The following is a 288,358-nucleotide window of genomic DNA, read 5'->3' as shown; positions in this document are numbered from 1 at the left end:
CACAGATCCGCTTGGTCCCTACTGCAGCGATAGTTAGGGGGTGGCAGCAAAGAAAGCACCTGGGGATGGGCAGAGCAATGAGACCTCCCTGGGAGAGGGGGTGTCCACCCCAGGCTTGGGAGGTGCTGGGAAGGCAGCGCCCCCCTGCTCTTCTTCGGGTCTGTTTTAAACAGGTTTTCACAAGGTGTGTGTTTGGTTCCTTTCAGCGGGGTAATAATGCTCAGGGCTCTTAAAAATAAGTTGCATCTTTAGTGTCTCAGAGGGGCCACAGCTTTAGAGCAGCTGAGGTCCTGTGGGAAAATCTGGTGTATGGATACAGCTGGCCATGCTGCCAAGAGCCATAGGAGTGATACTTAATTTGTTTTAATGACTCAGACAAGACACATTCACAAAACCACGCTCTTACTGACTGCTAGACCATTTTGAGCAAAACTCGTGATTAGAAAATGTAGCTCCAGTCTTGCTCATGGGGGAAATGATTCTGCCTGTGCTGTGCATGTCTGGCTTCTGCCCAGTGTGACAAAGCCAGTGGAAGTCCTCAGCGTGGCCAGCCCTCCACGAGTGAGGAAAATTAGAATAACTCTTGCAGGGAGGGGAGGAAACAGCCCTTTGAGACTGAGCCATGGCAGGACTGTGCTTAGAGGAGAAGAGATGCTGGAGCTGTGCGCGGAGAAGAAGCCATGCCAGAGCTGTGCACGGAGCAGAAGTGATGCTCTGTTTCCACTGCCTGGAATAATCATGTGTACTCTCAGGAAGCAGTCTGCTCGTCAGTCCTCTCCACGTGTGATCCCTGCAAAGCTGTGCACACACAACCTGTAGAAATGTGGGGGCTTCTGGGCTACGTTTGGGTACAAGTCTGAGGTGTGGATGCTACAAAGCCGAGCTCCGGTCCTGAGTCTTTGCAAATCTGCTGCTTACTCTGGGGAAATGGCATTTTTCAGGCTCCTGACAGCATGACTTGTTCCTGCTCCTGTTTTGTCCCATTTTTTGGAGATAAGAGCACAGAGGAACCAACATTTGTCAAGCATTTTCTAGGGCAGGTCAGCTGCAGAAAGGGCCAACTGTTGTTCCTCAGCCGTGGTGAGCATCTCTTGGGCATGTACTGGAGGTCACCTGGAGCAGAACATCGATGCCACTGCCAGGGATACCATGCCTAGGATGGAGAGGGAGAAGATGTGATGATCCCTCCACCCAAGCCAAGAGCCAGCCCCGCTGCCAGCCCCAAGGGAGTGGGTCCCTCAGGCTCAGCGTAGCTCTGGCCCCGAGAGAGCCATGTCTGGGGCAGGGCAGGCAGTGGGCAATGCTCCCCTGTCCACCTGAGCCCTGCAGACCAGGTCTGTCCAGAGGCATTAATAACCACAGCTAAAATGAAAAGGAGCCATCCATGAAAGTCGTTCCTAATTGGATCTGTAGGCGGCTATCACTGTCCACCTCTGACTCTGACCTCCTTAAACGGGATCCTGAGGAGCACTGTGCATGCAACCATGCTAATAAGCTTAAACTCTTGAAATGGGAAGAGCCTGGTGTCATGTGCTGTCTGTCTGTCCTGCCTCAGCCTTGAAGGGGTTTTTCCTCCCAACCCTGCAAGAGTTATTTTAATTTTCTCTAGCCCCCAGCATCCGAGAGCTGTACACTTACTAATTCCCGTTCAATTAATAGCTCCCCTAATCTCATTCTGAGGCTAATCTCTTTCCAATTGTGTTGCAATGTAAGAATTACACACTTTTTTTTCAACGAAGTGATAAGGGGAGGAGGCTGCCTGCACAAGGAGCTGCAAGCAGACCTGACCTGGGCACACCTGCCCGCCAGTGCTCCTGCATTGGTCCAGTTTCCCCTGCAAAGCCTCCGGGCATGGGAAATATGGGAAAAGCAGCTTCTGGAAAGAAGTGCTTTCTTCAGCCATCCTCACAGGGCATCCATGTTGCGGGAGCTGGGGAGCCTGGAGCCATCCTCTTCACTACAGCAAACCCTGGGCTCCCAGAATCACACTTTCTTGGGTGCCAGCAGTATTCCCGTTTACCTCTGCCCGGAGATTTGCAAAAAACCCAACACAAAAAGAGAGAAAAATCTCTTCCTATGGTGTGTAACAATCTTGACTTGCCTTAAAAAGCATTTGGTACAAAGTAGACTATTTTTAGGCATCGTGTCCCTTCAGAGAGGTGCACAATTTTACCTGCCAGTCCAGTGGAAGGCACTGGTTTGTGCGTACCAAAGCAACTCTCTATTTAACGTAGCCAGGCTCTTTTATCTTAAGTACGTTCTCATTACTTATGGGTTTTCACCGTTAAATGGAAAAGATATCAAGTGTGCTAAAACTTACACTTTATTCAAGAAGCACAACGATAAGGGTGCCCGGGGTGCAGGGCAGGGTGAGACCAGCTGGGTGGCAGCCAGGGTGGGTGCGATGTGTCCATGTCCCCAGCCGGGCTGCAGGGAGGGAGCAGAGGATGCTATAGTTCCAGTCCCATCACATTCTGTGCATGTTTGGGGAGGGCTTCTTGCTTTTTCCCAGAAGGAAAATCATTGAAAACTTCTGAATTCTGTGTTTAAAGCAAACAAACAAGATTTTCCTTTGAGATCAGTGGAACCTTGAGACCCCAGAAGTTGCATTCACACAAAGCAAAGTGCTCCGCAACCCTCTCTTTAAAAGAATAACCATGCATCAGTTGTGAACTTGGAAAAGTCACAGGGCTTAGCTTCCGATTTCAAAATCCTGTTGAAGTAGAAAGAATGCTTGGGCTGTGTTTTGTGGAGGGTTTGACACTATGGACGGGAAAGGGATTTGGTTTGGGGTGCAAAGCCAAAGCTGAGCTCCAGTCACACTGCTGGCTCTTGGGGAAGAAGCAACACCCCAGGGCCATTCCCAGACCCACTGGCCCCAAAGAAAAGCAGCTTTGGGATTTCAGGAGAATGTCCCAGGCCCTGGCTTAAGGGGTGTCTGTGGTGAGCTCCAGCATGAACAGAGGTACTAGTGACTGGTCCCCACCATGAGAGATCCTCCATCATGGGGATGGTGCTGATTCAGTGCCATTTTCAAGGCATTAATTTTCTTTTTCCCTGTGAGTTATCTTAGGACATCTCCTTCTCCCAGCCCAAGCAGCCATGCACTAAGCATGCTCAATTCTCCCTCCCTCCCTCCCATAATTAATAACAAAACCTCCAGCGAGGCTTAGCCGCTGGTGTTAATTGGAGCACAGCACGGGCGATGGCAGCCGGCGCCAGCCCCACTAAGAGGATTATTCGCTTTCTGTTTCACCGACTTCCAGTTCCAGTGGGAAAACCGGTGGCACAAGGCTGTAGCCAAAGCCCAGGCTGCAGTACAAGGTACAGGGACATAAACATTCACCGCAGCAATGTGCTACAGTGTCCTACCCTTTATATAGTCTAGGTCAGTCTTGGGAGTTAACTTCAGGGTTTTTTCTTCCATATAATGTAGGATCAGGCTTTATACTGCTGAAAGGTACTTCTGTTCCTTGGCTCTGCCAGCCAGCTTTCTTGTAGGGGAATGCAAATGTTGGTCCCACGCTTTCTTGCAGCACAGTCAGAAATACCCAACCCGCCCACTTTGCAGTTTAGGAATAGCTGAAGATGGAGTTTTCTGCCTTGCAAGGATCCTGTAAAATAAACAGACAAGGCTCTCAAGAGCTGGATTAAATCTACCGCTACTTCTGAACTCCTGCGTTCCGTTTGTTGATTATTAAGGCATTTAAATAGATAATTTGGTTTGTCCAAAATATCCTGGAATGACAGTAGGGAACTGAATCTGCTGTCTGTTTGGGAGCCAGCCTCTCCTGTTAGACACAACGTAACCCTAATGCCAATTGCTGAGCCAAAGTACCAGCACCTGTATCTCTGTTTTCAGTCTATACCTTGAAGCTTTGCTGGGAATAGCACTAGGGGGAGATGCCTTCAGCAATAACATCTCTCTCCATCATACTGAGAGCTTTTCTTGTTTGCTGCATCACAGGGCTTAGGTTGGGGAATACCAAGAGCTTATGTCAGTGATAATCCGCTTCGTGGCTGCAGCCAGGAGACTTTCTCCTGCCTCTTGGACGCTGATGAAGTAGTCAGAACTGTATTGCCTGGCACCGTACCTTACACAGAAGGCAGGATGCTGTCGAGTGTACATAGCATGTGTTGGCTGTGGCGGTGTCCCCTGCACGTCTCCTTCTCTCAGCCCCCGTCTCCCTTTTCCCAAGACCGGAGAGGATCTGCTTTCCCATCCCAGCGTAGGCGAGCTCAGAGCTCACACTAACAGCCCACAACCTGCCAGGGCTACAACCTAAAGACCTGGAAATTAACCCTGTGCACTAATAATCTAGCCTTTTAATATGTACTGTGTTGTTCCTTCTGTGATAATGTAGAACAGTCTCGTTCTGTCCTGCTGCGTCGTGCCGGTGTGTCACTGGTGAGTAAGCAGCCAGGAGCTGGCAATGACCTTGATTTATGTCTGAAGCTTTGCCTAAGTGGGTTACAGCCCGAGTCTAGCAAGCAATACCTGTGTTTAAATAGTGCATGTATCAGAAATAGATCTTTTCTCCAGAGTAATAGGTCATGGCAATTTGCTTTCTATTTTTTGCTGTCCTACCCCAGCATTTGTGCGCTGAGTTCAGCAGCATCCTTCTGACCTGCTGCTCTGGTAATGAGAGATTTCAGAAGCAGAACTTTCCGGTTTTCAATTTTTTATGGGGGGAAAAAATGCATGTTTCTCTGTCCCTGCAAATGGTGGGTGCCTTTCTGCCATGGAAATGGCTTTGGCCTGATGCCACACTCAAGGGAAGAGGTCAGGAAGATGCCCCTTTCAGGCAGGGCGGCCAAGCTGTGGGCCCCTGGGACCCTTCAAAACCCCCCCAGCCTTCAGCCCTGCCTCCGAGAGCTTACCGTTCCTTAGTCCTATTTAAACCCCCTTTGGCAAGCAGTTCTGTACCCATCCTCTGTGATGGAAAATGGCTTTGCAGGACCAGAGGGAGAAGGGACTGTTGGTATCTGCATCCTCTCTGCTGCCGCCAATGCCAGTGACTTCCCTACACACTTTCCCGTGCCCTATAGCCACCTGTAGGTGATGCTTTCACGCTGTAAAATGAGCAGAGGCTTGTCCCAGTTGTTAAATTCAGCCTCAAATCCATCCCTCATTTCACCCAACTTTTTCCCCAGAGACCAACCATCGAGCCCCCAGTGGAGATGGAGCCTCCCCTCCCTCCCATGAGCACCAGTAAAGCAGATTATCCCTGAGCCTTCCCCAGGGGAGGGGACAGACTCTGGGACAGCAGGAGCTGCTTAGGCTGGCAAGCACAGATGGGACCCTGGGAAGGAGCAAAACAAGGAAGGCTCTTGCCTATGCGGACAGGGATGCTCACTATGGCTGTAGGACAAGGCTGCTCCCATTAATGATACGCTGCAGTAATTGTTTACTTGCTTTGTCACTTCAATTTCCAGTGCACAGATATTAAATAAGACTCCTTAGAGGAGAGGAAAATAAATTCTCTCAGAGAATTATGTTCTGGGAGATCCTATAGAGAAAACCATAAATTCATCAGATGCATTTTGTAAAAACAATTAAAAATAATTTAACTTGACACCAATAGCATTAAACGAGATTAAGAAAAGCTGAAAAAATGGGCTCACCATTTAATAAGATAATTATATTCGGTACCTATCCTTTTCACCTTTTCCGGCTGCGACTGCAGAATGTTCCTCCCACCACCTGCACCCCGTGCATGCTCCCACTTCTAGCTTTTCTTGGGGAATAAGACTCCGGGGGCAAACCCATTACCCGTCCGCGCTGGGGATTTGCTGCAGTACGCCAACAGCCGTCCTCACCGGCCACCCCAGCTCCAGGGCAGCCTGTCCGGTTGGCAGCACGCAATAAATTAGGGATGATATAAATCGAACTGCAGAACAAGACCCGTGGCTGTCGCAGCAGCTCCTGTCTCTGGCACTGGGTCGCACAGACACGGCACCCACCCTGGCTTCTCCCTCCCCATTTCCTTGGGTGCTACAAGCCCTAGGACTCTCCCCATGGCTCGTGGCTGGGGAGATGCTGACCCCGTTGGAAAGAACTGGTGGCTGAGGGCAGAAGAAAGGTCACAATCTCCACCATGGCATGCAGCAAAGTCCTACGTGGTCAATGTCCACCCACTCCCTCATTGCGGTTTTGGGACTAGAAAAGCCACAAAACGGGCCATTTGCTAGAGCAAAGCTGTGCTCAAAGGCCCCAGCTGAAAAGAGCAGTGAGTGATGGAATCAAGGCAAGACAAAGCACGTACAGTTGCTTTCAGGCTAATATGTAGATTTATGCAGAAAACAAATATAAAGAGCTGCATCTGTTGCAGGCAAAGTATAATTCATCATCAGGGAAGAGGGCTTGTTTCCTCACAGCTACATTTGCTGTAGTTACATATTTTATTTTCCCCAGTTTTGCCTGGAGTTGGGGTTTGTTTTTTTTGAAGTGGCATTTTTTACTTTGAATACAGACGAGTACCAAAATACTTCCCAGTGCTGGGTGACCAGATTCCTAATGTGGTACATTAGAAATCTGTGACCATCGGCTTTTGGGTATGTGTTGCAGAACCGAGTGGGTAAAAAGCCAGCGACCAGCCTGTGAATGAGCAGAGCTGTTAGGTGTGATAATAGATAAGGCTTGCCTGGCCTTTCTGTATCTGCAGTATTTGACCCAAGGGATGACGGTGGGAAAGCTTTCTAACTGAAATTTGCCCTCTAACAGGCATGCACATATATTTTGGAAAGCAGTTCTCCTTTGGTGCTTGAAAGGACGCTGTGACCGTGCAGCTGTGGGCTCTGACACCCCTTTGCTGCCTCTCTGGGCTCCTGCATTACTCCTGCTGCCTTGGCGGAGCCCCCCAAGCCAGGTTTCGGGAATAACTGCAGGGAGATGCTCGGGGAGGCTGCTGGCTCTGCCCCAGGCCACAAGAAATGGGTTGGTGGTCTCAGCGATACCCTTGTAAATACAGGTCTCGTCAGCCCAAGGGGAAAGGAGAGCAAAGGGGGCGCATCCCCACACCACCCAGCACTGAGCTGCCTCCAGTGAAATAAATAATAGGCAAAGCTGTGGAGGAGAAGGGAGTGCAGGGACTTTGGTGTTGTCCCTGAAATTCAGAAGGAAAAAAAAAACCCAACAGCAAACTAGGAACAGTTCATTCTTAGTCTGTTTATTGAGCTGTTATGTTAATATTGCATTGCTGCGAATGGCTGTATTAAGCATATCATAAATCATTAGAGAAAAGCAAAGCAGCAGTATGTACTCCTGTAAACCTGAACTGCATCTAAATGTATATGGGCTCATAAAGATGCAGAGACAAAGAAATAACAAAAGATAATTGCCCTTGACTGGAAACTGGGAATCAGCAACAGTTGTAGACTCAAAATTAAATGGTAATTGAGCAGATTGATGGAACCTGATCCCACCCGTTGAAGGGCACCTGCAGCAATATCTCTTTCAGCAATAATTGCACCTTCCCCTCTCCCAGTGCGTGAGTTTCCTCTGCATCCCAGGCTCTGGCTGCTTTAGGCCAGGCCTATTTATATGTAACTTGAATCCACCCCTGAGCCGAACTGAACTAAGAGCGGTGAAAGGACAGTAAAACTTCTTGGTAAACATTATGCACGGGAAGAGATTGCATGACTGCATACGGAATAGCCTGACTTTATTTTCCAAGCCATTTTCTGTGACTCGTTTAATAGGTTTGGGCAAGAAATGATCTGCTGTAAGGTATTTATGGTCCTAGAAAAAAATTCTCAGCCCTAAATCAGACAGTGGGCTGGATTGCCCAGGGTGCAACAGAAAACTGGGAGAAATTCCTGAATGTTGGTTCTTGCTCTAAATGTTACTAGCTTCAGCTCTGCCAGCCGGGACAAAATCTGTCGCGATACCGCTGGAGCTGAGTGCTGTCCTCCATGGTTTTGTTAATAGTTACCTTCAAGCCCCAGCTGTGATAACAGGGGCCCCTGAGGCAAGTATTGCTCTCCTCGTTGAAACTTAATTAAGGGGCCGATTCCTCCCCCTGTTCTCGCTGCCCTCGCCCCACATCAGGACCCACGGCCTTCTCCCGGCACCTCTGTGTTTATGCCCAAAGGATCATAGGCAGGAGGGGGTTCAGAGCAGAAACACTGCGTAACCTTCTCTGCACATGTTGAAATTTGTGAGTTAATGTGTTTAGAGTAACCAACATAAATATTAAGATGTGGCAGCGCTGCTGTGGACTCTGCATTTGAAATATTTCAGCTATTTCCCTACTTGCATTCCTTAACCACTTGCCGGCGAATCTGGTTTATAAAAGGGCACTTTTTTTTCCACAGCCTTGGTGATTACACTGAATTCCAGAGGCCTTTAAACAGATAAGGAGGATCCCTATTGACCTTGCTTTTTGTTTACCCTAAGTGTTTTATTGGCTCTCCCGTGTCTGCCAGAGGGGAACTGGCACCGGGAAGCAGCACCAGCAGGACAGAGAGCAGAAGGAAAGAGGAATTCACAACCTCACCAAGTATCGATCAGCCCCAGCAATGTGTCCTTGTTGGAAAAATATGGGACAGCAGACATATTTCTGGCTTGGTTGAGAGGAGGAGGAGGGATGATGATCAGGTTTCCAAAGGTACCAAGCACATCTTCCTCAATCCATCTCAGCTTCCCAGCCCTCGTCCCCAAGATGCCATGTGTCACAGTGGAACAATGGGATGCATTGGGTGGTGTTGTGCTGGAGGTGATGGGCATTGCCAGGGCAGGGTGGAGGACATGGACATCCACACCAGGACGAGTCAAAGGAGAAAGGATAAGCAGAGCTACACTCTTCATCTGGAGATGAGCAGTCCTTGGGGAATGCTGGAACAGGACTGCTAATAACTTAATTGCAACCCATTTACTCCTTGAAGGGTATTTTTTGGTAATTGCCTTTAATGCACCTTTGTTAAAGCAATGAGGCAGTATTCACTTCCTACTGATTTCAGCATAATTTCAGTTTAAATATATTCAGGTGGTAATCCCCATCTTGCCGAAGCAGTGATAAAACCTCTGGTGTGTGTATCAGCACATTTCACAGTGTTTGGGAATAAAATTAGTTATCCTGGCTGGCCGCTTTGGTCTCCTGAATGACAGATCTCAAGAGATTTCAGCAGTTTTCTACCCTATCAAAATGGTCAAGAAATAATTTTAATTTAAGGGGGTTTTTTTCCTTCCTTGTTTTCTTCTTCATAATCCACTGAGAAGCAGAAATGCATGGTGGGTGCTTCTGAAAATAGAGATGTGCCCTCTCTTCTTCCTTCCCCGCCATTATCTTTTTGAGTATTCCCCAGATGTCAGGATGTGAATTTGTCATTGAGTTTGGTCAGAGATACATGTAAAAAGAGTTAAATGAGATACGTAAGAGAGGTTGTTTAAAAAGCTTATCCCTTTTCATCTGCTTGGTTCATGTCATGTTGCCCTTCCATTCATCCTCCATCCCACAGCAAATTATTTAGAGGAAAACCAGTTTGGACAGGGACTTTTTATTATTATTATTTAAGTTGTACAAAGGATAGGAGATAAAGCGTAGTAGGCCACCAGTAATGGCCATTTTTTGCAGCCTCTACATTGCTGTGGCAATTCTGACGTGGCCATTGTATACAGCAGCACGAGTCCCCATGCTGTCACCCCGGTGGGATGGGGGAGACCAGCAGGAGGTCTGTGCTCCTCCGAGCCCCGGCAAGGGAGCTCGGGAAGCCCTGACAGCGGATGAGCCATCCCAGCAGCTTTTCTTGCTGTAAAAATCAAATCCCAATATGGGAAACCAGGGCCTGACAGAGCCAAAAAAGATGAACACGACCTAAGAGGGGATTAGTTTTGAGACGCTGCCGTTATCCCTCTCCTCCACCTCCGTTACCTCCTCTGCCAGCAGAAGAGCTTTAATGAGAGCGTAATCACTCACACTCTTGCCGCCTCATGCGATTTCCCTCCTCCCTTATCCCCCCTCTAAATTAAGCAAAGGATTAATTTGCTAAATTTAAATAGTTAAACCTGCAAATCCAAATGGCAAGGTACAGAAACAATTCCTGCAAAGGTTTTGCTTGCAGCCCCGTAAGCTGCCCTGTGCCGTGCCCTCCAGCAATGCCAAGGGAGGCTGCAGCTGCCCGGGGAGGGATGCAGCCCGCCAGACCCATGTCTGTGCCCTGACGGGCTGCAGGTGAGCCCCCAACCCTGTGAATTTTTAAATGAAATGGTGTTATTTTGTGTGTTTCAGGGACGGTGTGTGTTTGGTTTGTTGCTGGAGTGTCAGTTGCAGGGATGCACACGGGCTGGCTGGGAAACGTGGAGCAATGCAGCATCCTCGTGCTTCTAACTCCCAAAGCCAAACCATCGGGATTGTGGCATGTGATAGGGCTAACCTGAGCGTGCAGAGACTGCACGATGTTATTTGTGATGTTTAGAGAGGAGACGACCTCTTATCATAGAATGGTTAGAGTTGGGGGAGATCTTAAAGATCATCTAATTCCAACCCCCTCTCTTCCCCTGCTACTCTCAAGCCGAAACAATCTTGTTTTCTTCCTTTTCTGGTTTTACTTACTGGGTGGGGACATACGCTGCTGGCCCCACAGCTCACACAGCACTTAAATGGGGCTCAAATGCTCCCTGAAATCAAAGTGCTGAGCAAAATCCCATCCCAGTGCCCAGGGGGAGAGCGCTGCTGCCTCTTCTCTGTCACTAGGGACAAGATGATGCAAGAAGCCCCAGCTAGATGTGATCACGGCTGCTCCCAGAGCAGCAGAAATCCCATGAGGTGGGAAAATCTTACAGATGAAACCTTGTGGTCAGTATAAGAAAAGTTAGGGCAGGTGAAAAATAAACCAAAGCATCGGTGCCTGGCTGCAGGGGTGAGGAGATGGCAGAGATGCGGGTACTGCCAGTGGCACATGGTGCTAAAGACAGCTGATGGAGGGAATAGCACCTCTCGCATGGGTATATTTATAAACGCATTATAGTCATCACTTCTGTATGAGTGATACATTCCTTTTCCCAGCAGCATTCAAGCTTAAATTTGACCTTTTTTCATTCCCTTGCCTACTCTGATGTCTGTGGGAATTATTTTAGAGGTACCAATATGCTAGCTCAGTTGTATCTGGGACTCTCAGCATCACCTGAGAAAATAGCTAAATAACACCAACTGCAGCTGAACACGACGAGGAGAACACTCCAATGTCTCCAGGTTGTGGCTCCATCCTCCCACAGTCGTCCCCAGTGCCTCTAGTAGCTGGTGGTGGTTTGTCCTGCTTTCTCCCACGCACTGCAAGACATGCATGGAAGGCTGGCACGGCTCGGCAGGGCTTGGGCAAGCAGCAGCCAGGGCTGCCTTGCACAGGAGTTTGTTAAATCTCTCCAATAGAGCCTAGAAAGCGTGAGCGGCTCCTCCCAATGCTAGCTGGGGGCTAGGCTGGCTGCGGGGGATTAATCAAGCAAAGGGTACTAATAGGAAACAGTGACAGATGTCAAGCGTGTGGTGCTCCTATATATAATTTGGCCTTAAAACACAAATTCATGAGTTCCTGTTTGCTTTCGTAATGTTGGAAGGTGTCTGTCACCATGGTATCTGCATGCTGCAGGCAGGACAGAACCAGGCTCTTCTCCACACCAAAAAAAGCAGTTTTTTTTTTTTCCTTGGAAATGGTGTAAAGCCCATCCTGAGCTGTGGGGAGAGGCTGGGGGGTATGCGTGTGATGGTGCCACTGAGGGACACCCCAGATGGAGGCAGTTTGTGGGCTCTCCTCCCTCCTTCTCCTCCCCAGCCTGTGCTGGAGCAGGGACACAGTGTGTTGGGGACAGCTGTGGTTCCTTGGATGGGGAATATCTACCAGGGCGGATATTTTAAAGATGCCTCAGAATTAAGGCAGTGACGTGAATGAAGCCAGGGACCCTTATGGCTCCTGCAGGCTTAGGAAGAAGAAACCACAGCTATTGCACTTGGCTTACGTGTTGTGCAAAATCTGGCAGACACATTGTTTGTGACGAAAGATTAGAATACCTCCACAGCGAGTTCAGGAAGAACAGACCCATGGAATGTGTGGCAGAAAACTTTTAGAGAAGAAGAGGAACGGGTAGAAAAAAAGCTCCTGAATACATGTAGGTAGTTTAGGAGCCAATGAATATATTGGCCATCTGATTTTTGGAGGCCTGCGCTCACTTGCGTGTGTGTTGGGGTCCCACACAAACTCTAGGCAAACGCTGACAGCCTTTCTCCTGCCCGTGGGATGACAGAGGGCTTGTACCGGGAAAAGGAAATGTGCAGTGATCTCAGAGCAGTCCTTTTCCTTTTTAGGGGTGGTGGGAAGCATAAATTCTTTGTGTTTGGAGGAAACTGCGCATTCCTGCACTATCTCAGGGCAGGTAGGTCAGCATAATTTCCCTGGCAAATCCCCACCGGCATAATGACAGCGGTCAGCTCTGTGTGGAAATCAATTAAAGAGTAATCCCCCAAAAAACCCTAGCCAGACTTTTAATGTAAATGCACAGTTTCCTTGGACCAATTATGGGTCTAACTGGGGCTCTCAGTGGGCTCCAGGCTGCACATGTACAAGCAGCAAGCCTGTTTGCTATTAGGAACACAATCCAGTTTCAACTGAAAGTACCCGAGGTGCAGCTTTGTCCGCTTTCCTTACAACTCAGCCCAAAATGAATTAGCTCACCTGGAGATCCTCTGGTTTGCACTCCCCTAGGAGAAAGCACTTTGGAGGGACTAAATCAATGAGCCTGTCAGGAAAGACAGCGAAAAGCCGTCTTTTCGAAGCTGGGAAAAATCCAAACTTTTTTAAAAGTCACAATCCAAAAGCATTTGGTTAAAAAATATCAGATCAAATGTCAACATTAGCTACTGACTGTACTTCAATCCATCACTAGCTGCTGCCATGAGAAATTATCCAAGGACTGGCTGATGCCAGGAACTCACCAGTGTTCTGTGGCAGATGGTCTACATGGTGTCCTACTCATATCTCACCACCTGCATTGGACAGCATGTCCTGTGCTGGGCTGCTCAGGGTTTGGGACCTCAGGGTGGAGATGAGGGTGCTGAATGGTAGGTGAGATGAAGACCCAGCTGGCAGAGATGTTCTTGTACTTATGGATTTGGATGTTGCCTGTGAAGGCCAGAAGAAGGAGCCAGCTTGAGGGTGGTTGTGACTTCCCTGCTTGCCTGCCTTCCTCAACCCAAAAGCTTCTGCAACTTAGCATAAGAGAGAGAGAGAGCACATGAAACACATTTTAGAATGGAGTTAGAGTAGTGCCAAAATGGTAAAATGAAATAAATTTAATAGCTTATGATAATAAGCAAACTGGCTTTTAAAACGGCCCTGCTTTCATTCAATGAAAGTAATAAGTATCTTATTTTTATGTTCTATTTCTGTTTCAGAATAAACTCAACATGCCTTGTTTGTATTAAAACCTCCTTTGCACTGAATGAAATAACTGTAAAGCATGTCCTTTCATCTACAAGGGCTTGTGTTCACACTCCTCACCCTTTAAAATTCATATGAATTTCAAGTTTTTCATTGCGTTGGAGAAGCAACCTATTTGATGTAGGCTTGTAAAAGAGGGGAATTACATATGTGTTTTGAATAGCAATATCTGGTTTCTTCTTGTGAAGGGTCGAGTGGAAATACACTCTCCATGTATAATTAGAAATGTAGAGGGCTGACTACAAGATTAAAAATGATTGCAGCTGTCTGTGATGAAAAGAAAAAGAGTAAAAAGAAAAGAGAGAAACTTAGAAAATCATCAAACACATGTATTCTTATTAACCTCATGAGAGAACACCATCGTTTGCAGACAGGGCAGCAGGCAGGCATTTGTAAGGTCTGGCAGTATGGAAAGCAGTGCCGGGGAGTCAACTGAGTCAACTGCGTTGGGCTGAACCATGGTCACAGTGCCTGAAACAGCCCTATTCCACCCGGAACAGGCCAATTTGTAATGGGAGGTGTCTGCCACCCGCATCACGCCCCTCTGGGCATCGCAGACTGGCGCTGCACTGGGAAATTCAATGGGCTACATGGGAGGGAGTTCTCTCATCTTCCACGAGATGTTATCAATGTACTTGTCACATCAAAGAAAAATTCTTTTTCTAATCAATCAGGCACACCATCAGATCCTATAAATAAAGTTTTCCACAGCCTGCGACTGCCAGACTGGAACCAATGAGGCAGCCCTTCCACTTCTTGGCAGAAGCTTGGCAGATATTTGCTTCCTAGGGTGGTGGCGATATTAAAATAGACTTAGGTAAAGAATTATGCCCTGCAAAGTATGTCAAATGCCATCCCCCTCCTAACCTTTCAGGTGTGCAACTGGTAAAAGCTTTTGCCAGTGCAGTCCATTTCCAGGATCAAGGCTTAACCCTTGCACCCTCCTGTCACTTGCTGGAATTATTTCTGAAACTGTATTTTCCACAGTTACTAATTCTATGAGTCCCAGCCACAAGTACCAGCATCCTGGGAGGCAAGCAGGGACGGTGCAGGGAGGAGGGAAGCAGCCTAGACCATGGCTACTCTTGGTTAACGTGAGAGTATCTTTGGTATCTTCTCGCTGGTAATCTGGAAAGCACTTGGTAGAGACACTTAACCAGAGACGTTAATATCACCTTTACCGAATAAGCTGTATTACTCTTTACTGTGTATCATAGACCCATTTTAGCCCTCCTGAGTGGTGGCTAGGAGCCAGGGCCTCCCACCCCACGGGGCACGCTTAGATGGGAAAAAAGCGAGTGTTTCCACAACACCTAAAACTTTTCAGCCCAAGTCTGTGCCCTGGCTCACGACAGGTTACACCGATCTTTTTTCTCTCTGCCTCATGGTGCTGCTTTTTTGGTACATGGCATGAGTTCCTGGGACTGAAACCATGGCCCTCAGTGGCACTTGGTCACTGCTGCCAATGAGATGGGCATTGAATAAGACTTTTAAGTTGGCAGAGTAGGCACATCCTTCCCCTGCTCCTGCAGTGCAGGTCTGTCATCTGCTCGCGATGACCAGCTGCATAGCAACGAGTTCAAAAGTCCCAGGAGTTAACCAGCTGCAGATGTTTCCCTCCTTCTCCTCTTCCCTTAACCCTGTTTCGGAGAAGTGACAAACCCAGGCTGCCTGCTGGCCTGCAGCCAGGGCACCAGCAGTGCAGGAGCAGGGAACCACAGGGGACAGATCCCCCCAAGCGCTGTCACAACAGGCCAGTGCAGTCACCGGGTGTCTGTGCCACATACACGCTCTGCCGTACATTGGTGCTTGGCATCACCCTCCCCATCCTATGCAACACGACAGTTTTAAACCCCACACAACCTTAAGGATGTGTTTCTTAACATGGCTTTCCCTATTTTGTGCCAGAAAATAAACTCTAAGTCCAATTAAATGTTTGAATTTAATTATAATTAAGACTAGTTGCTGGCTCTCCCTCTGCTAGACCCCAGGGCTGTAGGAAGTTTACCATTCCGTACATTCTCCCCCACTCTATCTGCTGGATCAGGCCGGTGAGTACCTGCCACCAGAGGCTCAGAGGCCAGCTGGGCGCTGTCGCGTCTCCCAAACACCATGGTGAAGGTGCTCTTCCGTGTGATTAATGGTCTTCATTTCGGCCGCGAAATATTAAAAGGTCTTCTTTAAATGAATTTGGGAACGGGAACATTTGCATGTTAAACTTGGCTTCAGTGACCCAGAATATATAAACTAGATTAGGTTTTTCAGCAGAGTTATTTATAGGCTACTCTTAACTAGTTACTTTAAATTACTACCAAAAAAAAAAAAAAAAAAAAAAGGAGGAAAGAAATTGGGAGCGTGAGAAGTAATTTGTAACGTGTGCCTGTGTACATCCCTTGGGGTGCGTGGTGGAGGATGCCACTTGCGTTGTAATTAACAGCTAACACACGCACACCCCCCCGCAAACCCGGGCACGGCAGAACGGACGGCAGAAGGTGCCACGTGCCCTTTCCAAAACGCACAATTTTTTTCCCCCCGTTAAGATCTTCTCATTTCCACGGCAAAACAGCGTTTCCCACACCCCTTGGAAAGCGGAGGCGCTGCCCGCCCTGCCGCCAGCCCTGTCTGCAGGCAGCGGCACCGGGCGCCGCCGCGGCGACTCCCCCGGCCCGTGCCCGGCTCCCCCCGCGGCGGCTGCCCCGGCCCGGCCCCGGCTCCCCCCGCGGCGGCAGCGGGGAGCGCCGCCCTCCCCCCCCCCGCCCCGCTCCGCTCCTCCCCGCTCCCGCCCGCGGAGGGCGCTGCGATCGCGGGGCCGCCGGCTCCCGCCCGCCCGGGGCGGCCCCGCGGCGGCAGCGGCTCCGGTGCGCGGGGGCGGCCCCGGTGAGGCGGGCGACCCGCCCCGGGGCCCGGCGGTTCCCGTGGCCGGCGGTGGGTTTGTCTGACGCGGCGCTTCTCGCTTCTCTCCGGCAGGACTCCCGGGAGGATGGGATGGATTTAGGGAGCGACGCCGGCAGCAGCCGCTCCAGCTCGGAGTCCAACTCCAGCAAAGCCACGCCGTGCTCGGAGGGCAAGTCCTCGCCGTCCCCCAGCAGCCTGGACCTGGCGGCGCTGGAGGACTCGGAGGAGGAAGAGGAAGAGGAGGAAGACGGGGGCTACCTGCCCTCCTCGCCGGCTCGCCGGGAGCCGCCGCGCTGCCCCGCCGGCGATGCCCGCCGCCCCGCCGCTCCCGCCCGCCGGAGCGGCTCTCCCGCCGCCGCCGCGCCCCGCCGCCCCGCCGCCGCCTCCCGCCCGCGGCCGCACCAGCGCCCGCCGCCGCTGCCCCCGCAGGAACGGCGGCGCGGCGGCGGGGCGGCGGGAGCGGGCGGGCGGCGGGCGCGGCGGGGCGGCGGAGCGCAGCCCCCGCGGGAACCGCAGCCGCCGGCCATGGACTGGGCGGCCCTGGAGAGGCACCTGGCCGGGCTGCAGTGCCGGGAGCAGGAGCGCGGCCAGCGGGCCAACCCCGCCTCGGTGAGTCGGGTGGAGCCGGGAGGGAGGACGGGCGAACGGGCGCGGTTCACCCGGGGCGGTGACTCGCCGCCCGGCCGTGGGGGGCTCCGCCGGGGGAGCCCGGCTTGGCGGGGAGCGGGCTTGGGGGGTCGCGTTCCGGGGGGCGGGGGGTGTAAGTGCTCCCCCATCCCGGTGCGGCGGTGCCTCCGGGGAAGCGGGAGGCCGGAGGAGGTAACTTTCCCGGAGCGTTTTCGGCTGCGGGGATGGGGCAGCGGCTGGTGCCGGTGGCCGGCGGGAGCGAGGTGCCTCCGCCAGCGCTGGGCCGTCTTCAGAGGTGGTTTTCCGTGGGGGAAGGTGAGGAGTAGCAGCCTTTCTGCTGGCTGGGGGCAGTGGCAGGCTAGTGGTGTATGTTTTCCTTGTGTGAGGGATGATGAGAACCCGGTGTCAGCCCAGATGAAACCCCCCAGACGTGTAGGCGATCACGTTATTTACAGGCTGTTTTAGAAATTGTACGTAACTTCTGAGATGCAAGCCGCAGCGATGATTAGATGAACAAGCACTGCACACGCGCCTGTGGCACCGCGCCGGTTGACTCTTCCATAATGTATGTATTAAAAGGAGTCTACAAAATCTCCTGAAGCCTCTGCAGGAGCCCTCGGATGTGATGACACACGTGATGAGAGATGTGTGCCTCACCACCCGCATCCTACAGCCTTACCACTGGCGTGCTTCTTTTTTCTATGATTTCTTTTTTTTTTTTTTTTTTGAGGCATTCCATCCCCTTACTTCCTGTGAAGTCATCTGGCTCAGGGAGGTGGGGATTTCCCCCTAAATCCTTGAATTACAACTAAATGGTGAGAAATCTGGGTGGGTGCTGGATGTGATAAATAAGCTGATAGAGGAGTAGGACAGCTGGCATGCAGGACACTTTTTCCAAAGCCTGAACATTGTAGCCTTAGTGCCCTGACAACCTGACAGGTAACATCCTTAATTACAGTCATTTGTGCAGAAACTTGGCTTTGAAAAAAAAAAAAAAAAAAAAACAACAGTTCATTTTTGTGGTTTGGGAGCTTGCTTCTACAGCATTATCTGATAAACTGCTGCCCCGAGCTGCTGGAAGCATCAGAAGTGCTAGAAACTCTTTGCCTCCGGGTATGTGCTTAACCAGGTGAGGTGTCACCTAAGGAATTTTGCCTGCTCACCTCTGTAAGAATTTTTCTCCTCCATCCTTCCGTTCCGTCCTGTGAGCACAAAGACACTGGAAGGCATTCACAGCTGCCTCGTGCCCTGACTTGTCCTGCCAAGAGTCAGGGTTTTCAGGTTGTGCCATGCAACCCAGCCGCCCGGGTGCTCCTCAGCAGCGCATGGAGCCAGGCTGAACCACAATAGATGCCCGGCTAAGGCCATCGAGCAGCCCAGCGTCTTGAAAGCATCTCCCGTGGGTAGGGCTGAGCTGCCAGTCCTCTTACACTTGCAAGAAATTGGAGTTTCCCGCTCTGCAGACATGAGTTTTTCAGTGTGTGTGGCCCTGGAGAGGATTTCCTCAACCCTCCATCCAACCAGCGGTCCTGGAGGCACCTGAACAAGGTGGTTTTTTATTTACTTTCCCAGCCTTGTCTTCACTCCTGCGATGCCGGGATTCCCCTTCCCCTGGCACACAGGGAGGAGGAGGAAGAGGTATTCCAGCTCTGCTCCTTCCGTTTCCCACCTGGGGCAAAGGGAAAGGGCTGTTGGCAGCCCAGACCCCATGGGGAAGGGGAATTTCACCTCCTGGCCAACTTGGAGGAGATGTTTGATGCCCCCCATGGTACTGCTGTCCCCTCCCGCATGTTTTGGGCTGTGTGTGTAGCACCCAGACCCTATGAGATGCAGGGACTCAATACCTTCAAGGCTCGCTAAAACCAGATTGAAGAGAAAATGTCTCTTTTTATTTTTTTCTTCCCCTGCCCCTGACATTTTCCTATGGTTCAGTATCTTGCTATTTATAACAAAACCTTGCCTTGCCCTGCTGGAAGCCCAAGTGTTTGTAAACATGAAAATCATGAAGTTAAACAAGCCAGGAAGCAGCTACAGAGAAGATAGACTGGCTTGCTTTAACTGCTAGCAGAATATATCAGCAAAAGGGAAATTTCAGTATTATAGGCCTTTGCTGGTACAGTCTAAAATGATCTCGTCACCAGGGATCTGATGTGAAAGCAGCTGTTGCTTTGAATGAATACGTTTCTTGGGCTGGTTTATGTTACCAGGAATCTAGTATAGATGTTCTATTAAGGAAAATAAAATCCTGAGCAACTCCTATGAAATTAGAGAAATAGAGAGTACTTTCTGCTGTCAGTACCTATGTGTAGTTGCCTCTTATTGTGCTCTAAGAGAAGGCAGGGCAGGGGCCACTGTGCTGGGGCAGGTGTTACCTGACAGTTCCATCTGGCCTCAGCTTTGCTGCCTGGCTGGTGCTGCGCTCCTCACCATTGGGTCAGATGTGCTGCTGGGAGAAGAACCCTGCCTTCTTCATCCCTGCCTCCTGTCCCTGGCTAGCAGCATCCGAAGCAGGTTTCAGGAATTTCTGGTGGTCCCCAAACCTGCAGTGAGCTATGCTGTGTCCTTGCTGAGGGATGTTGGTCAGGCTGAAGTCACGGTAGAAGGCAATTTGGACTTCTGAGGAAATGCTAACATGATTTTAGGAGGTTTTCAAGGCAAGGAAGATCTGGGCTGACATGCAAGGAGGGGTCGGGAGGGCTGCAGCTGGGCTAAATAAAACATTTAAGTTGAAAAGGGACATTCGGTCACATCTGTACTTGCAGAAGTCTGCCTCAAGTCGCTGGGAAGGTCAGAGAAAGTGAATATTAATTATGTCGGAATGGCTATTGGTTAGCTTCCAGATGGAATTACACAACACAAATGAGATGTGAGAACCAAGGCTGGTTCCTCGGGTCACAGACAGGGTAATGGTGACTGAGAAGCTCCTACCAGGAGCATTCGAGAAGCGGCTGGCAATTTCTGCTCAGTTTTGGCAGCCCTGTTAAATGATGCTGGTGAGAGAACCATAGGAGCAGCCAGGTTGGATGGTGCTGGCCTGCGAGTCTGTCCGTCCTGGCCGTGCCATCTCCATGGGCAGGTAATTCTCAAGATGTGTAATGCCACCCAGGTCTCTTAACACCACATCAGTTTGGTGGCTCTGGGAGGGTTCACGTGGGTCAGGTACCTATGGGAAGATGATGTTTAGAAATAGAGGGTGTTTCCTTCTCTCTCCCCAGATAAGGGTGAAATTACTGTTTCTAGAGCTGCAGTTGGCCAGGCAAGCTGCCTGCAAGCCCACTGTGGCATGCACAAGCCCATTGGCTTGTGTTAGATGGCTCTTCAGTCTGCTGGACATCTACCTAAGAGAGGAAATTACATCCTTTTTGAAGGCAGTTGATGTTTAGAAGGTCCACCAAAAAGGTGTTTGGACCAATCTCATCACCCAGCTATGGGAAGCCTGCCACCCCCAGTTTTTTCCCCTTTGCTCAACTCCTGGCTGTATCTGAAGCGGTAACAAATGTGCTGTGAGATGATTTATGGCGCTTAGGAGCTGTTGAGGTGCTCGGGAAGCAACAGCACTCTGCTTGCCATTTCACTAATGGCTCTAATAAAATCCAAATCAGCGTTAATGGTTTTAATATTCTTTCCATTGCATCTCCGAGGATGGTAATTACAATCAATAGGGTGTATTTTCTGAAAATAATATCTGCAAATTCCAGAGTCAATTAAAAAAACACTTGCAGGAGAAGAAATGGCTCAGCCAGCCGACTTACCCCCGAAAAGAGACTTGGGTGCTTGTGACAGTGTGTAGATGGATGGCGCTACGGAATGAATTTTGCTGTCCACAGAGCAGGCTTATTGCAGGCAGTGGTGTTAAAAGCTCATCCCTGCAGCCTCCAGCACTTCTGAAGAAGCCTCCTGTATGGGTAAGGGTGTGCCAGAGTCTGTATTTTCCCTTTTCGTCACTAAAATATTCCTACATAGGCTGTCGAGACAGATAGATGCCCGTTATCTGGTACCTTTGGCAGTACATACAACAGATCACACAGCAGCACCGTCTGCCCAGACACATAACTTACCCTTCAGGCCTGTGGGCTTGTGCATTTACAGTGTGTTAGGAAGTTAAATTTGTTTCCTTTGGTCCTTGAGGCTGTCTGGAGTTGGTGGAGGCGGGCATGGCTCTCTTGCTTCTTTCAGAGACGTGTTTGATCGGTGGCCAGCTGCCCACAGAGATCTGTGGACCTCTTTAGTTGGGACTCTGAGAGGCAGCAAAGAAGAGCCAGAGCTGTTGATGACCATCTTAAATTCACTATCTGTAGTTGGAAAAGTGTCGGGTCTGCATTTGAAAACAGTTGGAAACCTCTGCACAAGGCTTTGAGGGCTAGCACAGGAGGTACCAAAAGCTAGGAGGATGGAAGTTATCTGGACCATGTAAATACCTGTTTCTTCTGCCTGTGGCTTTATTGGCATCTCCCCTCATGGCTGCTGAAAATTTGAGGCTAATTCAAAGTACGTATTACAGTGTGGGATTAAATCTTCTAATAATTGGCCCTGGGCAGGGGTCTGGTTTTGGTGGAGCAATAGGACACCTCTGAAGAGGGAGCTGGTCAGAGCAGCCTTGGTGGAAGGGACAAATGTGTAGACCAGATTGGCAAGAGGGACTAGAGGAATGAAGTGAGCAATGATGCTTCTGTGCCCAATGGACACTTGTTAAAGCCCCACAAGAGTATCGGGGCTGAGGAGAGAGTATAGGACTGAACGCGGGCTGGGATCAAGTGCAGAGCCTTTGTGTTGCACGTTACAAAGCTTTGATCTACCTGGGTGTGTTGTCCCTAGCATTTAGGAAGGAAATATTTGCTTGAACATTGGCAGTGAGTTTGTTCTCACTTAAAATAAATAATAATTGCTTAATTGAGCTTGCCTGAGGTGTTAGGTTCTTCATCCCTAGATGATGTTTGATGTCTTGGCTGCGAGTGTTGGGAGCGGGAAGTAACAGCCAGGGGTTTAATGCCTGAAAGCAATTTTCCCCAGACAAGAACTGTCAGTGCATTAACTTCTGACACACTAATTTTCAAAATCAAACTTCTGGCTTGCAGGAAATTGCATTTCTGTCATTCCTACAGCATAGAGGCCCAGCAAGACCTTCTCTCTCCACCTGACAGCTCTTTTACCTATTCGATTTGACCGTTTAACTCTTCATCAGGCAACTGAAGAAAGTCAAAGCAGTGATAGGGAGGTGCTTCGGGGCAGTTCATTTGTTTTAAGGCTCAGCCAACATGAAAACCAAACCTTTTAGCTGTGGAAAATATTGTAATTTCCGTCAAACCAGGGGGTTGTGCTTGCTTTGTGCCAGTGACCCCCCAGCGTCCCTGGGTGCGGGACCTGCAGGATGTATGGCGGTGGGCGCTGCATCGCTGCCATGTTCTGCTGCGAAGGAATCCAAGCGGCACTGTACTTTGGCCACTTTCCACCCAGCTCAAAGGTTAGATGAGGCTGGCAAGATATTAATGATTCTGCCAACGCGTGCAGTGTCATTAAGCTAAGAAAACATCTACAGCTACTCTAAAGTGCTTGTTGCTTGAAGAGCGTTGGTAATTACATAGATTGGAAAGATGTATGTTTGCTGCTTCTGAAACTGGGCCAGGCAAAATGCCCACGATTAATAATCTTGAGCAAAAACTTTATCTCCATTGCTGCTGCAGAGCCTTTCATTAAAGAAAGTGCGAAATACATGGGGTGACACTGTACAGATTCTTTTTTTGATGAATGATTTTCCTTTATTTGGATATTACTATTACATGAATTCTTCTGTGTGATGAACTCCAGCGAGCTGGCAGTGCTTCCCAGTCGACTGGTAAGTCACTGGTTCGTGTGGGATGTGGAAATCGCCAAAACAAGCTGAGAAAGTTGGGTTGTTCTAATGCTAGTTGCGTTGCAGGCAAGAGTAAATCCTTTAATGTACTTGCATGTGATACTGAAGCGTGCTATTCGTGATGCTGGCTATATAAGGCCAATGAGTATATTTTAAAAGAGTGTTTTTGGTATTGGGTGTAGTAAGTAGCAGATTCTAAGGATTTCTAAAGAGGTAAGTGATCCTTCAGCAAGTAAAAATTTTTATTGTCTCAGTACATAGTTTTGTTGGCGTGATCTTGAAATCTAAGGGTTCTGCAGTCTGGAGCCCCATACCGCTCCCCTGCTGCGCCTTCTCTGATACTTTCAAATTCCCACTTAAGTGATAAGTGACTGTCTCGGGTTGAAATCGCAGTGGGCAGCAGGCACACTTACTTGATGGGGTAATAATTATGTACTTGTGCATCCGTTTCTTGCATATTGTGTGTGATAAATGCAAGGTAGCGTTTTTATATTCTCAGAATTGACCTGTGCTGTGTAAAACCTGTTATTTTTGCTGCAGACAGACAGCAGTTACTGCGGTTGCGCTCTGCCTGGCAGTGGAGTAGGATGGAGTGTCTGTAACACCTGGCACTGTGGAAAATAATGCTCTATGTGGAGAGAGAAATTATAGGCAGAGGGTGTTTAAAAATCGTATTAAAAGTATTTATTCAGTGCAACTCAAACCACATTGCAGATCTACCGAGGAGCACTCAAAAGCCAGGCTAGCTCTATCCCAGCAGAGGTTGCCAGAGCTGCTGCTGACAAAGCCTTTCATGAACAAGGATTAAACTCACCAGGCCCTCAAACTCTCACGGGCACTTAGAAAAGGTAATAAAATAAACGTAGCACGCAGAAAGCGATAGGGTTGAAGTCTAACCAGGTGGAGATTGCTGGAGGAGCTGGAATGGGAAGCAGTGATTTGCTAAGGACGAAGCAGCTCCTCCTGCCCCACCAGCATTGCCCCCGTGCAGCAGGCGGGCAAGTGGTCCTGGGGCTGTCACGGAGAAGTCTCTGCCCTTTTCGTGATTCTGCATCTATAGGGCAGGATTGTCCCCGACTCCAAAGCTAATGGCCATGGTTGTTGCACAGGGACCTCAGGCGTGTCTGCTGAAACTCCCTATTGAAATATTTTAGATAATACTCCGAATACCCCCAACACCTTACCAAGTGTGTTTATATTAACAGCAGAATTGGCTTAGCGGTGGTACAGACAGCAAGAATTGTTGTGATTTATTTCCTTATGTCTCTCTGCCTGGATTTAAGGCAGTTTTGCACTAACTGGCTGCTGGTTGGAAAATCAAGTGCAGTACTAGGTTATTTTTTAAAGTTTGTGTAGAAACCGGAAAGAAAGAACTGGGTTCTGGCTGCATTCAGGGCATCATTTCTCCTACTCCTAACAGTGCAATCAGTAAAATTAATGTCTGTGGCATAAAGCCGGGTCCCCGTCTCCTGCAGAGGCAGGTGGGCTTGGAGCACCTGAGCCAAGCCATCCTTCTGCAATAACCTCGTATTGTAAACAGCGTCTAGAGAGAGATTTTCCAGGCAAAACCAACCTGTACTGCTTCATAGTGGGCTTTAAATGACTCCTCAGTATTGCTACATTCTGTACCATCATTCTGTACATTCTGTAGCATCAATGTATTTATCTGTGCCCAAACACACAAAACCCAAAGTGGGTATGCAAGGGATACTTGAGATTTACTCTTACATCTTAAGAAAGCAAAGGATAGATAGAAACCCAAAGTGAGCTTCCCTGCGCTGTGTGATGCAGTTTGTAAACGCTCCTATGGGAAACAAACCAATATTTTGGCCAAGCTGCCTCTCAGGAGTTGGTACACTTAGCTGTGCTAATTACTGTACTTACAGCATGGCCAGGATGCAGCAGTGCATCCTAAAGGAGGTTTACAGGGAGCACCGTTTCATATTTGGTGGGAAAAATGGAGTTTTGTGATGTTTTGAAAGGAAATCCCATTATGAAGCCGTATAAAATTCCCAAGTTACAAAAATTAGGTATAATCACCACTGGAGGAAAATCTGATTTCCCAGTTTCTCGCAATGATGCACTTTAGGTATTTATTTTTCAAAAAAAGTAGCTGTTTAAGATAATTTCATTGCCTGATCAGTTAATTTTTTGCCAAGGCTGGTCACCTTGAATCACAAGTTCCTGTGGCCGGGGGCTGCTCCCCCAGAGAGGTATCCCCAGCTGAGCATCGCAGGTGCAGGCCAGAATGACACTGCTGAGGAGCGGCTGCAGGTTCTCCAGCAGCAGGGTTTGCTCTACGCTGGCTGTTAAAAATTCTGCTTTTGCGTGAGAATTTTCCTTAGCTATAACTAAAAAAGATTTGAAAATATTTCTTCCAGCTCGCACGCTAACCTGGATCTGCAATCGATCCTGCTTCTGTAAGCAAAGCACTGGTGGCTTCAGTGGAAAACAAGTTTCCCTCTTGCAATTATCTGCAGTTGTTGCCTTAGACGTGAGGTGCTACATAATCGCTCTTCTCTTCAAGGGTTTTCAGCTTTTCCAAGCACTTGTATCATTCTGGGGCGCTTTGTCTTTCCCTGTCGCGCCTATGGAGTCATTTGTGTCACAGAAGTGGTAGATCTTATTTATATCACCAATCTGGGTTTCCTGCTTGCTGATCTATAGATCTCCTTTAAATGAGAAAATCGCGCTAAGGCCATTTATTTCAGCTCGTCTGTGCTTTGTTAAAATGAAATCCGAGCGTTCGGCTGGGCTGGAGGAAATAGTTGCAATTCAGAGGGGCTGGGGAGGAAAGGGAAGTGCTGGGCTGAGATTTAATCCTCTCTCAGTTGGTAGATGGCAACGCTAAAAAAAGAGAACTATATTAAAGTGCTTAATTCTTTATGCATACAAAACCTGCTAGTATGTATGGTCCATAGGGAATTGTGATGCTTTTAGTGAGTTATTAAAAATTTAATCTAAACTTTTTATTTAATGTAATTCCTATATTGAATTTATTAAAGAGGGACTTGGGGAAATATCAGAATTCTGTACCTGAGTCATGTGTGGCCATCCTCTTCTCTGTCTCCTTTGCCTGATAGGAGGTTGAAGATAAACTCTTCTTGGTAGTTAAAAAAAGATTAATCTGTGAATCGTTTTTCCTTACTGAATTCTCTATGCTGCGTATTTGCATTAATACATAATATCCAATAGCTTAGCATATATCCTGGCACAATCTAGCTGGCCTTTTCTTTCTTCTTCTGCTTTCTCATCTATTATTTCTCAGGCTGGAAATTGTAAAGCCAGCTTCTAGCTGTGCCTTGCAAAGATGAAAGAGGCTTTTTCTTAGGATGAAGTCTCCCAGCTTGTTACTTCTGTAGGCTGACCTGGGAGCTGTTGGGGGCAGCAGGGAAACATCCTGTAGCCTTGAAAAAACATCTTTGGAACCTTTTTCCAGTTGTCTGATGCTGGGAAGGGCAAAGTAGGTGAAAATCAAGGCATGTGCCTGCAGACAAGACATCTGTACAGCCTTGTCCCCCCTCTTCTCTTGCAAGTTTTTTAAAACATATCCTCAAATCACCAAAATGGCTAATATTTACATACCTTAAGACTATTTAAATTGCACAGAAAAGTTGCTTGGGAGCTTATCCAGTCCTTCTCCCTGCACAAATGCTGGGTGAACTATACCTGTTTCCCAAGAAATATCAGTCCAGGCCGTCCTTAAGGTGTGTGGATGAAGGTTTCTCACATTTTACAGTTAGTACCATCTGTCCCTGTATGCCATATACATATATATATATGTTGCTTGCTGTTCCCCATCCCAGCCCTCTGCACGGCTCAGCCTGACACAAAGTGGAAAGCTGTGTTATCCCTAGGGAGCTGCGCTGCTGTTTCAGGATGGCTCTGAAGTTCTATCTGCACCAGCACTTTGTCTGTGATCCGTCCTACCTTGTTATCTATACACTTTCATACTGATGAAATGATGTGGACATAGAATTAGCTGAAGGTTAATATCATTGAAATTGCTGATATTAATAATAGATGCTGGAGAGCTTCCGTGGCATCCAAAAACTCTTCTGAGGGCTTCAGCTTTTAGGAAGCCACGCGCTAACAAGATTGGAGCTTGCAGCCAGTGTTGTCTGTAGAACATAACACACTGGTTAAGGCATGCCTGTTAATTACTCTTTGTTTTTTGTTTGGTCCAGTGCAAAACGTAACTGGAATCAAGGCTGGAGTAGTTTGATGTCTGGATCCAACCCTGCAGATGTCCCTGCCTTTATCCCCAAGGGACAGCATTTCATCCCAGAGACAGAGCCAACTTGCTTGACGCAGTAATTGTAACTTTATTAAAAATTTTTTTGCTTGTTAAAGTAATGTATTTGGAGGAACGCTAGTAAACAACTGACATAGCACATGTCTGGCAGAGAAATAACAGCTTCTGGTAAAATAAACTTTCCACAGTGAAGGCCACCAGAAGTATCTCCGTGCCTTGGACATGCTGCTGCTGTTTCCAGGTTGGTGATGGGTATTCCTTGGGGTAATACCCGCTGCAGCAGAGCAAAGCGCTCCTCTGCTCCCCAAAGCAGCGCCCTGTGAGCCAAGGTAATTTATTTTGTAACTTTAAGCTGCAGGTTGCTGCCTGTGGCAGCTAGCATTCTCATGGCTGTCTTTTTTTTTCTTCCCATGGGTCTGGTATTTGGTATCCGCCATTCCCGTTCTCCCTTGTCCCCTGCAAACCAAGCTGTGACCTAGGCTCTGGTCCCTAGATGAGGTGTCAATGCAAGCTCCATCACAGCCTGTGCCACTCCAAACGATTTCCTACAGCCCATGCGTGACATGCAGAAACACAGCCCCAAGCAAGGACAAACAAAATGCCAAATAATTGCATTTATTATAAAGAGCTTTGCTTTGCTCTCTTGGGTTGGTGCATCAGTGGCTTGGAGCTAACGGCGACCCATCAGGTACCAAAGCCAACTTCTCTGGAGCAGCCGAGGACAGACCACGCAGCTTTCTCTGACCTCCAGCAGTAGCTCTTTGGGCCAAAAGATGTTTTACTGACTCTCAGTAGAGAGCTAATTGAGTGGAGAACTACAGCCCACCTGGGTGAAGGTGCAGGGGCACAGGGTGTGTGCAGGCTGCAGGGATGCTCCTTGGAATGGAGGTGCCGGTGAAGGGGTGACCATGATTCCTTGGTTTACAAACCAGGGCTCCTGCCTGGTTGTTGCTCTACTTTCATGTTAAAATGCTGTTTATTATCCTTCTGCTCTGGGCTCGCAGCTCCTGGCAGAGGTGATGGGGAGAGAAGCTGTGCAACAAAATGCAAACACCTTCTCTGAGCTTTTTCTTTCTGTGAGCAGCTTTTCCCCAGCTCCTTTTGCACTGATAGTTTGGTAAAATCCAAAAAATATAAACTGTAATTCCTCTGTAGAGGGAGTCTGAGACCCCAAACCAGCTTCTGCTTAATGGCATGTGGAGAGGTTGTGCCAATACCTGATTGCTGGGGAGTTCTTGGAGCTTTGCAAAAACATCACTGGGCTTGTTTGCGAGGTTTAGGCTTAGTCCTAGAGCCACCTCAGCCTGCCCCGGCAACGCAGGGGTGTAATGGTGAATTTAATGTCCTTGATGTTACATGCAGAAGTCAAATACAACATTAAATGCAGAGGCCGTGGGAGGGCACGGGATGGGGTGAGTGCTCCGATTCCCCTGGCCAGCTGCAAGGGCTGAAATCGGGCCAAGGCAGGGGTTTTATTTGCAGCGCTGCTCTCTTTTTCTTCGTTATATTTGACTTCTCGTCTATCTTCCTGAGTTTTGGAATACTAAAGCCTCGTTTCACTGCTTAATTGTTATTATTCTGTTTAAACTTGAAAATTATATTGGAATAGCGCATGGAGCCTGAACGCATTGTGTGTGCGTTAGTCTTGCTGGAAAAGGGGCTCGGAGAGCTGAATGCTGTTTCGGATGAATGTGATGCTTAGAGAAGCCCAGAAGGCAGCCCCTATCATGAGAACAAATGGTAATTCTCTGTGTTTTGGCCTGGGGAACAAGGAACCACTGTGTGCAAACGCGGCCCTGATGTGCTGCTCCCGCTCCCAGGTATTTCGAGCACTCCCAGGGCTTTTCACATTTGAGGTGCTGGAAAGCTGCCGGCAGTCACTTTCCTGGGCTGGGATGTCCAGGTGGCCAAGGCGTGACTTTGGGTGAGGTGGCCCTGGAACGTACCTTTAGCACCCAGCAGCCCCCAGCAGAGCCTGGGCAGGATGAGCTGCTACATATCCGCTGGGCTGAGGGACAGGATGGTGTCACTTGTGTCCCCTTGGCAAAGCGATGGCCGTGCTTATTCGGGTGCTGGCTGGGTGGAGCGTGGCACGACTGGTGTGATGCTGTAATTGCAATTAACACCAAGAGAGAAGATGAGGGGAATGGTGAGGCTGGTGTGGCCAAGTGCTGCTGGAGCAGCCTTGAGGGAGGTTCCCACCAGGCTAAGCTGGGTTTGATTATTCATTGATTATTGATTGGTCCCTCTGTTGTCCTATGGCTTCATCCCAAGATAAAACACTGCACATTGCACCTTACCCTTTCTACTCATCCAAATTAATCCTCCAGGAGCAAGCACTGCCTTTTCTTGTCACTACTGCCATCAGTGACTCGATCATCATTCACCTCAAAGGTTCAATTTTGACACAAAGATGGTGTAAGTTAAAAAAAAAAAAAAACCCAACAACCTATAATAAACCCCTCACATGCCTGTCTGTCAATATTGGTCCAATTCCAGCAGACACCCTAAAATGAATCACCCGTGATCTTTATTCCGTTTAAAGACTTGCAGAAAACAATACACCGTATTATTAGTAAAAGCTGAAGGCTGCCAGAGCAAGTCTGCTCGGAGGAAAAGAGTGCCTGAGGCAGAAGAGGAGAGGGGAGGAAAATCTGATTTAAGAGACAAGAGTCATTCTCTTGCTCTTATATGGTGTGGCTCTGCCACCAGGCAGCAGCCCCGCGCGGCTCCCTCGCTCCATGACTAATAAGGCTCAGCTGGAATCCACCCTTGCTTATCCTGTTATTTTTAGCTTTTTCCAGCCTCACGCTCGGTGTGCCTGCCCTACCGAGGGGTATAACTTCACGTCTTATTTTAAATACTGGTTTTGCAACCCAGCAGTCCACGGTGGAGGACTGCGGTGCCAGGAACAGGCAGGGATGGGATTTCTTATCACTGATGGTATTGTTTTTGGAGCTTGTAACTGATACCCATTGCAAAATGTGCCATGTCCACTAATTGTAATCAGCTGTCCAACCTACAGGCTGGCTGCAGCACAAGGGGATTATTATTTTTTTCTTTCTCAAGTGACAGTGAGTTTGGGAGTCAAACTCAGAAAATCATCTTTACATACTTTTTTTTAAAGGCTGCCAATGTAAAACAAACCTAAAGCAAGAGCCAGGTTTCACTCGCATGGACCCGGGTTTGTTCCCACACAGTAATCACATCCTTCCAAAAACCCCTGATCTCGACAGTATAAGAGTTTGAGCCTCTCTGAAGGCTTACTAATTTTTGGAGAGTTGTGTGCATAGTATAAGTAGACCCAAAAAAAGGAGTGTATTTCTGCCAGGCTGTGTCAGTAAGCTTGGAGTTATGGACATCAGACTTCAGAACTGTGTAAAGAATCCCCTTCTGTCTATTTTTATCCTGACCATGACTCAGAGAGAGGTTTGTCCCTGTAAACTCATGCTTTTCTTGAGGAACCATTTAAAGGACACTGCTGTTACCTGTTTGTATTAGTATATTATGGTATTTGGCTGTTTGGAACAGAAACTTAATTTCAGAGTGAGTTTGTAAGTATGGTTTGTTTATTTCTTCAGCCTACAGGTCCCTGTTCTGTGCTTTTACCATCCATTTTGCAATTAAAATTAAGTTGCAAAATAAAGCCAGCCCAGAAATAAGCCCTCTCAGCTGCTCCCTGCCAGAGAGCATGAGGGGAATGGAAAGGAATAGATGGGTTCGAGGTGACCGGTGGCAGGATAATCCCATCCCCATCCACAGATGTTGCCCTCTGACTCCTGTGGGATCAGTGGCTTAATTTATATTTGATAACTTGGCACCTAATTTTTTTTTATCAGATGAATGTTGGTGCAGCCTGTTGGTATGCACCACGCTAAAGGCAAATTAATCACCCATATTGAAATGCAAGTTATAGTGCTGTCTGCCTGTGTGGCCGGGCTGGAGTTTCTGGGACTTTGCCACAATTAAAAGGGCTTAATATTTCATCCAGAAATTGCTTTTGGCCTCAGACCAGTAACTTAATGGTTGCTAAGTGCCGAGCATGGGATGTGGGATTTCTGTACGTGCTTCCAGCTCATCAACATTTCCATGTAACTCCTACTGTCCCCAGTCTGAGGAAGGTGAAGGCCACCCTGTCCTTCATCCTCTCAGGGAAAATCTCTCTTCCCCCTCTTCTTATGCCATTTTTTTCCCTCTTCTCTCTTCCTTTTGGAAAATACATGAATTTCTCTCCGCCACCTGCTGTTAAAACACAAGGGTGTGTACTGGGGGCCCAATGCAACTTCATTTTTTTCAAATATAAAAAAATTTATATTTGAAAAATGAAAATTAAAAAAAAAAATGGGGGAGGAGGGATAGGAAAGGCTGCCTGCAAGCTGCACACAGCAAGCGCAAGTGGGCTGCACAGCGAGGGGAATTTGGAAATGCATAACTGGGTTATTAGCTCCGTTAAAACCTTCTACCAAATTTGTTATCAAAGAGATCTGAGGAAGCTGTTACTCAGAGCTCACACATCAGAAGAAATAGCTTTAATGATTTTGAGTTATTCTCTATCAATATTTACAGGGCTGCATATTTGGGAATCTTTTATGTAAGATCTCAAATGTTTTGGGGAGCTACTGAGTGCCTCCCACTGGTGCCAGCATCCCCTTACCCAGGCAAGGCTGGGAGCAGAAAATGGGCTTTTGAGACAAAATCGGGGGGGTGTCCCCTGTATTTCAGCCAGCGGCGTGGCCGTGCTGGGTGCGGATGCCCCAGCTGCTGGTGCCTGGCTGCTCCTGGCGAAGGGAGGAGGATGAGGTCGGGCACAGCTGGTCTGGGCAGTGCTGGCGGGGGCACATCTTGGTCCATCGGCCAGCTGGGGATGCTGCTGGGGTCAGCTAGCCCTGGGGCTGTGGGGAGAGCTGGTCATCGAGGTTTGATTTTGGTTCAGTTGAGACAATGTAAAAATAACAGGCTGTGACTGAGTGACGCGTGGTTGATGCCACCTAACCCAGCCCCTCTGCTTTCATTGAACGTTGGGTTTTCTGCACGGCACCGTCTGCGTGTACAGGCCAAAAATGCCCAAATTTGATTGTAGCTGATGGGATTTGCTACAAATCCTCTCCCAAATGGGACAGAAATAATGTTGCAGAACCAGGTGGACTGTAATGTTCCAATTTAATGATGCTAATAGAAAAACTTACAGGTTTACCTTGTCCAGCTGAGAACCTCATGTTCTCCATAGCATTTTGCATACTGTGAATATTGCACTTCCAAAAGACCAGCTTATTCTTAAGAATATAAACAAAACTGCGAGGAGGCAGCTGTAGCTTTTCTCTTGCTATCTCCCCACGCTCTTTAGGAGCTGGTAGATGAAATGGTTCTCCGTTCATTAGTATGGTGGGCTATCATACCTGCTTGTCATCAGACCCCTTGTAAATTCTCTATTAAGCATGTATGTACAATTGAAAATTAAGCCTGTGCAATGGCAATGAAAATTAAGCCAGTGAGTCTTTCTAGATGGCTTTCATGGAAAACTCTGATTGTTCACTGTATGTTTTATCACTTTTGTATCGCCAGAAAGTAATAAACACTTGAGTGACTTAAATTATTCACTCCAATTCCCTGTAAAGCGTTTGACATCCTGTGCATCAGAGGTATCAGAATGTGAAATTACTGTCACCTTCTGTTCCGTGTTTTGAGGGAAGAGAACATCATGGTTTGATTATGTAATGGCAAGGATGTGGAGAAAACTGACATTTTTGGATTAATCTCTTACCACTAAAAATGGAGCTTGCACTTCTGCATCAAAATAAAAATGCAATGGATACCTTTGCTGGTGCTCCTTAATTCCCCAGTCACATATAAATTCCAAACTAAGAGTAACTCCTATAGAGTGGCGTTTTTCCCCTGCATTTCCCTGATAATGTCATATTTGGTCCTCAAAGGAACAAGAAGAGTTTTATTTCAACATTTTAGCACACAAGTTTTTGTCCTAAAAATTGATCAGTTGGTATCCCTGTGCTTCAGGAGGGGTTTGTAACGCTGCTGCTTGCTCCAGAAATCTCTGTGGAAGTAAAAAGGGCATGGAAGAGGGAAGGGCACTGTTTGGATTCTTAAATTGTCAGAGGTTTAGCCCCTTGTAGAGAAGAGTTACATATCCAAAATGATGGAAAACACCTCAGCATCATCCTCCTTAAATAAAAAAGTAATAGTCTAATGCATTATATATGTATGTAATCCAAACAAATATTCCCCTTTCCAAGCAGATGTCTAGTATTAACTGATTAAAAAAATAATCTCTTTCCTTTTTTTCTTGCTAGATTTAAACCCTGGAAAAGCTTTAGCTTGGCTTAAAGAGGAGCTAAATCCGTTACTCCTAGTAAATCATCAGCAAATAAAGCTGAAATCCTGTGATGCTGTATATAATTCCTGGTTCCCTGCAAGCTTGCTGTGCTTGGGCTTGGGGTTGGCAGGAGCATCCCAGAGAGGCTGGTGGGGCTCGCTCGGGGTGGGCTCCCTGCCTCTCCCTCCACTGTGCCCAACTGATGCGGTGTTCATCTTCTACCTCATTTCGGCCTGGTACATGACCCAGCTATATGTTTATTTTGAGATTTGAAGAAAAAGCATATTAATTGGTCCAGATACATGTTTATTTTGAGATTTGAAGAAAAAAGCATATTAATTTAGACTAGCTTTTTGGACCAACCAAATGGGTTGGCCAATACCAACCTGAAAAATAAACTTTCCCAGCTTCACCTGCTAAGGCCCCTTGAGGAATGACTGTGGGCAGGAAAATGTTTCTGGTGTTTTCATCGGAGATAAGGAAACCCAACGCTAGCCTGCCTTGTTGAAGGAATGCTGCCTTTCCCCTTGCATAGTTTGGGGGCTGAAGGGCTGTGTGAGTCTTTGCAGCTGGTGAGGTTCAGGCACATAGCGCCGGACACGTGTATGTAAAAAGAAATCTGTGGCACAGTAAGAAATGACAAACACATCAGGAAAAGGGCTGTCTGTGGCTTTCATGTGAGTAATACATCCGGTCTCCTTCCCTCCCCTCCCATGGCAGCAAGAACGTGCTCTACTCAGCTGCCCTCCGCTCCCAGGCGGTGTGAATGGGAGGGTTTGGCTCTACTGCACAGCTTTTTTTTTTTTTAAGGAGTGTTTTCCCTGAGTAGGAATGATGATGAGAGACTTGATAACCTCGGCTGATATCCCCTCTCTCCTGTTAATGATTTCCTTGGGTCTGGGGCAGAGGCACAGCAGCCAGGGAAACCACCAAGAGCTGCGGTGGGGCAGGCAGGGCCAGCCTGCCTGGAGGAATGGCACTGCCTGTGTTTGCCACCTTCTGCTGAGAATACGGCTGCTGAGGAGGACCAGGGGTTGGCATGTGCTCTGGGACCTGGCCAGGGGTGTGTCGTCCCCCCCCCAAACCTAAAAGATGTGCACAGAATCAGAAACTATGTATTTACCCCCAGAATTGGGGATACCAAGTGTTTTCTCCTCCTGTAGACGGATAATTAATGAAATCCTGTTGTTTCACTACAAGAATTTGAGTGTGTCTGGTAAAGCTGTGTCGTCTTTCTCTGCGGGGCGTCTGCCCCAGCAGCATGTCTGCGGGGAGTAAGTGGAGGGATGCTGCTGCCTGCGCCATGGGATTTAATTTCTTGTGTCCTCACCCCTAAAGCCCTGCAAGCGTTCAGGGCATCAGGCCTGGTCCATTCCTGGTATCCCACCTTAACCAGAGCACAGGTCCAGGCTGGGGGGCTGCTCAGCCAAGATTGACCCTGCCCCTGAGCAGCATCTTCCCACACTCTCTGGAAGAGACCTGGAAGAGGGGCTTGAAGGAAATGTATTTTGTGCAGGTGTCCCCAGCTTGGTGTCTGACCCCATGGAGATGTTCTTCAGCGCTTTCTGAACTAGACGTTTCTAGTTTGCAGATGGTTTTGGGAAAAGATTCAAGAAAACTTGTCTAGATCATCTCATAAGTAGTATAAAATGCCCTAAGGAGGCAGTGCAGGTACCCCCCAGGTTTCTCTTCCCAGCTGAGAGGGGCTGTTGGGGGTCCCTGGGGTTTTCCTGGGGCTTCCCGCTGGGTTGTGCCTCTGCAGCGAGCAGCAGCTGCTTGCTCACTGCCTTCATCCAGGAGCATCGTTTCCCATTGACCCACCTGGAAGACTGCCAGAAGCCTTTCACTCAATTTAATCACTCATTGCTTTAATTATTACCTGCCTGCCTGCCTCGTTTCTGAACGGGTAATCGCAAACGGATACAGAACAGGGGAGCACATCCAGAGGTTGAGGACGATGCCTGGCCCTTTCCGGCCGCATCACAGGCTCGTGTGGGGCTCCCTGCCCTGGAGGGCAAGAGCCTTGCTGCAAGTGGGTGGCTTTTCTGCAGCAGGTGACATGCTAAGCCGAATTTTGCAAAAGCAATAAGCTGTTAAATAGCTTGGGGGGGGGGTTTCACCCTGTGACACAGCAGACCTGGGTACTGGGAGGTTGGTGCAGTTCCCGCTGGGAATCTGCTACGTACGGAGCGGCTCTGAGTCACCACCGTTATAGATAGACCCGCACGTGGGAAGTGGGGGGGGGGGGTAATTTCAGGAGTTTTCCTTGTGATGCGCGTAATAAATGGCATTAGAGATTATGTAATATGTGGAGCTGCTTTTAGTGTGCCACAGATAATTTTGCAAAGATTTATGCAGTGTATTGAAAAGTGGGGATTTTTTATTTTGATGTTTAGAAATAGCTGCCTAGTTGAATGGGACTCTTCGCAGATCCAGTAAAAAAACAGGCATGACTTCATCCTCTCCTAAAAACTTCAGCAGAATATTTTTTTTCCTTTTTAAATGAAAGCTCTATTTTTTTTATAGCTCTACTCCTGCAGGGGAGAGGGCATCGGGGAGGAGGGCTGGAGCTGAGGTGGATCTGGGGGTTTCCCTCCAGCTGCACAGGGACTCAGAGGACTCGTCATCCACCCACGGCTGCTCCAGCCTGTTTGTGGGGATGAGAATCTGGGAAAGCTGGGTCAGAGCGCTGATCCTACAAGGGCCTTTTTTTTTCTAGAGGCACATCTGGTGTGGGGAATCAAATCTGAGACGCCCTGTGAGCAAGTGTTTCTGCGTTTCACAGTCATGTGCATTTCTGAACATAGCCACAGCTGGCTGCGACAAGGAGCAGAATAAAGCGCTATTTGATGAACGAAGGAAGGCGAGGCATGGAGTTTCTTTTAGTTGTGAGCCAAAGCACTATCGCCTGCCTGGCTAAGTGCACCCAGTGCGTGGTGCAAGCCCAGCCCACGGCACCGCCATCGCTCTCTGGGTATTTTGGTGCCCCTTGGATGGGCCATGTCCAGCCGAAAATAGGGCATGAATGTGAGACTTGCTGCATGCTCATACCCAGGTGTGGCCAGACCCCACACTCTTGCAAATGAGGCTGTTGGGGTACGTATTACCCCCTGGAAAATGAGTGGTGAAGTCAAACTGAGCTAACTTGAGGTAACTGAGAACCCGGTGCTCAGCAGGTTGCAAATGCAGAGACTTATAAACTATCCCCTTGTCCCACCATTCAGTCCCACCATATCCCCATCCCACCATTCAGTCTCTCCTATTAAGGACTTTTAAAATAGAAAACAGAATTAGGATTCCTTTCCCGCTGTTCAGTTGCCTCTAGCCTGAGCTTGCAAACAGGGGTGAAAATTTGATAATCTCATGATGCTGTTTTGGGGTAGGAAAGGAGTATTCTGCAAATGGCAGTGAATTCCTGCTGGGTGTGTAATGATGGGGGTGCTGCAGAGGGGCTTTCCAGCCCTGGGATATGGGGGCTTCACTGACTGCGAGCTCCAGCTGAGCCCACCGAGCCATCCTGCAAAAAGTCTCTGCAGAGCCAGTGCTAGATGTTTGCCTGATCTTCCCAGGCCTTTTCTTTGGAGAAATTTGGCTAGAGGAGGGTTAGAGTGGTGGGAGAAGGGTGTTGGGAGGAGCGCGGGCATTACCTCCACCCAGCCCCTCTGCCCAAAACCAGGTTGTACCTGAAGTCGGAGCCCAGGCCAAGAGGGTGCTATGGCAGAGGGCTCCACGTTCCCCCTGGGTGCAGGGTGGAGGTATAATTAGCTGGAAATGTAGGGCAGAGCCTTTGCCAGTCAAGATTGCGCTGTATTTCTGCGGCAGAGAGTAGAAGAAAGGTATCTTTCAGCCCCTCGTTTCACGGCTCGGTGTCTCGCAGCGTTGCGGGGAGGCGACGCGGGCTGCTCCGTTCCTCGGAGCCGCGATCCCTCACCGCGAACGGGGCCGGTTCAGCTGCGGAGCGGCCCCGTTCCGGCAGACGGGGGAAGGAGGGGGGGGGCTGGAACTGGGGGGGACTGGAACTGCGGCTGCCGCAGTATCGCCCCCGGTTGGGGTGGGGGGGGAGGGACGGAGTGACTTCCCAGCCGTAGCGCAGTGTCTGCGGGAGTTATTTGGGTTTTTTCCCCCCTTCCCCGCGGAGGAGCGCGGCTGGCACCAGCCCTACGCGGAGCCCCCCCGCTCTTTGTGCCGCCGGCGGGGGCGGGACCGGGCTCCCACCCCCCCCCCCCCGCCTCCGAGCTCCGCCGGGGCTGCCGCTGCGCAGGCGGAGCAGCGCGGCAGCATCCATCTTACCGGCGGGCGGCTGGCCCGGGATCCCATCCTCCTCCTCCTCCTTTCCGTCCTTCTCCCCATCATCCTCCTCCTCCCCCGCCGGGGCCGGAGACCCCGGGGGGCGGCTGGGCGGCAGCGGCGGATGATGCACGGAGATGGTACACCAGGAAAACTGTTCCTACCAGGTAAGGGGCGAGCGCGGCCTGGCCCCCCGATCCGAGCTTCCCCCCACCCGATCCGAGCTGTCCCACCGCTCCGAGCCGCTCCCCCGGCCCCCGCCCCGCCTCCGGTCCCGGACGCTTAGGGGGTGCGGGCAGCCCGGGTCCCCCTGTTCGGGTTTACAGAGTGGGCTCCTGCCGCCGGAGCATCCCGGGGCTCGCAAGGAAGGGGGTTGGAAGCAGCCGTGGTGGGGAGAAGCCCTCTTTTTGCCCGCGGGGCTTTTGTGCTCGCCATGTGATGCTCGCAGGCGCAGCGGGCGCCGGGGATGCGCTCGCCCAGCGGAGCGGCGGAGGGCGGGTTGGTCCGGCAGCTGCCTGCGCCCCTGCCTGCGCCCCTGCCTGCTGCCTGCCTGCTGCCTGCCTGCTGCCTGCCCTGATGAAACTGCTCCGTGTAAGTGAGCGAGCTGCGGGTTTGCACTTCTGGAGCTGCCATAGGAGAGCGATGTAAATTTTAGAATAAATCGAGAATGTTGCTCTGTGCTTTCTGTGTTTATGTAAGGGTGAGAGCTGACCTGCAAGGTAATTATTTTCAGATGCAGTCTTGTCGTGGTTTATGCTGTTCTGCTAAATAATCTATGCAGGAACTGCATGGATTGCATGGAATCCATGCAAGAACCATCCAAGGCCAGGCTGGATGGGGGTTTGAGCAACCTGGTCTAGTGGAAGGTGTCCCTGCCCATGGCAGGGGGTTGGAACTAGATGATCTTTAAGGTCCCATCCAACCCAAACGATTCCATGATTCTAACTGGTGATGGGTTTGCGGGGTGAACGTTTCCCTCTGTGCATCCATCACAGCTGCCCCCATTCCTTGAGGGGGGGGAGGGTGGGGGCGGCACTGGAGCCTGGCAGCAGTGCTGGGGGAGGCAGCACCGATAACAGCGTTTGCGTCAGGATTATTTTGGTGGGGTGAGTGAGAGCTTGGGTTGGGCTGTTATTGTGGCTTCATTTCCCTCTAAAGAGGGGGTGGCTGCTGTTGGGTGCACCTGCACGGAAAATGGTACGTTTAGGTCTCAATGGCACAGGGAGATTATTAAATGCACAAACGCCTGTCCATCGGCTACGGCGATGCTGAGAAATGCGTTTGCGTACGTGCGGAGGAGTGTGTTTTGCAAAACAGCCAACAGGCATTCCCAGCGGCAGAGCTGGACCCTCGGGAGACAGGGCTTTGCCCAGCACAGTGGCTCGTCCTCATTTTCCTCCCCACCATGTTTAATTCAAACTTCAATGTGTGTTTGAAGACAAAATACCTCATATTGCAAAATATCTCATGAAGGGAAAAGATACGAAAGCATGCGTACGTACAGAGCGAGAGAAGAGTTGAAAAGATTTTTTCAGTGAATGTTTTCAATCCAGCAAATGCTTCTGGAAATTAATTTCCATTTTTAGCTCCTTTGCAACAAAACAAAAAAAAAAATGCGGGTTTTTTTTCAGCCTCTGTTTCAAGGGATCTGATTTTTCTGCAGCTGAGAGCCTGTTGCTGTCTGGTGCGTTAATAAATGGTGCCATTGTTTCTGCGCAGCGGATGTTTTCCCAGCATACTCCTAGGAACGCAAGGGTTAAAGGTTGCGCATTGTTTCCTGGGTGGAAGCGGGTCCTGCCATGGTGGTGGGCGAGCGATGCCGAGCTGCGGCTGCGGCGCAGGCCTGGCCAGCATCCCTGCATGTTAATGCGCTGGGCTTGCTGCGATGGCAGCGCTGCTGCCTTTTATCTGCTTTAATCTACTTGCTTGTTTATGAATTGGTTTCTTTCCTCCAAACCAATAAATATTAGAGTGAAAACGGCCAGAAAGCATGCAAATTGTAGAAGAAAAAGTCCAGAGAAATGGTCTTTCAAATGAAATCTCTTTCAAAACCTTTCTACGGCACTGCAAAGATTAGGAGCAACCCCAGCCCCCTCCCAAACCCATTAACCTAAAGGCCAAGTTTTAATCCTTTTGTGGCCGGGTTTTGGATCAGACTGGAAGCCAGCAATGATAGGATTTTGGTGGCTGCCCGGAGTGCCCTGGGGGAAGAGGGTGACAGTGTGTAACTCTGCTCTCCACCCTCCTCTCACCCTTTTTTTCAAATAATATTAAATAAACTAAAAATCAAACAAATAGAGGAACAAGCCAATGCATGGGGACAACTTGAAATTGTGTTTGTTTTGGAGAAATTCAGCAGAAAAGCTCTGACATGACCACTTCATGGCTGGGACGTAAGCTCCTTGGCAGGGAGGGTGCCGGGGACAGGGCACAGAGCAGGTGGGTACCGAGGAAGAGGAGGGTATTTTTGTCCTATCCCATGTCTTGCCTCAAAAGTCCTATTTCACACCATAAATGAGCTGGCACTGCTGCCCTCTGAAATTCAGGTGGCCGTAGGTCCTGCTGGGGCTTTGGATGTGGCTAAGTCTCAGGTTCATCGTTTGAATGTAAGCCAGGTCCTCCATGGTCAGGAGGTCCCAGCATCTGACATCTTTCCCGTGGCCACATCCTGGAGTCATGCGGGCTGCAGCCACTCTTCCTGCTGTGTATTTTTCTCTTAGTTATTTCTCATTTCCTATTTTATACTGATTCATTTTCCTATGCCAAACATTTTGTTTAGGGCTCCATATTGCTCCTACAGTTTTACAAGAGCAATGTCAGCTCTTGCACAGTGGGTAACGTTTTGTGAGGTCCCGAGCTCATGCAGAATAAAAGGCCAGCGTGCAAATCCAGGCCTTAGCATGGAAATAAAGGTTTTATTCTAATGTGTGTATTAACAGCGCTTTACTGGCCTGCAGCCTTAGCCAGTGTTTCAGTTTGCTTTGTAAATGCATATTTTCAGCGTTGCCCGACAGGTCCGCCTTTGCATGGAGCAAAACAGGACTCTTCAGGGTGTTAACGGCTTCATGTGTGTTTCTTTGCCACCACTGTACGAGTGGGTAGTGTGTCTAGATTTGCATCATCTCCTTGGATTGATTTCTAATGCGCTTTTAAAAGTGGAAAAACCCCTCGGTACCCGGTGCCCCTGCCTAAGGCAGGAGTCTCCAAACAGGCAGTTGCCCATGGGAACCGGTTTTGGCTCCACGCGCTGGCATCAGTCACGGTCTGAGCTATCTGCTGGCAGGAGGGTCGCTCTGGAGATGTTACCAGGCTTTACACATGCAAGGAAAATTAAAAAGAAAGAAAAAAAAAAAAATTTGATGTGAAAAACAAGATTTTACTTGCTTAGAAATAATTTCTTAGGCGGGTTGGAGTGTGTGGAGCATCCTGCTCAGCCCCGTGTGTTCTCCTGGGACCTGATCTGGGTGCGTGCATCGGGCTTGACTCTCTGCCGCCCTGGTGATGCCAGGTTTGTGTGTGTTTCTCGAGGGGGGTCTGTTGGAAAGACCCCTGCAGTGGGGAGGTGCTGGTGTCACAGTGGGTCAGGCTGGCTGCCCAGGGTCCCACCCACCACTCCCAGGGTCTCACTGTGCACCGAACCATAAACATGGCCATAAAAGTCATAAGCTCAAAATATAAAGTGCTCATTAAAAAATATATTTATTTTTTTATTAAGTTTCTTTTGTTTGGTATCTTTAGGGTTTTGTAGGCTTTCGTGGCATGTAGAAATACCAGACTGTCATCATCTTTTTCATTGAAGTGAATACAAATTCTCATGGCAGAATATAACCCCAAGAGACGGGCCTTGGAGAAAACCTCAAATGCCACGAAACCCAGCATGGAGCGCTGGCAGAGCTGGAGAGCTGCTGGCCTGGCCTCTCGCCTGTGGCTGGGAGGGATGCTGCAGCGTGGTACAGCAGAGGACCCACAGCTGATGTGGCCGAGCACGCTGACCCTGCATCCCAAACCGCTTGCAATAAAGTAAAATAAAGCCTGCATTGTAGAGAGCTGAGGCTGAAGGCCTTCTTGTTTAGGCAGAGATAGAAGAAAAAAGAGCTCTGCGAAGTAGGTGGGAAGCATTTAGAGTAGTAAAGCTCAGGGAAGCATCATCAGAGGGAGGGCATGGTCCATTTCATCCCTAAATTTGCAGGGACTTGTTGTAAGTGCCTTGTACTGGCCACTCTGCACTGGAAGGATGCTGTGCTTTGGAGAGACTGTCTGAGGAGATCTCTACCCATCTTTACAATAAAAATAAATGCTTTGTGAAATAGTTCTGGCAACTTTAGATTTCTACAAATCCAGAAGCTGCCTCCATACCCTGGCCTAAACGCCCCACGGCCATGAACACCGGTTTGGCAGGGAGGGTGCTTGGAGTGCTTTTATTGAAATTCGCTGGGAATTTAGTGGTTTTATCTAGTAACTCGGTAACCAGCGGTGTGTGGGAGCTGATCCCCAACAGAAAGGGGATGGTGGTGGTTTCCTCCCCCAGAGCAGTATGCCCCAACAGCGTTGAGGTTTTTCGTTGACTCAAGCAAGCATTACACATGCACAGTAGAGTTAAATTTCGTTGCTTGCTTGTCCATAAGCAATCAGTGCATGTTTAAAGCACACAAAACTTGATGTGTCCTATTTCCTCGCCTTGCTTAAGGACAACTCGAACCCTGCTGTCCCCGGCCGGTGTGTTCCCCGCGGCGCTGGGTCCATGGCTGTGTGTTCCCACACAGCTGACCTGCTCCAGATATGCCTGTTCTCAGCTTTCCCTTCATGCTATAAAAAGCAAACCGGGCAGAGGTGGCTATGGCCAGCTCTCCCCGCTGCCAGCGTTGCCATGGGCATCTGGAGGAGCCATGGCCGTGGCCATGGAGGCCAGTTTCCTTCTGATGCAATCTGATGTGCTAGTCCTTGGCTAGTGATGCCAACGTTGGAGCATACCTGATGGTGTCACCCCCAACATTACTTTTTTGTTTGTTTAAACCCAATAGCTGCTCTGTGTGTGTGTTTCAAGCGGAGGCCAGTTGCCAGAGGGACAGTCACGGGTGTTTGTTGGGCTGTCCGGTGCAGGTAGCTGTGCTGCCCATCTGCCCACGGTGGCCTTTTGCATCAGGTGGGGAAGGGGCCAAACACCAAAGGGTTTAGTCCCTGTGCTGAGACAATCACAGAATTCATTTGTCTTGTGTTTTCAATATCCAGGGTTTAAATTGGCCTTTTCTCTGCTAGTGGGGAGATGCCCCTCCCAGGAGTACAGGGTTGGGTCTGGTCCTGGCCACCGAGGAAGGCACCCAAATATGCCTCCAGCAATGGTTATAGGAGTGCAGGGGCTCCCACCATGCTTCTTAACCAGGTTTGGTTTTCTTCCTTTGCCTTGAATGAAGTGACTGCTGGAAGCGGGGTTTTCACTGCAGACTGAGACCAGCTCTGTGGGATTCGCTCAGGGGATGCCCCTCCATGAGGCTGGTCCTGGTGCATCCCAGCTCAGAGGGCAGGGCAGGGGCGAGCTGGCCTGAAACCTGGAATGGGGGGATAAAACATTTTTTTAAAATGTAGGTGAAAAGCGCTAAATATATTTTCGATAAACTGTGTCGCTTCCTTCCCTTAGGAGTGACTTTCATGTCAGTTTGCGGAGGGATGGGAGTTCACACAGCGTCTCTCCCCTGGACGTTGGGTATCACAGGCACAGTGGGACCAGACTCAGCCAAGGAGGAGGTCAGGGGACATTCCCCATCTGACCATGGAGGGCTGGGTGATGCGCGGACTTGTCCCAAATAGGGGAGGGGAGAGGCATGTGGCAAATTACGGGCACAGCCCCCAGTCCAGTGCTCCTGGCCACCACGTCCTTCCTCTTGGGCTGTGGGAATTTTATTATATTTTTTCCAGAGTTATTGTGTCAGGATCCATCCCCACGGCCAGGAGAGGAAGTTAATTTAGCAACAGCGGGAAAGGACACAATGAGTCAGCGGTGGAGGGGAACTAAAAATAATTAAATGTCCAGAGAATAACTTTGTTTCATTTGGGAATTACAGTTACAAAGCAGCATCCAGGGACAAGAATGGAATTAAACAATCCTGTTTATTATTAGTGTTTTTTCCTGAAACTTCAGAGTAGAGTAATGCCGTGATGCATAATTTGTATGTTGTTAGAGCCAGTAATCCAAGTAGAACATGCATTTTAGGTTAAATGATGTCAGCATGACTTGGTTATATAATTTAAACATGTAAACTTTGTAGGGCTATTAAAATTATTCATCTAGCATGCAGCATAGTTGTGTGGCGCCAGAAAACAGTACTTTCGTTGCTGGTGCACCACATTTTGAGGATCACTGAAAAATTGTGACATAAATTCCGTCTTTCTAAGTATTCCCTATAGAAATGCCTACCCCAAGCATGTGATCCCTGCTTCTTGCTGCCCACCCGCAGCTGATCTGGAACAAACATCGCACCCCATGATGGGTGCAACCGAGGTGGGATCTCAGCAAGGACTGGGCAGGATTCGTGTGGGACTAGGGAGCAGCGGCTGTGTCTGGGGAGTCTGGATCTCCAGGCAGGACTGCTGGAGGCATGAGCTGGAGCTGTAAGTGGTGCAGGTTTGGGGGCTGCAGAGCCCCCCAGGAGCCGGGACTGGGGTGCTCGGCCACCCTTGAGAAGGGACCAGGCATTGCAGGCATCCCCAGGCTCTGCAAGCCCATGAGATGGGTGGCAGGTTACCTTTCCAAGCTCTTGGTTAATTCCTAGAAACTTTTTTTGCACCTTAAAAAGCTGGTTTAGCCAAGAAATAGTTCCCTGGTGTCCTTCCTGGTGTTTTTTGACTAAAGAGTGAAAAAAAAGCCCTTCATCTTGTGGTTGACATTGCTGTGACTGCCCATCCTCGAGCGGATGTGCAAGGGCTGAGGACCGCTCCAGCTCTGCCCGGGTTCACTGCGCCGGCCATGGGCAGCTCCTCCGACCCCCAGGATTTCATTAGGATAACTTCCATGGGGAAAACCCCAGGAGAAAGCCCCGTCCTCCTACCCCCTCTGGCCGCCAGGCTTGGATTTTGACATCAGACACCGGGTTTTTTCCTGCCCTTGTGTAGCCGGTGAGGGCTCGGGGCTATTTTTATCCGGCGCTGGCAGTGGCTGGAGGAGGACTCGGCTTCCCTGGCCGGCACAGCCCTCGCCTCCCTCTCATCAGCTGGCCGAGGCTCCGGCGCTGCTGTTGACTTTATTAGGGAAAAGCAAGGTGCTCCGGAGCAGGCAGGAGGCGAGAGGGGCCAGGGAGGCATCCTGGGCAGGGTACAGTGGGCTGCCGCAGGTCTTGGCTCCAGGAACGAGCACTTGATCCCATGGTGCCGATTGAAGAGCGGAGGAAGGACTGAGATGCCCCGGCGGGAGCTTTTCACCGGCCACGTGAGGACCCGGGAGCGAAGGAGATGAGTCGGGAGGGTGATGGCATGGGTGACGTCATCAGGAAAGCAGCCGCACCGGCCGGGGAGGGGAGTTATAAAAAGGTAAGGGACTAAAAGGAGCCTTTTGTCTGCCAACAGTCATCCTCTTGGCAGGAGGGGACCAGCCGAAACGCTGCCCAACACCCTCCCAGGGCGCTGGGTTTCAGGTGCCGGAGCAGGGAAGCACTCGGTAGTGTTTAATGCACTGGTGTGGGGCAGCAAACCTTCCTCCCTTTGCGTTTCCGTGTCACTTTGTGGTAAAGAAAATGTGAAGAGATGTTTCCAAATGCCTTCTCCTGCCTCAAGACCCCTGGGTTTTAAGGCAATTTGCCGCGTGGCTTAAGGTACGCAAGTTTGACTTGGTTTTGCATTTACCAGCAAATCTGCCATGAAGAAAAAGGAGATAAAAACAAACGCTCTGTGGTTACGATTTCTGTTTGGAAATCCAAGAATAGCCTTTGTACTTCACAAAGATAAAGTAAGGCGCTGCCTATGGGTCTGGAACTTTAAATATAGTAATTGTCTGTAGCTGGTAATGACAGTCCCTGGCAAAAATAGCCTCGTAGCCCTGGCCGTGTCCCGGGCTGTGCACCCTGTTTAGTGCTGGTGGATGGCTCCAGCATCCAGCCTCCACTGGCCTCACTGTGTTTTAACCCCTTGCATCGCAGCAGCACTGCCTGGCTGGCACAGGGTCCTGCTGAAGTGTTGCTGGCACCCGTTAATCTGTAATTCACTGTGCAATTAGCCTCTTCCCTCTCCAAACAGGCAGCACCTTAGCAAAGCACGCCTGGTATTCAGTCCAGGTTTGGTACCCAAGAGTAGAGCTCCAGAAGTTAGTAGCTCTGTTATTAGGAGCTGGCTGCTCTATCCAAGGCTGGGGGGGGGTCTCAGAGCATGCCGAGGAGCCTGGCAAATCGCTGCTACACCTCAATACCGAATAGATCTTCCATAAGCAATTTTATGTGCTGTTTCAGATGATGTCTGTAAGGAATAAAATCTACTAGTAGATGTGCCTGTATGCTGAATAGCATGGAGCGTACGTGATAAAAAGAGCAGTCCGGCTACTACTACTTAAGTGACGTAAATAATACAGTACGGACTTTGTTCGGTTTCCTAGAAAACTGCAGAAATCTTGTGCCCGCTACCATGAGCATCCCATTCTCCATCCAACACTGGGTCGGCTGGGGACAGCCCCCGGCATCAGCGGTACCTCCGTGTGCCCCCAGGCATGGGGTTGTGTGGGAAGAAGGCATATATTGGATAAATTCCATCTCTCAACCAAAAAATGTAGGGTTTTTTGGTGTCAGGGATGGCACGTGTCGGAGGCGGGTAGTGAAGGGCACAAATGGTTGCATATAATCTGCAAACACCGGCGAGGTGATTGTGATAGATTTATAAACAGCAGTAATTACAGCGGGTGACGGGGGTGGGAAACGATGTCCTGTGGGGAAAGGCTGAACCTCTCCTGGCAATTTGCCTTTACTGGAACAGTTGGGTAAAGCGTTTGACATGTAGGCAGTCACAGCCTTACCCCCACATTGTGTTCTTATTCGTGTACTTAAACAAAGGTAGCTACTGACCTTCCGAATTGAAAGGTCAACGGTAAGGAGGAAAACATCCGCCCAAAACTGTTTTGCCTTAAAAACAAAAAGCAGCCTTTTGTTTAAAATAATTGTCTGAACCAGACTTCAGCTCTACAGAGCCCTGAAATACATACATTTTTTGATCCAGTGCCAAAATACACATTTAAATAACAAGGGTTTATGTTTTTCTTGCTAGTTGCATTTACTTGCATACTTTGCATTTTGAGTATTTGATCCATTACTTTTTATATACCAAGTAAGTATATTTGATAATCAAAAAACCCCTTGCAATTTTCCTTCTCAATTGATAGTTTTCAATACCCAGCTCAGGATGTATACCGCAGCTGTTGGGTAATTTATCTAGAGCTTAAAGTCCAGTTCCCTTAGGTATATTCTATTTCTTAGTAACTGTTCCCTATATTATAATAACAAATATGACTCTTGATTTCTTTATGGTCATTAGCCTGTGTCTGGTTTATAAAATGGGATATTCTGAGCTCAGTGCTGGGAGCACTGTTATTTAGTATCCTCAGTAATGACCTGGTGGAGAAAACAAATTGCACATTGATTAAATGTACAGATGTCAAACTGGGAGCAGTTGCGTCTCGGTGGGAAATGGAGCAAAATTAAAAAAGATCTGGAGAAATAGCCCCATTTGAAAGGGGTAAATACGTGGAAGTGTGCTTATATTTATGTGTATTTCAATGCAAAGAAGAGTAGTTTTCAGCACACACAGAGTAGGCGGGTGTGCTGCTGAGGGAGGGAACCCTCCTGGCCGGCTGGGATGTGCTGTCCCAGCTGGGCAGGAGGAGGTGGAGATGTGCTTTGGGCTCCTCATTTCTGTCAGAACACAAGGAAAATCAGAACTAGACGGGAAGATGCAGGAGAGAATCATCTGAGTTAGAAAAAACAAGGAGGCTGAGTATCCCTGACTCCATGAAATATTGATGCATTGAGGGATGCGGCTGGCACTCACAGGGGAGACACTCCCATGCATCATGAGATGGGCACTACGAGGAACCTGCATGGGCAGCCCTGTCGCTGCTTTCAGACCACTAAAAAAATATTTCTCACTCATTTTTACTTATTTTTTTCACTGTACTGCCTTCACCAGCAGGGCTGGCTATTTTTTCTTCTAAAGCTAACTTTAGCCTCCGTGTAATTGAGGCATTGATTACTGAAACCTGAAAAAACAAAGTAGAAAAGCATAGCTGGGTGGTCTGGGTAGAACTTCAGAAACCAGGACCTGAACCCAAAAACTCAATATCACTTGATGCCATGGGGGTTATTTTTAATATTTTAAATAAAAGGAGTTAGGGTACCAATGAAGTATGTATTTTGGCAAGGGATTGACAATATAATGGGCAGTGTGATAATGTAATGTGTGTAGTCAGCACTGGAGTTGGAATTAAATTGTTAGCTATTTTAAGTTAATAATTTGCATTTTGTTATATTTCACTTCTATGTGAAGCATGGAAGGTGCTTTATTTTTACTTGGGTGAAATATGGGAAGCACCAGTTCTATTCATGAACACCGTGGAAGCAGCCTGTGCTTGCCTGCACGTGCTTGTCGTGCTTTCTTTTGTTGTGTATTCTTGACTGAGTATTCTGTGTTATTTTAAAATGAAATGTTTGAGGGCTTCAGAATGTTCCTTCTATCAATAACTTGCCACCTTGTATGAATTTGTTGTCAGTGTTGGCACATAATCCATTAGTGACAGACACGGGGATAGTACTGTTACTAATTTTGAATCTAGATCTGTGATTGTCATTTATTGCACATTGATTACAGAGTCATCTCCATAATCATTGATCGGCGGTTAATTTCAAATCACTTTGTAGCTTGCCCTTATTCAAAATATATATATATAAAAATACATTTTTTAAACTGTGGATAATTTGACAGCAATGGTTAAAAAGACATCTCTAAACATGTTGGCAGAAGAAGGATTGTGTTGTTTTGGAGGCTGCTCAGGGAAGTGGAAGATGCTAATGATGCAAGCGTGGCCTCAGGGGCTTATATATATATATATATCAGGTATATATCAGATGTATACATTAGATGTGTGTGTATATAGATACATACCTATTGATCTATGGAGAGAGAGGTGTAGATGAGCTTCTCTGCTGGGATGGGCTACGTGGCCCACCCAAGCATTGGAGACAGCTTGGGAGATGCTGGGCATCCTCAGCGTGGCAGTGGGGCTGGTGGGACAACTCTCCTTCCTGTGCGCTGGCATGACCAGCGGCTTCATCTCTTCTTGTTGCCCTTCCTTTTCAGGCCCAGAAGAATGAGCGGGAATCCATCAGGCAGAAGTTGGCTTTGGGCAGTTTCTTCGATGATGGCCCGGGACTTTACACCAGCTGCAGCAAGAGCGGCAAGCCGAGCCTCTCCTCCCGGTAAGCCAGGCAGCCTCGCAGCCCAGAACCTCTTTGGAGGCTGAAAAGATGCCTCCAGTGGGACATCCTGAGGCCTGCCCTTCAGAGGATCCCTCAGTTTTCACTTGCAACCATATTTTTGAATTTTCCTTGTTTTAGAACAATGTCTCATGCTCCAAATGCAATAGTTGTCAGTTATGTAAGCAATATGCTAAAATATTAGGTTAAAATTGTATAGAAGAGAAATTTGGATGCTCAGAGGATAAAGCAAATGAGCTAAATTTTCCTGAGATAGGTTTCCTTTTGGTTTTCATTTAGGGTCCCTGCCCTGAACTGAGCATTGCCTTTGACTTGTGCGGGCCAAGAACGGTGGTAGAAGTATCACGAATGCACAACTGGAGTTATTGTCAGGAAAATAGTTGATTTTTTTTTTTTTTCCCCCAAGGAGTTCTTTATGTTGAGTTGCAAAATACTGAGGATTTTAATGTCTGAATGCCTGGTTTAATGCCAGACATCCCTGTCTGCAGCAGGGCAGGGATCGAGAATAATCCCACCAGTCCTGGGTCAGGCAGCGTGGTGACAGTTGGTGAAAAACCATGGGTTTGTGAAAGCGCATCTTCCTTTGGTGGCTGGGGAGGTGGCAGCCTGATGGAAACAGATCTGATGCTGATAGCTAGCCCTGGTGACAGCAGGGCAGTGGAGAGCAATTAATCTCACGCGCAGAAAACACCAGAGAATGGAAAAAATGAGCTTTAATGTGGCTCCCTGCCTTCTCCCCACATCCACATCCTCCGCACAGGCTCCGCTCGCTGGACACAGCTTCATCCCCAGGGCTGGCACATTGCTTAGCATGGCTACCTCACTTACTCTGATTTTTAAAATCTCTGCATCAAAAATACTCCAGAAAGGCTTGTTGATATTCAGCTGCTGAGGAGTAACCCATGGCACTTGGAAAGCATTGAACGCCTCCCACATTGGGAGTGAAGATCTACCTGTTGCCATGGTGTGGGGGAAGAAAAAAAGTCTTAGAGAGGCATAAAACCAGGAGGAATACTGTTATTATGCCAGAGAGGTACAATTGTGAAATTAAATTGAACTGCAAGTCATTTGAAAGGGAAAACAGTTTTGCTCTGTGTAGTTACAGCTAAACCAGGGGCTGCTATCTTGTAATTATGGCACGGGTCTAATTAACGCTGCACGGCAGGGTTTGGCAGCTGTGCCACAAGAAATTACCAGCTGTACCTGAACGCTTTGGCGTTTCGTTAATATTTATAGTCCAGGCAAAGCATTAATATTGCGCACTGCCTGTCACGGGACCAACAGGAACCTTTGCAGGACCATTGCTGTCATTGGAAACTGTGCTTGCATACGAAATTAAAGAGCATGAATTGCTGGGTTTCAGGCATCGGGGTCATGCTCTCGAAAGGCGTGTGGGTCGCAAACTGATGTTTTGCACTTGCTCTGCCCTTTCTGCATGATGCCATTTGAAGCTGAGCCAAGGGTGCATCCTGCTCCCCGGCCTGGGTACCCGCATCTGTTTAACCCACCACGGGTTAAAAGCTTGTGCAGAATTATAGAATAGAATCATAGAATGGTTTAGATTGGAAGGGACCTTCAAAGGCCATCTAGTCCAACCCCCCTGCAATGAGCAAGGACATCTTCAACTAGATCAGGTTGCTCAAGGCCCTGTCCAACCTGACCTTGAATGTTTCCAGGAATGGGGCATTCACCACCTCACTGGGCAACCTGGGCCAAGTGTCTCACCACCCTCAGCGTAAAAAATTTCAATTATTAATGCTATCTATTTTATGGTAATAGTGAATAAGAAATTCCACAAAAATAAATGGAAAATCAGAGTTTGCTGTCTGTCAGTACCAATACAGGCCCCTGCATTGGGAATGAGGAATAACAGGCAGCAGAACCTGTGGGGGAGCTCTCCCCTTCTTCAGCAGGTAGTTATGGGGTAGGGTGCACCAAGAAGGCTGAGGTGACCCCAGAAATCTCTAGTTTCTGAGAATGATTTTTAATGAATTTGGAAGATATGCAAGGAGAGCAGAATTTGTAGGAGGCAAATGGGCCTGACCCTGGTGTCAGGTGTGTGAATTTTCCTGGAGAGCCCAGGCTCGGCTGGTGGCTGCAGAGCTGCTCCCCAATGTGAGCATCAGCGAGGGCTTTCACAGACACCCTTTTGTCAAAAAAATCCATTCCCTGGTTTGCTCTTGGAAGCTGATCTGAGCAGAGGGAGCCATGGGGGTCTACCTGGAGCTTGGTGTGCCACGCTCTTCCACGGGCATCAGTCAGCACTCATAAAATGGGTTACCTGGCTGATGACGTGCTCTGCAGTGGCTTTGGGAGATAACTGTTGTTTGAGCCAAAGCCGGGATGCTCTCAGCTGGAGAAGTGCTTTTCCCTCTCTCAGCATGTGCTGGGACACCCCTGCCCTGAACCACTGCAGAGAAAATCATTCCCGGAAAGATGAATTTTGGTGGTCTCTAACCTGTCCAAATTGGGCAATGGTGTGGAAAGTCCAGAAAACACAGTAACCATCTCTTGCTGTACAGTAGTGCCTCTTGGCCACAAACAGTGTTATTAACCTTCTGAATAAATAGTTTCAATCATTAACATGTCACTTTATACAATACATCAATATTTTTTAGATATTATTTTATATATTTATATATAAAAATATGGTTTTTATATAATTTTATAACTTTGATATATTTTATATCTATTTTTAATATAATATTTTATGTAATGTAATAAGATAGCCACCCTTGATGACAAAAGCTCTGCAGTATCTCAGCAATTCTGAAGTTCATCAATAGATGGTGGTAGAAGCATTATCATCACTGGCCACTGAGTTTCCGGTCCCATATTTAACTGCTGCTCAGAAATGGCAGCGCTGGGCAGCAGCGAGAACTTGCCCGTGCCTTGCCACCGCAGGCTGGTGGTCCTGGCTCAGCCTTTGGCTGGGGGATGACCATCTTCTTGGAAAAAAACTTATATTTTCCTGAGGCAAATACACATCAGGACAACAGCATCGTTTCAAAAGGTGAACAACTCGCTGCTGACAGTGCTCCAACATCTTGCCCACGCAGCCCATCAGTGCATCGTGGAGAGCCATCGCGGGGGGGCCACGGTGTCACCTCTCCCTTTGCCCCCACAGATTACAAAGTGGGATGAACCTGCAGATTTGCTTCGTGAACGACAGCGGCAGCGACAAGGACAGCGATGCCGATGACAGCAAGACAGAAACCAGCCTGGACACGCCGTTGTCGCCCATGGTAGGTCCGAGAACCCATCCCACAGAGGCTCTGGAGCGTGGAAACCATGAGGCCATCCATAATGAAAGCTGATAAAGAGCTGATCCTATTAAAACATCAACACTAAACTCCAGAGTGGCATCTTCAGCCATCAATAAAAGAAATGTGAGGTGCGGAGGGGCAGATAGAAAATTCCCCCTGGTTTGTAAAGAGCTGCTGTAGAGCAGATGCCTTCGTGTGAAGGTGTTCCTCCTTCCTTCCTTCCTTCCTTCCTTCCTCCCTTTCTTTTTGGCTCCGATAACTATCAGGGCAGTAGTGGACATGACGCAGTATCAGCTCCTGCCAGCTTTCCTCTCCTTTCTTTTCCTTTGTGAATATAACACTGCGGCTCCAGATGTTTTTCTTCAGCTTAACGAGTCTGTTCCTTCAACACCTATTGAGCTGGTTGCCTCTGTTTCCATTTGAAGTGCTCAAGTTGCTATTAATAGTCAAGGGGGCCTATCTGGGAATTACTCTGATTTTTAAAGATAGTCTTGTGGATTAAGGTAAAAAAAAAGATCTGTGCTTTCACCTCTTCTGTAGAAATGATACCACTTGTAAGTGTACAAAAATACTTAAGCTGACACCAAACTTCTTTGCTGTGGCACGGTTGGGGCGACGGGGCAGTAACGCGTCTGCGTTTCTGCTTCCCTAGAGCAAGCAGAGCTCATCCTACTCCGACAGAGACACGACGGAGGAAGAGTCGGAGTCCCTTGATGATATGGACTTCCTCACCAGGCAAAAGAAACTCCAAGCTGAAGCCAAAATGGCCTTGGCTATGGCAAAGCCCATGGCCAAAATGCAGGTCGAGGTGGAAAAGCAGAACAGGAAGAAATCGCCGGTAGCGGATCTTGTAAGTGGGGGGCCATAGGACAGCATGGGGCCGGGGGGGGGTTAATGCTAGCCCTTTTGCTGTTTGCTTTTGCTTGTCAAGACATGTACAGCCGGCAGTCCTTTCTCACAGTGCTTGTAGACGTGCAGAGGAGCAGTGGAGATGGGGACTGTCAGTCAGGAGTTGAAGGGTTGACATGGGTTGTCTCATCGGGACATTACAGGATGCAGGGAATGAGATGATGAAGTGTGAAGGTTGTTACTGCCTTAAGGCTGGTATGATGCTGTTCACCCTCTAAGGTACTCAGCCCATCCCATCCCACCCCATCTCATCCCGAGCTGGAGCACTCCTGCCTTGGTACAATGCTGCTCGCCATAGCTCTTGTCTCCCCTTGAGTCATTCCACCGCTGATGCTAGTAGATCTGAAGACCTGGGTCAAACATTGTGTACATGTTTCAGCTTGTTTCGGTTCTCTCAGTGCACTCCTTGATGCTGGCTTGCGAGAGGGGGATGTCTGCAATGCAAACAGTTCAAGAATACAAGTAATTCAAAGAAAACAGTACAAAATTGAACATTTCTTTTCAGCTGCCACATATGCCTCATATAAGTGAATGCCTGATGAAGAGAAGTTTAAAACCCACTGATCTAAGAGATATGACTATTGGGCAGCTACAAGTGATAGTCAATGATCTCCACTCACAGATAGAAAGTAAGTGATACTTGTTTAATTATTCTTTGGTATGTCCCATTTAATTAAGAATGGTTCTCCAGGATACATGGAGAATTATTGATAAATGTATAATAACATGAATATATGGAAGAGGCACATCACAGAAGCTGGAGATGGAGTTCTCTCCAGATTTGGCTCTTTCAGCTTTTTTCTTTCCTTTTTTCAGTTTCTCCTGAAGCGCTCGCTTGGCTCTGTAAGAGAGGATGGTTGTAGCATTGTGCCAGCACTTAATGCCCTACTTGTAACTCAAACCCTGGTTGGGTAAAAATAGTCTTGGGAAGTCTGCCTGTCCTGGAACCATCTGCCATTCGTAGCTTTATGGTTGCATCTTTGTGTGATGCTATGCCACAGCATCAAAAGCATCCATAAGTGGAGAAGCCTTCCAGTTTAGCAAACATCCCAGGGTAAATCCACTCCCTGGTTAACACGATGCTGTGCTGGCTACAGCCCCTTAACACATTTCATGGGTCCTTGCATTTGCCTGCAGGGGCAGTACCCCACCACCTCACCCTTGCTCTCTCCAAAAGATCCAGGGTTTTCTTCCCCCAAGGGATCTCCATCTTCCAAGTAATTAATTAATTAACCATTTTAAGGTAGACTTCTCTGGTGCCTGCAGGTCAAAAGAAGGTTGGTTGGGGGCTGCTGTCCTGCTCCTTCCCTACCCATGTTGGTTAACTGGCATCCCTTCTGGAAGCGGCCCTGCTGAGGATGCAGAGCTGCTTGAGTCGTGATTTGTTATTTTGTGCTGCGAAGGCAAAAAAAAACCACCACCGCTTGTTAATTAAGCAAATACGGGAGCATGAGTGTTAATGTCATTAACGCTGAGCTTGTGTCACAAACTGAAGAGGTGTTAACTGAAGAAGAGCATATTTAAGCAGTCTAAACATCAGCTCTGGCAGTGAGTGATGGGCAGGTAGAGCCTTCAGGGAAGCCTGGGCCAGCAGGTTAACTTTTCACATGGTCCTTTTTGTTTTCTTCTTCTTCCCTGCTCTTTGACACAACCCCAAGCAAGAATCCAATCTCACGAACATCCCTCTGGAGCAGAGGGGCCAGCTTGGCCAGTCACCTCAGGGCAGGACGGGTAGGCAGCGTGTTCTGCGTTGCCGCAGGGAATGACAAAGCTAAACCTGAGGCTGCCTGGATGAGGAGCTCGGCCACTTTCTGCAGCCTGTTTCTTGCTCAGGGTTATTGCCCACAACTGAGCGAAAGCTGAACCAGCGGGACTCCAAGCACTGAGAAATTCATCTTTATTTTTGCTGCTGCATTAAGCTTTCAAGAGAGGAACTGCTGGCATACAGCAGCAAGGGGCTTACAGTGTATCCTAGAAAACATGCATCCTTTGGGGAGGTCCCTTCTGCTTCTTCGCACCAGCTTATGTGTAATGCAGTGGGGAAGGATGAGGTACGGGGTTCTCCAGGACATCACAAACTCACCCCCTTTCTCCCCGGCACCAGGCTTGAACGAGGAGCTGGTGCAGCTGCTGCTCATTCGGGATGAGCTGCACACGGAGCAGGACGCCATGCTGGTGGACATCGAGGACCTGACCAGGTGAAGGAGGCTCCTCGGGGTATTTCTCTCTCCTCGCAGGTCCCAGCTCACCGTCAGCAGCGCGTAGGGGTTTTATTTTAGCAGAATTTCAGTTCTAAAGCTTTCATCATCAAAGGTAAGGGCTGAGCAGGACGCTCCTCTCTCCTCCAAAATGAGAAGTCAAGGTATTGGGTTCTGGAAACCGTCAGCAGCTTTCAAGAGCTCCCCAGACACATGCTCTTGATTTGGTGTTTCCCTTTCTGAAGCCTGAAAAGAGCCTGGGAAGGAGCGATGCTGCAAACCCCCCATGCATCCAGGGAAAATCCCAGCAGCTCCCCATGTCCCTCACCCTTCCCACTGGGGTGAGCAGCAGCAGGTCTGTCTCTGCCATCAGGAGGACTTTACTGATGGGAGAATTTCCGAGTCTCTTAAATATTAATGTTCAATAGCCAATAAAATGGAAATCCTTGGAGAATATAGGCAGGTTTCCTAAAGGATTCCCATCTCCTGAGCAGCAAAGCTTAAGACACATTTTCCTTTGAGATACTTAGTGATGCCCTGCAGAAACACTAAGAAGTATTGAAAGCCAGAAAAGGTGATGCTGGTTATTGTCAGTGCACGAGGACTGGGGGTTCAGAACCAAAGCGTTAAGCTTGCAGAAAATGAAGCCTCAATTTGTTGCTGTTATAAAACATCGTGGTGCTTCATAGCAGCTGGTTGAGATTTGATGGTGCTCAGCCTGGAAAAAGTTTCCACCAGCTGGGGTGGCCATGAGGGATTTGGGGAGCAGTTCTCCTGCTGCCCGGGGGATGGTGGCCCCAGGGACAAGCAGGCGGGTTGTCACTTCTGGGTCTTGCGACACACCATCGCTGCTTCCCTTAAGGAGGAGCAAGTGATGAAAGGAGGGGATTTGGGATGGGGGTAGAGCTGGGTCAGTAGACAAATGCCAGTACCACCACACATCTGTTTGTCCTTCTGTGCTTCAGGAAACGCTTTGCTTCCTAAATGCGATTAATGGCCGTTCAGTAAATGAAATGTATTTGGAAGCTGGTCAGGATGGTGGGGGCTTTGGTGCATGATGGGGGGCACCAACTGTCCCCATGTCGGCATCATTTGGGGCCATCCCTGCAGGAGGGGAGCACAGGATCCCAGCTGACCCAAAACCACTCCAGAGAAGGATTTCCTCTCCCTTTCACCCACCTCCTGATCCCCTCCTGCCGGGAAGAAGCCTGGGCAGAAACCACACATCTCTTGCCCAGTGCTTGTTTTTTCCCTCGGGGAAACGTGATTTTGGGTTTGCTGCCAGAGCGGTGTGGATGCCGGCTCGGAGCACAGCCCTGCCTGTGGTTTGGGTTTCCTCTTCCCCTTGGCCCACTGACTGACATGGCTTCTTTCCTCCCCCAAGACACGCCGAAAGTCAGCAGAAGCACATGGCAGAGAAGATGCCGGCAAAATGAACCCCGGAGCCCCGGGAGCAGAGCTCGAGCGAGACTTCATTTTGCTTCTGTGTGTGTCCAAGCGCTGATGTCCACGGTGGCGCACGAGAAAACCAGTGTTAGTCATTGACCATGTCTGAAGCTTTATGTCCGGTGATTGGCCTCTGCTTCTTAATTTATTTTAATTTTTTTACTCGTGCCACTAAATATCAGGCATTTTAATAATATTATTACAAAAAATGTACAGTACTTATAACATTATAAATCATGGGTGAGAAGAGAGGGTAGTTTAACTTTATTTTTGTTTGTTTAGAGATTTTCAGTTGAACGATATTTTACCATTGACTACTTTTTTATTCACTGTAGTTTTAAAATAAAGAAACTGTACTTGACGGTGCTATACAAGTCAAAAAAAAATACATGCCTGCCTCGTAGTGAAGTTGTAGCTTTCAGTAATATGTATATTTTAATCAGTTTTCAACATTTTGTGAATGTTGACTACCTGACATTCATTTTTAGATGTGCTATTAACATTTAGTTGGATTCAGAGAGTTACCTTGAAAGTTTTATGTATAAATATGTAAAATAAAAATTTAAAAAATTGTTTCATATGATACGTCTTTTTGTTGCCTAGTGGTTGACTTTGGTGATGCACCAGTAATGTATTCCTCAAACTAAATGTGCAATTCCTGATTTGTCATCACCAGAAAGAGCCTTTTTTTTTTTTGCCGATCACATGAAATTATGGAGAGAAGACAGGATTTTTGTAGAGTTATTTATTTGTAAGTTCATAATGTATGTATAACATGGATTTAAGAGATTCTTATATAATAACATTCACTGGGCCCTAATATTGTGACTATTGTTAGAATCAGCAGGCACATACCATAGATGTTTTTTTATATTTTATTGTCTGGGCTAAATATTTAAATGACTCACCAATGTCAGAAATAAAAAAAAATCTATGTTAAAAATCTAAGCAGCATATTAAATGTATTATATATGGTAATTACTCACCTCTCTGCCTTTGGGCTGGGCTCCCCGTTAGTAGCTGAGTGCTGGATGTGTCCTCCTCTGCGCGTAGAGGAGGAGGGACACTGGGAGACTAATAGGACTGTCTCCATCCCTCATGTATTTGATTTAATGCTGAAACAGCTCGACTGTCCCCTTCCTAAGGCTGCCCAGCCATAGCCAGCAGCAGACAGGCATTTTGCCCGCACCAGCTTTTTACGTTTTAATTCTTTTTTCCTTGGGGGCAAATCCATCTTAGCGAAGGGTCTGGCTAATATCTTATTCAGGGTGTTTTCAGAAAAGCATGAGCTACGTTAAAATTTCATCCCCTGCCAAGAATGTATTTTATAAAATTACTTATTTTTTCCCCCCTCTTTTTGCCGAAAGTGCAGGTTATGGAAGCGCCAGCCCTCGGCAGGGTTTGGTGGGTCTGGGTGGGGGGGAGGTTGTTTTAACTTAGGGCTGGTTTTCCTTTCCCAGGAGTTGCTCCAGGGGGTTTCCAGTGGACAGTCCCTGTCCCGCAGCTCCCCCCATGGGGGGGGATCATAGCCCGTGTCCCTGCTAGGCAGTGTCCCCAAGCAGGGAGCTGTACCTGCCCCCAGCTTTTGCAGAAAGATGCTGGGATGGGTTAGGCTGGAGAGCCCTCCCCTGCAGACCAGGGACAATGTAAACTCTATGCAGAAAAAAATATATATATTGGGGGGGGTGTTAGTTTCCCTGTAGCTCTTGGTTAGCTTGATGCTGTTGCCTGCATGTGGGGAGACCCGCTGGGTTTTATATTTCTGCTCTAAAATGCCATGTTTGCAATGCGCTGAGGCCACAGAGCGGGGCGCGGGGCTGGTGCCTCCATCAGAAGCGGCTGTTCAGGTGTCGGGGAGGAGGTGCTTGCTGCTGGATTTAAAGCATGAACAGCAAAAGCCCCAGATACAAAAAGTTTACTCTCAGCTTTAAAAAAAAAAAAAAAAGAAAAAAAGCAACAAAGCCCCCGGCTGCTCCCGGGAAACCCCATGGCCGCCCCCACCATCACCCCCCGGCATCACCCTTGGCATCGCGCCTGGCAGGGTCCAGCTTGTGGGGCATCTGGGTGAGGCCGCTTGGTCAGGCTGGCGTTTCGTTCCCTTGCTAAGTGCCTTTAACTTGCTGAAGAGAACTAGTTATTCCGGTCACCTACCGCTGTTTTTTTCCCCCTTACATCCTTAGGGGGCATTGGGTTTTTTTTAAGAAAAAGCGTGTTTCTGGGTAACTGCATCTCCTTGGCTCTGTGTCCCATGTACCGAGGTGTCGTGCTGGTATGTATGATGGCAATGCTGTGGAATTAATGGATTAAATGACATTTTTAAAAGAGAAAGGTGTTGTGTGGTTTCTGAGCTGCTGCTGCCACCCTGTCACAGGCAATATGTATTTTGTCACCTGTTTCTTTCTGGGTATCAGTCCCACTTTTTGAGTCTCCAGTATCCTCCTGGGTGAGTTTTTGGTTCCTCCTTCCCTAGTCCCCACCAAACATAAACCATCTCACATGGGATGCCAAACTTCGCAGGGCTTTCCTTCTGCCTGCTGCCCGCAGCTCGCTGTGTGTAGCGGGAAAAGTACCTCCCAAGATGATAAGTCACCAAAAATACCTGATGCAGTCAGCAAAAACACCTACACGCCCTGCATATGCACAAGGCGATGGGGACAGAGGTTCCACAAGCTCCCCACATCACCCAGCCTGGCGCTCTCCATGCACCAGCTGAACTTGGCTGTCGCTAATTCTGTATATCCACAGGGAATAGCTGCTCCTCGCTGCATGGGATTTTTGGGAGCCCCATCCTTGAGGAGGATTTGGGGGTTTTGTTCTGCCTTGCTTTTTTTTTTTTTCTTTCTTTTTTCTTTCTTCTTTTTTTTTATTTTTTTTTTTTTTATGTTTTTCTTCCATGAATGGGGCATTTACGCGGTTCCACTTGGGACTCCCAGTATCAGTACTGTAACCCTGGAGCCGAATTCCCCAAAGGGCTCTCAGTCAGAAGGTTGCTTTCAGGGGAGGGTGAGCTCAGCAGGGACAGTAATAAGCAGCTTCTGTTATGACAACAGCCACTGCTCCATGTTGGGGACCAGGATTTGGCATCCAACCATCGGGTGCCTGAAGCAGCCCCCATGCCCGCTGCTCCTTGCCAATAATTGTGGGGAAAAAAATAAAGGTGTTCATTTGGAAAAAAACGTTGAAATGACTAAAAAGCCAAAGGAAAGTGCAGGGCTATGTTGGAGGGGCAGAGGCAGGCAAATGTCCACCAGTGTTAGCTGCTGCCTGTGGTGATGCTGCCTCCAGAGATCAGTGAGCCCCCAGCAAACATGTATATAATTCATAGCATGGGGGGGGGGGGGGGGGAGGGGGGATAAAAGAAGGCTGCAAAGCTGTGATAAATGTTGTCTCCTCCAGCTGGCATTGCCCATCACTCTCAGGCTGCGTCACCAAGGTCTGGTGGCGAAACTATGGGGTGCAGCTGGGCTCACTGCCCACACATCACCCACAGCAGGTCCTCGCCCCATGGAGATCCAGGCATCGCCGTGTCTTACCAGCAACTGGGACAACGGCCAGGCACAGAGCTTTGTGCAGCTTGGAGAAAGTTTTGGAGCTCGTCTTTTTTAGCTGTTGCAACACTATTTTTTTTTTTTTTTTTTTTTTTGCATGCTGCCTGAATAGGTGGGCAGGAAAGTACCTGTGCCATGTTCTATCCCTGTCACGCTCCCTCCAACACTCCTCTCCTCAGCCATTCTGCTTGCTTTTCCTTGCCTGCCCCCAGCTGGTCTCACAACATAACATTCGTTATTTTTTTAAGTCATCTCTTGGTCCTAAACTCACCTATGCTTGAAAAGCATGAAATCTTACATTAAAAGAAAAAAAAAAAAAAAGAAAGAGAAAAAAAGTCATTCTGATGTCTGAGGTAACGTCCCGCTGACGCTTAATTAGCCCTTGGGAACAGAGATGTGCTTTATGAGCAGCACACTTCCTCTCAAACAAACCTTGCGGCTTGGGTTCCCCTTTTATTTTTTTCTCCCTTTTTTTTGTGGCCCCTCCATGCTCTGTTCATGGTGGAGGAGCAGCGCTCGCTGTGCACAGGGCATGCTGTGCATCATCTCACTGCGGGTACCACCACGGACTGTGGGCACCACCACGGACTGTGGGCATGTAAAACCCCAGCGGAGCATACGTATGGCCTTTTCCTTTTCTTATTTCATCCTTTAAAGACCAGGCACTAACAAACTTAGGAGAATTGTCATGTGTGGATTCAGATAAGAAGGGTTGGGGTGGTGGGACACAATGCCATGCATGCTGCCTGCAAGGTCCCTGCTCCCAGCCCACTTGAGGACATCCGCTGCTGCTTTGCACTGCTGCCAGGGAAGGTGATTAGCATGAAGGCACTGGTTTTTACCTCTTCAAAGTGAATCCGTCCTTGCCAAGCCCCAAGGGAGGCTTGGCTTTGCACAGGACATCCCCAAGGAAAAGCCATCGGGGCGGGGGGCTTGCGGTCCACACTCGTTTCCCTGCATAAGCCTACGCCAGCTCCCAGGGAGTTTCTCTTCCTTCTTATTGTAAAGCAAAGCGAAACCCATGCGTGCGGGACCCCTCATCTTCCACCCGCCACTCCAGAAGTGACCGGGTGCATTCTACACACTGGGCAGGGCCACTGGCAGCAAAGCCACTGTGTGCTTTGGCAGTGAGTACCAAGTCTTGTGCTAAAGCAGCTGTCTTCAGTCACTCGGTAGGATTAGACCTTCCCTCTTCACTTATATCAATCATCAGCTCCTTCTTAGTGGTAAAATATTATTTTTTAAAGTCTCTTGACTCCGGAGGGGAAAAAAGAATCAGTACAAAATAAATGATCCCAGTTCTCAGTGGTGCAAAAGGCTCTGACCCATCACAGCTGCTTGTAGTTCATGACGTTACAGAACCACAGAATTGTAGGGGTTGGAAGGGACCTCTGGAGATCATCTGGTTCAACTGTCCTGCTAAAGCAGGTTCACCTAGAGCAGGTTGGACAGGATCACATCCAGGCAGGTTTTGAATATATCCAGAGAAGGAGACTCCACAACCTCTCTGGGCAGCCTGTTCCAGTTGTCTGGTACCTTCAATGTGAAGAAGTTTTTCCTCATGTTGAGATGAAATGTCCTGTGTTCCAGCTTGTGCCCATTGCCCCTTGTTCTGTCACTGGGCACCACTGAAAAGAGTCTTGCCCCATCTTGACACCCATCGTTTAGAGATTGATAAGCATTGATGAGATCCACTCTCAGTCTTCTCCAGGCTAAACAGACCCAGGTCTCTCAACCTTTCCTCATAGAGAGATGATCCTGATCATCTGTCCCCTGATCATCTTCGTAGCTCTCCATTGGACTCTTTCCAGTAGTTCCTTGTCTTTCTTGAACTGGAGAGCCCAGAACTGGACACAGTACTCCAAATGTGGCCTCACCAGGGCAGAGTAGAGGGGGACGATGACCTCCCTTGACCTGCTGGCCATGCTGTTTTTAATGCACCACAGGAGACCACTGGCCTTGGCCACAAAGGCACATTGCTGGCTCATGGTCAACTTGTTGTCTGCCAGGACTCCCTCGTCTCCCTCTACATAGCTGCTTTCCAGCAGGTCAACCCTTGACCTGTTCTGACACATGAGGCTATTCCTCCCCAGGTGCAGGACCCTACACTTGCACTTGTTGAACTTCATTAGGTTCCTCTCTAGCTTGTCCAGGTCTTGCTGAACAGTGGCACAGCCTTGTGGGGTGTCAGCCACTACTCCCAGTTTTGTATCATCAGCAAACTTGCTGAGGGTACACTCTGTCCCCTCATCCAAGTAGTTGATGAATGTGTTGAACAAGGCCGGACCCAGTACTGACCCCTGGGGAACACTGCTAGCTTCAGGCCTCCAAATAGACTCTGCACCTCCAACTAGACCCTGCAAATACTACACTTTCAGTATTTGTTGCTATATTAGGATGCTGGCTCTATTGCCAATGGAGCAACTGCCATGAAAGACTAGAAGCAGAGCCTGGCCACCATGCTGGTCACCACTGTACCCACCTACCCTTCAGCTTCCTAATGACAGCACGTTTGGGGAAGAAACATGCCATCAAAAGAGAAGTGAAATAGCTACGGCTGTATAAAAAAAAAAAGGGAATTGCAGGGTTTCGTGTGGATCTCCTGAGCTGACAGCCTGCGGGCAGCAGCCATTTCCAGGCAGTTGGCTCAGCACTCCTCCGCCACCTGGTAGTGAAACTGCGTGCAGAGCTGTGGGAGGAGGAATTTTCCCAGGTGTTGGCCTTAGCCCACCATGGAGGTAGGGCTGACATCTCTGGACAGGCACTAGTTCAGAAAACTTCCTTTGGACACTCAGGGAGTTTTGCCAGAGTAACCGTAACATGAGGTCTGGAGTGAAAAGGAACACCAAGCCCCAATGTCCTTGAACAGGTCAAGAGCCTGCAGCAGGTGTTTTGGATTGGAAGATGTGACTAGAGGTTGTGCAATCATAGTTGGGGTGCCTTTGAGTTCAATGTCACCCTAGCAGCCTGCAGCTTAGCTCTGCCCACTTGGAAATGGCGTGGGGCTCCTCTAAAGCCCTTCCATGACCAGCAGCTGGAAGTAGCCATGAGCAAAAATGAAGCCCCTGGGCTCTGGGTGCCTTTGCCAAGGGAAGAACAGCACCTGGAGGTGCCACAGGTCCTGTCCATGCAGTAAACACAGGGTTTCTTCTTCCTCAGGCTTGAATTTGCTTCTTGTAATCAACACCCAGCTCCAGCGCGGGGAAACGAGACTGACTGTCGCAGCTCACAGTGCCCAACACATGTGCTTTCAAGTCACCCCACTTAATTTTCTGTACTCCACGCAAAATATGAAATTGTAATTTTTTTTTTCTTAATCAAAACCATGGGTGGATCCCTGGGGACAGCTGAAGACTTATTTATAGCGCTACCATATATTTTCTCCTGTCCATACTATGTCTCCTCCATGCTAGCAATAACGAGCTGGTTGACGAGCTGGGGCTGCCCTGCTGCTGGGACGTGCAGAGCAGTCAATGCTGCCTTAGCCTGGGAGAAAAATACCCAACCTGACAGAACCAGCTCTTCTGCTGGTCCTTGCCCAGCTGTGCAGCATTCGGTTGCCACTGCTCCTCCCTATCCAAGCCCCATTCTTCCTCAGGAGCTGCTGTGCCTTATACCTCAGCTGTGACCCTGTCCCCAGTGCACCAGTTCCCCTCCAAGGGTGACGTAGAGCCCAGCCCCAGAGCCGCCCCACCATGGGACACAGGGCTGCCCCACACTTACGTGCTCAGCAAGTTTCTTTACGAGCAGCAGCTTCCTCTTCCAGCACAGGAGGACACAGCTGCCAGCCGGCACGAAGCTAGTGATGAATCCAGTTGCGTTTGGGTGACTGATCTTGCCCTGAAGGTCCTCAGGGCTCCACAAATACATGAACAGCAGCTTCTTCAGGTTAGCTGCAAATTCTTTGCTCTGAGCCAGTTAGGGCTTTGTAGCCCTACCCTTTGTACTGCCTACCCAGCTGTGCATCGGAGGTGACATACGAGCGCCAGGCTAGGTGGAAGATAACTGAGGTTCGAATACTCACAAGACGACCTTAAGGGAAGAATCATTATGCATCTAAGGGAAAAAAATAAAATCCAATATGTATGAGCATAGCTCATGGCTCTCCAAATCGCTCTTTCTAATTTTGGAGAGCTGTTCCTCCCCAGTGTGGGGTACCACGACTGCTGCTCCTCCCAGCTATTGGGGGGGAGGGCTCTGTGTGCTACTCTGCCTCAGCACCCTCGTTAATGGGGATGTGATGAACTAAGCCCCATCGCTGCTGAGATGAAGCCAAACACAATCAGGGAAACCTCCTGGTGCAGCAGTTGCTCCTCGACTTGTGGTGAAGCAGCAGATCCTCATGGAGGGCTCTCAGCAAGATGTCCCTGCCCGTCCCTCCAGCACATGCTGCACATAATACTGCCCTGTGATGCCACAAGTGCTGGTGTTTGTCCATGGGGAGACATTATTTTCTTCTAATAATTGCTTTAGTGGAAATAACTGGTCCCTTTTCCACTTTTTCCACAAAACCCTAGAAGCTATAATCTCCTTTTGGTAGGGCTTCATTTCACTGAGACTGCTTTTTGCTTTTTTTTTTTTTTTAATGCTAATCAAGGTATAAAAAAAAAAATTAAATGTGTCCCTGTATAGAAACTCTCTGTCAGGGGAGTGCTCGGCCCAGAGCTTGGGGAGCCAGCGATGCGCTCCCTCCCACCCGTACAGTACATTGCAAAGTGCTTCACCCCAGTGCAAAATCCTGGGCAGAGCAATCCCTGAGGGGATGGGTGCTCGAATAACTCCTATCAGATACGTGTTCTTGGGAGCTCAGTTCCCTCTCTCATCGGGGAACGCTCTAACCATGAGTCATGCCAGCAGCTCTCCGGGTATCCCCAAGCACTCGAGACTCTGACCTGTGCATCTCAGTAAGTATTCTCGGGTATTGAGTCATCAACTGGCTCAGCACTGAAAGCACGGGCACTTTCCCCATCCTACTCCTTCAGAATTGGGCGAAGGGTTGAATCTATCATTAATGTTATTCAGACAATCACATTGCATAAAAGAAATGCAAAAAAAAAAATTGCCCTGATGCATCTCCTGGTCAACCGATATCGCTGCTCCATTTTTTTTCCCGGCTGCAAGACCACTGCCAGGTGAAACACCAAATGCAAAACTAGCAAGGAGAGAGTAAAACTACAGTCACCCCTTTCTGCATCACAGCTGTCCTCCTACCTGCCCCTCAGGTCAGAGCAACAGCATCTGAACCCATGAGAGCTTTTGCACCCACAGACAGGAGATAAAAGGGATGGAAGAAAGAACAGAAAAAAAAGCACCCAGAGATGAGAAATGCTGCAATGGGTGAAAACAGAAAGCGAGAGTGAAAGAGGGACCTCGAAAGCACTGGTAGGCTGGCAGCACTGTGCTGAGCAGAGGCCAGCACTCCCTCCCCACACACAAAACCGCAGGCACCACTAGCACCAGTGACATTACTCACCCAGGTGTTTTCAGGGCTGGGAGCTGGGGTGGTAGAGAAAACAAGGAGACAAAGGAGGATCTCATGGTGGTCCTGAGGTCCCAGGGTGACGGGCAGGAGAGGCACCACTGCTCTGATAGAGGGACCAGAGGATGAACTTGTTGCTCCAGCCCACGGCGCCCACCCCTCCCTGCCCCTCTGACCTGCAGCACCATCTAGCCCCATGAAGGTCCTCACAGGAGCTTTTAATTTCTATTAATGTCATAAAACTTTAAAACAAAACCCACAGGATTCACGGAGACTTTTAACCACATCACCAATCCTGTTTCTGTGAGTAAGGGTTCCTGGAGCTTGCCCACATCTCTTATTTTCTGTAAAGCATCGCGACCTAGGTACAGCAGTCCCTTAGAGTGACAATGCTGAGATTGGTGTGAGTGTTCCTTTAACAGAAAGCTCTGTAGTTAGCCTTGCAGTAAACATAGCTGGCTGATGATGGGGAAAAAAAAATCCGCTCCTAGATCCAGTTGAAAAAGCTGCTGAAAAAAATGGGGATAAAAAAGCATACTCTTGCCTTATCTCAGGCATACATTGATTCAGAAAAAAACCTTCCTTTCCCCTCATGTTCTAGGATGTTCTCCAAACAGTCCTCCCATTTCAGCGTGAGAAGTTACCTGCCCAAACTGTAACCATTCAAAATACCTGTGTGCTTTTTGGAGAGCTATGGCGCCTACCCAGGGGTCACCACCAGCTCCATCCCTTTCCCAGGAAAGGCTGTACCCTGGCATGTGGATTTGAGCTTTGGCGTGGAGCCTGTAAATAACACCCACTGAATTTGGGGATCCCCTGTCTGGCTGGTCACAAAAGGACACAAAGCTGCTAGGCTGTCACCTGAAAGCCAACGGCCAGAAAATGGCAGTGAAGAGGAGAGATGCTACAATACACGGCAGGGTCACGGGGAAAACCGCAGGAACTCCGGCGACGGCTGGAAGAGAGAAAAGCCAGGAGATGCAGGTGATTAACACCCAGGATCTTATCGGCTGCAGTGCGCTGACTGTGGGTTCAGGAAAGCCACTTTGACTCAGAAATAGCATTTATTTATTTGACTTCAGCTTTCAAATCAATGAAACTTCAGCACATGCTTAGGGTTACGTATTTCAGGGGATTCCTCAATGAATAAGCGCCAACAGCTGAAAAACCACCAGGCAAGTTTCAAGCCTTTGCTTTCCCATTTGATGGAGCCATCGGTTCCCAACATAAATCAGAAGCAACTCTTCTGTCAGTGAGGCTATTTTGGTGAGTTATCTGACCCTGACTCTTTCGAAAAAATTATCCAGGAGCAAAAAAATGACCCATGATCAATCCTCCGTATGTTCTGAGAGCGGTAAATAGCATAAAAATTAGTTTTATTTACTGAAGCATTTACAAATCTTATTCCACACAACATTTTGCAGTTCTTTTTATGTAGCAACTATCTACAATTAACTATCAGCCTGGCTGTGATATAATCAGACTGCAGTTTTAATTTTTTTACATATATAATTATTGCATAATTATATATATAAAAAAATTATTGCATAATTATATATAATTATAATTATGGGGAATAGGACTCTCCTACAAATAACACATCCCTTCCCATTGAAGATATGTTACAAATTGCTACATGACTTTCACAAAGGGTTTGGGAGCTGGCCTGCTAATGAAGAAAATTAATGTAATTTGACAGGTTACGGGAGAAGTACCACCACGCAACCAGAGACCCAGTTAGGAAATACCCCTTCCCCCCTGTTTCACTGCAGCACACAGCTGACAACGGAGACGACGGCGTGTGATGTTCATGGCTCTTCATATTTAGCTTACTCTGAAAGCAAGGTAGTCTTCATTTAGCTTGGACTTCGAGAGCAACCATGAAGACAAAAATGAGATTGCTATTCGTAAGAGGGGAGAGAAGGCAAGCCAAGATTGAAACAAAAGGTTAGCACCCCAGCACCCCGTGTCAGCACACATTTCCAGGAACCTCCCGGTTTTTTAGAACAGTGTGGCTGGAGAAGATCCTATTTCTCATCACTCACATATACAGTCCTCAAAACTAAACTGAGCTGAGGGGTTTGGGGGTTTGGGTTTTTTCTAACTGGGTTTCTTTATTATTATTGTTTTTCCTTTCTTTTTCAAATAGGATTTTTAAGTATTGTTTTGGTTGAGTGCAGCGTAGCCAAGAACAGACTTTCATCCAGTTTTGACTACAATAACGTTACAGTTTTATAGCTAGACCCAGAATGGTTCTTACTTTTCTCTGGAGGTTAATTTCAGCAAGAGCAATTTATGGTTGAAATAAAGCCAGTGGAATTACATTTTCTCATGTAAAATCATACATCTTCTAACAGTTTTAATAGACTATGGTATGCAATTACTGCACTGTATCTCTAAATGCGTACATGATACATCCTGATCTTTGTTGCTTTAATAACAAATGCATCACTCTACCTGTATAATCCTTTGTTTGCCTGATGAGATGGGTACCCGATATCAGGATATAATATGCAATAAAAAGGACATGGATTTTTCAATTTCAGAAGAACTTGCTGTTCACTTTTTGATGCTGCTGACACAGAAAATATTATTAAGCCTGCCTCACCAAAATAATATTAATATTAGATGTTCGGCTGTATATAATCACTAAAGAACATCAAAGCCCAGCCCAGAGAGCCACAATTATTCTCATTATGCAGCGAAGGCAGAAAGATCATTAGTGCCTGGGATGGGACCAGACTAGAGACTGCAGCACCAGCCCTGGAGCTGAGGTGGGTTGGTTCCCCTCGTCCAGGCTGGCCATGAAACCATGCTCACCCTGAGCAAAGTCAGACAGACACAGAGTGGCTCAAAGGGAAGACCATGCACAGTAATTACCAAGATGCTTCATTCAGACTCAAGACTGGTCAAATACAGGATGCTTTGAGATGAAGGAGGCAGACAGATGGATGAGGTGAGGAACGAAAAACAGATGTAACATCTGCCCCAAATAAATGCATCATTAAGACTTTATTACCTCATTGCTAGGACCCAGCAGTCAATACCTTAGACTTCATTTTGAGACAAATCTAAATAAAAAGTGCCTTACACCAGAGTACACTTGCATTCAGTCTATGGCCAAAACACAAGTGCAGCCAAGGCAGAGAATACAGATGTGGTACAAATTGGGCAAAAGAAGCAGAAACTGGCCAGGCTCAACTCACCACCTATCCAAACCAACACAACTACCGTGTTAACATCGTGTTCAGCATCTGCCCCAATGACTCTCACCACAAGACACATGGAATTGCTGCTCTGGGGGGGGAAATTGAGTCTGCAGAGTGTGATTACAAGTGCTAAAGCTTCCAACAGTTCTCTGGATTTATCTCCTCTGATCCTGCAATAGGTGTACAAGGATCTTCAGCAGCCCTACATGGCAAGGACTTCAGTTTCATATGCTAGTGGGAAAATAAATGAGTGGTGACAACAGTATCATTCGAACATGGTTCTTTATAGATAATTAAGAAAAAATTTCCTATTCCTAAAACAGCAAATGTAGCAACATTCAATTATTTCTTCTTCTGCCAGGAAAAAATACACTCCTCAGTATTAGAATACATTCCATTTTATCAGCAAATTAAATCCACCCCATGTTTCTGTAATATATTACCTAACCATTGGGCTGAGGGAGCATTGACCAAGAAAGCATTTCTCCTTGGGGAACACCTGGACATTCCTTGCAAATTATCTGTGAGCCATATATCATAAGAGATTGAAATTACATCAAGAGAGCAAAAAATAGCTCAAGGTTTTGTAAAAGGGAATCATAAGTGTCCTACTTGTGTGGCTGTCCTACTTGTGCTGCCTGTCAGCTCCCCATGGCTGGGGGCTGCTGAGGGGCCCTTTGGACATGAAGGTCAACAGGAAGATGCTCTTGCCATACCAGCCAGCTTTCCACAGCCCATGTTGGACACCCTCTAGCCCAAATTTTTCCCCCACCTCACTGCCTTGGGTCACAAACAAATCCCTCTGGGAACTGGGACTCAGCAGGAAGCAAAGTCCTCTCCTGGCCCGTGAGACCATTGAGAAGATGCACCTCCAAGCACAGCTTCCCTTGAGATAATTGTCCTGTGCACAATGCCCATTCAATAGCAGCTGCATTCAGAGACCTCTGGAGGTATTTGAGCTAAATATTTCTCCTTTCAGACAAATAACCCTAGCTAATGTCCCAACACATGCCTAAGCACAGCACAGGAATGCCATAAACCAGAAGATGTTGTCCGAGTTGTTCATCAGTGCCCCCACCTGAAGAGAAACCTCATGCCCTGTTGCTGAGGGCACTGGACAAGGAAACCTGGAAAGCTGAAGTGATGCCTTTTCAAGAACACGCATGCAAGCATACACCGAAGGTCTCTTTCACTTCTGTGTCAGAACAGAAAAAAAAGTCTCCTGCACAAGATTAAAACCACAGCCTAATGACTAGTGCAGAAATGGAAAACACACAGCGAAATTGGAAAATTATGCAGTGCTGGTACTCTAGCAAAGTCAGTCTCTAGACACACCACAACCTTCTTATGGGAAACAAGATGTCAATTAAAATAAAAAGAATCTGAAAATGCAATATAAAACTCTTGATTCATCCTGCTCCCTTCCAAGTCTTTAGCAAAATTCCCATTGACCTCACAACAGACCCTACGGATAGAAAAGTTTCCTACAGCCTTTTGGCCAGGCTAAGAATGGCCACGTGCAATATGAATTAATATTGAAATATTTGGTGATTATACCAAGTATATCAGCAAAAAGCAAGTTTCCAAGCAGGTTATCATGATTTTTCATTAATAACATCTGTCATGGTTTAACCCCAGACAGCAACTAGCACCACACAGCTGCTTGCTCACTCCTTCCCCCCAAGTAGGGAGAAGAGGGAGAAAAGGAGAGGAAAAAACCTCATGAGCTGAGATAAAGACAGTTTAGTAGAGCAGTAACCAAAAAGGAGAAAAAAAAATATAATAACAATGGTAAAAGAATATACAAAATAAAGTGACACAACACAAGCTGCTCTCATCACCCGAGGATCGGTTGCCCAGCCCATCCCGAGCAGTGATTGCGGATTCCTGCTCCCCCAGCTAATCCCCATTTTATATACTGAGCATGAGGTCCATGGTATGGAATATTCCCTTGGGCAGCTTGCCCTGTTTATTGCTCCCTCTCAGCTTCTGTGGGAAGCTGAAAAAGTCCTTGATTTAATGTAAGCATTACTTAGCAACAACTAAAACAATATATGTTAACATTATTCTCATACTAAATCCCAAACACGGCAGCTACTAGGAGGAAAATTAACTCTATCCCAGCTGAAACCAGGACAACACCTTACCATTAGAGCTTTCAACAATAAAGAATGGAAATGGAAAAGCTTATCTACGTGTCGGAAAAGGTTATCTCCGTGTCATACACATACTTTGAGTAATTCTGATTTTTCTCTAAGCTCGCTGCCCACTGTCTGCAAAGGGAATAGTCCTGAATAACGGACTTCGAGCCTCCACAAGTGCCCAGGTCTGCCTCGCAGCATCCTCATTCGGGCTCAGCGGCCGGCAGCGACCCCCGCGGCAGGAGCTCCGGGCCCCCCCACACACACACATCGCCGCGGTGCCGGGATTCCCGGCGGGTGGCGGCCCCGCCGCTCTCGGGATGAGTGATGGCTGCCCCCCGGCCCGGCCCCGCAGCTGCCAGGCTGCTGGAAAGGAAAGGAGAAGAGGGGGAACTCCCGCTCCCGCCGCCCCATAAAAGCCGGCGCCGTCCCGCCGTCCCCGGCACCTCTCCCTCGGCAGCGGGATGGAGCAGCGCAGCGGCAGCGCGGGCAGCGCGGGCAGCGCGGGCAGCGGCGGGCAGGCAGCGCCCCGCAGCGCCGCGGGACGGCTCTGCAGGCAGCGGCCCGGGCCCCGGGCTCTGCTGCCCGTGCTCTGCCTGGCGCTGGCCCTGCTGCCACCCGCCCGGGCGCTGCCACCGCCGCCCCCCCGCCACCGCCTGGCCGAGGGGCTGAGCCGCTCCCGGGAGATGCTGGAGGCCGCCAACGCCTCCCTCCACCGGCTGAAGGTCTGCTTGGGGCTCGGTGGGCAACGGGACGGGGCGGGGGGTGGGTTGGTGAGGGGACACGGGGCATCCGGTGATGGGACAAGCGATGATACCCAGGAAGGCAGTGGTGGTATCCAGACGAGTGGTGATGGTACCCTAGGGAGGAGGTGATGGGTTGGTGAGGGTACCCAGGAGGGCAGTGGTGGTATCCAGGTGGGTGGTGATGGGTTGGTGAGGGTACCTAGCTAGGTAGTGATGGTAGCTAGGTAGTGACAGTACCCAGGCACCAGGTGATGGAATTAAAAGGGTACCCAGGAGGGTGGATGCTCTTTGTAGACTCACTTTAAGACTCTATACCTGATCTTTGCTTTCGTGCCTTCCCTTACCAGCCCTGCAGGATGGGGATTTGCTCAGTCGTCTTTCTCAACCCTTATGCACTGACCCCCAGAGAAACACTCACACTGTTAGTGGTGCTGGTAGCACAGCAGCAGCTGATTTGAGAGCTCTCATTTTTGAACACGCTTTCTCTAAGGTGCCTGCAGAGCTGGCTCAGGAAATACCTGGTCCCAACACTGCCGCTGTGTTCACGTGTTATTGCTGGTGTCATTGGTTTGGTGCTGTAGCACCTTTCTGCACTAAAGCTTCCTGTCAGTAGTGCCAAGGGGATTTTTTTATTATTTTTTTTTTGCCTAAAATTCCCTGCGATTGTTGCAAGCTTCATCTCAGAGAACCGCAAAAACCTCTATCACTAAACAGGTACATTGTGCCATGCTTGCAGTGAGTCAGTTAGCACTGCTAAATGTCTACGCAAGATGATATTAGTTACTTTTCACTTTCTAAAAGATACTTTATATTTGAAACTATAGCGACATAAAATTCGCAATAGATTCGATGTTTGAGAGAGAATAATTTAAAGCGATGGAGGCAGTGCAATTCCCAACAACAAATAGAACAAATCTGTGCAAAGCCTGAGCTTATTCCCATTAAACACAACTGCCACATGCATTTCAGTCTCTTAGTCTATTTTCTGGCTTTTGTGTTTAACCGTAGTCCTCACACAGCCTCATTCCTAGGATTCAGCTAAGCAGAGGCAGCTGTGACACATCATTTATAATTGTGTGTATTTACAGATATATATATATATATATACACATGGTACTGTGAAGCCGAGTCAATGACCCTTTTTAATGCCCTTTTTAACACAGGAGCTCAACACCCTGGGATTTGAATGCATCCTTGAAGAGATTGATCCTGAAGATATCACTAAGAATCAAATCAACACCATAAAAGCTTGTACATCTGAGGATCCAGGGGTAAGAAAATATATATATCAAGTTTCAGCATCATATTTTCATGGAACATATTACACATATATAATTCACACTTCCACAAAATCACCATGTCTCATTTCTTCTTTAATTTGCAGGCTGGAAACTGTCCAGTACTGGGAAGATCTACTTTTGATACGGTAAATTGCAAGTTTCCCTTTCTTTTGCCTGTTGTACGTTGAAAGCGTGTAACAACAGATCCCTGCATTTCCTAATAATTCTGACTTTTGCAGAGTAAATGCCTGCAGGGCATCTATGAGGATCTGAATGCCTACAGGGCAGAGCTGAAGGACTTCAATGATCAAAAGGTGCTGGCAACTATTGATGAAATGATGAAAGTAAGTATTCCGGTCCCCTTCCTTTCCACTATTTCTGTCTTAAACCAGAGTTTTTAATCCAGTTTGCTCCCTTCTGTAGTCAGTCAAATAGTGACCTTTCTTTAATCTGGTAATTTAAAAAAATTACCTGTTAATGTTTTTCCTAGAAGGGACTTGATTCTTATGAATTGTGTGTCGCATTTCCTATTTTTACCTTGCTGATATGGTCAACGCACCAGGACTCGGATGTATGGCTCCTTAGCAGCTGTCCTTCTTCCTCACTGCTCCGCTCTCGCAAGGAGATGGGGTACAGGATTTTCTGCCAGTTCCTCAGAGAACTCAAAAACAGAATAAAAGATAGATTAAAAGGGACGTAGCTCTATTTCTCTTCCAAATACTGAAAGATAATACACCCGGTGTACTGCATATGACATCGGGTGTACTGAACTTTGAGAAATATTACTAGTGAGTAGAGGGAACAGATGCTAAAAGCTTGTTTGTTTGTTTAACAAAAGCTAAGTAGCAAAAAAGTTAATTGCCCTTGTATTGACACATCTCACAATAGCTTGGAGATTCTGGCCCTGGGCAGATGAGCTCAGTCTAAAGGGTCGCTAGACAAAGTTGGCTGTAGGTTTATTGTTAAAAAAGCATCTTTATTCCTAGCCAGAAAGAGCCTTTGTACATGGATGGACATTTTTATCTCAAGGAAAGTACAGCTGGCTTACTACTAATTATTATTATTAATATATCAGATATATAACTAAATATTTTAAGGTTTTCATGTATAAGAATACATTCTTATTTTTAAGTTTTCTCATTTATCGCTCAGGGGGTGAAAAAGCTAAAGAGGTTTTTCTTTTCTGGTGATGGTTTTTAACGCCCTTACCTCTTCCCAGACCCTGAAGACCAGCAGCAGCAGCACCGTGCCGCAGCCCTCGGCAGGCGCGGGGCTGACCTCCTTCAAGGCGCGGATGAGGCTCTGCAGCATCCTTCACGCCTTCCGAATCCGCACGGTCACCATCAACAGGGTGATGAACTACCTGAACTCTCCAGAGAGCTCGCTGTGAGCGTCCAGCCCTCCAGCACTTCGGGTATAAATTTGACCTAAGGATGTTCTGGAGAAAAAAATAATAGGGTCGATACCCTGTGAGGTGGTTTGGGGCTTTTAAGGAATCTAGTGCGTAGTATTTCACAAAATTTCTTAAACATCATGTTTTAGTGATGTTGTTGTCAGTGCCTTTTAAGCTATCATGATAAACTTCTAGATTTCTAGAAAATAAGCTACATTGTAGTACAAAAATGTTCTCAAACCACCAAACACTCGGCTGTAATTTGTCTTAACATTTTTATTTATCCAGCTGTAATTTTCAGAAATTGAAACGTATTTATAATAATCAACTTATTTATGATGTTATTCCTTATTTATTCTATTTATTGCCTAATAAAATTAAAGTTTGCATAAAAATTGTGGTGAGGTTTGGTTTTTTTTCCTTTCCTTGAGATATAACATGAATCCTTTTGAAATACTTTGAATATTGCTGGCCTGTAAAGGTACAACATAGTAACATTCAGCACTGGTATCATATTTTAAAACCCTATTCCCTTCTTCTTACTTACATCAGACGGTGTTCCTGCTGGCTTTTCTGTCAGACTGAGCACTCAAAGCAACCCACTGGGTTTCAATCTTGTTAACAGTGATTTTCCAGACGGTTACATAGTTTCCGGGGTGAAATCCTGGCCCCACCGAAATCAATGGCTAAATTGTTTGTTTCAGGGAGGCAAGGATTTATGCCGAGCGTTGGCGGCCGGGAGGGTTGCCGGGTGATTATCTTCCCAATTCCTGCCCACAGCGTGTAAGCCAGCTCAGACAAAGGTGTCCATCCCCTCTTCGTCAGGGTCTGCCCTCGCCCAAGCAGACTTTGGCCACGTCCCATGCTGCCTCCACCGCCTGTTGTCACCAGCACCTTGCTCTTCACCTCTCTCCCCTCGCTTGGTTTCTCCAAGTTCTGCCCTCCCATCTCTTTGGGGACCACCGAGCATCCCTATTTGACGCCGAGGGGTTGGTGGGACCCCCTGCTCTGTCAGATGCCAAGGTGACAGCTGTCATCCTCATCCTCTCGCCTCTTCCCAAACCGCTGGCATGACCTGCACACCACACCAGCCCTTAATGTGTAACCTTATACATATTACAATGCAATCTTATAAACATTATAATCTTATAGAAACTCCCACCACTTGAACTAGAGCTGTGGTCCCTGCTCCCACAGACCAGCCACAACGGAGACCAAGTTGTAAGGTAAGAACAACCTCGTTTTTCGGTGCCGTGATGCAACTGTAATGTTTAAATTCCTTCTGTCTGCAAGAACTGGCCAAAGCCAAATTGAAGATCACAGAAATACAATATACTTTTTTTTTTTTTCTAAAAAGGCTTCTTTATTTTGATTTAAAGAACCTGAAGGTTGAAGACCTTATCATCTCTTTTGACCGTTCGCTATGCTATCCAGATACCCTCATTATTACAAATAAGCATCTTATTTCCAGCTTAGATTTACTGATTTCTGGTACTGCCTCCCACAATGTTTTTTCCCCTAAAAGCCCCCTTGGCAGAAGAGACAACGAGGTTCTGGGCACCAACACAGCCCTTCTCCTCAGCCACCCTCAGGGACGTACCCAGCAGCGGAGCAGCGATCGTTGGAGATGGCCCACAACATTGCAACCTTGCAACATTGCAACATTTCATCCAATAGCTAAAATAAAATTTTAAAAGATCAAAAATCATACGTAAATAGTGTAAATGTTTCCTTTTTAGTCCTTATTTTTTAAAAGTATGCTTTTCCTTTTGTAAGCATATGCAGAGGAAGATGATCAAAAGAATCCCATGTCTTTAAAAACAAGACAATCTCCTGTATCGGGTCGCTGCTCTCTTCAACAAATAACATTATTTCCAAATCTTTTCCAATTCCGTCATACGTGCACTGCCGAGAGAATAACAGCCTTCGCAGAGATTTTGGCTTCTCCCATTTTTGTTTAAGCACCTAATTCTATTCAAGTTAAAATTAATCAAGTGAAAAAAAAAAAGTATAAAAAGTTTATAATACAATACAAAAAAATTATACAACACAAAAAATTATCTCATAAAAATTGAGACAGACTATACAGAAAAGAGTGAAAAAGAAATTCCCAGGGAAAATTCAAAGCTGCCTGGAGTTAATAGTGGTGCTCCCATGAAACCAGTCTTTGGGTTTTTAGAAAACAGAACCACAGCTTAACAAGGACTGAATGTACACGAGTATATACAGTAATTATTTACATATACAGTGATTATGCAAAGGAATTTATCTGCAAGTTTAGGATTATTCTTCCCTGATCTTGGGCATCTGTGAGAAATACAATGTACCTCATGATTTTGGCAGTTCAACTATTTTTTTTTTAAGGGGACAAAAGTTTCTGCATAACTTTTCTCCCTGTCTTTCCCTGATGTAAATAAAAAGGTTTCCAGATAATTCTCATATACCTGAACAAGGTAAACATTTTTTTCTTTTTTTTTTCAGTGTTCATGTCTTTTAGGACTGGCTCAGATGAGACAAAGCTGGGTGGCAGTGCTGGGTTTCCCCCGCCAGGATGCCGGGATCCACGGCGTAAGGAATTGCTCCTGAAAGCCTTAACGTGTGCTTATAGCTGCGCCAAATTGCATTCACATTTCTTGCGAAGATCCTGCCTACGCAGTCCGCTGAGCGGAGATGCCTTGCATCCTCCTTCCCGAAACTCAGCGAGAATTCTGGGGAAGTGGCCAGAGAAGCTCCGCTGCCACCACGCTCCTTCTAGCTCCGGCTTCACCCGCTCAGCATTGCTCCGAGAAACCTGAAGAAAGGAACACGCACAAACACACACGGGTTAGCTGATCTCTACAAGTTATTGCAATGTTCACGTTGAATAATAAATGTATTAAAAACCCATGACACAGCAGGAGGCGATGGCACAGACGGGTTTGTGATGGTCAGATGAGCGAGGGAGCAGGAGCAGCCAGGTGGCTTTTTAGGGAGAATTAAGAAAGAACAAAGTTTTGCCTGTTTCAGGAAAAAAAAGTATTTAGTTTTTAAGAAAGGTTCACCTTGGCTGGCTGAGTTCTTAGCCCACTAAACAACTCTGGTTTGCACAAGGTGAACCCAACATAAGGATACCCCAGAAATCGGTGGGAGCACCCGTGGGCAGTAAGGAAATACATACACATGTGGGTCTGCAGGACTGACCTGCTAAGTCAGCCGTCAGGGGAAGGTGTTAATTAACCGTTCTTAAAATACATAAGAGTAAAGACCCAAATATGTCTTCTTTGGACTCCCTGAGAAAATCAAGGATTGGTTTGGGTATCCAATGCTGACTGGTTTGGCCGTGACAGCCAGCTCACGCACCCGGCACTCTCAACAGTCAGTGCAAAAAAAATTATTCATTTTATATCACTTTCTGAAGGGAAGTATGAAAATGCCACATGAAAGAAAGTCGTTATTAATATGAGAAGGCAGACAATTTTGACCTACCAGTCAAACGTGTACTAGGTATTTGGTAAACTCTCTGATGCGAGTTCTTAAAATACATCTGAAACACACTGATGTAATTAAATAAATATAATGGGCAGGGGATACCTCGTAGGGCTTGCAGGATCTCATAGGATGCTTTTTCCTGGAGACTTCTGTACAAAGCTTCTGCAGTTCCATTGCTTTTTTCTCTGTCTCTCCACTTGCTTAACAGCAGAAATTTTTGCATATTAACTTCTTCCTCCGTTGCCTGAATCTGCTCAATGTCCTTCATTTCCATCTGAAGGCACTCAATGGCAATTTCTCTCCACTGCCTACCAAACAACTTTGCGATCACCATCAGCTGTTGATCCGTTAAGTTTTTTGTTTCAATTCCATCTGAAAATAAATAGAACAAAAAATCAGATTTAAAATTGCTCTTGTCACTAAACTGACGCTATTAGTTTTGTGTGTGGCCAGGGACATAAGATGAAGGTGATCTTATTATTCAGATCATCCAGCAAGGTGAGAGCCAAGTGCTGGAGAAAAGTACCTGAAGGACTTAGAAGCCTGGCCCATGAAGATGACATCTGATTGCACGCTGGCTGCTGTAAAGGGGTTTTTTCCCCATTTATAAGCAGCTATCTATCCAGCTGAAGAACTTCCTTGGCACATTAAGTTACCAAGCACCCAGAGATTTTAAGATGTGTAACACTAAGGCCACACTAAGCACTCGTTAGTTCAGATGTTTATTGTTCCTGAAAGCTACAGCTGCTCCAGAAAGAAGATGTTTGTTTCTCCTTTATTTACAATGGCTCAGAAGCCTCAGCCCATGCTGTTACACAGACTGAGCCGCTTTCCCTCTCCGTGTCACCAATTACACACAAAACTGAGGTTTTGAGAGATGGAAGCTCTCCCTCTGGTGGCTACACGGTTACTTTTGCTGACTTTTTTTTCCATTATTTATTGAACTAACATTATTTCTTCTGTATTTTTTCCAAGTAACTATTAGTAAACGAGTAGTTTTTGGGTGGGAGCTCACAGACACCAAGCATTTATGACTTTCAGGACATCCCATGTCAACAAGAAATGTGAGCTGATTTTTTTTTTTTTTCAGAAAAACTCAGCCTGTTATGGCTCAGGAGATACCCCAACCGCAAAGTCTGAGACATGTAGCGGAAACTTCTTTCAAAAACAGCCACTACTGCCCAGTCTTAGAAGACAAAACCATTTTATCTGACCCTTGTAAATCAAATTTCCTGGCTGCTTCTTCCCCTTTATTTACCAAATAAATGAAAGTGTACCAAAACACACAAATGTAGGTGCAAATCCTCTATCTACAAAAGCAGCGCTTTCCCCTCCTATATCCCCATGCCCTTTAAGAAAGTGAGCTCTGGTTCAATTCACAGGACATGAAAAACCAACAACCACAAAACAACCCAAACCCGTTATTTTAAATGGCACAGAAACACTCTACCTGTAGCATTGCCGGTCTTTTGCTTTTTGCTAGAGAGCTCATCTTCTTCCAAAATGCTGAGTGCTGTTTTCCGTTTTTTGACACCTAAGATGCAAGCGAGAGGTGATGTTACTTCTCGCACGTCACTTGACCTCCAACAGCAAGCGAGGTACACAGAAAATAACTTCACTTCAAATTGACTTACCGACTGTGCTTCTTTTCTGCTCGTTTTTGTTCTGATCGTAATGGATCCAGTCACCTGGTAAACAGTTTTCAGAGGAAACAAAAGGTGAGGTAAGAATTCCCATCGCTATGCCCTACATCCAACAATTCTCAGGCACAAAACCAAGCTGCTGGGTGGATTCCGGCTGTTGAGCTCAGATTTTATATAATGAGATGATTTTTCGCCTTTTACCCAACGTGCTGCAGCACGCCATCTATAATATGCAAAAATTATTCCCAGTAAGTAAAACTAAAGCAGAGCATCCTCCCGCACAGCCCGCAGCCCCGATGCCTTCGCCTGTTTGCTCATAGGGATGCTGCAGGTTACTGCAACGTCCACCATAGGACCTCCCAGAGCTCTTCTCTTTGCGTTTTATCACCTCCAGCTCCAAACCTCACCGTTTTAACAGCAGGAATTTCAGCGTATCCAATGGCTGAATTATGCCCCCACTCCTGCATCTTTTCAGCAGGAACAAACCAGTGGTGGAATAATAAAGACTCACTCTCTCGTAGCTTTGCTTTCCACACGGTCGCATCAGACTCCAGCTCAACCAAAGACAAGGTGAAGTCATCGGGTTTCTCCAAATAGACTTCAATGTAACTTTTTAGTTTCAAGAGAGATCCGTCAACAAATTCAATTTCCTGTGCAATGTAAATATGTTAAAAATAAATATTTATCCAAAACATAAATTAAAGAGGAGGTATTTGGCTGTTGGCACAGATCTGAGCCCAACTCCAATCTCCCCAGAGTTTTGCTGTTGACTTTAGCATCAGGATTTCATCCCAAAATTTTAGGGCTCTAAGAGACAAATGCTTTCTGAAGCAATGGCAAAAGAATGTGAAAAACGCCCTTAATACTAGTGCAGGAAAAGTCATTCTGTATCATGTTTCTAATGAAGCTGCAACACACAACATGAGGGTTGTGTAAGGGACTTACCTCTGGAGTTATTTCAGCTTCTGGCTCGCAAACTAATCTATACCTCTTTCCTTTCTGTAGTAGTTTTTGGCATACAGGGGGCTTGTCAATTTTAATGAATTTCTTATTTGAATGTTTTACGGCTCTTGAGATATCCTAAAATTTAAAAATACGATTTAAAGGTTACTCACTTCAGTAAAGTAACTAACATTTAAAACCTGTGCTAATGTGGTTCCTTGGGCTTTGCTCTGTCCCCAGCTCTATGAAGTGTCCGTGACCTGCAGAGCAAACTTTACAGAGAGCTGTGCCCTAAACACCATCCTCAAAAAACATCAAATAAACTTCTTCAGCTATTGTGCTACCTGGGTGAAATTAGATAGAAGAGGTCTGCAACCCCAATGAAAGGAAGGCTATTCATTGCTGTCCTTTCTTAGTGTTTGCCTACGTATGGTAGCGGGGAATGGGTGATGAGCAGCCCTTTGAGGTATAAATCCTGAGCTCTGGGGATTTTGGTGGCAAACGAGTTTCTGACATATTTCTTTTCTCTCGCAGCTTATGAGTGAGCACATGGGCTGGTACAACTGCTTAAGTATTATATCCTAACTTGGCAGAACTTTTTAGGTATGGAAGTCTCATTATATATATATATGTTTTATATATATATGTTTTTTATATATATATATATCTCTAGATCTATATCTCCAGAGCTTTGCATGCAACCACTGGAGCGAGAGAAGAGCATCTTTTCACTGTACCCCATCCTGAACATAACATCCCCATAACCAGCCCTGCCAAAGTTTCTACGTCATGCCACCCTGCACCCCCAATGTGAGCCATACCTTTATAAAGGAGTCATTGTTTGTAGCCACGTAGACCCGAAAAGATAAGGAGGGATGCTGGTCAACGACTTTGTAGAGGATGACGGCGCCATGGTACTGCACCGGCTCCTGGCTCTGGATGAGTGGTCCCACCGGCGAGAGGGAGCTCACCAGCCACTTCACATGGGAGGCCGAGTAGTCGGCAGAGGGCTCGATGGCTGCACCCTCGCCTTTGATGTGCAAAACCTTGAAGGCCATGTCAGTGCCATGATCTGCAGGGACACGGGGACATCTCAGCGCCTCCTGCACCAGGGAGCCGGCACCATCCCGTGCCCGCTGGGCCAGTGGCCGGCACTCACCACCGAGGCAGAGGGAGTGGGGAAACTGGATGGAGGTGAGAGCGCGGGATGAGTCGCAGTGCACGTCGAAAAGGGGGCCACCCACGATCCATGGCTTTTCCACAAGGTTGGCATATTTGCTCCAGGATAAGAGGGAATATGTGATTTTGACCGCCTCCGTGACCTCAAAAATCAAGCCCGTCAGGCTGCACTGGTAAGTCCCCTCTGCGTCCAGCTGCACCCTGCCGTGGGCAAGAGTGACCTGGTTAGTTTAGTTTCCACTGCCTAATAAATACTATAAAAGTGTGGTCTGCAAGGGATAACAGAGAAACTCCCTTCCCAACAAGCACAGAGCACTTTATCTGAATAGCACAGAAGCCACAACAATTTTTTTTCTCCAGTCTCTATGTTTAAACCGTCACCGGAGTGTTAAAAACTGGCCCGGAGGACCCAGCCAGTGCATGCAAAATAGCTGTAATGAACGTTTTGCATAACATTTCCTGCAAATGAAGCAGCTGCTTTTCCACGAAGGGCTCAGCCCAGCTCCCACCGACATCGGAGCCAACATCGTACACTGACAACACCCACATCACGCACAGACAACACCAACATCACACGCTCGTGACAACTTCCAAGCCAGAGAGAGGGAACACAAGAACTGGCATCCAACAAAAAATGCAAGGTCAGTGCAAATGGGGAGGATGAGTATTCCTGTGAAGCAGGGAAGGACGCCTCATGTGTGTCCAGAATCATAAAGCACATAAAAATGTGCCTGATGTTAATTACTGCAGCAAGACGGGGCAGGCAGGAAGCCGCCTTAAGAGCTTTCTTGGACCAGGATCTGGAGGCAGCATGGGAAGCTGCTCTAAATTGTTTATTTTTAAGGATTTGGGGGCATCCGTTATAAGTCCAAATGTATTTGTGCAGCAAATTAGTCTTTTTCCCACTTAAATCGAAGAAAGAAGTAACTCGATGAGAACAATATAAATGTATACCCATTCTATTAAAAAAAACATACACATGTTGTCCTCCAGCAAGTCTCCTGGGGGTCACTTGCTCCTTCTGGTCCTATATAGATAAAAGAAAAATACATATTTAAAAAGGTGATGAGAGCACAAAATTACAATTTGCAGATTATCTCATGCAAAATATGTGGGGTTTGGGGTGGGTTTTTTTTTATAAACATACATTTACATTTCTGCAGTGCTCACAGGGTGGCAGACAGTTCACTCCTAGTGAGAAAACAGGAAGATCAGCTCATTAAAAGCAAAGTAATTAAGCACTCAGGAAAAAAAAAAAAAATCCCAACCCTCAAGAGATCTGTTACTACCTGACTCATTGCTGTGCGGTAGCGGTTCCTTCTCCTCCTGTTCTTCATCTACAAAAAAGAAGTTTGCAGAAAATACCTCAGCCTCCAGCCGGTTTCTGCTCCCGTATTCAGCAAGGGCAACCCGCTAGTTTCATTTGCTTACATTAAAAAATACCTAAGGAGAATATTCCTAAGATTAAGTCCTCGCACACACACTTGCACACCTGCGTGTGCAGGATTTGCGTGCGTGGGGATGAAGCTGAACATCAGGATACAACACTTGTCATATCTCATAACTTGCCCAGACTACAGGAAATTTTCACAGGGGTTAAAAAAAGATTCATCTCCGGGACGAGTTGTATTGTGCCAAGTACAAAGTTCAACCAGCAGGCATGGAAACTGGCAACGGCGCTTTCCAGCGAGCAGGTAAGCACACCAGAGTGGCGTATTCCTCCCTAAAATGATTTAGAAGTGCCTGAATCCTCCTTACCAAACCCAACACCACAGAAAGTCAGCAGAGCTGACGCATCGGGCAAAAGCATAGCCCGCAGGGTGGATTTCGCAGAAGCCGCACGGCGGAGCTGTTGTGATGAGGTGCTGTGACGGGCTGGCTGCCAGGGTGCGGGGACTCGGATGCTGTGCTGCTGGCTCCTGCTCCCCATCCCTGCCAGCAGGGACTCCATCCGGGCTGTCCCAAAGTCACCCTGGGGCGTCACCACCCCGCTGGGCAGGCAGATGTGGGAGAAGGCAGAAAAGGTACTGCTGCAGCGAACAGCCTGGAAAGCATCAGGCAAACACCCGCCAGCGCCTTGGCTCCCCGCCCGCAGCGATGCTATTTCAGTCCCCGAGCTGCAGCGGGGCTGCAGTGACCCAGGGCCACCCTCGGCTCCTGACAGCATCTCCCTGCACCGGGCTCCGTTTGCAGACAGAGGGATGGCACACGCACCCCTTCCTCCCCGGGTGTGCTTTCTAGCAAGGGGTTTTACCGAAAGACATGGAGGTGACGGCTGGGCCAGCACTAAATCACCCTCTTGCCATCGCATCTCACTCCCCTCCTGCATCACTTACCGGGGCTGGCTTCCTCGCGCCCTGCAAGGCGGATATGAGGAACAAAATAAAAGCACACTCACCCGACCTCCTTCCATCCGACTCCTCCGCATCTGATGAGAAAAAGCTTTGTAATTATTAAACTAAAGACCATCAATCTCGCATGAAACCAGAATAAACTGCTGGTGGTGTAACCCGTGTAAGCGCAAACCCGCAGGCTTTTCATCAACAGCAAACGCTTCCTTTAATTCTTTTCCTGTCCATCCTGTTTTGCCACTTTTGCTGCCAACTTTTAAGCAGATTTATAGCCTCTTGGTGTTTGGACAACTACTGTGGTGTAAAAACATCTGCCCGTATTGTGTCTGCAAGGCTAAAGCAACATTAGCTGCTGCTCCTCTATTATTGCTCTGCTCAAAACTGAGCGGCCAGGAAATCATTTGCTCACAAAAAACCATCATTCTGCTTTTCAGCATGCAATCACTGAATTAAGAGTCTTATACAATAACCCCGAGACTATTCCCATGAAAAGCAGCTGGTGGAAACTGAATGTATATTTTCAAAAGGGAGAAAATATATAAACTGCAACGCAAGGCTCACCTGACTCCTCTTCCGAGCTACTGCTGGAGCTGTTCTCGGAACTGCCCTCTCCTGAACAAAACAACATCCAGTTAGTGACAGGCAGAATAAAATAAAGCAATGCCACAGGTAAGTAAAAGGATACATCTAAAAGTTTAAATACATCAGGCTGGTCAGCAAGTAACAGAGTGGAAAAAATACTGAGGCAGAGAAGAGCATCAGAGCATCAAACCCCAGCATCAGAGGAGACTTAGGGGTCACCCAGGCCCTTCTGAAGTGCACGTGTGATGTTCAAGATGCTTAATTTTAATGTTTCATACAACCTGGGACTATTCTGGAGCTTCACCCGTGGCATGTCCCAGTCCACCCAGTTTAATTATGGTTTTCTGTGACACGCACATGAGGTGGGAGAAGCATCAGTGGGAGCCGGTGTGTCCCACCAGTGATGTGACTCATGGGGATGCGCCAAATGTGGCTTTAATGAATTATTCTGTCAAATATAAGTTGAAAAGAAATCAGTATTGCAAAGCAAGCGACTGAAGGAGTTGCAGCAGTGTCTGCACTGTGGTTTTATCATGGTGTGGGGAAACAGGGGGCGTGAGGCCGGCCACACCATCCCACGTGGGGAAAGCCATCAGCCATGGGTCTGCTCACCCACTGGGTGCTCCTCGGCCGAGCCCTCTCCCTCCGCACTGCTGGCCACCACCTCTGCAAGAGAAAAGCAGGCAGGGGATATAAGCTTGAAAGAAATTTAACTCTTCTTGGTGTTTTTGTACTACGCAGGTCAGAAGGGAATAAATAGCAAAGGAATAAGAATTTTAAAAAACAGTATGAAAAAATCAAAGCTCTTATCCATCAAACTAGGGCATTACACTGTGTTTTTTAAAGCCAGCGGTTATTAAACAGTCACTTCCATTCCAAAGGATGGGCATTTTGCATAACAAACCCATTTGACACACTGTATTTCATAAAATTACTGTACCTTTTTCATCTGAAGAGAGGGACTCAGCTCCACTGGAAGAGAAAACAGGAAATTCATGAGCAGACCGGTCAGACCTTTGCGGCACCTCCACACCTCCCTGCCCGCTGGCATCGCTCCCTGGCTTTGGCCAGGGAATCGGAGGCTATAAGGTTACTTAGGATGGGAGGCTGGTGATTAAAAATTAATTTTCTCTAACTTCACCCATGGCCCTAGCTCTCGCCCTGGCCGTGCCAGGGATGCCTGGCTCTTCTGCGCATGTTTCCCACTGGCACGAGCCCTCGCCCTCGGCCCCGGCCCCTTTCGCAAAGCGCCCGGTGTTTGTGTGCCAAGCGCCCGTTGGTTTTGGTGGGAATCCAACCAATCTTCTTCGGCGAGGCGTGAAGCTCAGATGTGGCAGATGACTCCAACAGACCCCCATCACCCATCTGTGGCAAATCTAGACCAACTTCCAGTCTCCATTTGCTCTCAAGAAGGGGAAATGTGCTAGTTTTATCATTTACGCTTAAAGATCAGGTCTGGAAACCTTTCTGTGGAGCTCCACAACACCCTCCCTGTGGCCCCACTGAATAACCACCATAAAAGCTGTTGTCCTGGGCGCAGTTGCCATAAACCAGCAGGTGACATCCAGCTCTCCTTCGCTTTGGTGGCACGAGCAACTATCGCAGCCCCTCCGCCCTTGCCAGCAGCCAGCTGGAACAGCAGCCATACGCCACGTGGGCAGGGAAAGATCAAATATTCCCTCACTCTTTGGAGACAGGTGGGGAATTTCAGTGCCACCCCGGTGATGCCAAGGGATGCTGGCAATGACGAAGCCAAGCAGTGGCAGGTGCTCGTCAGCAGCTCAGCTCAGGGGGCTGATTTTGATGTTCCCAGGCTGCCACCGTGCATCCACAGCCTGTCCACCCCGGGCCCCAGCTCTCTGGCAGCAGAAGGGTGCCACCGGGGTGGGTGGGCATCAGCCTCAGCTGCTGCTGCATTGGGATGGCTCAAACACAAAATAAAAAAATAAAAAAAAAAATAGGTGGTAATGACAGAGGTAGGAAAATAAATCCCCTAACATACGGCTGAGGCACTAGGTGAAGGGGGTCCTGGGCAAAGCGTGGCAGGGCGGGTGACCTCGTGGGGATGCTCCCACGCAGCCTGGAGCCGTAAGAGTTCATCTGCCGAGGGCAGGGAAAACGCTGCTGCGGCCAGTTAGACACGCAGGAGAAACTGGGCAAGGGTTTCACCACGGGCACGAATGGGAAATTACACAACGGGGTTTGTGCTTCCAAACTGTATCTTAAAAATAAGTAAATAATGACACAGTATCTGCAAGATTTGGACAAAGCCTGGATATACCCCAGAGACGGCACTCAAGCCAAGTGCTGTTTGTGCAACCCTTCCACCAAGTGCTGACTTGCTAAATAAGGTTCGCCTACCCCTCACAGCTGCATTTCCCTCCTCCTGGGCTAAAAACCACCCTCCGGAGGAGAGAAGCGAAGCAGGGAGCAAAAAACAACCCCAGCCCTATTCAGTGTAAGAAATTATTGCCCACAAGTAATTACTATAGGGGAAAAAGGCATCGCCCGCTTCACCCCCTGCCCTGCTCGGTTGTGGTGGTGTTGCCCAGCCCCCGCTGAAGCAAAAGCAAAGCGGGGGGGGGCTGCAGCTATAGAGGGAAAAGATAAACAACCTCGTTTCTCAACGGCCCCAGCTGCCGCCAGTTGGGGCAATCCCCGGGCTGCAGCCGGGGCAGCGGGGCTGGTGGGGCAGGGGGGGGGGCCGGGGCGGAGCAGGGGGGATCGGGACGGTGCGGAGGGGGGCAGGCAGAGAGGGGAGGCTGGGGCGGAGCGGAGCCGGTGGAGCGGGAACGGCGCTGGCTCGCCCAGCGCTTTTGTTCGCCGGAGGAGAGGATGCCGAGCGGGGCCGGGGGAGGCGGGCGGCTGCGCGGGCGCGGCGGGGCGGGGGGGGGGGGGGGGGGCGGACTCGGGAAACCCCCGCTGCAGGTGCAAGGCTGGACCCTGCGCCCTAAAGCCGCTGTGGCTTGAGGGCGTTTGGGGGGGGGGGGGAGAACCTCTGGGCTCTGCACCTTCGCTGGGGTCCGGCAAGATGGGGGAGATGGGGAGACGGGAGGCGATGGGGAGGGAGGGTGATGCCGGGGGGGGGTGGGGGGGTGGGGGGGTGGAAGCGGGGCTGGGGGATAGAGGAGGCAGGAAGATGCTGGGGGATGCAGATGGTGCGAGGTGGGAGGGGATGGTGTTGGAAGGATTCTGGGGGGCTGGAGAGGATGCTCGGGGGGAGATCGGGAGGAACTGGGGGGGGAGGGGGCCATGGGGAGGGGCTGAGGGTGCAGGGGGCAGTCAGGAAGGGCTGGGGGTGCAGGGGGCCATGGGGAGGGGCTGAGGGTGCAGGGGGGCATCGGGAGGGGCTGAGGGTGCAGGGGGGCATCGGGAGGGGCTGAGGGTGCAGGGGGGCATCGGGAAGATGCAGGGAGGATGCGGGAAGGGGGATGGGAAGTTGGCGGGGGTGGCCGGGGGATGCCGGGCAGGCCCGGGGGGTCCCGGGGATGTTGGAGAGGGCGCTGGGGGCGGGGCGGCGCACGGCGGGGGGCAGCCGGTACCCCCGGTCCCCCCCCGTCCCCGCTCACCTGTCGGGCTCCTGCCCGCGGCGGGACATCGCGGCGGGAGGCGGGAGGCGGGAGGCGGGAGCGGCGCGGCGGGGCCCGGGGGGAAGCACCGCCTCCCCGTGCGGGGGCGGGGTTCGGAACAGGCCACGCCCCCTCGGCCACGCCCCCGCCACGCCCCTGCCGCCCGTGCATCACCCGGAACCCCAGTAGCGGCTGTGTGCCGTGTGTGTCTCTATATACGTCCGCTATATGTACACGCACACGCACCGGGTACTCCATAGGCTAACTGGATATACTGGTCTGTTAGATATGTACGGTATAGATACGTATGTATACACACTATATGTGTTCTAGCTACACTAGTATGCACATGCATGAGATAAATGCTCTATAGATACATACTTATATATACACATATGTATGTATATCACACGCACACACGCTCTCTCAGCATAGATACATATATATATGGTATATCTTCATAAACAGATATATACTGTTAATATACTGGACATACTAGGTATTACATAATAGAATAGAATAGAATAGAATAGAATAGAATAGAGTAGAATAGAATAGAATCATGAAATGGTTCAGGTTGGAAGGGACCTTAAAGATCATCCAGTTCCAACCCCTCTGCCACGGGCAGGGACACCTCCCACCAGACCAGGTTGCTCAAAGCCCCATCCAGCCTGGCCCCGACCGCCTCCAGGGATGGGGCATCCACAGCTTCTCTGGGCAACCTGGGCCAGTGTCTCAGTACCTTCACAATAAAGAATTTCTTCCTAGTGTCTAATCCAAATCTCCCCTCTTCCAGTTTAAAACCGTCCCCCCTTGTCCTATCACTCCACTCCCTGATAAAGAGTCCCTCCCCATCTCTCCCGTAGCCCCTTTAGGGACTGGAAGGGGCTCTAAGGTCTCCCTGGAGCCTTCTCTTCTCCAGACTGAACAACCCCAACTCTCTCAGCCTGTCCTCACAGCAGAGGGGCTTCAGCCCTCTGAGCATCTTTGTGGCCTCCTCTGGACCCACTCCAATAGTTCCATGTTGTTCTTATGTTGGGGGCCCCAGAGCTGGATGTGGAATAGAATAGAATAGAATAGAATAGAATAGAATAGAATAGAATAGAATAGAATAGAATAGAATAGAATAGAATAGAAGGTATTGTACTAGATACACGGTGTCTATAGCCATATGTCTTTATATAGAATAAAATACCTCACCTCTGCACACACACAGTGTCTGGACACACCAAGCTGCCAGTCGGGGCAGGAGGGCTGCCGGCTCACACATCGGAGGTGGCAGGGACGGGGTCCATGCTGCCACAGGATGGTGTCTTGTGCTCTGACCCAGGCACGCTGGCACATAGGCTGGCATCACCACCGATTTCCTGGCTTGTGCCATATGGGAACCCAGGCACCAAACACAGGGCAGGAAAGGGCTGCCTGTGCCGCTGCCGCCTGTGCCGCTCCCATTTCCCTTCTGCTAACCCTGGGGGTGGGCAGGGCGCCAGGACTGCCAGCACCTAGGGCCACCCTGGCATCACTCGCCGTCCTCTGCTGGAAGGAAACATCGTGGGCAGCTCCGCACACTGCCACTGCTGGGGAGTTCAGGAAGGAAAAATGCCAGATGCTGCCCTCCCTCACCATTGGCACTTCAGGATCCGCCTCCGAGATGCTGGCAGAGCTGCTTATAAAAAAAAAAAAAAAACAACCTAAAATCAAAGAAAGAACAAAACCAGCCCAAACCTGCAGCAGCACAGAGAAAAAAAAAAAAAAAAAAAGAGAATATAAGCTTCTCTACCAGAAGCATTTTGGCAGTAAGGTGCTCCTGGAGGATCTAAGGTGCCCCTAGCAACATAGCCAGCAGTGCCTCTGCCCTGGCACTGCCAGCGGATGGCACTCGCCTCTGCAGGGCAGTAAAATGTCCCTGCGAGAGGCTGCTGAACCCCGGTGAGCGCTGCGTGGGGATTTCCAGGCCTCCAGGCAGGCTCCAGACAGCAAAACCCTTGCACACCCTCGCTCCCCGCCCCTGCGACGCTGCCTGCCAGCCGAGCACACCAGCCTGGAAACATCCAAAGTCGTTGCAGTTTGTGCCCGTACGAGCTAAGCCCTTTGGGAAGAGGGTGTTTCTGACGTGTTCGTTTTAAAGCTATTCCTCTTATGCCAAAAGCTTACCCATCCCCAGCCCAGACTTCAGCATCGCCCTCCTCCCCGTGTGCCAACCCCAAAGTTGGACCCCGGGCGCAGGTTACGCGCGTACGAGGTTACCCTTTGTGTGTCCGCCCAGGGCATACAGCAGAAAAAAAGATAAGCTCTATAAACAAGCATAAGTATATAAGTAAACATAGTCTCAAAATGCTGTTCCAGGTTCTTTTGAAGTGCTCAGCTCCCACATCCTCCCGCGCTGCGTATGAACGTGCTGGATGTGGCATCGGGAGCCCCCCCCCGGCACTGCCCCTCTGCCCTGAGCCCCCGTCTGCCACCACATCCTGCCAGCCCCATGCTGCCAAACAATGCTGGAAAAGCCGTATCCTCAGGCAAATACATGAGCAGAGCTCAAGGGAACAAGCTATAAGAGGCAGAGAGGAAGAGACCAGCAAAGTCACGGAAGGAAATCCCCTTGCAAGGAACACCCTGCCACCAGGCCAGGCACCAGCAAGTCCAGCCTGCAACAAACTGAAGGAAAAAGTTCATGGAACAACGACAAGAGTTTGAAAGTGAAAATAAGTGTCCATAATAGGACACAATGGAGAGTAAACAAGGAAAAAAAAAAAAAGCAAGGCAAAAGAGAAACGAGAAACGGGAGATGGCTCTGTGCTGCAGAGGGCTTGTCTTTCCCGGCCCCATCCCCTGACCGCCGCACAGAGCTCGCTAAGGGTGGCTCTCCTGAACCATTATTTTCCTGACTTTTTCCAGACATCCTCGCACTGAGGTGAAGAAATATATTCATGCAACAAATGTCCCGATAACTATCCCAACACAAAGTATTCATGAATTATCTCGGGGCAGGCTCAACCCGATGCACGTTGTTTGTAGAGTCGCCCAGCAGCTGTATCGCTCCGTCCAAAATACTCAAATTAAGTCTTTTCCTTTGAGGCCCTAATTCACCACCAGCACATACTGGTCCGGTTTTGCACCAGCAACACTTCACCAGTTTAAACTGGAGCCATGAAGGGGTGAAGTAAGGCTTGAATTCAGTTTCCTGAAGCATAAATCATCCCTCTTTCAAGGACAGGGACAGAACTGATAGCGATTGACCAGTAGCTTTAATGGCACTTGATAAGCTAGTCCTTCCCATGAAAAGAGAAAGTTCAGTTGTTAATTGCACCCCGGTACAAGTTCTTGCAGGCAGCACCACGGGGTTTTCCTGCCTCTCCTCTCTGAGGGGAGACACGTGAGTTCCCCATCGCTGAGGTCTGCCGGGGGAAACCGCCCCGGGCGGCCGTCCGAGCCTCTGCAGAGGGTTCAGGATCACAGAATCACAGAATTGTAGGCGTTAGAAGGGACCTTCAGAGATCATCTAGTCCAACCTCCTTGCCAAAGCCAGAAAGGATGTGGAGTCTGAGAAGCCTTCAGATTTTTCTGAGGGAGCCAGGCACTTGTCACTTAAAAATCAAGCGATTCAGGTGGGGCACCGTGAACGCAGCCACCCCAAACCCACCCAGAGCATTTTCACCCTCCTACAATTTCCCCCCTTGTCACCAAAACATCTCCCAATTCCCGCGTCTGTCCCAGCTGTCAGGCAGGGAACGAGGAATGAGCGACACCACTTCCACGAGAGACTGCCCAATTTTACAAATGGGGACAAATCATATAAACACAGCGCCTGTGGCAATAGCTGCAGGATGGCAGTTTGTCTAAGGAGTGAGATGAGAAGTGCCAACTCTTCTCTCTCCCTCAACAGAGTTGACCAGGGTATTCAGAAGCAGAGTTTTCAGCACAGAAGGTGATAAAGACGCTTTATTATTACTATTAATTACTATCACTACTTTGAACAGTCTACACATTTGCTTTCTAGGTAATGTTTGAGCAGCTAATATATTTGCCAGAATACTTACAGAAAGTAAGAAAAACATAAAGAAAATGGATGTAAATACTCCTGAATAGTCCACTTTGTGGTCCCAGATGTTTTTCTGCCCAGCCAGCCATGAAAACGCTAAATCACAAGGGTGCAGGATTTTCAGTGCTCAGTGGACTCATAGATTTTAAGAAAAGCTCGATCAGCGACCAGTTGCACTTCCTGGTTTCAGCTGGCCCTGCACCATCCCAGTACAACAGTGCATGTGTTCCAGCCATGTATGGGATCATTAAAATGAATGCAAAGCGAGAGAATTGGTTTGAATATATTCAAAGAATAGCTATTCACATATTCATAGAGGAATTTGTGAGGGTACCCTGTGCCAAACTTAACTGTGTGCTGTAATTGTTAGCTTAGGACAGGACGTTATACTGTACAGCTAAATCCCCTTTGTCAGAAAATTGACATCGTTTCTTTCAAACGACAAACGAGTCGCATACGTTGCATGTGATCCATTTGCAATTAGCTTAAGGGTGGAATTAGCCGTGTTCAAATTGCAGGGGCAGCATCTGGTCAGTCTTCCAAAGCCTGGCAATTTTCCTTTACTTATTGATAGCAGCAGAATTAAGTCCTCCCCCCTGAAAGGAAGGGATCAATTTTGATACTGTAAGTTTCCAATTGCTAGAGCTTCCTCCTCGGTACCGTTGTGTATCACAGCAACACATCCCTTAAATATTTTCCTATAGCTTGCTGCTATTATATTTACTTACCTGACACCTACCGTCACCTTTCCATAGGTGACGGGGTCACGGGTTATTGTTCGAGTCCAGCAGTGAGCAGCTGGTCGGGAGTGAGGAAGGGGAACGGAGCCCACCAGAACCAGGATCAGGCCCAGTGGTCCCAGGCGATGGCCAGGACCCACCTTTGAAGAGATGCTGTGGTGTTGCCGTTCCTGTGGCAGCTCTGCCAGCCCAGCAGCCAGTGTCCCAAACAGGGCGCTGCACCCGCACCCTCTGTCCCAGGTCTGCAATAGAGAGTAAATAATATTAATTGTGCTGGCAGGATCCCCTAGAATCTCCCACCCCAGACTCTCCTACCTTAGAATCTCCCACCCCAGACTCTCCGACCAACCTCTTCCCATCCCAGAAGTGGCTGGCCAGCCCCCAGCATCTGCTGCAGGGTGACGGAGGTGCAAGAAGCAGCACTGGCAACGGGGGAGCTGATGAAGGGGAGGAAGAGTGGCTGGAGAGCTGCCTGGCAAAAAAGGACCTGGGGGAGTTGGTCAACAGCTGGCTGAATATGAGCCAGCAGCGTGCCCAGCTGGCCAAGAAGGCCAACAGCACTCTGGCCTGTATCAGGAATAGCGTGGCCAGCAGGACTAGGGCAGCGATTGTCGTCCTGTACTCAGCGCTGGGAGGCCCCAGCTCGAGCGCTGTGTCCAGCTTTGGGCCCCGCACTACAGCAAAGACATTGAGGTGCTGGAGTGTGTCCAGAGAAGGGCAACGAAGCTGGTGAGGGGTCTGGAGCACAAGTCTTCTGGGGAGCGGCTGAGGGAGCTAAGGTTGTTCAGCCTGGAGAAAAGCAGGCTGAGGGGAGACCTTCTCGCTCTCTACAACTACCTGAAAGGAGGGTGTAACAAGGTGGTGGTCGGTCTCTTCTCCCAAGTCACAGGCGATAGGACAAGAGGAACTGGCCTAAAGTTGCACGTGGGGAGGTTTAGGATGGATATTAGGAAAAATTTCTTCAGCAAAAGGGTTATCACACATTGGAACAGGCTGCCCAGGGAAGTGGTTGAATCACCATCCCTGGAGGTACTCAAAAGATCCGTAGACGTGGTGCTGAGGGAGATGGTTTAGTGGTGGACTTGGCGGTGTTAGGTTAATGGTTGGACTTGATGATCTTAAAGGTCCCTTCCAACCCAGACGATTCTATGATTCTAAGAGGAGGGGGTTCCCACCTTGCCTGATCATTAGGGTAACAGGATTAATTAGCGAGGTGCTTTAGGCTGGCGAGCAGCTGGTTTGCGATGGGTGCTCCCCGGGGCCGGGTCCCCCTTTCCCGGGGACTTTCCCCCGAGCCGGACCAGCATCTCTCTGGCTGCCGTTCAAACCGTCTTCGCTAGCACCACCGCGAAGCCGCCTGCAGATGGCAACAGCCCCTCGGTCCCGCAGCCCGGCCCCGCCACCCGCGGGGGTTCCGCACCCGCGCAGCTCCGCGCCGCCGCTCCCGCCTCCAAGAATGACAGGTCGTCGGTAGGGGGAAAGGGCTCGTTTCCTCAAAAAAATAAAATGAAATGAATTTTGTTTCGTTGGGAGGGCGATAGCGTTACGGGGAAGTCAGTGTCCGGCTGCCTCTAAAGCGGGGTGGGGGCTGTTTAATCGCATCCTAAAGGTAGGGATGGGCTCCTTGGAAAGTCCTCGGAACTCCTGTGCATCCCTCGGCTGGTTCCCAACACGTTATATTATAAAGCAGAAATATGTGGGGGTTGCAGATAGAGTTTTTACTCAATTCCCAGCGCTTCACTTTTCTGTTAAGAGTGGATTCTCTGGCCAGATCTTACACAGTGAGCATGAAACATACAGGCACAGCCCCGTATATGCCCTAGCATTTGATAAATCAAATCTCATCCTCACTTTTTTTTGACAGCTGGAATTCTTCCCTTTGGGAAGCTCTATTTTTATTTTTTTTTTAATCAAAAATATTTAAGTTATAAAGCACAGTTCCTGGTAACCGGGCTCCAAAAGCACCGCAGTGCTGTGTCACTCCAGCACAGCCGATGTGGGCTCAGGTCTCTACACCATCTCCCAGTGAAGCAGATGCTAACTGGTACTTCCCACTTGGAGATAAACCCAGATGAATTAAGAGGCCTTTTGGCTACTTTTGGTGTAGGTTGGGGTTCTTTTTCTTAAATAAAAGGCAGGGACTAGCTGTTCCTTGCAGTAAGAGAGCAAGTAAGGAGAGAGGAGGACTCTGAGCTGGGAGAGGAAGGAAACCAGAGGGAATTGCTTGATGTGGCGGAAAGGAGAGACAAAACCTCTGGCTGTGTCCGGCAGCAGACGGGAAGCGCGGCGGAAAGGCAAGTCGGCTGAGCACACACAGGAAATGAAAATGAAAAGAGGAAAAATGCGAGTTTTAGCCTCAGACATGTGTTAGCCTGTTCAGTAAAATATAGACAAAGGGTTAGCATGCCATTTGAGGAGGCCACAGTCAGAAAATCAGTGTTTCCCCTCAAAATGACATGCAGGAACCCCCAGAAGAGGTGACATGTCACAGCCACAACAAATATTCCTGGTTTTTAGCTCAAAAAATACAACTGTAATCACCAAGGGATGCATCCCAATGCCTCCATCTGCATCCTGCTCTATTTATTTCTGATTTCATAATTGCGTACAGGCCTTTGTATAATACACAGGCATTAGCTGGTTTTAATTTCCACTAACTTCTCTGCAGACAGGCTTTTGTCTGGAAGCTGTAAATGAAAGCATCACACATATATCACCACTTGTGATATTGTGTCGTCACTTAAAGAAGTAATTACAAACAGCCATCTTCTTCTTCGAGGTGAAAAGGACAGAAATACGTTGCCAGAGTTCCTGCTACACAGCAATCAGTGACCACCTGTGTCTTGTAATTACGCCACCCGTATTTACTGGTTGTTCAGTTATTCACTGCATTTACTTCATTCTGCTGTACATCATGTCCTCACCCTGGATCTTCAAGAGATGACAGAAATTGCAGGAGGCCTCCCAACATCTGCACTGAAGCACTTGCTGAGATGCAGTGCACGGCACGGGGAGGAAGGAGGATGCTCTGGGCTGAGTCTCACATTTTGAATCTCTTTTTTTTATCATATTAACTTGCAAAAAGTCCCGCTGTGACAGCTGCATGCTGTACATTAACTGTGCACTTTGAGCTTTCCATCTGCTTAGAGAAAACTATTTGGTGATGGTGCAGGATAATCTCCATATCCCAAGCGATACCCCAGCGCTCCTGAGTACTCTGTTCTCCTCTGCCATCAAAGCACCCTGCAGCTTATTTTGTTAAAATGAAATCAATGCTGTTTAGTTGTCAAAAAAGCTTTAAACCACTGATATTTCAAAAAGCCACCTGGTGTGGTCAGAATTAAGAGATTTCCATGCACCATCATCCGAGCGGATAACAATTCAGGTCTCAGTGCTGCAAAGCTGTTGGGGCAGGATGAATCCAGACTGAGTGGCTTTGCCAGGTGAGGACCAAACCTACACAGCAGGACCAGAAAATCCCTTCCTCCACACCAAAATAATCAGAACAATTCCAGCCTGCATTGAGACTCATCAAACACATTTTATGCCGAACCCTATTACTCACTGAAAATCTTGTTCCTTACATCTATTTTTGTCCATTTATGAAAAAATAAACCTGCCGTGATGTCTGGGGGTGAGGTGGCTTGGGGCCACGCTCACTGCCTTCTCCCCTGGGCCAGTTTTCCACCCCAAACCCTCTGCATGGAGACCTGGGACACAAAGGCTTTACCTGCCTGTATTTTCTTAAACCCCAACCCAAACCAGAAACAGCCCAGGAAGCCCTTGGAGAAGCTCCAAGGAGGTCCAGCACTAACAGGGCTTCAGCTTGCCGCCTGCTACACACACCAGTGGTTTGAGCTGCCTTGGAAATGTTTGCGCAGACGGGAGCTGGGGTCACCGGTCCCATTCAACACGTCCAAATGGGTGAGAAACCCCTTAGCATCACCAGGCAAGACAGCACTGAAAGGGATTAGGAATTTAGCAGTGTTACCAGTTAGATAGCAAATCAATAGGAGAGACATTAAATAATGGCTCTAAAAAGGCAGCAAGTTAATTATATAGCAGATAGACAGGGGGAGGACAATGCCTGTAATACACTAGAATATGGGTTTCCATTTAAAATATTGGCTTTAGTGGTAAGAGCCAGGCTTTGCAAAAGGCGTTCCAGCACCTACTACAATGACAATCCTTTTCCTGTGCCCAAGGGAACAGCCAGTAAATTTAGTCATTGGGCTTGACAGGACTGGGGGATAACTGCCTGCGGATGGGAATATTGTAAATTCACAGAGATCATTCCACGTAGCTTGATGGGGGGATCAGAAAAGGAGACAATGCAGCCTTCAGGTGGAGGAGAAGATGCAGCAAGAGGCAGAGTAGTGGCGCCGGGCTGATGACAGCAGGGATGGGACATCTGCTCTCCCCGGTGGTCCTGCATACATGAGGACATCCCCCCTGACCTGTCTGCCTGGCAGGTGGTGACAACCCCACCAACAGCAGAGGGTAAAGCCACTAAACCTCATCACATAGGGGCTGATGATCACATCCAAGGCACCCCTGGACCCACGGCTCCAGGCAGGTAGAGGGTAGGTTGGCACTGGGGACAGTAAAAATCACCTAAGACCTTCATCTGTAGCAACACAACTGCTGGCAGGACTGATACATTTGTGCTGATTTATTATTCTGGAAGCGATGAAAGAAGAAAAAGCAATTTAACTAATTCAGTCCTCAGAGACTTAGCCAGCAATCTGATCTCTCCGGTGTCAGTTACCTCTCGTGTCTCTTCCCAGAGGCGCCAGTGACCACGGCCCTGGGCTCCACCAGGAGTAACTCCAGATTTGGGGTTATTTTGCATTTTGGGAGGTTTAGTTGATTTCTGTGGAACTGGGGGGCCTGAGGCTGTTGCCCACCCCCAGCCCCACTCTGCATTTGTGCCTGAGCTCAGCATCCCACACGCTGGCCCCCTTCCCGTGCCCCCCAGCCTTGGTGGGGCCGAGCTTCACAGCCACCACCTTGGTACATGACATCATGGGGTTTTCTTCTCTCAACAGCAAAACTGTGACACATTTTCCATGTTTTAATCCTGACTTTCAGAATTTAAATGTCAGCTCCCCCAGATGCATCCGAGCTAATAAATCCAGTCTGTGCCAAAAGCTGGGACTGGCTCGGCGATGGGGAGGATACGGCAAATCTGCTATTTTGGCTTGACCGGACCCATGCACCTCGTTTCCCAACAGGGAATATTTGCCTTTTTACATCAGACCCACCAGTATGTGGGCTGCCTAAAAGGGTCCCGCTGAAGCCCAGATGCGTGGTGGCCAGTAGGACCCCCAGGCCCAAGGAGTGGACCCGGGGGTGGAGGGGGCCCATGCTGGAGCCTTTCCTGTTTGCTGTGCCGCCTCCGAGGCCGGCACGGTTATTTACGGCATGTAAATGCTGCGGTTTAAAATAGCAGGGTCAAACCTCCTCTGCCCCTTCATCCTCCCTCTGCGGCTGCTGCCCCCGCACTGCCCCCCCAACCTCAGCATCCTCATCCCTCCCTCTTATGCTTTTCCTAAGGGATGCACTGAGCCGCGTCACTTCCAGGCAGGATGCTTCCCTGCCGAATCCACAGCCCCTCGTCTGCCCTGGCACGGCTGTTATCCCCTCTCCCAGCAAAACAGCTGGCAGATTTTTTTTTCCTCCCTTTTTAAATTTTTTTAACAAGAGACCAACCTGTTGCTCAGGTGATGCCCTCATTGGGGGTGGCTGTTCACCCTCCAGCAAAAACCCTCCAGCTGCAGCGTGTCATCCATGGATGGGGGCTCCAGGGAATTCAGGCCAGTGCTGGCAAAACTAGGGTGGGAAATGTTTACTTTAGTGAAAGCGCAGCATCTTCAGGCAGAAGGGAAAAGCGAGAGGGAAACGGGGGAGGGTTTTCAGGAGGATGGTGCTCACTCCCCACGCCCAGGGCATTGCCCCCCAACATCCTCCGTGGCAATGGGTCACAAGAGAAGTGTGGCCACCTGAAATCCCTGCGTAGGATGGCAGAAAAGGAACCGGGATGTGACCCCACTCGGGATGCAGGAGCTGATGGAGGCGAAGAACGTCCCTGCATTTCCCCGGGGCAGGGGGTGAGCATCCCCGGCTGCACCCCGGTTGGGAGCATCCAGACATTATTTCACCTCCTGATGCTCGGGGTGAGCTCAGGCTGCTCAAAGGCAGCCAGCGAGAGGTTGGCCAGCTGGGAACTGCTCCTTCGTGTGCCTTCTGACTCATGCGATTCGTGTGGGTGGCAGAAAAAGGGCTCCGAGAGAAAAAGGAATGGGAAAGAATCTGTTGCTATATTTAACCACAAATAATAGGAAGAGGCTGAGCTTTTGGGCTAAGTTGTAAATAACAGTGAGATGAAATCATCTCAGAAATTCATGACTGGATCATGGCAGCCTCTTGAGAAACGGCATGACTAATGAGGACCGCGGCTTGGAAAAATGTTGCCCCCTGTAAAAAAAAAAATTAAAAAATAGTTTTTTGGTTATTCCAGACCACTGCAGCGATCCTTCCAACTGCAACAAATTGTCCTTTATTGCCTTCTGGTTGTTACTTGCATTTTAATACATTTCAGCATTCATGTGTTGAGCTGCTCATACATCCATCCGCAGTACGCTGGGCATCCAGCCTCCTCCCCGCCTGCAGCCACCGGCCAGTCTCCCAGGGGTCTCGCTGCCATCAAATTAAACGCGTGCTTAAGGATGGTGTTGGATCGAGGTTATAATCCAGGAATCATTTTTATAAATGAATACAATTTGGTTCAGAAGAAAAACAGCCATTGGAGCAAATCATCCTTATTATATGAGGAGATGTTCGTTATTTGTAACACTAAAAGCCTCAGCCAAAGCTCACTGCATGAATGGGAGCCTTTCCACAGAGCCAAAGGTCTCAAGTCCTAATTGTAAGGAGTTATTGCAAGGGGAGAACTAATACGATCCAACCTTTGTAATGCTTATTTTTAGTAGAAGGAATAAAATAGAACACGTTAACTGCGACACGGAGCCTGGGAAGCCTGACAACACACTTGATAGCGACATCATTGCCCTGCAATATTTCCACCTCTTATTTATTTGAAGAAAATACATTTGATTTCTGGAGAGCATCCAAAGTTGTTAACAGAAGAACTGACCCAGCCAGGAAGGAATCGGAGTCGTGCAGGAGTGTTTCGGCCTCTCTCTCTCTCACACTTTCTCTGTTTTTTAATAGTCTAACAGCAAATATTTGCTGGCAGCTGACATTTCTGAGCTGTGAGGTAATGTTTTTTTTTGTTGGTTTTTTTTTTTTTTTAACCTATGCAGAGTCATCTTCTCGTTTCTTAAGCCTTATTGCAGTTACAGATGTGCTTGAAAAACGTGAAGCAATAGATCCCAGCTTTGTGTGTTTAATTCAAGCAACGTCGAGCTTTCCCTGAGCCGTGCTCCAAGCCCGCTGCAGATGGGCTTTCAGAAGAGCTCCTTTAGTGGGTTTTACAGAAACGTTAAGAACTTGGTATTCTTCATTTTGGCAGACCGTTGTGAAGACAGCCGCAAGGCCGGCGTGACGGCTGCTGGTGGTGACACCCGGCTCGCCGGGGAAGCCCTCGCTCTGTGCCACCGCCAGCTGCCGATCCAAGGGGAGCTTTCACCCCACTCGGACCAAAAGCAACCTCCCTCCCACCCCGGGTACAGCCTCACCCACCCACAGCACCTGAAACACCACCCCCATGGCACCGCATTCACTGATTTAGGGAGCAGGGAGAGGAATACTTGCAGAAAGGGCTGTAGCAGAGACCGAAATGCAACACGAAGTGCCTGCACATCCTCCAACGCAGCGGCGATTCCCTCCATAATTCCTATAAAAGCCTCAACTGTTGTAAAGTTTGGGTCTACTAGATATTATAATATCATCGAAGCTGAGGGTGAGGGTTGCGCTTGTTTCTCTCTACAATCCGGATCGTCATCCAAAGCTGTGCTTCCCTCCATCAATCCGTGGGATTATTCCTGTCACCAAATACTGCTCACCACGTGTGAGGCTTTTAGAGTCTCTCTTTTTCGGACAAGACCTCAGCTTCGTTATGTTTTTCCCCAACTAGTTTTCCCATATTTGGGGGAAAACGCAGAAGAGAAAAGGAAATGCAGATGTGAAGCATCATTGTACAAAGAGCATTTTAGGCAGCAGGCTCCCATGAAGGCGAGTTCAGAGTTACACAAATCCTAATGGTCGCAAGGACAATTACGCGCCCTATAAAATAACTATTTTGCCAGGTCAGCTCTTTGGCACCGGAAGTCAAGTATTTAATGATCCGCTGCTCCAGAAGGATCGATGAATTTCTGCAGGGGTCATTTGCAGGATCGATAATTGTGCATTCCCTGCAAAACTGGAGAAAACCAACTTCTAAAGCTCCTTCCCAGAAACCGCTCAGCGGCCCCAGAGTTTGCCTGAGACTCCAGGCAGCCACAAAATGGGTTTCTTACAGCTTGTAAAAAGAGCAGATTTCGGGATGGGGGAAGCACGATGCAACCGCTAACAATAATTTATTCATGCTCAGCAACTCCTGGTGCTGCCCCACTGCTCTGTTGTGCTTGAGGGGCAGAAGAAAGCTCCCTGCAGACCTGGGGACAGCACTGGCCATCGGCCTGAACCACCCCAAGCCGCATGAAGGTCCTGACCAGCCTCTAGAGGAGAAGGAAGCGTAAAATAGTAGGGCCTTTTGGATGGGCAAGATCTTCCCATCTTCACCTGTGTTTGGGCTGGCTGCATGGGGAGAAACGCTTCTTCTTTACTCATATTCTGCTTTAGCATTTAGAAATATAAATAAATAAAGATTTTATGTATGTTAATAGAAGAAAATTCATACAGGATTTCTCATAACCAAACTTATGCCATCCTTTTTGCTGGGAAAATAATATCTGTGACAATGTGCCCTGGCTTTTTGGCTCCCCACCTTCCAGTAGTTTCCCAGAAAACTGTTTCTCTGCTTTCCCCGTTGCCCGTGAGGGTTTTTCCCCTGGCTGTGACCCTTCCAGCTGCAGACGAGAGCTCACGGCTGTGTCCTGGCCATGCCAGGGGAACAGTGATGGGAGGACCATGCTGCAGGGGGTGGGGGGGCAAGGCACCTGCTCCTGGTTTGTAGGTCTCTCTCCCAAGTGCAGTACCCAGGGTCTTACTTGGGTTTTTTTGAGATCTAAAGAGACCACAGTTGCAAACTTAAGTGATAGAGGCATTTGTGGCTGTGCAATTAAAAGAATGTATGTTACAGCATCCTGATGATTTTCAAGACTAATTCTGACAAACATCTGGGCCATCTCACCCGTAATTTAATTTCTCTTTCATCACTGGCAATATGGAAGGCGTCATGAACTGCCTACGAGTGACGCTGCTGCTAATAGAAACAACGCTTTGCTTTACTACTGCTCTCCCATCCCTCTCAAAAACACTCGCAGGATGATGCACGAGCCCAACATTCAAAGAGTCTGTCGCCTGGAGGAAAAAGGCAACTACGTTTTGATCTAAGCAGAAAAAACCTCTCGGAGTACGCTGGGACTGCTGCGGCACACAGGGATGCCTGCCACACTTTGATACCTGTTTGCACCAGTTTGCTGGAAGCTTTCAGTGCTATGGATCAGTATGAAGGGCCAAACGTTGAATTTGAGCTCTAATATAGATGGAATTAACTGGTTGTAGGCTTGTTTAAGAGACTTACAAGGCCAATGATGAGGCTTGAACCCTCGCCTGGCTGCTTTGACGTGTCAAGCCTGAGCATCCAAAATGTGCATCTCCAGTCAGCAGGCAGAAAGCTGCCCCTGTGCCACAGGCTGTGCCTGAGGGACCCCAGCATGTGTCCACATCACCAGCACCACCTGGCCCACAGCATCTCTTCCCCCAGATGTGGTGAATCACCACATCTAGCCCTCTCACTCAGCGCATCTCACCAGACCCTCTGCCGCCTGCATCCTCACCTCGAGTGGGTCAGGAAACTCCTCACACTCCCCAGATGGACCATCACCTGCAGGTGGATATTTACCGCTCTGTTTCAAGGTCCTCCTGTGGAAGAGGAGAGGTGAGGGCTGCTCCTCCTGGGAGCTCTGCAGGGTTTGCTGCATCCCAGTTTTTTCTGCCCCAGTGCTGCTGCCTCTTCAGCCAGGGTCTGGCTCCCTGTGGCCCACCTCCCTACCCAGGGACATGGCCACTCAGGGTCTCAGCGGGGCTGCAGCCCCTCATCCTCTCTCTCACCAGGTAAGCAGCCCCTACACCATGCTAACACTGACCCTCAGCAGGGCAACCAAGCTTCCAAAAATCACCTATCCCTCATCCCCATTAGCAGTTGCAGCTGCCTATGTCTTCATCACTCACATCGGTGACACCAATTACTGCTGATGGAGCCAATTACCCCTGCCTGCCTACCACACGGGAACCCACAGCCAGGCAGAAGACACTCTCCATACATTTCCAGAAGCCCAACCAGCAGCTGCCCCAGCTCCACTGATGGACCACCCTGAATCCCCCCAGACCTGTGGAGGATGCAGCATCTACACCCATACCTGCCCCAAGATGGCTGCAGGTGTCCCCATGCAGCCACCAAGCCAGTGGGGAAGAATCCCCTGGCCCTGCCCCCCTTGGAAACCAGTGTTTCTGTATTTTCCCAAGCCAGGCGTGGGGCTGTGGGAGTGGGGACTGACGGAGCGAGCATGGCTGCATATCAAGATTTTAATTCCTCCTTCTTCTTGTTATCACAGCACCCTGTTCCCTCCAGCCGTGGTTTTCCTCGTCTGTTGGGGCACAGAGCCGATCCTCAGCTACTTCTGCAGGCTGAGCACTGAAGCTGGGTCCGCGGCGCACACTGGAGGGCCAGCCAAAACGTTAGCTTTAATGAGCTATCAACAGGCTTTAATATTTCATAGCGCTCTGATTGCAGAGTTACAGCTTATCAGAAATGTTGTTAAAATGCAGCACTTTATTAATGGGTAGGTAGGCTTCGCCAGGCACCCTGCTGTTTACTCACTGTTGTATTTGCCTTAAAAAAAATCTCGTGGGTTATTATCAAGACTTGGAAGTAAATGCAACCCCAGGTACAGTAGGGAGCTGCTGCTGGTGCTCAGCATCCCCAATCCTGCCAGCTGTGGGCTGGGACACATCCCTGAGGCACAGGGCCAGGGTCCCTGCAGCCACCCCTTGTGCGGGGTGGCAGAGCTGGCGTTGCCCAGGCAGGTCAGTCTGTGTCCCCCTGCTGCCACCCTCCTGCCTCAGCCCCATGCCTGAAGCCCACCTTTCCTGCAGCTCCCAGCTCCAGCACCCTTCTGCAGGGAAAAATGCCCATAAAGTGGGGTAGGAGGAAACAGAAAGAAGTCCTGAAAATACAGAAATAAACTACCAGAAGCCCAGCACCACTGACCCCCTCCTTCCTTTCAGATTATTTTTATGCAAACTCTGCCCAGTGCTATATGGCTGCTGAGAACCTTTTCTTCCCATCTTTGTTCCCAAGCACCACAAAATCTGTAATAGATACGATAGGCATGAATTACCCAAACAGGTAAAAAAAAACCCAAGCAACAGAAGTATCACTTATAGATATCAGCAAAGAAATCATCGCAGGTCAAGTAAACAGGACAAAGGAAACGAATACACTACGTGTGACGGTCACGTAGGTGGGTTAGCTGCTGCATATCAGATTTGGCATGGTCACCTCAAAGGAAACCAAGCAGAAAAGTACTGGTCATTTTTTGCCATGTTTCATATTAGTAAGTTTTTCCATTACTAGATTAGACCTCCTTCTCCTCTCCCGGTTGCCTGAGGAGTGTTGCAATCGAGCTGAGGGTAATCAGCAAATAAGGCAGCCGAGGGTCTGCAACTGTGAGGGACCAAATAAAGTGATGGATCGGGTCCCCAGAAGTGCCGGCAACGGTCACCGCTGGGTGACGCAGGGACCCCCTGGCCTCACCAACAGGCAAAAAGCTGTGAAACTTTAATGGAGTAAAAACCAACAGAAAGGAAGAATTAAGAGCTCACCCTCATCTGTGCCTTGCACAGGCACCAGGGAGCCAGCCTGTTGCTGCACTGCAGCTGTCCTGGCAGGTTCTGCACCTTGCATTTTCCCTCCCACAGCTTGCCCGGGGCTCAGGTATCACTTATGCTATGTCCTTGGGTACTGCTCATCCCTGCATCCTTGGGTACAACTCATCCCCACATCTTTGGGTTCATCCCCAGATCCTCAAGTACCACTCATCCCCGCATCCATGGGTACCGCTCATCCCTGCATCCATGGGTACCACTCATCCCCATGCCTTTGGGTACCACTCATCCCCATGCCCTTGAGTGCTGCTCATCCCCGCATCATGGGTTCATCCCACATTCTCAGCTACTGCTCATCCCCACATCCTTGGGTACCGCTAATCCCCATGTCCTCGAGTACTGATTATCCCTAGTCAGGGATCCTGTTCCCGCTCAGGGGAAGATACATTTCGGCTCCGTGGTAAGTTTTGGGGCACATTTAGCGTGAAGCCTGTGTGGCAGGGACACCCCGTTGGTGACCCCACTAGGAGAAGCCGGGGTGGAATGTGGGGCTGCCAGGCCTCACGCCGCCCCGGCGCAGAGGCCGAGCCTGGCCCAGTGCCCCGTCCCGCTCCGCTGCCACCCCATTAGCCCATGAACCGCCGCCAAATGGCCCCATCAATTTTTCATCAAGGGATAAAACCCGACCCGGTGCGGATAAAACCCGGCGCTGAAGCCGGGAGGGGCGCGGGGTGCCAGCCCGCACCCGCGGCCTCGGGGAGCGGCTCCGCGGAAGGTGCGCGGCGGGACCGGAGGCGGGTTGCGCGGGGTGCGGAGGATGGCGGGCGGGCGGGGGCCGGCGCCCTGCGGCCGGGACGGCTGCGGCGGGACCGGGACCGGGGCCGGGGCCGGGGTCGGGGTCGGGGCCGGGCGAGTGGCGGGGCGCGCTTGGCTTCCGCGGGCGCGGTGGTTGGCGCGGAGGCTGGCGGCGCTGCTCGTCCTCCTGGCGCTGGTGGCCGCCGGCTGCGTCCTCCACCGCCGCGCCTGTCCCGCCGCCCGCCGCCGGCCCCCGCCCGCCCGCCGCCGCCGCCTCCCGCCCGGCCCCGGCCCGGTGCTGCTGGAGGCCGGGGGTCCCGGGGCCGAGCCGGGGCTGGGGCCGGGGCTGGAGCTGCCGCCGCTGCCCCGCTACGAAGAGGTGAAGCACTTGCCCAGCTACGAGGAGGCGCAGCGCTGTCCCCGCCGCCCCCCCGGGGACGGGCAAGGGAACGGGGAGGTCTGCGGTTGAGCCCCCGCCCCGTTGCGCACCCGCGGACGGGGCGCCGGACAGCGGGGTCCCCGGAGGGACACAGCGGTCGGTGCCGGACGGGATCCTGGGGACCTCAGGGAGACGGGATGCCGGACGTCCCCGGAGGGACAGGCACTTGTTCCCAGGAGGGATGCGATGCCAGACACGAAGATCTCCGGGAGGGACATACAGGGGTTCCATGGAAGGATATTGTGGACCTCCAGGGAGACACCATCCACTGGGAAGGTTGTCCACCAGGGTGGGATGGCTTGCTGGACACCAGGCTCTGCAGAAGGGATGTGCAGAGTTCCCAGGGGAAATGACCTGCAGGATGCCAGGGCCCACGGAGGGACATGCCACTGTGCCTGGGAAGCAGATGCTGGTGTTCCCAGTGGGACAGCCTGCAGGACACCAGGGCTCCCCAGAGGGACACGCCGCAGTCCCTGGAGGGTCCTGCAGCCTGAGAAGCTTCTGCTCACCTCCCTGGGAGCGTAGGCTGGGTGGCATGGTGGCCAGAACCACTACTCAGCCCTGGACCCCCAGGGGTGGCTGGTTAAGAAGAGGGATAAATTGTCCAGGAGGAAGCTGACTTGGGGACATCGCCTCTGTACGATGACATGCTCTTCGTGGGGTGACGGAAAGAGCTGGTTGCAGTTGGGTGCAGCACCCCCAGCTCTCCTCGCCTGGGCCGTACCGTGGGCTCCTGCACACCATGAATGCCAGGTTTGCTCGACTGTGAAAGCAGCAGCAGACCATGTGCAGGGTCTGTGTGGACATGACTGCACGAAGTCGGCCTGACAGAGTGATCCTCACACCTCCTGCACCCACAGGTGGTGGGGGTTGGTGCAAGCGTGGGGAAAAGCGAGATCAGACTTTCCTCTTGGGCATCACGCAGTGGTTGTACAAAGCCTTGCCTTTGTCAGCAAGGCAAACGGAGGAGAACAACCTCCAAAGCTTGCTAATAAAATATTAGCACCTTCTGGTACCGTGCTTTTTATTTCACTGAGGTGACCTGGGATCACTGTGGCCAGGTCTCCGGCCCACAAACCCTCTGAAAAACCGGTTGCCTCACTCTGCCGGTCCCAGCTAAAGGGGTCCCAACAAAAGCAAGCATGAGATACCCCTCCTCCCCTCGCAGGCAAGGTTAGTAAATAATTTTAGGTTCAAGAGAGCCGTTCCTCACACTGCAGAACCCGGACTTTGGATATCCATCAAATGCAGATATGAATGCAGGGATCAATATGGGCTTCTGAATTTTGAAGTATTTTTTGCTGTGGCTTCTAAACATTTCTATATCGCAGCTAAAAATGCTAAGACAGAAACATGTTCCCAAACGCTGCATAAAATCCTCGTATCTAGTTGAAGTGGAAATCCTATTTTTACTGGAATTGAGATTAGGCCTTTTTATATGCCACAGGGGACAGAGATGGCTGAAGGAGGAGGAGGAGGGCCTGAGATGGTAATAACCCAGACCTGATCCTGCTGTGCTTTCTCACCTGGAGCTTCTTGGCTTACGTTAACACACGTCCTGGTGCAAAGATGGATTATGGCACTGGGAATAATGCTGAGTCTTCCTAACAAATGGGGAAAACCCCATGGAACCCAGCCTGCCTCTTCGTTTCTCCATCCCCATCAGGAGGGGTTCTAAAACCTCCGCTCCTGCCAAGTGCCCGCAGTGCCAGTGTTGAAGGAAGAGCAAAATTGGAGGGGAAAGATCATTTCCTTTAGAATTTTCTTGACTTTTTCAGCCAAAATACCAGTTTCCACCGCTGACTCACACTTGACCATGTACAATACATGATACAGTTTTTTCAGGATTTGTGGCCGGGTGCCGCCTGCCATCCACAGAGCCATCCTTGCATCCACAGAGCCCAGGCAGGAGCAGTTTTGTGTGCAGCGAGGGGAGCAATATTAGGAACTTTTTAAAAAACTGTGTCTAATGGGAAGATTCTTTTGCTGAATAAAATATGCCGCGTAACAGGGTAATTCCATATCTTAAACAGCAACATAGAAATGAAGGACTCACCCTAATACTGTATGACTTGGTCGCCAGCCCCGTGCCTCTGGGGGAAGTTTGGAGGGTCCTTGCAGGGCAGCGCTGCCCTGGGCCCTTTATTCTGAGTCAGCCCAATTGAGCCAGCAGTGTGCCCAGGTGGCCAAGAAGGCCAACAGCATCCTGGCCTGTATCAGGAACAGTGTGGCGAGTAGGACTCGGGAGGTGATCGTCCCCCTGTACTCGGCACTGGTGAGGCCCCACCTCGAGTACTGTGTCCAGTTTTGGGCCCCCTACCACAAAAAAGACATCGAGGTGCTGGAGCGGGTCCAGAGAAGAGCAACAAGGCTGGTGAGGGGTCTGGAGCACAAGTCTTATGAGGAGAGGCTGAGGGAACTAGGGTTATTCAGCCTGGAGAAAAGAAGGCTGAGGGGAGACCTTATCGCTCTCTATAACTCCCTGAAAGGAGGGTGTAGAGAGGCGGGGGTCGGTCTCTTCTCCCAAGTCATGGGCAACAGGACTAGAGGAAACGGCCTCAAGTTGCGCCAGGGGAGGTTCAGGCTGGATATTAGGAAAAATTTTTTCACTGAAAGGGTTATCAGACATTGGAATGGGCTGCCCAGGGAGGTGGTTGAGGCACCATCCCTGGAAGTGTTCAAAAGACAGGTTGACGTGGTGCTGGGAGACATGGTTTAGTGATGGTGTTGCATTTTGTTGTTTTGTGGGTGTTTATTTTTGTCAGTTAGGTTGATGGTTGGACAAGATGATCTTGAAGGTCCCTTCCAACCTAGAAGATTCTGTGATTCTGTGATTCTGATTTAGTGCCTCAAAATCCCAAAGTGTCGCTTTGGGAAGCGCCTGCAAGACAGAGAAAATATTCTATTAATATGTCCAATTCTAAATTTCGAAAGCCAGTGGAATGACTATATTACATTTACAATGACAAACATTTTTCTCACCCATAGTTTAACATATTAATTAATTTCTGCAGCCCAAGTGCTAACATCAACAAATGTAACTTTTTTTTCTGTCCCTCCCAATAGAAAATAATAGTGCATTTTTTAGTGTTCTCCTTTAATATTGCATTATTACTGTATTTTTTATTTGCCCTCCTTGGGTGAAGCTGGCCTCCCTCCTTTCCTCTGAGAGGAGCGAGTGTTTGTGCAGGGACCAGAGAGAAGGAAAAACTCATTTACACACAGAAGGGACAAGGAAGACCCACAGGCTGAGAGGGACCATCTCTCCATGGCTCACCTCTGATAGTTCAACTATTAATCAGTCTGAACAAGGAAAGCTTGGGAGAAGTGTGTGTTTCCTGTGGGACATCCACTGCCAGACTATACTTGGGGCAGATTCAGCTAAGCAAGCAACTCGCAGGACAGAAACGTAATTTTGAATAGATAAACCAATAGCTTTTCCTCAGCATCCTCTTTCTATGCCAAAATACTTGGAGCTGGGAGAACGCTCTTACAAAGAAAATACTATGTTTAAAATATGGCCCAGTTTGGTGCTATATCCTTACCGGGAGATGGCTAATACAGTTTCTACAAAGTCCCATTGTTAATGAAGAATGTCTTAAATAGAAAGAAAAATAAAGCATTAACATCTTTGACCCACGGCACATCAGTTCCTGCGGCCATGCCCAAGTGATGGGACACCAAAGGCTGAGCAAGACTCACCCCCAATATTAAATTACTTGAGGTCGAGCTTGAAGGAATTTCATGGAGAGGTTTGAATTGCCTGTGCCAGTGTCTGTCTGCAGAAAGGAGTCCTGTCAAGGTGCTGGATGCTTTTCACTACCACTGCTTTACATGGACAAGGCATATAACAAACACCAAGGAAGGGCAGGAGCCATCTCCATCCTCGTTGGCATGGCAGCTGAATTAGCTGGGAGTGTCTAACTTAGCCCTGAATTACCGGTTGATCACTGCTTTGTATGGAATTACCATGAGCTCCACCTGAGACTGGAACCGGTTTGTGCCCAAAGACCCCATGAAATGTCTTTTTTTCTAGCTTGAAGTTAGCACTTGGGGTGGAAATTAGGATCTTTTACAGTGCATGGAGATGTAGATATGAGCCCTCTCTTTTGCCTTTTTTGAAGGCGTATCTGTTTAATCTCAAAGAAAACCTGAATGCGTATTCAGAATAGAGATTAAAATATTTCCAAACTGCAGGATTCCAGCTACCACAGTTATTTCTTTACATCAAGAAAAAAACTACTGCAGACCCTTCATGAAAGACCTAGAAGTAATTAAACATGATATCCTCTGTACATCCATTTAATCTAATTGTTCCAGGCATATTGCCTAGCTCTGCGCAGAGAAAGAACGTATCCCTCTGTTTCCCTGAAGATATCAGACCATCGTATTTTCATATGAAGCACTTAGTCCTCATTAGAAACATTTACAGTAGGGTGAAGGTACCTGAATTAAAACAAACAGATAGTTTACATTTCTGTATTTGAAATTTTATAGCGTGAGGCAATATTTGACTCAATTGGATCAATAAAAATATACTTTGGAAATAAGATTCTTACAGACGATCAATTCACAAAAGCTTTTCTTCTCCCTAACTTTTCCCCATACCCTACAGAGTAAAATATCAGTGCAGGGGATGCATTAGTACGTCAAATTTTATGGGAAGGCAAAGAGATGATCCCAGGAGAAGATGGGTGATGGCCAGACAATAGTGATGACTGCTGAATAGGTAATTGCCGTGTTCTCTTTATGTTAACATACAGCTCGGTGCACAATCGAATGTATATTCCACTGATTGCATAAAACCACATGTAACGTTAGAGCTATTGAATTCAAATAATGTACATGTTCAGATCAACAACTGTAACACAACTGCATTTACTGCGTCATGAAATGTCACCTGATTTTGGAGCCACTGAATAAACGTCACATGGTGTCCTGGTTTGTGGTAGAACAGAACCAACTTTCTGTTCAGCAATTTCACTTCTAAGCTAAGCCTCTTCTAACTCTTAACTCTGTCACTAAACGACAGTTGGCCTTGGGGTTTTTTATTTTCAATTCTCCTTTCTATGGACGAGCAAGATACAAGTGCAATGGGCTGACCTAATCCTCACAGTCAACATTATAAACCAGCCAACAACCGAAACAGAGTAAAATCATGCCACATATCTGTTTTGCACCTACACAAAACTTTATATGTTCTACTTTGAACAGGAATGAATATGCAGATTGGTTAATTTATATGGGAAACCACTGATTAACATCTGGAATGAAAGTAGGATGAGTCGTAAGAGCTTTGGAAAAACTGATGAACAAATGAGTTCTTCACTGATTGCAGATGTGTCTACCCCAAAAAACCTTTAATTCCTGAAAGAGTAATCATTTGCAATGGTTTATTTGTCTGGGGCTTGCATGCTCACTTAGTGAAAGCTCAAAGAGAAGATGTCTCCTACCTTATTTACACTATTAAGAAGTGATGTCTCCATCATCACGTGTATGTTTTTTGTCTTACTGGGCCGAGGGGAGCTCCATCACCAGGCAGATTACTCCCATTTCCACGCATTTTTACCATTTTTTCCACACCTTAATGTTTTATTAAAGGTTTTGAGTAGGAAAAAAGGAGTGGCAGACACCAGTCCCTTGCAAACGAGCATTAGCTCCTCAATAGCTCTTTTTAGCCCTGAAGACAGCACAGATCATGTGGCAGAATCTTTCCTGGCGTATTTGTGCACTGCTTGTACCGTGGTTAAACTGACTGATTAACCCCGTAGGCTTCAAAAGCTTGTACCCGCAGGAAGGGTATCATTCTGGCGAAATATGAGATTAACGTCTTCCCAAAATGATGCCTTCTATTCTAGAAATGATGAAAATTCCCAGTTAATTTTTTCTTAAAGTTAAACTGTAAAGGAGTTGATCATTTCCGTTAGGGAGCCCAAACCAGACACAGTGGGCTTACCTTATTTTTCAGGCAGATTTAACGAATATGCCCCAAAAATCACGTCAAGGCCAGCAGCAGGCCAGTATGATATAGCTCTCAAATTGCTTTACTGCTTGAAAAAGAGTGTATTTCACAGCGTTGAGGCATTTGCCATTGCTAAGAGTCACTCTGCCAGTGTAACACCAATTTTTGGTTCTTATTTTGCTTCTTATGGGCTCAGAAGTACCGACGCGTTGTAATTCAATGGATAGCTCTTCCTTCCCTCCTTTTACCTTTTACCATTCACTATTAAACAGAATCTACATATTTTCTGAAGAAATACCAACGACTAAGTCTCAGAGGATTGCAGAATGCTTTTTTTTTATCTACAACAGTGAATTTTACCTTTTTAGCGGAATGCAGGTTGATAGGTTTGGATGAAATCCCGCTGCCGCTCAAGGCAGAGCCCATGAAGCCTCCTCCAGCTGTGCTCACCCCCACATGGATCTCGCTGGACTCCCGGCTCCGAAACCTCCGTCAAATCCTATCTGGGCAGTTTCTGTTGAATTCAATGAAAGCTGCACAGCTCAGTCTTGTATTCTGCTTTGCAGGCTGGTTCCTTGGCATTTCAATAGCCCTCACTGACTTATCCCAGTTTCTAGTGGGGATGAGGATGGTCTCCTTACAGCTGCCTGGATCAGAAGGTGGGGTTCATCTGAAGAGGTGGCTTTGTCCTATTGCCAACTTGCATGGGCCTGCTGGATGGCCACAGGCAAGTGACTTCGTCTGTCAGTAAGGGGATAATAGTACTGGCCATCTTCATCAAGCGCCATGACATTTATTAGCATTTATTGGTTTGGGGTTTGAAAACCTTTGAAGCAGTGATTCACCAGCCTTTCTGCTGTCTGAGTGCATTATGGACATTAACTTCTTAGAACCTAAAACCCAGGTCTGCAACATCCCTAAATACATTACTCCCATCTGCAGATGGAAAGAGCGAGGCAGAGAGAGCCCGCAATGGAGCCACAAACAGAATCAAAAACTCCTGGAGACGCGCCAGCACCACCTTTGCCTCCTGTTACCTCTCTTCTCCCTCAAAGATGCTTCTGCAACACAGCTTCTGGCCTCTAGTACAAATGTGACATCCCCAGAGTCCTCTCCTGCACAGAATCCTTTAGAGATGAACGTTTATTTTCCTGCAGTAGGAAATGACTCAACGTAAACCGTGGAATTAAGTTTTCACGTCAGATGAATTCCAAGCTTCACCCTGTGCCAGTTCCAAAGGATAAAGTCCGTCAGACCAATATAGATCTCAAATTCCCATTGTTTTAAAAGACCAGAACACAAAAAAATAGCTTTCCTTTTCCTCCTGAACTATTAAAAATACACAAACCATAAAAAAACCAAGCTAGAGGTAAAAAATGAAGAAGGTTTCTTCAACCGCTTGCATTAGGTGGAATAACTGGAGCCAAACTGATAGTTAAAACGTGGTGTAAAGCAAAGATTAAAGCAGTACTTCCAAATTTTTTTGTCGAATCCAAAAAGGATATTCGTAAAACGTTCTTTCCACTGCTCTTCGTTGCAATCGCCACTGGCACCCGTCTCCAGAAACGTGGGGCGGCCGCTGTGTACCATGAATAGAAACCTGTTCAGGTTTCTAACCTAAACAGGGAACAGGCTGCAACCTCCGTCTGTGGCCAAAGAGCCGATGGACAGGGCATGAAGACCGGGATGTAAAAACAGCTGTTCTCCAATGCATGGGGACACACACACACACTGACCTTACGTTAACAGATTATTTAGGTTTGTCCCATTTTACACTGCTAAAATGGGGAAAAAAATAAAAATCTGCATATTTCTACGTATTTCCAAGCCCACATGCAAGGAGGGCAAAGTGCAACGTTTGCAATGCTTGGAAGGTTAAAAGACAGATTCGTGTTGACAGATAACGTGCTACTTAATGCACACGTTATTTTTTCAGTATATTCCTTTCCTAATTCAATGAGGGCTTTTAAACACTTGTCTTAGTTCTTACTTTTACCTCACTTAAAGATGCATTTCTCACATATCCATTTGAACCTCTCTTCTTACAACCAGAGAGAACCTATTGTGGTCAAGGTCAAATAAACTACTGCTACGGCAAAATTAGGGTTATGTTTGAATAACTGAGCCACCACAACAGCAACTAAAGCAATGAAATTCCATTCCTGTTAATTCCTACTTCTTAAATAGGTTTATGAAGCTCAACATGAGCCGGCAGTGCGCACTGGCAGCCCAGAAAGCCAACCGCATCCTGGGCTGCATCAAGAGAAGTGTGGCCAGCAGGTCACGGGAGGTGATTCTGCCCCTCTACTCTGCGCTCGTGACACCCCACCTGGAATACTGTGTCCAGCTTTGTAGTCCTCAACACAGGAAGGACATGGGCCTGTTGGAACAGGTCCAGCGGAGGGCCACGAAGATGATCAGAGGGATGGAGCACCTCCTCTATGAAGACAGGCTGAGAGAGCTGGGGTTGTTCAGCCTGGAGAAGAGAAGGCTCCAGGGAGGCCTTATAGCAGCCTTCCAATATCTGAAGGGAGCCCACAGGAGAGCTGGAGAGGGACTCTTTGTCAGGAAGTGTAGTGGCAGGACAAGGGGTAACAGTTTTAAATTGGAAGAGGGGAGATTTAGATTAGATATTAGGAGGAAATTCTTTACTGTGAGGGTGGTGAAGCACTGGAACAGGTTGCCCAGGGAAGTTGTGGATGCCCCATCCCTGGAGGTGTTCAAGGCCAGGCTGGATGGGGCTTTGAGCAACCTGCTCTAGTGGGAGGTGTCCCGGCCCATGGCAGGGGGGTTGGAACTTGATGATCTTTAAGGTCCTTTCCAACTCTAACCATTCTATGATTCTATGATGTTTTAAAGTAAACAGACAATCATTAAATAGGGCGCTATCTGTTTTAAAAATAGGCAGTCTTAAATCATTGAAGAACCCATATTCTCGCACCGGACAATACCACAGTCAGTAACTGATTAGCTGTTTCATTTACAGCTCTGGAAGGTTTTAAATCAGGGTTTGGACACGGAGGTAATGTGACACAGAGACAAGAAGTGGGGTGAAAATACTTTTGATCTTACTTTGCACCTGCTAATATGCAAATCTTACCCGAGCACATCAGAAATGGCCCATGGAAGCAGGTACGCCAGGTTCGTTGCAGCTTGTTGTAAACATACCCAAAACATCTGTACCCTTCTGGTATTTCTTTTTACTTAGTAGGTGTCATTAAATGAACTATTGAAAATGACTGAAAAGAGGCACAGACAAATGCAATGCAGAATATTAAAATCCCCAAAGGAACTAGGACAAAAACATCTTGGACTGGACACACGGCACCTTTCCTGAAATTGTAAAGACCCTGCAACAATTCCAGGTGAGTCACACAAGAACGTTTTCTTCTGAGAATGTTCTGGAATTTAGATTTCATACCCAAGGTTAGAACTGTGCCAGGTTACCTGCATATTAGAACCCGGTGAAAATAAAGAATAAACAGTGCTTTTCCAAAATATCTGGTTTGCTTTGTTTTCTATTTAACACAAACGTGCGCAGCACAGCATGTAGTTCAGGACTGGACGTGTGGGGCACAAAAATAGAAGGGATCAGCGATAAACAAGTCTTTATTGTACTTTGGCCCAGGAACTAAACAGCCTTTCCCATCACCTCCAGATACATCACCTCTCACGGATAACCGAGACGTGGAGAGCCAGCTCAAAGTACCACGGTACCACCCTCTGTGAGTGACACCAACATCAGCCTGAAGGGCACTCAGTCAAAGACAGCACCTTCACAGGCACAGCATCCATCCCTCTCTTATCTCCGTCTGTGCAATGGCTAATTGTTGCACCAGGCATTTTTAAGAAGCTGAGTGAATTTGCTGCCTCTGCTGGACCTCCAACTGGCCCAGGAAGAAAAGAACAAGATTGAGCTCAGACCCTGAACTTTGTATCATCACTAGACCCGTCTTTAAAAATTGCTTACATTGCATTACAAATCTGAGCCAGGCTTCATAAATTTAACATTAAACACTTGCCATTAGTGATATTTTGGGCTCAACTCTGGAACTAGTAAGTGCTTTCTGCAAGTCAATGGAAGGTGAAGGTGTTCACTTTGTCACATGTCAGAACACCAGGATACTGTGGAGCTTCAAATGAGCTACATCAAAATTGTTGTTTTATTTAGCAGTCAGGTAAATCAATGGAGATCACCTAACGCATCACCTATTAGATACATTTTTTAAAAAAACCCAACAAACCTTTATTTGTTTTATTAAGAAATTTATGAACTATGCAAAAAAGTGTCACAGAAATTTGCCAGATATACAGATATTGAACATTTTTATGGTAACATCTGAAAGATACATATTATATACAATGTCGATTATGAATAAATATGATATAAATCATATTTATAATGCAAAGGACTTCTGTAAACATCTAACAAATGCAGCCACTTTCATAGGTAAAACAAAGAAAAATATATCTTGATGAAATAACACAAATGTAAAACCAATATTTTCAAATCAAGTGCTTTGGGCAGAGAAAATACGTGGAAAGCTCTTCCTTATTTTAAACGAATATGACATTTTAACCTTAAGGAAGCTCCCAATATCGTTGTCAGTTATACATGTTAGATGCTACAAAACCAACTAACAATGCTGTTTGTTACTTCAAACAACATTCAAAGCACATACCATAGTATTTTAAACAATTTACATCATCTCAGAAAATACCCTTTATTGCTAAATAGTTTGCTACAGTGACAAACCCGAACTGCTGAAGTAATCTGAAATCCTCTATTAAAGTACCTGATAGTACACACGTAGTAGCAGAAATATGGATTACTGTAACTGTGAGTGAAATATTCTTCCATGCTTTATTGGTGCAAGCTCCTTTTAAAATTTTCAACACTTAACAGTTTGCTAAATTTGTTTTAGGACAATTTAAACAAGTCTTTTCAGAGGTCCCTGAGGCTGCAGAAATAGCCAAACTACTTAACTAGGTGCTTAAACAGGGAAACCGGTACTTAATTAGAGGCAACCACGGTTAATTTTAATGGCAATGAAAATTTAAAAGCCACTAATGGAAAGACAGTTAATTCTCCTTTTTTCTCATACATGTATTATGGACTACAGTGTAGCTACTCACTGGAGCTAGGGCATCAGAACATACACCCAGCTCAAAATGAGACTGTAGCAAGTAAAGAATTCTGCCTGTCATCCAACAAGTAACAAGAACTACACCAATTCTCACTCCCGTTCCCCACAAAATGTTTGCGGTGGCTTTTTTTATTTATATTTGTCAAAGTATGCCAGTACAAAATAATCAAGAAGCACTGAAGAAGGTGACCAAAAGGACAGTTATTGCTGTACAGTTACACTAGCTCTCACTGCGGGACTGGCTGCTGCTCGTTCTCTTTCTTTAGCGATTTCCATCTCTATTTTGGCTTTGATTTTATCCCAATCAACTTCCAGCTGTAAGAACAGAAAAGTGAGTATGCAGAGGTCAACTAACATTATATAGAGAGGTCAAACAGATAGATATTCACTGACAGGACAATTTGAAGTTGACCGCATTATTAATCATTATATAGTTCTTTCTGTATAAGTGACAACTTATACTAAGAGAATGTATGAAGGCACAGTTGGGTTCTAACAAACTGAGCTTTCCACCCTTAAAATAAAACAAGCTTGATATATTTTAACAAATACTAATACATCTCATTGCATTTGGCAAAAAAACACTGAAACACAAAAATAACTTGGATCCACTTGCATCTAATTTAAATGTAATGACATCTGTGTCCTATTACTGAGAATATAGCCCTTTATCAATAATATATGCAATGATGTCTTCTGACTGCACCTAAAGTCCACCAAGTAAACTGATAGCATATTACACTAGTTATCTGATATAACAGAAATCAGATTTCTGCTTGAAATTTGTCTTCTACATCAATAAATGTTTTAGCTTTATCTTGGCATTTCTCCAGCTGCAGAGAATCGTCATACTCTGGCTGTATTCTATTTCAGTGAAACTTCAGACAATAGATATAGTACAATATCCGTGGTACAGTGGGGTACAATAGTTGTCTTTCTTTCCAAAAATTCTTGATGAGAAAGAACGGATCACGGTGCATTTGGCGACTATGAAAACATGTCCAAAAACTGGACAAAAAGGTAATTGCGAAGTTCAGTTTCATTGCAGGAGAATTAAGACTGTCAAAGATGGGATGGGAAAAAAATCTCAACTGCTGCACAGGGAATTTTCAGAGTAGCTGTTACTCTGTTAACTAAGTCATGAAATAACAAGGAAGATTCTCTGCGAGGGAAGATGTAACTGCGATACCCACATTCTCATGTGAAAAGGTTAATCCCTCAATTCAGGATGCATTTACTGGGTCCAGGTGCTTTGGATCTGATGACTGAAATCTTTATGGAGCTCTAAGAAAGAATGTGTTTGCTTTAACAGATGTCACACAGATGCTAAACATACCACATATAGGGCTAATTCTGCCATCTAGCCCAGAGAGCTACTTGCCAGTGAAGCCAACAGCCCGTGCCAGTGACACCTAGTAACTGCCAAGATACGGGTTCTCAGTATACATATTAGGTTCATAATATCTTATATATAAAGATGTGAGATGTAACAACTAAGCACATTGTTTAGATTCCGTGTCTGATTGCAGGTCAGTGGTCTCAGCTGCATTATAGAAAAGATGTAAGAACTCCCTACTCAAGCCTGAAGGAGTTTTAGGTGGTAAGAGGGAAATTGAGACCCTTTTTTTCCCTTCCCTGAGAATGAATAGCAGCACAAAATCTTGCTTTTCTCTTCGATGCCCTTAATATTTCCTTCTAACTTTGCTGTAGGAGTCTAACAGGCTGCATTAAGAATTTAATTACCACCCTAAACCAAGAACTTAAAATCCATTAAGTAGGTTCCCTCCTAGTTTCAGGTCCAGCAGACAAGACCCAGAGCATGGATGCAGAATACAGCTCAAGGACTTCTTTACTCCAGGAACCTTCTGCAGCCTGAGACCCAAGTTTCAAGACTGAGTTGAAGGTGAAACAGGCTCCACTCGCGTCACGCAAGGTGTTACTGCTTAGGAACCCTTCCAGAAACTATGGCTTTCTTGATTATTTAAAGACAAGACAGTATTATCTCAGAAGTCTCTGTCAGATGCATCGAGGGACTAACATTATTTTTGCTCATAATGGATTTAAAATATGTAGAAGACGTACTTCCAGCATAGCAGCCAAAATTGCTGCATAAGAGTGCTTGGAAACTGTTCTGTTATTTTTCTGTATTTTCTAGGTAAAGTACTGCAGAATGGTTCATTTGGGGGCTAGATATTGTGCAGAATTTTATTCCCGTTTAGGAAATGAAACATCCCTACAAGTGCTAAAAGCTAATGACTTACATTAGAAATCGAGCTTTATTGAAAGTGTAATGGGCACTGTCCAATCAAAGGAGCTGAGCTAACAGCTTGGAGTTATTTCCTCATCCATCAGCTACAGTGGATGAAAGGATCTGACGCAGTCAAAGTGCATGACTTTTTTTACAGTTTCACCCTCAGAACACTTAGGAACAGCGAGGGGAAGAGCAGGAAGGACATAAGGGCTGCTCAGTGGAATTGCTCTCCAGGGTGCATATGTGGGTGCCTGTCATAAGGGGAAATATGCAGAAGTTCTCCACTGGAATCTAAGATACTTCTAGCTTATGAACTGCAAGATCTGTCCTCAGCCTTTGAGATCCGTGAAATGCTAATAAATTGAAATGACCTACTGATGGAGAGGGTTTCCAGAGGTTTGATGAAATTGTATATTTAGCTATTTATCATATTTGGCAGAACGGTTCGTAGTCAACTCTTAATATATATCTGGATACCTTCAACATTCGTTATTGTTCCTATCCATAAAATTACAAAAAAATGTTGAAGACATTTAAGAGTTACACATTGAACCATACTAAGGTCTATAGCTCCCTGTTTATAGAAAACAACTGTGCCTTCCTTTGTATAATCCTTGCCAGATACTAAATATACACATTCTGTATTTGTGCCTTCAAATGAAACATATAGAATCTCAGAATCACAGAATGATATGGGGTTGGAAGGGACCTCTGGAGGTCATCTAGTCCAACCCCCCTGCCAGAGCAGGTCCACCTAGAGCAGGTTGCACAGGAACTTGTCCAGGCAGGTTTTGAACATCTCCAGAGATGGACATTCTACCACCTCTCTGGGCAGCCTGTTCCAGTGCTCTGCCACCCTCAAAGTAAAGAAGTTCCTCCTCATGTTTAGATGGAACTTCCTGTGTTCAAGTTTGTGCCTGTTACCTCTTGTCCTGTCACTGGGCACCACTGACAAAAGACTGGCCCCATCCTCTTGACACCCACCCTTTAAGTATTTATAGGTGTTGATCAGATCCCCCCTCAGTCTTCTTTTCTCCAGTCTAAAAAGACGCAAGTCCCTCAGCCTTTTCTCATGACAGAGATATTCTACTCCCCTAATCATCTTTGTAGCCCTTTGCAGTATCCTCTCCAGCAGTTCCCTGTCCTTCTTGAACTGGGGAGCCCAGAACTGGACACATGTGCAACTATTACTAGCCAAGTAGCCACACATTAAGCTATGAACTTTTACTCAGATATAAAAGTCTTATGATTTATGTCAAACATTTGAACCAAAGAAGGAAAATGTAAGAGCAATTCCCCTCATACCCCCCCAAACTGGCTATAAAGAGCAGGCTGACCTAAAGCTGTAGGAATAATTCTGAGGAATACTTACACCTTCTGCATATTGCAAAAATCTTTTGTTCGTTTCTTTTTTACCAAAGTCCTCTAGGAACTTTTGTCGATAAGCCAGGACTGTGTCAACATGTGTCTTGTGCTTTACTGCTAGTTCTAGAGCCCTGGAATAAAACAGAAATGGGCTTGTCAGGCTATATAAATGCTCTGGCACAACTACAATCACCATGGTTTTGCAAAATGATACGCTGAAAAGCGTTTGGGCTGCAGGCAAAGATTCCTAATCTATAGCGCCAAGCAGTTTTACATTAGTATCAATCACGGGAGGTTAAAAGTAGCCAGCGAGGGAGACCGTCTGCTTTATGATGCATGCTATGAAAAATATTCAACAATTATTTCTGATGACAAGCTCATCACATCATTGGATTTTGACAATAGGAGTCTTTTCATTTCAAAGAAATAAAGCGGGATGGTTAGAATTTAGCATTCTCAATATAAAGGGGCAAAAGTAATAATTTTTAATAACTGTTATAGTCAGGATTTGCTTCTGAACAGTATCATAATACGCACTTATGGCGTATGCTACACAGCATTTATGAATATTCTATAGGTGGGAAAGATTAGTCATTGGATTACATAAATAATTGATTACTCTCACATCTGTTTTCTTCTCAATGGCATAAGGAGTAAGTATGTACTTCTGTTTGAGATACAGATTTTAGATGGTACATATTAGGCAACATAATAAAAAAACCCTAGATACATGGGGAAAAACAACTTTTTGCCTACAGTGATGTAAATATAATAGCAGAGAAATTAGAAGATTCTGTTAGAAAATGTGGGATTTTGTTTAAAGGAGAAATTCCTACTTTGTTTTCTCAGGCCTAATTCATATTTCATCCACCTACACAGTGCTGGGAGTCTGAATAGCCACATATCTATTTTTAGCAACAAGACATTTCAAAACAGCCTTAATTCTTTGAGGGTCACATAGAGTTTGAGGTATCACGAAGGACTTTTCTGTGTTGAAAATAATGGAAAAGCAAAAAAAAAAATTCTTCCAAGCATGTTTTGAACTTTTATCACAGAATATTTGTTTCTTCTAAATACGATACAAAACCAGTTACTTCTTTGGTTATTGGCAGGATATGATTAACTTAATCTTTTTACAGCTCTGGGCAATTACAGATAGAAAATTAGTCAGCTAAGTAACTGCAAGAAAACAATTGATCTAAGTAATTTACAGGTTACTTCAGTAATACTGCTTATAAACATACTGTGTTCGAAGAAATACTACCTATCCCAATTGTAGAGATCAATGTTGACTTGAATAGCTTGATAAATAAGGCCTGTTTGAAGAAGCAGCGTTTCAGCTTCTTGAGTGTTTCCACTGAACAGCAGGATATGAGCCATCCTTGACTCTTTTGATGGAAGATCTTTGATGGAATTGATATACTGAACTTTGTCAATCTGTTAACGAGATGTACAAAAGTTTAATAAGGGAAATTAATTAATAAAATTAGTTTTGCAACAATTTCGCTGGAAATAAATAACACCATTTTCTTACCTCACCAATTGATGCATAGGCGATTTCTGCTGTAGCCATGTCTTTGTTGGCAACTGCCATAGCAGCTAAACATGCCCACATAGTTTGATCCTGAAATTTAAAAAAAAAAATAAAAAAAATGCAACTCCTAAAACTTCAAATATTTATTATCATGCTAAAAAATGACTTCTCAACGGGAGTATACAAGCCCTGAAAATAACGTGTAACAATACAACATTTCTCAGTATGCCATTTATGGCACCATGGTCTAAGTCTGCCCTGGTTTGAGGACCTTGACAAAGTCTCTTATTAGAAAGTCACTAAATTATTTCTCAGAACTCCTTCATTACAGAAAAGTTGATGCTGTGATCAGGTGAGACTGACAGTCTGGCTGAAAAAATCATTAGCTTTCAGCATCTCAGCCAGTAATGAGCTCTTGCTTTACGACCTCATCATTGGTGTCCCTGTTGCTACTTGTGGAACTAAGGTGGAAACCAAAGCACTGGTTGTAGTAAAAAAAATTATTTTAACCTGGCAAATCTGAATCTGGCTTCACAAACAACTGTAATGGAACCACGATGCTGACAATAACACTAACTGTACATTTATCATAAAGGTACTACAAATGAAAGAGAAAGGAAAAAAATTACTTGACTGTAGAACAGACTCATCATGAAACTGCTGAAAAGTGAAAAAGAGCTTCAAAAGTTCTGTCTCCTTTGTGATATTTTCAGTACATTTTATGTTTAGAATTAACAACTAGAAAAACCTAGCGGTAAAAATATTACACCCTTGTTTTCTATTTTCATGACTTTTGCATTTATTTTTTTTCACAACCTTAAGGAAATCACACTAACTCAGAAAACCATTTAGGAAAATCCTGACATTTTGATGTTTTCCCTTTTCAAGTCTGACAACATTATGACAATACTGTTAAAACATATTGACTAATATAGTTTAGGCTATAGTTCAGACAGGAAAAATATCATTTTGAATGCGCTTGTTGGTGTGCGCACTAGGAATTAAGTGGGTTTTAATAGTTTTGTTAAATATGTTCAATAACAAAATTGAAAATAAAGACTTCGTGGTGTGAAGAGGTTTTTCGAAGCAGCATAGGATTACTATTGACTTAAAACAGAATAAACAGCTACACCGAGTATGCTCCAAATGTATTTCCATGCCCTGCTGTCTTAAAATTGCTTTTGTATGAAACAAAACTGTTAAGAGTCACTAAAGCCAATGAAATAGAGTTACTCAGCCTGAGGCTGTGGCTTCCCTATCATCATCTCTGCGCCTCTTCCTACTCTGGCCACGTGTTTCTACTCTTTACCATGACTCAGGACAAGATTAACCTTCCTGCTGGTAGCCCAGAATTTGGGAGAATTAAAGTTGGTCAGAGAATCAAATGCTTGTAAAATCTTTGTCACGTTCTCTTGCCACTTCCCTATTATCTAGAAAACTAGAGATAAAATGTGAAAGCTCAGCCTGAAATTATGCAAGAGACCAAGTTTCTAGGAGTTTTTCACCAGTATGTCTTGCTGTTCTCTCTTTCCTCAGAAAGATGTCCCATTTTGTTACTATTGGCTTTGAACTGTCTACCTGGCTTGCCAAAATCAACAAAATAGCCCTGTATCTCCATGAAGAGTTTAGGAATCATGAAAGATAAACAAAACAGTCAGGGCAAGCCCAGCTGCGATGGCTGTTTCCTGCACTGTAAGGGTATTCCAGGTCATCCCTCAGCCCAGGCAACACAAATTGTGAAACAGAAAGGATACTCACACCATCTAGTTTAGGCCAGTTTAGATTACCTTCTATCAAAGCTAAAAACTTTCTTTTTTCATCAACGGAAAGGAAAAGTCTTCAAAGACTGAGGCACAGGTACCTAACTTAGATGCTTAAAACCAGAGGATGTGAATACTCTTCATGCTTTCCCCCTTGTTGACAGATATGGACTAATGAGGAAAAGCTCATAAAAAAAAAGGAGAGTGAAAAAGCATGGCATTTTATTTAAAAAAGCACTGAAAATTTTAAACATCTTTCCTTTTAAGTATGATTAAACTAATTGGATGATGCTATCCATAAGAATGAAGAGGATGCATGAAGAGGTTGACAACAAAAACCCTTGAAAATTAGAAGACCTTCATATTAATCAGAAAGAAATAATATTATGAATATTACCACCCAATACAGATGTTTTATTTTTAAAGATGATGCATTTAGGTTACTCAAAAAACATTAACATAACACTGCATTTGAAATTTGAAATCCCAGTTCCCACTGCCAAATACTTGAATAAAAGCCTAATATTAAAGGGGTAACACTCAAAAATCATTATAAAACCCAAATTATCTGTATGTCTATTGTCTACTAATACAAATATAAAAATATTTTAAATATACATTTAAGGTCATGATAACCGTATGAAAATGTTAAACTCTTTTCTACGAGTAAATGGGGGAAAGGAGGCAGGATTCAGGGAGATTTTTGTTTGCCTGTTTTAAAGACTGGCAGACTCACCTTATCTGTTGCTGTTGCCTAAATACATGCAAAAGAAAGCAAAGGGAAAAAAACAACAAACAAAACCAAGTGAAATAGAATATGAAAAATACTAGGCAACTGTATGTGTAGATGCAGATCATTTTTAATTGGTTATACTAAGGCCTAGTCCTGAAAACATAAGCTCATTACTAACTTCTGTGAGTATCTGTGTTCAATCTATCTAGACTTTGGTGTGAATAAAAATAAGAATTTTTATTATGTACAATGAAAATTACAAAATTATGTATATTATGTAATTATGAAAAATGTATCATTTTTCACTACCAGCTCCAAAAGAATCAGCAACAAAGCAGAAGAATGGAAATGAGATGTAGCATCTGATCTGCAATTATCATTATTAAAGCTCCCAATAATTAGCATTTACCTTGACAAAGCGACACAATCTGACAGCATCTTCCCATTTAGAACTACTAACATATTCATGAAGAATCGCAGGATAAGGTGAAATATTAAGGTGAATAAGTGAACCATCTGCTCTTCTAATTGTTATCTGATTTCCTACAAAATGTACAATCTGCGGATTTTTGCTAAATCCACTGGATAGAGAAAGAAAAGTAAGTTAATATTCACTTCTTTCTTACAGGAAGAACATTAGGAATTTAAAAAAATAAATCTTTGTTTCAAAATTACAACATGATTATACTTTGTTTCAGAGCATATAAAGATCTAAGCACCTATTTATTCAACAGTTATATCCAACAGGTAGTTGTACTGTTCTCTGAAAATAAAATTACAGTCACGCACATTCACTGACTGTAAGGCCAATGCAAACTGGCTATTTGTGCAAAAATTTTCAAATACATTTTTCAGTTAAAAATATTAGGGCTCCCATAACTCTTAGAATGAAATAATGAATTCAGGTATTCTTCATGAAGAATTTCATATCACAAAGTATACAGGCTGAAGTAAGCACAGAAAATAAACATGTTGAGCTAGAAATAATATTACCTGTGACCTAGTATCTTGATACTTTTAATTTCCAACAGATACTTTAAAGGGATCTTTTTTGTTTGTTTGTTAGTTTACAAATAACTAAGGCGATATTTCATGAGGTATGATTAAAATTTTGCTTTTGCATCAAGCTGTTATTCTACTTCTACACTGCGTGTTGTCACTTCAACTCCAAACTTTATGATATACCTTATAAAACACTTTTTCCTCATTTCCTAATCAAGAAGTAGTAACGTGACAAGAATTTTAGAAGTTGCAACTCTGGCTTCTACTTCAACTGCCAAAATTAACATAATTCTTTAAGGAAGAAGTAAACTAGTTAAAATACATAACACTATTTTGATCAAAAAGGATATACTACCTTGCATCTCTTTCATACAGAGTTTTTGGCAAAAGATCTTTATCTACATAGACTGTGTTGGGGTAGTACCAGACTGTGAACCGTGTATCTTGAATCCCACAAAGAATGTTAGACGTGTCATTCCAAGCCAAAGTTTGAACCATTGTCCCTATATTTAAAGATAACAGAATAATATGCATTTCCACAAGAAACTTCAAAAAAAAGGTACGCTTTTTTAAACTGTAGAAGAAGGGTAAATTATGAGTAATTTTTAATTCCTATTATAAGGACTGGTTTTAACCCTCTAGTTTGTAAGGTAACATCTTACAAACTTTCAGCCAAATTCAGTTCTCTCTTTCTGAAAGGAAGTTCTTTTCAGAATAATGTTTTTTGGACTTAGTTTTGAGACTGGAGATCAAAATTAACACAATGGTCAGACCACACCTGCATTCTTATGGGATCATGCATTTGTCTACAGCATTGAAACTTTTAATTAAAAATATTATGAACTTAAGAATTTGTATTTGCAAGAAAAATGTCTGAAAGATTCTGTATTGAATAACTCTGAGGAATACATCCTTCTCCAATATCCTCTGAGCTGCTTTCTCTGGAATGCTATAACAAGGACTTAAATGTTAACAACTGCTTTACATGTAACTGATATAAAAATTACTAGTATTTAGATATATTGTGCTAAAATTGTTTTTACCACTATCTTATGAAAGCCACAGGACTATTTCTAATGCTTTTTAAGTTCAATTTCACTGTTAATTAAAAAGCAAACTTTTGCGTGTTGTACTAGATAAAAGTGTATTTGCTAGCATGTAGTTAAAAGTTATTTTGAATTTTTCTAACCTATTTTGACAATCTTCTGTTCTTTTCCAAACCGTTTAACTGAAGTAATGTAAAGATCTCTGTTCTTATCAATAAAAGCTATTTTTCTTTCACTTGTAAGTCCTTTCTGGTCCAAAGCAATCTCCACAATTTCCGTCTGAAAAGGAAAAAGAAAATATCTGATTTTTATTTTGGAGATTCGTATCACAGAAAGAATGTGACATTCAAACAAATGAAGGCTTTACTAAAGACAAGGTATAAAACTCTCAAAAAATTAGATTGCGAAGACAATTTATGTGTGTCTTCTCTGTTGAATGAAGCATTATATAAATTGAATTTCATGCAGATCAAAACAAAGGTGCAACAGAGAAGAGTTAGCAGTTTAGGAATTTACCATAAAGCTACAAAAATACAAGTAGCAGTCCCAAAGAAATAGCTGCCTAAAAGATGAATGTTTACTCCTCTCTCCATAGAAGCTGCTTAATTTTGCTTTTATTTTATACTTGAAGAGTGAAGAAAAGTAAAACGCAGTTCACGCAATCATTTTTGAAGTAAAACCAGTAAAAGCTCAGACTGAAAAGATAACAACTTTTCACTGATATTCTTTTCTTCAGTGTTAACAACAGGCCAGCACTAGTAAGAGTTGCTTTGCAGTACCTGCAAAGGGAACTTGATTCATCAGTTTTACTCCATAAGAAAACTATTTACCTGTAGTTTCAAATCCTTATGTGCACGGGAAACATACCAATAACCAAACACAACCTATAGTATATCCCTTTGTACATCAACACTGCATAAACAAACTGATTTTTGTTATTCTATGAGTCAGCTAGAGTTGCCAAGCTCCTTTCTATTAAGATTGTAAACTTTTAATAGGTTATTAGACCCATTATTGAGGAAACCTGTTAATGATTCTTTATTTCAAAGTACAATAACAAAGAGACACTATATCCTTCACCTTACCTTATGGGTTAGAGGTTTTCCATCACCCAATGGCTTTCCAGATAAAGCTTCAAATATGTAGATAACTGAAGGGAAAAAAAAATTGTATGGTTTATTAGTTAAAAGCAACAGTTCTTCATATACTTTTCTAGCAGTTCCATTCAATTTCAGAGTATAATTTACTGCAACTGGATACTTATTACTGGGTAATCACAATTTTGATAAATATGAAACTTTAGGAAGTGATATCATTGACTGATATATTTTCCTAAAGGAATCAGTATCAGATATATAGAAAGTTGTCCTTTAAACTATTGGGTAAAACATTCTGCAGAAGCATTCTCTATTTTGTTAATAATCTGCTCTATTTTGAATTCTTCATACAGTGGTCCCTAGGCATACTTTCTTCCGGGACAGTTCAGGGTTTCTGCTTGTCATGATGATATAGGTAACGACAATACATGAGTAACTGGCTTCTTCAAAAAGTATCTGCTTTATCCAGGTACGCTTGAATTTTATATGTAATTCTTGCATTCTTTACCAAAAGTCCATCTTTTCCACTCTCTCCCTGTTCCACTCTCAAAAAAAAAAAAGAAAAAAGAAAACAAAAAAATGCTCCAAAAAACCCCCACCTCCATCGTCTGTATTCCTGGGATATCCAGTGAAGACTCAACTTTGCAACTTGCCTAAAATTAAAGTTCCTCCTTCTTTCTTTTTTTCTGTCTGTATCTCTATATATACACTTATGTGTGTGCATGGCACATACACACCCATGTGTGTTCAAAAACTATTCATCCATACTTTATATATAGTCTGTGAACATACACACAAATTCAGGCAGATGTAGGTAGAGTATTCAAACCTAGAAAAACCAGTAACATTATAAGGAACACCAGCTGTAATTTAAAGCACCTGATTCCACATTAGTTCATGGAAAACACAGATGTGAAAGAAACATTTCAGATGTTCAGTAACACATCCCACCTGCGGGTTCAACACATCACCTGTAAGTACACAATCTGAGATGAACATACACGTTCATTCCAAAGGATGGCGATGTTAACATGTTAATCCTGCTGTGCGTTTCTTTCACTAGGACACAGGATGTTGGTTTGAGGTCAATGGTTATACAGGCAGAATTTAAAAAAAAAACAAAAAAACAAACAACGCAACTGTAAGAGCAGGTGTTCAGAAAGCACTGGTTGAGCTTGCAGAGGAGGAGAAGAAAGGGTTTTGCATAAGTGTTGCTCCTGGCAGCTGGCTGAATATACAGAAGAAAACTAGTTGCTGCAGAGAAGTGGTATTTTTCTCACTTTTATGCATAGCCCCCTGCATGAAATTTATTTTGATCTAGCTATAGCAGCCAATCTTGCTGCTACTGTTCTAGCTATAGGAAGTGAGATCAAGAGAGTTTTAAAGAAAACCACTGTACCTAAATGACAAATAAAATCGGATAACTTTTCTTTAATCTACAATGCTTATTAAGGTATTTCAGAAAATATGTTTGGGGTGGGTTGTTTGTGTGGTTTTTTTTCCTATCTGGAAAAACTTCACATCCCTTTACAATCATTTAGAAATATATATATATATATATATATATATATATATATATATAAAAATTATAAACAAAGAGCATTCTCTTACTTTTAGCGTCCAGAGAAAGAGAACAGCTACTGTGTGCCTTTTACCACGTGTTCTATTATCACGGAATAACTGCTCCCAGGGCCAGCAGTTCCCTTTTGAGAACAGAGTCCCCTCCCTCTTCCAGCTTCATTAGACACTGAGGAAGGACAGTAAACGCAGAGGTACCAATCCTTTTTCTAAATTACTGAAAAAGGAGGACTACGCAAGGAACAACAACACTGAAGCACAGCAAATCACCTCTCTCTCTGTTTCAGAGTAAATTAGCTGGTAGAGAGCTCCATGCTATGATGTGTGAACTGCTTCCTGTATCAAAGTCAGCTATCTTAGATATTTCTATAATGCACTGCACTGTGAAAAACAGACCTGCCCTCAAAATAAGGCAAAGAAAAAAACTGCTTCTGCTGGGGTGAGTCGAGAAGAATACACAGGCCTAGATAAGCCACAGTTTCCAGCGCCAAGAATCTCTTTTCCCATGTGCTGGCATATTATAAGGACTTTTACCACTACTAGTGGGGCTTATATCTGAAACAGAAAAAAAAACCAACCCACCCCTACTTATTGCCCTGATGGAAGGTCCTATCAACAGGATCACTTGAAGAGCTTATCTTAAAAACCCAGCCAGAAACCCAGCCTCTGTAAACTACAGTTTTGATGAAGGTTTGCCTGCAGGCAGGATGACAAGATTTGCAGGACACTAACAGGAATGTTTGGGAGCCAGAGATGCTCTTCAGTCTGTGCAGAAATATGGGTAGGGGAACAGGGCAAGAGAGTGAATTTACCATCAAAATCTTAAACATGCATGCATATAGACAGCAGTCAATATTTATGGATGAATTTTCTATCTAACCTCAATTTATTTAAAATACTTTTATTGTTTTTATTCTAACTGCATCAAGGTGTCAATATAGCAATGAAATTAAGTAATATATAAATAAACATACATACACATGTATAATATAAATACAAAGACACACAGAGTAAAAAAAGATCAGAAATAAGATGCAACTTTTCACTTACCCATTTTTTTTTGCAAACCACTTATTTCTTCTGAATAATTTACACTGAAATATATTTTTGCTAATTAAAATCCATTATTTATTACACAGCTGTTTTAGATATCTTTAATGTCTTGATGCTTCAGGATAATATTTTCTGAAGTAGTTGCCCTTAAAAATGAAACGTGCATTACAATTATACTACAACTCTTTAAAGTAATTATTCAAAATTAATAATATCTAAAATAGCTGTGTAATAATTAAAGTATTTGTTTTCACATAAAAGATAAGGATGTACAAGAAAAAAACCCATACATCTAAGTTGTTCGGAGCAGCAAAAATGCTTTGTAACAAGGAAGTGAGAAAAACCTCACCTAATTTTTCTTTTGCCTGGGGAGGGATATTTTAAAGGACTATTACAAGGGCTTTTTTTCAGTAATCAAGTAATTTAAGTTGTGGGTTACATGCTGAGAAAACTACCACGCAATCAGTACTAAAGGACTAACTCACTGCCTACAGTAATCAGGATCTTTTTTTGTCGATTGTACTGCACACTGAAAGGTTTCTTTTTCTACGGGAAAAAGATGATAAATATGGCTCTTCTTTGCTGCAAGACAAAGGATTCTAAGATTCTGAAACTGTTTAAAATCTAATCATTAAGTCTAGGATAGCAGTTATAGAAAACTGATTGAGTTCATGTCAGCTGGAACCACGGGCAGGAAGTTTTCACTGTTTCACTCTGCAGTAACAGCACCTCCTTGCACAGTTACTCCCACTGGTAATCCCCTTCCCGGCCACATCGCAGGAGAAACACAGCTACAGACAGCACTGCAGCCCGGCACCGAACATCTCTCTGCCCTATAAATGGCACAGCTATGAAGTCAAAAGTCATAGCCATGCCTTATCCAGCAACGGAAGTGTCTGTCTCCAGCAGACACTTCAAATTTAAATTGTTTCACAGGTAAACTACACATTTGCATCAAGAGATAGAACAAAGGAAAAAAGCTGACCGACAAAAAGATATTCCTGTAGCATTCATTAATGCAAAAATGTACCTGAACCTCATTTGGCCATGCTATGTTTTATAATTATAGTGCTTTTGATGCTAAAACACAAAAGAGCACAAAAGTCTTCAAGAACACAACAGTGAGACAGACCATCAGAGCCTTGTAACTATGGTCATATCAGCTGCACATAAAACTTACATGCTGTACAGATACAAAACCAAAAAAACCCAAAAGAACATCTGAGAACTAAAATTAATTACGGTTAATGTACTGGTAGCTTCTAAGAGCAGGAGTCAAGCAGAAAAACATTGCTGAGGCACTTCTTCAGAAAAATCATGTCAGAGTGAAAACGTAGCATTCAAGTATTCACTGTAAATATTCCACGGTTCTCTGACGCATTATGTACAAATGAAAGTTCAGAGATGTTTCTCTTAATTTTAATCAAAGTTAAGCAAGACCCACTGTTTTAATTCATTTTTATAATAAATATTATCTTTAATTTATATCCTAGATAAACTGTTTATGCTTTATGCTTTTTTTTTACCTTAACTATGCTAAGCAAAATTAAACATGAAGATATTGAAAACTTCACAATGAATTATTCGCAAATATGGAGCTATTAGAATGGAGAAGAACTTACCCTTTTCATCAGCTTTGTCTTTTACTGCTAGAGTATCATTACTCAGAGATACTGTCTGGGCATTTAAAGTGTCTGTTCTCATTCCTGGAAATTTTGGAGAGGAAATTAATCTTCCTTCATATGAATATAAATAAAGTCCTCCACCATCTACAAGAAGAAAATGCCTAAAAAAAAATCCCAACAAAAATGTAAGTCGTTAAATAATACAGAAAAGCATGATGAGTTTCAACAATTAGAAAGTAATCGTCTGATATCCTGCAATTGTTTCCAGTTAAATTACATCGTTTCTAAGCCTTACATTTCAAAGTTGGTATTCTGAAAGCTCTGTATGGAAGATTTCAGTTTCAATGTGAATGTTATGTTTTTCCATGAGAAATTCTTTATTATCTGGAATCCTATGATTTTATCTCTTATAGATATTGTAAGATTTAAATCTTATGACTCGTGATGACGAAGCATAGAGCTGCAGGCAGTACTCCCCACACATCACCCCACGAGACAACACTGTGTGTATGTATGTGAGAAACAGCTTGAACGTTTACAGCTAGCTTTGAAACAGTATTACCTGTATCATTTTCTTCAGTACGACTAGATCATAATGTAAAGCAAATAAAAGACACTTTTAATGAACTGATCACCAACCTACTATGATGCAGGACTTCAGCGAAAAACAACGTGTTTGCAGGAACACACTGCAAACATCCATAAACAAAAAGCCAGTTGTTGGGACTCTCAGCCATTGTAAATGTTACCAGTCACTGGCACCAAATGAACCACTGTCTGTTTGTACGTGTATCTGCCAAGGTAGATGGGTTTTACCAAAACCTTAGGTTCATTTCTGTGGATCACTTACACTGCCAAAGAATATCTGCCATGTTTTCAAAATTTACTTCTAATCAGCAGCACAAAACTCCAAAATCTAGAAACTGATCTTCAAAATCCTGTCCACTTGCTCACCCATTCTATACCGCAGTATCTTTGTGGACTAGGACATAGGATATCAGCGTTTCATCTGGGGCACTCAAAAATGCAATGAGAATTGTGCTGCACTTTGCTGAAATAGTTGTCCGACAATATTTGTGCACAAGAATTAAGACTACAATCAAAACTCAAGATTTTTGACTTCTGCTCCTATTCTCAGTCCTTTGAAAGGCCCTCTTTCTACAAAAGTACATGTAAAGATCTCTTCGACAAATGATTTTCAGGAAATGCAGATTAAATTATTTTTAACTGAGAAAAAACAAGTTATTTCTTGCAAATATAAACACAAATATGTAAGAAAAATGAAACTATTTCTTTTTATTTGGCATACCTGGCAATGTTTTTAATAAAAATTGGAGACCAAAGATAATTTAGATAAAATATATTCTAGGTCAAAAAAGCAATATAAAACATCAAAAAATCCAGATGTTAGCTTAATATCAGAAGTTCTAGTTTCCTCCATAAATAAGAGTATAAGCATACATATGTAATATATGAAAAGATTCATTACCACCATCACAGTTCTATGGCAAATATACCAGCTAAGCCTTTACAGGCTGCTTACTAAGACTGTATAATTTTTATCTAATATTTCAGTAAGTGCTTATGTTATAAAACACAGTCTTAGGAAATGCATGGTCACATTTAACAGGGAGCATTACAAGAAGTAAGGTACCTTTCTGCTTGTAGAATCAAACTAACTGTTCCCTCCTTCAGGTCAAAGATCAGTGGCGTATTCCAGTTCTTTGTACTGGAAAAAAAAATTCATCGTTCATTAAAACCACTAATCTTCACATATCATTGCAAATACAAAGTTGAACTTCACTAAGTAAAGCACACACGTTCTAATCATCTCTTAGTCCTAAAAAGGGAGGTTTTCAAAAGGAAAACAGCATTTAGGAAGCCAAGTAACACTGATAACCATGCAGTATGATCCAATAATACTTCTGCCTTCATTTTTGCATCCCTTCACACCAGCTGCTGCTGACCTAGGAGTCTTAGTAAACACCAACATCATATTTATATGCAACAAACATATATTTAAAATATTTCTGAATCATGGTTCAACTCTTTTACAGTGATCCAGAGGTAGGATAGAGTCCTCCTCTTGTGTACCCTATTACAGGCTGCATTATTGTTCAGCATTAGTCATCTCACTGAACAGATAAGTGCCCTTAGGACTGAACTTTAAATTTCAGCATATGAAACAGAATATCATGTTCTTAAAACATGATGCGGGATTGAATCATTCCTATCCTATTCCAAAATAATGGCATGCCAGAAGCAGCATCCAAAAAAAAGGAGTCCCTAGATGGAGGCACATAACTGGGACAAATACACTTGCATCCAGCCACCATTCCTGCTGCCTCTACATGAAAAGAAATTTTCATTTCCCTGCCAACATGTCAAATTTTTGTAGCAAAATGAACAGGCAGTCATGGCACCAGCAAGAAGCTGGAATAAAGGATGACAGGGGGAGGACAGCAGCTATACTCCAATACGTTTTGTTGTAGACGATGCTAAGTTCCACAGAATATTTCAATTAGTTAAAAAAAATAAAAAATTAGCTACTGTACTTCACATAAAGTTTCTGCTACTCTCTTACACCTGTTAGATAAACTTGAGAAAGCTTCATGAATTTGTATTACTTACGAAAACACATAACACTGAAGAGAAGTTGAAACAACCAAATGCCCGTAGTTCAAAGAGGCCTTAATAACCCTGTCACGGAATTCCAACAAGTCTACCGCATCATTAATAACATTGTGCACCTAATGAAAAGAAAAATTTGGTTGAATAAAACAACAATAACCGAAATGAAAACTAATTAGTGAAATAATATATTCTTTCTTACTATAAGCACATGCTGATGCTATTATGCCATTAGCAGAACTTATCTATGTGGGAATAAGCACTTTCACAGCACTAGTGAAAACTTAAAGGTTATATAAACTCTGAATAAAGAATGAATAATTACTGAAGGTCCTTAAAGAAGGGAGCAATTCATGCATACTTGGAATACATAAGATAGAAATGCAATATTATACATGAGGTTGAGAAGATCATCTGAGATCAAGGATGTCTGAAAGCTCCCATTTTAAGACTCAGTGTTCAGTTGCTGATTATTTAAACATTTGAAACATAATACTTCAGTGATCGCATCGTGATCCCATCAGAAGAATTCGGCAAGATCCAAGATTCGGATAAAGATATGTTGTCTAGATGTTGAATCTAGACATATAGCTCTAGCATATATTTTAATGCTACCACACTGAAGTAAGGGAAATTCAGGAGACAGCCTTGGTAAGCAGGTTGTGCCCTTGCCATTTCTGTGAAAATTTGCTCAAATGACAATGTTTCAAGAAAATCACAGTTTGCTTGTAATCAACACAGATTTTTGAGCTCAAAGATTTTAGGCAGCTAAAATCTAAGGAGATATCTTATGACAGGGATTTTGTTTGTTTGTGGGTTGTTGTTTTTTTATTTTTATTTTTTTTTTTTAAGATGTCACCCTTCTGAGGGTGGTAACATCCTTTTGATTTTCTCCATTATGCAACCAATTGCAAAACAAGGACTGAACTCAATTATTATGAAAGCCTAGAAACCACTTCCAAAGGCATAATAATTGCTACGTCTACTGCAGTGATACGTCCATAATTAACTTAGCTATTGTTGTACTCAGAAAAAAAGAATGCATCTAAAACTTTTTCTTAGGCACTATTCTCCTATATAAATATATAGGAATAAAATAAAATCACTATAAAATAATAAAATAAAACATTAGTACTGAATCAGGGTTAGCTATACTTCCTCAGTTGTTTGCATATTCGAACACCCTGGAGATTATTCAGAGGGCCCATCTGTTACGAGTCGATGTCTGGGAATGAAAGAAGAAATATGAATTTTTACCTGCTATTTGTCTTCTGTGTTCCCAGACACTGACTCATGTTATCCCACCCACCGGACCAAAATGTAATACAGCATTTCTGTTGTTACAACTTTTCCCAATTACATATTCAACATTAAAAGAATCAAGACCGAAAAACATTTAAGGGCCTAATTAGGAATTTAGGAACTTGACTTCGATATTGAAAATATTGGCCTGGTGTCCAATAGCAAATGTGTAATTTGGAAAATTTGTAAGAATGGAAATCTTATATTATCCCAGTGTTCAGAGAGTGAATGTTGTGAGTCAGTGTCTGGGAACACAGAGGACAAATTAGAAGGTAAAAATTCATATTTTTGTATTAATTCCCAGATATTTGGTAACCTAAATGTGGATTCAAGCCAAGATTTTTCAAAAGAAGGATCCTAAACTTAAGCTCCAGAAACCACATGTAGGGGCCTGTTTCATTTCCAGCAGTGCTGAGACTTGGCAGGTCCCACCGAGGTCAATGCCTATTTCTCAGTACTCAGCTGGAAGCACCACACAGGTACCTGATGCGTGTTACATGATATACGAGAAATGTCTGTAGCTTTGGAAGATCCGAATCTAGGCTGTAATACAATACGTGGTGCAGAAAAGCACATTACAACTCTTTACAGTTATAGTCAGCAACCAAATTTATCTGGAAATGCCCTAAGACAGCAACATTCATCATAGCTTCATTAACAACAGGGATACGTTATCTATTACAAAGTGCATCGGTACCTCCAACAACTCATGAATGCAGATAAGGTAAAGAAAGGTCCTCTTTATTATCTACACATAGTTACGCAGCTTCATCTTTGCTGACAGTTACTGTAATGCTATTTAATATGATGCTTTGGTTTTTTTGGCCAACGTATTTGTATTGTTTTCTGCATAAACATTTTCATTACACTTGAAATTATCTCTCTCTTGTAAGTGGCCTCCCACAGCTAATTTCACATGCTCTTCAAACAAACTTTGCGTTTTTCTGGAGAATAAAGCACTTCTGGGTTATGTAATTCTGGTCCATCTGGTGGTATGGCTTGGTGTACATAGATCTGATCTTCTGTACAGCTGGTAATTATTTACATAATTTGCTAACTCTGGCCATTTTATGATCTTAAACATTTTCAGTCCTATATACACAGAAAAAAAAAGGATTAAAAAATCCCATTTTGAATTAAAAAAAAAAAAAAGCCTTAGAAAGCTAGTAATCAGAATGCACCGCTCAGAACTATGAAGATTACCTCCATGGTTCTCCTCTTAATTAATGTTATTTCAAAGTTCTTCCACTCCCAGCGTTGCTCCACGACATGGGCAAAAATGACATGTCCATTTCCACATGCTCCAGCTAGTTGAGTGCCATCAATAGACCAAGCAATATTAAATATGCTGCCAGTGTTGGGCTTCTCTAAGGCATAAGACCACTTGCAGAAAAAAAGAAAAGAATTCTTAATTTTTTTTTGGTACTTTTAAGAAATTATTTGTTGTAATACACAGATTTGCATGGTTATAATTTTTTAAGAAACATCAATGAACTAACTTTTTATTACAACTTAAATAAGCAAACCAAAGAGATAAGATTTAAGTCAGATTCTTGAAAAGCAGGGATACAAAAAGGAAAACCATCAGGTATGGTGGAAATGAAAAAATGTCACAATGCCTGAAGTACATTAGGTAAAAGTTATCTAGTCACAATAAATATAAAGCATACCTAATCGTTACTGAATCTAGACAATCACTACATAAAAATTAAATGAAGATACTTAGAAATAATTATGCTGGTTACACGGGTGCAATGGGTGATGGTCTTAAGTGTGATGTAGTCTTTATGCTGCAGTGACAGCAGTTCCTGACTATAAATAGCAAGGCCTAGGCAAAACCAGTCAGTATGAACACAGCGCTCCTGTCCCAGTACACAGAGAATTGCAAAGCTCTTGTGTTGCTTCTCTCCACGCTTCCAACCTGAGGGACATCGGTGCATTATGAAAAGCTCCAAAAGCAATGCCTGTTCACTGTCCTACTCCTAACACAAAAAAAGAAGCTAGATACCTTGCCCTACCTTTCTCTGTCTCTGTTGTTACTGTACAAGGGAAGGATGTATGAAAAATTCCCAGTTGCTATGCTTGCAATAACAACAAAAAATGAAAACATTACTGCCACCAAAGCAGTGACAGCTGGCCTAGCTTTGGAGAGAACCAAAACCGATAGCTCTGTGCGTCACGTTCATTTGAGACTAATTAAGAGGTGCTCCCAGAGGAGTATCACAGTTTAGTGTCATGGAGGCACAGGTCAAATAGCTGTATTTCAGAAACCTATCATCAAAATAAGTAGTGTATCTGCTTTCCTATGGAGCGAGAAATTCAAACGGTAGGCAAAATGGCATCATTGTACATTTTCCTGCTAACTGGGTTTTGCAAAGTGGAAAGGCTAACTTGGACCTAAAGAATGCATTTCTGTGGTATTGCGGTGAAATTCCCCCAGCCTTATGTACGAGGCTCCTCTAAAGTTTAGCTAGATCCTTATTAACACATTCTTGTCAAAAACTAGAAGAAGAATTTTCAGGCCAAGACTTTCTCTATTTCTTGCACCTCAGAAATACAGTTTGTACAAATCATTCCAAATCTCCCAACAAGTGTTTCCCTGAATGACAAAAAAATGAAATAACCTTTTTACGGAGTTTTAGGAAGACTTTAAACCAGGTTTTAAAACTAGAAGTGAATCTCAACTATCACCTCTTCAGAAATGTGTAACAGAATATTTTTGAAAGCATTTAGCAATTGAAGAACTACCTGAATATTGCAAAACATTTGAAATCTTAAGAAACAAATCAGTAAGAAAAAAAACATGTGATTGAAGTTAAATGTGGACATTGGATTCTCATGACTTTTGGATACATGATATTATACCAAAGGGGAGACAGTTGGAAGAAAATACTCACCTAATGTTTCTAACACATTTCATATTCTGATTTCTTTTGCAGTACACATAAACCCCAAGAAATACTAAGTCCTTCACACAGTCTTCATATTATGAAGAAATCACAAAAGGAAATCACAAAAATTACAATAAAATAAAGGTGTCAGACTTGAATGTTCAATAGCGAGGAAACACAATGGGATGAAATTCAACCTCCCAGTCACGCTAATGATTTGCAGAGTGGTATGTAAGATGACCTACTGACTTAAGGCTCTTTTACTGCCTACACGCATACGGGTGAGTGAAAGACGATGTCAGCACTGAATTTCCAATTTCAAGCACTCAATTTTAAGGCTTCAGCTTCCATGCCTCTTGGCTGACACACACGCCATTCACCGCCCGTACGATCTGCAGTTGGGGAAGGCAATTGCAATTTTTGGAGAAAAGTCCATAACCTACTCTTCCGTCTCAACGGGATGAATTCGGTATGAAACACTCTATAGTAATTAAGAGCATAATATTTAACTATGTCTGACATCCTTATATGGCAAATGAGTAAGCTCTTGAGGTTGTAGGACAAATGATTGTAACAAGCACACTCAGAGAACGCTCTAAATGCCCTGCGTCTGAGACATATTTTTCACAGCTGGCCAGATGTGATCTATCTGTGAACAGTCTGAAGAAGTACTATTTCAAAACTGAATATTGGGATCCTCCCAAACAGACAAGGTTCTTTCTAAGGTCATTTCCCTTAGATCAAGAATCTACTCATCAGTCAGAATGAATAATAAAGAGGCATCAAGCCATCAACTAAGAACCAGCTTAAGGAGCTTGAAGAATGTGGCTGTGGTGCTACTTTCTTATGCATAGCAGATATACTGCACCTCCGAGAGGATACATTTCCAAAACTACTTTTTTTTTTTTTTGAACCAGAAGTCTTTTTTTTTTCAGGCATTTGAAGTACTCAGTAAAATATTTCCAGATTACAACCTAAATTTTTAAAAATACATATATAAAGCAATGACAAAGTTTATTTTCCAGTTATTTTTGAAAGCTGTCAGTTTAACTCAGAACACTCCAGTGATTCATACTCCCTGCAGATGTCCAGTGCATTTATCATGTGCACAAAATGTTATAATAAAAATCATTTAGCTCTCCATTTCTAAGACAGGAACAATTTTTAAAACCCAAAATAGCTATTATGTATTTCCTAGACACACTCAGTAAAAAAAAAAAAAAGTATGAATATGATTATATGAATGACTGTATGAATGCTGTTCTAACATTAACTGCAATATTATACTTTGGTATTACTGTACGGCTTATAGTTTTCCTGTGTCATAATTAATTTTTCATTTAATTCAAGGAACTCTCTCAAGAACAAAAACAGTAGTTAGAAAAGTTTCATTATATTAAATAAATACATAAAAGTATTTTAAGTAACTTAAGCTTCTCTTTTCTGATTGCACAATGTAGTAAAAAAGATGAAGTACTATAGTCATTGAATACTGTCTGACTTCCATAAATGGAAACTGAGTGGGCTCTTGAGATGTCGGTGAAATCGTTTCAATGAGCAGATTCAGAGAACTCTGTGTCCCAGGAACAAGGACAGTCTTTCACATGTATAATACACATGATGCTCCAAGACTCAATATGAAGGTTCTAGTTAGTTATTACTTCTGGATTGAATGCAATAAGTTAAGAACGGTTATCCACAGAATACCACAGCATAAACGTTCTCAAAAAAACAGAGTGAAGTATTTTCTTATATTTTAAAATATAAGAGTAATACTGATGTCAGCTGTGCAAAGGACACATGGCTGGTCCCTGTTGCGGCTCTGTTTCCCAGTATGTGGAGTTTTGAACAGGGAATGCTGACATAAACTGAACTACAGGTGATACTGCTAAACCTCCCTGTGATGTCATAACCTACACATCATACCCAATCCCCTGACTTTAATAACAGTCTTTGCCCATTATTTTGCCTTTGTTTATGAAAAAGAAAACATGCAATCTCCTTCACAATCCATTTCAGGAAACAGAGCGCAGAATGGGCTAATGGCAAATAAATGCTCTTGTCCTTTTATGCCCCAATTGATATAAACCAAGACGAGTGTGCTAGAACCTCCTCTGATCCAAGTCTGACACAGAAAGTTTCAGGTCCTAATAACTGAGGATCTCTATTTATTTATTATTTTCATTACTTTTTTTAAAGTAAAAGCTCAGTTTTCCTTGTGCCCCATAGGGCATTTCACATTAGTGCAGAGATAGCTGACATCTGAACATACATTATAGTCTGAATGTCCATTAAAAGCTGGCAGTCAGCTCTCACTACGTCTCAGCGATGAACACTTTGGTGCAAACTGCCCAGAAGCTTCTCATCAGAAAATGACTATTAATTTTCTGATGTAATGGAAGGTAAATTGAATCTTACAAGATTATAAAAATCAATTATCCAAAGCAAATCGATACTTAGGCGCCTTAGAAACACCTGAATACACATATATACTTAGAATTATATTGTGGGTAATATATATGTCTATATGTCTATACAAGCCTCCCCCCCCCAATACTTTAATGAGTATAAATATAATGATCTTTTACAATATAAGATGTATTAGGCTTTCAATTCCTACCATACAGGAATCCACAAAAGATTCTACAAACCAGAGACAATATATGTAACTGGAGATGAGGAAATCCAGTGCTACATGTGAATACAGGGCAATTTAGCTGAAAAGGAGAGACTATCCTTAACACAACTACTGACGTACAGAACTGTGAAGGATCCCTGTTGCCTTTGTAAACATTTGTTGAACTTGACCCCAGTCATTAATGTGAATTATCAAGAACTAAGCCACAACCTCCAGGTGAGGTATTAAACTGTGTGTTAGAACAAAGCCAAACAGAGGATGTCTGAAATTCTCCTGAAATCCAAGCACATTCTCACAATTATTAGACCCAAGAACTAAAAATAGGATGACAAACTGTCCCATATAAATTCTTAACCTTAGAAAATGAAACAATGATGTAGTTCTTTAAATAGATTATTACTTCCATAGATGATCCATATGTTTTCATTTTCTTCCAGAAGTTATATTAGCCAATTCTAATAAATTAAAATATGCCAACTTGGAAAGAATTGGTCAACAACATAACTTCATGGGAAACCTTTCTGTAATATTTTTTCTTTTATTGAGCTACAAAGAATTCAGGATCATGACTGTTAATAAAGGTAGATGAAATAGAGACAGCACAGAAAAAAACCCTTATTTTTGTTACACTGCCAAAAGCATATATCTCTGCAAAACGAGACTAAAACTAAATGTAATGGGATCAAAGCTCATTGTAACTATAGAAAACAGATTTGCTTGAGTTTTCATAGTGCTCTGGTTTAGGACAATTCAGCACTGTCAGAATAATATGAAAACATATGCTTTGTATACATTCACTTTCAAAATCTTGCTCTCTCTTCTATATTTGTATAATATCTAATGTTAATTTAAAGGATAAATTATGTTGAGTTTACAGTAGCCATACAATTTACTATCCTGAGTGAAAATCATGGCTTTAACGCTAAACACTTAAATTATTTTAAAAGTTTCTCTGTAGATACCCGCTACATTGTAGTTTTAAAATTCTTAGATTTTTTTTTCCTCATTTGTCAATAGTTTAAAAAAGTAAGGAAAGAAGGACAAACACTGCTAACTATCTAATATAGGACCAACCCTGGACACCAAATTAATTTAATCAGCTTTCATTAAGTTCAAGTCTGTATCTTTTTGAGAAAAAGCTGAATAGAAACCACATATGTTACCACAGAGCTCAATATATTTTAGCCCTAGCACCATACTCATACTTGGTTTAAATGGGGTGGCAGGTGGGGAGTAACTGCTACACATGCAGAATGTTTTCCTTTATTTTCTATAGATATTAGGCAACATTCCCTAAATTTTCTTAAGTTTTCCAAACGTTTTTTATAGAATTTCTAACAAAATTAGACATTCTATGGAGCAAGCCATGGAATATAAAAAGCTACATATAACAGAACCAGTCAAAAATGCAAACTACCGGTCTAGTAAAATGGCCACAGTTCATTCTGAAATAAAAGGGAAAGTTTGTAGAATGTACATAACAATTTAAAGACACGAACTTACAGATTTATGCAGAGAATTGCTTTCATTACAAAGCATTTGCTAAGCATAGTGATGAAATCAAGATAAAAGTTAATCAAAGGGCAAGATTTAGCAGTCAATCATCAATTTATTTATGAAAACAGACTGTAGATAAACATCACCAGAAAAAATGTTCAACAGGAAGAGTACAATTAATTTGGAAAAATAACAACAACCAAAAATCAAATCAAACTGATCAATGCCCATTAAGGGTAAATAGTAAATAAATCATTAATGGAAGAAAATCTAAAAGGCCTCCCCAAAACAAATCCATAAGTACATTCAGCATTATTAAAATATAAATTTGATGTCCATCTTTGCTAACTTTTGTTGGCAATTTTAAAAGGATTCAGTTGACCACAGTGTTTCACTTTAAAGTTTTTTATCAATTATCCTTCTACACTCTCCAAGGCAGTGGGAAAGCAACCTGTCTTTGGAGCAGATGGGTATGGTCCACTTTCTAAGATATTTATGTGGGAGTGGAGTGGGGAAGGAGGAAATCAGTGAATTTCAGTCATTCTTACCATCTCTTACTGTGTAAATATTTTGACCTGATCAGTAATGTCAAGGGAAGCATGCAGAGCCACAGGAAATAGCTTACATAAATGAACTTCTTAAGCACTGCCCTCTATCCAAGTGATTACATTCTGAAAAGCTGTGAACACCAGGAAGGCTAACGTCTATCCATCAATACGCCCAGCTTTACATTTCAATTTATATACTTTAAAATTAATGTAGCGCTCTCTGCAGGATTAATGATTATGGGCACTAAAGCAGACAACAAATCTCAACATTAAATATATTTTGTTTGGTATTCTGTAGGTTAGCCATAACAATTTCTTTTAGATATACAATGCTATCGGAGCAAAAGTGATTTTCAAATGAAGAAATAAAACTTCTAAAGTTACTATTATATTTGTAGTTTTCTTTTTTAATTTGAAGTTGCTAGAACAAAGTATCCAGGTAGAAAGAACAGGAGAAAAGAACATACACTAACAGAATTTAATTTAATTATGTCCCCCAAACTGAACACATATGCTAGAGAAGAGTTAATGATATATGTATCGCCTGATGGCTCCCTAAGGAGCAATTTGCCAATACAGCTCCATTACATCAGACATAATAAAAATGTCTGTGTTGACCAGTAAAAGCCAGGTCTGGTTCTCTTCAAACTCCATCACTCTGGTGGTATGTGAATCATTCTTGCTTTTCCCTCAATACTAGCAAAGCTAGTTCCTTAGTAACTATTTACATTTAACGTCAGGAAAGGAACTTTCATGAAAAATCATGACTTTTTAAGATAATTTATTATCTTTGTTAGCTGCTAAACAGACAAAAGTGTCTGGCACTAGCTACTGTACATGCCTTTGTTTCTTTAAGAGTGGAGTAATAAAGCAGGTAAAAGAACCCTTAAGCTTATGAAAAAATAAATATTTTTATCTGCATTAAAATTTCCAACAAAGTCCACAAGCCTATTCAATATTGAATGCTGATTTAAAAATTACTTGTATTCAGCTAGCAGGAGCTGGAACCATAGTAATAGTAAATTTTATTACATAATAATTAGCAAGAAAAACAGTAAGGCCCCGGGGATCAGAAACAAAAGCTATAGGCTACAAAACAGCATAGATGACAGCAGAAAAAGAAATCTAGTATTTTGTTCCTTTTCTGCTGCCCTAGTCTTTGCCACGTTTAAGCATAAACCCATATTGAGTGCAAAATGCAATTTAAACTGTCGGCCTCACCCACACAATATAAATATTTTTAATATATATTTCTAATATAAAATTATAATATATTAAATATCTATTTCAGTTTACCACTTGCTGATACAGCTCAGTATCAGTGCTCAGAAAGTAGATGGAAAGCGTTTGTGGAAGAAGAGGACATGGTTTAAAGTGCTGTTTTGAGAAGAAAATACTAATGGCTGGTCTGATTGTTTAACTCAATAGATGTTACATAATGTAGTCTAAACCAGATGTAATTATACTAACATAAATTGCTTTATGCAAATATACCTTATTTGGCTTCATCAAGTGAAATATAGTATATGTATATAAACACTTCTATAACAGTGTATCTATACAGGGAGATGGAAAGGCAACAGTCAGGGTAAATTACTGCTTTAATTACATTTTAAGTGGAGTTAGGTGGCATATTAGACGGAGAAAAATCTTCTTATCCACCTTGCCAAGGAAAAAAAGCTTTGAGGCAATCCTCAAGGCTCCTTCTAAGATAATCAGCAAGCGTTAACAGCAGATATGTGCACCGAGCCGGTAAAGATACTGACTCAATCTCACCCTCAATGCCCAACATTAACCGAACCAGAAGAATGCCAGGGAGAGGAACAGATGTCCCCATTTAACAACCACCAGAGCGTCCCATCTTCTAACAGCTGAGGCATGACTGCACAGTCTTTGTGACTCTATGCATAGAGACAATTTAACCCTTTTCTTCTTCAAAGAGAAATAGTATCCAATTTTGAACAAAACAAAAGCAGGCATATCTAACGGTAAGATATACCTTCTTTTAAAAGAATAATTTCAATGATGAAAACGCTGTTTTCCCAATCTGAGCAAAAGAGCAATAAATACAGTAAGAAAAGAGGTAGAGAATGGGACAATGAAAGTCCCAAACCAGCAAGGTTCGATACAATCCGAGTCTGAACCAAAAGTTCCTGAACCACAGGAAATCCACAGAGACAAATCAAGTCAATCTGTGCTTGGGGCTAACTTACTTAGAACACCAATGAAGGTAGATGAAACTGCATTAAATTCATTTTAATTGGAGATCAAGTTGGAAAAAACCCTATGTCAACAACAACAAACTGGGAATAAACCTTCAAGTTAAAAAAAAAAAAAAAAAGAGGAGAAACAAAGGTATCTCCTTTAGGAGCCTTTGTTCTCTCACAACAATTAAAAAGTAAGAGGTACTCACATGAGAGGATTAAAGTTATGTCTTTAGCTTGTAAAACTGCCCTGTCTATCCATCAGAAGTAGAAACATGAACGACCTCTTAGCTCCTCTTTTACTTCTGCTTTAGTCTTATCGCTTCTAATGCCTGACAATTGCATTTTGTGATCCACTCCCTAACGTGTTTATCAACTCTCAGCATTTTTTAAGAAAAAAAGCTAAATAATAAAAGCACAGGACATTGTTCTTCTCCCTCCTTTTTTAAGACAGGTTATTGTTATACACTGTCCTCGTTTGGAGGGTATTAATTAGAGAGATTAAAGAGAGCATCTGCCGTTCATTTGGTGGCCAGCCCAGCCTAGCCCAAACCACCACATACACTCCTATGGTCAATAACTGCATTTTATGATTGCCTTATAAGAGATGCTTGTAAACTCTTGGTGTTTTTAAGGAAAAAAGCTAAAAAATGCATAGAAAAATGTAATGTCCTGAAAGACAAAATACCATTAAATATATTTATCCAACCCAAAACATATTTAGAAGTGCAGCTAGGGAGATCGATAAAACAATATCTTGGTTAGGTGCACCCAGCAGAAAGGCGCTGGAAGTCATGACTAGTTTTTCCTAATAAAAATCTCTGCCTGTGCATGGATATCATCAGGAATATATACTGTATTATCAATAAATTTGTACAATTCCACATCTGCTGTTTCTCAGAGTTGTTACTTACCCCAGTTTTATCGCATAGACGCAAAGTATGGAAAGACCCCACAGCAAACAATTCTCCATCCACAGCCCAGGCAACAGATGTTATAGGATATTCATGGGGCTGTGAGCTGTACAGGAGACGTCCATAACTGTCCCAAACCTTAAAAAAAAATTATGTATCTATGATATAGACTTTGCTTATTATAGTTCACTTTTCATCAAAGGTTGTTCCTAATTAATATTGGCTTGTCTAATGCAATAGACTTTGCTTTGCTGCAATGGCAAATGTTACATTATTCTGTATAAAATATTTTGTACTAATGAGTTTTGTTTCCTGCGAATTACTGTAAATCTGTTAAATAAACACAAGGTTTATTCCATTTGCACTCGTTTCCCAACAATGTGGAAAGGAGAGACCTTATTAATTAATTAAGGGGAGACCTTATTAATGCTTATAAGTATCTAAAGGGCGGTTTGAGGGAGGATGGAGCCAGACTCTTTTCAGTGGTGCCCACTGACAGGACGAGGGGCAACGGGCACAAGCTGGATCATAGGAGGTTCAACTCAAATATTAGGAAGAACTTCTTTACAGCGAGGGTGACAGAGCCCTGGAACAGGCTGCCCAGGAAGGTCATGGAGTCCCCTTCTCTGGAGATTTTCAAGACCCGCCTGGATGCAGTCCTGAGTAATGTGCTCTAGGCAATCCTGCTTTAGCAGGGGAGTTGGACTAGACGATCTCTAGAAGGTCCCTTCCAACTCCAACAGTTCTGTGATTCCGTGAGTGCAAGGCACCTCTGCAAATTTCCAGACCAGAGAGTTTTTCTCACTGATTGAAATCAACAGAATACCAGGAAGCCAGTTCACAGAGGGAAGTAATTTGATTTTAACACGTTGATTTTTTTTAAAATTTACTAATTGTGTACCTTTTTATCACAGCCATTATCTACTTAGAGAATGACAGAACCAACATATGATACAATTAAAAGTAAGTTCCTACTTAAGGGAAGAAACACAATCTGTGCTTTCTGTTTTGGATACAGAATATCTAACCAAAAAATTTCTTAAGGGATTCACTAATACTCCTGTAATAGAAAACAGTAGCTTTATGTCCTCTAATTTTACTTCATTACCATTTTCAGTATATCTCATAGCTTATACTATTTCAAGGAATCATTTCTATATTTCTACATATTTTCCTTTCAGAGTTTGTTTCACTTGCATTTTACCTATTTTTTTTCTGCTGTACTTTAAAAAAAAATATCTAATTTTATGCTGGTAGAGAGAGCAAGATGTATTTACAAATAATAAACCTAGAGTAACAATTTTCTCTTGAAAACTGAAAGACTTCTCATTTAATTTTGAGCTTCCAAATATTATTAAAATTAGAAAACATCAGAATGCCTAATATCTTTTTCGGTCATTTAGTTTCCCTAAGAACTTAAGCAGTACTCACCTTATATTTACAATCTTCACCTGCAGAAAGAATAAGATCATTAACTGAGTTCCAGTCAGTTTTTAAAATAAGTCCATCATGGGCTTTCCACTGAAATGGAAAAAAATAAATTAAACATAGATGCCACAAGTCTGACAACTTCTATTTTTAGTATTTATCATTCATCATTTAGTGGCATTCATACACCCCAATAGAGATCAGGGTGTTCAACAGTACGAATGCAGAGAATACAGCCTGAACAAGGCAGATGAAAGCAAAACGATCTGCACTAAAAGCATGTTCTAAATGATTGCTTCTGTGTCTTTCCGCCTTTTCGTAACAAACGAAAAGGGAAAGGCTTCTGTATCTTTTTGCTTTTTATTTATTTATGAAAAGGGAAATGCTCACTCACATTCCTGAAGAACATCCACAGAAGAAATTGTCAATTATTTTTTTTTCAGTTTACAGAAATGAACAATCTCCTTATTCTCAAAAACACTAAAAAAAAGGGGGATGAGGTGGCGGGGAGAAATGAGTGGTACACGTTGCACAGAGAATTTTAGCATAAACATTTTATATGTTTGTCAAAACTAAATAATTTTTAAAAGTTTTCACATGGAAGTGTGAGACAGCCCTCATGTATTAATGATACCTGCAAAACTTTAGCATTTGGCTGAAGAGGTTTAATAATCAGCTGCTTCCCTGAAGTATAGAGAACTTTTTCAGAATCAGGTCCCCAGGCTACTGAGTACACTGGTGTTCCTGCAGATAGAAAGAAAGAAACATTACACTTCTTATGACTTATCTGATCAAATTATGCAGAAACTGCTATAGCCACTCCAAACTGGTTACTTAAAATGATACATCAAAAATTCAGAGGAGTGGGAGAAAGCCAAACTATGGGCAACCATTTGTCCTCCACGTTTATCTGACTGCACTTATGGCCATGTTTACTGGTTCACGTCATGTTTCAGACAGCCACAGGGACAATGGTAAGAGACAGACGCAACCCAGAAGGACAACTTTGAAGACTTTAGCTCATACTGCATACCTTTCCGACACTCCTCAAGGAAATAAAAATACATAGAGTGAAGTCCTACCAAATTCACTTGAGTAAACCATCAAATACCTACATACTGCATCTCTCTCAAACCTCATAATCTGTTGCCATTTGCCATGGTAATAATTTGTAAAACTTTGTATAAGTGAACAGTTTTGCACAAATCCAGAAAACAAACAGTAATAGCTGCATTTTGTATTTACTTAATCTCTTATACTCTGATGCAATTTTTTTCACAATTGACACTTAAGAGACACAGAAAATCAACACGACAACAGTCATCCCAGTACTTATCAACAGACATCAGAAAATAGCTCTTTTCACCTACAGCAGTGAGACTGAACACAACTGTGGGTAGAAAAAACTTTGTATTGCACCTAAATTACTCTTTGTAAGATGTTGAGGCTCCATAATTAAGTCTCTAACAAAACACATATTTTTGTTTTGCTGCACATATAAAAAATACAAACATCCCATACACAAGCAACTCGCAAAACAAATGACAACAAATAAAACTAGGAAGTGGCCTACAGACTTTGCACAATTAATTGAAAACAGTTTTTTGCAGATTGAAAACTCCAGAACGATATATGTAGAATAAAGCTGACTGTTCCATTTTAAAATCATGTTATGTTGCAGTTTTCAAATGACCTTTTTTGAAAATAGAAGAAAGTAAAAAATTACATGGAAAAAGCATCCAGGAAAAAAAAAAAAAAATCAGACTTGCCAACTATGCAAATATTTTCCATAGTACTTGACAGGATTAGTCTCCCCTGAAGAAGAAGAATCAAAGTATTATGATACTTGATTCCATGCAAATAAAACTAAGAAAAGTTAGTTAAACAGCATGTCCAAACATTTATTTCTATCACAGCCAAAGCCCCGTAGCAATGGACAGCAAGTTTCAGCACAGTCTCAACGTTACACTGCATATAAAACTGCAAGGAGGGAGACTGTCAGACCATTCTCTTTTACTTTTTGTAAAACTTGCTTCCATATCTTCTGAAATGGGATAGAGAAGGTTTATTTCAGGCTTCTGTCTTTCTCTAACAGCCGCAATATTCTCAAAGGCCTTATTTCTGCCAATGAAGACACGATTCAACTGTCTAAACACGAGCACCCAAGCGATGTGCTGCACCCAGGCTACTCTAAGATACCCACGTGGAGTTCACTGACATGACACAGGACCTGAAAGAGGTCCATCTCCTTCTGGAAAAGTTTTGGAGGTTAAGCATAATTAGCCCAATGAACCCCAAATAGCACTATGAGCACACCTACATTAACACAACTGAATTGTACCCCAAAACTTCTGCTTGAGAAATAAGAAACCTCAGAAAGAGCAATTGTTAAACCAAAATATTGGTATTTGACAATATCATAATTTTAGAAGAGGAAAATGGAAAGAAATTCTCCTAAATTCTCCAAGATATGCACTTCTTAGGCACTCATGCATATTTCAGTTGATAAGTACATATCAAATTGATAAATGAATTAAAATTGATCAAATAAACCATTTTGTATATATCTTCAATTTCTGATAAAAAAAAACCCAAAAGGCTTAATGTAAAACTTTCCAAGACACATTAGGCATATTACATTCCATTTCAAAAAATGACTCAGGAATCTCTTTTTATGGGAATACTTTGATGAGATTTAGATACTTAAGTGATTGAACTGCGATATCAGCCGTCCTAAAATCATCTAATATCTTACTGCTTAAGCCCTTGAATTTTCTCTCTGAAAAAAAAGCTGATTTTATTAGAGTAAATCAATTCAGCACACTAAACCTGATTACAGCTTCCAAATACTCAAACTCTAAACTGAGACCTGGTGTCATCGCTCCCGAATATTTTTGTACTTCATACATTCTCTTTTAGGAAGGCATTTATTTTATGTTATTTAGAAATACAGAATTATGTAATTGTTTTTTTTTTAACTCGTCAACCATTATAGGAGACGACTCACAGAAACATGCAACATATATTAAGTAAATCTGGCGCTAGCTATTTTCCTACTGGCAGCAATTTACATTGAAAATGACATAAATTCTGTCACCAGCTGTACAGAAATTCTAAATAAACTAATTTTTGTCCTGCTCTAATGCTGATTTAACAATCAGAAGACTTTTATATTTAAACCAAATGTTTAACTTTTTTATGACGGCTGACTACTTAACCACAATTTCCAGGGCTTAACAGCAGGAGCTAAGTTAACTCATTTCCTTCTGCACTTAACAAGAACTTGGTTGGGAAAAGACTGCCAACACATTGCATTGCTGTGGAAAGAAAAATTCAGCGGAACAAACTGCAGTGGATTGCATTGATGATAAACAGTTTCAGGAAAATATACTGAGGAAAGAAGTGAGAAAAGCAGAAAAGGTGAGATCTGAAGAGAGGATCTGAAGAAGGAAGAGCAGCACTAAGCACATTTCTTCCCATCTCACTGCTCTGCTAGCAGATGTTAATCCCCGGTGAATCTCTCCCGTGGCCAGTGTGGCAGAGCTAGGGCTGAGTGCAGGAATGACAGAGCCGTCACTCTGACACTGTCAGCCACAGCAGATATTTCAGTAATTACAACAGTAAGACTATGTGACTTTCACAGGAGAAGAAAGGTTAATTCAGACAATTTTATATCTCTCTGTGGCAGCACAAAACCCAGGAGCTGCATGTGGAATACAGTTGTCCCTTAAAAGGAAAGTTCCACTTCATAATAAATATGTTGTAATTAAACTGTTTAAATTGCAGCTGTTGTGGTTCTGCTTCCATTAACCAAGAAGGCAACCTATACACCAACTATTCATATTCCTCCTTGTTGCTTACTCAGCATACTAGTCACTGGAAGCCCATCAGAAAGTCAGCAGGGCCAAAAGGTTAAGTACTTTAAGTACTCAAGAAAGATATGGTCTTGAGTACTAGATGACAAATTCACTTTCAAAGAAAGGTGACAGAAATCACCTGAAGAACTAGAAATCCATCTGAGGTAACGGTAGAATGCGTGGCACAAAAACAACGGGTCTGTGGATAATGGTGTTTAAATGATAAATAAGTGTCATATAATTTTATAATGGAAAGTCATGGCTTCACGGAGAACCAAAAAGCACATGGAGAGCACTGACTTGGTCTGCACAATGTATATGTATTTTCATAAAGGTTATGGTGATGTCCTTTGCCAAATGCTCTTAAAGAGAGTAAGTTTTCATGGCACAAGAAATAGTCATCTCGTGGACTTAAAATATGACTTTCCTGCAAGGAATTACTCCTGTCTTGACTGGAATTAGGGACACAAGAATAGTTACCAGGATTTAAGCAGGTGCTCTAGTAATGAGATACTAAGTATTTCATTATACTAAGTATTTCATTGGGTGGATCCATGAGGCTTGTTTGCCCTAAGGATTCTCAGATCCCGCAGGAAGAGTGAGTTACCAGCAAAGCTGTCAGCTTTAGCGGTGGGATAAACTGAAGAAATGGTGCTACAGAATAATCTTGATTGTAGTGAGGAAGGCACACCTGAAGTCTACTTACTTTTCAGCTTGACCAATACCTTTGACTCTGTAGGGGACTTCGAGGGTTAGAGAGCCAGCGGTTTATGAACCTCAGCAGTGGCAATTTTAGACAGACATCTCAAGAGAGGCTCTGCCACTGTGGGCTCAGCACAGGTCCTACCAACCAGATGTTTGGCCTATGAAGGACTCGGTTACTGCAGGTGGCACCACTGACACTCCAGACAATCAAACAATCTTAGTGTCAGAGTCTACAAAGCACTGTAAAAATTGATGCTGGTAGTGCCATCTTTTCTTTCAATTGTGGACCTTCAATACTTCCTACGCTTCACAGTTCGGTGGCTCTCTCCAAAGGAACATGGACACTTTGAGCACAGCGTGATGCTGTAACATAAACATCCCAGAACACACAGACAAATCCTGCTTTAAGCATAATCATGTGGGTTACCAACATATACCAATGAGATCCTTGAAAAAAATTTACCTCTTTAAAATGCACCAGTGCCCTGTGTCAGCTAGAAGCCCAAAGCGTTGCAATTACAGCATTTTTTAAAAAAAGCTTTCATTTTAAGGAAAAGGAGGAACAGAAGGAAGAATATTAAGATAATCTATGAATGAAAAAGTGAGATCAGGCTCAAAGAACAACACAGCCATAACAGCAATATCGCAGCTCGAGGCTGAATGCAGTAGAGGCTACGAGGTCACACCAACTTTATTCCGTGCATCGGCATGATGGAGGGACATGCAGCCAGAGCTCTCCATTAAGTACTGAAAAAGTTAAAAAAGAGGAAAACATACGTTCATGTTTTTGTAGTGAATAAAAATCCAAAGATAGAACAGGCATGTGGATCATCATCCAAAGATAAGAGCCTGAAAATTTATTTCTAATACAAAGAGTGGAATGAGTAGAAGGAATGTTAGCAATGGGAATCCTTTCATTTCTCAAGGAGACGATAAAGGAAGTAAAAAATTAGCTTAAACATGATATACCTCTCTTAAAAAACATAACCATTTCTGCAGAATCCTATCATGATCCCAGATATGTCAGTAGCTACAGAAGGGTCTGTGGGAATTTGATCCTATAAAATTAAAGTTTAAAGGGTTTCTGAGCCTCACAGGATTTTATCTTAAAACACAAAACCAAAAAGACAATTATTCCATGGGGACTCAACTGTACTTTTATACTGTACCAGAAACACTAAGAAATCAATGAAAACGCAGCTTGCATATTTTAAACTAGATGTCTCTTACTTTATAAGCTTCATCAAACCTCAAGATAAGCACAGTTAAACATAAAAAAGCTTGAAATATATCAACTGAGAAATAGTGAATAGTGTGTGCTTCTTTTTGGTTGGTTTTTTTTTTTTCAAAAATTGCAGTTCAGTTGGCTTATCTTTACATTGTAAGCATGAAAAAAACACTACATCTGAATACGAACTTCCTTAACAGAATTGAAATACATTTTACATTCACTCCTGTGGTTAAAATGCCTTCAACAGGTTGAAAGAATTTAGATAATTTGTTTTAGAAAGAGATAAGGGTCTGACATTTAACCCAACCCCAGGTGCATGTGGTTTCTTAAAAAATGTCAAACGGTCACATGATCTCAATGTATCAAGTCTGAAAAACAAAATCTAGCTCAGTATCTTCACTGAAATAGTACAAAAATGTTAGACATTATGATTATAAAAAATTGCATTTTTAAAATGTCAAACATAATTTGTATAAATATGTATTTGCAGCTTACACTGTTGCACTTCAAATAATGTGATTTCAAATTGACTTAAAATAAAAATAACTGGAATGCTCTAGTACGCATAAAACTGCAGTGATGAAGCCAAGATCAAGGTTAGGTCTCCATGGCCCCAGTTCAACAAAGAACTTAAGCACAGGGATCGTTTCACTTCAGTAGGACTGTTTGCATATACTAAATTAGTTACTGGGTTAAACAGAGAGATGAACCAAGGGCCGTTAAGTTTTAAAGTTCAGAGGAACTAACCTACACGCACTTCGCATTTTTCAAGCATTCTTGCAATACTTTTAGAGATTTTTTTTTTCAGTTTTACCATAAGAGTCTGTGGCTTGGTATCAAAAACTGGATTTTTTTATTTTTAATTCTTTAGCCTCTCCAGAATCCTTAGGGTGGAACTGAAACTATTGTGTAAAAATGTTGCAATAATACTTTCAATTTGAACCAATTTTTTTTTTTTTTAAAGATAATTGTCTTATTACAAATTCAGTTCCCCTGTATTCAACTATGATTTATGTTAATTTGAGTTAAGTTTATTTAGGCTGTAAGATCCTTAAACCATTACTGCCAGATTTAGGGGCTGTTATTTAAATATATTTCATAATAACCCAAATTAAAAAGTTCTAATGGAACTTTAAGAAAATTAACTTACCTTGCTGAGCTAAAGTGGATCTCAGCATTCCGCTTTTAGACCAGATTTTCACTTGGCCATCTTCACCAACTGTAAAGTTATCACAGAAATCATCAATTTAAACGCAATAATAAGTCTAACAAACATGGCACTTGTATTTATTTAAGAAACACTACGGTTAAAATAAATCCAGGTCTTCTTACAGGTAAATATTGTCTATGTAGTCTTCCTAACATGCAAATAGACAGTATATTAAGGAAAAAATATTTAAGACTGTTGTTCTGCTATTATCAACAAGTTTTTTCCTCCCCTGAAAACCCTATAGTCTTCTTATCTGAAGCTGCTCCTGGGAAGAGAAAGCCCATCACTATTTAACTATCCCAAATTCTGTATTTTCTATTCAGCATTGCTAGTACTTTTCGTCTATTTACAGTTCAATGGCCCAGAGGCTGATTAAATGAGTCTCTGAGGAGTCTGAAGAGAGTAGGAACAGATTTTATATATTAAACTGGAGGCTTCACAGTTGATAAACGGTGAAACTGAAGACAACTGAAGGCTCCGTTTGGAAGGCTTAAGGTTTATAACATAACTGCATGTTACCAAGAAACTCAGTTTACTTATGAAAGATTAAGTTCTTATACACTATACAGCATAGTTATACATTAAGAACAGAGATTTCCTAGTGTGCTGTCATATTTAAAATGTACAGCTCTGGGCCTTCATTTAGGCCTCCCAGATTCAATTAATGAGGAAAAAGGTACACACAGACACTTAATGCCATTCTTCCATTCGAAGGTAATTTACTTAACAGATCTTAGGTTTTTATATCTTGCCCATGTGTAACAAAAATTTTTTAAAAATCTTATTTGTGCACATTTGATATTGTTAAAATGGAGCCATAAAGAATATTTTAAATGATATAGTATCATCAATGATTCACTCTTCCTCAAAGTATAATTGTGGTATAAGAGTAGTTGATCTTCTCAGAGGACACAGTTTGGATATGGTCCTGAATTCCCATATTCCCCATAAGTGTCATGCAGTCTTTCCAAAAAAAAAAAAGAAAAAAAAAAGAATAAAAAAAAAAGACTGAAAAGGCAATTTTGATTTTTTCTTTAGAGAAGTTCCTGAGGCAAATCTATCTTTAAAAAGAACAATATTTCTATCCCACCGGGAATTCAGAGGAACATGCCAGACAGAGTTCCTTGAAGCAGCATTTTAGAGTCAGACTGAGTCTGGAAACAAGCAGCTCCAAAATTATCTTCAGTACTTCTGGACTGAGTTGGAATTTGTCCAAAGAAATCAGCTGTGCTAGATCAACAGGAGGCTGCAGAAAATTCTGACACCAACAGAAATCCCATAAAGGAGAAGTCCATCACAGGAAATTTAATCTGCTTCCCCTTAATATCAAGATAGAAGTTTTTGACAAAAATGCCAAAAGCAACTAATTACTAAAGATTTAGGACAAAAAGACATGTAGAGATGCAGACAACGGGAGATCACTCTCCCGGCCTTAATAGAGAAGGGTTAGACTGCAGATGGTGCAGTGGTGCAGCTACACCACTCCTCATAATTAAGAAAAGAAGTGCAGGAATATTCAAGACGCTCATAAGGCCTCAGTAAACTTTGCGGGCTAAAAACCCCAAATGCCATGTGCTGGGATATAAATATACAAACTTATCAACCTTTTTTTGTAAGAGATGAGAAAAGAAAAATTAAACATTCTGCTTTATGAAGTACAGAACATCCACAAAAACATCTAAGCACTCTGATACTAAAAACCATTTACTTTCAAGGATAGGTTACCTACAAACAGGATAACTTCTAACAAACAGGATAAGTAAAAAATAAATGTTTTTACTAGATCTTTTATTAATTAAAATAGACAACATTATTCTAAAACAGCATTAATAAAATAGTACAAAATTAAGTTCTATTAAACAAGGTGAAAATAACCCCAGTGATGATGAAGACATAAAAAAGTAACTTCTTATAGCTAACTTAATTTATATTGTTGATTTTGTGTTTCCACTTGCCCCCTTTTTCATGAGAATTTCAAGCTAGATCACTGTGTGAACACTTAATACTCAGTTTCGTTCATTCAAATTCAATGTAACTACAATATAAACTATGAAATTCAGGATTACATCACCTAAACATATATCAAAGATTATTTTTCCAAACCATTTTATTGCATTTATCCCATAAAGTACTTACATTCTACACATTTTTTGAAAGCACTTACTTTTAATAATTTAATACTGTATTTTTGTACCCTTATATTTCTTCCTTGCATGTCAACTTTGTATATTAGAAAAACTAAAGGCTTTATTTTGAAAGAGCTCTTCTGTTATTTTAGTTTTCAAAACACTTCATTACTTTAAGAATGCTTACCTGTGACCAGTGCTGTTCCTTCATAATTCCACCTTCCTGCAAGTACAGCTCCGCAGTGCGCTTCTACGCTTTTCTCTACTCTTCCTAACTTTGAAATCAAGTGGAACTTCCCTAAACAAAAGTTCAGGATACAAAGAGGGTATCTAATTTTGTGAATCAGTATTTGTTACTGAAATGGTGTTATCAACTGTTAAAAATACACACACAAAACAAGACAAGAAACCAACAACAACAATAAAGAACAAGACATGCAATTATGTTGTTCATAGCTATGATTAGCCCAAACAAATGAGCTCTTACAGAAGAACTACTTGTAAACTAGCTATAATGTTGTGGGGTTTTTTTTATTTTTGGTATGTATAATCTTTGTTTTGCCTATTCATTTTTCTTACGTCCCTCTAAAGTTTGCGTGTTTCTCTGGGGACACAACTGCCTGATGTTATTTCATTGTCTGAAAGCTAACAAACAGAGGTATATACGCTGCAGCCCAGGAGAGTCCTCATGTTTTCTTTTTGTAAGATCTGAAAAATCACTCAACACCAAAAGGATAATGGAAAAGCTAGAACAATCTGACCATTGGTGAGTGCGCTGCTCTGAGGAAGTATTACTGCTTGCATTATGGAGCTGTTATGGAAATTCACAGAAGCCAAAAACAAAGCTATTAATGATTTCAACAGAAGCATGAGGAAGTCTTTCTTTCCAAATGAGGGATGTTGCTTAAATCCAGGAAGATCAAATTTAAACTGGACCAAAGAGCAGACAAAGGAGGACTTGGAAACATGTGGCAGAACAAACACATGGCTTAGAATAGTTCACTGATTCAAATTAACTACTTTCAAACCAAAACTCTTTTAAAATGATTTTACCTTATCTGCCAGACAGTGAGCCATTACAACAATTTCCAGAGTGACCAGAATTCTTTCAGATAAACAGTACACAGATACCTCACACTAAGTGCGTGCAAATACTCCATTCACTTAAGATAGGATAATTACTCCATTAATAACATTCTGCTTGGGAATATGAATTATAAAACAGGCCATACCTGATAAGCCAGAAACGGAAACTAAATACCTGTTTCAGTGAAGGACCATATTATCAAGACCTATATGTGTATGCAGGTGGTAACGGAGTTAATTATGAATTGCATAGAAGGTAAAAACGCCTGACACTTCCACACTCCGTGCACATTCAAATCACCAAGTAGCCAAGATGGCAAAATTTAAGCTCCCTGCACGCCAGAAACCTGAATCAACTGTTACTGTGTTCTGGTTTCCCGTGTTTTATTTTGCACTTCAGTTTCAAAAAACAAACGAAACCAACCAACCAACAAACCTTGAAAACAAAGCCAGACTAAAAACAAAGAAAAAGCATTCTGGTAGGTCTGTCAGTAAATAACCATGAAACACACATCAGGGCTCTCAATAGTATTATTCAAATGAATACAATTACATTTCATCTTCATTTTAAGTACGTAAACAAAAAGGCACAATCATCCAGCCAAATCTCTGCCAATGCAAGATTTCCAAGCAAAAGATTTTTAACACTGAAGAAAAATATAGTTTATATAAATCTGTTTATTTGAACAGACCATTTAAAATATCATATACAACTATATACTTTTGCTTTTCTTTATAAATTATATTCATATTAACCAGAGTACTCTAAACAGCTAGTTAATGCCATTTTTTTCTGAATTCACAAAACTAGTATTGTTACTAAGACCACCACTTCTTCCTCATTCAGTTAATGTTTAGTTTCCTAAAACTTTCAATACTGGTATTCTACATTTAATGCATCGTGCTATTTTATAATTATAAAGTATATTTAATATAATTAATGCATCAGTTATTTTTCAGAACATCTCTCAGGTATGTGAATCTAATTTTTTGTGCATAAGTAATAACTGGATTCACAGGAATTTAATGGCTAGATGCTATTTTCTCCAATTAAATTGTCAAAATGGCTTTTTTTTTGGTTTGAAAATAATACATTAAAAAACATGTTTTATTTTCTGATACCTCTTTTTCAATGCATAGTGTACTTGTTCAATCTGTAGCCAAGACCTTTTTCGTTGCAGAATACTTAAACCTAATCTGATCATAGGACTATGAATATTCTCATGCCATCACCTACAGTATTCATATTAAGTGGCTGAGCTCTTCATAGCCATTATGAACATATTTCACTATTTTCCCTGAAACACAGAAATCTAACTCAAAGGCATTCATCACCTTTCAGTATCCCATCTGAAACATTCAGAATTACATTTTTAAGGACCCAAAGAATTCTATGGCATTTTATATATTGAATCTGTGAGACCTCAGTACTTCTGTAAGCAAACCGCTCAATACATAAGAGAAAATATAAATTAAAATGAAAGAACAGACAGTTGGCAAGCAACTGAATACTTCGGTTTAGGTCACATTCTCAGGAAAACAATGGGCCATGTCACAGGGTACAGGATAAAATCCTGTTATACAGGGAAACATTCAACTCATTTACCAATCTTTTGCAGCATCCTTTCCCAGTCCCCAAGTTCTTACTTCCTCTAAGTAAGCTCTACTTACAAAAGGCATCTTTCAAATAGTGAAACATAGTAAATTGTAGCCTAACAGGAAAGAATACGGTTTCATATAAAAGCAGGTCCACCTTAGGCACTAAGATAGAATTCATCTGGAAAAAATGCGATCACGCACTTAAAAACTGCATCAGAATCCTTATGTGGAACAGGGCCAAATCAAGTTTTCATGGATATCATCTTTACTTCTGCAACTTCTTTATTTTTTCAACATATGAATTTACAACTGATGACAGTCAAACGATGTGACTCATTAGACACCGCTTTTTTTCACTGCATTCACATACAGAGGTTGCTCCAAAAGCAACGTTTCAATGGATTTCTCTGCCTTCTGTTCTTCAACTTAACATTGAGGTAGTAGAGGCTTTCAAATTAGAACTTACTGCCTCATACACAATTAAGAAAGGGAAAATTTTAGCTGCATGCTTGGAGACAGAAGTGATTCAACTTAATATTACTTTACATCTCAAATTTGTAAAATACTGTTTCTTTATTTTTATTACGTACTGGAGCCAGAAGCTGTCCTTAATCTTAAAGTGACTCTCCAGTTTTGGAGGAATTTCAAGTGGGAGATTAGCAGCCTATTCAAATACAGAATATAAAACATGTATGTTTTGTCCATTACTTTTCATAGACTCTTAAATGTTTAAATTATCAATAACATAAAAAGTTGAAAAAAATAGGTCTATTCTCTTATGATTTGTGCTTAATAAGCAGTTTAAAGTTGAACATATTCTTTATTTTTGTAAAAAAGCAACAATAAGATCAATGTAAGTAGGAAGTAAAAGAACAATATCCCACAAGAGACGCAAGTCAGAAGAAAACCCAAGAGGATTAAATTTACGTTTGTTCTAATTTCACAAACATCTGGAGTTCAACCAGGAATTAATGCAACCCTGTAAAGACATTATACTCCATTTCCATTGGATTCAGCAAATTTTCAGGAATCCTTATCACAGAAATGAATTAGCTGTTGCAGGAAAATTGCAGGCTTGACACGTAAGGCATGCTATGTAAGTAACACTTAAACAGAATTTTAAATGTAAGGTTTTTAGAAAATAGCAACTAAGCAACAACACTTGTTCATGAACTTTTACAATGCAATAATTCACTTGCATATGCAAAAAAAAAATCTTTACAAGGTAAGTTGTAAGTTGTTAAACATTTATTTATTGAAAGTGCTAATTACACTAGGAGATAAACTTGAAAACTTTCTACGTTAAGTTTTTAACTCAATTTATTCTTTCACAAATAAGGTTAGCACTGGTTTGTATTTCAATTTCATTGAAAAAAAAAAAAAAAAAAACCAAACCAAAAACCCAACAATCCTCAAAAACAAACTCTCTCATGAACAGTTTTCCAGAAGTTGAATGTTCGGGATGAATTTACCGAACAATGCTAAGAGTTTATCCCTAGTCCTAACAACAGTTAATTAGGTAAAAGAATCCCTACAAGAAAGAAGACAAAGTGCTAACTTGTGCAAGACAAAACCTGAAGATCACAGGTTTTGTGATCTGTGAACTAATTATGGCAAAAATAACTCATTTCATAAGTAACAGCAACCCAAATCAGCTTTTGGGGGTGGACTCCCTCCTGCTTCAAAAGGGAACCCAGCTGAATGTTTTTCTTCAGTGAGGGCAAGTGTAACAACCCCTCCCTGCCCCAAATGCCTGCAGCCCCTGCCACAGCTTGCCTCCTCAGTGGGCACTTTTCCATCACGTACCTGCCTCTTTCCATGAAACCCACCAAGGAGCTCCAAAGTTACTGATTACCAGTCAGCCAGTCTCCCTACAACACCCATCACGGACATGCAAGTCTCATTTTCTTCTCAATTAGTTTCTTCATTCAGTTTTTTTTACATTTAGCACTCTCTAAACAAATAAACAAGTTAGGATTTACTCTGTTCACTTAAACAGAAATTACATCCTATCTTCCTTCTGCAATAGGGTATCTACTGCGCTGGAACAACCATAAAGCATTTAGTTTTAACAGCAATTCATCCAGCAAAGCTCAGTTCTACTTTGCACTGTGCTGTGCAAGCAGAACAGTAGCATTCAAATTAACGACAGGAATAGCAATAAAGGCCCCAGATGTCCAAAAGGAATGCAAAGGCTGAACACAAACTCGGCTCGCTAAACAATACAAAATTATCTAACAACCAATCACTGGACTGGCTTGAAGAACTACAGGAGGTGTCATCTTGGGAAAGGGGGGAAGTCAGGGGATGGTAGACTTTGATCAGACAATCCCCATCTCAACTACGACACTATTAGGATGATAAACCTTAGGGATGTGCTGAGAACTGGACAATTTGAAGAGCCTACACATTTGGAAAAAGAAAAATAAAACCCAAAAAAAGCCCAAGCCACTGCAATAAAGTTGGCAAAGACAGCCACAACAGTTTATGCTCCATGCAAGCAAGAAACAGTTGCACTAAAAGAAAGTGAAAGTTAATCTCCAAAAGCTAAACAATGGTAGAATGGATTAACTCTCAAGTGCATATGAATTCTAACAGAGATATAACTACATAATCATTTACATGTTTCATAGCATTTTTTCTCTCTTTTTTTTTTTTTTTCTTTTACTGTTAGGGAGAAGACAGCATTTTTCCTGACCTTCCCTTCACTGTCTCTCAGATGAAATCTTTATAAAATACTTTAACAGTAATTTTAAGTTAGACAAAAAAAGTTTGGTAAAAGTTATAAGCAAATGAACACAACAGTCTTAACGAAGAAAATGCAGATTAATGTCAGGGCCTGGTTTAGAATTTGTTGAACACACACAACTAAAATCTTGACCAGCAAGAAAAATCATCTGTTAAACTGCGAGAACCCAAGAACCCCTCGCTTTAAACCCCCGCCATTGACTTATGTCACTTAAAGTAATCCAACTTCTAGTAGTTAATTGCAAAAGTCCTAATGCACCCTGGAAAAGATTCCGGGGCCTACCTATGCACAGTGCTATTCACAAGGCTTTATTCCTAAACTGTAGCTCTTTGTTGTAGTTTCAGTTAATCCACTTACAGAAGGGCAAGCATTCATACCTACTAGATATCACACTTAAGAACTGATATCTTACCGAAATTTGCACTGGGTTCACACATAGACTTAAGTACTTGCAAATGTACAGCTCCTGCAACATGCTAATTTTTGAACACTTCTGAAAAAAAAAAATCAACCTCTCTAAACACACCTATGAATACGATTTATTTTTCCTCACATATCTTAGTGATACAAAAAAAAAAAAAAGAGAAAAATGAGAGAGGAAAAATCGCATAGCAGACTTTTAAAGGTCATCTTTTTCATGAAGGTAGTAGTAGCCCTTATATGTTTCTTCAATCAACCATCAAAGCATTATTCAAGCAGAACATGAAATACTATCATACTATTTTAATAACACTGGAAAACTGACTGAATAAATTAACAGGAGATGTGACTTACTACAGCTACTCTTTTGCTCGCTATTTACACACACAATTTAGAACTTTACAGGACATCAGAAATGCAAATGTGAAAACTGAGAAAGAAAAAGAAAGAAGAAAAAAGAAAGGAATTAAGAGCACCAGAAGACCTACTGAAATCCCTCCATCCCACGTTTATCATTGAATGGAAAAGAATACAAATCCCATAGGAATCAGCCCAGTGAATATTGATCACTGACTGACGTTCTGAAGAACATCTTTGTTTAGGTAAACCCTGCCCTCCCAAAGCATACTATAATGCATGCAAATATTAATTGATACAAATGAATCTTCCTTTCAGTTTTCACAAAAGCTTCCACTTTCACCATGAGAGCTCTACAAGCAATACCTCATTAAACCCAGCTGCCTAAAATTAATAGTAAAAGTTCAGCACCAAGAATTGCAAAAATTACAACTCTACTTGGTCAAACTTCTCAGCTTCCCTCCCCACGTATATCTGGGAAGTGGCAGGGAGACAGAAGATGTCCTGCTTTTGTTCATTAAGTTCAGTGCATTTAGGAAGTATTAAATATACCTTAAAGAAATCTTGGCCTTCACTCCGTGAACTCAACTCTCAGCCCTCCTAATTTTAAAGTGCAACTCTTGCCAAAAGTCAGAGAAATCTCCAAAATTTCATGCAAGAAATTAATTTTCTCTACCTTCTTCAAATACATATTACCTCTCTCCATCGGTAGAGGAAGCCATGCTGGACATACCAGCTCCAGACTGCTAATGCCCAGTAACAAACCTTCTGTTCCCAATCAAGCTCCCTGTGAAGCTAGCCAAAAGCCTACAGCAAGTTCCCCTCACCAAAGAAAACACACTAGACCCACAAATTCAAGGTTCTGGCCAAAACACGGGCAGAAGTTAGCTGGAAATTCTCCATCAGTCCCATGAAAACTATCAATAGGTCCCTGTGAAAGCTATCAACAGGGTCATGGGCAGATGGCCATTATTATCCTGATGGAAACTCTCTACAACAATTGACCATGACCTGCTCGGCCTGAAAAAGCTGGCAGAGATTTAGAGTAGCATATTGCTTTCAGTTCAGCGTTGAGAAACTCCCAACACTACCATTTGTTTAGAAATACAGCTTTACCACCAAGGTCTTTGACCGCTGACAAAAGAATACAAACTAAGTTTAGTATGTTGATGCAATCTGCTGCTTTGTGGCATAGAATTACTACTACCAGCAGGATAATTTAATTTACTTTGGAACCTTCAACAGCATTATTAACTGAGTAAAACACAAAGGTGTAAAAAGATAGGATAGGTGTAAGGACTGTCACACTTCTGCAAGTCATACAGCTCTTTGAAGTCACCCGTATGCCAAGTTCTTGGATCTAAGGCATGAAAGTATTAGAAATCATTCACAAACTAACACACCAACCCCGTCAGCAAGCTCTTGACAGGGGATTGTCAGTGAGGCAGTCCCAGTCGACACCAAGAACTTGTTTCTTAGCAGAGCCACAATTTTTATAACAAGGCGAATGTAAATCAGCAAATTTCAGAGAGGATCAACCCCTTTTCAAAACTAAAACTGATAGATTCAGGAAGAAACACTCTCATCTGAACTACAGGGTTTCCACATGGTAGGCTTTTTGTAACAGAAATAAAGGGGAGGTGACTTAAGAAAATTTATTTTTACGATTATTTTCAGCATTTTTTTCAAACAAAGAATTAGATTAAGAAGAAAAGAGTCCAAATGTCTTTTGTTAAAGAAAAGGGATAAGGGAAGAAAAGGAAGGGGAAATAGGCACAGAAAAATCCTGATGGCATGGAACATAATCCTCATTACAGTACTGAAAAGAAAGGAGACAAAGTCTGACCTGAACAGTATGGACTGCTTCATAATAAATGTAAAATAATAATGAAACCAGTTACTTAAGATTTCTTCACTGAACTGGGCATATATCTGCCTTCATGCAGGAAGAAAAATGTGACTGTGTGCAAATCGGGCAAAATCAATTGCTAGTCTCTTTGGAGAGGGAGAAAAAAACCCCAAGTGATCATCAAACCATCTTGCTCCCACCTCCCTTCCACAAAACAGAATCCATACACTGGAATACAGTAGCTACTATATCGGATCATATAGTCTAGTGTTGGTACACTAGTATACTGGACAAATAGCAGCATACTGGATATACATGCTTATATATACATCTGCCAGTAGAGTGGATATATATACTAGTCTTAGATCTCTCACAATAGCCAAAACTAGATGCTCCAGAGGGATATTCAAGACTCCACAGAAGCGAGATACAAGACGTGCTCCTGTAACGTGTCCAAGAAATGGACTACATTGATATTAAATATCATGGTTAAGCAATTTCAGTAACTTGGTCATCTTCAGTTTTCCTAACTATATGCGATACAGTATCTATGTAGGCATGCAGTGCAGACATACTTAAAGCTACTCGGTTATGAAACTGAAAAAAGATGGTAGAAATTGACCTTACATTAAAAAAAGTATTTATCTGCTGTCAGAGATACATTTGATAATGTTGTATCAGAGAAAATTATAACTGTACAATGTATTGAATTTGAAACAACTATTAATTTTACACCAGCGCAACTGGTGCACAGACATTTGAAATTGTTTTATTGCAGGTTACTTACCGCAAATAATTTCTCGTGTATTTGAGTGACATAAGCACATAGTGAAATTATAAGTATTTTAAATTGACTTACCATCAGAACTTGTGAGAACAAAGCTCTCAGCATGGGACTGCTTCTTCCCACCTATACTTCTGGGAAACCAGTGAAGATCTATGGGATAAATATCATCTGGAAGTTTCACTACTCGAGTAGTCTCACTAGTTAAAAGGTTCCATTTCATAATTTGGTGATCATCACTGCAGGAATATAGCTCGTCAGCTGTAGTCCATCCCACACAGCTAACTAATTCTTTATGTTTAATTAAATTAAGGAAGTGTTAACATTTTCATTATTAAAAATAAGCTTACAAAATATCTAATCTAGGTTAAACAAAGCTGAAGGAACAGTACAGGAAGATTATTTTGATAACATTCCATGGAATGTTCTATATAAAGAAAACAGGATTCTTCATTTTTAGTTTCCTCTTTTGCTTCAAGAAAAGAGCTGACAGAAATTCAGCAAAAAATAAAACAAACTGTATTGTGTAGAAATATAATTCTTATTATGATGCATGCTGATTGAAACGCAGCTGAAATGTTGGGTTACCTCTAAAAGGGTCTTAGTGCACAATGCAAGTGCAAAATGCCCAACTGTCATTCAAATGTGTCAGTTTATTAACACCACATCATATTTAAATTATTGACATACCTAACTTATTAGTGGGAGAATTACAATTTCAGTTGTAACTGCTCCAATTTCACGCTATAACTGCATGTCTTACTACAAGGAAGTAGATATATCACTACTCCTACTTACGGTCTGGGAAAGACCACAAGTTAAAAGACTTTTTAACTACAAATAAGAAAGGAAAGAAAAACTCAAAAATTTCTCGCAAAACGCTGATAGCTTCTGAAGGGAAGGTACTACTCTAAGAGTGTTCAACTAAAAAAAGAGTGTTCATCTCCTAAAATGTTGCCCTTAAAGGCTGCACAGAAGGGCAAGGTGAAGAAAAGAAAAAAAAAGCCACCTGCAATTTACAAATATTTTACTATGACATTTATGATAAAGACATCCTTTCTGGAAAAAAAGGCTACTCAGAATTAACATTTTTCTATAGTTTATTCTGAAACAAAGGATATGTTTTGGTTCCTTTAAAAGTGAAGTCTTCAGTCTCATTTCAGTTGTTCAGATGGAACATTAAAAAAAGATATGTAGGTATGTCGTAACTGTAATAAAACAAACACATACATAAGTAGCCAAAATTAAAAAGGAAGACACTAACACCAAAATAGAAAGTTTTAAAATAAATACTATTACATTAGCATTGTGGCAAAATAAACACCAAAACATCTCAGTTTTAAGGGAATTCTGTTTGTACAGTACCCAACTCCACACTTATCTGATCATTTAGTATAAACACACCAGACAATTTAAAGAACAAGTGATGCCAGGTACATATTGCTGAAACGTTACAGGCTGAAACACTGAAGTGCTCTCATGCTGACATACAGGCATGAAGGTAGCAAGGGAAAACCTGGAATCGCAAACTTTTTAAGGAACTTCACGCTTAGCAAGAGCACTGTGAGAAAATTTAAGGGAAAAAGTCATACTATGAAAATAATCCTGCCCTGATAAAATGATACAATTTCCTAGTCTTTCGTCCTCCCCTATTTGTCCACAAGACTTTACTGCAACACAGTAATTCCATAAACAGATCACTGGGGTCCCATCTTCTTACCCCCTTCCCTCTTGTGACAGCCTTTGTGCATCTGTGCCTGGACAGGGTAGTCGCACTGATCAGGGTTAAAACTTTTCTGTCTTCCAGGCTGGAAAGAAGTGAGACCAAGAGGGTGAGAGCAAAAGGTATACTCTGAGGAGACCACGATGAGGCACAAATGTGCCCTTCTAACCTTCTGGAATTTTTTCACCATAAAAATTACTCCATGTCAAATAGCTACTATGCAAAATTTAAGAAGCAGTAAAAGGATGCTAGTCTTAAAACATGTAATTTTCTGTGCCCAAAGAGTAAAATAAATTATTTTCAACCCTAATCTGTTAACTTATAAACACACCCGTATATAATTATTTAAAAATAAAAATAGCTCTCTCATACTTGAATGTTTAATTTCCTTCTACCCTTACCCAAAAACCAGCCAGAGAATATCATCATCAAGGCATTTAAAACGGGCCTGAGTTCGTGCTAAACTTTCAAAGTAGCTTTTTAATCATGTCCTTGACTTCTGTATAGTGGCAACGCTGTTGTTCAGCACCTGCATATACCCATTCAGCGGACGCCTCAATGTTGCAGTCTCTGCGCCACAAATTCTAAAACTAAATCCCCAAACATAAACCATAAGATTTGTACACAGCAAAGAAATAGCACAGAGCAAAACAGTATTAAGGATTTATTCTCCACTTTAACGTAAGCATCTCTCCTGCTTAACAGAATACCTCACATTTATTTGGATGCATGGATCTTATCTGCTTCTATTTTCTGTGCACGCCAAACCTTGCTAAACCCACCTTTTCAGCTGCTGCTTGGTAGTTTTTAATTGATTATTTCCCTCTTGGGGTTTCAGCAGGCATGTCGCTATTGTCAGCTTCCAGCTTGCACTCCCTCCCTGCTCCCGGTACATGGAGTTCTGCTATTTTCCTTTCAAAGACAAGACCAGAACTTTATTGTGATTTTTGAAAATGGCTTAAACCCTCGTTGTGCGCACCTAAAAGGCAGAACGCTCACCCTTACGTCACACAGCTCACCTGCTGTCAGCAACAGGTACATCCATCGTTACCCATCCTGGTACATACACTACATACAGCTCCGCAACGAGCCCAACAGCAGGTTTAGCTGAAAGCATTTACCAGGAGTTGTTAAAAAAGATGGGGCAATAACGAAGAGTTTTTCTGGCACGATGAGTTTGGCTCGGCTTCTCCCAGCCTCGTTGGTCCCGGTGAGGACCAGCTCGTCCCTACACGGTAGCCCGGGGCCTCCTCGCCCTCTCCTCCCCTCAGCCTTTTCCCCTCCGGAGCTGCCGAAGGAGGAGATGAGGATCAGAGGCGGCAGCGGGAGATTGAGCAAGAGCCGGGGGGGGAGCGAAGGGAAAGACGGGCGGCAGGATGGGAAGAAAGGACGGGGATGGCGGTGGCGGGGCAGGAGCTCGCTCCTGACGGGGCGGCTACAGGTCTCCGCTGTCAGGGAACTGCGGCTCTTGCCGCCCCGTCTGCCTGAGGCGGTGGTCCCTCGTCTCCCGAGGGACCGCCTGGGGCACCACACGGACGGCAAAGCCCGCTCCCCGGCCGTGCCAGCAACCCCTTTTCCCTCCCAGTTTCCAGCTTCCCAAACGGCACATTGTCCCCGCCGCGCCCCAGCGCCCGTTCCCCTCAGGGCCGCCCGTAGCCGGGGAGGTCGAGACTCCCCCGCCCTTACCTCAGGGCCGCCCGGCTGCCTCCCGCTCCCCTCAGCCCATCCCGCCTCCCACGCCGAGCCGGGGGTCACGGCTCCCGACCCTCTCGCCCACCGCGGCGGTGAGTCAGACCTGCCGCCCGACGGCGAGGGGAGGATCGCCGCCGCCTCCTCCTCCTCCTCTCCAGCCCGCCTTTACCTGCGCCGGCAGCGGGAGGGAGAGCGCAGAGCGGCGGGCACCGCTCCCTCAGCGGCCGGCTCCCAAGCCCCGGCGGCTTCCGCGCTAATCCCGCCTTCCTCCTCGTCCCCACGGCGCCACAGCAGCTGCGGGGCCAAGCGGCTCCGTCTCTATGGCGACTTCCCGCGAGACTTCTCCTTCCTCCTCTTCCTCCTCCTCCTCGTCCCACCGCCACCTCACGGGCCCTTCCCGACCAGGTGACACGGCCCAGTGGCGTCACCGTTAATTAATACCGCTTTAAAACCGTCTTGTCCCCCACAATTTTTTATTTTATTTTTTTACCTTTTTTTTTTTTAAATTTTATTTTTTAATATTTTAAATAACAGCGCCCATTCACGCCGACGCCGCTCCGGCCCCCGTCGCCTCGCAACGAAGCGCCGCCCACTGACCTACTTCTAAAATTAAAATAAATCCTTCCCGCCGCGGGGGGATGGGCACAGGCCGTGGGGCCGCTATCACCCTCAGCCACCAGCCTCTCCCCACCTTCCCCCTCAGAAAAAACCCGCCGATCCCCCACGAGAGGGGATTTATTTATTTTTCCGTTTGTTTTTTTCCCTAGCCCGCCCAGCCCGTCCGCGCAGTAACGGAAAACAAGATGGCGCGGGAGCGGGGCTTTTTTTTTTTTTTTTTTTTTTTTTTTCCCTCCCCTCCTCCCTCCTTTCAAACCCGCGGGAGGCCGGCCCCCTCCCTTCCCAGCATGCCCCGCGCTTTTCTAACGAATTTCGGTTCGAGTTCGCCGTTTGGGCGCCATTTTCGAGTGTGGAAAGCCGCCGAGCCGCCCGGCGGAGAGCCGGAGCCGCCCGCCCTACCGCAACCTCGCCGTCCTCGCCGGGGCCGGCCGCCGCCGGTCCTCGAAGGTAGCAGCTCGGCGGGCGGGCGCGGGGTAGGTCGGCGGGCGGAGGCGCCGGCGGTTCGCCTGAGGGCAGGTGGAGTTGGGGTGGGGGGGGGGCTTCCCCCGCTGCGAGCGGGGCGGTGGGGGACGCCCTCAGGGCAGCGGGTGCTGAGAGGAAGGGTGGCGGGGCGGCGGGCTTTGCCCCGCGCCTTCTTCTTCCCTGATCATCCCCGCCCTGAGGGAGGGAAAGGCGACGGCAGCCCCTCTCTCCAGTCCTGGGGCGGACCCGCCGAGGGGCCCGGGCTGCCCGGCGGCCGCTCGGTCCCCGCACCGGCGGGGCACGGCGCCCGACGTGTCCGTCCCGGCTGGTGTCGGCAGATGGATCTGAGAAGGGGGGATGAGAGAGGGCTCTCTGCAGCCCAAGGGAAAGCCCGAGGTTTCCCGCTGTGCCCTTAGGGACCTTTGGGGACCGTGAATCGGAGACCCACCTAGGATGGGGAAGACTAGGAGTGCGTTTCGGCTCGTTTTTAATCTATTTGCAAAGCAGGGACCATTCCGTAGCGAGCTCTGCCTGCTCCTTTTATTTTTGAAGTATGAGACAGAAATCCTAAGAAAGTCCACAACGACTTGGAAAGACCGTGACAAGGGCGCAGTTGGGCTCCTTAGATAAACAGATTTAAAAAAAAAAAAGCCTAAAATTTTACACTGTCAAGGGCTAATCGCTATCAAGTTTAATCGGCTGTTAATAAGGAAGCCTTCCCCTCCATCTCTGTCTCTGCTTTTCGCCATCCCTGTAACAAAAACGGCGCTTGGCAGGAGATCGCGGAGAGATGCTTTTAACAAACACCTTCGAGCTGACTCGGGGGAGGGGCTGGGCACGAATTTGTTAAATTTGTTAGAGAGTATGTGGCAGCTGATTTATCGCGATTTAAAAGCTGAGGTCGAGTAGTTATGCTTGTTCGTTCTGTCGCAGCATCTGGGGTGGAAGGGTTGGTAAGGTAAATAGGTCTATATTGCACAATTCTGTTGGAGTGGAGCAGTTTTGAAAAAAAAAAAAATAAATAAATCTGGTACTTTGAGAGTCTGTAATTGTCTGAGACAGCCATTGCGGAACACTTCTGAACAGGGGCATAGACTCAAATTGCCTTAAAATGAGTTCTTTCTCTCATTTCCCCCCTCCCCCATTGTCCCAAATGAAGGACTCTCATGAGAGTGTGGGTTGGGGGTAGGTCTGAAAACGTCAAATGATTGGCACCAATTGTAAGATGACTTTCTAACCACGTCAGTTTTTTATCTTGTGAGAAGTAAACTTTCTCATGTCTGTTTTTCTGCGAACTGAGTTCGCCACTTGCTGCAATTTAAACTCTTCGGAGAGAGTTTTGCTCATGAAGTCGTCTTTCTTCTCATCGGTTGCTTTCTATTTATACTTTTTGGGAGCTGTGCTTAAGTGCCAGCTGATGGACTTTTGTAACGTTTCATTCTTGATCCCTTAAACATCACAATTATATTAAGGTATTTTGGTTTGCTTTCTTGTTAAACACTGAATTCTGGAAGTAGTGGTTGTGTTGTATCTTGCGAAGTGAGTGTGTTGATTTAAGCTGTTTAAGAGTCAAGTCTTTGCTATAATTATGCAGGTCTTTTTGTTTATCTATCTATCCATATAAAATATATAGTCAGCATGGACTGTAGAAAGTAAAATGCTTGTCAGGTCTGAAAAGTGTATGTAAAGAGTGCTTCCATAAGACATATGGTTACTCAGTTTGTTATTGCAAATGTGTCTTTAACTCTTTTGCCCCCAGCATCACAGTGGCTATCTCTGAGCATAGTAACTGCATTGAATATGGCTGTATGAGTTTTCAGTAGGTAGATTTGTGCTGTTTTTACAGATTAAGGTTGGTCTGTTGTTTTTCAGGGGGGTGATGTATTGTAAAATATAGCATTATGAGGCTAAGCTTTAGATTTTGTTTCAGGTTTGGATTTTTGTCTTCAAAATACCTCTAGTCTTTAGTTTCTGAGTTAGTCAAACATCTGGGCAAACATGTGGGTATATTCCTTAGGGGATTGTAGTTCAATGCTTAGATCACGGGGTTTTCTTGTTTATGTTAGCGAAGGAGATAGATCCCTTCAGTAGTTTGATTGCTTGGAATGGAAGGGGAACAGCCAACGGAGGTCAAGCCAAGCAGGAGCACCAAAGCTTCTACAGCAGCCCATCGGAAAGGCAGAGAGCCCTTAGAGGAGTCCACCAGTGACATGGAAGTGGAAAACGAAGGTGACAGACAGCTTGGTGCAGACAGACCACAAGGTAGGTCTGAATATTGTGGTTCTGATGGTGTGTAAACTTGGTGTGATGGTGCCTGTTTAGCAACATCGTTTGGGTGAATTTACCAGCTGTTGCATATAGGATTTGCTCTTTTCTTTTGAAAGCCTTGAGTCCTGGCAAGTTTAAACTGCTTTCGAAATTATAAAGAAGGCTTGCAAAGAGTTAAACTGTTTGGACCAGTGATTTAGTACAAGTGCAAAAGCAATTTGTAGACTTTCTCCTAATAAAGCCTATTTCATATTCCTGATCTGTAACATTGTACTTAAGATTGTGGTACAACAGCAGGATTTTTCAAATTTATATGCAGCCAATGATATGGGATTTCTTGGAATGGAATAAATGTCAAGTTTATTTACTTAACTCTTAAAATGATTTGACTTTCTTTTTCATGAAGCAGTGTATTTTCTTGAGTTTCCCGAGTTGAGTTTTTGCTGAAAATGTCTGGAAAAACAGCAGTGTGTGTCTTTTTAGGTAGCCAGATATGCAATTATTGAAGCAAGGTATTTGACAAATAGATTAATATGTTGAAATTGGTGGCAAATACTACTGTCTTTTTGAAGAAAAAGTTGCTAGTAACTGTTGAAAAGCTGCTTTGCTTACAACTAGCTGATATCCAGGGGGCCAGTTTGTTTTCGTAACAAACTTCCTGTCTTTGCAGAGTAGTTGTGCTGTCATTACAGCTTTCAGAGCATTGTGCAGCGATCCCCAAATCTTGCAGAGTGACTTGTGAGCACGCTTGAAATGTGGCTTTGCACTTATTAATTAGAAAGACTTTGCCTGTTTCAGATTTGTAGGCTTATTGTGACGGTTGTAGCTATTGTAATTGCACAGTGCCTATTAAAGTGTGTTAGAATAAGAATTACATAATGAAAGAAAAAACCCACTAGTGAATCGATGGGACATCTTAAGTATCTCTTTTTAAAGAGTTCGGTTCATGGAAAGAAGAATTTTAATTCCGCTTAACTTGTTTTAATAATTACAGGCAAAATTATAGGTTTGGTTCATATAGAAATGATGTTTGCTTTTCCAGTTGAGCATTTTAAAAGGTGTCTAGTCATTGAGAGCTTATAGTCTTTTTTTTTTTTTTCTGTTTATTTTGGATGGTTTTTAGCAGTCTCAAATGAGATGCTTGATAATCGAAGTTTAGAAGAGATTTTGGGTAGCATCCCTCCTCCCCCACCTCCAGCAATGACCAATGAAGCTGGTGCTCCTCGTCTCATGATAACTCATATTGTAAACCAGAACTTCAAATCCTATGCAGGGGAGCAAACTTTGGGACCTTTTCATAAGGTATCTTTCTTTTATCTTAAACGTTTTTTAAATGAAAGTAAGACTTCGCTGTGTATTAATATTCCTTCCTGTATTTTCATGTAAGCTTATCTCAAAATAACTGCAAAATATTTAAATTTTAGAATGACTTATACAGTGATATTCTAAATTTTCAGTATTGGACAATAGAGAAAACAGTAAAGTGCAACTTTCTGATACTGTACAATTTTAATTTATCGTTAAACCTTAGAAAAAGCACACTTTTCTCTTTATTTCACTTACTGGAGAACTTTTAGGGGTGTGTTTGAAGAATGAGAATATTTTTTTAGTGCCCACAAGAGACTTACGTGGCTAATCATGAAACTTTCCTTGCGAACATGCTTGCTAAATGAAGTATCGCTTTGAGTTAACAAGTTAAAATTTAGAAAGCTGAGTTGAGGTGTGGGTTTTTTTCTTAAATAAGTTGTACTGCTTTACCTTTGGCAGTATCACTATCAAATAGTCTGCAGTTTCATGCAGTAGAAATAATTGTGTTTTAAACTGTTCACAGATGAAATAGGTGATGTACACTGGCCGGGATCTATTTCCCTTTGAATTTCACTTTTTTCCTTCTATTATGCAGCGTTTTTCGTGTATTATTGGGCCAAATGGCAGTGGAAAATCCAATGTCATTGATTCAATGCTTTTTGTATTTGGGTATCGAGCACAAAAAATCAGATCCAAAAAACTCTCTGTGCTGATCCATAATTCTGACAAGCATACGGACATCCAGAGTTGTTCTGTGGAAGTCCACTTCCAAAAGATCATTGACAAGGTATGTATGCTTCTATTCAGAACAGTGGAGACTTTTTTTCTTTAAGGATTTGAAAACTTTTAATAATTAGTTATTTTAGTTTGAGCTGGGGAACACTTCATAACATGATTACTTTATCTTTGAGATGTAAAACATCCATTCAAATTTAATTAGCTTAAATTCCTCTATAGAGTACTGCAGTTCTTAAAATATTAGTAGGGATTCTTTTTTTATTTTCTGCAGGACTAATATCTGGTACATATTGCTAAATAGTTTAAAAATGGATATGTAATAATCCTTTTAAGAAGAAGTCGTTTTAGAGTTGTCATCTGTTTTGCCTCAAGCAAATAAAACTTATTTCTGAAAATAATAGGACCCCTAAAAATTTATAAGTCTACATTTGGATGTTATATATTCTTAAATTTATAATATGATCATATATATTAAGAAATAAAATCTATTTAAGCAAAACTTTCCAAACTGATTAGAAACTATTTTAGGTTACCTAAAATTAGAAAAATATATAATGAATCTGAAACTTTCTTATTTACACTTTGTATACTGTAAACATGCCTGCAATTTTAAAATAGACTTTTCATCAAAAATTCTGGACATCACATCCTACCACTAAATATTTTTGAACCTGATATTTTGTTTGAATGGAATAGAAAGTGTTGGTAAATTAAAAAAAGTATTTCTTTTGCTTGCCACTTCATATTGATAAAAACTTCTGGATGGTTTTGTTGATTTATTGCAACTACAGTGTAAGGAATTTATTTCTGTTACTTTATTTGAATATAATTTTTGTACACATGTTCTAGCTGAAGTATCAACTGTCGAGTTTGGGAACAGTCAAAATAGTGGGAAATGTACATTGAAATTACAAAAATTGTGTTAATAAAGTGGCAATATATACAGCCTTTAAAGGAACAGTGTTAAAAGACAGATTTTTTTTTTTTCTTTGACTTGATATACACACACACCTACCTTTTGCTTGTATTTATAATAACCAGATTCAAAATTTGTTCATTTTTTTTTTCCACTTTACTTTGCATTAACCTCTAGGAGCTAACTTTATGATCTAAAAAAGTTCTGCATATACTAGATACCAATTGGATTATGTTCTTGGGGGTTAATCTGGGAAAGTGGTAAGCCAGTTTAGAAGCATTCATGAATTTTAACTTTTTAAAATATAGTACCAGCTTTATTTTAGTTGGTGCTTTGTAGGTAAGTCTAAGATATCTTTTGAAGCTGATGATGTCATTTTTGTCATATCTTTAATGTTTTGCTTTTTTATCTTCTACCGTTTCTCTTTAGAACTACTTGGCTAAAAGTAACTCCTTTTCCTAGCACTATAAAAGACGAGTTTAAGATGCAAATAGTACTTAAGTCATTCAAGACTTCCTAATCTAAAATTTAAAGGGTGGAATAGCACAGACACTTTAAAATTGAAGTAGGCCTTTTCCTTTGTGATTTGAAGCAGTAGTAAAGAAAATAAATCAAGTATTTTCAATGCGATAACTTGTATTAGAGGTGAGAAAGGCATAAGATGAGAGCCATTCAGTTTAAATGATTTGGGCTAATTTTTGTCCAGTTCTTAAGTATTTTTTTGGATTTTTTAAATATTTTTTTTGAGATATGCAGCTTTAAGACAGTTCCCACTTCTACTAGACCTCAGTGTGCAATTGACTTAAAACCTGAACATGATAAAACTTCTGTGCTTAATTGTGAAATATGATGTAAACCTGTGATATAGTAATTGTTTTTCTGGCTTTGTTTTTCCTCAAAACAGGAAGGAGATGATTATGAAGTCATTCCTAACAGCAATTTTTGTGTATCTAGAACTGCCTATAGAGATAATTCTTCTGTCTACCACATCAATGGAAAGAAAACGACATTCAAGGATGTTGGTATTCTTCTTCGAAGCCATGGAATTGATCTGGACCATAACAGGTTCTTAATTTTACAGGTTGGTGTATGAATAAAACCAATTTTAACTAAAGCTATGTTTTCACTTATAAAAAATACTGTCTAGGTTTTAAGTCTTGTATTTGAGGCCTTAAAGTACTCTAGCAGCACATCATGGTTTGCATGCTCTAATAAAGATGCGAATCATTATTTGCTGCTTTAGAAATTTAAGGAAGAGAAACAGTTGAAGATACTAATATAAATTTTTCTGTTAATAAATTTGTGTTCCTGACATGTGGATGAATAGAAGAGTTGTCGTACTTGTTCCGCCCTAGCAGCACGTAAATATTGGTGTAGTAAAATAAACCTTAAACCCCAATATTATTGTGCTGCTTAAGCGTGGCAGAGATTCAGCAACTTGTTTATGCTTTAGATAAAAGTGCATCAATATTAACTTAAATCTTAAGTATTCTACTGTTACCTACAGCTCTCGTACATAGACATGGTTTTACAGGAGAAGTATGTATACAAAAAATAACTGCATAAAAATTGAGGGCAAGAAAATAAACACATGAAGTGTACTTTGTGTTTACATTTGTTTAACAACTGGAGAGGACTCAATGGCAGGTTTATAGCCAACTCAAGCTATGTTTTTAAAAGCTACAGTTCACAACCCTTACTGTAGGAATAATCATAGAATTTGTCAATATAATAGCATTTATATTCACATTTGACCTTAAAATTATGAGTCTTGCTGGCATCTGCTGTTCTAAAGACAGGCTGAAGAGAACCACACTAATTTTTTCTAGTTTTTAAATAATAATGGAGAAATTTGCTATGCGCCAAACAATTACTTAAAATGTAAATTGAGTTAAAGTACTTGATGGAAGTATTTAAATATTAATTCAATTGAGGAACTATATCTGCAATTACCTGTACTTATTTCACTATTATTACTAACAGGTCCCAAATCTACTCTGTAGGATCATGGTCTAGAAAATTAGTGAGCAGTAGGAGCCTTCCCAAGGTCTGAAATTTTTCAATAGAGTTCATTTTAGGCCTATTTTTGTCAAAGGAGCTTCCAGTTCCCCTCTTAAAAAAAAAAAAAAACCTAGATAGGTCGCTGTGCTTGCTTCACTTCCTCAAGCCTTTTCGTGCAGTCCTTTTTACAGTTACACCCATAAAAAGAGGATATATCTGTTTTGAAGTCTCCATGCCAATTAATTATTCCCTCCAACATTTTGTTCCTGTATTTTCTGTTTCAAGATGGAGTGAGGTGTACCTCCAACAGCACAACTGTAGTAAACACGCTATACAGTTCTTCTGAAGTATCATTTTAGCAAAATTTCTAAAAGGGAGACAATGCAGAGTCAAAGATTAAGCTAGGTAGAAATTATGGTGCAGTGGTATCAAGAGCTTAATGTTAGAGGCCGTGCCCTTTTACCTCCCCTTTAGAGGAGGGGAGGAGAGCATTTGGGATGGAGTATTGCTAAGCTTTTTTAATTTATTTTATTTTTTTCTCCAAGATATGATTTGTTTTCTTCTCCCATTAACTGTCTCCCAGGAAGTTATCAATGAGGAGAACATACCTTTTCCTAAAAGCGTGAATTTCATGCTTTCCACCTGTACAAGGAGAAATAAGGGGGAGGTGTAACCAATATTAAGGCATAAAGGAGTGGTTCCCAACATTATTTTTTTCTCTCATTCCACTAGACTCTTTGTTGGTAATGTATTATCATGAATGGCAGAGGAAAACGTACTGAGATTTGGTGTTCAGTCTTTCTGACTGAGGCGAGGTCCTTTCTCTTTGCATGTAAGGTTTTGTGCCTTTTAAAAGTGAAATCTACTGATCTGGTGATTCAAAATTGAGTACTTTCCAGTTGGGAAATATAGCAATATTTTCCACGTAATGACAGCAGAAATTTAAACCCTAAATATTAAAAATTATAGTTAGAAATAAATGAGACCATGTCAGAAGGCTAAGGTTGTGAACTACTATCACAAGGATTGCCCTTTTCCCCCTAATGTTTTTCAAATTAAGTTATTTACAATTGGGAGGATAAGTGACAGGTTTGTTTAGCTTCTGCTCTTCTCTTGTTATAGCTAAACTAAGTTTAATTTGATATCAAGTCAGAGTAATTTCTTACTTTGTTATAAGTCTCTTTGATTTTGACCATCTCAATAGGGTGTGATTAAAATATTTCACTTGTAATGTGGATTTTGGGCAAAAATGTTAATTAATGTTATTATCAAATATTATTAATGTTGATTATCAAATGCTGCTTTTTGGTGTGTGATAGAATATTTACAACTTGTCTCTGGTACTAACTAGTAAGAGAACATGTCCTACATGTAGTAACAAAACCTTTAGCTACTTAATTATATCTTGCTAGCATATTTAGCATTACTCAATGGAATACACTTGGTTTTTAGAAGACTGCTTTATTTTTTTTGTTTCTTCACCCCCTATTTTGCAGTCTTTTTCTGGCATAGCAGATTTTGATGCCTTTTAGGATAAAATTTGAAAGCTTAGGCCAGACAATTTTTTTAAAAGTTGGGTAGGGCGTGATACAGGTACTTCAGCTGATGCCATACTGAAAATATTGAAATCAAATTACTTCTGTGAGTAACATTACAAAAAACACCTGTTGAAAAACAGAATATGTAAGAGTAATTGAGTAGTTCTAGAAGTATTACAAATCCTGTGCCTGAACTCACTAATTTAAAAAAATCTTGTTTAAAAATGGCTTTAGTTACAATGGGATATTGCCAACATTTAACAGGAGGTGTTTGTCACTTTTGTGATCCTTAAGTTCTTACACTAAATATTTCATGTTTTTAATAAATTGCTATATGCTTTTAGTACTTGAGGAATAGACAACTGTTCAGGGCATTTTTAACGAGCGTGCCACAGCCTGAAACTGCAACAGGAAAAAAAACTCTCATCTTGTCACTTAAGAAAAAAAAAAAAAAAGGCATGCTAAGCACTGTTGTAAAATCTAGCATCTTGCTGCTATTTTTCTGTTTCCATGCTTAATGCCCCTACTTCAGTTACTTGTGTATCTATGAAGAACAACAAATAAAATTATTTAGCTTTTCTCAAAAGACTTGAACTTCAGTGTATATATACAGAAAACTTGTGTGGCTTCTGTGTTCTGACCAGGCTGGGCAAAATTCAGAAAGGTAAGTACGTTTGCTGTTGCTCAATAGAGACTCCTCTGAAGAGGTTGACCTTGAGGCTGGAAAAAATCTCAGCCTCTTTCTCCTGGCTGGTTTGTCTCTAAGGAATTATTAAATAAATGGGGAGCACTTGAAAGAATGTCAGTTCTGGCCATCGCAGGGTAGGCATGTCTGGGGAGTAAAGCAAACCGGCTCTGGACAGCAACTGTTAATGCCTGCTGAATCTGGCTTTTGCAGTCTTTCGAGGTAAGAGAAGTATAGTCAATACATACATTTTAAAAGGAAAGTGGAATTTTGTACGTAACTCCCTTTGAGCTACTTCGCAAACAAATATTGTGGAAATTGTAATAAATGGCACGAGACTTTAATTTTGTGCTAAAACACAGTATCACGGGAGCAGACATATCAGTTGATTTCAACTTCCTTCAGAACCTACTTTCTTTCAAACAAATTGAAACTGTTAAGTAAATTTTTTACTAATTAGTATTTCACTTAAATGCATTTGATAGGTATTTGCTTGAGAATATTTTAATTAAGTCTAACAACTACAGTGATTTTATATGTATGTATTTTTTTAAACTGATCGGAACGGCATTTTGTAATCAACACAGTGCTCTCCTATGGCAATATTATATTGCCAGAAAGGAAGTTTAGTCAAGTTTTTCACCTGCTGCTTTGTGGAAATAATGTAGGAGTCGCTCTTTCAGTGTATTGGAGAGGAAATGAGGGAGAGCAGATTTTCTTCTTGCTTTGAGATAAGCCAGAAGTTCCCAATTGTCGAGGTCTGCTTTCCTAATGAGGCACACCAACGTTTGAGCTAAAGCACCGAGTGGAGCACGAGCTGAAAAGCTCTGCTGGGATTACGAATGGAGATCTATGCTGCCAACATTGGTGGTGGAGAGTGATTTGTTCTAGAAAGGTCAAGGACAGCTGAGCTGAAGTGGTAGGAAGAATTAAAGCAAGTGTGATAATATAATTAAGTAAAACTAGATTATTTTAATAAAATATTATGTAAAAATGGAAGCCTCACACTGATTCATAGAGCACAGAATCAATTTCACTGACCGTTTCAAAGATTACGTTTTTATCCTGAAGTGAATACAGAGCAGCATAAGATATGCTAATATGTCCGTGGCAGTTTCAAAATGAATTCTCGTACACTATCAGAAAACTTACTTTGGCAATTTATATGATTTTTATTTTGCAAATTGCAACATAACATTGTAACCAATGTTTATTAAGCTTTCTTCAGAAAAATAGGGAAATACGGAAAGTGAAGAAAAGCACTGTTCTAGGGGCAATGGGTAAATTAGAGTGATCAATTGAATAGTTTAATTGGAACATAGCAATAATCTTAAGTCAAACATTGTAGGTTGAGTTTGACAATGACTGACTTAGATTCCAAAGTGACTCTAGATTTGCACTCAATTTGTATTCTTGTATTAAATACAAGAATGCCCTTAAGAAAGCTTCTAAAATTAGACAGATGTGCAAACAGCTTGACAAAGGCTACTTTTAAATTATTTCCAGAATGCAGAATTGTAGTTTTGTGCAAACAACTGAATGTTGTATAACAGGCTAATTCTAAGTTTTTCCTCATCTTTGGACATTAGTGGCATTGTAGATTTGTGTATGTGCATTTATTACTTAGTTGACTTTCTTGATTTCCCACCTAGCTTGTAACAATTTTCTTGGTAGGCAGGGCATAAAGTTAAGTATTTGATACTTTCCTCTCCTCCTGTGTATTTGTAAAATTGAAGGGTAGAAATGAAATACGACTGCAAGCATTAAGTAATAGCAGGAATAACATGGAACTGGGAAAAACAAACAAACTGTTGTGGCTTACAAGAGCTGTATTACAGTCGTGTTTCCAGGAAAAGAAGAATAAGGTTACAGGAATACTGGTTATCTATGTATATAGCTTCCAATGTCTGTGTATGTGGAATTAGAATTCATAGTCAAAACTTTACATGAAAACCTTTACATACAGGGGAGTGTGGGCACACTGTCCAAACAAAGTCAAATTAAAATTACCATTATGGACAATTTAGCACTTTTTATCCATTCCTTACTGTATTCTTGCTTAAAAAGGAAGAGCTATCATTTTGGTAAAGAAAAAAAAGTGAAGTGTGAGCGGTGTCATGCTAGTCCAATAAAAGAAAAATTAAAGATGGGAGAGGCATTGAAAACAGTGGAAGTAGCATACAGGGAAATGGAAAGCTTTGTCTCATGTTGCTTAAGGGCTTATATAAGATAAAAATGCAGTTTGGGTGCCTTTATATTATCAAGAAACTGATTACACAAAATATCCAGGAAAAAAAAAATTGAGGCAACTAGTGCCAGATGCAGAAACTAAGAATTATACAACTTCTAAGCTAGCACTTACCAAATGATACAGCAGGTTGATACTCATTACTACTTTTCCTCTAATTTTACTTCTGATTGACTTTTGCGGCTGTTACAAGTTCTGTCAAACAAATGTTTAGAATTGGAGCTGCATAAGAAAAGAGCCTGAACCTTATTAGTAGTAATTTAGTATTAGTGCTAGTTCTAATGTCGATAGTCATAAGTGGGTCAGAACAGAAGACCAAGAAAGGAAAAACAGTAATTGGAATTTCCCAAAATTAAGTTTGTATTTTCTGTATTTTAAATCTCTGTAGAAAAACAGCATTTATAGTAAACATACTAAATGTTCTAATGTGGTTTCTCCTTCAAGCAAATCCATGGTGCCACTGGTTTCGTTCTGCTGCATAAGCCGTTGCTCTTCCTTATGCTGCTGATGCTAAGAAGTTGTGCACACTGTATTTTCAGCTCCTGTAGCTGGCTGATGAAATACTTAAAATCTCTTGCTCTGGGAGAAATACTTCACCGTTTGGAAGAAATTGAAATATAGCCATGTTCTATAAAATAAGATTAAAAACTTTTAAACTTTTGTATTATTTTATTAAGATAAGTTTCCCTTATACCAGATCAGTTCTGTCTAGCCTTCCATATTAAAAAGTTAAGAAAAGATTTGGGTATAATTTGGATTGATCAAGATTTGATTTTCTTCAATAGGACAAACAATTACAGATTTTGCCTGTGGCTACTACAATCCTCCACAAAACTTTGAGTTAGAGGTGGCGTTTGTAACTGCAAGTGCTGTTTTCTCAGCATTCTGGACGTGCTGGCTACAACTCAACTGGTTGCTTCTGTTCGGTGCTTAAAGGACAAATTCCCTTTATCACCTGTTGCATATAAAGAAAACCCTATTGTTTCAAAGTTCAGTGTGGTATGAGTTTTCTTAATAACTCGGCCCTTTTTGGGGGAGCAAACATTCATGCTTAAACCATTTTAATCTAAAATTCAACATGTTTACATTAAATCTTTATACATGCATATATAATAATACTGTCACAAACATCACAACACAAGACCATTAATCTTGCGATGCTTGACAGTTCAATGAAACGATATTCTGACAACTGTCTACATTTGCATATCACTTAAATGAAACAGAATTGTGTAATACCCTAAATTTGCAAACTGTAGTTCACTTAATGAGTTAATTTAGTAAGCAAATGAAATATAAATATTGGCAGTATTAAGAAGTTACAAGTGTAATGTGTTATGCTCTGGATTACCCATCCATCACTCAAAGATTTTGGATTTTTAACAAAACTTCCTCTTATGGGTGTTTAAAACATCTTAAAAGCCTAGTATGCTATCAAAAGTGTGCTACCATTACAGTGAATCTAATAAAATATTGTTCTGAATTTAAAAAAAGCATTGATTGCCTTAAAAATACCAAATATTATAGCCAGAGTCATATCTAGAACTTTGTGAGTTTGATGTAATCCTGAAACAATTATCTGTTTTGACCATAACCCCAGCCCACAGCCTTCTCTCGAAGTCCTGTAACACTTCTGATACGAGGCAGGAATTAGAAATTGGACAGCTTGTAGTAATTAGGCTTGTTTTACTTTTCATTACTCCCAATGCTGGTAGCAAAAGAATTCTGAAACAAAGCTATCAGCTTGTATTGATGCAGAACCCCAGCTGTAGGTCGAGTTGGCATCTAGGTATAAGAGGGTAAATCCAAATGTTGGAGCTTCAGGAAACTTTTTATGAGAGGAAAATATCCAGGCTATTGCAGGAGATGCTCCCTATTTGCAATAGGCTTCCTTTGAAGAAGAATACTTGAAGAAGAAGGAATATTTTCCTCTTGCCCAGCACCTCAAAGGCGGAGAAAATGCAAATAGAAAAGTTAGTATAAAGGATTCATGTAATTTACCAGTATTGACAAAATCTGTGATCTCTAAGCCTGAATTCAATTGATAAAATATGTTGGAAGTTCCACAAAGGGTGCAGAAGATGTTCTTGTGTTGTATTTGCAACAGTTGAAGTGGGAAACTAAGACAAATAGGATGTCCTGCTCTCTCAAGTAATGCCTCGGTTTCTCAGCCATGTGTAAAAAGCACAGGTTTTTCCAATATATAGTATTGCATCTTCTCAGCAGTATTTTCCTAAAACTATTCCTTATGAGCAAAAACCAAATGCAAATTTCAATTCGGGTAGATGTTACATTACTCCACTTTTGGATTTGATTAGTGTTGAAGAGCCCCATTACCAGAAACCCCTCCAAAAACCAAAACACAACAACTCTACCAGAAAATTCCCCTCAAAAAAACACCCGAAGTACCCAGTGCTCCCCCCACAGAATGCAGGACGTTTCCATCTACTGGATTCCAAGGTACAAAATTCCCTTGTTCCTTTATTTGTTTTAACGTGCCCATGCTTTACTGTGCTTCAAAAGTGTTCCTGATGCGTGGGTTTTCACACTCAAAAGTTAGTCTGGTTTCTTAGGTTGTATAGGATCGAGCTAATCTTTCCCCAGGTTTTCAGCACTTTGTTTTAAAGTTTCAGATTAAGACACCAGAAATTAAGTGACAACCAAAATCCTGGAAAGTTGTTTTTACCTACTCGCTGCTGTAATTATTCTGTGGAATGCTAACAAAGCTGATCTGCAAATGTTGTATTAACAGTTTAGTTGACAAAACTCATTGTGTTGCAAGATACTGTCTTCAAAAGTTATTTTTCCTAAATTTTCAGGGGTGAGAAGAGGAGGCAGTAATTGGTAAGCAAACACCTTTCTCTGTAGGTTCTCCAGAAACCACTAGTCATAATGCAGGCACGTTTCACAACCAAAGAGAAAAATACTGTTCCTTTCTTCATGAAGAGTTTTAAGGCTGCTGTCGGTAATCTTTCAACTTTAAAGGGTTTTCGCTAGCTCTGTCTTGTTTCATACCAGAATTTTAGAATACAATCAGAAGGCTGTATTCTGAAACTCCATAATTCTAGTCCCAGCATCATCACAGACTGAGCTAAATGTGCACGGCGCCTGCTACCAACAACGAGCAGTTTGTCACCGTTTGAGCCTGGATAATGTCCGTATTGGGATAAGCACATTATGCCATTTGGATTTCTTAGCTTTGGAATTAGTGCTTCAGTCCATCCAACTCTCGATGTAAAGGAAGCATCACGATGCTTCCGTCTGCCAAGAGCAACAAACAGGAGTTATCTGCAGAAGTGAAAAGTAGTATCCTGTTTCAAGGCTCGTGGTCAAAGTTGCAGAAAGGCAGCTTGACGAGCAGGTCAAAGCTTTCCTTTATCAAGCAGTTTGATAACCTTGCTTAAAATGCAAATCTCTATATGCCAGAAATCATTGGATAAACTCAGATTAAAAGCTTTCTGTTCTGAGAGGATCAGCGGTTTCAAGAAATGAGTATGTAATTTTAGAGAAAACGGTAGTAGTTCTAAGAAATGAGGTAATAAGAGTTCAGGGATTTTACTGTCCCACCTTTTGAGGGCCATGCGGGAGATGAAGTTCTTACCCTTCACAGATATTCTCGAGGAAGATAAATACAGCAGTGGAGTGTGGCTATTTAAGCTGCCTGCGTTGTTAGAGATGTGCTAGTCCTAACGAGAATTTGTCTAACACAAATATAGAAGAGTGTGTGTGCAACATAGAGACTGAAATTTGATGAATCCTGTCTGTAGATGGCTCACATTAAATGTACAGCGTTCCTAAGATACTCCTAGGATGCAAGTATAACTTCTGATGCAGGTATAACTTCTACTGCAATGCACAGAGCTCAAAATAGATAGACCCTTGACTTGGCAGCCTCGTAACATTAAAATAACGATGGATCATGTAGATAATGTCACCGCTTCTGTCACTTCATCAACTGTCTTTATGGGCATCCGTCTGGGGCATCCTCATCGGCTTGAACACAGCAGGCAGGAGTGGTCCCGGCACTCCTGGCTAGCGTGTTTTGCGCTGCTGCTTCACCCTGTGCTTATGCTGTCCCTCTCGTAGGCTCCTCAGCTGAGTTGTTGTTTCCAAATGGTTAATTCTATTATGAGCAAATCTTTTTGAAGGCTTTTACGGTTTCCTTTAAAGCTTATGCTCTTTACTTATGCACAATAGAAACTTAAATTTAGAAAGTGTCTGAAACATGGCACTGAAATTATTCACCTGCTCGAGAAGAGTTCAGAGATGCAAAGGAAGGCAGAATCTCCAGCTTCTGTGTTCCTTGAAGTTATTCCCCATTATTTTTCACTAGAGGAAGTACCTTTCAAATGAGAATGGCTCTTGCCCTTCTTGTCTAACTGTGTAGCCTGCTGTCAAGGTTTCTCATGATTTGTCACAGCTGTCAGTTCATTTTATTGCTTAGAAATTTCTCCACAGATAAACTTGTGTTCTCTCTTAGAATGTACAAATAACTTTTCTGTTAACTGAGCTGAGGCATTCTGTAGGAACTGTGATTTAAACGTGTGTTCATTACGTGGTGTTTGAGCTGACTACCTCTGTTACTAGGGATGCGCCAGCATCCCAGTGACAACTTCAGCCTGATGTAGACTTCCCACACAGTACAGAAACTGAAATCGGGTTTGTAATTCCATGTGGAGCTCTTGCCCTGAATGTAGAGCCTTCCCAAAATACTCAGTGGGTATTTGATGCTTTTTCGTACAGTGATTACTTAACTTTTGTGGATGTTTTGTTCTTTGTTAGCTGTCTGCCAGTGTCACCAATGTCTTAGTGTTGACATCCATTTTGATTGTCTTCTCAACTAAATAGAGGATTTACTTGTTGTTGTTGTTGCACGTTGCTCCCTCTCCTCCCATGAATTCGTGCCTGTGAGCTAGAGGCAGATAACTGAGGCAAATAACAGAAGAGATTTCCTGGTGGTCTGTTCCGAGACGTTGGATTTAGGTGTGACAGCTCTGCGAAGCGTGCCCAAGCACGTTTTCTTCTTTTCAACAAATGTCTGCCTGCTGCCGCCTTAGTTTCACTTTCAAAAATGCTGTCCGTATGTCGAAAGATCTTTTACTAGATAAATGAACAAGAGTGGTGGGGTGGGTTTTTTTTTTACCTAGTTCAACTACTGGGTCAAGTAATAAGCACAGTTAAAATGTTAGGAAACAGTTAAATTGGCTATCAAGTTTCACCAGAATGCAGAGCTGTAAAATGTGTTTTCCCCCTGTTAATCATTGCCAGGACTACTTGCAAGAAGAGCAGGTACAACTTTTAGTATCTCCTTTGTCAACTAAAATAGCTGGAAACCATTTCTTAAGATGTTAGCTATTGGGGTGGGATAAACAGATTTCTTTATATTATTTACCAAGTTAGTATATTAATATTAAATAATACTTAATACTCTTATTATTCAGTTATACTTTATGTATTTTAAATATTTTCATTTTTACCCTTGATAAGAAAAGAATCCAAGAATTTCAGTAGGTAGTCCATCCTACATCTCTTCACATAAGATGAAGAATAATATGTAATTCTAAAATTGCTTGCTTATGGTGAAGTAGAGGAATTGCATATAAAATTGGCAGTTGCCAGCCTGGCAGGTTCGATTCCTGTGCGTGATCTTCTCCACAGTACTCAATTCACTTCAACTTTTCAGAATGTTACTGTACGTATGGCCTAAACTGAAGTCACCAGTAATTCCTGGTCGTATGGTGATGTATTTATTTACTATGTAGGCAACCAAACCCTGGATTTCTTAACTTAGGAGGTTATACAATTAGACACAATTGGATTACATTTCATTAGGTGTTTACTATTTCATTAAACATATTGTAGTTATATTCCATTACATAGTGAGCTATGGAGAACCCTCATGACTACATTATCATCTTTCTTAGGTGGTTGTGACTAAAAGATGGCTAATTATACTTACCAGATAATAAAAAAAAAACGGACTTGTGTTCCTTGCCTGTCCGTAGTTCCTGTTTTAATCCAGAGTAGTTCTGTGGGTCACAGCAGCACCTAATGAGGGATATACATGCAGTGTAGAAAATCCATAGCCTTGATGTTCGGCACTTGAATTAAACATCTATTCTGTGAGTGTTTTTTCTTGGATGTAAACAGAGGAAATGCTTTAATGCAAGAAGAAACAAAATAGAAACGACAATTCCACAGAAATTTAGGAAGTGACACAGTTTCCTACCCATGAGTAGTATCTCACTGACGGGTGGTTTTTGGTAGAGAAATCATACTTTTGTGGCAAGGGAGCAAATGTGTAATTGGAATCGTATATAACACAACTGCAGTTATTAGAAAACTAATCGTTTGGCTTTTTTGATATCTGTAAGAAATAAAAATAAGAATTGGTTGGTTTTGTTGGAGTTTTCTTTGTGTTGTCAAACCTGCTGACACTTTTTAGGAATGGTAATTACCAGAAAATAAAAACTTAGATGCATTTAAGATAAAAGAAAAAAACCCCAAAAAGTCTAAAAAAGGAATTGACAAAACCCCCTTTACTCTAACAAAGGAATTACATCCATGAAATAGTTATCTTAATAAATACTAGTTCTTATTTTGCAAAATTTGCAAAACTGCTTTTTCCCTCCTACTCAGCCAAGCAGTATTTACTAATTGGAAGCGAAGCATGGGGCCACTAGGTGTCATTGTATCCTGAGTATGTGAAACAAAATCACTCGGACAAAAACTTCCAATAACTCCCTTAGCTAACATTCAGCAGTACCTTATCCTCAACTTTTTTAGCTGGCTATGGGTCTGATTTGCAACACTTGCCTAGAAATCCTGCCCTTCGTTGCCTTCTGTGACTGTCCTGTCTGGTTCTCCAGCAGTCGCATTAATCACCTCTCCTTCTGCATGTTCTTGAGAAGTTCTTCCTGATCCATGCTTTTGTAGAGACTTAGCTGTCGGCTCATGCTCAACGAGCTGCCAACGACAACAACTAAATTCTTAACTATGTTTTCACTCTGTGATTATAGACTTAGTCTGTGTATGTTCAATTTCACCTCTTTGTCTTCTGATATATGACCATGTGATTTACCAAATATAATCTGTATTTTGAAACGTTGAGTGCTACTGTGTCCTAAACATAAAGTGTTGGCGATAGATAGGTTTTTTTTTGTTGGCTAATGACAGCATCAGTAAAATAAACAGTCCTTGTCATTGACTCAGTTTAATCTTTCCTGATTCGTATTTTTTTAAAAAAATCAAATTATTCTTACTATTCAGCTTAATAGTTTAAAGTTAATGCTGTACATAAAGGAAAATTAAATGAAGGAAGCCTAAACTTAAATAATGTTTTTCTTTTTCCAACAAGGAAGTCTCAGTTGTATGAAATACAAGCCCAGTTTATCCATCAGACATGATTTTATGGACCTTCTGTTTTCTAAAGAGTACCCTCCAGGGACTTCAATCCTGACTGAGCTACCTTAAGACCATTGGGTGCTACATGATCTAGAGGGCATGCTTTATTCTCCTCTTCTTTTTTTAGGTTGGGGAAGTACATTTTGAATCTTTAGAGAAATGAAGCAGTGTTTAGACCTGAACGTTGGCTTCAGAAGAGACACTGGGTTTTGTGCACATCACCACCATGCACTCCTTGGAGGACACTGCTATTCATTTTGATCTTTGTTTTCCCCAATATAGTCAGTTTTGATTACTGCATTATTTTTTTCTTTTTTTATACTGCTAGAATATGGTCACATACTTGCATTCTGAAGATGTTTGTATTTTTTATAGACTGCTAACTCTTTCCCCAGGAAAAAATAAAAGAAAAGAAAACATCACGCTTTTCTTTTCCAAGGGGGAAGTTGAACAAATCGCAATGATGAAACCGAAAGGCCAGACTGAACACGATGAAGGCATGCTTGAATACTTAGAAGATTTAATAGGATCTGCACGACTGAAAGAGCCTATCCAAACTCTGTGTCGCAGAGTAGAGGTTCTGAATGAACAGAGAGGAGAAAAGGTGAGTCTCAGAAAGTTTTGTTTGAATTACAAATAAGAAATACAAACTCGCAATGTTTCATTATTGGATTTTTTAGAAAAACAGTTAACATAAAGACTTGGTTAAAATTTGGCACTCCTCTACGAGAGTAGAAGTACAGAGAGATTTTGATCTTTATTGCATCTGCTGTTTCTCTCAATTATAAAAGAAATGGGCAGCCAACGTCAAGTACCCTCCTTTAAAGACTCAGAATGTTGGCTTTCTGTTCCCAAAGGTGGAGTTGGAACACAGCATTTTACCTGCTGAACACTCTTGATCGTATCTGTATGCATTAAATGCTTCACTGACTGAATAGAGAAACACATTCTCTGAATACATCCAGAGAGGGCTTCCTGAAACGTTTCATACGCTATGAAAAGGGGAGAGGAAGAAGGAGGCAGAGCGTTGGCGAGGTGATGCACACACAGCTGTATGAGGAGGCTTAAAAATACAGAAAATTAGTTGTGACTTGAGCTATGTAGACCTATTGCAGGACTTGCTTCCATAACACGTTTATGCATCGAGTTCTAAAAGTACTAAATAATATCAAAGTTCTTTTTACTTGACTTGGTATGTCCTTGGTAAATCCTACAATGTTGCAGAGTTTTTTTAAAGGCTGGAAAGGAAAAAGACATGTACCTGCAGGAATTACCTTAAAAGGGGCTAGTCAAAAGGGTGAAATATGGAAAATAATATATACAGACTCTATATGTAACTCCTCTTTATTTCTCACCTATGTTTTCCTTGATTTGCCTGAGCTGTTCCTAGCATCTGTAGCATCACGTTTTAGTTTTAAATTATGGGTTGAATTGCCCTGAAAGGAAATGGTGATCTGTTATTTCAGAAAGCTCTTAGTGCTAAATTGCCTTGCAGAGTTAGTTGCTGAACACCATCTCTCCAGAGGCCGTGTGTGCTGCAAAGAATCTGGGGTTTTTCTCCTCATGGTTTGTTCTTCTGTAATACCAGGAGTAAAGTCAGCTCTGACTCTCTATTTTGTCTAGTTAAATAGAGTTAAAATGGTGGAAAAAGAAAAGGATGCCTTGGAAGCAGACAAGAATAAAGCTATTGAATTTCTTCATTTGGAAAACAAAATGTTTAAAGAAAAGAATAATATCTGTCAATACTATATGTAAGTACTTCTCTAAAGTTTTGACTTGGCTTTAAATGTGGTAGTGGGGGTGTTAAACTCTGCTTCTATATCTCTAATTAGAAATATTTTGCATTTCTTAACAGTTGTATCAGTCCTTCAAAATTTATTGAATAGCATGTGGCTAGTCATTTTTGTTTCAAATAATGGAATTAAAAATTTTAAAAGAGACTACTTTCACAAAACCTTTAAAAAAACCCCAAAACAACAAAAAAAACCCAAACCACCACCAATGAAAAAACCAACCCCCAAACCTGCTTGCTAGCTTTTTACAAAGTAAGGCAGTCAGTCAAATTAATCACTTACAGCTTTATACTTAAATTGAGAAAATAGGTCGCTTAGACTATTTTCATTTGAAGTGTCTAAATTGTGAGATTTCCTTGCTCTTTTGTATTTAATTGGCAAGTTTACTCAATGAATATTAGGATTTAATATTTTACATAGTCACTTTGTTACACATAAGATTGGGAATACATATTCATTATGAATGTTACCTTTATGGAAAAAGTGGAGTTTGCAGTTTTGTTGGGTTTATTTATTTTTTTTCCCCAGCTATGACCTAAAGAAACGCATAAATGATATGGAAATGCAGAAAGAAAAAATTAATGAAGAAACAAAAGATGTTAATGAGAAGAGTAGTAAACTTGCAGATGAAATTAAAGACAAGAATAAAGCTTTGAAAGAACTTGAAAAGTAAGTATTTTAGGTGTAGATTAATAAGCTAAGAGTACTGTGTTTTGTATGTTCTGCATATGTGGTGGTAGAGTTAGCAGGATTTTCAGAAAAAGCCGTGGTAGTTGCATTACGGGGGGGAAACACCTGAGAAAGCAGAAGTATACAACAGCTGCACGGGGAAATGATCAAAGGGAGCACAGCTGGGAAGAACAGTAGTTATTCCACCAAAAATTAAATTATCTGATGAGCAGAGTCACTTATGGTATATCGAAACATTCCCTGGCATGGATTAAATGAGCTTTTGCACAAAAATAAATTTTAAAATATTCTCATTGGTTTGATTTGGATCTCCAGCTTGCTTCTCTTGGAGAAATCTTGGTAATAGTCATAATTACAATAAGATGATATCTGATTTTTTTATGGATTTTAAAGTGCGTACTTTTTTAATATTTACTGCACAAAAAATAATTGGGAGATTATTTCAGGTTTTTAGATACACAACCATAATGCTTAGGTACATGGATATTAGGTATTTTTCTGCCATTTCCTCATGAATCTCTCAAGCATAAATTGTGTTTCCCTAAAATTTATTCTTCTGGATGCTAATCTCCAATCCAACTGCAATATTAACCTTCTCATCCTCAGAGATCATAGTAAGTTACTTGTGAGAGATGCGAGTTATAAATTCTATCAAAAAAAATATTCTGAAAATGTGTTTAATATTGCCCTGTTAATTGATCTTTTCCTGATGAAACATCACTTCTCCAGGGAAAATACTGTGAATATAGTAAGTATCAGATGTTGTTTTTCACAAAAACTGAGTAGCATTTGTTTAATGTCTATATGCTTACTTATTGAGTAAAGCTCTACTGACATTATTATTATAGAATATGGAATAGATTATTCTTTCTTTTCTGCCCTTCAGGAAACTCAATAAAATTACGAAGTTCATAGAGGAAAATAAAGAAAAATTTACTGAGTTGGACTTGCAGGATGTTAAAGTAAGGGAAAATCTAAAACATGCCAAAAGCAAGGCTAAAAAACTGGAGAAGCAACTTCAAAAGGACAAAGAAAAGGTAGTGTGGACAACAACTTGATTTGCTTAAATAAATGTATTTGGTTGCTCTAGATGAGAACATCTTTGTGCAGCTGTGATAAAATAGCAAAAGACACCAATTGTACTTTTTGCCACAAAGAAGATCGAAAAAGATGTTTTAATTTTTTTTTTAAACAAATTTTATGTCATTTCAATCAGCTAGGGATTTTGTTTGCAAATCAGTTACTGAAGTAATGCATTATTCTCCCTTAAACAGTTGCTCATTGCACATCTTACTAAGGAGGAGGCTGCAGCCAGCAGTTACCAGGCTGTTTTCTGCCAAAAGGCAAAGTCAAAAGCTTTCCTGTTGTTTCTCAGCTCTGTTGGGAGGCCTCATGGATCCAAAAGCATTTTTTTATCATGTTTGTTGACATTACAGGAATATTGTGTGTTCTCACAGTTACTACCTTTTCAAAACTTTTTTTTTGCTGTTTCCCTAGTTAATTTAGTTAATTTAATGGATACATTTTACCAAGTTGGTTATTGCCAGCTCTTAGAGATCTTAAATTACTTGCTGGATCAAGACAGGCGTTTGGAAAGTAGCTATTTAAGAATTACGCCTTATTGTGATTCAAAGCCTTGAGTTCTTAGGTGCAAAGCCATGTTCTTTTACTGCTATGGTTTGCCTCTCTCTGGATGGGCTCTAGAACCGAACAAGCCTTGCAAATAAAATCCTGGCCTCCTGCTAAAGCCACGGTGTGTCTTAACCTACAAAAACATGTGAGCTTCATTAGGGCTTATACTTCCTTTGACTTCCACATAGCACTTGAAAGGCAGGGCTTAAAAATTAGGCAAAGCTTTTTTGTTTTGGTGGGAGAGAAAGTGAAAAGTCTTTCGCTTGTATAGGTAGAAGAATGGCAAAATGTACCTTCCAATAGCAAAAAAGCTATCAGTGAAGCGACATCTAAGAAAGAGCTTCTTGAAAAGACAAAAGAGAAAGAAGAAGAAAAACTCAAGCAGGTTATGGATAGCCTTAAGGAAGAAACACGAGGACTTCAGGAAGAAAAAGAGGTTTGAACTGTTTTGACTTTGGTACACTTATGGTATTAACTGTTGTATAGCTTTTACACTTACGAATGAGATGATCACGAGAGTTGTAAAATACTATTTTATATGACAAATACCCTGTTTCATGTGTCAGTGCAATGGAACCTAACTGGAACATTAATTTTGAATTTATAATCAAAGCTAAATCATTCTCATTAAGTTGTTTGCTTTTTATAGCGATCGTATGTCATCAGGTATATCATTTCTATATGTATATTAAATAATTCTAAACTTCCTTTATTTGAACACACTTTTGTCCCATCAAAATGTTTAAGCCAATATGTTGCTTAAATAAGTAAACAGATTTTGAAACAGCTCTAACCTGTCTTGGAATTAATAGACAACTACTGTAACACTTGGTTATTGTTGTTGATATTAGCTGTCCAGTCACTAAGCACCTAGAGGCTGGAATTTTATCCTGTAAATTTACGGGGATTATTTTCTATATGTGAAAACATGGTTTCTCCATTTGATCTGCAATTTAGCGCTGTGTTGAGAAAATGATACAAACTTTAAATTGAGAAAATGATACGAAGCTTGTATGAAAATGTTCTATGATAATTCCCTGATGTTCTTTTTAATTATGAAAAATGCCTTATTTCAATTCCATACAGAATATGTTAATAAATTAAGAAATACTTGTTCTTCTAGATCATATAACTGTTTTCTGCTGATAGGAGAGCTGGTAAAAGATGCCCCATTTTCTCTTTCATAGAGTGTGATTGATGTAATAAATCCCCCAGGTATCTGTTTTTAATTGTAACGCTGTCCGTTTTTTGCAGACCAAAGAGAGAGAGCTTATGGAGTTCAGTAAAACAGTGAATGAAGCACGTTCAAAGATGGATGTAGCCCAGTCAGAGCTTGATATCTATCTCAGCCGTCATAATACTGCTGTGTCTCAGTTAAACCAGGCAAAGGAGGCTCTGGTGACTACTTCAGAAACCCTTAAGGAAAGGAAAGCTGCTATCAAAGATATAGGTGTAAAATTACCCCAGGCTGAAGGGGAATTAAAGGAGGTAAGACTTAACTTTCATATGTAACTTCTTTGAGTTACAACACAATGTTGCAACACGCAGACCAAAGTTGCACTCTGTTTTAGCAATAATTGTGGTGAAAATTAAAAGAAAAACTGCGTCTAATAAAATAACAATTAAAAACTATATTCTAATACTCAGTTAATTGGGAAGTGTTTGATTCCAAACTTAGTTTAGGTTAAGCAAATATTAACATGAAGCATTGAAAATTAAATCCTCTATGTTCCTGCAAAGGAATCAGGTTAAATATCATGAGACATGTTAAAATAAATAGTTATGTTTCTTTGAATTTCACTTCATGCTTTTCTTTCATTTGCCAAAGAAAAAAAAATCCCACTACCTTGTCCTAAGCCTGATTCTTTAATTTGTAAGCTGTCATATTTGTATCAAAGTGTACTAAATACTAGCTGAAGAGTATGGAAATACCAGCCTTTCTTCTGGTAAATGGTTGCTATTCTGTTTTTCTGTGTCTGGTTTCATTGCCTACACAATCATGAATCTAAGACTCTCTGAACACAGTATTTTTTGTGAGACTAAGGTAATGTCTCTCTTTTAACCATTAGAAAGAGAATGAGCTTGAGAAGCTGCGAAGAGAAGAATCAGGTGTTAAGAACCTTGTTCGAAATCTGCGTCAAAAAGTAGAAGAAGCCAAAAGTTCTTTAGCACAAAGTCGCAGTCGAGGAAAAGTGCTTGAGGCTCTGCTTCAGCAGAAGAAATCTGGAAACATCCGTGGACTATATGGAAGACTGGTAAGTTTTAAAAGGCCGTTATACTTTTAGTCTTAAACTTTATAGGAGCTTAATGGTGTTTCTGTAATTGAGTGAAAGGCAGAATTCTTCACTTCTGGTGCTATTCATTTGGGCAGCAGAGTTGCAAATCCTGTAGACTTGCTATAAATTTAAAAAAGAAGATTGTTGAAGTTCCTCTACTCGGTACTAAGGAAAGGCAATGACTATAAGAACTGCCATGAAACTTAAAAAAACATCTTACAACTTGTAACTTGGTGTGGAACCACTTTTTTTTTTTTTTTTTTTTTTTGCTTCAAAACTTATAAAATTTGGTGATCGCTTTGCTGTTTGTTTCCTCTTGTTTTACTTGCATACGTGTCAAATCAAAAAGAGCAATATTATTTCAGAAGACCAAGGAAAGCTATGTCATAGCAAAATGTTGAGTGTTATCTCTCCTTTCCAAGCAGCGTTGATTTAAAGTTCTGAAAATCTTCAGCTGAGATAGTTTGTCATTCCTTTTTTTCCTAGCACTGAACAATACGTGCATATCAGTAATATGTACAAGGGCTATTTCTGTATTCTCTTTTTCCCCCCCCTACTCTTCCAAGGAGAAGTATCTCTGCTTCAGAAGACTCGGTTTATTTAGCGTACGTATATTTTTAAAAGTATGTGTATAGCTTTATTCAAAAAGGATAAGGTTCAAACAGCAGCAGAGCACTGTCTGGTACAGCTGGCATGTATTTTGTCTCATGCTCTGTTATCACTTGCCACAGAGAGGAGGTTAATCTGTTCTTGGATACCGCGCAGTTGGCTGCGCGTGGTGTTTTTATCTGCCGATACACAAGAATTTTTCAAAGATGATGAACACCCCTGTACCCGTTTTTCAGATCAGCGCAGGACGGCACGCAGAAGCATGTGATTTGCTGGGTCCCACCCAGCTGACCAAGGGTAGAACCACACACACAACACATTAAATTATTTTATTAGGCCAGACTGCCTCACTAAAATGCTGGCGTATAAAATTTGACATTTGCCTACAGAAAATAAATCAATGCTACCACATTGCTCTACCAGAAGCACCACTTTTGAAGCTCTAAGTATATGAATTTCTACTTTGGAAACAAGTATATTAGGAATCCGTAAATAGTGTGCAGGAGAAGACAGGTATGGTATTATTTTACAAATTCTAATTAAGGTTTAAGTTCTTTTACAGAAAACTATATAATTTGTTTTCATCTCGTTTCACTTTGCGTAAAGCTTTTATCATTTCTTTCTTAATACCAAGAAAACGTTGATGCCAAGCTAATTGGTGTTATTCTGCCTCCTCCCTCCTCAATTACTAGGGCGACTTGGGAGCTATAGATGAAAAGTACGATGTTGCTATTTCGTCCTGCTGTGGTGCCTTAGACAACATTGTTGTTGATACAATTGATACTGCCCAGGAGTGTGTGAATTTCTTAAAGGCGAGAGGAATTGGAGTTGCCACGTTTATAGCCCTGGACAAAGTAAGTACTAGCACTTTGGCTAAACAAATTGTTGATTTACCCTCAAGTGCACAGTATTAATACTGTATGTGTATAATGTATTGATAGGCAGATGTATACATATGTATTATATTAATATATTATGCTGTATATGTATCAATACAGGTAAAGCTAAAATATAAAACATTTTAATAGGCTCTTGGTAACTTAGAATATTCTACTGATGATAACGTTTACTTACAGAGAATTGCAAGGCTTTTGAGATACATTTGTGCAACAAATGTTTGGCTTGTCTTTTATATTTAGATTTTTGTTTTTAACAAATTAGCTAATTTAATAACCCAAGTAATCTAGTAACTATAAACTATGAAAACTATGAAAGAGAACAATGAGTTTTTAATTACCCTGGAAGCAAGGAGAGATCCCCAAGGGAAGAAGCTTTGCTGTTAATTGCAGTATGATTGCATTTGCTTTAAAGCCTTAACGTAAGTTGGAGTAATGAGATGAGCTCATAATTTATCCTAAGGAATCTCTCGTTCATTTATTTATGTTTTTGATGTAGATGGCTGTATGGGAAAAGAAAACGCAAAAAATCCCAACTCCTCAAAATACTCCTCGGTTGTTTGATCTGGTGAAAGTAGAAGACGAGAAGGTTCGCCTGGCTTTTTACTTCGCATTACGTGACACTCTAGTCACTAATAACTTGGAGGAAGCTACCAAAGTAGCATTCCAAAAAGATAAAAGATGGAGGGTGGTAACATTGCAAGGACAAATCATCGAACAGTCAGGTATTTAAGTGCAAACTTGCAATTACATTTTAAGCACTTTTGTAGATGATATCTAAGCACAATAAGTTCGCTAACTTCTTTTCATCTCTTTTACTTTAGGAACAATGACTGGTGGCGGCGGTAAAATAATGAAGGGCAGGATGGGTTCCTCGGTTGTAACGGATGTTTCGGAAGAAGAGGTTAGTAGATAATCAGAAAATGGGCTGAGATCTGAAATGTATCCTTATTCCTTCTGCTCTTGAAGGTGAATTGCAAGACGTGGTTGCTTGACCAGTTACTACTTGCAAAAGCTTGTCTTCCGAGCACCAAGTTACCACAGAAACCAACCAACGTCAAATCTTAACTATCACAAAAATTGCTTGAGCTTCTGCTTGTGTGTTCTTTGGTTTCTGCCTTCACTACTCTGACTTAAGCCTTTCAACCTTGATTTAGTTTTATTTCCTTATACAATTCTCCATTTTGAGCTATTTTGACAGGGATCCTTCAGCTTAACTTTTTCTTAATGCTTGCTCCTCTTTGTTTTTCACTATTACAATTTATCTTCTCTGCAGTCAGCCTCCATATTCTGTCCTGCTACAGCAAATTTTCGAGTTTTTACTCTGCTTACTTGTGTTTCAAAAGATCGTAGACTGCTGAGCACGTGAATGAGATCTTGCTTTGGTTTTCTAGTGGCGACACGAAGCAGATGATCCTATCTCATTTTTGCGTAGGTCAGTAAAATGGAATCTCAACTGCAGAAAGATTCTAAAAGAGCGGTACAGTGTGAAGAAGAGAAATTACAACTTGAAGAAGCCATAAGAAAACTGCACCAAGATATTCAGGAAATGAGAAATACTTTAGAAAAGTATACAGCAAGTATCCAGGTGAGCAAGTTTATTGTTGAGGCAATATCTGGCTTCTCCATGAACGTGCAGGGGGGTAATTTCTCGGCCTCAGTTTAACACAGTCCTTGTTACTATCAAGGGTCTTTTTAAAGTACAAGATTCTAACACAGTTGTGTTTTCTGTAGAATTTATCTGAACAAGAAATTAATCTGAAAACCCAAGTTAAGGAACTTGAAGCAAACGTAATTGCTGCTGCTCCGGACAAAAACAAACAGAAGGAATTGGAAAAAGTCCTTAATAGTTATAAAAAAGGTATGTTTTGTGGAGAGGAGCTTACAGATAAAAATTGTACTCATGTTCTTTTACTGATACAGGAATGAATGGTTATGGCTTTGTTCTTTCAGATTAACATACAAACCATTTGGGACCTCTTTTCATTTAAGGCGGGGATAAAAGATGTTTCTAGAGATTAGAGAGCGAAAACCCTTTTTTTTGCAATTGCTCAGGTTCATATTTCAGTCAAGCTAAAGTAAACATTAATTTTAGGGGTTTTTTTTGTTTATTTGGTTGGATTTTTATGGCTGTATTACGTACAGATTCATAGGGAAACTTAGTTTAATTACGGGTAAGAATTGTTCACGTGAGGGTAATGATATTAAGGTCAAATAAAGGCTTTTGCCGTGCTCTAACTGAACTATTACACTATTACACTGAACTAAACCCAATACCCTGCATTCTGGGCACACGGTACCCCCTCCTTTTTGCGAAAGATGTTTACTCTGAGAACTTGAATAACAGTTTCTCTGAAGAAATTGGTAACTTAGTAAACCTTGACTGCTGCTTTGTATTTCTTGCTCAGGGAATAAACTGAGAACAGTAAAACGTCATTCCCTTCCCCTGCACCCACACTGCGACGTGCCTTCATAGCGTTTTGGGAAAGACAACACATACTGCTCTGGATTCCCTCTGTGCCTCTTTGGAAGAGAGCATGAATGCTTTACTTTCTCAATCACACTAAGATTTGATGTTATAAATACCTTCTCTAACATTTCTACCACATAATGGAGAGGCACAAACCTGCGCTCTCTGGAGAGATGACTGCCCTCCACCTTTCAAGTCTCTGCTTTACCCTTTCTGTCCCCAAAAGGAAATTCTAATTCTGTAGCAAGCTTAAGTGTGGGATTTTTTTTGTTTTGCCCTCAGAAAACTAAGGTGCTATGTTGTTTAATTTTTGAAAGCTCTTCAACTTATTAAGATGGTTTTGTTGAGTTTTAAGTATAAGCTAAACAAGGAAAATAATCTACCTTGAAGGCAGAGTGGGCTGTTTTATTACCCAGCATCTGTAGTAACCACACAGTAACAGCAGCTACTGAGCAACAGTTGGTGGCCAGTTCTTAAAAATTAACCCCTTTGAGCATCTTCCCATTAAATAAATGCAAAGAATGAGCTTGGAACTCATGGTGTACTTATGTACTAAGTACTCTATATACATGAAGTAATCTAATTAAAATTTTTGGTGGTTTATACCAAAAGAGCTCTGGTAGTATAATAGTGTAAGAAAGATGTGGAGGGTCTTTCTCTTTTTGCCACAGTAAAAAAACCAAACAGCATTTTTCACAGTATAAAGAACAGTTCTCAATATAGTAATACAGCAGAGCTTTTTATCACTTTTTAATCTCGCTGCATTGCAGCAGTCCAGTGCTTCTAGGGACAGTGTAATGACCTTAACTCGATGTTGTTTATTGACAGATTATGATTGCATTGCTGAGAAAGCCAGTAAAATAGAAAATGAAGTTAAACGATTACATAACCTCATAATTGAGATCAATAACCATAAACTTAAGACGCAGCAAGACAAACTTGATAAGATCAACAAAGAAATAGATGAATGTACTTCAGCTATTACTAAAGCCCAAGTGGCGCTCAAGTCTGCGGACAGGTATAGTAGAGCTCGACGGTAACGCTTCAGGCTGTGATTCCATATTGCTGCGGGGACAGTTGGGCCTTTCTGTGGGGGATCTGTCAGGCCAGAGGAGATGGTTCTCACCTCTTTATGGCTAGAGGAAAACTGGAGGGAGAAGGTCGTAACCTCTTTCTCTAAACTGATTTGCCTCAACCTGAGACTGGTTCTTTTTTAAGAACCATAATCTTTGTTCATTAGCGTGCTTTACAGGCAAAGGATCGGAGACCTAGAAAGCTTAGTGAAACCTGACCGAGGAGAGACACGTCAGCCTTCAAACAGCTGTGTCTGTCGGCACCAGTGCCTGCAGGACATTTGCTTATTTTAAGTAGTCTCCATAGATTAAAAATCTCATGATCTTAAAATCTTAATTTTCAGTTGCATGTCTAATACTGAATGTTGCTTGTGTCAAGGAGGTAAAGGGAAACACAATTTTTTAGGCAAAAAAAAATGTAACAGGCAGTTTAAAAGTCACGTTTAACCACTATTTCTGCTAATATTTGCCTATCACTAAAACGCAATATTTCGGGATAAAGATTCAAAATAGCACTTAATTGCCATGCGGTGGAGCAGTTCATATCTGAAGTGACTAATTTTACTATGGGGCATGTCAGGAAATAAAACGTGATTTTTTTTTAAATTTTTTTGATGTTGGCTTAACAATACATAACGAATACTTAGAACGGATGTCAAAACTGTCTCTGAAAGAACAAATTAAGTCATTTAATGAGGCCCATTTGCTGTACGTTTTAGAAAGACAACTTTGTTTTACTTGGATATCCCAGGAGTGTGAGAATTCATGCATAAATTCAATAAATATCAAAATAAAAATCACTTCCTACTTGGTTGTCAATAGCTGTTCAACAATCTTTAAAGTAGGATTGTGTTTCTAGATTATCTTGTCATATTTGCACTCACGTGGGGTGTACAAACATCTCGGTACCCATGCAGAAACCTGAAAAAATCTGAAGAGTCTGTTCTTCGCACGGAGAAGGAAATTGAAAATAATGAGAAAGAAATTAAAGACTTAACGGAAGAGCTGACTAAGCTAGAAGACAAAGCTACCGAGGTTATGAATGACTGCAAACAAGCTGAAGTAAGTGTCCTGTTAATTTAGTGTAGTTCTTCGTAGAGGAAGCAGCCGGTGAAATAAATTTTAGATAAGAGTTGTTGTGTCAGAGTTGCTCTAATGGCTGATGTCTGTTACCCTTCATCTTTAGACGTTCCAGGCAGGACGCTGCCTTGCCATTTAAGCCTCAGACACGACAATGCTCGTCTAAAGGATCTTTCTCAGTTACTTTACTACTCATCCTCCAAAAATTCACACGGGGATAAAATGGCAAAGAATGTTCTTTTCTGTATCCCGCAGTATATTGTGTGCATTCATACAAAAGTAATATTTTTGTTTAATCAGTAATCAAAGTTGACCTTTAAATATAGATGCCGGGGGAAAATAATTAGGCTAAACCAGTCCTAGTGAGCAGGGTGGTCTTTGGGTAAAATCAGGATGATGAGTTATATTCTTATTATATCCTAGTTATATCCTTCTGTTCTGTTCTCCTGCAATTGTTGTTGTAGAGCTGCAGAGTGACGTTCCTTAGGGGTCAGGGAATGGGATTGGTGTATTTTTTTATACTACCTGAAAATATGCCTTCACCCAATTTTCTGAAGCTAAGAAAAAACTTAAATCAAGTTTCCCCAAAGAAATTATTGGTTTTAAAACTTGCTTAAAAATAGATTTTTTTCCAGTTATGTGGGACTTTAGTTTCCCGTCTAGATTTATGTACGAGTGAGAGTGAAAACAACCACAACGGCTGAAATTCTTCCAAATAAAGCTGTTTCTTTGAGACAGTCTTTCTGTAAAACTGCCTTTTCGCTAAAAACATCCGAGTCTAGGACTTGTTTAATCCAGATCTGGAATGAAAATATAAACTGCAGCATATTTTCAGTCATTCCAGAATTCAGGGACCTGGTTAATCTAAATACAAGAATATGTATTTGTTTACATCAGTATGTAGGATTGTGGAGAGTAAACTTCGTGAATAATATAGTGAAAACAAATCTATAACCCAAGAAAGTGGTAACATTTTTGTAGGCAACTGATTAATGCACTTTTTTGATCATTTCTGTGTAGGAAGCGTTGCCAGCAGTTCAGGAGGAGCGTCGCAGTTTACTCCAGGATATTAAAACTATTCAAGATGATGAACATGCACTTCAAAAGGAAGCTCTTAACATTAAGCTGAAAATTGAACAAATTGATAGACACATTTCTGAACACCAGTCAAAGGTTAAATACTGGCAAAAAGAGGTAGGGAAACTGTTTAGTTCCTAAAATTTGAACTGTAAGATCTCAAAAGATTAATATGTTAACGTGTGGTTAGAAAACAGATACTTTGGGAGAAAATTAATATTCAGCTCATAGTTTACCGGTGTTTACGCTATAAAAAACAACTCTAAAAAAGATGACCTTCCAGCCTTTTACCTTCTGGTTGACCTACAAGGTTCTGGGGATGAGTTATGTATTAAATGGTTTAGCTTCTAGCTTTTCAAGGGGTTTTTTATTTATGAAAGAATGTGAAGAGCGCATTTCTCCTAGAACTCGCAGTCCATTTGGTACATCAAATTACCTTTCCCCAGTTAAGGATAATTGGGTCAATTGGAATTCCACGGGGCCAGGAGGAAACTCTGCTCCTCAGATTGCTGCTTGAACCAGCTCAGCGAATAAAATAGAGCCAGTGGGAGCAAGGAATTGCAAACTCCAGGTGCTACAACACCCGGCTCCTCAGAGGGAGCGGGGCTGCTGGCAGCCTTCATGCGAGCGAGCACCCAGACAGCTCTACACAGACCTGAGTTCTCCCCGTCACGTCCGTTCTAACTGCTCCAGTTCTGTTGGACGAGCCGGTTCTAAGCATTGTCTGACATTTGGAGTGTTGATTTCCAAAGTGTCCCTGATCAGCTTCTGGGAAGGGCTTTTAATTCTTCTGGAACCAATTCTGCACAGAATCCTGACTTTTTTGGCCCGTGGGTTTGCTGAGTGCAGAGTCAACAAGAGGCGATGCTGGGGGTTGCTCTTCCTTTGGTTTTCCTGCTTTATGGAACAACAAAAATCAGGTGGTGCCCAGGGAAGTGTGTTCAGAGAAAAGGCCAATTAGGTGCCTGGAGCTCATAAACTTACATTATCTTTTTATTATATCCTTTCTACTTCATATGGGATCTAGACCAGCGGGTGATCTTGCAGTGTGAGAGCCCTTTATACCTTCGTTAATTTGAGGATAACAGGGGCAGCTACCCATTTAAGTGTTTCAATCTTAAACACACAAAGTATTAAGTGTGTAGTTCTTAAAGTTCTGTGGCATCAGTAGAAGTGATGATTCCTCATCACCTGCTACTGTTACAGAGAAATCTCCTCTGAAGAATTACGTATATAATTTTCAGGAACAGAATAATAGGATAAAAGGATATTTGTTGTCTTTTTTGCATCTTATTTTTCAAGGGACTTATGGGAAGAATCTTTGAATGTTTTGAGACTGGAAGGTTCAGCGTGTATTAACACAGAAAATGTTTATTTTGGAAACATGTCCATGTGATAACTAATGTGATCTTTGAAGATTTCTAGGTGGTTTTTTTTCTGGTTTACAATTTTAGATATCAAAACTAAGACTGCATCCCATAGAAGACAAAGCACCTGAAGAACTTCCAGTACTAAGTCAAGAAGAGCTTGAGGCTATCAAGGATCCAGATATTATCACTAATCAAATAGCTGTCCTGGAAACCCAGTGTCACGAAATGAAACCCAACCTTGGTGCTATCGCAGAATATAAGAAGAAGGTAAGATTAATTACTGTCGTGTAGGATTCTTCTTATCGATACTGCATTGCCTGTCAGTGCAGCAGTACGGCACACCCCTCATCTACAGGAAGCGCTGTCTATACGGCTTCATCGTTTTCCGGCTCGTGAATCTGTACAGAATTCATATAATAACCTTCAATTCAGGAATAACCTTCCATTGTGCGTTTTAATTCAGGTGACTGCTCAAACGGATCCTGCCCTGGAAATGCAATGCAAAAACGCGCTCTTTATCTAGGTGACAAAAGAAAATCCCTCCTAACAGGGAAAGGTGGTCCCATTCTTCTTTCTTTGGGAAACTGAGGTGGAACCCTGGAATTTTCCCTTTCTTCTCTGCAGGCTGTGCTGTTGCTGCCATCCCGAGTAGCTGTCAGCTCGTACTTAGCCCAGTGTGGCAGCTGTATGTGGGAGCTTAGGTACAGCTTCTGTGTTTGGTATCACAGACGGCAGGTGAAGACAACTTTCTCCTGTGAAAGTTTGTTTATTTACAGTCAACTAGTCCTGACAGTCTAGACAGATATACAATAGTAGGATTTTTTTTCTCCTCACAATACTCACTTCAGTAATATTGGACTATGCGACAGATTAAATATTTTTTAATTTTTTTTTTTTTTTTAATTTTAACATGGGTTTTCCAGTATAGAAAGATCAGCAGCATAGAGTAGAGAGATGAGAGAAAAAAAGAGATGATTTGGATTTGTTCTTTTGTTTCAAGTCTGTTGGCCATTCTTGGGAAAAATGGTAGGAAAAATGGTTTAAAATCTAAATTAAGGAGACGGCTTGTTTAACTGTACTTTTGGGTTTTTTCTGCAGGAAGAGCTATACTTGAAACGTGTGGCTGAACTGGATGACATTACCAATGAGAGAGACAACTTCAGACAAGCTTTTGAAGATCTTAGGAAACAAAGGCTAAATGAATTTATGGCAGGATTTAATGTGATAACAAATAAACTGAAGGAGAACTACCAGATGCTTACTTTGGGAGGGGATGCTGAACTAGAACTTGTGGACAGTCTGGATCCCTTCTCTGAGGGAATCATGTTTAGGTTTGTCAAAATATTTGGTATTATTGCTGTAATTCTTAATTGTTGTATTTGTTTTTTCCAACCTGCTTTTAAAGTAAATTTTCATTGATTGTCAGCTCACCGAGACAGTCCTCCCTCTTGGCAGGTATTGGCAAGACACTGACAGAAGCCACAACTTTTTAGCTGTTGGGTAACAAAGGGATTCGTTTCTCCTGGAGAAATAAGTAACTAACAGCGATTAGAAAGCTTTGACTTTGCTGAAGCAATTTCCCAGGGTTTCTTAATTCCCAAATCATTTCATTCTGCCTAGAGAATGATGTCAGTCACATCGGTAACTGGAGATTATTCTGTCATAAAGGGTCCTAAGAGCATATTCGTCACTTAAGAGTAGAATAGCATTTTTGAAAGATAATTAAATAGCAGTTCTTAAGTGCTGTAGTTCCTACAGAGAAGAGCTGAGTGTTACAGTAGTTTGAGTTCAGGCAGACATCACTGATGGCGGAGCTGTGTGTGCACCCGGGGGCTCAGTTACTCCTCGGTGAACACAAATAATCCAGTTTATTCCCTCTCGGCTGTGGAGGACTAAGAGTATCAAGCGGCTCATCCATGGCTTTAGTTGAGCTGCTTTGTGTCTTCCAAGAATTCCCTCCTGCCTTGTGACTTGCTTTTCACCACGACGTATTTATTTTCACCAGGAACAGAAATGAGTTACAAACTCTAATTTCTTTCAGTGTTCGGCCTCCGAAGAAAAGCTGGAAGAAGATATTTAATTTGTCGGGAGGAGAGAAGACTCTTAGTTCACTGGCTCTAGTTTTTGCTCTTCATCATTACAAGCCAACGCCACTTTATTTTATGGATGAGATTGATGCAGCGCTTGACTTCAAAAATGTATCTATTGTAGCGTTTTACATATATGTAAGTATTTAATGGTAACTACTATAATATAATTTTTCTAAGATACTTTCTTCTCTGCCAGAAAAGACAAAGTGGTAACGTGATTATGGCCAGATTTTAAAATCTGGAATGATAGAGTATTTCTAAATAATTAAGTGGAAACTGTACTGAGCAGATTTCCAGAAAGATGCTTAGAATGTTGCTTTCTGCATATTTTTTCTCTAAGCTGCTAAGTTTTGTGCTTTCCTGAAATGAGGCAACTAATAGAGGATTTACAAGTTTTTTTTCCCCTCCAAATCCTGTTTCTGAAGCTGTTGAGTGTTAGAATTTGCCAAAGGTGCCACATTTCCACGTGTCCTTGCTGCTTCTGCTTCCTCTTTACAATATAGATACTTTCCCCAAAATAATCAGCTATCGTCACCTGAGAATGCAGTAACTCCTTTAGCTCTTACTAATGTGCTGATGTATCCAAGCTCACGGTTTCATTCTCATGAGCAGCCAAGGTCCCTTGGTTTTATACTTCCATTTCATTAACGTGAGCTGTTTCCCATAGGCTTCTTTGATCTGTGTCTTTATTAGTGGGTTTTTTCTTTCATGCCTTTAAAAATTCTGTTGTCGTCATATTTAATTCAAGCAAACATTTACATTGCTACAGTGCTGGTTGCTAATTTAAAGTTGGAATTTTGTGAATTATCCAAAGTAAAACCACTGGTTTTGGGAACACCGTAGAAGTGCCAAAGATTCTGATTAACTACTTAAAATGAGGGATACACTTAGAAGGCACCTGCCTGTAACTGTAGTTTTAAACTTTGCTTCCACAATGCCTGTATTTTCACAAAGGCGGGTCTGTCACCCAGATGATATTTGGTAGAGCAAAGAGTTGAATTTCAACTGCAGACTAACGCTTACATCTGAAACTTAGTACAGTTTGGCTCTTCAGTGCAAATTATAGCTTAGTACGTAGCTGTAGCTCGTATGTTGTATACAACTTCTGAATTATTACTATCCAGGGAGAAAAGGATCCAGAAAAATTAGTACTATCCTAGGAGAAAAGGTCCTGGCTCCCCACAGCAAGAACAGAGCCAGACTGTGCATTGACTTTGCTCCTCTGGTGAACTTACACTGATGCTGCTGGGTTCTTAAGGATAAGGTTTTATTTTTAAAGCACCACTAAATTTAGATATTTTCTTCATCGAATCATAGAACAGTTTGAGTGGGAAGGGACCTTAATAACCCACCTAGTCCAACCCCCTGCCATGAGCAGGGACAACTTCCACTAGACCAGGTTGCTCACAGCCCCCGTCCAACCTGACCTTGAATGTTTCCAGGGATGGGGCATCTACCACCTCTCTGGGCAACCTGGGCCAAGTATCTCACCACCTTCATGTTTAATTGAATTCACTCGAGTAAGTCAAGTAAAAGATAAAAAGAGGAAACTCATGCGTAAGTAAACGGCAGTGCTTTGTGCTGATGGTGCGTTGTGCGCACACCCATTATGGAGAGCAGGAGCTCTGAGGCCTCATCACCTGCGGATTTGTTGAAGGACAAAACTGTCTCTAGTTACGTGTTCCTTAGTTCCTAAAACCTGCACATAGAAATCATAGAAGAACAGCTTTTTGAAATGCCATGGGCTAACACAAATCACTTCTGTTCCAGGAGCAAACAAAAAATGCACAATTTATCATCATCTCCCTGCGAAACAACATGTTTGAGATCGCAGACAGACTCATTGGAATTTATAAGACTCACAACACCACGAAAAGCGTGGCAACAAACCCCAAAGTTATTGCATCCAAAGGACTGGCTGAACTCAGCGCTCTTGGGTGCGGTATAGCTCAAAAATAGAGTGGAATAAACTTCCATCCTTGTTGCTGCTGTTTACTTTTGTCTAATATACTTTTTTACGTGAGATATTTTTCTTGGAGTATTTTGTTTATTTGAGCTTGTTAATAAAACAACAAATTCTGGTTTTTTAATTATACACTCTATATAGATCTTAATTATATGAACCAAGTTTTTTTAAAAAAAGCTATTTCTCCAATGATGTACCTAGCTCCATTTTGATATTCCCCGAGTAAGTTTGATGTCACTGTTCGGGTTCTGTATTTGGTTTTAAATGCCTGGTTTTTACTGTCTGTATTAAAGTAAGCAAATTGCTTTTAAATGTTACCGGAGTGTACTGTAGCATTTTATTATACGAGTTCCAGTAAGTAAAGTCAGTATACTTAATAATTTACATGTATATGATAAGGATGTTGTCTGTACTGCTGCACGGTCTGGGAATCGGCCGTTTGTAGCCATTTTGTAATGAATTGGTTCCGTTTCAAAAGCTGCTCTTTAGTTATTTTTCTCTCCCCTCCCGCAGGGACAACTCCTCCCTCCCTTCCAGGCCGTGGCCGTTGCACGCTCTACTCTGGGTTTATTAACACAGTCGTTACCATCTGCTCGCTTCTGCCCTCCTGACAGACAGGGTTAGGTACCACTCTACCCTCTTACAGACAGGTCTCCGCTTTGAATCTGAGGGTTTTTTAGTATCTTAAGAACTGAAACTGTGTGTTTTATTCCAAAAATCAGGGCAGTACCTGGCACGCTTGCACTGGTGCTGGTCCCTGAACTGGAAGTGCCGCTGCTGCTCAGGAAGAAGGCTGGGCGTAGAAGAGCTGTGAGCAGCCCTGGGCTGCAGCTCGTTCTGCTGCTGGGCCTCGTTCCCATTGCCACCTCCGGCTGTTTCCACACAGAAATGTACAGAACCTGAGGTAGTTTATCCTGCTTTTGTTGCCATAGTTAGTCCCAGTGCAGCTAAACCCAGAGTGATAGACTCAAACCCTCACCCTCCCCTGAAATCATCAGCGTGGAGCTGGTCTGGAAAACTGAAGGGGGGGAGACTGTAATAATTTGCTATGAAGTGTGTAACGCAGAAAGGGAAGCCGCAGCGGGCAGGTGACAGGGAAGCACAAGGAGTTCTGAGCTCGCACTAAGACGGGGCCTGTGAATTTTTGCTGAAGTGCAAGAGGAGGTGCAGGGCAGGATAACCCCTCGGCGAATGAGCTGGGGAAGGTGAGGGGGGAACAATGCATTATTTTCACCTGCAAGAGACATTCCTGAAGAGGGATAGTCTGGTTTGTGCTCTCAGAGGCCACCTTGGTACCTCAGCACTTGCTCTGTTCCCTGCAGGCTGCTTGGACACCTGGAAACTGCAGTCTCTTCCCCCACTGGGTCTCAACACTATTTTTTTCAACAAGGCTTCTCCTCTAAAAAAAAAAAAAGCATGCAGTAAGGGTTACATTTCTACAAAGAGGTTTCAAAAGATGGGAAAAAACCCGCCCTAGGTTTGACAGGGTACAAACCCCTCTCACTGTTTGTACCCACAGTACCAACTGCCTCACTCAATCAAAAGGCAGTAAAAAGTATTATTTTCTTGAAAAAGTTTCCATAAGTTACATGAACCTTGGCACACAGGACTTGTATCCAGCCCAGAGGACAGCAAAGAGCGGGGCTGAAGCAGCTCGTCTCAGCGGTATGACCCCACGGAGCTGGGGAGAGGAAAGCGAGACGCTCCTTACACACTTCCCAGGAGGTGCCTATGCTGCACTCCAGCAGTTCCCGCGCCAGCTCAGACACTGGTACCCATCAACTCGCTGTCCGACACAAAACAGGCCTGTCACGGGCAACATGAAAGACCATGAAACCTACATTGACCCACCTGGGGACATCCATTAGAGAGAATCTTCCCAAAGTTCACGCTGCAAAAAGAAAATGGGGCACTTGGTAGAAAATGAAGCAGCAGGAGAGAGAGCACTGCTGGACAGGCAGAGTCCTGCTCCTCCCCTCTCAGCCCTGAGTGACAGCGCCGTGCGGGAGCACAGGAAGTTTCTGTGCGGTAAAGAAATCAAGGCATTAGCCAATCCTACTGTAAGAATATATTTTATTTGTATGCAAATTTATTAAAACATAGTTAAAACATTATAAGTACAAGTACTAAATGTTTCAGTCAGTGGTAAAGGCGTTTTATAAATTCCTATAGTCTTGAAAAATAAAGTTGCATTACAAACTCTCCAAGTTTTTAAAAGTAGGTAAAATAAAAGGTCAAGAAAGCAGCCTCACGTAGGAGTGGACAGACACACAGCGTCACGTTTTGAGAGACTCATGTGCCAAGTGACAGCCTTCTACCAGGGCTCAAGACAAAAACAAATTCCTCATTTTATTGAGAAATTAATATGACGGCATTTGTCAATCCCAGGATACACCCAAACTCCATTTCAAACCCTGACCGGTGGGTTTCATGGGATTTGCCTTTGTAACTCCAGAACATTACAGAAAACATATGTACAAATTCTAGAAGCTGATGCTCACAGAGAGGCAAAGGCCCAGCCGGCTCCTGCCTCAGCCAACCCCAGAGGGGCAAATCCACCGAGCTGCACAGTAGCCCTGTGGCTGGACTCGGGGTTTTGTCAGTACAGCAATATCAGGATGGCAATATTGTTACTGGGATCTTTATTTAGGCTTCAGGAATGTATCGGCATCGCATCTGAGGACTGACCTTGCCCACAGCTCTTGCTGAAGTCTGGCAGCAACCGGTATTTTGCAGGAGCACGCTAGTGCCTCCTGGTAGCCAGGGGCAAGTTTTGGTTTGCACAAAGGTTTTAAAATACCTAGTAGTTAAAGGTTAGCCTCAGAAATCAATCACTATTTAAACAACTTCTATTATTTAAAAATACACAACAGCCAAGGAATGCTGCTATGCTAGAATACACTACTATTTTTATCAAGTCAAATGCAATTAGACATGGCAAATGCTCATTTTTGGGTTTTTAGTGAGTTGTAAGCTCACCTGTGCTCTGCTGTTGGAACTGCAGCTCTCCAAGGCTGTCCTGGTACTTGCTGTAATCAGCCTGCTCATAACCGAAGGCTAACAGTGGCTCTCACTGGGGATTTCACTCCCGAGCACAGTTTAGACTGGAGCATCTCCTCAGAAGCAGCGAACAGAGTCAGTGACCAGCTGCGTGCAGAATAAAACGCTATTGCATTTCTCCTATGTCAAGGTAAAGATCTCTGTTATTTGTGCTGAAAAGCTGAATATAAAATTATATTCATTGTCGAGTCGTTTTAAGAGCTCTTGAGGACATCTGAAATCCTTATACCACTGACTGCAGTGGGAGGTTTGCTGCTTACTACAGTATATATCTATTTTCACGACATATTAAATGATTTAACAAAAATATCAGGGCTCGTGTTAGTAAGCAGACTAAAAACACACCTGATTTGTGTTTTTAGCTGGCAGTAAAAACCTGTGCGCAGCGTTTCACCAGAACTGCCACAGATTTACTGCTCTGTAAAGTGGAGAGAACCATTTGAAAGACACAAAGTTATTAAAATGCAGGTTAAAAAACAAACAAAAACAGATGAAATCACGTCATCCACTAGTAACCAGGAACAAACCAAATGGAACCAAATGAACGTATGCTTTAAAACCCAGAGGTGCATCAGTTAAAATACATTCAGAGAGAGGTCAGTTAAACACAAAATAGGAGTTTTATGCACACCAGAGCTAGTGCCTGACCCGTCCAGGATTAGCCCGTTTGCAGCCTGAGGTGTTTTTTCAACCTTAAATTTGGTAATGCTTTTATTAAAAATAAAAAATAAATTAAAATTATGTTACCAGGGAGGAAAAAAAAAACCAAGATAGTAGACGTTTAAGGAGTTTTTACAAACAGGACTCCGGATTACAATTTGTAAGCCGCTTATAGCTTTCTTAGGCAGACGCTGTTTCCGACCAGCTCCCAGTTTAAACAATTCCCTACCAAACGACCGTACCGTGTGAGCAGAAGAGGAAGCCTGTTTCATTGCAAATCTTCTCAGTTAACCAAGAGCGAGCTAAGAGGAAACCTAGACAGTACAGAAAAAGAAAAGATACAGAAATAGAAAGGAAAAGTGCAGAGCTTTAACAATCCAGCTTTTAAGTAGCAATTAAAAAACATCCTGGGGGTTCCAACACTAGCTTTTAATCTAGTCACTGAAATAGTCAAAAAGAAACAAACCTCCCTAAAAATTCCACCAGTAAATTAAATGCATGGCACAGCACATCCATCATATTCTGCAAACAGGTGCAGAAATCTTGATAAATAAGCAGTAAGAATGAGGAGATATAAGTGGCAGTAGCTTCAATCACAGCTGATGATGCCAGTTTTTGAAGTGAACACGCAGTTACCAGTATTATAAAAAGAAGCAGGACTGCTAAAGGATTTACAGCCTGGAGGAGCACTTTAGATTCTCTTCCTTCCTTTCCGCTGCTTTTGCTGCGTAACTTCCTTTTCGGAATCAATTTTATTTTTGGAGTGAGGATCTTGTTGATGTGACCGATTTCAGTTTTAGACCACACGTCTTTCAACAGGTGCCCAACCCTCGGATAAATCTCCACAGGTTTAACATCCGGCAGTTGCTTCTGTTTCAAAGCTTTTATACGTTGATGCATATCATCCACCTTCTCGAGAAAAATAAGTGGGGACTCTTCTTTTTGAATAGATGTATTCAGTGACATTAATTCAAGCTGTTCTTCCCTTATTTTTTTCAACTTCTCGATGAGAGGCTCATATTCTTCCAAAATGTGTGTATTGACGTCATCCAGCGCCGTCAGCAGAGCTTGTTTTTTGTGCTCCAAGATATCGCTAAGTTTCTTAAAATAATGGACTACTGCTTTCTTATCCTCCTGAACAACGCTTTCACACTGGGACTTCTGTTCTTTCAGCTTTTCAATGAGCAAACATACATCGGTCCAGTGTTTATCAGTCAGCTGCTCGAGAAGTTTTCCAGAAGACTCCTTTTCTTTTAGGTAGGCACTTTGAAGGTCATCTATGGGGTGGCCGTTGTGTTTTCCTATTGTAAGGCAATGGCCACATACCAGTTTCCTATCCAAAAGACAGTAAACGTTCAGCGGTTGCCTGTAATGCTCGCTGCAGGTGGCAACATCAGAGTGATCTTCCTGTTGGTATTTTTCAATAATAGCTTTCAATGCAAAATTGATGGGCAACGATTCGATACCAGTGGCAGGAATTTCAACGATACTCCTACAGTTCGGACACTTCAGAGGAAGTCTCAGGGGTCTCCAGATGGAAAAGTTTTCCGACAGCTGAATAACACCCTCCAGACAATTCCGACAAAACGTATGGGAGCAGGGCAGAACGCGTGGATCGTCAAATATACTATAGCAAATGGAACATGTTAATTCTTCCTCAAAGTGATGCATGTCCTACAAAAAAGAAAAAAAAAAAAAAGTCTAATGTCATTTTACAATCAACTCATTTAAAAGTCATTTTAGTAACCTACACATGACACTTAGTGACCAGTAACCTAACCTGCATTGGCAGCTTATTGCTAAGGGAAAAAAAAAAAGGCAGAAGAATGAAAGTGAGCAACAGTTCAAGGATTTCAGCAAATTGTGATTTGCACTTATAAGCTAAGTGACTAGATAGCGTTCACCCATATCCAACTTTAACCATAAAAACAAGCAATCTGCTACTAGATATTTCTTAACGTGGGAAACAGTAGAAGAGAGTGATAAAAGTTAGAACTAAAGTTTCTAAATAACCTAAAAATTATGAAAATTTTTCTCCCACTATGAGTAACATTTTCAACGTAAGAATAGAACAGTAAATACAGAAACTTTTTTTTCCTCCCCTAACTTTTTTCGACTATTAAGCAGTCAAATTTACTGAAAGCTTTCTCTAGGTCTGGGACGAACAAAAGCCTAACTCAGTAGCCCCTAAATACAATATCACTAACAGTAATTAGACTCGTGGTGTTATTCCTGGGTTACTGTAAGCATAAAACGAAAAACTTAACTTTCGTTTTCCATCCTTCGTAATATTGTCTTGTTTTTCTTTGCCAGCTTAGTGAAATCACACTGTAAAGTCACAAATAACAATAACTCTAACGTCAGTTTTCATAAAAAAATCATAATTCTGTTTTTCATTCTGTTAAAAAAAAAAGTGGAAATGAGTATGAACTTCCCTTATCTTTCTGTCACATTTTCCTGTCCCCTTCATCAGTTCTAGTCAACTCTGTAGACTTTGCTACACTGCAAAAAGAAATTGTCCAAGCGTTTAGTACCAAAGACTCTCAATTTAGGGTCTAACCCTAAATCTGAAAACAATAATGTGCAGTGGGCTAACGCAGCTGCACGAGGTGCTACTGAACCTTTGTTCGATTCAGTCAGGAGGATAATTAGCTGAGATGTGTTTAAGGAGGCTATTTTATTCAGATGTGCCCTCCTAAGCTTTTTAACCTATTCTTGCATTGATCTATCAGCATCTCTCATTGACACCGAGATTAATAGTTAATATTAATAATTAATCTATTTTAAGTGAATCTACTTAAAAGGAAGTGAATTGTTAAATATACTGTCCTTTGAAAATAAAACCTTAAATTGCATTTGGAATCATGAAAGCCACTAAGGATTAAATTTGGAACTAACTAACAAACAATTTACAATAAATAAATGAAGGAGCATTATTCCTGCAAAAGGCACAGAGAGAACCTCACGGAAGCTAGAAGCTAAATACTCAGATCCTGGTTCTTTGAGAGTTAAATCAGTTCTGAGCAGAGAAACCTATTCTGGTTGTATAGAACTACGTATGACTTATCTCACTGTATGAGATAGGCTAGTACACCCAAAAGTGAAAGTGTTCAACAAAGTCTGATCAGATTTCTTTTGCCCTGTAAAACCAGCCTGAATAATAACTAAAAAAATAAAAATTTAATGGCCACCATCACCCAAAAAGTGAAGTTCAATTCAAGGAGGTACTTGTATGTTGTTTTTTGAGCAAGTCAACTTTATATCGAAAACAATTTTGATTAATTCAGCTTTAAAAAAAAAAAAAATCTATCCAACACACATCAGGTAATTTTTTCAGCTAATTAATATAAAATATTGGTTCGTGTATTTGAACCCCACTTTTTCAAGAGACCTTGACAACAGTTGGAAGAAAATCTAAAGTCTACTAGAGGGACATATTTCTAATGAACTACCCTTTAAAAGAAGAATGATAAAGTGTGTTAGTATTTATAACTAACTAGTGTATTCTCCTAGTTAAAGAGAATTAATATCAAGTACTGCAGCCATTTAGCAAAAGACATTCACACCACTTTGACACTAAAACTATTTCTGTACTGCACTGCTCTTACTAAAGACCATGAGATATTTCTCTTTTTACTGGGGAGCCACAGACCTTCATATTCCAGCTTTTCCAATCAGCCACTGTGGCAACATTAGGCTCTTTAGCTCTCTATGTTAATAATTTCACATTTTGAAGTGATGTTCCAGACACTGGAACTAAAGAAATGTGTCAATAACGAAGGGAAGCTGAATAACAAATCTACTTCACTGTCCAGATAAATTCTTTTTTGAGAATTAATTCCCATGGGAAATACATTTAAAGGTCTTATTTTTTATACAGATATATACTTAAAGTTATTATGAATCTTAGGAATGTCACTTCCACATAAACAAAAGAAAAAAAAATCAGTTAAGTTTTTGCTGACAGTTAGAAAAGAAAGACTCCTTAGTAAGTACTCTCATTCATTATTTTCTCCTATACACATGGAATGAATATAGTTTAAAAAAAAAAATCTATGTTTAAAATCACTATTTTTTCCCCAGTCTAGGGCTGTAGTTCTCTTCAAAGGAACTGTTACAGAGGGAAAATTTTCTTTCTAAAGAACACACATCTAGCTTATTTGAGCTACATAAAGTGCAAGACAAAATCTTCAAGAAATTGTTTTAACTGCAAAGTAGTTGCTTGCTACCATAAAAATGAAGGAGCAACTTTACAAATTTTTTTCTTAGCTCTGTGATGAATCCCCTCAAACTCTGCAGGGGTAACCCCCGCACCCAGGCAGCGTGTCCCCTGACGAAAGCCAGGCGCTGTGCCGCAAGCCTGCGCAGGTTGGAGCAGCCACAAGCCCGACAGCCTGCGCTCACTCCAGAGCCGTTTCATAACCCTGCAGCCGCTAGCCAGAGGGACTGAAATCCCCATTTCCACAGAAACATTCCGCCCTGTTTCCCAGGCAACTGAGAAATTTAAAGAGTGACAGCGGTCGCCTGCTAGCGAGCAGCTGTGGAAAGCCAGGCCGGCAGTGCGAGGGCAGGAGTCTCTGCTTTCAGCTGGGTCCAAGGGTGCCTGGGGCACCCCGCTCCAGCAGCCTTCCAGGCACTCCCAGGAGAAACAGCATTTGGGTTTTAATTATTATGCATCAATTTCCATTTGGAATGTTTGCATTTGGAATGTTAATGTTGACGTTTGCTATAGGCACCCTGTGGGTTTTTTTTAATTTGTTCTAGACAACTACTCCAAAGTTGTACCAGGGAAGCAAAAGGTAAAAATCCTGAAATTCAGTTTCATCCTGTGCTGGCAGCAGCACGGAGGAAATAGTATACACTCAAACAACAGTGAAAAGAAATCCATAGACGGATGTCAGAGAGACTGGGAACACCAACAGAGAGGGACTGAGATGACCCATCGCAGAGTTAAACAAAAAAGAAAGAAAAAAAGTTTTCCAGGGGAAAAAAAAAAAAAAAAAACAAAACAGTAGCAGGAAGCTGGCGAATGCTTTCCTGCACAGAGCAGATACTTTTCCTTAAATGTTCCAAACAACTGTGGTAGCAAATACACACGTGTGTATATACATATTCATTTTAAGAGTCACTCAGTATAAGCAAATTACAAACTAGAAGGTATTTTTAAAATGCAAAAGTGTAATTGTGCCAGTAACACGATGAGTTTCAGAATACTTCCAGGAGTAGAAGGCCTGCTTAGTGGCTGTGATTTTATCCTCTTCTAATTAGCGATACTGTAGGCAAGACGAAAACACGCAATACAACATACCTATTTCTGCCAAAGTTTTCGGTTAAGCAGATCAAAGTAGTGGAGCGTATTCCTTGATAACACTGCGTTCCTCACCTAGCCATCAGAACCACTGCTCATCCAGATAATTATGCAAGAAGCCATTTAGAAACAATTATATCTGGAATACAGCATATGTCAGTCTTTAGGTGGATAAATAACTAACTGCTGTATAGCAAAAGCCAGCTGTAAGAAGCCGAGACATCCTTTTCTACTCTGGAAGACTTTAAAAGGCAAGTTTGGCCTTAGATAACAGTTGTCACAAGAGTTACAAGGGGCACTTAAGGCAGATCCTCCCCAGGAGTCAGTGCTGCCAGGCTCCCCGCTTCTTCTTCACACCACTGTCAGGGAAGAAAATGACATCTGCTCTCTCCTGAAGGGTGCTGGAACACTCGACTTTCAAACCGTACTGCACTTAAACTAAATCCACGTCAAGAATGCTGTCTCCCCATCCCACTGTGGTCCATGCAGTCCTCCTGTAGCACCAGCATAAAAGCTCAAGGTTATGGTGTGTAAAACTAAAAGATTAAATGATGTTATGGGTAGTGTTTTCCACTTATAAGTCACCTTCATGGTAAAGGGTGATGGAACTTTTTAAAAAAAAACAGAAGGCCGAGGTGCAGCTCCGGTATTTGTCATTGCATCACAAGGAATGGAACTTGCTAAATTGCCAGGTTTGCTGGTTGTTAACAACAGGCCAGGCACCAGAAATCATAAACAACAGCCAACCTTAAACCCTTCTATTCCAGCCCGTTTCAGCTGTACAGCTTTGCTCCATACCACAAATATCCCACACCCAAGTCACAGCAATTCTTAACCGGGGATGTTCTGTCCCTAGTCCCTATTTCTACCACAGCTACTACACCACTATACCAGATTTTTACACTCTTTTTTTTTTTTTTTTTTTTATGACTTGAAAGGAGGTGAAGACAGCCGAGAGGTCTGTCTGGTCTCCCTGTCAAGCTGACCTGACAGTTCCCTTCTGTATATCCCTCCACCGGCTCCTTGTCTGCCTCTACAAGAAGCTTACACAAGTCACTACATCCAAAAAACCCCAAATAACACTATTCTACCCTTTCCATATTCGCATTCTGTTGCCGGGAGTCGCTCTCCAACCCTTATCTCTTGAACTCTGTCAAAGCTTCTGGTCTTGAGCAGTCATTTGCCTCTCGTTATCGGGCAGTGGAGCTAGAGGGAAGAGGACACCCTTACCCGTCACCTGCAGACCCTTTGCCAGCTCCCGCAGCCAATTCGGCCGCTAGTAACGATGGGAACCGCGCCTTTATTAATAACTAGAAAAAGGGATCCACACGAACACCAGAAACTTGCTAAGGTTACAAAGACAGAAATCCGCTTAAAGACGACGAAAGAAGGGGTGGGGTATGTGACACCGGAGCACTGCCCGAGGACAGTGATGGCTCCCGGCGGCGGCGGGGCCCCCAGGCCAGCGGGGACAGGCTGCCGGCAGCCCCGGCGCCGCCCGGCCGCGCAGGCTAACTGGCAGAAGGCGGGGAGAGCGGTCGCTCCGGGCACCGCTCGGCTCCCGGGACGGTTTCACCTCAGAAGGCCGGCCGTGCCAGCTCCGACGCCGGGTCAACCCCTCACAAAACAACCTCCCGGTCCCACAGCCGCGCTTCCCTGCGAGACACCCACACGCCCACCGCCGACCCACCTGGGCGCTCCCTCGGCTGCTCGCCGCTCCCCGGCCCTCCGACCGGGGAGCCGGGCCGAGACACCCGCCGCCGCCTCCGCCTTCAAACGGCCGGGCCCGCGCCCCGCCGCTCCCCTCAGCGCCGCCGCGCATGCGCGGGAAGCGGCGGGGAGGCGAGGGGGAGGGGGGCCATCAACGGCCGCCGCTTTCGAAAGTCAACGGCCCGCGGGGCGGGGCGCCGCCTTCAAACCGGGCGGGCGACCGTTAACGGCCGCCCCCGGCCCCCCGCCATAGCTCCTCTGCCATTGGGGTCAGCCACGGTCCCGCCGAACCCGTCCTTCTTCACAGCTTTGGGAGAAATTCACCCCGAAGCTGGAAAGCGGGAGGCGTAAAAGCGCCTGAGAGGCTGAGGGGGAGCAGAACCAGAGCTGCCGCCAACCACCGACCCCAGAAACGACAAGAAATAGTGGTAAACAAGTGGTAAAGGTCAGTTTCCATTTCATTAACGTCTTCCTACTTAGGCTACCGAAGACACTTAAGGTGTTTTAAGTGAAGCAAAATTGCTCCTGCCATACGTTAAAATTGGGCAACATATATTATTATCTACTGCCAAATCCACCTTTTAAATTCCTCCAGAGTAGAAGGGGATGTTTCAGCTGTAAGGATTTGCCAAGCAAAAACCGAGACTGCAGTAGAAAGGGAATGGATCAAGAAACTGTTTTACTGACATCTGTGACAGGGGTAAATCTCAAGACTTTATCAAGGTAAAGTACCCAATGTTGTGCAGACTTCTCTTATACTCCAGATTATTGTATACTCTAGATTATTCTATATTTATTTACAGTCCATAGAAATACACTAAACTGAGACTAAAGTTAAATTATTCTCAGATGTGGCTTTTACAGTGACTTTGAAAGAGAAATGAAATTCATTTAGTGTCGTAATGTAAATCGTAGTACATCATCATTCAAAAGTTACCTAAACATCTGTCTTAAAACTGGTATTTAGAGGACCTTACACAAATATCTGGGAAACATCTGGAATTACGTTTCAAATAATAAAAACCTCATGTTCTAACAAATTAACCATCACAGTTTAGGTGATAAGCACAAGAGTTTAAAATACTACATCGAGCTGTAATTGGTCTTTTTCCTGTGAAGCTGTTATAATACTTTTGATGTAAGTTACATCACTTTCGATTTGAATATTTAACAATTTTAATTGAAATTTTTTGGTATGCCATCAAATTGAAGTTTTTCCAACCTTAACAGGTTGCAACAGAGCTTTCTGTCACCGTCATTCCCCTTGGGGCAGTACAGCTGCTGCAACCTAAGGGCAACTTGTGCAAAACGAACAAGTTTCCTAAAAATACATGCATTTTTCAACTCCCATTGTTTCTGATTCTTGTTACAAAAAAAAAAAAAAAAAAAAACAAACCAACTGTTGGCTGTTAATTACTTTGCTACCCGCATCTAATTAGTTTCTAATACACGTTCCTTATGATCGTGCCTCTGCATATGCTGGCTTTCAACACAGTCCCCATGGAGGGCAGGATGATAAAATTGTTCTTGCTACCAAAATGGGCAGGGAAGGAGGGGGTATTAAAAATATACCCAATTTTTTTTTCTCTCCATGATAGGAAGGGGTGGGGGGGAAACATAGAAAAATATTTTAGCAACACTCACCTATTTGCATGATTTCTAATAGGAATGTCAGGTAGGATTTGAACTAACTGGTAGCTCTAGTACTTGGGAGAACATTTATTTCTGAACAGGCCTGGGATTACAGGATTCCTGGGCATAGAGCTGGAATTTTGTCTCCGGGCACAGCACCTGGCCTCAGCAGGGCTAATTGCTCCTCTCCCTTTTTGAACACAGCACTTCTCCTGGATGCATTAACCCTGCAAGGCCTGCCTGGTCCACCACCCTGTCCAGCTCAGGCCTGGCCACCCACGGGCTCCGGAGGAAGAAGTCTGGTGTTGGGGACCAGGAGCTGCCTTACTCCCCACTGCCCGACTCCAGCACAGCTCCACAGAAGTGGTGACGAGCTACAAGCACCTGCACAGTGTTACAGTGATGAAAGGGAAAAGGCAGCAAAGAGGCAGCCTGGAGGCAGCTGTAGCCCAGTGCTTATCCCTCAAGGTCACAGAATCATAGAATAGTTCAGGTTGGAAGGGACCTTAAAGATCATCCAGTTCCAACCCCCCTGCCATGGGCAGGGACACCTCCCACCAGACCAGGTTGCTCAAAGCCCCATCCAGCCTGGCCTTGAACAGGGCAAGGGTGGGAATGGGGCAGCCACAGCTTCTCTGGGCAACCTGTGCCAGTGTCTCACCACCCTCACAGTAAAGAATTTCTTCCTAATATCTCATCTCAATCTCCCCTCTTTCAGTTTAAAACCATTCCCCCTCGTCCTATCACTACACTCCCTGATAAAGAGCCCCTCCCAATCTTTCCTGTAGGCCTTGGAGGCATCTGGCTGGATCTGCACTGCCTTGGCACAGGTGGAACTTGCAGCCCTTTGCCTTGCCAGGATCAAGCAGTGACAAACCCCTGCCCCACAGATGAGCGAGATGGCACTAGCAACCTGCTCGGCTTTGTTTCCTCATTGCAAGGAGAGACTGGACTACCCAAGGCAACATGTGCCACCGTCCTCCAGGGGGCAGCTGAACCCTGGTAGAGGAATCTGCCCTTTGAGCAAGAAGCCGCTGAACCCCAAGCAGAGGGAGGCATTGACTTCATCCTCGAGGAAACTGACCTTCCAACAGGAAGGTCTTTCTCCCAAGCAAACAGATACAAGCTCAAATGTCACAGTCTCCATATCATACAGAGGACAGCCGACTCCAAAATGAAAGGGGGATATTCCTTCAGAACAGGGAGGACAGCATGAAAGAGAAGTTTCCCATGAATAAAGGAAAAGGCTAAGTGACACAGGGAAGGCTAAGTGTCCCTAAGTGACACAGGGAAGAGGTCTTCCCAGAGGTACTACATTAATTGCCTCACAAGGCCTCCTCAGGCAACTATCCAGACACAACACAGCAAGATTTATCCAGAAAAACTTATGAATTAGAACATTTCAGTAAAATTTGTATTTTGCCATAAGAGGGACTTCAGATATTGAAAAACAAATCCTTCCTTAGAAAACATGGTTTGGAGAAACATTAGGTCCTTCCTGACTTGAGAACAGGACTTAGAGGTCTTAAAAGTGATATTCTAAAAGAAGGTAATGTCCTTTCCAGAAGAGATGCAGTCAGTAGCAATGTAAGGAGAGAAAAAAAAAAAAGCACAGGAGTCCAAATACTTGCTTAATTCAAGAATTAGAGATAATTTAATTCTAAAATTAATTCCAAAGTAATAGATATGGTTCTTTAAATAATAAATTTCAGTTTAGGTTTGTCTGAGATTTGTGGAAACTAAACCAGTTAATAAAGATTAAAACAGCGTGGACTTCTTACTTAGGCCTTACTTCAAAGGTGGAGTGATTCTGCGTATCAGTAATGTTTCAGGAAGATTGAGAGAGTGTTTTATACATTTATTTTGCAAATACATAGTCCAAACATGGGGTATTTCTTTCTCAAGCCGTGTTGCTTCATTATATATTCCATTTGACTATTCTGTATGTCCCACAGTAGAAGTTTTACTAACAGCATTAATTTGGTTAGTTCACATGCCCGAACTATTCCCAGGAATAGATCAAAGAGGACAGTACAAGACTGCAGGTGCAAGGTTTATGGTTTTTTCCTTGTTATGCTTAGAATGAGATAAAATATAAGTGATCCTGAGCTAGTGCTAGATGTTATTTTCCTACTTCGCTACATAAATAATCAGCACATCTTACACTTAGTTTTATAGAATTTGGGGTTAACTGGGGAAATTCCCCCTTTAATTTCTACCACCTTACAGTTTCATCCTTTCAAGCCAGAAGACTCTCTTATGTCAGCAGGTTTTAAAAGTTGCTTGCTCTGTCTAAACTATTCTTTAAATCATGAACTTACCCTTAATTACAGGTGGACAGATCCTTGCCAATTGTGCTTACCCTGCCTGCTGGTGGTACCAGAGTCCTGCGCACCCATGTTTCTGCAGCTCCTGTTTGGTTTGTGAATTACCTTCCTTATCCCCTGCCTGCACTCCTAACCCAGGGAGCAGTTGCACAACTTGGGCCTGTCTGCATCTATCACAAAGGTGGCCTCATCCATCTCCCTTGTGCTCAAGCAGCCACACAGGCTCATCAAAGAACTAGCTGAAAACTAACCCAGAAAATAACTTGTTTTTCAGAGAACGGATCCACCGGCTGGAGGATTATGCCACATAACGGGTCATTATACCAGATGGGTCATTACTAAACCACCTGCTGTGGGTACATCAAGAGGATGAGAGCACATTTCAAAAAAGTCAGAGATGAACAGAATGTGGGCATTGACTAACAGATCAGTAATCCACTTTCTATTACAGAGATGTCATCTTAAGCATTTTATTTACTATTTGAACAAGAAAAAGTAATACTAAGCCAGATATACAAATCTTCACACCTGGTTTATTCTGCCCTTGTGCCCAATTTGCTGAAGAGGCTGCAACCACGTGGATGTTCCGTTGTTAGCGTTACGTTAACTGCACCACAGTGGCAAATCTTTGCAAATGAAATTTTGGGAATAAGTATCTTCTAGCAGAATTCTGCATCTGACAAATTACAAGGGACAAGACAAGGGGCCAGTGTTCAATCTGCACAGCTGACAGGCCGCAACATACCAATGTCAGAGCCATTCTGAAAACTGCTGACAAGACAGCCCCCTTCTAACTGCATTTATAGGGCCTGGTGCAGTAATAACCTGCTAAAAGGTGTTTCTGACCTGTTTCTAACAGGTGTTTCTGACCTGACCTGTTAAGTCAGGTAAAATATGAAAACCATAACAAGAACTAGTTTTTGAAGATGCTTTCCTAGTGCAAAATAGGTATCCCACAAGTCTACTAACATAAAAGACATAGATAGCAACATAGATATCATTTGTGTTTCGGTACAAATCAAGTAATCTGGAACATGCTGCAGAGGTTCACCCCGTTTAAAAAAATAAATAAATCTGCATTTCTGTATTTATACAATTCTGGAAAGCTTAGAAAGATATTGTGGCAAAACACACAGAATCACAGCAGCTAAAAAATGAAAGTGCTAGATAGCCAAGATAAATGCCTAAGCAGGTCATGGTTTGTAACTGAGCATATTATTAGAATGAATGATACAGTTAGAGAAAATACAACATTTTAGGAGAGGAAGGCCTCCCCAGGCCCACAATGCAACCAACCTGCAAGCTAAGGCTTTGGCTCCACCACAAAAGTCTAATCACTAGCTGCACACTTCTGGTTCATTATAAATACTTGTCAGAAGTAGTAGAAAAAGTAAGTATGAACTGGTTAGTGTGAGTGAAGGAGTCCGAATCTGTAACACGTTCCAAACAGCTTAAATTAGAAAGCAGTAGACTGGGTATGTAGTTATGGAAAAAAAATTTGAAAGCTTGTAAGAAGGGAAGTAACACAGTAGCACAGAGTAAGGTTTTACGGTGACAATATTGCTCGGGCAAGGGTTTTACCCGTGATAAGCCATGCACAGAACTTCACCGGGTGGATGGACAGCCACTTGAGAAAAAACTCTGAGGCTGACAGAGCACTCGGAGTTTTGCCTTGGTTCCAATGCTGAACCAGTTACTATGGTTACCAGATCCTCTTCCCATGTTAATATATTTGAGGCAAGGGCACCTTTCAGGCTGTGAGCCTGTAGCTGTCCATGGTATCAGCCTCTCTCCCCCTCCCCTGCCCCGCGCTCACGAAACTCTTAACTCCATTTCATGTTTCTCCAGCTCATCAATACTCTCATTTTTGTGGTGGAGGATGTGAAAGTATTCATACTTTACTCCAGGATCTATACCAAGTAGATGGCAGCAATACAGATCTCCTAGTAAACCACAGCGCCTGGAAAAGTCCCAATGTCACAGGCACTCAATCTGGGAGTAGGTTTTTTTTTCTGGGGCACATGCACTACATAATACAGAATAAAAATTGCTATAATCCTTTCCCCTCTACTACCCCTCTCAACACACCAGGAAAGTCTTAAGGAAAAACCTAGAAAAGCAGAAGACCAAACAAGGGAACTTTTGACAATAATTTATAATATAAATAACTGATGTTCAGAGTAAGAACGTATGTTTTATACCTAGTGTATTTTTATGTACTTAAAAGAATTAAGGATACAAGATGAAGCAACATTTAATCTGAGAAACCGCCATTCTAGGAATGACATACTTGCTTTGTACCATGATCCGATGTTGCTGATACAGTCTGACTACTGACCATCTGCCTTTCCATCCAGTTACAAAACTTCTGTAGCATATTTACCTATAGCTACCATTTAAAAGTTTCCCACATTAGTTGTTTTTCAGTAATAGTAGCTTTCATAGAAATTTAGAAGTATATCAAAGGTATTTACATATGACAGTTTTAATGACAGCTTGAAGAAAACTTTCCCTCAGTTTTGGAGCACTCCAGCAGAGTAATAACAGGACCCCCATCTCAACGGATTTACAAGCAAAAAGTGGGAATTGCTTTCTGGAAATTAAGTTTCCAGACACTTTTCTGTAGGTATGAAAGCAATATTAACTCTTCCAATTAATTTTGTGTGCCTTCTGAGTTTTACTCTGGCAGTAGCTAAAACTTACTATTGGGAAGAGTTTGTAAACTTTACACATTTTCTGCTACTAAGTTTTCTTTCATAAAGTCTATTTGATCCAGATGCAGGACTTCTCTAATTGTTTCCAGCCTTGTGACCAGCATTCCTGCCAGCAATTTGGTGACATGCAGAGCTGAGGAAACATTTATAGTTAAAAGTGGCAAAGAATCTACAAGTATTAATATGAAGACATTCTTAATTATAAAGCAGCAATTTATGCAACATACTGTACGATGGGAAGAGTTGTTTACAAATACATAAATTTCTTTGCTTTCAAGCAGAGAAAAAGTCACCCTCCTTTCTTCCTGGCACATCCACTGTTTTCCATAGGCTTCTGACATTTTCTAAGAGCAGAGTCCTGGTTACTCAGAAGTCATCAGGTTCTCTTGCTCAGGGCTGGCTAAATTGCCTTAGCCAGCATTTCATTTTACTTGAAACGCTTTGAAGTTGGTTGATACCTTAACACACTATCCAGAAATTATTTCTTTAAACAGTCAGACTACCCTGTTCGGCTACCGAAAGAGCGGAAGTAGACAACTTACTGGGAATGCTTGTGATCCACCTGAAGACACCATTCTGTGAAGAAACATGGAAGGGATATCCTTGTCTCCACGCATCCAGCAAATGGCTCTCCCAGGCTGAAAGCCCCCCACTCAACCAGGGGCTATTCCACTTCCAGTGGTGGGAGAGAAAGAAAGAGAGTCAACTTCTCTCAAGCTATCCCTTTTGATTCGGCATGCTATTCTTCCCTCTGTAGAACAACTCCTCCTAGCTAAACCGGGCAGTGCAACCCCAAGATCCTAAAACTCCAGTTTGGTCCAACAATGTTGCTCCTTGGAATAGAAATCCTACTGGAATAGCTTGTACTATGGATTAACTTTTGTATTTTTAATATTTTAAAGGTCTTTTTCTAGATATCTGCTCCCTCAAGTTCAACTGAAAAGCTAATTTTCTACTTAAAAATACTGAAAGAGTAGGTTAACATACAACCTCACCTCCACATCTTTGGTTATTTTTATTAGAATTGAGGAACAGCGGCCAAAGAGTTACCATCTGTGTGGTTACAGACTATCCAAATATCACACACCAGTGTTCTGCTACCGAACAGCTTGAGAAGTACACTCAATGTCACAGCTTTGACGTTAAGAGGGAAACATCTGAGTTGCTTCTGTTGGTGACCCCAATTCCACTGCTCAGTAAAGTCAGAGGCTAAAATTTATTTATCTTCACACATAGGCAGAAAATGGGTCTGTGACTTCCATTGCAGCAATGCAAGGTTCTACTCCTAACTCTGCCTTCTGACTTTCTGAAATCTTAATAATCTGATTAGTACTCCTAAAGTAAGTCTGTAAGTTACTGCTTGTTTGGATCCCAAGCCTCCCAAACACTCCCCTTTCCCCAACAATGTAACTAATTACATTACCTCAAACTGCAGCTTTTGGGAAAAAAGGCATTGGACAAACTGGCTTCAGTTTTGCTCCTCTGAACACTGCCACCCTGTGGATACTGAAATGTTTAAGCTTTCCATATTTCGGTAAACAGAACGGTGTGAAAGGATCTGCTGTAAAGCAGGTGAAGAGAATTTTTCACTTAAAAAAACCCCACCAAAACCCAAAACAAACCACCACCACTGACCATGTAAGAAAGTACAGGCTGGAGTTCAAACAGAGAATTACCTTAAGCCGGTGCTAAGTGTATCACATCAGGGGAAGCGCCAGAAAGAGGCATTTACTGGCAGTAAATACAGACCATGCCATAGTGGTTTGGGGTTTCTTTTTGTTTTGGAAACATAAAAGTTGCTACAAACACCTGTTCTCCTCTTAAGCCTAACAAGAAAGGATTCTAACAATAAAATGATTTTCTACAGCACACCCTTCACAAAGGTATTTTTGCGAAGTGAGAAATAAGTGTAATTTTACTCATGGCATTGCAACTTCCTTAAAAACACCAGTTTAAACATTTTACCTCCTCTAAGGATTCCCTACATTTACATGAAAACAACCCTAATTTATTTAGTGAATACGTACTATGCAATTAGGTAAGTTAGTTATTTCTTAAGAATTATACCAAACCAGCGATTTACCTCAAGCCTACGTAACACACTAGAACACACTGACATTCGGCGGGGAAAAAAACAACCTCAAAAGAGAGTCAGAAATCTCACTGTAACTTTCTTCAAATGATGTTCTTGAGGTTTTGATGAAAGCTGGAGTGAGGGTATATACAAAGACACACCAAATACAACACTGTTGCAAGTTTAATGTTTATTTCCCCAAGACAGCCTAGCCTGCACTCTACTTGGATAAATTTCACAAGCTAGTTTTCCGCTGCTTCTAGTTTTAAACTTTAACCATGTTTCTGATGACAAGGAATGCTGCAAAAATACTCTAGTCCAACAAAGAGTTATGATCACAAAATAATCTTTATCCATTCTACAGTGTTTCAGAATTACCAGTTGATTTTAAAACACAAGGTAGATATAGATGCTAATGGTGGCTAATCTGGTATGTTTTATTATAGCAAACTGTTGTTCATGCAACACTTGTGCTCAAAGGGGAAGGCACAGCATTTCCTACAATGAGCCACCTTATAAAGAGTTCAGTTTGTACAAATTTGTAACGTCACCTTTAATTTAGTGTGCAGAACCTCAAAACTGAGGTATTACTCCAATTATAAAAACACTTGCATCCTTTTTGTGCAAGTTTTAAAAATACAAAGTTTTCTCTCTAAAGTGGCTCAAAATAGATTGTTCATGGCTGCCTACGTCTAAGATAAAAAGAGTCTAAAACAATTGGATTAGGCATATTAAAGGTGTTCAAACCATGACTTGATTTGTACATCTATTCACACCTCTTTTTCGGTCTTTATTCGGCAGTACATATGCACCAAATTTCATTTTTAGAAGTTTCCATATCATTTTCATAGAAAACAAAGTTTGAAAACAAGTAACATTGAAACACAGCACGGTATTCTACCACAACGGAAACATTTGGTTACAGGACTCAACAAAATCTAAAAATGAACTATGCTGTAGATTACCACATGCAAAGGTCTTCATGTTATCTTTGAAAATGAAAAAGGATGAGATTTTTATTACCACATTTTACTGCTTTCTACTATTATGGCAACTTGTGTACTGCAACACAGTCTATTTGAAGGAAAATGTATGATTTTTGCATGCAAAAATCTACAAATTAGTTTTGATGATATGGAAAGCTTTTCATAACATCAAACATTCATCTGGTGCAAATGCACAGGGAAGCCTTCCTGAAATTCTGACTTTACAAACAACTAATAAGCCATACAGGAAAGAAATTAAAAATAACTAAAAGAAAAATAAGAGGAAAAAAAAAAACCAAAATAAAAAAGAAACACAGGCTGCAGGAGTAAACCAGAGTCTGCTGCTAAACCGGTCTTTGTTTTTGTGTCCAGTGTAAGTTAACACTTATGAACTCATTTTGATGATTTACTAGGTTTATTATCAGCCCCCTGAAGGCGAATCAAGCTTGCATGCGTTCACATACAGCATCACAACCATACTCTCGTACACACGCCACTCCAGGACTAGGAGCCTGCTTCGGGACTGAAGAGCCCCCGGTTTGAAACACGAGCCTGGCTCCACAGCATCGGGTCCAGACATTCATTCAACGTTGTGCATTCACACGGTGCTTCATAGCAAGGCCTGGGCTCATTCTCCTTGGACTTATATGGGCATCCTATTCTCTTATGCTTACAAGGCTTGATGATGATAGTACTGCATTTCCCCCCAATTGCTCTAGTAAGTCATTGTTCCTTCTCAGGCACTGAAGATCTTTGACCTGTAGCCCTTTTTCTTTGAACAATCTAAATAAGCATTCAGTGTGAAGTTTTTCATTACATTTTGCCACTCATTCTCACTCGCACCCACTCGCCATCTTGACTTCATTTGGGCTTTTCTGTGATTCCAAATGAAATCTTCACATTTTCTTTCCCGATTTAATGCAGCAGCGGATCCCATGAGCCAAGATTGATGGATCAAACCTTTTTTTTTTTTTATTCAGTGCTGCATTGTACCTAACTCCCAAAATACCACTCTAAAACTGGAACCCTTCTGCTGGTACATTGGCAGATGAATTGAAACCAAATGTTCCGCCTTGTATTGCTTCTGGAACAAGGCTAGGATCTTCATCAATCTGTAACAGAACGAGAACATCATGAGTAGGAATAGAAAAACAAAAGCCTCACTAAAAAGAAGCCAGAAAATCCTCAAGAGTATCTCTCTCTTCACCTAAATCTACTTCCTCGCATCAAGTCTTGCCATTCCTGTCCCCCAACTTAGTAAAAGTACTATAATGACCAAGTCATTTAGGCCAAAATGTTTTAGCTTGCATTTAGGCAGGCTATGTGGCACCTAATAGTTTATATTCTTTTAGTCAGTTTTCACTCCTGGAAAGTATTCTGTCAGTCATGCATCATCCTTATTGGCAGCTTATAAACTGTCCCAGTTAAGATAAAACCAATACCATTAAATCAACTAAGGGTTAAGCAAAAACTGCAGTTTCTATTTAAGTAGCATACGGGTTACTGAATTGACACAAGATTAAATTCCAAGTCCTGCTGTATTAGCAACTCAGATTTTGCATAACAAGACTTGCATCTTATTGTTCATATAAAAGTGAAACTCTAGCACAAAATAAACTTCAATGCAGACTGTAGGCCATGAACGCAACTGAGCTCTACCATTTTTGTAGTAATCCGCTCCTGAAAATTCTTCAATCAAGTAGAAAACCCTCTCGCCTCATGACACAGACCGACACGATTGCATTTCCTTTATAAGCAATTAACTCTTATGATTTAAAGTGCATACAAACCTAAAACCTTGATTTACGTTACATGTTTAAACTGAAAACAACATTCTTGATCAGCACATCCTACCTCTGAAATCACTAAAATATTCAGAATAGTTTGTTTCTGAAGAAGCAGAATCTGAGATTTGGTACTCAAGTCACCACATTTGATAAGTTCCCTGCTATGTCAAGCCTAGTCAGAAGCTGACAGTTAAGAGAACTATTCAAAGCCTCCTATTTTAATCTCTAGAGATGAGGCTTAAATTAGGCATTAGATCTTTAGATACTTCATCATGAAGAACGGTAAGATACGCAACAGGTTCAAATAAGGTCTCATCCTTCACTGAAAAGATCAAACAAATGTCACAGAGCAGGCTTTAGAGCTGTTGCCTTTATCTTGAACCATGTTTACAAATAACAATTACAAAAGCAGATTGCAAAGCTATTACACACTTACATCATCTGAAGAGAAGAACTGATCAATGATCTCATAAGCCAGTTTGTAGATGTCTTCATTTTCATGATTTTGTAGCTGTTCAATTTTCTCCAGGCCTACAGTAAGTACACAAGAAATGTAATAGAGTTAAAATATCCAGTTCAGACAAAACAACCCCCATCTCTTTAAGGTCTCATCATACAAAGTAATTCTAGTAACAAATCTAGGAATAGAGTGACTATGAATATGATGCTGTTGAACTCATTTGAAATAAGCGTAAGAGCTTCCTAGAGATTTGAGAAAATAAATCAGAGATTGAGGAACACATACCAAGACAAAGAAACCTGTATAAAAAGCCAATTCCAGCAATGATAGTACTCCCCTTTGCTTCTTGCTCTGAGTGGTTAAGCTGCTCTATGGAAATATGGCCAGGGCCAAGCACTAGGGCATACTCCCTTTTCACAAAATCATCTTTTGAGCACCTGGTGTGATAGCCCCAAGCTGTGACATTCCAAATCTGTACACCGTTGGCGGCACACATGCTATCAGTTACTGACCTGTAGCTTAATTATACAGCAAGTAGCTGCAGTACAGTGTAAGTTATTGGCAGACTTAAGTAAAGCATACATATAAATATTTCTGAAGTTCTGACAAGCAGAGCTTTAGGCATGAACACCTCTTTTCTCCCTCCCTCACCAATCAATTAAGTTTCCTCCCTGCCTCAAGATTTTGTACTTTAAAGATTATTCAACTTCATGTTAACAAAATCCTAGTTTTTTTACCTATGCCCAAATTTAATATCACTGTTCTTTCATCCTTGAAGATTTCCATCAACTTAAATGGCAACCAATACAGGGAAAGTCTGAAGACCATTAGGAAATTAAACCTATCATATTTCTGCAACCCTTCTACATAAGATTTCCCCCCCCTCCCAAATTCACCTGGACATGACTTGTGCATGATTAAAGCATATCATCTCTACGTTAACAGAAACTCATTTGTCAAGTACACCAGACTGCTAAAAAACTGGCACCTAATTAATTTTATTGCCATTATTCAACTCTTCCACGTTTCACCTGATCATGAACTTAATCAGTGAGGAAAAGCCAAGTACATTCACCTATTAGGAATGAAGTGATCACTTTCAAAAAAAGGGTTTGCTTAAAACATCTGCCAACACAAAATAAAGCCAACAGCACATACACGTGGTAGGAAGCCAAACCGTCAATTTCTGAAAAAACAGTATCAAAATATTAAGCATCCTACCTCCACATTCTTCTATAAGATTGGCTATGGTTTCCGCTTCATCTTCAGCCATTTTTAATATATTACTTAGTCCATCCAGAACCACTTGCACAACTTGCGCATCTTTTACTGTCAGCAAATTGCAAAAGGGAGGAATTACATTTTGTTGAATTAAGTACGCCACCTAAGGGGAAAAAAGCAAATAGTTAAATGAGGTGCGTGGTAAAAGCAAACAATGCCCCACAAGCACACATGCAAACAAGTTTAACAAAGACCAAGTGCTCAAAGTTACCCAACAAGGTAAGAGTATTCTGTAGCAGTCACTTTCAGAAATACTTGTTTTAGAGCATAAAAAGGTAACATTTATGAAGTATGTTACAAATATATTTCAAGTCTAGAACACACAAGTAGCAGATACTGTGATTTTTTCCAGTATTAGATGAGGAGATTCAACCTCATCTTTGAAGAAAGACACCACCACCCCAACCCTGCCATAAACAATATTCTGGGCTTACAAGAAAGCAGTATATTTCTACTGAATGGCTACCAATGTTATAATTAATTATCACACTCTTAATCATAAACAATAAAAAGCAGAAAGACAGATGTCGAATGACCAAGAATCTCATCAGAGCTTGAACACAGTCATTCATAGCTACTAGACCATGCTAACAGAAGAGCTTCCATCCATATCTCCACCGATGCTCCTAATCTCAGGTCACTCAGAAACAACAACTAAAGTACACTCTTAAATCCCTTGTGGAAAAGGAAGAGTTACTGAACAGGGGAGGAATCCAGACATTGATAATCCTGGCACAGAAGTCGCCTAAACCAATCAGCTGATGTACTCTCTCGAATGCACCTTTTCTTAAGGTTTGACTCACTTGGTCTTTTCTTCCGCTGATCGTTAAGTTGCTTATTGCCCAAGCAGCTTCTTTCTGAGTACCAAAGTCACCCTAAAATAAAACCATAAATAGAAATAATCATTCTAATTTTTATTTTATGTGGTGTTACAGTAAAAGCTTGTATTTGTTACAGTCCATTCTGCATTGTACCACCGTATCAGTTTTCAGTAAGCAGGGAAAGTAACTAACAAACGCTGTAGATGTTTCAGTCTACTCAGAGCGCTCATCCCCTCCCTGCAACCATGTTTTTAAATGAACCTTCCAGAGGAAAGGAAATTTGTTTGCAAAGTAAATAAAAACTGTAGTACTCCACTCTCTCACATTCCTTATCAACAGCTGTCATACATTACAGTGAGAGATAAGCAGCAAGTGTCAATTTTGATAAACCACTGTACACACTGCGTCTGCCTCTGAAGCTGGTCAACACAAGTCTGCTTAGTACATTGAAAGAGAATGGCAGCCAACTCTTTTCTCAGTCATCAATAAACTGGCAGTCAACAGAAGTATTTGCAAACAGCTATATGTTGCTTAGGGGAAGAGACAAGTGTTTCTTCAGTCTTAGCCCCAGCCTCTACACTGACGTAAGACACTGTATCTTCGTTTACAAAGTGAGAAAAAGAAGTTAAATGAGATTTAGAAGGAGCTTCCCCGATCTGCTTTCTTTTCTCAACACATCTGATGCTCATCATCTTACAGCATTTCACAAAAGAATATCAACAGTGATGTTTTTTATCTTGCAACATATGAAAAATGCCCAATGCAGTTTACCCCTGGTCCCCATGTTTACAGCATGATGTAAAACATGAAGCAAAGAATTCAATGTCACTTTCCCCAATTAAGGAAACAAACCGTTAAATGCTTCTTGTTATCTAACCTTATCTAGAAGATGTATTATCATTGGAACAAGGTTTGCATCTATTACTGCCTGAACTTGCTGCTGATTTCCTGCAGTGATGTTAGATAGGAACCACACTGCTTCCTGCAAAATAAAAGGACATGAGAAATTATTAATTGATAGTCTTCTATACTGATTTTTTTGTCCACACCAGCAAGATTTTATATATTCATTTTTAGATCTGCAATTCACACAATAGTCAACCTTAAATACAACCAAGTATTATATCAGTTTGATTGTACATCGCTGAATTCCTCGTAAGTTGTCTGTACATTTAGTCAAAGTGGACAGTCTCAACTTAGGAGACTCCACAAGACCCTTCAGTCTTTCATTGTTACCAAGTTAGAACCAAATACTCCAAACCCACAGATTAAAACACAATTATTTGGAGACAAAAAAGTCACAAGGCTACAAACACTTACAATTGATTCCATTACTGAGAATTAACACTACAGCAGTTTTCAGTTGATGGTCAGACAAGCTCCAAAATGCACTGCAGTATCATGTTTTCCAGACATGAGTGGTAGAAGACAGTATGTTCTTTACCTGCTTCATAATGTTTCTCTTGGCATCAATCATCAAGAAAATGCAACACCTATTACTTAAATGCTTGCTTTTCAAGAATACTGTAAAGTTTATGACCCTTTATGATCATTCTGTCCATAAGCCCAGGACTGTCTTCTTCCAGCAATAACGAACAGCAGTTGCCTAGGAAAGCGTGTAAGAAGAGCTCTTTCCCCCTGTATGCCCTCCCAGTACTCAACAAGTCGAAATTTTGAACTAAGGCAAAGGATGGGTGGTGAGATATGCTTTAGTGATGGCTTTTGTCAGTGTTGACAGTTGGACTATGTGATCTGAAAGGTCCCTTCCAACCTCGGCAATTCTATGATTCTTATATTAAAGAAGGATCGAGAGCTCCCCACACCCCTTAAGCGGGAATCTATACTTTTGTCAAGAAATAACAAACACAGTTTCACATAAAATTAAGTGTATTCAGAGTATCATCTTTTTTTAATCTTACAGCTGATGAGCTTCTCCCTTCTTAGAAACCCTCCATCACTCCTCAATTCCCTTATCCTCTCAGCTTATCTGGCATGACAACTTTTTAGATAAGTATTTCTCTCAACATGAGATTCAGAAATTCTCATGTTTCATTCAACTGAGTCTCTCAGATCAGATCACAGGATCACTTTCATTAATGAACCTGTTAGAGATTTAGGATGCCCAGGCTTCTCTTGGTGGGCTTCTTTTGGGCTTTAATCATCGGCAATGTTGCAATGTGGCACCCCAGAATTTAACAACATGCCTCAGATGCACTCCGGAATCAGCACTGCATTGTCAGTGCCCCCATTTGAAGCCTCTTCTATACATGCACACACACACACACACCCCCACACCCCACCCCACTTCATTTAAATTCCATTTATCACACACACTCATTCAAAGACACATCCAATTATCTCTATTTCATCACTTCCAAGAGAGTCAGTTTAATTAAAGTGACATTTCACATATCAAGAACTCTAACTTTTAAGTCAACAGCCAGAATTTTAAAATAAAGCTTTCATTTCATAAAAATTCAATTAGAAGAATCAGGAAACAACATTCTCATCAAGTACAAGTTTGCAGCTCCTTAGAGATTTTTCTACAGATGTTAACTTGAAGAAAAATTTCAGCACCTTGCCTGCTCTTGCCATAAACTGGTAAATTAGTCAATTATTCAAATCTCTACCACACTACATTATGTGGAATCCAAACCAGCTATCCCAAATACAAAAAAGTTATCAATCAGGTGCAATCTCTCACCAGTTACTCACCTTATTAATTTTTTCTTTGGGATGTGTCAGAAGTGCTGGAAAATGTGAAAGAGCTTCACAATTCAGAACTACCTGCGTCTGTTCATCAGTACCAGTGACAATGTTTCCTACAGCTCTCAGCGCAGCAGTCTGAAACAAAACACTTTCTGTTTTAGAAAAAACTTTTAAAGATTTTTCTAGTTGAGCACATTCTGACACACACTTTCAAACAATAACAGTTAAAAAAGCAAACGGTTTTATGCAAATGCTGTATCACACAGGAAGAGGTATTGTTTCAACTTCAACATGAACTATGAAAAGAAACCAGCTACTTTCTCTAGTATTACATTTTGAGCAACACTTCCTTAAAGTTGTCCAAACTTACTTGCACTTTAACTTCTTGATGACTGAGAAGAGGAACCAAATGAGGGACTATTCCAGAGTCTATCACCATCTGGATCTGTTCATTGCCAGCATCCGTTAGATATGAGAGTGCCCAGACCGTATCTACCAATATCTAACAGTAAAAACATGTATTTTTAATTAGTACAGAAGTACACACAGACATCACAAGTCTTACAATAAAATAAATCAAAATATAAAACAATTATCACTGTGAAGCCAGAATTGATGCAATACAGCAAAACCCACTTTGTTTTACAAACTTCATACATTCCACTCTACAGAAGTCTGAAATACAATTGTTGTTCAACCCGAGAAAAAAAAAAACAAACAGCTAAACTGCCAACTACAGCTTAAATTCTGAAGGATACAACAGAAATATTTCAATTACATCTACACTTTCATGAGGTACCGGTGCACAATGTGAGATATGAAAGACTCAGCCCTAGAAGGATGATAAAGCCCTAGCAAATATTAAACTATGGACATTAAGCACTCTCAAGCCACTGAGCTGTGCATCACATGGCATCAAGGTTTTTTTTCTTGATATTACCCCACAAAATTTTAAAAAAAGTCAAAACTTTTCTTAATCTGGTGCAGCAGCAACTAAGACTGAATTTCCTCTGTGTGTGTGCAACCGTGTGTACTCACAGACAGAAAAGCCAATTTAAATAGCAGTAAAACTGAACATTTCAAGTGACAGCTTACAAAAAAACCTCAGTGAGCATTGTTTCAGCTGACAACTCTTGACTAATTCAAATACAGCCATTTCAAGGAATTCAAGTAAGCTTAATTTCACTTACAAGAATTTAAAAACTGTAATTACTGTGCAAACTGTAGTTAATATATTTAAACTTATTTTGGTAAAGCACTGTTGCCGTTTGTTTAGACAACTGAGCTACAACTTCAATAGGAAGCAAAGAAATGATCTTAAACAATTCTGACATGGTTTGGCAAAAAGCTGACCTATTTCATAATTTCAGTAAAGTCTCACTCATGTTCCTCACTATTAAAATAACGTTCATGTTTAACACCTCAAGTTACACCTAAAGCTAACGTTTTATATATGCAGCAGACACTAATTTTTCTTTCATTTACCCTATTTTTGTTACAACCTCGAAATCAAGTGATAGTCAAAAAAACCCTGTATTTATCTGCAAATGAATGTTCACAGCAATACAATTGAAACTGCGTTTATTTTTAAGTGTAGGGAAAGAACATGCAAATAGGGACTTGCAAAGATACAGAGAAATACCAGGTAAAAATCATAACTGGTACTTCAAATAAGCAGTTAGAGATATCAAAATAAGTTTGTCATAATGAAAATCACGGATTTTTAAAAAATTTCTTTTAAGGAAAAACGTTAATTATGACAAGCTTTACACTTCAGCTAAAAAATCTATACCAGACCACAAAACTGGCTCTGAAGGGTGTTACTTACATTTACATCTGTGTGGTGAATTAAAACACAGAGCGCTGGAAGGATCTAATGAGGAAAAGAAACACCTGAGTTATTTTTAAGGCAGACAGATACTCAACTTAGTTTAGTTACACTGAACAGTGAGTTCATTCAGTCACCTCCTGAATGGTTTCCATCGGCGGAGGAGGATCTTTGTGACGGCACAAGTTGACCATGACCCAAGTAACATTTCTTAAGAAAGTTATGGGAATAGACGGGCTGATGAAGGACAGCAGTGGTTTCACTACTCCAAGACTAATAACGTAATCTCTACACTGGGGTCCATCACCTGTTTAAGACAAAGAATTATGAAGACAAAGATCATCCCGTGCCATTCACAAAAAAGTCTAACTTCTATACGCTTTAAACTTCAGTTATTTAAAATGCCTACAAATTAAAGAATATGGGCCTTGGAAACATGCATATAAACATAGAGACGCATGTAAATTTGTCATAAAGACACTTATATAAAGCTTTAGTAGGACCTGTGGCTACCTGCCTAAGTACTTCATTTGGAACTACTCATTAAAAACAGCTAAATTCTTAACAGAAAAGTGTCTGGTGATTTATAGCAGAGGTACAGGCTGGAGTGGTGGTGGGCACAGGAAAAGGGGTGGTAGACAATGCCAAACCACCAGGAACAGTTGATGGCCCAATGTATTCCTGAAAATCCCTTCACAAAATCTATAATCAATACTAAAACGTCTCAAGAGTAGTACAAAATTGCCTGAAAACAGACATTTTCATCTTTATGTCTGAAAGACAATCACGCTGTCGTCACTGCCCAGGTATCACTACAGGTGTCTAAAAAGCAGTGTCTGACGTGTACTGCACACACACCACCAACAGCTTCAGGCAGTTACAATAACGTGCATTTTGTCAGTTTGCTTCTTAAGGAGGACTAGGCATTTCTAAAATATCAGATTGTAGGAATCACATTACGTCAGAACCGGTACCAGTCCTCAAGCACTACAGACACAGTCAAGGCTCTAAACCACAAAGCTAACGCTTGCACAAGGAAAAATCAAATGAAAGCTCAAGTGATCACAACTTATCCAAAATTCAACACAGTGTATGTAAGTTCAGTTACAAGCCCAGACCTCAATGCAAAACAGTTCTTATTTTAACAGTCTGCGTGTCTGTTTGCCAGTAATTCCTTTTCCTGTACCTGGAATGAAAGTGTGTATGCAGGTACGCGGGTCTGGGTGCACACCATCCATACACAGTAGAGAAAACAGGAGTAAGTTAAGAACCAGGTAAATGCCAGTCTAACAGCTGCCTGTTGAACATCTCCAAATCCTAACACACACAATACTACCTAGTTTATTCATTCAATACCAAAAGGAACTTAAAAGTTTTTAGCGGCAGGAATAACACAAACCTATGATATTTCCTAAGGCCCACACAGCTTGCTCACAAACATTTTGATGAGGTGAATGCAACAGTCTCAGAAAAAGTGGCACAGCATCTGAAAGATACAAAGAAAACCCCATGCATTTGTTAAGAAATACATCTCTCAAAAGAGTTCACATAATTAGCTCTTAAAATTTCAGTCCTACATGACAAATTTTTCTCTTAATTATCAGTCAAAACTTTACTAACTTCCCATACTACTGAAATAAAACATTCTGTAACAATTCTTTCTTCGTTGCCCTTTCTTACCAAGCCTGCACTTCAGAATATTATGAAAGCAAATCTTAAAATAACCTGACATTTATTTTGTCATAATGTCTCACAAGTTTACTGAAGCTTGTCGGGATTCCAAATTTAGTTATATTTATTGAATTTAAAAATTCCATGCTGAGTTATCTATCAGAATCAACTGCAGAGTAGTAACTGTTTAAGCCCAGCCTCACCCATGCAAATCAACCAACTAAAGAGTCAGTAGGTACATTTGTGCATCAACTGATAACGCAGTAAGAGGGAAGCACGGGGGTTTGATTTGTTTCAGTCTTACTGATTTACAGTAACCTGTAAACTGTCTCAAATGCTACCGCTAGGTGACCAGAGAGAAGCACAAAGAAGTAAAGCCGACTGACTGAGCACTAAGAAAGGGATTCAAAAGGCAACATGCAGAACTCCACAACTGTTATCAAGGCAGCTACTTTTCTACCCTATGTTGGTGTCAGACAGGAGAATGCTCCCAATATTCACAATGAAAGCTAAGCCAATGTTAAAAACACATTCTACATGCACCACACTTAGATAAGTGGTCCTTATTTTATCATCCCCAGCGCTAAAGTGTTTGCTTACATGATTTCCTAATGACAGTTTAGGCTGTAAGAAATCCTCATTTACTTTGGATCACATATTTCAAGGAGGCTGGTATTTTTAGTTACTCTTTATCAATGTAAAACATTTTTTCCTAGAGAAATAACAAGTCACAACAGATTTCTTATTTCCTACTAAATAAAGGTATTTTACAATGCCTGTACGCAAGGAGAAAAAACATCCCCAGCAAGCATATTAATAAGTGCTTTTGGAAAGACTACAACAGACCTACTTTTTCATTGAAATAAATCATTACAAGAAATAAACCATACTTTCATGTGTTATAGCTATAAATTGGCTAATTAGCACATACATGCAGATCTAGCCAAATCAGAGATCATCACTGAAAGAAATAATTACTATATCTGGCACTTATCTTCAACCCATTGATAAACCACATTTCAATAAAAAGAAGTGTTGTAGATCAGAGGTGTGGGACATTATATATTAACTAGATTTCCAAAAGAAAATTCAGGATGCAACTGGGAAAGGAAGAGGAGGAAGATGGGAAAAATGAAAGAGTATTAGCAAAGATATATAACGGTCTAATCCAAGCTGTATCACAGTTAACATGCTCTTAACACTGAAAGTTTATAAAAGCAAAGGGCAACTGATCATGCAACCAATGCAATCTCAAAACATACATTCAATTAAAAAAAATCCTTTAAGCTGAAGTCACCCATCTTAAATTCCTTCACATCTGCTGCAGAGAATTAACCTACTTTTCTGGGTAAAGACTTCTGAAACACACCCAGCCTTTTAATAGAGACAGTGGTGCTAAAAACTCTTATGAATACTCATTTTTTCCAAAATATAAAGAATATACAGTTTTTGAGCAGCCTGTTCGCACCAGCAGTGAAAGAGAAACAATCTTCTACCACTGAAGTGAAAGTCAGTCATGGAATATATGTAACAAACATTGACATTTCAACATTTAAACATCATCACATGTCTTCAAAACCATACTTACTACGTTGAATAAAAGTTCCAAGTAGTTCTAAAAAGTCAATATATGATGGTTGTGGCGGTGGGAAATACACAAAGAAAAAAGATCAAGCATAGTTCTATGCCTCTCCATTGTTGGAAGCACAGCATATTCAATGGTAGCAGCAGCACGCGCTACAACACTGATTCCAACCGTTACAGCTACTGCTATCTCATGTAACATAAGTTTTGTGGATTTTTTTTTCCCTTATATTTTAGGCAAAAACTTGTTTTACTGTATGTTTGATTCTTCCACAGGTCTCAAGAAGCTCTGCCATTTTGTTCACTCAACTGAAAAAGCCTATAGACACTTCTACTTAACTCTGCTTTATCAACAGAAGTACTACTTTGACTTGGGACATGTTTAGAGCACAGAAGAAAAGTTTGCTTTGCTTGGCAACTCAGATTTCAAGTCCAACAACAATTCCTTTCCATGCTTCAGATTCCTCAAACTATGAAGGACAGCGTATTTTCTTCAACTTGATTTTAGAAAAGAATTCAATGTCAGGCATCCTCTGGACTTGGTCCACATCTTTTCCTCCCTCTTCACAGTAAGACAGGAAATCCCTCCACGGGAGTTTTTTTTAGGTGGTTTTTTTTGTTTGGTTGGTTTTAAGGTATTTTGAAATTTGAAAACTGGAAACCAGCAGATAAACAATTCTGCTAAAATAGTGTGAGTTTCCAGAAGAGACTATTCACCATTAGGAAACCCAACTGAATTTAAAATCAGAGAAAATGAAGAACAAAAGCAGGTGTGCACTTCAACTGACACTGCTTGCCAGAGAAGAGACAGAACATCTGGCAGGAGACTTCATGGGCAGGTCCTTCAGAGACCTGCTGTGACTGACAGCTCAATTTCAACCATCCTGGCTATTGCATGAAAGGACCAACCCTAACACATGGATTTGTGAACATGCTTGAGACAGAGAGGAACAGGAGTGTGAATGCTCTTTAAAGTATCATTCAGATGATCTTATTTTTGTGAAAGTTACAGTGTGTGCTTTATCATTGATCAAATACTGTTGGACTTACTAGATTGAACTACGGCCTGTGTTTGTTCAGAGGTTCCAGAGGCAATGTTTGTCAAAGCCCATGCAGCTTCAAACTGTAAGGAAGGACTGCAAAGTAAGAAAAAGAATATGATTGTAACATGAATTTTCAAATCCGATGCCATAGGCACATCAGCTAAATGCCAAGAATTCTTGCAACAATTAAACATTTTGAGTTTTAGAAATACTCACTTGTCATCTCTTTCAAGACAGTGCACTAAAATAGGTAATATTCCTGATTTTATTAGATCGTCAATTGGTGGATTGCGATCACTGGAAAGCAGCTTTCTGTTTAGGAAAAGGAAAAAATATAAGACAACAGACAAATAAGAAAATGAGAAGTCATAACTGGAAAGGCTCTCTGGAGGTTTAGTCCAACTTTCCACTCAAAGCTGGATTATTGCTGACACTAGATCAGGTCAGTAACAGCTTCCTGCAGTTGAGTTTTAGAAACCTCCAAGCACAGAAATCTAACAACCTCCCTGGACAAACTGGTCCAGTGCTGCACTACTTTCTGGGCTGGCAAGTTTTTTCTCAGTGTCTCTCATACCCTCAAAGTCTGAGCTGGATTTGTTTTCTCCACTTTAAGTGAAAATAACTAATCCCCAAAATTTAAATTACTAAACTATTGAAAACCTGAAGTACTGAACAACTGAAGCCATTACATTCATTGCCCGTTTCAGCTGCCATGTTTTCTTTGACTACTTTTGAAGTTTATTACCAGTCAGTAAAATAAATATCAGAGTCATTCAGTTACACCCTCCTGTAGCTTCTTCCTCATCCACCCAACAAGGGCTGAAAGGCAGAAACGTGTTTCTTCTTTACGAAGGCTATAATGTCAGAGAGTAAGGATTCACAAAGTACTACTGCAACGAACAGAAGTGTACAAATTTGTTTCCATTTTTAATCCCTTTGGCTTCTTCTTTCTGCAGTGAAGGAATTAAGGAGAATACAGCTTCCTGGAGGGGATACCTTGGGCTGCCACACCGAACTTTTACTAGCAGTAGGAAGGGAGATTAGGAATAGTCATCTCTTCACACACCAGCCTATTCACAAACGTGAAAAGCTTGACAGAATGCAGTAACTAAATATCAACTTCCCACTGCTGCTTTATCCTGAAAGGTATCACTGGTATGTCAAAGGGGACAACACAGCGCAAGAGAAGATATGAGAAGCCAGACCCGCAAACCAAAATGCCTCAGAAAACTAAGCAATGGGGAAGAGCTGAACACAGATTATGTGAAGACTCTTGCAATAATCAGACACGCATTTTCAGCTTTACTTCCAACTAAGAAAAGGAGATTCCTTTTAGAAGTGAAGATAATTTACATCTACAAGCTTATAAAAATTAAGCAACAAAAGTTTACTTACAGAATCTTAACACTGATTTTTTGTTTAGTGACAAAACAATCATAGTGCAGTCTGTTCACAAACCACCTGCTCAAACAGGTAGAGAACCCTACTACAAGAACCAAATAAAACTTCCAGTTTTGGGGGGTTTGACGTTGTTTTGGTATTTTTTATTATTGGTTTGGGTTCTGCATTTTCTTAAGCACTTATAATCAGTTTTCTGTTCCTCATATTCCAGTTGTACATCTTGAGGTTTAGACTTGGGCAAGATTTTTTTCCTTCCTATTCCAGCTTCAGACCAGAAGATGGTACAGATTCAAGCGAGACTGAAAAGTATGTTTTCATATCTAAAATATACTTTTATGCCTTTCCAGTAATGTAAACTGCACTGCCTTAATTTCAAATTAGTTTTCAATTTTTAAAAAATTGTTACAATGGTAAATCCACATGGACATTCCCATTTCTTTTTAAACCAGACTTAATTCAGAATACTTTAGTCTAACCAGATTTAGATCAGTTCCAGTAATTAGGGTGTTCTACACGATGCTACCCCAAGTTGATGAAACTTTTTAACGAAGGCAGGCTGTCCAATGGAAACAGGCACAGAAACGGTTCTTTCCCCTATCAGTTTCAAATACATTAACTCCCGAAAGTCAAAGTGACTTCCAATTCACTTAACTTTGATCTGGAAGTCTTCTCTTGCACTTGGATCAACCCCCACAACCACACACAGTAAACAAAGTTGTAGCTTTGTGTTACAACCGACCATGAAAAAAAAAGCACCCAGTAGTTGGGGAAGGAGCAGTTAAATACTTAATTCAGGCAAACAAAGAGCATTTTAGGATCACTTAACATCTACAACTACACTTTTTTTTTTTTTTGCTTAAAGCAAAAAAGTGGTCTTAGTGGCCTAATCCACAACAAAACTAGAAAAAGGATTAGACCAGTTCCTTCTGTATTTAAAGCTAAAAGACTTTATAGTCCTGTTAATTATGTATTTTACTGTACTTGTGAGAAGCACCAAGTATTGCACTAAGATAAATTCTGTATTTATACACAATGAAAATCCCAACTACTTCAAAGACCTATGTATTCTGATTTTTTTTTGTGAAGTTCTATTTATCAAGTTTTCTTGTTTTAAAATCAGTTAATGACGCACTTTTTCTAGTTAACCTAGAACACCATTTCTGCATTTAAGAGCATGACAAAATGAGAAAAAAAATAGTAAGTTTGAGAAAAGTGTGTTTACCTTGCAGCCTGCACAGCACTTAACTGTATACCCTGGTTGTCACTTGAAGCATTCTGAAATAAAAGAGAATTTAGGCTTTTCACGTATTTGCCACCATGACATGAAGAATGTTCAAACAATTAATATTATTTTTACCTGTACTATTGCCTCCAAAGAAGTGTTTTGCTAGAAAACAAAGACAAAAACAGTTAGAAATTAAAAATGTCTTTTAAGTACATAAAAAGAAGACATGCTTGCGAGTTAAGTCAATTCTTACCACTCTAAAGTCACCATCTATGTCAGAATCTTCACAGATATCTTCATGGGGAACATTCCTCCTCTTTAGAAGATGCTCATCTCTTTTGTTCTTAAAGAGAAAAATGATTTAATACCTTTAAATTTTTGATTTAGAGGGTTGGGAATTTTATGAAGGGAATAAAGCTTCTGTTTTAAACAAGCCTCATAAACATGCTTTCACTGATATTGTTAGAATTTCCAACATTCAAGAAGTTGCAAAGGGCTGCACAGAGGTGCACATTTTAGAAATCACTTCTTCCCAGAAAAATTCTCCATCCAGCTTTATCTACAGCAGTAACTATTTTTCCTGGAAGTTTCATGTGCACACATCCATCAGCACTGACATTACAACTTATTTGTCATTATTTACAGTAACACGAGGCAATTCTCAGAGGCTAGTTTTCTGTTCATCCCAGAAGTAAAATAATTCAAGTTATGATTACTTTTTTCAAGAGCTAGCTTTCCAACAATTCTAAACAGTGTTATCTTCACACATACACTCTTCCACCCTTAGTTGTGTGTTGAACTTCTACCTTGGGAAAGAAACTAGCTTTCTGTCTACAAATTAGCAGAAGCATATGATTTTCAAAGGAAAAAAAAACCTAAGCTTTTTATCATTTTTTAAAATTAAAAACCTAGCTGGAGAAGCAATAGATTACAAATAAAATTCCATTTTTTCAAGATAAAAATTATGGAACTTCAAGTACCAGGTATGGTAACTTTAGAACTTCCTTCTAAACCAAATTACCTTCACAAAGCTAGTAAAGACAAATAGCTAGTTTAACTATCATGTTCTTGGTGGACTACAGAAGGACACACAACAGTTTTTTGGGTTTTTTTAAGCCTTTAACAAAACTCTTAAATTTTACTGAAATACCAACATAGCCAAATCCCATTTGGTAAAAATAATGCTAGGTGACCTCACCTTTCTCAACTCCACAACAACTTCATTTCTGTGTCTTCTCATAGTCTGAAAAGAATCAAAATCAAAGTACATTATAATCTGAATCTAAATTTAAAAAGTTTTCGCACAATTTAAGTTCATGCACTTTAAACAGTACTTGTACACACAGGATTTAATTTTCATTATAAAAGTAGAAATTCAACAGGAAATGGAGATAACGACATTATTTCTGCCTGCATTATTTCATGGGAAAACAGCCTCCTAGGTCTTCATGTTGAACAAAAGAGGGTATATGGAATCAGGTAATAAACAACAAGCGTCTTTTAACAAAAGGCAGCGCTGAAAAGAGTTGTTCGTAAAAAAAGCAGCACTGAAAGCATCATAAACACCATAGCAAACTAACAGAAAGCACACCAAGTTTGCCCAACATTTGTAACTTTTTCTTGATTCAAGGCTTTTTTAACATACACATTTAGAGAGCATAAGCCAAAACCCCAGAGACAGCCAAAAGTGCCACTTTTATAAAAAGGCATATCAGTAAACTTCAAAACTGTAAAGTCAAAGTCAAGCACAACTGCCTATCTACACACCTAATTAAGAACTGGCATCCCTTATTTCCTCGGGTTAGCGGGGGAACCAGGCGATTCCCCAGGCAGACACTGGGCTGCCTGGACTACATGACCAGACCTGCTGAGCCACCGGAAAGCAGTAAGGAGCACAATCCATTCCCGACAGATAACTGTGACCGGATAGCTATGCCGAGCAACAGGGGCTGAACTTCAGACTCTGCAGGTGAACCTTCACCTAAACAAAGTACAACTGCTAAAGCTAAAAGAATCTCAAGAATATAATTCTTCAGAATACGTAGATCTGGACAACACCGGGCTCTTTTCTCAACGATGCCTAACAGGCTTCTCATGCAAGTGCAGCTACCGTAAGTGTACCCTTCCAGACACAAAAGGTGGTAAATTTAGTTCTACAGCAGCTCTTGCTCACTCAAATCTCCACAATGCTACTTGTTTCTCCCAGATACCCAAGTAAATTTACAGATTTCACACATTTCTAATACGCATACATTTCTATTACTGTATGAAACAGTACTGGCTTTGTGCCTTGTGGAATAGCTTTATAACAGAGTTTAAATTAAGAGACATAGTAAGCAAAGCTGAGTTATAAAAATATTATTTATAAATTAAAACCACATAAAACCCCTGGCATTGCAAGAGCAACATTTGGGGTTTTTTTGGTCATCGGGAGCTCTACAGCTCCCATTGAGAGTATTAAGAAAAAAAGCAATTGTAAATACACATAAATTGGTTTACTACTGCTTGTGTTATTACAGCGCAAAGTGAAAATAAAATACAAAATATCAGCCTATAGCAATTTTATTCTGTACTTTGAACATCACAGTGAATAACAGAGTTAAAAACAATTGCATTTTTCTTATGACTTGACCATTCACAACCCCAGAGAAAGTTTGAAATCCCAGTCTATAAGGGACCACATTAACACAGACTACAAGGAAAAGGAACAGCTAAAAGAGCTTCTGACCAGCAAGAAGTAGCAGCTCTGGAGATAAGGATTAAAAGCTTGACTTTCTTTTTGATAAAAATAATTATGCTCCTGAATGTGCATTTCCTCAGAATCAAATTCCCAGCTCTGAGCAAGACCATTTACCTTCTCAAAGGAAGGAGTTGCAAGAAAAAGAAACTGGCAGGAAAGGAGGTCAGTGGAAAAGAAGGGACGGTTCCCCCCTGCTTTGGAGGTAGACTTTTCATCACTTGAGGTGCAAAATGCAGTTCATCATCAAAAAAACAGGCAGAGGTGGGAAAAACACACCCACACGATGACAGCTTCCCACTACATAAAAGGCAAAGCGTACAAGCATACCTAATGCAGCTGCAGCACCTGGAACGACTAGATAAGAGCCGTAATAAGCAAGTACAAACTGTCCCACACTAAAAAGCACCAAAGCAGGTTTCCAGGGAATATGTGCATCTTTAAAGAATGTTAATTCAATTGGTCAAACAAAATTAGAATTAATAGCTGACTAATGCAGCTTAGATTCATGGCTTTTTCAGTTTTAAGCCTATAAAAAGTTGTGTCTGCTACATGAGGTCAACAGTTATTGCTGAACACTTCTAGTATGCAGATAAAATTTATTCCAGTGCTGTGGATTTACTCTCCACAGCTAGGTAAACTTTTCAAATATTTCTTAGAATTCTTCAAAAGATAGTAAGAATCTCACAGGTGTAATTGCTACAGACAGGAAAAAAACATACTTTAATAAGAAATCTTTATTAACACTTTTCTGGCCCAATAGGTATGCTCTGAATTCACGTAATACCTGTCTAATAAATACATAAATTAAGTTTTAATGTTTTATAGCAGCTCCAACTCAAGTTTCTACAATGACAGAAAATGGAGAAAAGTTTCTTCAGCAGTTATCTTCCTACACATGCCTTTGTTAAACACCTGATTACAGACTAGTGGCATCGTCACCTGGCAGTTAATGCTTCAGCTCTCCCAAGTGTGCATCACTCCAAGGCTGGGCAGCCTGCAGCTGCACACACCACAGGATGCTCACAACCTCAGGTTGGCATAATGTACTTTGGGCCCAGAAAAGCACGGCCTAAGATTCACTAGGGGAAGACATGCACCCTCCTGAATGATGAACGGTAACTCTGAAGAACAGAGCTGAAGGCACGAAGCACTCAGTAGTCATTTTTCTGTGCTCAAACTGCTGTTGCCTTCCCAGAGAAGCCGACACATTACTGGATATCACCTGCCACTTAAGGGCTTTGGAAAGATGCTGCAGCTTTACCACTGACTTATTTAGTGCAGGCTCTCGCTCTCAGCCTGTAACACAGCGTTCAGTGGAGTTTCTCCGAAGTCTACTAACCTGGCATATTCAAGAACAAAATAAAATGAGGAAAACGTCTGATAAAATGACTGCAGAATTATACCAAGCTCCTGATGATCTCTCACGGCTGTCAACTGACCCCTTCCCAATCCACAACCGTTCCTGCAACCTAACAAAACATACCAATAGAAAAGCTGTACTGCAAGAAGGATTCTTCTTGCCAGACTTTAATAATGACATTATTGGTCACAGAAAAGCTGTTGCTAACCAAGAGCAACATTTTCAAAGGGTAGAAGATTGAATTGCTGGAACACCAACTATAAAGTGGCATTATGCTGTAAAGCATATTAAAAGGTAATAGTTACAATTATTAGTGAGCCCAACAGGAAATGTATTCCAATTCAGGTGGTAACAGGACAGGCACACACACATGTGCATGACAGAGATACGGTGAGTGGGACCAAAACAAAAACTCCAAGAAAAAAAGCCCCAGACACGTAATTTAAAAGTTTGACTTGAAAAGTCATATATGCAGCTTATCAGGCTCAAAAAAAAATAATCCTGTAACTCCATGAACACACTGCTGGAACAAGAAGAATGGTCCTCCTCCAGATAAAAGCTGACAGGCCCTTGTTTTTAGCTCCTACCTGCTTCTGAAGAGGACCTGCACACCTTGGACTCACCAAAGCCTCCACGTGAAAGACAAGCAACCAAAGAAGTCACTCTGAAGAACAATTTACCAAAATAGGACTCCACTAAAATAATTTTTTGTAAACAGTAGTTGGTTGACAAACTATTATTACTGGTTAACCTGTCACTGCTCTTCCTCCTAGGAAGAGAAAATGTGCAACAAATAAGAATTGAAGTTAGCTTTGTCTAGGAGTCTCACAACATCATCACCCCAGCCTAGAAATGGAATAGCTTGGAGAAATTAAAACAACAGACTCAAGATCAACTTGTGTTTTCTTTTGGAAAACAGCTCAAAGGGCAGAAACCTAGGTATATTGGTTTCTCGGCAGACAGCACTGTAAAGCCCTTCTGTTCTGCAGAAGATTTGACTGGATTGTGAGACTTCTCTGAAGCAGTTCTCAGCTCGCACTAACACAACTGTGAGTGGGAAACCAATCTCAATTATCAAATCTATTTGTCAGCATATGATTGCTATCCCTCCATCCTCCTTTTTCTCCCAATTATATTTAGTTTAAGTTTTATGATAAGGGCTATTTTCTGACCATTAGTCATTACTGAGTCCTTCAGCTTATCATTAAAATCTTGTGTTAGCTGACGCTTCCAGGAACCCGATATGTTCTAGTGTTTTTCACAACAGCTCCAGATACAGAAGTGTTCTAGGCTCTGCACACAGGAACAGCTCGAGTCTTTTAGCTCTTCCTAAGTACACCAACATTTACCTGGAGCTTGTGTTCAACCAGTGTATCCTGATCCCTCTTCTACTTTTCTCTGAATCACTGCTGCTCAGAAACTCAGACCCTATCACACACACAGCCTGCCTTTACTGCTTTGTAGGGTGGGGTTGGTTTTTTTTTTTTTGCTATTATAAAATATTTCACTCAAGTAGCTCTGTTTACACATCTACAACAGGAAGGTCTGACAGTATGCAAATAACAGTAGAGCTTTACCTATTCTTCTCATTCTAGTTTCCAAAGGCACATTGTTTCTGTTGTGGAACTGCAAAGGCAACAGTTACTTTAAAGCAGGGCTGCTTTTGAGCCATCCTTCCTTCCTTCCTAGGAAGTTGCTACTCTACATTAGCACTAGTCTGGTCTAGGATTCAAAATACAAACAAAACAAAAAAGTGGCATTGGGATGGGGTGTGTGAGCAGAAACAAACTACTATTTACCTCCAAAACATTCTGTGAGCCGTATGACACTTTTTTTCTAATGCCACTTACTATGGCCCTGTACACAAACTGCTTACTCACTACAGTTACCACTCAGAAAGCACCCAGTCCCCAGACCACAGTTGGAGAAGACTAGTCTATAACCCAGAAATCCAGTGCAGCGACCACAGCAAGGACCGAGAAACTCTGTCTTGTCCTTCAGAGGTGTAAAAGGCATTGAACTACAAAACAAGGAAAAAACCTGTCAGAGACACAAACAAGCTCATATGTGCATTTGGTAAAAACACTCAGTTCAACCAAGCTATTTAGGCCCTCCTCTAGCCATTACTCCCTTCCTGTATTAACTGTGCTCATTTGCAGACCGGAGCAATAAAGTTGCTCACTGATAGAAGTGCTACGGGGTTTTAAAGCCAACACAATCTCTACAAGATACCACCAGAAAACTCATCTCAGCAACTATTTCCCCTTCAGAATTATAATGGGACTCAGTTACAAATAAATAAATAAAAATCAATATGACATTGCACATGCTGTCATTCTAGTTTTTCCTAGAGAAGCTATGCATGCCAAATAAAATGCTTTACACAAACATCTCAAAATGATTGTTAAATGACAAAATGGATGAGCTTCACCATAGAACTACAAGTCAGCTTAAAGGAACCTATTTTTAACTAATTCAGTGAATGAAATTCCTGCTCTCCTTCAGTTCCTCTGTTCAGTTCAGTATTTTGTGTGGGATACAGAAAAGGTTGAAGAACTTCTACCTGTGATATCCAGCATCTCTCATAACATTTCCCTGAAGCTTCCCTGGTGTTCTCAAATATATTGCTAGTACTGCAAGTCCAGTGAATGCTACTGGCAACTCACAGAATTTTGACGCCGCTGATCTTAAAACATCTAGATTGAACAGCTGCTCCAACATTCGTTTTGAAGTACCCTACATTACAATATTATCTTCATTCCACATCATGCGTCCCTCAATTACAGAGCAGAAATATCTATTTGACACTTCTGTGCTGGCACTATTAAAGCAATTCTAAATCTCTCACCCAACCACACAAGCAAGTCAGGGAAGAAAAGGCCAGCAGAAACTCATCAGTTTCTTCCAGTATTTCCAGAGAAATAATATGCATGAAATATTTTTTAATTTCTTTTCAGAAAACCCAGCAGGCAACAATCACCAACAGAAAATGAAATGTTGAATAGCCCAGTAAAACAAAATGAAGCAAACAAAAAAAAAAATCCCACCCCAAACCTTCTTTTCAAACCTTCCCAGAAGCAAGGCTACATTCAAGACCCCTAACATGCAGCAGGACTAAACAGCAATTTTTCCAAAAACAAACTGCTCATAAAACTGTGTCTATTGCAGACACAATGAAAAATTTGCACTTATCCTGGTCTTTGTATAGTAAAAGTCTACTATTCAATTCCAAGATCTATGCTACCACAAGTAAAAATAAATTTTTGAAAGAAAATTGAGTATCATCACAGCCATACCCACAATAAACAGAAAAAAGAGCTCATTCTTTCTTATTCAAGGGAAAAAAAAAAAAACAAAACAAAACAAAAAAGCCTAAGTAAAACCTGTTCCTCACTGAAGACACAAGATGAAAAGTCAACTTAACTAGCTTCCCTAGTAGATAAGCATTTGCATAATTTTGTGTAAGAGTCCCAATAAGCACTTAAGTAAGATTTTGTGTTTGGATGTTAAAAAAAAAAAAGAGTACGATGGTTTCTGCAGTTCTGTAAGGCTAGCTCCTTTCTGTGCTGTAACAATACTAATATTTTTTTTTCCACAGCTCTAGCAACTCTTAAATCTTGGAAGACCTTAACAGAATGCTGTACATACTAACTAGAAGTCTTAAACACTACATAGAGATGCCGCCTTGGTATTAGCTACAAATTATTGCTCTCATGGCACAAACTCTTCTGATATTAAACAGTTTATTACACTCAGTATTTCTTTGAACAGTACTATAAATAAGAAAAAAGGACAAGGAAGTATTTTATATTTCTGGTCACAATGAATCCTATTCCCAGCGTTGCCACCAATCTGTCATCTTAAAACACATGGCAGCAATTGTTTACAACATAACATGTCCATGCATGCATGTTTATCCAATGCTTCAGCATATGAAGGAATTTTGCTAAACATCTTATGTAAAACGTGTGTGTGGCTTGAGTTGTTTCCCCCCTCCCCCTTTTTCAAGGCCACAATTTGTATTTTTGGAAGTTCATGGATACGGACTAGAAAATGAAAGTCCATCTTAACTCATTAAGTATCAAAAAAGCTAAACATACACTTAGCACTTTAAGAGAGAAAATGCATAAAATTTCCTGTCTTTTGTAAGATATACAATAACCTTCTGTGAAGATGTAAGACCTGGAAGGTGAGTACAATGTGACAGCAGCTGCTAGTAACTGCCAATGGACTGATCTGAGCAACAGGGAATTATGTATGTACCATTTTCAAAAAGTCTGTAATTTGCAACAAGGCAACACTTCATAGCCTCTAGAAGTATCTATTAATTTGGGATTCACCAAACCTAGAGTGATTTATTCTTTGTCTGCTGATGGTGAATGGAGATAAACTGTCATGGAAAAGGAGAAAAAAAAAAAAATAAACCAATGGCTAAATGCACTATTTCAGCAGAGATAAAAAGGAGGAGGAGTGAAGGAGGTGGGAGGAGGGAAAGAGATAAAGATCAAGTGTTGGCTTCCTATGTGAAGTAAATAGCTTTCTGCTAAAAGCAGCGAGGAACACAGGTGTTATGAACTAATTGAATACTCATCAGCAACTGTTGCTACAATAGGCTATGTGGCTATAAGAGGACATCAACATCTCTCACAGTAATGAAAAATGTGATGTGTAAGCAGTTAATAAGCAAGAGTGATAGCCATAAGCCTGAGCGATTCTATGAAAAATAGCCATCCACGGTAGTTATTTTAGGTACCAAGCATATGTTCCAGGATTTGTTGGATAGATGTCAATATCTAACATTTAACACGGCCTAGCAGCGTTTCTTTCACTGTGTAGGCCATTCAAGTGCATCAGCAAATTCAAAAAATACTGAAGAGATTACCTGCTTCCTGACACACACACACGTGTTCTTTTAACTTGCACGTGTTCATCTTGAACCTTCCCTACTTCAGCTGACTTACCTTAAAACTCAGTACCTGGGCACCAAAGGAGAGAAAATGCAGATGAATTCCAACCTGTATTTTCCCAATAATTTCATTTTTTCCTATGACAACATATGCTTTACTGTGAACTTTTCAAAAGATGCCTCTCTTGTACAGTTGTCTATTCAATAATAACAAAACCATTTATACAAAAACAAATTTATTATCTAAGGCAAGTAGTTACTAACGAAGTTAACAACCCTATTAGTGATCACTGCATTAATTATTCCCACTTCCAACATTTTTGGCACCACCAAACTTTGTAAGTAACTGAATAATAAACTGTTTTATCAACATATTTTGACAAGTTAAAAATTGAGGTGTTACTGACTTCAGAAATAACCAAATGGGAAACTTGACAGATGTTTTAATGAATGACAGCAACATAAACACATCTTTCACTTTCAAAAAATAAATACTATACAATTGTCTTAATTTGAACGGGTAGAATATTATGCTAATCACCGGGACACATATTGAGGCTAGTGAAAAACAGAAATGGGAATGTCCAAGTCCATTTTTGGATCAGAACCCTATACTGACAATATTGCACAGGTTTCCCTAATCAGCACTCCTGGTCAAGTGTAATGGGTAAAGATTGATACCTAATTTTAAGATCTGAGTATTTACTAAGGAAACTCTAAGTTAATTATCACTTCTGCTGTGTTGAGGATGCAGCTAGACAGCTCAAATAATGTATGTAGCAATCCAGCCACCAAAAAGTTTAGAGGCTCTATGCTACAAGCCACAACTGTTTCCACACTCAGCTAACTGGAGTAAAATAGTAACATTTACCCTGTTTAAGGAAAAAAAAAAAAAAAAAGTGGGTTTGGCTTTTTTAATGATAGTCTTTACTACAAAGTGCAGGCAGTAACTAATCCATTTATTCACTGGAGTATCTTACAGCAGAACACCCAACTGGGCCTTAAATCCCTGACTCAGGCTTTTAAGGGGCTACTCAGCGCAAAGAGTGATTATTAAGTGCCAGCAAGAAACTAAGGTAGAGCCGTACGAAAATACGACTGCTGACCGCTGCAACACCTCTACCAAGCCAGTCCCTGGCCCGAACGACCCCAGACCAGCGCCCTGAACGCGAGGCCGGTCCGGCCTAGCCCCGGTTCCTGTCAGCCGCGGGGCGGCCGCGGCCGTTGCCCCCCTCAGCTCCCGCCTCCGCGCGGCGCCCAACGGCCCGGCCGCGCCCGGCCCCAGAGCGCGGCCTCCCCTTCTTCTCCTTCCTTCCTTCCTCCCTTCCCTTGCTAGGCGGCGGGGAGCGGCGCTCCCGCCTCTCGGCGGGGCGGGCAGCGCAGGCCGCGGCCCCGCCGCGGGCCCCTCGCCGGCGGATTAGGAAAGACGCCACACGGCCGCGGCGGCCCCCTCCCGCCGCCATGGCCGGCCGGCCCCTCCCGCCCGGCGCCACGGTGGTTACCTCCAGGTCGCGGCCTTTGTTCTTGAAGTTCTTCAGCCGCTGGTTGTCCAGTTTCTCGTTGTCGGCCATGGTGGGAAGGGGGGGGGGGGGGGGGGGAGGAGGAAGGTGGGAGGGAGCGCGGCTCCTCCGCCTCCTCCCGGGCCCGTGCCCCTTCCCGAGCCCGCCGGGGTTCCCCCTTCCCGGGGCCGAGCCCGCTCACGCCTGGACGCCCGCCGGGCTGCGACGCGGCCGGCCGAGAAGGCGAGGCGGGGCGGCGGCGGTGCCGGCCTGCTCGGGGCGGCGCTGCCCGCTCCCCCGGCGGCCGATCGCGCCGGTAGCGAGGAACGGCGCGAGCGGGGGAGGGGAGAGGGGGAAAGAGGGGCAGCCTCGCTCTGGGCCGGCCGGCCGCGCTCGCCGATTGGCTGCGGAGCACGAGCTCGGCGGCCAATGGGAGAAGGGAGGCGGAGGGGAGGGAAGCTGCGCGGGGAGGTGACGCGCGCGGTGACGGAGCGGGGCCTTCGAGGTGTTTCGGCCGGGTCCCCTCAGCCGCCGCCGCCATTTTGGGTGGCGGGTCTGTGCGGGCGGGGGGGAGGAGCGGCAGGCGGCCGGGAGGGCACGGCCGCCTGACCCCGCTGTTTTCAAAGCCAACAACCGCTCATCCTTCGCCCCGCTCGGCTTTGCGTTCGCTCCCCTCAGAGGACCGGAGACTTAGCCTCGCCCCGCGCCACTTTATAAAAAAAAAAAAATGGTGTTGGTTTTTTTAAAATAAAACTTCCACTTGCAGCTGCAGGACGGCAGGGTAGTTGGACTGGTGCGGGGCGGCGCGGGAAGGAAGTGCTTGGCTTCCCCCGAGCCAGCTGAGGGGAGAGGAGAGGGGCGGCGGCCTGGCCCCACAGCCGCGCGCAGCGGAGTCACGCTGTGAAGTTTCCCAAAAGTTCCTTTAGTAAAAGACCGAGCAAAAGGAGCCGCTGCAGCTGTCACGTTTGGCACGGCCCGGATTTTAATCCAAACCACTTTCCTAGATGTGACCCTAAGCACAACTGATTTTGGAAAAAAGAGAAAGAAGTAGTGCTTGGCAGCAGGTATTTTGGCAGCCTCTTTGGAGACATGGGTAAGCTCAAGAATTAACACTGTCTGTAAGCAGATGCGTCTGCGGGATTATGCTCTATTGGGCAATATGCTCATTTACGGTGCACAGCAACTGTGGACCAAGTTCACAAGCAAGGCTTAGTGGGAATATTTCTGATAGGGTTGATCAGCATTGGGAGCAAAATTATTTTTCAGAAAAATCAGTTTTCATGGATCTTTGTAGTTTCTTAGCGTGACAAAAAGAGGCCAAATTGGCTTGTTTGAGTCCCAAGTAGGTTGCTGTCATCTCTTGGGCTCTGCTATTTCAGAATTTTTTACAGACCAATGTCTTACCAGTTTGATGATGACAGTCAGGTTTAGTGGCGTTGATGATGACATTCAGGTTTAGCAGTGGTGGATTTTGGCCAGTAGTAACTGCTGTAACTCACTGTCAGGTGATGTAGGTGGACACCGTTTCCAAACTAATGACAGGCTTTCGCTAGATAGGCTTCTCACGTTTGAGTATAGTCATCAGTGTTACATACGTTTGTAAACTCCCTTCTGGGACTTAAAGCTTCCTTCTGGGGTGCTTTATTGCAAGCAACATTGTCAATGTATTATACAAACTGTGGTGAGCTGCAAAAAGCCATTCCTGAATTTGCACTAAGCCATTCCTGAATTTGCACTAAGCACACCAGCAAAGGGAATGATGCCATGAAAATTCCATAGATGTGCTTTGTTTGATCATAGCCAGAGTCATTTTGCTTACACCAAGTACTGTGGCTATCAGAATATGTCCCTGTCTTTATTTGGGTAAATCCTAACTATAAAAGATTATTTATTGGGAACTCACATCCAATAAACTATCGCCTCTTGACAGTGACTCTTTGGAAATACAAAAGAAATCTCCCACTTCTATAGCTTTTCTGTGATGCAGGTGATTAGACGACAGAACGTTTCTGAAAAGGTAGAGATCAACAGTTGACAGAAGAAAAAAAAAAAAAGTGGCTTATTTACAAAATAGCCAGTGTTTTTTCTTCTCAAAGCTCATTTGGTAATGCCTGCAACATTTGGGACTCAACTTCAACTTGTGAGGAAAATATGCTCAGAGTAGTACCTGTTCCTTCCAGTTTTTCCTTCCAGGAAAAAAAGCTGCTACCCAAACTGTTTAAGCTAACCTGGTAAACTTTTATTGAAATGAGGTAACGACTATTGAAAGAAACAGATAGATACATTTCCAGAGCAGAGGGGATGGTGACTATTTTCCTGCTTCTATCCAGATCACAGTGTCTCTGCACATAACTAGAATCATTCACTAAAGTGTACACTGCCCTGATCCTCCGTGTAGTTTGTACTCACTCTTAGTGATTAGAAAATTAAATCAGGGGTTGTGGGAATTCCTCTCTGTTAAGTCCTGTATGTTGATGGAGCTCTCATTTCATCAGCAGCCTTAAGATTTTCCATCATGATTGTTGAGAAAAGTCAAAGCCACCGTTGGAGATGCAGTCTCCCATGTGTGTGAACTAAGTCACTCCGAAGTTTATGAATATCAGAAAAGATAATTTGATTTCGTTCTTTGTGAAAACACAAAGATGATGATCTTTCAGACTACGGGCTACTGGGTGTTTTATCTCTGGGAGATTTCTCAGAGGACAAGGCTCCACTCTAGATAGTTCTCACCAAGACTGAAAGTGGCAGAAGTCAGAGCCACCACAGCCCCATCTGTTGCATAAATAATGTCGCAATATCACAGCAATATGGGTAGGGTAAATTAGTCAGGGTTAATTAGTCCTGATGGTATTCCATATAGGCATAGCTACTTGTCTACCAATATGTAAACTGTTCAAAGGTGGTGTAGGTACAGCAACCCCTTCATATTGCACTATGGATATGCAAAAAAGACAGTCACTTGACATGGCTATTTACATTTTAAAAAGTAATGTAGTTTGTCCACTCAGCAATGTTTTAGAAAACTACATAGAGAAAAAGAAAAAAGAGCATCTCTTTAGCTGGTGCTCTTACTCATTTTGGTTGGTATCACAGTGCAGCTGCCTTAAGAAAACAGGATATTATAAAGTACATCCATGCCAATATCATACCTCACTGTTTCAAAATCAATGTTTTTCAAATTGATGCTGTCATTTCAGAAGGAAGTCTTTAGTAAAGAAACAAGAAATATATTAAAATATGTAAAAAGAAATGTGTAAAGTCTGGGAAACAAATTCTGTCAGCATCTTCTATTTTAAATTGGTTGAATAGAACTGACAGGTAGTTTCTCATTGCTTTTAGCTTCTGCACTTACTGTTTAAGGAAATGAGCAGCAAGTAAAATATTTTACGTTACCAAATTGGAAATCTCTTATATTTGCTATGGGTTTTGTTACGTTGAGTTTATTTTATATCCCTGTATTTACATCTGAATGATTTGAATTACCTGAGGTAACTGCTGACTTTTGATTTAATTTTCAGGCATATTTTAAGGCTGCTTCCTTTTACGATTAAAGATTGTGTTGTATGTTTCACAAGGACATGCAAAATCCTTTGTATTTTTTATTCTCTGTCATCTTTGAAATTGCCCTAGCTGAACATACCTATTGTAATCACGGAGTTGATATGATGGAAATAGTATTACACTGACAACCATGCTCTAATAGTTTTTGCTGAACTACAGCTTTTTACATAATAAGGGTATGAAATCCAGAGAGAGATATCTAAAAATAACAAAGGTTTAACTAATAACTATTACAAGACATGTGAAAATCCAGGATGCAGCACTATGAGTCTGTTATTCTGACTGGCTCATCTGGTTGTACATTTAAAGTTCAGCTACTTCTGAGGAAATTATGCACCGATTGGTGGAAATATGAGAACTTTAACAAGTAAAATTGCTTTGCAATTTTATCTAAAAATATAAATAAAAGTATTGAAAAGTTGCTATTTACATAATGGCATGAAGTCATTGGTCTCAAAATTAAAAGGTATTGTACAGATACATCAATAATTTGCTGGTTAGTTGTAGTGTCAGTTCCTTTGAGGAAGAATTTTAGTGTCCCTGAGAACCATTTTTGTGGAATGAGCTTTAAAATCTTCTGGCCCCAAAAAAGGGGTTTTTGTGAGCAGTCTCTTAAAGCACAACTGAAGCTCTGTCTCGGCAGAACATGGTTATTAATAATGACATTGGACTCTAGTACATTGGTAGTAGCGTGCTACATTCCTGACCATGTCTTGAGATTGTAACTAGTCAGGCTATGAAGGAAAAAAAATGTATGGTGTCTAAGACCCGACCCAGGAGTTCATGAAAGGAAAGAATAAAAACCATTTTGCTCCATCACTGCCCTTTTCATAGCTACCTTTCCTGTGTCTTTGCTAACCCAAACGTATACATGCTCATCCCACCTCTACCACCTCCCACTGTGCCACCTCCCACTCCCACTTAGCACTGACTGATAGGTAGCATGTGGTTTGGGAAAGATGGCATCAGAAAGCCAGCACATTCTCCAGTGACCAGAACTGACTCAATGCCCAAACTAGTAACAATGACCTTTTAATGAAGTCATCTCTCTGTTGACCTTCTCGCTGCATTCTTGGAAAAAGATTGACAGAGACAAGGGACTGAGCAATAATCGTGTCATTTTATGAGTAACCATTTGAAAATAACCGAGAATCACCGAGGTAGTGTTCCTTGGAGAATCCTCCTTCAAATACAGACCTGTCTTAAAATCACATTGCCACATCATCAGATGTAACGTACCATTCTGGTGTGCGTAGTTTTCTTACTGTTTACCTTCATATGAAACACAAGAACATGCTTCGCTCTTACTAAATTATGTATGTTCGGAGGAAGGTTGTCCTTCAATGGTCTTTGATCTGTATTTTTCATCTGGTATCATCTGAAGAATAATTTATAGTGTGACTTCAGTGAAGACATAATCAGAGATTAATCAAGTGCATTTTGTTTAACTGTAGTCTCATTAATCTGTTTAGCTCTCAGAGGAACAATTACCATGTTATTTTTGTATTGGTTTGATTTTACCTCAGATCAGCAGTGCAAATTTCCCAACACTCGGAAGACCAATTTTGAAGAATAGACCAGTTCCCTTCTGAATTCTTGATCTTCTGGCATTGGTCTGTCTTTAAAAATAAAACAACAGGATATTTTGATTCTAAATTAGTTTCTCCTAGAAGGATGTGTTTTGGCTACATGTAGGTGCCTACAACATAATAAATTTTGCATATAATGCAAACTCTCTTAGAATGATATTACAGGTCTGTATCGTTTTATATTTTTGCATATTTCTCAGATTGGAAAATCATAGTGATGCAAATATAAAGAAGTGAATCAGGTTCTGCTCACCTTCCGATCCTTCAAGCAATAACAGGAAAGATAGTGAGAGCTGCCTTAACCTCTCATTAAGGAGTGGTTCTAAATTATTTGCTGCTGGCACCTGAACATGAAGTTAGAGTATCTTGAGGTGATTATAATTTCTGTAGAATTTGAGCTGTCTGGCAATGTATAGGTGCTAGATAGGAGATACCGTTTGGCAAGGAGGAATTTTTCTTCACAATACAAATTTCCAGTTGATGTAAGGAGACAATTTTGTCACTTTGCAAAGTTTCTGACACAGAGGATATTCTGCATGGGCTTTGTGCTCAGGCGTATGAAGATTCTGGCTTGCCAAGCAGCTGCATTATAGAGAGGGCATTCTGATTTCAGAGATCGTTTGGATCTCAGAAAAAAGGCAGCCTATGTAAGCTTGAAATGGCTTTTCGCCACTGTTGTGCCTTCCCTATATGTATACACAGATAGATAGATCTGTGTTAGAAATAGTTTACATTTGCAAACAGCTAATGTGTTTAGAATTTATGAACTTTGCACTTGAATATGCAATTAAAAAATGTGTAATTATCAAGTTATCTTGAAAATCTCTTTCAAGGAATATTGTAGATTGATCTCAAATATTTTACTAATATATTTTGCCCTAAACATACAAATGAGTCACTGCAAATGGCTTTTCATAGCCAGTAAACCGATCTCCTTAGTATAAGAAACAAAATATTATGTAAAGCTGAGAAGATTTGTGTTGCACATAGAAACATTCTCATTAATCCTGGGGTTTATCTGCCTTTTCAGACTCAAAATGGAATAGCTAGTATTAACAAAAAAAAGTAGACCACTGGACTGCTGGTAGGATATTTTATGATAATCTTTCGTCTGGTATGCAAACACAGCTATTTGTTTCCATTTTACACAGAGTGTCTCCAAGTCTGGAATCCAACTGCACTTGCTGGACATGGAAACAGTCATATCAAGTAATACCTAAACTTACTCTGGGGTCAGCTGTGAATATTGCACCAGGTGAAAAGGATATAAAAAACTGTCACAAATAGTAAATATACAAAATTGAGCATCACAGGACAGGGACTTTATTTCCAAAGGGACATTATTACAAAAAGTAACCTGCATAAGATTGAACAGCACCAATCCAAGTACAGCACCATGATTTCCCTGGGCTGCATTAAGCAACTGAATTTCTTTGGTGGTCGTTTTCACTTTTGCCCGAAGTGCTGTGCTGTAGCTCCTTAGCATGAAAAGCCTTTTCTAGAGAGAGCTAGAGGTACTGACAGAGTTTTGCTGCTGAAGGAGCGGGCAGGTGGAGGCACCATGATCCCACAGGCAAGTTAGCACAGAACCTTCAGCATGAGCTAAGCGAACCCCACACCATGTGGCAACAGGTCGTGAGCAGCAGATGCCATGCTTGCATTTCAGACTTCCCCCACTGAGGTAACAACTACCACAGGCTGCTTTCAGGGGAGATAACTCAAAGACACGCTTTTGCAAAAGACAGCACATTTTTAAGGTTAAATCTAGGAGAAAATTTTATTTCTATGCTCTGAATGCTATTTTTGCATTCAATCTTCTCTTATGTCAGTGTATTAGAATAATTTTTTCAGATGTGCCGTTAAGCAGCTAGTACCCCTAGGATGTCGCTTTTTTGTACAGAGCCTGGTTTTGGCTGAGCCTCTATATTCTCTTCTGCTGTTTTCTTATTTTACCATTTGAACTGCTTGAGCCAGACAGTAATTTTTTCCTGTCTGAAAAAATGCTCACACAAAGTTGAAATTCGTTCCTGAGCAAGAGCTTTGTTAGCCGATTCTTAATTAGTTGCTCAAATATACTTTGCTCCAGTTGTATGCCATCTTGTAATAGAAGGCTGTACACCCACTGTTCTGCAGCATCTGTAGCAAATCCTGGTATCACTGCTGACCTTTCCTTTACTCATGCTGTTGTCTAGAGGCAAGGGAAAGCAGCAGTATGATGGTCCATACATCTGGTGTGGATGCGTGTCATTCCTTTTGAGCTAGAAAGACATATTAATACTGCCATCTTCTTGGATAAATTATTAACTCTTAAATTACAAACAGCCTTCTGTCCTGTTTCCCTCCTCGCTTGAAAAAAAGAATGTATATGCAGTCATTTCAGCTAATTTTTCAACTCGTTTTTCAAATTGTTACCCTAACCTACTGGTTTAGAGTTGCTTTTTGATGGAAGTCGGCTGAAGTCCTTTGGATGACAGTAGGAAAAAAAGATCTGGAACACAAACTCTTAATGAAACAGATTTCCTATCTTTTGGGTACATTCATTCTCACGCAGGGGTCATTCTCTTGTGCAGTGGGACAACTTCTGTTGTATTACATAGATGTCAAGTTCTTGTACGTGTGTCCCCTTTGTATGTCTGTGCCCAATTAGAACTATTGGTTACACTGTATTCTAGCTTTTTTTGTATTCAGAAAAAACTTCACATATTTATACTTAGGAAAAAATAGTCTTTAATTGGAGTGGTACTTAAAAACTCACTTTCTAGCATCACTGTTTCTCACAGTAATGAAGTGCACAGAATTGAAAATCAGCCTAAAATACCCTAACATGTCCAAAACAGTAGCATTCAATGCCTTTCCATTTATAACACTTTAATCATGTTGTACAAGACACTAAAATTACTGAGATATGTTCTTGATCTTGGTTTCAGTGCCGGCCCGTATCAGATGTTAATGAAGCCACAGGCCTGTTGATGTCACTAGGCCAATTTAGTTTTAGTGCTCTCACTCCGTTAACACTGTCCTTCGCCAGGCTTGCTTTTCCTGTGCTTAAGTACAGCCTGAGTATTACATCTCACAAGGCCTGTTTGAATTTGAAACACCACATAATGAGCACTTTTTTTCTCGTTAAAAAGCCCTAGATATTTTTCTTTTTCATTTTTTTGGAAGCTACCATGTGATTAGTTATAAGATAATGGACAATATTGTGTGTCTTCGAAAGGAGAGACTGCAAAACAGATCCCCAGATGGTGCAAATTACAGGTAGTTCCTTTGGCTTCTGTGCCCGTTTGCTGATTCACATCAGCTGAACATCTGCTCCTGTGATTAGAAAATAAGTGTAGGGCTCCCACGTGACTGCAAACACTAAGCAAGAGGCACTCCTGTTAAAATTTATGATCAGAGGTTCAAAGCTATCTCTGAAATAGTACATGAGCCTACTTCTCATCTCAGTTATTCTGACTCAATATCACTTTTATATTTATTATAACCTTTGATTTTGGAATTGTTTTTAATTTACATTGGTGACATTTTCTATAGTTCAGCCTATATACGCTCAGTTTTTAATGCATTAGATCAGACCATTTGAAGACAAATTTATAGATCATGAAATGACTGTTGTCAAAATCATTCCTTGGTACCGGAGCCGGAGCTGATCACAAAATCCATCAGCTGCGAATAGCCTGAGAAGAACAGGAATCAGCCATGAATCAGCAGATTGTGGAGCTGTGCTTTCCTGCCTTTGTCCCAGCTGCTCTACCTTTCCAACAGAACAATTTCCTAATAAAGGCAAGGGAAGAAAATTTCATTTGAGATAAAAAAGTGAGGAAATGGTTAGTGAAATGAGCCATTTCAGCATTCCCTGAAAGATCCAGGGGTATATTGTTTCCATGCTAAAAAAAAATTCCTTTTTAAGAAGCTCCTAGAACAAAGTCGTCCTCTGGTAGCACCACTCACTGTCGTAAGACAGTGACAGGAACCTTTTCTGTCACGGCTGCTTGTTTTAGGTGAGTTCCATAATGTTTCTAGAAGGAAAGGAAAACTTAATATCTGCTGGCAGGCCTGGGAACTCCAATATTCTGGATTCTGTTCCACCTGACTGCAGAAGGGGAAATCCCTTGCCATCATATACATAGTTCTTCATGTTTTCAAATGGAAGGATGATTCTCGGAGCTGTATTTTAAAAATTAAGGTATACGATATGCTTAGATAATTAAATGCTAGTGGGAAGTGTTAGGTAATATGTGTTTTACATCATATATAGAAACACTAATGGGATCACAAAGCTAAATACATTTACAGGAGGATCTAAAATTTAAGCTATCTTATTTCTGGCTGTTAACAGTGCCAGTGAGCAGAATTTAGCATATAGAATGGCATCAAATCCAAGATGCATCTTTTATGCAGCAAAAAATGTAAATGTCCAGATGCAGATTGCTATTGTCAATGCTGTGTTCCAGGCTAATTTTGCAAGGAAACTATAACACATAACCGAACAAGGAATTTCAAAAGGCTGAAGGATTGATATTGAGGAGAGATGTGAAAATACCCTAAGTATGCATATCTCTTTGTTACACAGTAATGAAGAAAAAGAGTACTTTTGATCGGCAGCGCTAATGAGGCACATTCTCGTAAAGATTTCTGACTGAGCTCTCCTTGATTTTCTGATGTCTGACAAAGTGCAATATTTCTGTTTCGGCTTTTCTTTGGGGGGGGGGAGGAATAATGGCCACATCATTTTCCTGAACTGCATAGGATTTTAGTAGCTTTAAGAACTCTACACGTCTCTCAGATCACCTAGATCAACTCTTTGTTTTAATGATCATTACTTAATTTTATATTAAAATCTCCTTTTAGTTATGAACTGGTATTCAGGGCTGTTATAAATCACTACCAACTTAATGTGAAAAAAAAACATTTTAAGGTTAATGGCAATTCCAGGTGAGGAACACATAATTATAATCTAATAAGCTATGGAGTAACTTTTTTCCTTTCTCCATTGTGGTAGTCTGAGCCTATGAGACAGATATGATGGGAATTTGTAGCGTTCCTGGTGGAGGATAGCGCTGCTGGCATGGAGAAGGGAGTGGAGTGGGGGTGAAACTGCTGAGGAGTGAAGTCAGACTGGGAGAACGGCACTTTGGCTGCCCTGGGTGCTGTAGTAACTGACAGTATTTTTTGTAGTATAATACGTTTGGGTAGACTGTGAGTAACACTTGCCTGCAACCTAGGAAATAGAAAACCAGTGTAAAGCTGGCTGGCACTCCCATCTGCTGCACAGAAGATGTTGAGGTGGCCTTACCTGCCTAAAGATTTACTCTTGAGCCATAGCTGAGAGTGAACATTTCACTCTTAATGGTAAAAATTGCTTTTCAGTAAAAATAAAAAGTAAAAAGACAGAGAGAAATAAGAAGGGAAAGGGAAAACTCCCCCCTAGCCAGCTAGGAAGAGAAGCAGGGGGGTTCCCAGGCAAGCTGCCTCCCCTGGGCTCCTCTCCAGGGCAGCACGTGTTCCCCCATAGTACCTTTCCCACAGTAATGAGCTAGTGTTCATTTAGATCCACTCAACCCACTATTGATTGTTCCTGCTTATGATGCTGATAGCGCACACTTTAATCAGGAGCATGTGTTGCACACTTGTTCCTGCTTATGATGCTGATAGCGCACACTTTAATCAGGAGCATGTGTTGCACACTAATGGGTTGTTAAGCTTTGGACATCTATATTACTGTTATGTTTATTGAATGTTGAAATGACTATTGTGTGCTTGTTTTTTTCCCCTAGCATAAACCAAAGGGTACAACCAAGAGGTAGGAAGAGGAGGGAAAGAACGGGTCATTCCCATGCAGGTGGCAACTGCTTCCCTTGAGAACCCATGATAACAGCCATTTGCAGCTTGTAGGTGCACAGGCATGAGTGTGATGGCACAAGGATTCTCTTGCTGGGGAGGTAAGTTTGGCTACTGTCACATGGGGCAGCAGGTCAGGATGAGTGCTATCACAGAATTAATATTGAAGTCACTAACAAGAAATAGTACCATGGGCCACCAATTTAACAGTTGAATATTATACCAAGTTTTTTTCCAGAGTTATGTTACATTCTCATTAACTTCAAAAGATGTTTCAAATAAATGTCATGCCTGTTGTTTTGTTAACTATGGCTCACTCTTCATCTTAAGCTACCCATGATATGAAAATCACTATTTGCTCTATAGAGCAGATTGCAGGAGGGATTCCCAAGAGATATAAACACAGTTTTTAATCCTCTCAGCATTTACATGCTGTAAATAAATCAGAACCCTGTGAAATATGTAGGAAAAACTTAATGCAATTTGTTGTACATTTGAATTACATTGCTAACATGTTTAATGGGTTTTTAATTACAGTTAGTGAGGCTGGTAATACCAAGACCTCCAAAGAAGAAGAAAAGGTGTATAGAGGGAGGTCCTGTGGTACCGATGTAAATAATTGCATACAGAGTGTCTCCTTGTTTCAGAGACAGTTCTGGGAGCTGGACTCTGTTGTTCCTCCCCTTTTCCTCTCTGGTGGAACAGTCAACCCAGTGGGTTGAAAATGCTAGAAAAGGATGAGATGGTCCAAAAAAGAAAAAGTTAAGGTTAGAGGCTGTACTGCTGTGGTACCTTCTTCACAGTGATGTACTCCTTCAGTGTGTGATACTGTTTGCGTTTATTAGCTAAACAGTTTTACCAGAGGAGTTACAAGTACTCATTCAACTATGGGTCATCTGGAAAATGTTTGTCTTTTTTTTTTTTTGAATCAAAGGCTGAAGTACAAGTGAACAGAATAATAGGAATTAAGTATTCATCAGACAAATCTGTCACATAATTTTTTCAAAGTAATTTATCTTTAGAGAAATCTTCTGATAATTTAAAAAAAAAATATTCCATAGACGTTCAAGTTGAATTTGAATATTTACTTTTTAAGTGACTCAAACCAGCATTGTTTTATCAGATAAATACAATATTAAAGTAATTGCATTTCTTTGTTTTGACACACTTCTTTGAAGAAACAGCAGTTTGGATGTCACTCACTGTTATGAAATTTCTGTTCCACAAAATGCTGTACTTTTGAAATAGTCATCCTAACGTGGAATGAAAACAAATGTGGATTTTACCTAAAGTACAGACATTTTCATTTAACAAATTGTTACTACCAGGTCTGTAAATACTTAATATCTGCAAGTATGTCCCATCAATGTTGTAGTTAGCCAGGTTTTTTTTGAAAAAGTGATGTGCAAGATGTTTAGCTGTGTGGTTTACACCTCAGAACAGAGAGTTAGTTCTCAAGCTCATGTTGTCACCATTTGAATTTTCAACCAGATAGTTTCGTTTTTATTAACTGCAGTATGTCTTATGCACCACAAGAGGTCTCAGTGCGGAAATGCTAACCTTTGTAGAAGTGTTTTTATTATATTACTCAAATTAGGTAAAGATTTTCTAGTATTTGGCTTGGGGTTTCCATAATACTTGGCAGGGGCTTTTTAGTAGCACATGAGAAAGAGAAGTGTATCCAAATTTACCTATTAGCGTAGGCAATAAGTTATTTTAAATGATCAATGAAATGAATGACTCACTGGAAAATCTTAATCTTCAAAAAGGGAAGGCTCAATGTATAGCCCTTAGTAAGCAGGTGATAGCTGAGAAATACAAATAGCTAAGAATGTGTCTTCCTTAGTAGGTTAAATGGAAGAGCTATTTTAAACTCCTATATTTAATTTCCACAGCATTTGATTATAATAAGATGGTATATGTTTACTTATATTCAGGATTAATATTGTTTAGAGTAGGTATAAGGTGCCGGTTATTTGCATAATAATTTCTCAAAGGTTACATTATCTTTGGGGCCTGATGCTACTAAAATCTATAAAATAGTTGTGTTTAGTATGTAATATAAGTTCAGAGAGAATACACGTGGTTGCCTGTAAGAGCACAAGTAGGAATGCTTGCCTACATTAAATGTTTGTTTTAAAATACGAGAAGGCTTCTTAACACACTATTATGACGAGGGGAATGCGAAAGCCACTCAAAAGTTGATGGCTGGAACATGATTTATTTTATTTTTTTTGCTCTCTATTGCTTTGTGTATCTACATACTCTTGGTACTATGTTTCTCCTGAGAACTTTTCTCACCTATTTTTCTTTTCTCTGTCCTTTTCCACTGTATTTCTTTAGCTTATCTTCTCCCTCCTGCTTAACTCCTTATATACTTTTTCTGTAGCATACTATTTCTTACTTTGTTTTACCTTTTTAGATAAAGCAGAGTAATTAAAGCTGGATTTGTATGCACTCGTGTTGGTCTGCAACATGTGTAAATAACAGCTGAGTACACAAGCATTCATATTGTGAACAGCTATATACATTTTGGGTATATTGAACCTTACATTGTAACTCCTTAACAAAGGGCAAAAAACGTGAATTTAGTCAAAAAACATTGCATTGTGTTGGGAATACACTAAATGAGAGCACCCAGCAGTGGAGGCCTGGGCATGAGACCCAGCCGGTGAGGAGACTGACGTTCATTTATCGTGTAGTTAAGCTGGTTACAGAATGGCTTTATGTTTTGTTCTGCATCCAAATGATATGAAGGATTTTCACATGAATCTCTGGTGGCCCTACACTAAAATAGAACTTTTCAGCATTATGAATCGGTTAAGGAAAGGCTGAGGCTAGCATTCTTCAGTGATTAATGTGTGTGCTTTAGATAAAGTAACTGAAAACTATTGATTAAGGCACAGTTATCCTTTAACAGCCAAGCACAATTGCAAGGGAGATTAGCCTTTGTTTGGATCAATGAAATTGTTGCTGCTGTTCCCAACTATATTTGCTAAAGAGAAAGAATACACATGGCTCAGTTTGCAGAGCTAGGTGGTTTATTTAAATTCACAAAATTACTTGTTTTAGCAGATATTTCATCGAGATTCAGGCTACTTACAGCAGTAATATAAGGTCTAGAAACTGTTCTCATCAATCAGGCAGTATATGAAACACAGAAGAAAAATATTATCTTTGCACCAAAGAAAGCATATTCTAAGGCTAAAAGGGAACATATGAATAAATATGGGAAGAACAAGGAAATAATAAAAGAATACTCATCAAAAGATACGGGCTGTGGCCTCCTCATAAAACCCTAACAGCTATTGTCAGGTTTTTTGCATCATGGGAAAGTACTTTAAGGAAGGATCTGAAAGTAAACAATGAAATGGTTTTGTAAATGTGTTCTGGTGATTCCAAGCATAAGGAGCAGCATGAGAGCAAGCACAAAACCACTCAATGAAAATCTAATAAAAACACCATGAAAGCTGACATCACCATTTTGATAACTGGTGAAGGACAAGGGAAGTGAGAAAAGCTCTGCTATTCAGAGACCTGCAAGTGTAAATGTGTAGCTGGGGAGGGGGACGCAGAGGTGACAGAGGGTGAGGGGAGGTGTCTCTTGGTGGCAGCCCAACTTAGCACTAGATGTGGTACAGTTACGCTGCAAACACGTGGGGACGAGTGGGAGTGATACAAGAACATTTATCACAGCTGAGGAACACAATAGTGTAGGAACTGAAACACAAGCTAATGCACAATTGGTTAAAATCACATGCGTTCAAAATAAGATGTGTTTGGACTTGTTACTGTTTTATGAATTTATATTTGCAAATTGTACCTGCAGTATGGTGTGTGCTTTGTAAGTAGGGCCTCCACCCTCAAAAGTTTACATCCAAAATTAGAGATTTATATAATCTAATCTGCGTGATCTGCTGAGATACATGTCCAGAATCCTAATGCCTCTGCTGAATGAGAACACTTGAGATGAGATAATTGTAATTGGAAGACGTTTAATTGTAGCAACACAGAACTCAGCATGGGTCATTTACTTTGGGAAGAAAGCCTGCTTTAAGCAGTTTAATATGCATACGGCACTTCAAAGTATTGTATTCTTTCGCAGTAGACTTAGAACTTGATGTATGAAAATCTTTCCTTTGGTTGTTTTGGTTTATGTGTCAGAAATGAGGAGGAGATGGCAACAGAGACATTTTGAGTAATTCGCCCAACTCTGCATTACCTGATATTGAAAAAGCCTTGTCCTGCATTCCTCATACACTGCACTTCCCTTTGATTCTGCAGAGTATTCAATTATTGGGAGGGTTGTTTCCCAGGCAAAGAAGGAGGGAGTGTTACTACACAAATTTGCACTGTTTTCTTATGCTGCTCCATACCTTCCCTTAAAATAGCTTTTCATCCCACTGGAATTATGTTCAGTGAGCTCCATGACAACTATTTCAAAACTCAGAAAGCTCATAATGATTTTCTACCACAGTAATCTTATCAATGAATGGTCAGAAGGACAGTTCCCCATACTCTGGATTTGTCAGCTTTTAAATTGTCATATCCAAACATGTCCCAGTGGATAATCTCCTTGAGAGGGCACAGGATACAGCATGCCTCAAGTTTCCCCTGTGTTTCACAATCTCAGATATGTACCATTTATTTCTTCATGGATGACTCTTCTGTCAGCAGAAACAAACAGGAACAGCAAACTTTGTGTAAGAAATATTAGCAAGCACCAGAGGACTTGTACACTTTAGCTACAACGTAGTTGTAATGCTTCTACCGCTTCAGCACAGTTGCACAAGATTGCCGGCATGCATCAATAAAACATGCAAGAAACACCAGGGTAATCAGGGTGTGATTTATTAGGAAAGCTAATGAAAAAAGTTCCAAAACCTGAAGCAATATAAATAGCTGGGGGGACGACAACATGACTCTTTAAGGCCTTTCATCCTATGCAAACTTTTAAACTTATAGACGTTGGTTCCACTGCTAAGGGGGGGCAGCACTCTTCATATGCTGCTTTTTTTACCTTCTCAAAGCACCCTGAACCATTCAAAAATCCTAAAATTCTTTTTAGTGAGTAACCTATATAAATCCTAAATAATAAAATAAAACAAAACTGATCCGGGAATAAATTATGCTTACTGAATTTCACTGAATTTCACTGAATTTTTTTTTAGAGTTGGAAGGGACCATATAGATCATCTAGTCCAACTCCCCTGCTGAAGCAGGATTGCTTAGAGAATGCTACTCAGGACTGCATCCAGGCGGGTCTTGAAAATCTCCAAAGAAGGGGACTCCACAACCTCCCTGGGCAGCCTGTTCCAGAGCTCTGTCACCCTCACCGTGAAGAAATTCTTCCTCAATGCTTCCTTACGATGCTGTGGATTGTATTTTTAGCATATGTGGAATTCCACTTTGCTGTGCTCTGAAACACAAAGACAGTTCTGCTGATTATGTTGTTCAGCCCAGCAGTCAAAAGATCTGAAACTCTCCGTCGCAGGATGAAGCTGTAAAACGCCTTTGTAACTTCCTTGCTATTAATTTCACCACATTACATGTGACGGCATTGGATATCAAACAATTTCCAGGCTTCCGATGGGGACCAGACATTGCCCTGGGCTGAGTATGTGGGTGAGGGCAGAAGGCACAGACGCTGTGGTGAGTGGCTCAGGGGACCATGCTCCCTCCTGCCTCTGCCAACTGACTGTCCTTCAGAACAAACCCCAGTCTGCAAAGCGGGCAGCGCGGTGCCCTGCTCTGCGTTCTTGCAGAAGTGAGCCAGAGGTTCCACTTCCTCTGCACCTTCCTCCCCACGGAATATGCGTTTTTGGGGATCCTTCGCAAAACACGGTGAGCAGCCCGGGCGATGCTTTACTCCAGATGTAGAAAGGAAATTTTAAGCAGTGGGTTCTGTATCTTATATCTTCTCATCCTCATCCTATTTACTCAGGCAGTACAGAAAAAGACCAACCTGCTCCAGGAGCAGAGGAACTAATTAAGTCTGGGCTCTGTGGATTTATGTCCTCTTGTAGGCTCTCTTGCGGCTCAGATGGAACATTTATCTCCTTGGGGATTAGTCTTTTGTACCTTATCAGCCTTGCCTTCACTGGGGCACCAGTATGGTTGCTTTTCTCTATCTCGCTGATTTTTTTAATTAAACTTTCAGGCATATAATTCCTTTGAGAGTGTGCGCCCCTGTCCAACCTGATTGATATTTGTTTTAAAGCTTAAAAGGTAGCTTAGGTAGGGGTCTCCATGGGCAGATAAAATGGGCACAGCTTCACTTCTTTAGGAAACCAAGTTCTTAGAAAAATCAATTTTTAAATAGTTAATATTCTGTAAAGTGAATGGAATGGAGTTTATTTCTTTTGAAGCATAATGTGAAAGATTTTCTTCAAGTCAATGTGAGTATCATTTAATCTAATTTGATAACCTAGAGAAGGGACTGTGTGCCTGAAAGCTTATTCTCTTTTTAGCTATATGAGCTGGTCTATTATACTACTTTATTTCTCCCTTCAGAACTTGCTTCTCGTCTAATTAGAGACCCTGGTGCACTCTCATTAAATCTCTCAAGGAGTATTATTCCCTGAGGAAGTCCTGAGGCCAATGAACTAGATTCAGATTTATAATACACACGATTAGATTAAACTAGTGGGAGAATTCAATATGTAACGTACACATGCAAATGTTTATAAATGTATTGATCTGAAATATTACATTTTTTAGCATCAAATTGTTGGGTTTAGAAAAATAATGTTCCCATTGTTATAGACTTGTAAAAATCTTTTTTGGGACTGAAGATGGTGCTTTATATTGAGCCTAAATCATCAGACCAGGCAATGACAAGTCTAAATATTTGCTCTCCTTTTGGAAATGTAGTCTCAACATGACTCAGGATTTAGCCTGTGGTAATTACTGTCAGTATTAATAACAGCTTCTGTTGAGAAACAGTGCTTTGTTTACTATTTCAGCAAATTCACCTGATGATTTTTTGTCTTTGAATAATATATGCATGAGACAACAGGGTACGTCTGGGTGCTTTTCTTGCTGCTTCACCCTTCTGTAACTTGAAATTCCTGCCTGTTTATTAGTAAGAACTAAATGTAAATTTCTTATGTGAATTACTTGGCATCATCATTTTGTCGCAGAAGAAAAGCTCACAAGCTGACCCTTGCCACAACTTTTTTCAGAGCGCGTAACTGGGAAGTTCATTTTGCCATGGGACTGTTGAGGCACAGAGTGACTAAATGACTTGGCCATGGTCAAAGATCGCGGTAGACGTAGGGAAAAAACCCATCCATCTCTCTAAGCAAGCATCCTAACCACTGGAGCATCCTACCTCTGCAGACATTGCTCAAGAAGACAGAAGTAATTGGGCTGGATTTTCTGGGACTGTATAACCAATAATTAGACGGTCTCTTTTCTCTTGCTTTTAAAAAAGCAGGCCCTATTAACTTCTCAGCCTTAGCGTTTAAACTGTTTTCATGGTTGATTCAGTTCAATTAGTCTCCTAGTTATCAATCCTTCATTGCTTTAACGGCATTCACAATACTAATTCACTCCTTCATGAACCAGGAGAGTTGAACAGAAATTTCATTTGGATTTTTTTTCCTACAAACTGTAGTAATAGAACTAGAAATTTTGTGCCACATGTCAAATTTAATCAAACCTAAATTTATCAGTAACAAAATTTTAGGCGGCTTCAGTACAGGCAGGACAGGATCCATCAAGATCTATAAAAAAAATGACCCAAGGAGCCAATCCCCCCATTCCTCCCCTCTTTATCCCCCACCCCAAAACCAAGGGGGATCAGTGCTTCGCTGGACCGATCCCATACTGGTTTCCGTCGCTCTGCTCTTGGCTAAGGCCAGCAATCTGACAGTGCAGAAACAAAGAAATGGGCTCATGGAAATCTGTAACAAAGAGACATCAGACCTACACCTTACAAACAGCACTGGACCTCAGTTTTTGATGCGGAGCAGATCCTGTTTGTTAAAAACTTTGGAGTAATCAGTTCTAGAATGCAATGATATCCACCAGGTACTTCAGATTCACAGGCTCTCTTAAACATAACTAAGAGGTTAAGCTCTGAAATAACTATATTTTTACGTGAGAAATACATCCACTGACCATTTATTATGAAACAACATTTTTTCTCTCGCTTTTCTTGCTGAACCACCAACTCGGCTATTTTACATCTTGACAAAATAACTCGATTTAAGCATTATAAGCACTGCTCACCTATGTTGTTTCCACTTGCTAAGGTTCAGAAGCTCAGCTCCAGCTTTTTCACAGTTCAAGCACCACACTTGTGAGCTGAATAACCCCCAGTATACGATCACTAATAAACTGCTGCAGAGCAGTATCTCAGAAGCACCTGTACGTATAACAGTATAACTTAATATTGTCAAAGTTCTTTATAAATATTTACTTATGGTTCTCCAGAATCCAGTATTTCCGGATTTAGGTTGTCTGACAAAATATGTTGATTAAAGTTCACCAGGATTTGATGACAGAAATTCTTAAAGTGTTTCAATTTCCTTAAAGTTTGTGGAAGTCTCCTTTGATCTGCTGTACTGTTTTGCAAATGTGGTTATTCTTTGGAGAGCTTCTGACAAACCTTCTCCTGTGATAGCACAACAGGGTTGTACGTACCAATTTCTGTCACTGCAGTATTTCTTCATGTTGAATCTCCTGGTTATTTCCTCAGCGTTCAAAGCTCCAGGCAGATCCTGCTTGTTCGCTAGCATGACGACTGGTACCCTTCTTATATATTCATTCTTTAAAATGAATTCAAATTCTTTCTTTGATTCTTCCAGACGCCACTTATCAGAGCTGTCCACAACATACATCAGTCCATCCGTGTTTTCCAGGAAATTGCACCAAACCTGTCTCATTTTCTGTTGTCCTCCAACATCCCAAACCGTCAGTGTAAAGTCTTTGCCAGTTTCAATCATGTCAACGTTAAAGCCAATTGTTGGAATTGTTAGAAAATCATCGTTATACTTGAGCTTGTACAAGAGAGTAGATTTTCCCGCAGAATCAAGTCCCAGCATCACTATATTTGCTTGCTTGACTTTGGAGTGTTTGGTGCTCTGGAGGCCCATTTGTGCCGGGGTGTTCTCCAGGAAGCCTTTAAAGCTGGAATTCACCGTCTCCCGTGAAGCTGATTTCTGTCAGCAAGATTTCTTTCTTCCTCTGCGAGATGAAGCACAAAGAGTCAGGAAGAGGAAGGGGAAGAAGCAGCTTTGCGCTATGAAAAGTAAGTAAAAGCTCTTGTACAAATACACGTGGGCTTTTATTGACTGGATAATATGCAAACAGCATTTATGAAGGTGTACTGTTCAGTGCCAAGCCTGTGGGTGGAACAACTATGAGTAACGTACCGATTGGTCACAAGCGCAAAGGTTACAGTCTTCGAACCTGTTTGAACAGCGAACCACAGTTACATGACCATCAAGAGCTCTTTACGTTGTAAATTTGTCTGTGCTGAAGCAGCAGCAGCCTGGCTGTAATCCCCAGTGCCACGGCCCAGGGAACCGCTACCCGTCTGCCCTCCTTCGCTGGGTGCCCAGAGATAAATCCCTTTATTACTGCATCTGCACCGTTTCGGAAGAGAAACAAAATATAATCACAACCAGGGAGGAGGGGAAATGTTAAGGTTCATCCATACTTACCAATCCACGAAATGACAAGGTGCCTGATTTACCGGTGCATCCCATCTCCCAGCAACAAACGAACCCCGAGAGGTTTCTAATGTGAGTCTACACGGGCTCAGTCAAACCGGGAGAGGACTCCGGGTAAAAACGCGCTCTGCTCCAACAGCCACCTCGCACTCCGGTGGTCGCTCCTCCTGCCCACTCACGTGTGTTGTCATCTGCTCCGATTACGCTGCCGGAGTTGTGTTTGTACGGACGAGTTTAACTGCACCCTGCATGGTGGAGACCAGCTACAGATCTTACGAACTGATCATTACTGAGAGTCGGCTCCCTGAAATTAAGAATTTCCGTTAGCTTCATTATGCTCTCTTCTGCTGTAGCCCACTGATCTACAGTCAAGATTTCCTTCAGGAACAAGAAGGGGGACAATAACTGAGTCTCAATCAAAATATTTTGGACCAGCAAATAGTAGAGGAGATAGAAAATTTAGTCTAATATTATTTAATTCCTATTGAATCTCTGTTTTTTGACAGTCAGTAGGCCTGGGCTGGGCTGGTCCAACACGTACCGAGTATTGCAGTACTTATTTGCCCTTATACCCAGATGCGCTGCTACTAGTTATTGCCATTTGCCTTTCCTTCAGAAAGTACGTAATCAGCACAAAGACGTAAAGGTCTTCTGGCCAAACGAGCTGCTGACTGATAGGGTAATCATTTTGATAATTACGACATTGATTGCTCAGATATTACCCATGTTGCGTAAAATAAACCTCAGTCTTGACAGACGAGTTATAATCTGGTTTCTCTTGAAGCCGAAAGGGTTATACCAGAACTAATTGGGGGCAACAAAAGATGACAGTGACATACTCACTGTTGTGCATTTTTTCATATTTAATAACACGTATAGATTACGTATAGGATTTTTTTTCAGGAGCAGGTCATGATGTATTAAACCAGGGAAGAAAGTGTTTGTGTTTCTTTGTAAATAATGTATATGAATGAATCGAAAGAAGGGGAGACAGGAAACTATGCAAAAGATGTTGTTAACACAGTCAAATGAATCGCAATTCCCTGTGAAATAGCAGGCCATTCCCTTGAAATATGGTTATCCTGATCAAGGGCAAACCCTCCCCTCTGTGCGGGCTGTGACAGAGCGGACGGATGGTCCGTGTCCCTGGGTTGTGCTGATTTAAAAACTACTCTGTATGTTTGCTCCAACTGTATTCGATATTTATGGTCTCAACTGTTATTTTCTTACATCAGACTGTCACCTTAAAGAAGCGATTAAGCAATGTCCGACTTTTTACAAGCTAATTACATTTATTTCCAGGCCAGAACAGCTCGCTTCCGAAGACTCCGTGGTTTTGCAGTTTTTACCTGTACCCGAGTCAAACCTGAGCTTGGTTCCAAGCGAGACGTTGTGATGCCGAGCCCCTTCCCGTCACAGTGTCCCACGTTACTCTGGAGCTCAGAGCCCTGGACACCGCTCGCGGCTTCCGCAGCTACATTTGCACCCAAGGACGAGCATTTGGAAGAATGAGAAACCTTCCTTTGATTTGTCCAAAGGTGTATTTGCTCTGCCGGGGTGAGGCTGTCTCGCCGCTGTGGGGTTTGCCTATGGGTTCAGCGTAAAAAAATCAAGAGTGATAAAAACCAACTGGGACAGGTGATTTGCCATCCATTAATCCGAACTCAAACTTTGCACAATAAACCTTTCGTAAATTATGGAGATTTACGTAAACTGCGCGGGTTCCCACGTTGTCCGAGCAGGATATTCCACTGCATGCTTTTGTAACGTTACAAAATGTAATTAATACTTTGGGGAAGCTTGGGCTGAATCCTCACCATGGATCTTCACCATGGATCCCCACCATGGATGCCTACCATGGATGCTCACCATGGATCCTCACCATGGATCCCCACCGTGGATCCTCACTACGGTCAGTTCTAGCGGCTGAAGAGGAGCAAGTTCGATTGAAGACACCCGTCTCTTCTTTCCCAGAATCCATAAACTTTCATCCCACGCCCGACTACGCTGTGATTTTTAAGGACCCAGCCGGAGCCCCGCTGCCGGGAGCGAGCCCAGGGATGGCCGAGGGCCCAGCGTCGCCGTTTGCCGGACCCTCCCGCCGCCTCGCCCCCCGGCCCCGCCGCGGCCCCCGCCAGCAGGCGGAGTAAGAGGCGGGCACATCCCGCTGCCGCCAGGCGCCCCCGCTTCCCCGCCGCCCGCCTGGCCCGACCCGGCCCTGCCCGCCGAGACCCGCCGCCGCCCGGCTGTGAGGAGGCGCGACGCCCGGCCCCGCCCGGCCGGCGGGCGGGACGCGGCACCCGGCGCGGTAACGGTAACGACCGGGAGCCACGGGCCTGACGGGGCGGGCGGCCCCCGCCGCTATGTAGGACCGGCACTGCGCGCCGCGGGGCGGCGACCGCCTGCGGGGTCCCCCGGGCGGTGCTGAGGCGGCGGCCTGGAGACAGCAAGGGGAGGGAGGGGACCCCCGCCCCATGGGGGTGCTGAGGGGAGGGAGGGGGGGGATCCCCGCCCCATGGGGGTGCTGAGGGGAGGGAGGGGGGGGATCCCCGCCCCATGGGAGTGCTGAGGGGAGAGGAGCGCTGCCCCATGGGGGTGCTGAGGGGAAGGGAGGGGATCCCCGTCCCATGGGGGTGCTGAGGGGAGGGAGGGGATCCCCGCCCCATGGGAGGGCTGAGGGAAGGGAGGGGGGGGATCCCCGCCCCATGGGAGGGCTGAGGGGAGGGGATCCCCGCCCCATGGGGGTGCTGAGGGGAGGGAGGGGGGGGATTCTCGCCCCATGGGGGTGCTGAGGGGAAGGGAGGGGACCCCCGCCCCATGGGGGTGCTGAGGGGAGGGAGGGGATCCCCGTCCCATGGGGGTGCTGAGGGGAAGGGAGGGCTCTGGAGGTGACCTGCGGGGGCAGCCGCCTGTGTGCGTACACAATGCTCTTCTGCCACCGTGTTTTCCCTTTTTTAATATAAAACAGTTAAATGGCTTTAAATTTTTATATGGTTGCAGCAGAGGGCGGTAGATTTCCTCTTAATGAGTTCTACCTTTCAGGCTGTCACCTCTCAGTGACGCTGTGTGTTGTGAGAAGTTGCCTGGAACAGAGCATTAAGATTGAAGCGAGAGCAAGTCATTGTTCAAGGTTATTTAAAATTATTTTTAAAGTATTGCTATATTAGATCGCCATAGCCCAGGATCTTGCAAAAATTCCTCTAGTTTCTATTGGTAGTAAGCCATATGAAGAAAACAAGAAGCCAGGAGCAGTGATGTATTTCCAAATTATTCCCGTTGATAGTTTTAAACAAAAAAAAAAAAGGATTTATGTTTCTGTACATCTAACGTTATAAAATGCATTTTTTAAATCTTTAAATTGGACTATCCAGTGGTTATTGTAATTATTAGACTTTAATGAATATGGGAATTTGCCACCTTTTTCCTGTCAAGAATATCTGCACTCAGTACTTATCCAGCGGTAGCAGGGGGTGAGAAATACATCAAAAATTTCTGTAGAGCATGCTCAGTATGTGTTTTCTTACATTTGTTTTAAAGTTGATCAGTTTTATCTGTCAACATAACCTCAGGCTCTATGGTGTCCTGCCAGCAAGACGTGAGCTTGGAAGCAAGTGAAAATATTTCCCTGAAAGGAGCTCTTGACCTGGTGCTGCTCCTGCTGCGTGTCCCGTGCCACCGCCGCACAGCTGGGAGGCAAACAGAGTCTGGAAGCGGTGGAGAAGCTGGCCCAGGCATAGCTAGAAGGTCTGCAACCGCACCACCTCCGAGCAAACGTGCCACCTCAACTTTCAGCTTCTTCAACCTCATTACTTTGTTTTAAGCATTTGAAATAGGAAAAGGAGGGGATTTTCCTGTCGAGGGCTGTGGTTTGGGTTTCCCCTTTAATCTGCCCTTTTATTGTTCTCTGCGTGTGGTTGAAGTCAGAGCCCTGCGCTTAATGATGCTGGAGGATGACTGCACGTATTTTGGATTCCCAGCGCTGCAGAAATAGCTGTCTCATGTTTCGGGGAGTGTAGTTTCTACCCCGTGACCATTATAAAAGCTGTGGTTTGGTGGACCTGTGCTGGCTTGCAAACAGGGTAGCACATCACTGGAGGAACGTGACCTTCGGAAGAGAACAGCAGGGTTTGTGGGTTCCTGGCTCCTCAGGAGTCACGCAGCAAAACGGCATTTTACAGCGCTGGATGCCCTGTGGTGCAGCCTTTTCGTAAAGATATGGCAGCTTTAAGATTGTGTTTTGCATAGGATGGGCAAAGGACCTGAATTGATGATTTATTTTCCCAGGTTTTTCGTTAGGTAGCAGATCAGGCATTGGTGTCCAATTCTGTTCAAAATGTCATGGAATCAGGCTTCTCTCCATAAAGAATCAAAATCCCTATAATCAGATTTTTTTTTCTATTAGGTAGTGAAGAACTGATCAAACTTTGATATGCTTTTACTGAAATTGATCATCAAACCCTGAGAAATCTTAATATATCTATAAAATTCAGGACCAGAGGAAATGGTCTGAAGTTGGGGCAGGGGAGGTTTAGATTAGATATTAGGAAGAATTACTTTACTGAGAGAGTGGTCGGGCACTGGAACAGCCTGCCCAGGGAGGTGGTGGAGTCGCCATCCCTGGAAGTACTTAAGAAATGTGTAGATGTGGCACTTCAGGGCATGCTCTAGTGCCCGAGATTGTTGGGTTGGGTGTTTTGTTTTGTGTTTGTAGTTTTTTTGTTGTTGTTTGTTTTTTTTGTGTGTGTGTGTGTATGGTTGGACTCGATGATCTCAAAGGTCCCTTCCAACCATGAAGATTCTGTGAAAATCAAATACGTAAGCACTGATAAATAACTTGGGTTATTTTCTTCCAGTCTGTATTTTCATAATGTTCCACTAAAAGTCAGGTTGGTGTATACGAGAGAGAATTGAGCATTTTTGCATTTTTATTACTTTTCTTTTTTCTTCCCATATAGCTGGGAAGTAAACACCAGATTGGCAAATCTGAGTTTTTTGCAGTTATAATCAAATTCCCTAAATGCGGCATGAACAGTCCCGACGACAGTTTCCTCTGCACTTGCCAAACTTGTATTCTGTTTTACTTACATATGTTTAATCCTCGTGGAGAAAAATAAGTGAATCAGCATAAAACTTGTGAGGTTCTAGGTTTTTATGAGCTAGGGTATCGGTCGTGTTAGGAAGGTCTTAATGAAACTCCCTTCTTCATCTGCAGTTATGTGAGGTCCCTTTAATGAAGGATTGACTCCCGTTAGCCACACGGTATTTTTGGAGTAACACAGCTTCGAGAGGGATCAGTCTGAAATTCTTCTATTTAAATAGCTATTTATATAAAATTGTGTTAATATATCGTTGATGAGATGGGCTCCAAATGCTTCCTTTAAAAGATCGTTAATTCAAATTCACGTCATACACAGAAATACAAGGCAGGTGGGCTCTGGCAAATCAAATTCACCTAAATTGTAGCATGGTGTGTTGACTTTTGGATTTATTTTTCTTTTTTCATATAAAACATTCAGAAGCCCTGCAGTGATCTTTTTCAAAGATAAGTAGTAATTAATTGCGCTATGAAATTGAACCTTCCATCATCCTTACTGTGTCTTTGTGGAAACTTCACAGCGCAGGGTAAATATTATTACTGCAAACATTAGAAATCATTTGGAACTCCCACAGTAAGACATGGTAATTATTTTGGTTTAAAGACATCTAATATATGTTCACAGCGTCTGTAGTTTTAAAGAAACACAGTAAAGGCAAGCACTGCTAAATGGAGGCTACGGGACTGAAATTTCTATTTTTAAATTTGGTTTTGGAAAGTCGTATTGATTTGGATATCTAGTCCTGTAGGCGCTACTGTAGTAGTGTCTTCAGCACGAGCTCCACGAGGATTTGTAAGTGCCTGCCCGTGTAGATTGGACTCTGGACCAAGACGCGTGTCTCTAATCGAGAAATGGCCTTGGTTCGTCTCATCTCTTGTGCTGCCTGATGGAGCTCAGCAAATCCATCCTGTTTTCATGCATGGGCAGATGGGAGCAGGGTTTGTAGACGTTTCATGAAAATAATGCAGATGGGTTCCCTTCTTCTTTAAAGCTTAAGGATTTTGTAGTGTCTTGTTTGCTTAAATGGAAAATATTAGAAGAATTTACAGAACTTAAGATTTGAAGCTCGTCTGCTGCAGTGGATTCCCGGCTGCTCCCATTATGTCAGCAGTAAAGCTCCTATGACAAAGTTGGTTCCAGTGCCCCTTCATTGAATCACTTGATTTAATAAGGACATATCAGAAAATAAACGATTGCTGTATGGAATGTTGTGGGAGTAGCCGTTTCTTTGGGCAGTGTAAGAGCTCGGTCTGTCAGGATGGGTTTGCGCTTGCATGTCTGCAGCTCTGACGTTGGTTGTGAGGAAGATGATTTTCTCCCTCACTCCCATCACCTCTTCAGTGAGTTCAGAACAAAGTCGCTGCTCAACCCTTAAATGAGGGATGAAATATTTGCTTGTACTTCTCTTTTTACCTGCTTTCTTGACTGATTTGCTCCAGCTTATAAAAACTAGTAGGATTCTTTTCTGTAAAATAAATCAGAAATTTTTGAAGCCTCTGAACATCAACTTGATGAGCACTTTGTAGCCATTAGATTTTGTGCATGGTGTTTCTTTGAAGACGTTGTGCTGAGATCTCTGGGATCACGATGCTTGACGTGTGATCTTTTGCGGAGATCAGGTTTGTGTAGGGGAAATTTCCTAGGTGAAAGCTGTGAGATTTCGATCCATCCCGTGCTCAGCAGCGCTCAGCGTTCTGCTCGTACTCATGTCCGGGATACAGCGTTGATTGGTGGTGTGAGGACGCTGTGTGTAACAGCCGGACCACTGAGTCTTGGACTTGTCTTCGTTCTGTTACAGCGCGCTTCCAACTCGCACTTTAGACACAATAAGAAAAAGATAGTATTTGAATACTAGCATTCTGAATATTACTTTTTCATTTCTCTTTCAGCAAGAAACATGCTTCAGAACTTGCGGTACAGATGTTGAAGGTCACGGATGCACTTCTGCAAAGTAGTTATTGCCCTCTTCCAGTTAGTGTCATGTATACGAGAACATTAAAATGGATTTTTTTATTCCTCCTTGTATGTTCTATCATAACAATGTGGTATGTAATTTTTCCTTCCAACACTGAGCGAGCGTGCAGACCGTATGTATTTCTACGAATATGAACCGATTTACAAGCAACACTACCCCTTCACACTGCGGGAGCGCCTGAAATGCAGAGACATAGACCCGTTTCTTGTCCCCTTGGTGTCTTCATGTCCTAAGGATGTGAAATCAAGGCAGGCCATGAGGCTGACATGGGGATCTCAGAATTTCTGGTGGGGACATCGAATTCTAACCCTTTTCTTACTAGGTCAGGACACTCAAAGAGAAGACAATGCATCAGCACTGTCAGTAGAAGATGAGAGCATCCTCTACGGTGACATAATTTGCCAGGATTTGATGGACACTTACGACAATCTCACCTTGAAAACGATCATGGCGTTCAGGTGGGTCACTGAGTTCTGTTCAAACGCTAGATTCCTCATGAAGACTGATGGTGATGTCTTCATCACCACCGCTAACCTAGTGAAATTTCTTCTGAAGCTAAATTCCTCAGAAAACATTTTGCTGGTTATCCTGTTATAGATAACTTTGCCTACAGAGGCTTTCACAAAAATGCGTACATCTCCTATGATGAATATCCGTTCAAGTTGTATCCTCCGTATTGCAGCGGGATGGGTTATATATTGGATGGAAAACTGGCTCTTGAGGATTTATGAACTGATGAGTCATATCAAACCTATTAAATTTCAGGATGTATATGTTGGAATTTGCTTAAATATAGTCAAGGTGAACATCAGTATTCCAGAAGATAATCAGTTCTTCCTTTATAAAATTGATTTTGATATCTGTAAGTACAGACGTTTGATTGCAGATCATGGCGTTACATCAAGTGAAATCATTGGGTTTTGGCAGGATTTGTCATCAAACGCTTCAGTTACTTGCCTTTGCTTCTGTATTAATATATAAACTTAAATGTATTTGGTGTAAAAACATTTGAAGTCCAGGGCGACACAAAACAAAAACACAGCTGTAGAGATGACTTCAGCTGAAGGAGGGCTGTGCTGCTGGGGCAAAACTGCAACGGCAGCGTTTCTCTGGGGCTTTCTAATATTCTTCAATACAAATATTAGGCGTTCACAAAGCACTTTCCCACGTGTGTATCCTACACATGCAGGATACTTTGGAACACCCTGTCCTGTCTTCCTCTGATGCTTCTCCACACCGTCTGCTGTAACCGTGGGATTTCTACCTGAATCTTCTGGAATATATGAAATGTCACTGAGAAATAATGTTTATGCCAAGAAACTAGCTTTGAAGCTGCTTCCCAAATTCCTAAGTACGTTTTTTAAAAATTGTTTTTGCAACTGCATCATCCTTTGCCACCCTCAGGTATTTGTTCTCCGCCCAACAACCTTCTTTCGATACATCACCTCCGTAATGCTTCCGAGAGTGTTACACCTGCTCATTTAAACATCTCACATCCCTAATCCTTCTGAGAGTGTCACAAGCCTGTGGATTTTGTGGGGTCTGCAGAAGCCAGTGGGAAGTTCTGAAAACGTGATGCACTCTTGGTGTGTGTATATCTAGGTATAGCTATATACGTATAAAATAGAATTCCTTTGGTGTCTCTGGTAACGTTCACAGGCTACTGGAGGGCTCGATGCAGTGGAGTCTGTGTGCAGCTCAGTTACGAGATGTCTCTAATACATCGGGATAATCAAAACCCACACAAACCCACATCCGTGTGCGTCCTGATGCATCCTGAGGGTTTTGGAACCACGCAGGGAAGATTAAACCAGATGCATTCATATTGTGACTTTGTTTCTAAAATAGTTTTCTTTCTTCAAATTTTAAAATGAAAAAAGTAAGAAATTCCAAGATTATTTCTTAAAGAAGACAAACTACTATATATCTGTAAAGATGGGTATTGTAATCACTTTATTCATATCAGCAAGGCCAAGTTTTCAGTAGTTTACACTTCTAATAGACAAGAATACAGAATTTGCAATTGCATTAACATAATTATTCTTGACACATCCACTACACGGCGAGGGTACTATAGTTACATCCTGTACATCTAGAATGACAGAGCGCTGCCACCGTATTTGTACTACAGCTAAGATGTTATGACGTATTTACATTTGGCTGTCTTTCAGATAGTCTCTTAGAGACAAATTAGAAGAGGTGCAGAAACCTCTAGTACCAAGTTTGAGGTTTCACCAGGTTTTTTGTTACATTGTGATTATGGTCAGTATTGAATTTTGCTGTCTTTTCAACAACTGCGCATGGTTTTATGATGGAATTACAGGACATATTTTTTTAGCTATAAAAATGAGGTCTTGGAGGGAATACTCTCTAGGCAAGTATTTCAGATGTCAGTGTTCTAAGAATGTATGTTGAGAAGGTCAAAGTTTTTCAAAAATAGATTTTTTTGGTAAACTAAATAGCTAAAGTTTCAGTATTGCGTAACTGAGGGAAGAATGCTGTTGTATTTCTGGAAACAGAGGTGAAACTACAGCTGTTCCTATGGTTTTAGGATCTGGTTTTCGATTGTTTTACTGTGGTCAGATCCTGAGAGCTCTGTGAGAAACGTTTAACTTGTTCTTTGATTGTTTATACATATTAAAAAAAAACTCAACAACCTTTTTTCTTTCTGTGTGTGCCACGTTAAACGTTTAGAAGGAAATTGTCACAAGAACACTGATACTACAGCACAGTTTGTATTGCTTTTCCCCCCCAAAAAAACATAATTATGAAAGACTATGGAATCTTCAGAAACCGGGCAGATAAAGCAGGCAATGCTCCTGCTGAGAGAGTGAGAACCGAGTGTCACAGAGAAATGGCTCTGCAGGACTGCAATAAAAACGCAACTGTCACCAAGCAAGGTATTTATTTTTTATATTTGTGCCCCAGAAGGGTAACACTGATCATAGATTACAAGGCTTTTGCTTTCACAAATGTAGGTTTTATACACAGTGATCTGTTTATGCCACCTGAAAATATAATCTAAAGTGACATCAGTTCTGCGAGAAATTTACATTGTAAAATATTCCTGCTCCCGTTTGTTTTTTTTAAAAAAAAACCCACCTCCTTTCCAAATCTGGTTTGTATTTGAGTCTGACCTTATTATTGCTTAAAAGATCATAAAAATTCATAACTGAGCTTATGTTTCTGCTTAAAGCAAATATCAGGAAAGTTTCTCCTGTGAGCAGCTGTGCGAGAGGTAAAAAAAAAAAAAGCTTAAGCCTGGGAACTAATGTAAGCATTTAAGTCAGTGGTGGGCCCAGGTTTTATTGCATCTGCCTACGATACTGTACTAAAACGGCTAAGATTTTCCCAAATCCTAAGATTCTTTTTCTCATGCAGGCAAGTGGTTTGGAAAGCCGTATTAAATAAGAATTCCAAGCACCTTGTGATTTCGATAGGAAAATTGTGGGGATTTCTGACTTGAAAAGCCTAATAATAATCCGTTGGTCAGAACTGTTGGGGAACTGCTGCTGGGCGGGTACAAAAGGGGCCACAACGTCACGTTTCAAGCCCCTGTTGCCTGTATGTTATTTCAGAAGAGTTAAAAAGTCGGCGTTTTGTGTGAGTTCTAGAACAAACAAGTTCAAAATAAACCATGACACGGTCCGTGCTGCAAATTTGAGGCATTATTCTCTACGATCAGTTTGGAATTGACAGGACAGAGACGGTTTGGAATATTTTCCTATGTTTTGTCTTAAGTTTTCTAGTCGCTACTAAAGCGTTTCAATGCAGTTGCATTGCAAGTAACTCATGAATGTCTGGATGCGCAATAAATAGCGTAATTTCATTGTATTTCTTTCAGATTTAAACTAGAATCTGATTGAAGGTCAACCAGACAACGTGACACTGAATTCCTGGTACGTGTCCGTGGGTTACGGTAGGTGTGTTGAAGGAGTTTGGGAGGCAGAGCTTGGCTTCCTATTTTTCAGATTTTCATTCATTTGTCTGAAGTGTGTACCAGTGTACAAGAGCAAGTGCAGAGTTCTGCACCCGGGCCGGAACAATCCTCACTATCACTACAGACTGGGGGATGAGGTATTAGAAAGCAGCCCTGAGGAAAGGGACTTGGGGGTGCTGATGGACGAGAAGCTGGACATGAGCAGGCAATGTGCACTTGCAGCCCAGAAGGCCAATCGCGTCCTGGGCTGCATCAAGAGATGTGTTGCCAGCAGATCCAGAGAGGTGATTCTGCCACTTTACTCTGCTCTGGTGAGACCTCACCTGGAGTACTGTGTGCAGGTCTGGAGCCCTCAATATAAGAAGGACATGGACCTGATGGAGCGGGTCCAGAGGAGGGCCACCAAAATGATCAGGGGGCTGGAGCACCTCTGCTACGAGGACAGGCTGAGGGAGCTGGGGTTGTTCAGCCTGGAGAAGAGGCTCCGGGGAGACCTCATAGTGGCTTCCCAGTACCTGAAGGGGGCCTACAGGAAGGCTGGAGACAGTCTGTTTACAAAGGCCGGCAATGACAGAACA

At 42.5% G+C, this 288,358-nt stretch overlaps 9 protein-coding genes and 1 non-coding gene across 15 annotated transcripts in view; 4 read left to right on the top strand and 6 right to left on the bottom strand.

Annotated features, from left to right (window-relative positions):
• The window catches only part of SCHIP1 (schwannomin interacting protein 1), a 132,449-nt gene extending 73,185 nt beyond the window's left edge, over nucleotides 1-59,264 (top strand). Inside the window, exons 3-9 of one of the 6 annotated variants that reach the window (XM_074153458.1) lie at nucleotides 16,399-16,935; nucleotides 48,997-49,115; nucleotides 52,261-52,378; nucleotides 53,052-53,249; nucleotides 53,814-53,937; nucleotides 55,413-55,506; nucleotides 56,891-59,264. In XM_074153458.1, the coding sequence (XP_074009559.1) occupies nucleotides 16,399-16,935; nucleotides 48,997-49,115; nucleotides 52,261-52,378; nucleotides 53,052-53,249; nucleotides 53,814-53,937; nucleotides 55,413-55,506; nucleotides 56,891-56,942 (1,242 nt within the window). In that variant the 3' untranslated portion in view covers nucleotides 56,943-59,264. Of the gene's footprint in view, nucleotides 1-16,398; nucleotides 16,936-37,620; nucleotides 37,842-37,990; nucleotides 38,266-44,896; nucleotides 45,196-48,996; nucleotides 49,116-52,260; nucleotides 52,379-53,051; nucleotides 53,250-53,813; nucleotides 53,938-55,412; nucleotides 55,507-56,890 lie in introns of those variants that run through there. The other 5 variants (XM_074153463.1, XM_074153459.1, XM_074153462.1 and 2 more) reach the window with 5 other exon arrangements.
• A 12,529-nt stretch (nucleotides 59,265-71,793) lies between these two features.
• On the top strand, nucleotides 71,794-74,745 carry IL12A (interleukin 12A). Its single transcript, XM_074153560.1, has 5 exons — nucleotides 71,794-72,054; nucleotides 73,239-73,346; nucleotides 73,460-73,501; nucleotides 73,595-73,699; nucleotides 74,575-74,745. Exons 1-5 carry the CDS (start codon nucleotides 71,794-71,796, stop codon nucleotides 74,743-74,745), a joined length of 687 nt encoding a protein of 228 aa, XP_074009661.1.
• Nucleotides 74,746-76,099: 1,354 nt separating this feature from the next.
• On the bottom strand, nucleotides 76,100-83,165 carry LOC141468718 (uncharacterized). The gene is made up of 10 exons (XM_074153881.1): nucleotides 83,128-83,165; nucleotides 82,958-83,007; nucleotides 81,961-82,181; nucleotides 81,623-81,873; nucleotides 80,805-80,939; nucleotides 80,371-80,509; nucleotides 79,851-79,904; nucleotides 79,667-79,750; nucleotides 78,319-78,588; nucleotides 76,100-77,539 (listed from the first exon to the last, which is right to left on the bottom strand). The coding sequence occupies exons 4-10, from the start codon at nucleotides 81,857-81,859 to the stop codon at nucleotides 77,520-77,522; spliced, it is 939 nt and encodes a 312-aa protein (XP_074009982.1). The 5' UTR covers nucleotides 81,860-81,873; nucleotides 81,961-82,181; nucleotides 82,958-83,007; nucleotides 83,128-83,165; the 3' UTR covers nucleotides 76,100-77,519.
• Nucleotides 83,166-116,713: 33,548 nt separating this feature from the next.
• On the bottom strand, nucleotides 116,714-167,897 carry IFT80 (intraflagellar transport 80). The gene is made up of 19 exons (XM_074153364.1): nucleotides 167,811-167,897; nucleotides 166,765-166,986; nucleotides 158,033-158,143; nucleotides 155,660-155,728; nucleotides 149,351-149,460; nucleotides 148,720-148,809; nucleotides 147,289-147,426; nucleotides 137,800-137,979; nucleotides 135,295-135,413; nucleotides 134,318-134,392; nucleotides 132,661-132,824; nucleotides 128,396-128,460; nucleotides 127,454-127,589; nucleotides 126,620-126,767; nucleotides 125,672-125,843; nucleotides 122,770-122,859; nucleotides 122,500-122,672; nucleotides 121,243-121,366; nucleotides 116,714-117,934 (listed from the first exon to the last, which is right to left on the bottom strand). Exons 1-19 carry the CDS (start codon nucleotides 167,845-167,847, stop codon nucleotides 117,821-117,823), a joined length of 2,337 nt encoding a protein of 778 aa, XP_074009465.1. The 5' UTR covers nucleotides 167,848-167,897; the 3' UTR covers nucleotides 116,714-117,820.
• Nucleotides 167,898-172,287: 4,390 nt separating this feature from the next.
• On the top strand, nucleotides 172,288-209,628 carry SMC4 (structural maintenance of chromosomes 4). Its single transcript, XM_074153908.1, has 24 exons — nucleotides 172,288-172,656; nucleotides 173,251-173,446; nucleotides 174,576-174,754; nucleotides 175,356-175,547; nucleotides 177,319-177,495; nucleotides 190,730-190,894; nucleotides 191,914-192,041; nucleotides 192,612-192,752; nucleotides 193,660-193,810; nucleotides 194,677-194,841; nucleotides 195,660-195,893; nucleotides 196,475-196,660; nucleotides 197,983-198,144; nucleotides 198,686-198,911; nucleotides 199,011-199,090; nucleotides 199,622-199,774; nucleotides 199,921-200,047; nucleotides 201,485-201,674; nucleotides 202,647-202,791; nucleotides 203,830-204,003; nucleotides 205,341-205,523; nucleotides 206,355-206,587; nucleotides 207,298-207,481; nucleotides 209,117-209,628. The coding sequence occupies exons 2-24, from the start codon at nucleotides 173,290-173,292 to the stop codon at nucleotides 209,303-209,305; spliced, it is 3,921 nt and encodes a 1,306-aa protein (XP_074010009.1). The 5' UTR covers nucleotides 172,288-172,656; nucleotides 173,251-173,289; the 3' UTR covers nucleotides 209,306-209,628.
• Nucleotides 209,629-211,369: 1,741 nt separating this feature from the next.
• On the bottom strand, nucleotides 211,370-220,111 carry TRIM59 (tripartite motif containing 59). The gene is made up of 2 exons (XM_074153907.1): nucleotides 220,031-220,111; nucleotides 211,370-214,706 (listed from the first exon to the last, which is right to left on the bottom strand). The coding sequence occupies exon 2, from the start codon at nucleotides 214,701-214,703 to the stop codon at nucleotides 213,483-213,485; it is 1,221 nt and encodes a 406-aa protein (XP_074010008.1). The 5' UTR covers nucleotides 214,704-214,706; nucleotides 220,031-220,111; the 3' UTR covers nucleotides 211,370-213,482.
• An 8,863-nt stretch (nucleotides 220,112-228,974) lies between these two features.
• KPNA4 (karyopherin subunit alpha 4) lies at nucleotides 228,975-256,247 on the bottom strand. The gene is made up of 17 exons (XM_074153519.1): nucleotides 256,102-256,247; nucleotides 246,792-246,836; nucleotides 245,847-245,936; nucleotides 245,726-245,755; nucleotides 245,591-245,643; nucleotides 243,184-243,279; nucleotides 242,975-243,060; nucleotides 240,069-240,155; nucleotides 238,807-238,976; nucleotides 238,670-238,714; nucleotides 237,212-237,343; nucleotides 236,848-236,976; nucleotides 235,010-235,114; nucleotides 234,115-234,186; nucleotides 233,252-233,414; nucleotides 232,007-232,101; nucleotides 228,975-230,895 (listed from the first exon to the last, which is right to left on the bottom strand). Exons 1-17 carry the CDS (start codon nucleotides 256,168-256,170, stop codon nucleotides 230,797-230,799), a joined length of 1,566 nt encoding a protein of 521 aa, XP_074009620.1. The 5' UTR covers nucleotides 256,171-256,247; the 3' UTR covers nucleotides 228,975-230,796.
• Nucleotides 236,199-236,509, bottom strand: LOC141468956 (small Cajal body-specific RNA 7). The gene has a single exon (XR_012463406.1).
• Nucleotides 256,248-275,605: 19,358 nt separating the features above from the next.
• On the bottom strand, nucleotides 275,606-276,190 carry ARL14 (ARF like GTPase 14). The gene has a single exon (XM_074153749.1). It carries the CDS (start codon nucleotides 276,188-276,190, stop codon nucleotides 275,606-275,608), a length of 585 nt encoding a protein of 194 aa, XP_074009850.1.
• A 7,655-nt stretch (nucleotides 276,191-283,845) lies between these two features.
• On the top strand, nucleotides 283,846-284,821 carry B3GALNT1 (beta-1,3-N-acetylgalactosaminyltransferase 1 (Globoside blood group)). The gene is given in 4 exon segments (XM_074153559.1): nucleotides 283,846-283,934; nucleotides 283,936-284,411; nucleotides 284,414-284,556; nucleotides 284,558-284,821. Coding segments are annotated over 4 exon segments (972 nt in total).
• The last annotated feature ends 3,537 nt before the right edge of the window (nucleotides 284,822-288,358 follow it).

The sequence above is a fragment of the Numenius arquata genome, chromosome 9 (genome assembly GCF_964106895.1).
Source record: "Numenius arquata chromosome 9, bNumArq3.hap1.1, whole genome shotgun sequence".
NCBI lineage: Eukaryota > Metazoa > Chordata > Aves > Charadriiformes > Scolopacidae > Numenius > Numenius arquata.
Note: the sequence above shows the minus strand (reverse complement) of the source record. Positions and strands in the feature narration are given on the sequence as shown.

What these genes read in the sequence shown, in the direction of transcription:
- IL12A (XM_074153560.1), top strand. Translation starts at nt 71,794, where the DNA reads ATGGAGCAGCGCAGCGGCAGCGCGGGCAGCGCGGGCAGCGCGGGCAGC. An exon ending in CCTCCCTCCACCGGCTGAAG is followed by an intron (nt 72,055 to 73,238) that starts GTCTGCTTGGGG and finishes TTTTTAACACAG; the next exon opens with GAGCTCAACACCCTGGGATT. An exon ending in GTACATCTGAGGATCCAGGG is followed by an intron (nt 73,347 to 73,459) that starts GTAAGAAAATAT and finishes TTTAATTTGCAG; the next exon opens with GCTGGAAACTGTCCAGTACT.
- LOC141468718 (XM_074153881.1), bottom strand. Translation starts at nt 81,859, where the DNA reads ATGGCCTTCAAGGTTTTGCACATCAAAGGCGAGGGTGCAGCCATCGAG. An exon ending in ACAATGACTCCTTTATAAAG is followed by an intron (nt 80,940 to 81,622) that starts GTATGGCTCACA and finishes TTTAAATTTTAG; the next exon opens with GATATCTCAAGAGCCGTAAA. An exon ending in AAAGACCGGCAATGCTACAG is followed by an intron (nt 78,589 to 79,666) that starts GTAGAGTGTTTC and finishes ATTTATTTTCAG; the next exon opens with ATGGAATTGAAACAAAAAAC.
- ARL14 (XM_074153749.1), bottom strand. Translation starts at nt 276,190, where the DNA reads ATGGGCCTCCAGAGCACCAAACACTCCAAAGTCAAGCAAGCAAATATA.
- TRIM59 (XM_074153907.1), bottom strand. Translation starts at nt 214,703, where the DNA reads ATGCATCACTTTGAGGAAGAATTAACATGTTCCATTTGCTATAGTATA.
- IFT80 (XM_074153364.1), bottom strand. Translation starts at nt 167,847, where the DNA reads ATGAGACTGAAGACTTCACTTTTAAAGGAACCAAAAC. An exon ending in GTCTATGCGATAAAACTGGG is followed by an intron (nt 137,980 to 147,288) that starts GTAAGTAACAAC and finishes TTTTTCTGCAAG; the next exon opens with TGGTCTTATGCCTTAGAGAA. An exon ending in AGACAAAGCTGATGAAAAGG is followed by an intron (nt 128,461 to 132,660) that starts GTAAGTTCTTCT and finishes TTTTCCCTTCAG; the next exon opens with TTATCTACATATTTGAAGCT.
- SMC4 (XM_074153908.1), top strand. Translation starts at nt 173,290, where the DNA reads ATGGAAGGGGAACAGCCAACGGAGGTCAAGCCAAGCAGGAGCACCAAA. An exon ending in CGGATGTTTCGGAAGAAGAG is followed by an intron (nt 199,091 to 199,621) that starts GTTAGTAGATAA and finishes ATTTTTGCGTAG; the next exon opens with GTCAGTAAAATGGAATCTCA. An exon ending in AGTATACAGCAAGTATCCAG is followed by an intron (nt 199,775 to 199,920) that starts GTGAGCAAGTTT and finishes TGTTTTCTGTAG; the next exon opens with AATTTATCTGAACAAGAAAT.
- KPNA4 (XM_074153519.1), bottom strand. Translation starts at nt 256,170, where the DNA reads ATGGCCGACAACGAGAAACTGGACAACCAGCGGCTGAAGAACTTCAAG. An exon ending in GGCCTTAGGAAATATCATAG is followed by an intron (nt 238,977 to 240,068) that starts GTTTGTGTTATT and finishes TGTCTTAAACAG; the next exon opens with GTGATGGACCCCAGTGTAGA. An exon ending in TCAGCGGAAGAAAAGACCAA is followed by an intron (nt 233,415 to 234,114) that starts GTGAGTCAAACC and finishes TTTTCCCCTTAG; the next exon opens with GTGGCGTACTTAATTCAACA.